Source organism: Coregonus lavaretus, assembly GCF_964263955.1.
Source record: "Coregonus lavaretus genome assembly, chromosome: 40".
NCBI classification, from domain to species: Eukaryota; Metazoa; Chordata; class Actinopteri; order Salmoniformes; family Salmonidae; genus Coregonus; species Coregonus lavaretus.
The window spans coordinates 1046591-1331815 of NC_140027.1; the positions used below are offsets into that span (position 1 = coordinate 1046591).

The window sequence follows — 285225 nt, forward strand, 5'->3', positions numbered from 1 at the left end:
GAGCAACTAACCATTGTGAAGAGGTTCTCCACTCCGTAACTGCATGGTATAAATAATTCAGCAAACACTGGAATAAGACACAGTTTGTTTTCTTATATCTTTAAGCTAGGGGAGAAGGGAGAAGTTGTACATGAAGAGACAAGGTGATATCTCTGCTTGGGAGATAAACACAGCACTTGTAAGCACTGGGAAAGAGAATGTGGAGAGAACTTTGCAAGGCAGGACACCCCCCATGTTATTATGAAAAAAGGAATAGTGGTGTTGTTGTTCAGGCCTTTCTTTGCATTATGGGTATTGTAAGGAGGACCGTTGCGGTGGATCAGTGAGGAGGCCGACTGGAGGTAAAGTGCTCACCAAATGCAGGTGCATTTATTAACAAGTGCCAGAGTTTCAGGATTCACATGATAAATGAACACTATTTACAAATATATACAAAACGTACAAATTAAAAGGCTATGTATATATGGCTCAAAGTGTTGTCTTTCAAGGCCTTTAGCTCTGGCCTGGCATAACTGTCTCTCCTCCCTGTCAAATGCCAAATCACAGCTTCTTATAGCCTTGCAGGAAACGACCTGACAGGAAACATGACTGATCAACCAATCAACAATGACATGGTTTCAATAAGGCAATAAATCACAATTTACACGTTAAGGAAATACCATCGGAATTCCCATAAACATACACATTTCAATAATAGTGTGAACCCTTGTCAAAAGGACATGAAATGAAACCATACAAACTATCCCCGACACAGGATAGAATTGCTTGTCTCAAAACCAGTCTGTTTGACAGCTGACCTCCCAAACCAGGAAGCGCCAGAACTCTCGCCAAACATTGAGTACTATTAATAATGATTTATTAAACCTTTACAATGAACAGGCATACACTTCATGTCAATAATGATAAATAGGTTGCGGGAAACCTCTGAGGCTCTAATAGACAACTGCCTGGTTTTGTTAGGCCTGATACGAAGTCGCAAACCGTGCCAATATATCCTCCAAACACCGGCTTCGAGTGCATTTTCACTTTTATACAACGGGTTAACAACATATTCAAATAATACAAATCTAGGGTTTGCTACACAAGCTGGCTGGTCGTTCGTTCTATCTGTTCGGTTGCCAGAGACACAACCCAGTCCTTAAGTCTTTTTGTTCTGTATCTATGGATGCAACCCAGTCGTTCATTCTAAATGTTCTATTGCCATACTGGCTGGCAACGTTTTTATCCCTTGCTTTCTAGCTAGCCAACTATGGCTAACCTACAGTCACGACAAACAGTGCAGCCAGAATCACAGAAAAGTAGCTGCATTTGCATTTGTTTAAGCTGTTTTCTAGTGACATTTATTTGGATACATCCATAGCAATGAGTTAATGATGCACGATTTCACCTGGCATAGAAAATCAGGACACTGTTGTTCAGAATAGCTAGCCAACAACACAGCTAACAAAATCAATTCAAACTGAAGATGGAAAGACTGCAAATTAGCTGTAATTTGTTTGACCTGTTTTCTATTGAAATGTCTTTGTATACATCCATAAAAATGATGCTGATTAATGATTTCGACTGGCTGAGAAAAGCTGCCTGCCTGTCTCGTCCCGACTCCCAACCCCTACACGTTCATTACTTTGGGACAGCTGGAGATCGAATTTGAATATTTAAACAATGTTGCAAATGTCAGCGAGACAGACAGCAAGGTTTGTACAAATCTCTGGTATTGAAAACCAATTGCTGGTCTAAAAGAAAAGGGAAATAATGTCTAAGTGCTTTTTACAGTGGAGATCAAGTTTATAAATTGTCTGGCTGGGCTGACGAGACAGTGGATTGCGCAGTGAGATGGAACAGAGTAAATAGGCATTTCAACGTCATAGCTTTAGCCGGTGGTAACTTGTGGAATAGACACCAGATGGACACCAGTTTTAGCCATTCAGCGTTCAGGATTAGACTCACCCATTGTATAAAATCAAATAAGAAGGTGTCGGACATGACTGAATAAATAAATCAACATTACAAACAATTTTATAAACGACTTGAGTCCTTTCTTATAAGTGACGGGTGTAGCCTACAGCTTCGTATCTTCTGTTTGTTCGATTGTGTCTTTACTATAATAATAATAATACTATGTAGTTACTTGGTTAGTTTAAATTAAATTTTTATATTTGTCTTTATTATTTTCCGCTAACCCTACCACCCTTCTCCTAATTGGAGTAAATTTATGAACACACAGCCAGGGCAACTAAGGAGTGGCTCCGTAAGAAGCATCTCAAGGTCCTGGAGTGGCCTAGCCAGTCTCCAGACCTGAACCCAATACAAAATCTTTGGAGGGAGCTGAAAGTCTGTATTGCCCAGCGACAGCCCCGAAACCTGAAGGATCTGGAGAAGGTCTGTATGGAGGAGTGGGCCAAAATCCCTGCTGCAGTGTGTGCAAACCTGGTCAAGACCTACAGGAAACGTATGATCTCTGTAATCGCAAACAAAGGTTTCTGTACCAAATATTAAGTTCTGCTTTTCTGATGTATCAAATACTTATGTCATGCAATAAAATGCAAATTAAGTACTTAAAAATCATACAATGTGATTTTCTGGATTTTTGTTTTAGATTCCGTCTCTCACAGTTGAAGTGTACCTATGATAAAAATTACAGACCTCTACATGCTTTGTAAGTAGGAAAACCTGCAAAATCGGTAGTGTATCAAATACTTGTTCTCCCCACTGTACATTTTACGGACACAATCTATTTTACAATAAATCAAATCAAATCAAATCAAATCAAATTGTATTGGCCACATGCGCCGAATACAACAGGTGCAGACATTACAGTGAAATGCTTACTTACAGCCCTTAACCAACAGTGCATTTCTTTTTAACAAAAAAAGTAAAAATAAAACAACAACAAAAAAAGTGTTGAGAAAAAAAGAGCAGAAGTAAAATAAAAGAACAGTAGAGAGGCTATATATACAGGGGGGTACCGGTCAGTGGTGTAGTGGTCCCTGGAGAAGTGGGTATACTCTCAGTATTCACCTTTTTTTTTTTTAAGTAGTCCAGAAAAAAGCCCTGTTTTAGAAACAGTGACATGTAAGACTATGATTTAGTTTACCCAAAAATATGTAATTTCTACTTGCACACTATTATAAAATGATCATGACTTGATTAGGAGCAGTTTGTAGTTACTACTGGTCACAAGAGCAGCCTGGATGAATGTAAAATGTATTTATCATGAGGCAAACAGGAAATGGTGTTTCGATTATTTTTTGCACATTTATTTAAATAAAATACTTCAAATCTGAAGGTGACAATGCATCCTTGTTCATATTGCTATATGCTTTGTTTTGAACATGTTCATTTACCGGTAAATCATTCAACAAAATATGTTACAACAATATTTAGTTAACAATTAACAAAAATATATGCATTAACAACACATCAACAGTGATATACTCTCTCAACCCAGCACTGGGTTTCTGACCTTTGCTCATACTACAGTATATTCCAGACAAATTTGCTTTCTGCAGGAGCTTTCACACTGCACTGTCTAGAACGCACCGAAGAGGCAGCACGATGGCTCTTCAACCAGGTCCTTGTATATTTTCTAGGATCAAACTTGGAAGTTGGTGGGCCGTTGATATTAATCATCATCAAGTTTGATATGTTTGAGATCAGAAGGACAGCCCTCTTGTCTGAGCTTATATTGTTCATAAGGCTAAAATTCCTCTCACACTCTGCTGTACCGACAGGGAATGTTTTCATACAGTTCATAAGTGGTTTTAGGTCCTTGGGCTCACTACTGGGCTCTTCCAGTAGGTCCCGCATCCCATTCAGTGCTTGGTCTGTGCACAAGTTAAATCGCTTGCACAGTCGCTTAACTTGTTCTTCACCATGGCGGATGCTGGGCTTTGATGGCCACTTACTCTGATCAAGGATGCTGAGGTCCATGATGGTCTCATCTTCAAAAGACAAGCGTTTCTCCAGATTGTTCACAAGGCTTTGTAAGAACTGGCCTGGATTGATAGACTTCAGCTTTGCATTTGTTTTCAGGGCTATAGACCGATACTCCCCAGTCTGTTTTGCTTCTAAAGCCTCACTATATTTCTCACCTGGACTCTCTTTGAATGACTGGATCACTCTGATTGAGCGTTTCAGCAGATGCTCTGCTCCGAGGAGCGTTATAGAACGAGACTGAAGCTCCTGTGACAGGAGACTTAGTTCATGGAGAGTGTCGTACATGAGGCCAAGGTCACAAATGAATTCTGGACTTTGAACACGGTCTAACAAACCTCTGTACATCTGCCTCTCTTTGGTGGACCTCATCTCATCACTGCAAGCATTTTTAAAGTGCTGCACAAGAGCTCCCAGGGATGTCCAAACAGCACGAACAGTCCGAAAGCTACTGGCCACCCAGCGTACATCCAAGATTCTGCCAATGCGAAGAAGTTGTGAGCCTACTTCAGCTGCTGCATTAACAAGTTCACGTTCATTTTTGTTTGACACACTATACAGAGAGTATAGCTTCTGGATAAAAGTTTTAAAGTGATTGACAGAGTTTACCTCATCAACTGCATCTGACACAGCAAGTTCAAGTCTATGGTTCATGCAGTGCCATACAAAAAGCTTTGGGAATCTCAAAGTCAGTCTGGTTGCTACTCCTGACTTCTTTCCTAGCATGACACTGGCTCCATCAGATACAAATGTTACCCAGTTTTCATGAAGCCACTCTTCTGTAAAGCCAGCATTAGTTAAACAGGTGAGTAACGCCTGTAATATGCCATCTGCTCTCTGATTTTCCAGTTCAACAAGTTCCAGGAATATGAACTCAGGGCTTTCTTCTTGAATTGATGCTTTAATAGAAACTGTCATGACAGCTTTGTGACTTAAAGAAGATGCCTCGTCAATTAGGACAGCTAACTTACTGGATGATGCTATAATGCTACTGATGATTTTGCTCTGCATCTCACTAGCAACATGTTGTATTATTTGTGTTGCACTGTAACGTGAATGAAGTATTGAGCCCATTTTTACACCATTCAGTTCCTGCAGCTCAATGAGGCTCTCATGGTCAGAAAAGGGTCGGTTCTTTTTGGCCAGATGGTAGGCTGTTCGAAACACAGCTTCAGTTTCCTTCATGTAGGACTCAGTCATAGTCTCCACTGCATTCTCAATGGCAGCTTCTTTCTGTTGCTCTGCCACCTTCACAGCCTGAGTGTGGGCCTTGGACAACGCATGTTTCCTCACCTTATTTCTCAAGATTGACAAACTTGTTGTTCTACTTCCCTGGCCAGACACTTGAATTTCAAAGTTCATCCATTCTCTTGAGAGCGATACACCTTGCTCCTTGTCGATCCCAATGGAGTTCACACTGCTACAGACCAGACATCCTGCGAAGCATAAACAAACAATGTAACTACTCCTGTATCCACAGCTGTACGTGTGCATGGTCCTTTACACACACACACACACACACACACACACACACACAAGTTATCTGTGCCCACTGTTTCAGAAGTTACCCAAACTAGCAATCTACCTAAACTTACCCAATTTTTTGTTTTTGGATCCCAACCAGGGGTTCTTGGATTTGAAGTCTTCTGTTTGTTTAGCACTCCACAGGTCTGGCCAGTCATTATTGATGTCTACAGACAACAACAAAACTAATTATGCATCTCCCTGTCTCTCTCTCTCTCACACACTTACACACACACACACACACACACACACACACACACTACTGTGATCACAATAGTCATCAGCAAGACATGGGTCCCCCTCTTTACATTAACAATCTGCATAACCAAGTGGAAATATTTTCAGCAAGTGAAGCTGAAGCATACAGGAGATTAGTGAGTGAAATACTTGGGAGAGTTTATTTAACAAAAAAACAACAAATTTAACACAAAATGTACAAAATGTTATATAACAGTAGCATTGTAAAAAACAAACATGGATACAGACAAAATAAATAGAAGGGCAATAAAATAAATAACATCACACAGAAATTCAAAATGAGGCTTAATCTGTCAAAATCACCTTTTGTTACAGTGTGAGGCTTCACTTTTCAATAAACTGGAGATGCAATTTACTGCCTGTGTGTTCTGACCTGGTGGTGGTAGACTGGATCCTTCTCTATGCTCACACTGACTTGCCTGGCTAGCTCCCGGTTGAGAGCTGCCAGGGCTGCTGGTTTTAGGGGTGGGGTCTGCCTGGGCCTGATCTGGGCCTGATTTGTGCCTCTTTACAAAAAAGTCTGCAATATCTCCCTTCCTTTTCATGGTTACCTGTCCCTATACAAAATAAGACAGCCTGATTAGACCTCAATATTGTTTTAGGCTGAATCTTAAACTATTTGTCCCCATTCTTGTGTTTTAACTTACTTAAAAATCAACTACCAGCTTAGCTACTATGCAATTAAACTAGATCATATAGGTTAGTTAGGGCTAAGTAACTTGGCTAATGTTATAATTTAGGGCTTAGTAACTTGGCTAACGTTATAATTTAGACCTTTACAATAATAAACAAGCTTCATAAACATTGAGATAATCAGTTTCATCAGTCTGGTATGAAATTCTTATGAACTGGGTTGATTAAACACTTACTGAAAACCAACAATGCCCCGGTTTCCCCACATTATCCCAATCTACGTAGCTAGCTTCATAACGTTAGCCGACTCGCACTAACTATTGGCGGCAACATCTCTTCTCCTCTAAATGTGCAGTCACTGGCAATTTGCCAGTAGTTTAAAATAATGATTCATTTGGAAACCACCTTAAAACTTACCTCAGAATGATGTCTTCCATCAACTGGGGTGGCACACCGCCGCTTGTGTCCTTTCTTCATCCGTTGTTTGGTCTGCTGCCGTTATCGTAGTCAAGTGGCACCGGCACCTGAGTTTTTTTTTTTTTTTTTTTCACTGGCACCTGAGGTATTAGCGATATTTTCCTCGGCATGACCCGCCCTACTCTGCCTCTGATTGGCTCATCAGTCCTCATGCCTAAAGTTAACCAATCTAATCAGTGAAAGCAGCGAGTACCAGCCAATTAGAGGCAGAGGAGGGTGGGTCATGGCTTCACTATCCCCGAGGAAGAAAATAGGCAATCTGACTCACAGATATTACTGAATGATGCGCATCAGGGGGGATTTAGAAGTGGGTATACGCAATGCTGACTGAAAAATAAGTAGGTATACGCCGTATACCAGCGTATACCCTGGACTACACCTCTGGTACCGGTGCAGAGTCAATGTGCGGGGGCACCGACTAGTTGAGGTAGTTGAAGTAATATGTACATGTGGGTAGAGTTAAAGTGACTATGCATAAATAATTAACAGAGTAGCAGCAGCGTAAAAGGATGGGGTGGGGGGGCAGTGCAAATAGTCCGGGTAGCCATGATTAGCTGTTCAGGAGTCTTATGGCTTGGGGGTAGAAGCTGTTGAGAAGTATTTTGGACCTAGACTTGGCACTCCGGTACCGCTTGCCGTGCGGTAGCAGAGAGAACAGTCTATGACTAGGGTGGCTGGAGTCTTTGACAATTTATGAGGGCCTTCCTCTGACACCGCCTGGAATAGAGGTCCAATAGTTATATTTTGTTTGTTTTTAGTCCTGTCCTTCCTCTACCTCTCCCATCTATTTTTGATGTGCATCCAGTTTGATTTCTATTTGACATATATTTTTAACTGTGCTGTTTCACAAAAGTTCTGAACCTATATACGTTTTACAGACACAGTATATTTTACATTTGTTATTAGTCCCACCCTTCAGCTCCATTCAACTCCTCCCATCTATCTCTTAACACCATCTATATTGGATTTATTTTTGCCATATATTTTTCAACTGTGCTATGATGCTTCACAAAAGTTCTGAACCTTTCTATTGTCATAGTTTCTACATATTGTAAATTAAAGATAAAGATTTTTGCTAAAAGTATTATTACATTATTGATCGATTGACTATGACTTTTCAAATCACCCAGCATGGCTATAAACCATGTGCCATGGAATCGGTACATCGAAAATCTCTTCCCAACTATTTTTCAATCTATATGGCACAGCTGTCAATATTTCGGTCCTTAAATGAAACTGGTATATATTTTTATTTATCACAATTTTCTTGAACCAATTTTGGTCTTTAATGCAGGGCCGACAGACAAGTTCCTTACTTTTTCCCCCTTCCACTTGCCTCTTCCATTTTTGCGGTAATGCTGCAATTAGTTGGTTGTAATTTTGGGTAGAGCAGATATTTCCATTAAAAAAAAAAAAATCAATTTGTATATTTGAGTTTAACCACAATATTTGTTGTATTATTTGTTCTGTCTGTTCTGGTGGATTAAACTGAATTTGCAAACAACTTTCTATTGCTTGTTTTAAAAATAACTATATTTTAGAGATTATTTCATTTTCAAATAACCGAAAGTGAGAGGTTGTAATCTGAATAAAGGGAAAAAGGCCATTCTTGAACATTGGGTGAGACATTCTTACTAATTTGCAAGAGAACCAGTTCGGATTTAAGTATAACTTTTGTATTACTGACGCCTTTAGTGAAAAATTTAATAATTTCTGCCCTCCGAATTCATATTCATTATATAAATAGGCCCTTTTAATTTTGTCTGGCTTGCCATTCCAAATAAAATGGATAATATTTGCCTCATATAATTTAAAAAACAGGTTGTTAGGTGTAGGCAAGACCATAAGCAAATACAGTGGGGAAAAAAAGTATTTAGTCAGCCACCAATTGTGCAAGTTCTCCCACTTAAAAAGATGAGAGAGGCCTGTAATTTTCATGATATCTACACGTCAACTATGACAGACAAATTGAGAAAATCTTTTCCAGAAAATCACATTGTAGGATTTTTAATGAATTTATTTGCAAATTATGGTGGAAAATAAGTATTTGGTCACCTACAAACAAGCAAGATTTCTGGCTCTCACAGACCTGTAACTTCTTCTTTAAGAGGCTCCTCTGTCCTCCACTCATTACCTGTATTAATGGCACCTGTTTGAACTTGTTATCAGTATAAAAGACACCTGTCCACAACCTCAAACAGTCACACTCCAAACTCCACTATGGCCAAGACCAAAGAGCTGTCAAAGGACACCAGAAACAAAATTGTAGACCTGCACCAGGCTGGGAAGACTGAATCTGCAATAGGTAAGCAGCTTGGTTTGAAGAAATCAACTGTGGGAGCAATTATTAGGAAATGGAAGACATACAAGACCACTGATAATCTCCCTCGATCTGGGGCTCCATGCAAGATCTCACCCCGTGGGGTCAAAATGATCACAAGAACGGTGAGCAAAAATCCCAGAACCACACGGGGGGACCTAGTGAATGACCTGCAGAGAGCTGGGACCAAAGTAACAAAGCCTACCATCAGTAACACACTACGCCGCCAGGGACTCAAATCCTGCAGTGCCAGACGTGTCCCCCTGCTTAAGCCAGTACATATCCAGGCCCGTCTGAAGTTTGCTAGAGTGCATTTGGATGATCCAGAAGAGGATTGGGAGAATGTCATATGGTCAGATGAAACCAAAATAGAACTTTTTGGTAAAAATTCAACTCGTCGTGTTTGGAGGACAAATAATGCTGAGTTGCATCCAAAGAACACCATACCTACTGTGAAGCATGGGGGTGGAAAAATCATGCTTTGGGGCTGTTTTTCTGTAACGGGACCAGGACGACTGATCCGTGTAAAGGAAAGAATGAATGGGGCCATGTATCGTGAGATTTTGAGTGAAAACCTCCTTCCATCAGCAAGGGCATTGAAGATGAAACGTGGCTGGGTCTTTCAGCATGACAATGATCCCAAACACACCACCCAGGCAACGAAGGAGTGGCTTCGTAAGAAGCATTTCAAGGTCCTGGAGCGGCCTAGCCAGTCTCCAGATCTCAACCCCATAGAAAATCTTTGGAGGGACTTGAAAGTCTGTGTTGCCCAGCGACAGCCCCAAAACATCACTGCTCTAGAGGAGATCTGCATGGAGGAATGGGCCAAAATACCAGCAACAGTGTGTGAAAACCTTGTGAAGACTTACAGAAAACTTTTGACCTGTGTCATTGCCAACAAAGGGTATATAACAAAGTATTGAGAAACTTTTGTTATTGACCAAATACTTATTTTCCACCATAATTTGCAAATAAATTCATTAAAAATCCTACAATGTGATTTTCAGGATTTTTTTCCCTCAATTTGTCTGTCATAGTTGACGTGTACCTATGATGAAAATTACAGGCTTCTCTCATCTTTTTAAGTGGGAGAACTTGCACAATTGGTGGCTGACTAAATCCATTTTTCCCCACTGTAGGTAAAGTGGGATATGACTAAAGAGTTAATCAGGGTGATTTTTCCACAAATAGACAGGTATTTTCCTTTCCATGGTAGCAAGATTGTATCTATTTTTGCTAACTTTCTATAAAAATGTATTTGAGTGAGATCATTTCTTTCTTTCGGGATATGTATACCGAGTATGTCCACATCCCCGTCAGACCATTTTATTGGTAAACCACACGGTAATGTAAAAGTTGTATTTTTTAGTTATCCAATGCGTAATATAGTACACTTATCATAATTTGGTTTCAATCCAGAGAGGTTAGAAAAGGTATCTAGGATCCTCTATGAGGCTGTGGAGGGATCCAAATTGTGGATTTAAAACAAAACATGAATCATCAACGTACAATTACACCTTTGTTTCTAACCCCTTAATATTATTGTTGGATCTGATTTTAACAGCTAACATTTCGATGGCAATAATAAATAAATATGCCTATAGTGGACAACCTTGTTTTACTCCTCTTGACAGTTTTAAACGTTCTGAGAAGTAGCCATTATTTACTATTTTACACATAGGGTTACTATACATAACTTTAACCCATTTTATAAGAGATTCTCCAAAATTGAAATATTCCAGGCATTTATATATAAACTCGTACTTTATCAAAGGCATTTTCCTTCCTTCCTTCCTTCCCTCGTTCCTTCTTTCCTTCCTTCCTTCCTTCCTTCCTTTTTTTGTTTGTCATTTTAGTCTAGAGAGATGTTCATTTGTGTTCCCTAACTTTTTCCAAATCCGAATGATGTACAATGCAATGTAGGTCAACTTGACATTTTAATGGCTTTTGGAGATTGGAATTTCTTCTCGAGATTGGCCATCTAAGGGCACCTAACAGTGGCATTCTATAGAGTAGGCCTACTGTGAATGTTCCAAGAAATGTAAGAGCCCTCAAATTATTGGAAGCAATTGCAAGTGTGTTGTGAATGTGCCATTCACCCTCAACACAGCAGGACCGGAAGCAACCGTTTTGCTCAGGGACTTAGCATTCACTAAATAACAAGTACATGTGTCATTGTCTATCATTGTCCCTATTGACAAGGCAGTGAACTCCCTCACTCTGCTCATCCTTTACCTCAACATTATGATTCACTACTGAACCTTTCACAAACCACATCTCAGACTAAGCAATTAGACACAATAGTTCACATTGCAAGGATAGTCTATATATTAGTTTCACCCTCTTCCAAGTATGCTCAAATGCTTTTCATAGGCACAAGCAGCACTTTCAATAACCTACCTCAAAAAGAAACTTAGAGACTTACATAGGCCTTGTTCTCTCCTGAGTTTACTGCACCTACACCTAAATGTCCTTGAGGCATGTCACTATAATGCATAGCTGCAACCTTTGTACATTATGTTACAAATAGCAATTCGTACAATATGCTACGAATTTGAAAAACGTATGATATGTTACGAATTCTAATTCGTTGTTGCTTACGTTGGCTAGGTGGCTAATGCTAACGTTAGCAAGGTGGCTAACGCTAGATAGGCTAGGTTAAGGTTAGGGTTAGGAGTTAGGTTAAATGGTCAGGTTAGGGTTAGGGAAAGGATTAGCTAACATGCTAAATAGTTGTAAGTAGTAGAAAAATTGCTAATTTGCTCAAATGCTAAAGTTGTCCATGATGAGATTCAAACACACGCAACCTTTGGGTTGCTAGACGTTCGCGTTATATGCCCACCCACCTACTTTAGTTTTTGCCTTAAGTAACCTGCTGTAACCATATCAAACATATCACACTAATTTGAGTGTTTCCGATTTTACATTTACTCTGTTATGTCTAGTCTATGAGAGGAGGCTGCATAGCGATGGCTCAGTTTCCCCCAAAAAGCCCTAATGTAATTCAGCTAAGTCAGCCATTTTGGAGACTAGCTGCCTACAGAGGACCCTGAGGTGAGAAGATGGATGTTGTTATGTAAGGGAGGGGATATGGAATGGATTGGGGTACAAACCTGCCATTGGCAAGTACACATGCGAAGGAGACGAGATTGTGAGTCGGCTTGTAGGAGAACCAAACAGCAATCTTCACTGTCAGTCTGTATATTGGATTGATGCGAAAATCAATAGTCCTGCTATTCACTTGACTGTCCTCATTTATGGGAGAAAGAAATCTAATTTAAGAGCTTTAATTATTATATTACTTTGACAAAGTTTGGAAATGCTCACACACGTTTTATCGCCACCGCCAACTTGGCTCCAAATCATTGTTATGATCTTTTGAGACAGATACTGTAATTCCCACGGTAACGATCCGGTTGACAGTGTCTTTAATAGGTTATTTGGAGGGTGTGTGCTGAGGCAAGGGAAGATGACATCAAATGGCAACTTTTAACAGTAATGCTTAATGTGGTTTGTAAAACATATTTAGGGTTGTATTAGTGTTTCCAAATAGTTACAGTTCAGACATTTCAGAGGCTTCCTCAGTAACATACTGTAGAAAAGAGTTTGCACTAAGAAATATAATGCAGGAGCAAGCTGCAGAGAGAACTAGCATAAACAATTAGTGTAATGCATACTGTAATGCAACAGATTATATACAGAACATCCACAGGTAGAGCTGGGCTACTAACCCGCATATGGTTGCGTTTGATTATGAGCGTATATAACACATAATGTACTCTATGTTGATCTAAGTCTCATTATCAGACTAAAAGATAAATTACAGTCACATTTTGAGGGACTCTTTATCAAAACCTGACCTTTTACAACAACAGGCCATGCAGTCAACCCACATGAGCCTTTTTCAAATGTCACATTCATGTTGTCTTGAAACGTGCTGGATACCAAAGGCTTTGGGTTTATGTACTGTGTATCAGCATGTGGTTATTGATCCAATGGGACCTCATACAATTACAGTGGTCTGTTTGGTGACACGTTGAATGCACTTGCTTTATGTTTCATGTTTAATGGTTGTCTCTTTACGAGGCTTGGTCAGTAAGTAATACCATTGCAGACCTGTGATGTTGACTGTCTTTATTGGGTACAGTCTCAGGGGACTATGGTGATGCCATTTATTTGTATGGGTGTTATCAGTGTATGGACAGTGGTCTGAGCGTAAAAATGTTTGCTAGTGCACAGGTTTTGAGTGTAGTACAGTGACTAATACCACATTACCTTTCAAATACTTGCGCTTGGCCTAATGAATAATACACCAGTGTGGGCACATAACTACCCAGCAAACCTGGAACATTCCCAGGACATTAGCTAAATTTCCTAAAGTTCCAGTTATAGAGTTTTGGGATATTATCTCTTGTCATATCCCCACAATGTTCCCACAACCTAAATAAATGTTTTAGGAACTTTTGAAGAACATAACAACAATTATAGTCTGGGAACGTTCTTTTGAATCAATTTCAACATTTTTGACATGCGTTTTTTTGGATTTTGTTGTTGTTATTCTGTCTCTCACTGTTCAAATAAACCTACCATTAAAATTATAGACTGATCATGTCTTTGTCAGTGGGCAAACGTACAAAATCAGCAGGGGATCAAATACTTTTTTCCCTCACTGTATATACAGAGTATATCCTTGTTGTTTATAGTCTTTTAAGGGTTCAAGGGTTATACTGTAGGTATTTTTTACCAATCCATACAGAACTCTTGCATCATGTTATCTCAGAACCGCAGTTCAATTGTAACTCATTGGCTTTCAAACCGCTACAGTACGCTGCTGTTTTGCTGGAAGCTCCACCAGTAACCAACTCACATATTTTTACATACTGAGCAGGCGTTCATGTTCAACTTCAGGGTTCGCAGGCAATACCAGGAAAAATTAATTTCACTAATGACAAAAGGTGGAGCCATTGACCCCCGCGTCAATTACCGTACAAAGAAGAAGCCAGAAGACAGTATATCATCCATAGAATGAGTGCTGCTCCTTATTGTCTATAGGCTATGATCAGGAACAAGAGGGTAAGGCTTACAACAGAAGGCCTATAAAAGGACCAGCTGGGTTCATATCACATGTATGCATACCAACATAGATTCACCGGTGTTATCTTACAAGACCGTTAAGTTCAATGTCGATAGATTTTGGAATGATTGGAAGGAATAATAACTTCAGCTACATTAGCCAGCCATGATAACTGATGGACGGGTGACGATGTGACACGAAATACGGATTTATACTCCATTTCATTAAAATCTCAGTAAAGCCATGATCATTCCTACAATAATTCAATCATTCTATACAGTTGCCTCTGTAAATGTTGATATATTGATAATTCCTTAGAAGCATTGGTCCCATTCCATCACATAGCCCTTGAAAACTATAGGGCTGTGTCCCAAATGGCTCCCTATTCTGATACTTCCCTTGTCTAAAGTAGTGCACTATGAAGGGAATAGGGTGCCATTTGGGAGGCACACTAGAACTATGGCAGTGGTTTAACGGGAGATTAGCAAGAAGAATAAACGGCTAAATGTCATTTATCCATCCCCAGGAACAGTTCAATCACTTGGTTTGCATCCCAAATGGCACCCTATTCCCTATATAGTGCACTACACTCTTAGAAGTAAAGGTGCCTGGTAGAAATGTTTGGTTTGTCACACCGGCGGAACCTTTGCAGTTGAAACATGTTCCTCAAGGAACCCCTCTGAAAAGGGTATTCGAGGAACCCCTGTGTAAAGGTTAAAACCTGAACCTTTTTGTGATGGGAGGGGTTCAATTTTGAACCTTTTTTAAACTATATTGTAGAGGTGGCAGCCTGATTCTATGTTCGGACATATAACATTTGTATGTAAAAAGTATTTTGAAGATGCATACATTAAGTTTTTCCGAACTCTCTTCACTGAGCAAATAGAGGGGGGCTTGCGCTACCGGTGCTGGCACATACTCAGATCAAATACACAGCTGGAATGCCGATTAAGCTGTTTACATGTCCTAGTAATTTGAAATATTGCTCAGAAAACCAGGTGTTTTAATTGGCATATACTTACTTCAATTTAGGCCACTCCAGGACCTTAATGTGCTTCTTCTTGAGCCACTCCTTTGTTGCCTTGGCCGTGTGTTTTGGGTTATTGTCATGCTGGAATACCCATCCACGACCCATTTTCAATGCCCTGGCTGAGGGAAGGAGGTTCTCACCCAAGATTTGAAGGTACATGGCCCCGTCCATCGTCCCTTTGATGCGGTGAAGTTGTCCTGTTCCCTTAGCAGAAAAACACCCCCAAAGCATAATGTTTCCACCTCCATGTTTGACGGTGGGGATACTCCTCCTCCAAACACGGCGAGTTGAGTTGATGCCAAAGAGCTCGATTTTGGTCTCATCTGACCACAACACTTTCACCCAGTTCTCCTCTGAATCATTCAGATGTTCATTGGCAAACTTTCAGACGGCCCTGAGTATGTGCTTTCTTGAGCAGGGGGACCTTGCAGGCGCTGCAGGATTTCAGTCCTTCACGGCATAGTGTATTACCAATTGTTTTCTTGGTGACTATGGTCCCAGCTGCCTTGAGATCATTGACAAGATCCTCCCGTGTAGCTCTGGGTGTCATGAGCCTCTCACTCCACCGGGTTACCACCTTAATTTTCTTCCACTCTGCTCACCACTCTCTCTACTCAGCCTAACTAGCTCCACCTGTCCCTGCTCTGCTCTGCTCTAATTACTCTGCCAGCTGCGCTGCATTACCCACTACCTCTCCCAGTATTTAAGGCCCTGTCTTTCAGCTCTCCGGTGTCAGATCGTCTGCAAAGCTCACACCCGGAACCTGTTTGCTCGCGCTTCTGGCTCACCCTGGTTTTGTGACCCCGGACCTGCCTGATTTTTGGATACTCTTCTGCCCCAGGAGATCCAGACCTGCTTCTGCCATTACGACTCCTGACTACTCTTCAATCCCGGTAACTCTGACCAGCCTTCTGCCTTGCTACTACGTTTTTTGGATTTCCCTTGAACTGTACTGCTGCCTTGTTTCATTCCGCCCTGTTGTGTCTGTGTCTCCCCCCCCCCAGGATTTCTGGACCACCCACCACCGGCTTCATAGGACGCATCGCTGCCACTGGGGGGGGCACAGACCCAGCACATTGGACGGGATCCCTGTTACCCCTGGAGCCTTCATTCACTCCCTACTTCCCTTTTCCCTTAAGTTTTAATAAACTTTCTGGTGTGACGCAATTGTGGTCCTCTGGTCGTCTGTCTGAACCGTGACAGTACGATCTGACCATTATGGACTCAGCGCACACTTTCCCCCACATGGAAACCGATGAGCATGAGCAGCAGTTCCAGCAGCAGCAACAACAACTCGCCATGATCATTCAACTCCTCACCAACCTTACCCCAGCCAGTCTGCCCACCAGCCCTGCCCCCGAGTTACCTGCCCCGGTCATTGCAGCCGCTGCTCCGGAACCCAAGATTGGAAACCCCGAGCGGTTCAACGGCGATTCAACCCAGGTCCGGCCATTCCTGACTAGCTGCCGACTTCAGTTCTCCTTGCAGCCAAGGACCTTCTCCACGGAGGGGGCTAAAGTTGGGTATGCCATCACTCACCTGACGGGCCGAGCTCGACTCTGGGGAACAGCAGAGTTCGAACGTCAAACCCCCGCATGTGCAACCTTCGACCTGTTTGCTGAGGAGATGCTGAAGGTGTTTGACCTGGATTCACCAACCGCAGAGGCGTCTCGTGAACTGTTCAGTATTCGACAAGGCAGACGTACCGTCGCAGACCATTCCATCGACTTCCGAACCCTGGCTAGACGAAGTTCTTGGAACACACCATCGTTGGTGGACGCGTTCTTCCATAGTTTGGCTGACTATATCAAGGACGAGTTGGTCTCCCATGAACTGCCTTCCACTCTTGATGAAGCCATCGCACTGACTGTCAGGATCGACAGAAGGATACAGACCCGTCGTCGTGAGAGGGGGCGCCAAGGTCCACCTACTACCGGCATTCGGAGAGATCCGACTGGGCTCCTGTCATCTACTGCCACTCACCCAGGTCAGCTTGATCAGTCTGAGCCTATGGAGATTGGGCGAGCCTCTCTCACTCCTGCAGAGCGCCAGCGCCGCTTCACCTCAAACCTCTGCCTCTATTGTGGAGGTGATGGACATCGTGTGGTAACCTGCCCTTTAAAGGGCCGAAGCTCACCGGGCATAGGGGGAGTCCGGTTGAGTTCAATGACCATCCAGTCCTCCGACCGCAAACCCCTGCTGCAAGTTCACCTCCGCCTCTCTGACTCAACTCACACCCTGGCTGCTCTGGTGGATTCTGGCGCCGAAGCCAACATAATGGACATCAAGCTGGCACGCCAACTGGGACTGGAGAACCTCCGTTTGACACCTCCTATTCCTGCCCGGGCACTGGACGGACACTTACTCGGATCGGTCACTCATGTCACGGCCCCGGTCTCGATGGGTCTGTCCGGAAACCATCAAGAAACTATCCAGTTTCACCTGCTCCCCTCTCCAGGCCAACCCCTCATCCTGGGTTACCCATGGCTCCGCCGGCACAACCCTCAGCTCGACTGGGTGACCGGGGTGATCAGGGAGTGGGGAGAGGACTGCCACCGAACCTGCCTGCTTGCTGCCGCACTACCCCCTCGGCCAGTACCTACTAACTCCGCTCCTGACCTCTCCAATGTCCCAGAATGCTACCATGGTCTCAGAGAGGTGTTTAACAAAGCAAGAGCCACATCTCTGCCCCCTCACCGACCGTACGACTGTGCCATCGACCTCCTCCCTGGAACAGCCCCTCCAAAGGGTCGTCTTTATTCGTTGTCTGCTCCTGAAAGAAAGTCCATGGAGGACTACATCAATGGCTCTCTGTCCGCAGGATTAATCCGTTCATCTTCATCTCCTGCTGGTGCTGGCTTCTTCTTTGTGGGGAAGAAGGACGGATCTCTTCGCCCCTGCATCGACTACAGGGGACTCAACGACATCACAGTGAAAAACCGTTACCCTCTGCCTCTGCTCACCTCTGCTTTTGAGTTGCTCCAGGGAGCCACTGTTTTTACCAAGTTGGATCTCAGAAACGCTTACCACCTAGTGCGGATCCGGGAGGGAGATGAATGGAAAACCGCATTCAATACACCAACAGGCCACTACGAGTATCTGGTTATGCCTTTTGGCCTCACCAATGCTCCTGCTGTGTTCCAGGCTCTAGTGAATGATGTACTGCGGGACATGTTAAACAAGTTTGTCTTCGTTTACCTGGATGACATCTTAATCTACTCCAGAAACCTGTCTGAACACACCCGCCATGTCCAGCAAGTCCTTCATCGTCTTCTGGAGAATTCCCTCTACGCCAAGGCAGAGAAATGTGAGTTTCACGTCAAGACAGTGGCCTTCCTGGGGTACATAGTGGCAGAGGGAAGTATCCAAATGGATCCTGCCAAAGTATCAGCAGTCACTTCATGGCCAGTTCCGGAGAACAGAAAGAAGCTGCAACAGTTTCTGGGGTTTGCTAACTTCTATAGAAAGTTTATCCGGAACTACAGTACCGTTGCTGCCCCTCTCACTGCTCTAACCAGCACCAAGCAACCCTTCACCTGGACCCCAGCAGCCGACAAAGCCTTCAGTACCCTCAAGGTGAGGTTCACCTCCGCTCCCATCCTCCAGATGCCTGATGTGGACCGGCAATTCATTGTGGAGGTGGACGCCTCGGATGTGGGAGTTGGTGCTGTGATTTCTCAGTGGGCTGCGGAGGATAGGAAGCTCCATCCCTGTGCCTTTTTCTCACGTCGGTTGTCCCCCTCTGAGTGCAATTACGACATAGGGAACCGTGAGCTGCTGGCTGTGAAGCTTGCCTTGGAGGAGTGGCGTCACTGGCTGGAGGGGTCCACCATTCCATTTCTCGTTTGGACCGATCATAAGAACTTGGAGTACATCCGCACGGCCAAACGGTTGAACTCCAGGCAGTCCCGCTGGGCCCTGTTCTTCACCAGGTTTAATTTCACTCTGTCATACCGGCCTGGATCACGCAACACCAAGCCAGACGCCCTCTCCCGTCAATTCCAGAAGGATGACACCCCCTCCAAGGACCCTGTGTCGATTCTGCCAAGTCCCTGCATCGTTGCAGCTCTGACCTGGGCTGTTGAGGAACAGGTGCTGGAGGCTCTCCGTAACCAGCCAGGTCCCAGCACTTGCCCAGCTGACCGCCTTTTTGTCCCCGAAGACCTGAGGTCCCAGGTCGTTCAGTGGGGACATGACTCCCGCCTAGCTTGTCACCCTGGCTCCACCCGCACTTACAACCTGCTCGCCCAGAGGTTCTGGTGGCCCTCTCTGAGGAAGGATGTACGGGAATTCGTCCAAGCCTGCCCCATCTGCAACCAACACAAGTCGTCCTGCCAGCCCCCAGCCGGATTGCTGCAGCCCCTGCCTGTGCCCAGACGTCCCTGGTCTCACATCGCCCTTGACTTTGTCACGGGGCTGCCCCCTTCAAGTGGCATGACCGTCATTCTCACCATAGTTGACCGTTTCAGCAAGATGGCACACTTCATTCCCCTCCCCAAGCTCCCAACCGCCAAGGAGACCGCCCAGGTGGTCCTGGAACACGTCTTCCGGATCCACGGACTGCCAAAGGATGTAGTTTCTGACCGGGGTCCACAATTCTCCTCCGCTTTTTGGAAGGAGTTCTGTCACCTGCTGGGAGCCACAGTCAGTCTGACTTCCGGATTCCATCCCCAATCCAATGGGCAGTCAGAGCGGGCTAATCAGGAGCTCGAGAAGGCACTGCGATGCATGACTTCACGCAACCCCCACTCCTGGTCGCAGCAATTGACATGGGTGGAGTACGCACACAATTCTCTGACCTGCTCTGCCATCGGTATGTCCCCTTTCCAATGTGTTTATGGATACCAGCCTCCTCTATTTGCCAGCCAGGAAGAGGAGGTTACTTGCCCATCTGCACTTGCTTTTGCCCGTCGATGTCGCCGCACCTGGTCACAAGCCCGAGCCACACTCCTCAGATCCGTTGCCAGCTACACTACCGGGGCCAACCGTCGGAGAATTCCTGCTCCCACCTACCATGTTGGTCAAAGGGTGTGGTTGTCATCGAAGAACCTGCCACTCAGGGTGGAGTCGCAGAAGCTGGCACCTCGGTTCATTGGCCCATTCCCTATCATAAGAGTGATTAGCCCAACTGCTGTCCGGCTCCAACTGCCTAATTCCCTGAGGGTGCACCCCACTTTCCATGTGTCTAAGATTAAGCCCATCCATGAGAGTCCGCTGGTCCCTGCTGCGCCTTGTCCTCCTCCTCCACGGCTCGTCGATGGTGGTCTGGTTTACACCGTCCGCCGCCTGCTTCGGTCCAGACGGAGGGGTAGGGGTCTCCAGTACCTCATTGACTGGGAGGGCTATGGACCTGAGGAAAGGACCTGGGTGCCAGCTAGTCGGATTGTGGATAGGACTCTCATCACCGCTTTCCACCAACGGCATCCTGATCAACCTGCAATCCGTAGGGGCCGCCCCAGAGGGGTCCCTAACCGTCCTGCCCGCTCGGCTTCCTGTCCTGTGCCTGATCCTGTCTCGGGACCTGTCCCATCTCCCGACCACGGCCCTCCGGCTTCCTCCGAGGATGAGGACGTTCACTCGGACCGTTCGGAGGAGTTCTAGCCCTCCTCCGGCTCCCCTCCTCCCGCCCGGCGTGGTGTTGCTCTTGGGACTTCTGGGGCCGTCCCTTGGGGGGGGGGTTCTGTCATGAGCCTCTCACTCCACCGGGTTACCACCTTAATTTTCTTCCACTCTGCTCACCACTCTCTCTACTCAGCCTAACTAGCTCCACCTGTCCCTGCTCTGCTCTGCTCTAATTACTCTGCCAGCTGCGCTGCATTACCCACTACCTCTCCCAGTATTTAAGGCCCTGTCTTTCAGCTCTCCGGTGTCAGATCGTCTGCAAAGCTCACACCCGGAACCTGTTTGCTCGCGCTTCTGGCTCACCCTGGTTTTGTGACCCCGGACCTGCCTGATTTTTGGATACTCTTCTGCCCCAGGAGATCCAGACCTGCTTCTGCCATTACGACTCCTGACTACTCTTCAATCCCGGTAACTCTGACCAGCCTTCTGCCTTGCTACTACGTTTTTTGGATTTCCCTTGAACTGTACTGCTGCCTTGTTTCATTCCGCCCTGTTGTGTCTGTGTCTCCCCCCCCCCAGGATTTCTGGACCACCCACCACCGGCTTCATAGGACGCATCGCTGCCACTGGGGGGGGCACAGACCCAGCACATTGGACGGGATCCCTGTTACCCCTGGAGCCTTCATTCACTCCCTACTTCCCTTTTCCCTTAAGTTTTAATAAACTTTCTGGTGTGACGCAATTGTGGTCCTCTGGTCGTCTGTCTGAACCGTGACACTGGGCTGATTCCTCACCGTTCTCATGATCATTGCAACTCCACGAGGTGAGATCTTGCATGGACCCCCAGGCCGAGGGAGATTGACAGTTCTTTTGTGTTTCTTCCATTTGCGAATAATCGCACCAACTGTTGTCACCTTCTCACCAAGCTGCTTGGCGATGGTCTTGTAGCTCATTCCAGCCTTGTGTAGGTCTACAATCTTGTCCCTGACATCCTTGGAGAGCTCTTTGGTCTTGGCCATGGTGGAGAGTTTGGAATCTAATTGATTGATTACTTCTGTGGACAGGTGTCTTTTATACAGGTAACAAACTGAGATTAGGAGCACTCCCTTTAAGAGTGTGTTCCTAATCTCAGCTCGTTACCTGTATAAAAGAAACCTGGGAGCCAGAAATCTTTCTGATTGAGAGGGGGTCAAATACTTATTTCCTTCATAAAAATGCAAATCAATTTATAACATTTTTGTCATGAGTTTTTCTGGATTTTTTTGTTATTCTGTCTCTCACTGTTCAAATAAACCTACCATTAAAATTATAGACTGATCATTTCTTTGTCAGTGGGCAAACGTACAAAATCAGTAGGGGATCAAATACTTTTTTCCCTCACTGTATATACAGTGGGGAAAAAAAAGTATTTAGTCAGCCACCAATTGTGCAAGTTCTCCCACTTAAAAAGATGAGAGAGGCCTGTAATTTTCATCATAGGTACACGTCAACTATGACAGACAAATTGAGAAAAAAAAATCCAGAAAATCACATTGTAGGATTTTTAATGAATTTATTTGCAAATTATGGTGGAAAATAAGTATTTGGTCACCTATAAACAAGCAAGATTTCTGGCTCTCACAGACCTGTAACTTCTTCTTTAAGAGGCTCCTCTGTCCTCCACTCGTTACCTGTATTAATGGCACCTGTTTGAACTTGTTATCAGTATAAAAGACACCTGTCCACAACCTCAAACAGTCACACTCCAAACTCCACTATGGCCAAGACCAAAGAGCTGTCAAAGGACACCAGAAACAAAAGTGTAGACCTGCACCAGGCTGGGAAGACTGAATCTGCAATAGGTAAGCAGCTTGGTTTGAAGAAATCAACTGTGGGAGCAATTATTAGGAAATGGAAGACATACAAGACCACTGATAATCTCCCTCGATCTGGGGCTCCACGCAAGATCTCACCCCGTGGGGTCAAAATGATCACAAGAACGGTGAGCAAAAATCCCAGAACCACACGGGGGGACCTAGTGAATGACCTGCAGAGAGCTGGGACCAAAGTAACAAAGCCTACAATCAGTAACACACTACGCCGCCAGGGACTCAAATCCTGCAGTGCAGGCGTGTCCCCCTGCTTAAGCCAGTATATGTCCAGGCCCGTCTGAAGTTTGCTAGAGTGCATTTGGATGATCCAGAAGAGGATTGGGAGAATGTCATATGGTCAGATGAAACCAAAATAGAACTTTTTGGTAAAAACTCAACTTGTGGTGTTTGGAGGACAAAGAATGCTGAGTTGCAACCAAAGAACACCATACCTACTGTGAAGCATGGGGGTGGAAACATCATGCTTTGGGGCTGTTTTTTGGCAAAGGGACCAGGACGACTGATCCGTGTAAAGGAAAGAATGAATGGGGCCATGTGTCGTGAGATTTTGAGTGAAATCCCTTTCCATCAGCAAGGGCATTGAAGATGAAACGTGGCTGGGTCTTTCAGCATGACACTGATCCCAAACAAACCGCCCGGGCAACGAAGGAGTGGCTTCGTAAGAAGCATTTCAAGGTCCTGGAGTGGCCTAGCCAGTCTCCAGATCTCAACCCCATAGAAAATCTTTGGAGGGAGTTGAAAGTCCGTGTTGTCCAGCGACAGCCCCAAAACATCACTGCTCTAGAGGAGATCTGCATGGAGGAATGGGCCAAAATACCAGCAACAGTGTGTGAAAACCTTGTGAAGACTTACAGAAAACGTTTGACCTGTGTCATTGCCAACAAAGGGTATATAACAAAGTATTGAGAAACTTTTGTTATTGACCAAATACTTATTTTCCACCATAATTTGCAAATAAATTCATAAAAAATCCTACAATGTGATTTTCTGGATTTCTTTTTCTCATTTTGTCTGTCATAGTTGACGTGTACCTATGATGAAAATTACAGGCCTCTCTCATCTTTTTAAGTGGGAGAACTTGCACAATTGGTGGCTGACTAAATACTTTTTTTCCCCACTGTATATACGTGTTTGTTTTGGGCTTCGTCCCTGTCGTTTTTCATGATGTACATTGTGTTGGGTGGAGAAATAAAAAACACTAATACGTATTCCTGCGCCTGTCTTCAAATCATTATACAACGTGACAATTGCGCTAATAATTCCTTCTGTGCACATATTAACCTTTATGTCATATAGTGGCGATTTTAGCATGTAAATCTTGGTGGGGCAAACCCAAAGAAATAAGTGGGATGCATGCCAGCAAAGCCACTACACAACACAATACTAAACAATACTTTAATTTCACTAGAACGGTGACAAATGGTGCCCACAAACTGTTAGGGCCTACATAAAGCTGTCCCAACAGCAGAGTCCCAACAGCAGTCCCAACACCTTACCACTGCTACACCTGGCTATCAGCGGAGCCTTGTCTGGCAGCGAAACAGTTCATTCAGCCTCATTTTCTGCCTTTTAAAAAAACATAGCTGATATGGCTGACTTGCTTAAACAAATGTGGTTTCTAATGACAATTGAGATGTACAAACTATGGCATAAGGGGACGACAAGCGGATAAGAGGCAATCCCTAATTTCGATTAAGACATTAATGAGCGAGCTAGGACGGATATAGTCAATATAACTATATGTTCAGCACTTTTGAAATGTACAGCGACATATTTAAAACATGGGCCGTTCTTACAGTGTTCGCCCTGTACACCAAGTCAGAACTGTAGGATAAATAAAGGGGGCATATAAGCAGACAATGAAAGCTCTTACCATATTCGATGATAAAATTTCTCTAAAACAGGTTATAGGCGACATGAGTCAGAACAGTAGGCGAAATTAAGAGGCAAAAATATACCAAATTATTAGGGTGAAGCACATGGGCTACTAACAGCTTACTACACAACAAACACTTAGTATTACTTTATTAGCTACAGTATACATATCTCCCTGGCATATTACATCATTTATGCAGCAGCATACAATATATTTTTGGACTCACCTTGTTGTGCTCACTTGAACAGGAAGGTGTTGCGGTGGTCCTTCGTGGGAAATTTTTGACATCAAAGTCTGGCATTCTCTGGATTTATGGTGCTTTCAAGACAACTGGGAACTCTGAAATAAACAAGGTCAACTCATGATGACGTCATTGATCTTCAGGTCGTAGCTCTAGAAAGAGGCCCGAGGTTCCGGATTTACAATTCTGGTTTGGATGACCGTTCAAAACGTATTTTCCCAGTCGGAGCTCGTTTTTTACAGAGTTCCCAGTTGTCTCACCGAAGTCAAGTTTTCGCAGTTCCTGAGTTAACAGTTGTTTTGAGCGCGGCACAAATCATGCTTCATTGACAGCATGGCCAATGTTGAATGTTTATCATTTTAAACTTGGAAAGAGACCCTTAATCCTTCATCCTAGATTTGGGACCACACAGCCACTCCACTGAATAGCAGGCTAGTGATTGCTTTGCAATGCTTGCAGTTGGCCACTGATTCCTTCCAAACCACTCATTGTTGAATTTGCGATTTCCAACTTGTTGTGTAACGTTTATGTCCAATGGCTGATGAGCACCAATACGTTTTATCTATAATTTCTCTTAATCACGGTGCAACTAGAGAACATCACCAACACCTGTGCTCCGTATTTTCCGCTGTCTGCCCCACCACCACAGAAAGCACTGAGCTAGGCTGAAACACCTGCATTTTGGAGATGCCTTACTCAAGAAAGCAAAAAAGAGACCATGTTTGCATGCGGCTTTATTAACTCAATGATTATTTGTATTTATTTTTTACATTGTTTGCAAACTGATATGTGACACATATTAATGCCAAAATAACATGCAAAACAGGCAAGCTTAAAATGTGAGGCTCAAAACAGGTGGGGCTCTGCTCCACCTGCCATGAATGACGGGTCGCCACTGATGTCATGGCATAATGGAACGTCTAATTGGCAAGTCTAAGGTGTCAGAGCACCTGCTACATTAAAGTAATTTAGATGCATTTCAGGAAATACAGTTTCCTTTGGACAGGAGGACATAAAAAACCAATTACTTTGATTCGGGTTAATAAAAATAATGACTTCTGAAGCACTGTGAAGACGATAGTGTTTTGGACATCCTGGTCCCTATCACATCAAGCATCATTATACATTGACATCATTGATTTGACTTTGATATGAACATCGTCAGAGATTATCTCTCAGATTAAATCTATGTTGAATAGATCTTTATCGGGTCATATCATATTCGATTACTAGCGGGATATCACCACCAGTGTGAAAGCGACGGCGCATTTCTCTCTCTCTCTCTCTCTCTCTCTCTCTCTCTCTCTCTCTCTCTCTCTCTCTCTCTCTCTCTCTCTCTCTCTCGTTCTCATCTCTCGTTCTCCTCTCTCTCTTGCATTCGCGTTCTCTCACAAGCTCCCTTTCTTCCGGGCGCACATTCAGCAGCTCGGCTTCGATACAGCTCCTCCCATATGTGGTGGCTCCCGCGACCAGCTCCTTGAACGTGAGCAGTTTAGCTGAAGAGCGCTTTTCTAAATACCCCGACAATCTCACCGACTTCGGGGGGAGTTGGTCCTCGGTTGGATACGGTTTTCCCGCTCCGTGCGTTGGACCCAAATCTCTAACTATACCAGCGATGGATACTTGGCTTGGCTTCAGCCCAGGCTTGCACTTAACTCTGTGTACCTGGCTTCTGATCTCCGCTCATACCCAGCTAAATGCAAAGGCGGAGATATCTTGCTCCTCGTGCCAGTCGCCGGTCCAGCTACACCTGGATGAATTACAGCTGGATACCGGTATGCACGCGGCTACTGGTAGGAGGCAGGCGGCCAAAGCACTGGAACGGGTCCGGCTGGAGTACCAGCTACTCGGAGTTACTGACCAACATACTGGAGTACCAAGCGAAACCCAACAGGCAGGTGTTCCCGTGGATGAGCCGAGATTCACTGATGATGGAGTTACCGCAAAAGTCGCTCTGGAAGATTCAACCCGGTTTAGTGAAAACGAAGAAACGTATGGTGGTGAATATATTATTGGGGTGAATGATTTAGGTCAAGTCAAGGATGGTGCTGGGGATGTTGCGTTACGGAGAGTGAAGCGAAGCGGTCCCGATCGCCCCGAGTTTAGGGAGAGCCTTAGGACAGGTGGACCCGGTTTGGAAGGAGAGACCTCGGATGAGAGAAGGAGTCCTGGTCCGTTACTGGACGGACACAGACTGGGCCGATCTGAATTCAAGTGGAACAGGGACGAGGGTCGAGGGACTTCCAGAGGAGAAGATCCCAAACTAAGCAGCACTACTTTCGCCTTGACCGGGGACTCCGCGCATAACCACGCAGTGGTTTACTGGTCGGGGCAAAACAGCAGCGTAAGTGAAGATTATTCACCATTTGGCATGTGTATTTGTGTTTCACCAAATAAACCATTGTATATTATGAAGCACTACGTTTCGTCAAGGACTGTAAAGGCTTATTATATTCGAACTGTGTTGCGCACGGAAAACTCGCTTGTTTTAGCGAGTTGTTTGTCCACTGTAACAGGTGCACTGGTTCAGTTGCGCACAGCAGGGCACTATATCCTAAATAGGTTTCAGCACCTCCAGAAGCATTCGGGGCCAAGTTGGACTGGTATTGCAATTGAGCACGGAGAGATGCTTGCTTGGTGCAGACTCCGTGCCCGTGCCATACCGATAGCAGCATTGCTTCACATAGTGGTTGAAAAACACTCCATATACTTGCGCGTCTGACAGGTGAATTCACCTATTAGTTTGAGTTTATTTATATGTAATGAATACGACTGAAATAAATTATAATGTTAACGTGTACTGTATTTTGCAATAGATATGTTTGGTTATAGATCGTTTATACGTCGCTTTGGATCCGATATTTTTTTGGTTTGGGCAGATTTGTAAATATTTTTGACGGGGTTATAAATTCTTTGAACTCTTTACTTTTAATAATGAAATTTCCCATGGAATGAAAGCGAGCCCATTGTTCTTGTCGCTTCTACGTTCACAATTCCTTTACAAAAGCTATAGATTTAATAGGCCGAGTTTAATAATTATATTCTATGCCTATGAATTATGTGCACTTTATATGCATATTTATCATTTATATAGATTTTTAATAAATTCATCTGCAAACTATCATCATGCCAGAGTACATTCTATTCAGAATAATGCATCGCTCCCCAAATTAGTAATCAGTGCACTTGTTACCTGCACTTACACAGACACTCCAAAGGGTGGCAGACTATCATTATGCTTCCTAATAGCAGCATCTGCAGTGGGGTATTATTGTAGGGATACAGAGCCTGAGATTATGGTATCTAATGGAATCAGAGACAATGAAATCATCCAGGGAAGGACCCCAGTGAAGCCTGAACTTCCCTAGCAAACATTCACAGCACTTAGAACACTGTTCTTAATGCGCCTTGGCCTATATGTGTGGTCCTCTGTAGCTCAGCTGGTAGAGCACGGCGCTTGTAACGCCAAGGTAGTGGGTTCGATCCCCGGGACCACCCATACACAAAAATGTATGCATGCATGACTGTAAGTCGCTTAGGATAAAAGCGTCTGCTAAATGGCATATTATTATTATTATTATATGATCAATACCTGTGGTGATGGTCAATTATACAATTACATTGATTGGCAGGCTATGAGCCTGTAATAGCAGCCTTACAACTGCACAGAGGAGAATTGCTATGTCATATCTGATTTTGGCCCATAAATGTTGCATGTTGTTCTGCCACCAAAATCTGTCAGTCTACATAAGGGCATTCATAAGTGATGCATTCTACAACCTGTCTCATCCTCTGTGAGTGAAGACAGCTTGTACTTTAACTGAGGTCACTATGGATCATGTTGGTCATGTTGATGCTCGGACATCTCCTTGTTCTGGCTAATACTTCAGGCTACTAATAAATAAATGGCTGTTATGACAGTAGCAGCCAGAACATTTCATCCCAATTTTATTCTGAAATGGCTAGAATACTGAAATTATTTCATCCCCCCTAAAATCGGATAGAGGCCTTCATCTGAAACAGAATAATAAGGCAAAGTGAATAAAAGTCATTTCCACAACCATGCCGACTCAGAGCAGAGAAAGCCACTGGGCTTTTTTAAATATCATTCTTACATGTTTCATTTGGTGTTGTGGCTGCCTCTTATTCCTTGATTTCATTTGGATGAAAAAAAGGAATCCCTCAGTTTCAGTCTGTCTGAAATTATTATGACACGCTGCATGAACTTGTTTTTTAACCCGCAGTGATGACTGCGGCGGTTTGGGGAAGTTTGTGTGTGTGTGTGTGTGAGTGTGTCTGTGTGTGTGTGTGTGTGTGTGTGTGTGCGGACTCTCTGTGTGTGTGTGTGTGTGTTTGTATGCGCTCGGCTCTGTGTGCGTGAGACAGTTTTTCTGGGTGTATTGTATACCCCAGCCAGCCCAACTCCCTGCCTCCGTTTCCCCCTAGCTGTACATTTAATAATTATCTTGAAGACGGAAACAGGCATCCATTTTGAAATATTCTCTTCTTGCCAGGCGAGGGGGACTGACTGCCTACTCAAGCATGTTTTCTCCAGCTCTCTCACATTAGTACTGGACTACTTTATCTTCATAGGGCTTTAGTTCCTGATTGTATGGGTGATGAATTAAGCCCTCAAGGACGTACTGATGGAGCCTGAAGTCCTCTAACTCTAACTTAACCACAGCAGTTGGGGTGTATGTGTGTGTGTGTGTGTGTGTGTGCGTGTTTGTGTGTGTGTGTGGTGGGGATGGGTGGCTGAACAAGTCTACTCTGGCCTCACCCATGCAGTCACTCACTTGTCGTTGTGTCACCACACTCCCTTTCCCTCTTTTCCCTTTTTCTTCTACCCAGAATGCTCTGCTTGTGCTGCCTGAGCTGTGTTGTGCCCTGTGCCACTACTCCTCTAGGATGACCTGGGTGGTAGTGGTGTTATGGTGTGTTCTGTTCCCCAAGGCAGGTTGTGTCCTCTGAGGCGTGTAGACAAGGCTAATGTGGTCTCTTCTCTGTCTGTCTGTCTGTCTGTGTGCTTGAGCCCTTGGTGGATACTAGCCTAGACTCCCTATGGGGAGAGAGATGGTCTCAGTGTTGAGTCTCTCTCATTCTCAGTGGTGTTTATGAATAAAGTGGCAGGTTTCCTTCTTCCTGGCAGTGTGGATCCAAAATGGCCGCCATTATTGTGCCTCATGCTGATCCTTACTATCATAAAAGCCACTTTCCTAAGGGATTTTCAATCTTGATAATTTATTTCATCCATCCACTCGCTTTTTAAGTCGATGCTTCCAGTAACGCACTTCGCTGGTAGTAAATATCTACATATTTGTCAATAGTGCAGGAAAATCTGCCAGCCTTGGCGTGATCAATTTTTTCTCTTTATGTTTTTTTCTTCATGATGCAACACATTGTTTTCTCTTTGTTCTTCATACATCCAGTGGGGAAAATCAAAATGTGGATTTGCATAAGATGCAGAGTGGGACTCTGTGAGTGGTCTTTAATGTAAGGGACCACACAGAGAGAGTTCATAATATATCTGGCAGGTTATCAATGAAGTGAGCTGATCTTTTGAAATGCCTACATCCCCCCCCCCCCCCCCCCCCCCCTCACACACACACACACACTTTAAGTGGTATAAGAGGCCCATTTTGTAAGGCTACAGTAATGTACTGTACACGTGGAAGTCTTCCATACACAATTAGTAAGTATCTGTCCACTGATATATTTAGGTCATAAGGCCTAGTTGCCATACCGTAGGAATACTGTATAGACCATAATTGGAGACATTTAATTTCTTCAATAATTGCAGTACATTTAGTAGACTCAAGCATGTGGCTCCTCAACCTGAACAAATTAACATGCTGGTACACATGGATTGTCCCCCTCGAAATAAACTGAACTAAACTGAAATTAATTGAACTGAAATAAACTGAACTCAACTGAAATGAACTGAACTCAACTGAAATGAATTTAACTAAATTGAAATGAATTGAACTGAAATTAACTTCCTTAGTCAACAACATCCACTCGTCTGGAAGAATATTGTTGTTCGCCAACCCCTTTACTGCACCCACCAACAGTGAGGAGAGGGTGGCATAGTTGGTTGGCATAGCTAAACACGGCTTTGGCATCCATGCAGAGGCCTGGAACATGATTTAGGATGTACACAGGGGGCTTGTTCCTAGCCCTGTCTCTGTCTTGGCTCATCCCTTGGATGGCTTCCCTTCCATTTAGTGATGCTAATGGTTTATAAAGTGGCACTTTTATTTTTCTACCTACTGCTATGGTGGAACTAACTGCTCTGGAGGAAGAAGGGAAGAGAGGAGGATAGGATGGGGTGTCATAAATAATGCACTCTTCCAAAGGGACTCCTCCTCTTTTCATCCCTCCATCCCCTCCCCTCTTCTTCTACTTTGTGTTTACAAATGTGTTTCCCAGCCCTTGTTTTCTCTCCTCAGTGGAAGTAGTGAAGCTTGGTGGCAAGACGCCATGCACCGCCACGACTAGACGGAGGATTCGTCTTGACTTGCCCCCCAGAGCTAATGTCTTGGCCGGGATTCCGGATGGGGCACTTGGCCCAACCTTTTCAGGCTAGCGCCAAGCTGTGCGTTTGTGTTTAGCATCTTGTTTAGTTGCTTTATCAAGATCGACTACATGCATAACATTTATTATTCATTTTATGGACTGGTTTGAGAGAAACATGTGACCTACCGATGAAGGTAGTTTAATGTAACTACAGTTGGCTTATTAGCGTTTGATAGCCACACATTTACCCAGAATGCCTGCATTGATGCCTGCATTACAACACATTCAGGGTCAATTACAATCACGTTACATAGCACCTGCTGTTGGAACAGAGCAACATCTAAGACCACAGAAGTCACTAAAAGCCTTGAGACTCATGTGTCCTGCATGGCTTAGAGCTACCCATTGGATGAAAGATTTAGAAGACAGTCAATCATCAAGCTAATGGTCTTATTATTTCCTGTACCATCGCCATGGTACCGGTACTAGAGGAGGCCTTGGTGGAAGGATATGTTAAGACTGTTTGACTTGAGTGTAATCATACGCTTGGCCACTGATCCCCTTCTGCAGTACAAGGGTGTCGACAGAGCACTGAGCTGCATGTCTGTGGTGTGTGTGGAGTACAGTACGTGTGGGTGTGTGTGTTAGAGAGAGTGTGTCTGTGTTAATTACATTGATATAACAGAGTGTCAAATGTGATTTGGTTTCATCTTCATTCTATTAAACCTCTTTTCCCACGGGCGGGATCTCAGGATAAAGTAGGGGCCGACCGTGACATTGTCTCTGGCTCGCTAACAGCTGATCGTAGTGGTAGTGGTTGGACTGGCGTAGTCTGACTGTCTCTAGTTCTCTAACAGCTGATCTCAGACCAGTTTTGCATGGTAGTGGTTGGACTGCATGGTGCAGTGTAGTAGGTAGATCGAAGTAGGTGGTATATGCAGCATGCTCCCCCTGGGCATAGAGTCTTGACCTTTACTGCCTGCTTTTTGAGGCAAAGTGGGATACCTTGTAACGTCGATCTCTCTTGGCATTTCCTGAACATTAGCACACTAGGCAGAACTCAATGAGTAAGTAATGATGTCAGAGATGATGTTGAGGGGGGAGATCACCTATCTCTCTATCTCTCGTTCTCTCTCTCTCTGTCCCTCTCTCTCTCTCAATTCAATTTCAATTTAAGGGCTTTATTGGCATGGGAAACGTGTGTAAACATTGCCAAAGCAAGTGAAGTAGATAGTAAACAAAAGTGAAATAAACAATAAATATTAACAGTAAACATTACACTCAGAAGTTTCTCTCTCTCTCTCTCTCTCCTCTCTCTCTCTCTCTCTCTCTCTCTCTCTCTCTCTCTCTCTCTCTCTCTCTCTCTCTCTCTCTCTCTCCCTCTCTCTCCCTCTCTCTCTCTCTCTCTCTCTCTCACTCACACACTCCCCCCCTCTATATGTCTCTCTCACAGACACAAACACTCTTTCCCTCCCGCTTCATCTTTCTATCACTCTCTCCCTCTCTTTCTCACTCAGTCGGGGTGTATGGTGTCATGCTCGCTAGGGGTTGCCGTTGATGCAGACTAACTTAATTAACACACTGTCTAATTAAAATTATCTAGTGGTTTGTCTATGAAAAAGACTGTGAGTGGCCGTAAAACGTTTTCTCCTTCTCCCGAGCCCGCTATTTACTCACTGAAATAGATCACTCTGTATTTATATATTTTATTTTACACTAGGCTTATTTCTTTATTTTCTCCACCCACTCTATGCATTTGTAATAACTCTATAAGAGAAGTAAAGAGGAGCTTGGTTTGCGCTCAGTAAAACAGAGAGAGAGAGTGAGTGTTCATAGATATCAATGCATTATTCATTTGCCTTCTCTTTAGAGGAGTTTCTGAGTGGGAGGGGCATCAGAACATGAGCTAGCTAGGTTCACTGCTTTGGAGTTGTTTTTACAAAATGTTGGATTGTTATAAATGAAAAGGTCCTGGAGTTATCCCTGACCGCGTTTCCCAATCAGGTAATACTCTGGGCCCATGTGATAGCCTATACTTAGTTCCTGAGGTAAAAGTCTGGGCCCTATATACATGAAAAGGGCCTGGAGTTATCCCAACCATGTGACCTGACCAAGAAATACTCTGGGTCCTTGTGATAGCCTATAATAACTAGGGCCCACAGTTTAATCACGTCAGGAAACACTCCGGGCCCTAGTCATGAAAACACTTCACCACTAGACAGGCATTGTCAATGTGAATCTTATGAAGGCCTTGTGTGAACAATGCCCTTAGGTAAGGTGTTAATTGCTTCTTAAGCTCTTTGATATGTAGGCTAGCATCTGTCTGCTCCATTGGACAACAGACTATTTCTACCTGCAGACAGTCTACATATACATAGAGGGGTTGTTGCTGCCTTCCTTATGTACAGTGAGGGAAAAAAGTATTTGATCCCCTGCTGATTTTGTATGTTTGCCCACTGACGAAGAAATGATCAGTCTATAATTTTAATGGTAGGTTTATTTGAACAGTGAGAGACAGAATAACAACAAATAAATCAAGAAAAACCAATGTCATAAATGTTATAAATTGATTTGCATTTTAATGAGGGATATAAGTATTTGACCCCCTCTCAATCAGAAAGATTTCTGGCTCCCAGGTATCTTCTATACAGGTAACGAGCTGAGATTAGGAGCACACTCTTAAAGGGAGTGCTCCTAATCTCAGCTTGTTACCTGTATAAAAGACACCTGTCCACAGAAGCAATCAATCAATCAGATTCCAAACTCTCCACCATGGCCAAGACCAAAGAGCTCTCCAAGGATGTCAGGGACAAGATTGTAGACCTACACAAGGCTGGAATGGGCTACAAGACCATTGCCAAGCAGCTTGGTGAGAAGGTGACAACAGTTGGTGCGATTATTCGCAAATGGAAGAAACACAAAAGACCTCTCAATCTCCCTCGGCCTGGGGCTCCATGCAACATCTCACCTCGTGGAGTTGCAATGATCATGAGAACGGTGAGGAATCAGCCCAGAACTACACGGGAGGATCTTGTCAATGATCTCAAGGCAGCTGGGACCATAGTCACCAAGAAAACAATTGGTAACACACTACGCCGTGAAGGACTGAAATCCTGCAGCGCCCGCAAGGTCCCCCTGCTCAAGAAAGCACATAAACAGGCCGTCTGAAGTTTGCCAATGAACATCTGAATGATTCAGAGGAGAACTGGGTGAAAGTGTTATGGTCAGATGAGACCAAAATCGAGTTCTTTGGCATCAACTCAACTCGCCGTGTTTGGAGGAGGAGGAATGCTGCCTATGACCCCAAGAACACCATCCCCACTGTCAAACATGGAGGTGGAAACATTATGCTTTGGGGGTGTTTTTATGCTAAGGGGACAGGACAACATCACAGCATCAAAGGGACGATGGACGGCACCATGTACCGTCAAATCTTGGGTGAGAACCTCCTTCCCTCAGCCAGGGCATTGAAAATGGGTCGTGGATGGGTATTCCAGCATGACAATGACCCAAAACACACGGCCAAGGCAACAAAGGAGTGGCTCAAGAAGAAGCACATTAAGGTCCTGGAGTGACCTAGCCAGTCTCCAGACCTTAATCCCATTGAAAATCTGTGGAGGGAGCTGAAGGTTCGAGTTGCCAAACGTCAGCCTCGAAACCTTAATGACTTGGAGAAGAAGAGGAGTGGGACAAAATCTCTCCTGAGATGTGTGCAAACCTGGTGGCCAACTACAAATTCTAGCATGCCTCAATAAAGAGAGGAGGAAATTGCCTCAGTCCCCAGATTGATTATAAATAGCTACTAGCACTGTTGCTATTGAGATGTGAGGTCATAAGGGGGAAATGATGATGCAACTTTGTTTTAACCCTCCCGTTGTCCTAGGGTCAAAATGACCCGCCACTGTGTTGAACCAACTTTATTTAATTTTTATATTTTTTGGATCATTTGTGAGAAGGAGGCAGTGATACTTTCTTTAAAGTCTCACTGCCTCCTTCTCACAAATGATCCCAAAAATATAAAAATTAAATAAAGTTGGTTCAACACAGTGGCGGGTCATTTTGACCCTAGGACAACGGGAGGGTTTTAATGAGGGAATGTGATATACTGTAAGTGCATTATACAGCAGTAATATTACATAACAATTGCTTAGTGATACATTTCTGAATGAGCGGTTGACATCTCTCTCTCTCTCTCTCTCTCTCTCTCTCTCTCTCTCTCTCTCTCTCTCTCTCTCTCTCTCTCTCTCTCTCTCTCTCTCTCTCTCTCTCTCTGGTTAAACCCAGCACTCAGAGAAACAAAACACGACTAAGGGAGTGGAAGAAACAAAAATTATTTTAATAAAAGTTCAATTTGTCTTAGTCCAAAAACAACTGAAGAAAAGGAACAGAGTGTGCTAGTCGGCTCCGGAGGAAGGAGAGGCTGAGGCAGGCAGGCAGGCAGGCTGGAAGGCAGGCAGGCAGGCAGGTTGGGAGGTATGTCTGAACTGAAGACAAAACAAACGACAGGTAAAGGAGAGTAAAGAGCCAGGCTGAAGACAAAGACCATTTACTCTACTGGTGAGCCAAGTTACCGCTCTAGTAAGAACAACGATCTGGCGCCGGTGGAGAGCCATGCCCAGGAATTAGTAGTGCAGGTTGATGAGAGAATAGGATGCAGCTGCGTAGGCAGGAATCACTGGAAAAAACCCGCAGCTGCACAGGAGAGGCAGATCCTGAGCACGCCCCCCGATCCACTCCAGACACACCCACATAATGGGGACAAACACACATACAGATACAACAGACAAAGCTATCTATCTATCATTCTATCTATCTATCTATCTATCTTGTTTTTTAAATAGTTGTTTATTTGGACACTTGAAAACTAGATGGTGCATCTCAAGAGATATCATCCTGCAAAATGTCAAATAAATAATCAATCTATTTCTCTCTCTCTCTCTCTCTCTCTCTCTCTCGCTCTCTCTCTCTCTCTCACCATAGCTTTGATTGTTTCCTTCTTTTAATATCTCTACTCTATCCATTTTATCACCCTCCCTTTGGAATGGTTGTAATACGCAGGAGGAACACTTGGTCAAACAGTCTGCTTTATTTCATTGTTATCCTGTGTCCCTATGATCCTCTTGATACCTGTATAACAGTAAATAAGGAAATACTGAAGTCTGCAGGTATTGTCTCTAGCTACCACTTCAGGGCAGCACAAATAAAAGCCTCACAACATCTGTGGTCTGCCACCAAAGCCTCTCTGTGTCTTTTCCCTACTGGGGTATATCTAGCTAGCAGTAACAGCAGCGCCTACCAACAGCTACAGTTGTCTGCTAGCGATTCAGGCTAATGCTATTGTAAGCCTCAAGCAACAGGGGTAACATACTTAACATAATATGTTTATGAATGCCTTTGTGTCTGTGTAACATTGTATCACTTCAAATCCAAATATTTTGTCTTGCCCATTCACCCTCTGAATGGCACACATACACAATCCATGTCTCAATTGTCTCAAGACTTAAAAATCCTTCTTTAACCTGTCTCCTCACCTTCATCTACACTGATTGAAGGGGATTTAACAAGTGACATCAATAAGGGATCATAGCTTTCACTTGGATTCACCTGGTCAGTCTATGTCATGGAAAGTTCCTAATGTTTTGTCCACTCAGTGTATATATTGGGTATATAATAATATATACATTTATATTGGGTATTTATACGGTATATATATTGGGTATTTAATCAAGGTCCATGTTATGAATGAATTCAATACTTTAATACTTGATAATGTAATCAGTGTGAATATGAATAACCTTTTCTGAACAGTTGTCTTTAAACACAAAAAGTATTGTGATCATTATAGCAATATTTGAAGGATACAGATAACAGTTATTGTGCTGAGATTCTGTTTTTAGCATCGTGAGACTGTTTCCCCAGTAAGTGAGTGGAATGCAGATATTAGATCACACACACACATACAGAAACACACACACACACACACACACTCACACACACACACACACACACACACACACACACATACACACACACACACACACACACACACACACACACACACACACACTATGTGGTATAACAGGCCCATTTTGTAAGTCGTTCATACACACAATTAGTAAGTAACTGTCTACTGCAATATTTAGGTCGTAAGGCCTAATTGCCATACCGTAGGAATACTGTATAGACCATAATAATACTGTGTAGACCATAATTGGAGACATTTACTTTTTTTCAATAATTGCAGCATATTCAGTACAAGCACGTGGCTTCTCAACCTGAACAAAGGAACATCCTGGTACAAATGGATTGTTCCCCCACGAAATAAACTGAAATGAGCTGAACTAAAATGAAATGAATTGAACTGAACTGAAATAAACTGAACTAAACTGAAATGAACTGAATTCCACTGAAATGAGCTGAAATGAACTGATCTCCACTGAAATGAATTTAACTGAGCTAAAATGAACTTCCAAAGTCAACAAAATGTTATATTCTTCTATCCTCGTGGGGACCACAAATTCATTTCCATAAAAAATCCCTAAACCTTACCAAAATCCTAAACTTAGCCCGTAACCCTTTTTCTCCCCATAATTGGAGACATTTTCTCCCCAATTTCGATCTTGTCTCATTGCTGCAACTCCCTAACGGGCTCGGGAGAGGCGAAGGTGGAGTCATGCGTCCTCCGAAATATGACCCGCCTAACCAGACTCCTTAACCCGGAAGCCAGCTGCACCAATGTGTTGGAGGAAACACCATTCAACTGGCGACCGGGGTCAGCCTGCAGGCACCCGGCCCTCCACAAGCAGTCGCTAGGGTGCGATGAGCCAAGTAAAGCCCCCCCGGCCAAACCCTCCCTTAACCCGGACAATTGTGCGCCGTCCTATGGGACTCCCGGCCACGGCCGTTTATGGTACAGCCCGGGAATGAACCGGGTTGTGCCTTAGACCGCTGCGCCACTCGGGAGGCCCCCTTAGCCCGTAACCCTAACCCAAACCCTGAACCTAACTTCTAACCCTAACCACTAACCTCTTACCCTAACCCTAATTCTAACACTAACCCTAACCCTAATTGTAATCCTAACCCTAAACCTAACCCCACACACACACACACACACAGCTACAAACACACACACACACACACACACACACAGCTACACACACAAACTCACACGCCGGTTGGCTGATGATTAAAATGCGTACCAGGTTAGCAGTGATATTGAAGGCATTACTACATCATCCCCCCAGTGAGATGGATGGGGCTGTGGGACTGGCATCTACCTCTCATTTGGATCCCACGGCGTATAGCCGGTGTATACGGATGGAAGACAAACCATCAGGTAATTATGGGAGGTAGCATCCTGCTTAAATACAAATGAACATGCTTGGCACATAGGAAGAAGCATTCAGTCAGGATGCTTTCATCATCTACAGTGCATTCGGAAAGTATTCAGACCCCTTTACTTTTTCCACATTTTGTTACGTTACAGCCTTATTCTAAAATTAATAAAAGTATATATTTTTTCTCATCAATCTACACACAATACCCCATAATGACAAAGCAAAAACAGGTTTTTAGAAATGTTTGCAAGTTTATAAAAAAACAACAACAGAAAAACCTTATTTACATAAGTATTCAGACCCTTTGCTATGAGTCTCGAAATTGAGCAGGTGTGTCCTGTTTCCATTTGATTGGAGTCCACTTGTGGTAACTTCTATTGATTGGACATCATTTGGAAAGACACACCAGTCTATATAAGGTCCCACAGTTGACAGTGCATGTCAGAGCAAAAACCAAGCCATGAGGTCGAAGGAATTGTCCGTAGAGCTCCAGGACAGGATTGTATCGAGGCACAGATCTGGGGAATGGTGCCAAAACATTTCTGCAGCATTGAAGGTCCCCAAGAACACAGTGGCCTCCATCATTCTTAAATGGAAGAAGTTTGGAACAACCAAGACTCTTCCTAGAGCTGGCCGCCGGCCAAACTGAGCAATTGGGGGAGAAGGGCCTTGGTCAGGGAGGTGACCAAGAACCCGATGGTCACTCTGACAGAGCCTCAGAGTTCCTCTGTGGAGATGGGAGAACATTCCAGAAGGACAACAATCTCTACAGCACACCACCGATCAGGCCTTTATGGTAGAGTGGCCAGACGGAAGCCACTCCTCAGTAAAAGGCACATGACAGCCTGCTTGAAGTTTGCTAAAAGGCACCTAAAGGACTCTCAGACCATGAGAAACAAGATTCTCTGGTCTGATGAAACCAAGATTTAACTCTTTGGCCTGAATGCCAATCGTCACGTCTGGAGGAAACCTGGCACCATCCCTACGGTGATGTATGGTCATGGCAGCATCATGCTTTGGGGATGTTTTTCAATGGCAGGGACTGGGAGACTAGTCAGGATCGAGGGAAAGTGAACAGAGCAAAGTACAGAGACATCCTTGATGAAAACCTGCTCCAGAGCGCTCAGGACCTCAGACTGGGGTGAAGGTTCACCTTCCAACAGGACAACGACCATAAGCACACAGCCAAGACAACGCAGGAGTTGCTTCGGGACAAGTCTCTGAATGTCCTTGAGTGGCCCAGCCAGAGCCCAGACTTCAACCCAATTGAAAATCTCTGGAGAGACCTGAAAATAGCTGTGCAGCGACGCTCCCCATCCAACCTGACAGAGCTTGAGAGGATCTGCAGAGAAGAATGGGAGAAACTCCCCAAATACAGGTGTGCCAAGCTGCTAGTGTCATACCCAAGAAGACTCAAGGCTGTAATCGCTGCCAAAGGTGCTTCACAAAGTACTGAGTAAAGGTTCTTATGTAAATGTGATATTTCAGTTTTTTATTTTAAATACATTTGCAAAAATGTCTAAAAACCTGTTTTTGCTTTGTCATTACGGGGTATTTAATCCATTTAAGAATAAAGCTGTAACATAACAAAAATGTTAACAAGTCAAGAGGTCCGAATACTTTCCGAATGCAATGTACGTGTGTGTGTGTGTGTGTTTGGGGGTGTGTGTGAAATTAAGCGTAGCCAGTTCAGAAGGGAAACCTGAGTGTGGTTGATTGCATCAGCTGATATTGCACCAATTGGATTCACACTCTAATTACATGTGGCCTATTTAGGTGACCAGTTCTACACATGCTTCCTCGATGCCGGATGTCACACGCTCGCATGTGCTGGTGTCTCTTGCTGCTGTAACTAGCTGTTACACTCTATGCTTGCTGTTTCTGATATCCCACTACCACCCCAGCCTCCACCTGTAGGGGTTCTGTTTCTGATATCCTACAACCACCCCAGCCTCCACCTGTAGGGGTTCTGTTTCTTCCTTCAGGGGATTTGATAAAGCATATCGTGCTCACTGACTGTAGTTATATTATCATCTTCATATGATGCTTGGCTCTGGCAGTGAGCTACCCTGAAGGAGCAGAGCCCTAACGCCAAACCATGCATTGTTATCTTTTCTAATAAATGGTTAAACGTACACATTGTGTTTTCTTTCTGAACATACTTTGCACATAAGAAAAGTGTTTAATCATGATGGTTTCTCTAATGGTATGTGGGGTGTATTTGTGAGTAAGAGAGACAGAGAGAGGGACAGAGACAGAGAGAGAGTTCATGCATGTCTTTTTCTTCAATATAGACCTTTACATTTTACATTTACATTTTAGTCATTTAGCAGACGCTCTTATCCAGAGCGACTTACAGTTAGTGAATACATATTTGTTTTTATACTGCCCCCCCGTGGGAATCGAACCCACAACCCTGGCGTTGCAAACGCCATGCTCTATCAACTGAGCTACATCCCTGCCGGCCATTCCCTCCCCTACCCTGGACAACGCTGGGCCAATTGTGCGCCGCCCATGAGTCTCCCGGTCGCGGCCGGCTGCGACAGAGCCTGGATTCGAACCAGGATCTCTAGTGGCACAGTTAGCACTGCGATGCAGAGCCTTAGACCACTGCGCCACTCAGGAGACCTATATCCTAAGACCTACAGTAGCAACCATCCTCTCAAAACACTATGTTTCCTAGTTAGCAGTGGGAACATCACATTATCATATACAATCTAGCCTGTGAGGGCTGTCTCTGTGAGTCTGTTGTGGATGGCCACATTCACAGTGCCTGTTGGCTCTTCCTCAGGAACTGCCTGTGTCTATCACTAGAGGGAGTGTTCAGCCTGGGGAAGATTAACACTAACATGGGCCGACGGACAGGATGAATGGATAGAGCTAGAGTGGTCTGAGACGGGGAGAAAGAGGGGGAGGAGAGAGGGGGGAGAGAGAGAGAGGTGAGGAGGGAGGGGAGAAAGAAGGGGGAGCAAGAGAGAGAGAGGGAGATGGAGATGGGTAGAGGAGAGAGAGAGAGAGGGAGATAAAGAGAGAAAGGGACTCACACAGAGACACACAGACATTTAGAGAGAGCCATTAGTAGCTGGAGTTCGCTCATGTTTAATATCGCTAGTCTCTACCACCACTGTCTCAGTCTCGGCCTCAGTCTCTATTTAAATAGCTTCCTCTTGCTCTCTCTCTCCTGTCTCAGGCTGAGGCCGAGGTTGTTCATTATCATTCCCGTTCACAGCTCACTTGCCACACATGAAAATGTTTATGTGGGCCTAATTTAATTTTGTGATGCTTGCATTTGTAGAGCAGGCCCACTATGAAAGATGATGTAATCTAACTGGTAAACAGGCCATTGTCCCTCTGTGTATTTTTCATTCATATTGTAAGTAGCGTTTCAGCAAGTGCAGGGGAAGTTTGAATGGAATTGGTTTGTTTGTGAATCTGTTTTGATGTGTGATTATTGGAACACAGAAGGCTTTGTGTGATTGCACAAACTGCAGACATTTGTTAGTATAACAGCATGACTATAGTGTGTTTATGCTTGACTTAATCTGTTTGTAATGTAAATGTACTTCTTGTACTATACATACATGCAGAATTCAAGCTACACTTAATATGAACTGTGCCTGACATTTTACATGCATCCTGTGGAATAGAGATTAGTCAAAGCTACCATGACTACAAACTGTGTTTTATTTAAACAAAAAACGATTCTGGTACTGTCAACGACTCAAGATTAACCTAGAAGAAGACAAAGGTTACAGTAAAGCGGATGACAATACATCACAATGTATTCATATTTGCATATTTACCGTCTATCTACCTTTTCTTATTACTCCAGGCATTCAAATATCTTCCTTCCTGGGTGTAAATAAATATCATATTTTATGTCATCGCCATGCCAGCTGTAATATTCTTGAGATGTATGAGCCTCTATTACTGCAACTTGAGGGGACCTGAAGTTGTCAACGACAGGTTTAAAGGCCACGGCTACACGCCGTCACCCCCCTCCCCGAGCTCAGAGTGATGGGCACCAAAGAGCTGATGTGAGGTCAGACATGGCCGGGTCAAACCATTCACTGACATGTAGAGTGGGGTTTGGGAGCACCACAGTGCGGCAAACCTCAGGAGTGGATCTCCTACAGTGAGGGAAAAAAGTATTTGATCCCCTGCTGATTTTTACGTTTGCCCACTGACAAATTAAATGAGAAATTATCAGTCTATAATTTTAATGGTAGGTTTATTTGAACAATGAGAGACAGAATAATAATAAAAAAATCAAGAAAAACGCATTTCAAAAATGTTATGAATTGATTTACATTTGAATGAGGCAAATAAGTATTTGACCCCCTCTCAATCAGAAAGATTTCTGGCTCCCAGGTGTCTTTTATACAGGTAACGAGCTGAGATTAGGAGCACACTCTTAAAGGGAGTGCTCCTAATCTCAGTTTGTTACCTGTATAAAAGACACCTGTCCATAGAAGCAATCAATCATTCAGATTTCAAACTCTCCACCATGGCCAAGACCAAAGAGCTCTCCAAGGATGTCAGGGACAAGATTGTAGACGTACACAAGGCTGGAATGGGCTACAAGACCATCGCCAAGCAGCTTGGTGAGAAGGTGACAACAGTTGGTGTGATTATTCGCAAATGGAAGAAACACAAAAGACTGTTAATCTCCCTCGGCCTGGGGCTCCATGCAAGATCTCACCTCATGGAGTTGCAATGATCATGAGAACGGTGAGGAATCAGCCCAGAACTACACAGGAGGATCTTGTCAATGATCTCAAGGCGGCACACTACGCCGTGAAGGACTGAAATCCTGCAGCGCCCGCAAGGTCCCCCTGCTCAAGAAAGCACATATACAGGCCCGTTTGAAGTTTGCCAATGAACTGGGTGAAAGTGTTGTGGTCAGATGAGACCAAAATCGAGCTCTTTGGCATCAACTGAACTCGCCGTGTTTGGAGGAGGAGGAATGCTGCCTATGACCCCAAGAACACCATCCCCACCGTCAAACATGGAGGTGGAAACATTACGCTTTGGGGGTGTTTTTCTTCTAAGGGGACAGGACAACTTCACCGCATCAAAGGGACAATGGACGGCGCCATGTACCGTCAAATATTGGGTGAGAACCTCCTTCCCTCAGCCAGGGCATTGAAAATGGGTCGTGGATGGGTATTCCAGCATGACAATGACCCAAAACACACAGCCAAGGCAACAAAGGAGTGGCTCAAGAAGAAGCACATTAAGGTCCTGGAGTGGCCTAGCCAGTCTCCAGACCTTAATCCCATAGAAAATCTAAGGTGGGAGCTGAAGGTTCGAGTTGCCAAACGTCAGCCTCGAAACCTTAATGACTTGGAGAGATCTGCAAAGAGGAGTGGGACAAAATCCCTCCTGAGATGTGTGCAAACCTGGTGGCCAACTACAAGAAACGTCTGAACTCTGTGATTGCCAACAAGGGTTTTGCCACCAAGTACTAAGTCATGTTTTGCAGAGGGGTCAAATACTTATTTCCCTCATTAAAATGCAAATCAATTTATAACATTTTTGACATGCGTTTTTCTGGATTTTTATTTATTTATTCTTTCTCTCACTGTTCAAATAAACCTACCATTAAAATTATAGACTGATCATGTCTTTGTCAGTGGGCAAACGTACAAAATCAGCAGGGGATCAAATACTTTTTTCCCTCACTGTACTACTCGAGCAGAAGCTGGCATCTATTTATGATATAATGCTTTTCAGTGGTGTTATGAGGCTGTTATAGCTTACTGATGTATACATACGTCTAGTTGTGGAATAGTTTGACTTTTATACTTTTTTTTACTGTTTTGATTATTTCCTAAATTATGTCAGCTGTTTTATTTCTATTCATCATAATATTCTCAATTCATTTCCTCAAGTAAAAGGCAGATTAGTCAGTTGGCATACCATAAACAGATATTAAACTCTGAACACATTGATAATTTTTTACCAAAACACAACAGGATTTCAATTATGACAAACAGTTCAGAAACATCCACTATTTATCATTCACATCCCAGTAAACAGTAATACATCTGTCTCTGAACACAGTCGATTCAGAAGGCTGTCTAGCAAACATTTATAACCAAAAAACATATTAATATTTCGAACATCCCAAGAACAGCCCCCTCTCATAGAGCTCACTGAGCATCCTGTGCTTACATGTTATCACAAAAGCTTGAAGAATATAGTCAAAGAAGAACTATCTTGTTTTATGATTAAATGATCATCCGAGAGGGTATAATTGATCCCAAAAATCCACCAGTGTTCCTTAGACAGATGACTACACACACACACACATACTGTGTATAGAGACACACAAACACATACACACATAGATATGAATACATTTGAAAGATCTGAATACACAGTGGCTCTGGGAAGAATCATTTCCTGCTTCGCTGCACAGTGGCATCATGGGACGGCTAATTCAGTGGAGTGGAAAGCAGACAAAGAGGAGCACAAACGCTAGCATACCATATCACACATACACAACACATACACACACATACACACATACACAACACATACACAACACATCCACAACACACACACACAACACATTCACACAACACATACACACACACACACAACACACACACAACACATACACACACACACAACACACACACACACACAGATACACAACACAACGCACACACACACACACAACACACAACACACACACACACACCCCACAATGCCTCAGACGTAATCTACAGTTAGATAATAAGCGCTTAGAAGTGACTGGGAATCTAATCAGGAAGCAGAGGGAACTAAGGAAGAACCTTGGGGGTTGAATCTAAAAGTAGAATCTCTGTCACTACAGTATCTGTCTTAATCATCTCCATCTCCTGGACCAGCATGTCAAACCCATGTGTTGTCTATCTGATCCATCATATGTGTCTGTCAATACATGTGTAGCCTACAGAGTGTGGAGGAATTCAATTCACAACTCCATATCTAGTGTAGGCTTTGGTTCTGAACCCTATAGAGTACCTGTCTGTAAAAGAGGATCCCACTGTACAATCCTGCATACAGAATGGGTTCACTATCTATAAAAGAGGATCCCACTGTACAATCCTACATACAGTATGGATTCACTATCTGTAAAAGAGGATCCCACTGTACAATCCTACATACAGTATGGATTCACTAGCTGTAAAAGGAACCCACATTCCTACTCCGCGTCTACTGTCTGTTTCCCTGTAGCACTGCCACTACACTCAGACTCTGAAACATCTGTCACATGGAGTTTACTTTCACAGAGAGGATTACGTTGCAGTTTTGGTAGACAGTACAGTAAGCCACAAATTGTCCAGAATCTGTGATTACTGCTTTGGCAGAACGTGCGGTGGAAATAATTAAAATGTTACCTACAGCGAAGGAAGCAAATGACGACACCACCATAGCAGGGATGTTGGTGACCCCGACGTGAACTCTTGTAGACGTGTTTATTCAAATGGAGTGGAGTGGTGGTGTGTTTGTGTGTGTGTGTGTGTGTGTGTGTGTGTGTGTGTGTGTGTGTGGCAGTAGCTCAGTGTGTGTGTGTGTGTGTTTGAGTGTGTGAGTGTGTGTGGCTGTAGATCAAAGTAGCCTTGGACAGCTTCTGGCCTGATGTCATTCACTCCCTTCTTTCTCTCATTTCAGTGTTTTTCCAATTGTTTTAATCCTCAACAGACTGCTTTATCAAACTGGCTATCTGTGTCCTAGATTGTTGAGGAACGGGTGGATAGGGAGTTGCAGGCAGTGAAGCTATTTGGATTTACTACGTTTGAATAGTTCATATGCTGTAACATTTCCAAGGTTGTTGTTCATGGCATGTTTATTAGCTAGCTATTTGCATAGGTATCGAATAATACTATGCAGTCTGTTTGTGGCACAAGGGACCAATAAGATACTCCTGAATCCATTCCTTTCATGCCTTTTAGTGAGATCTGCTGAATTAAGTCAATTATGTCTTCTTGGGAGTAAACATTACGATGAACATTCGGCATGCACGGTCTTCTAACGCTTTCACAAATGCTTGCCAGTATAACCCAATAGTCTGCCATATGACAGCATTCCAGAAAGCAGCATCATATGGTTCCTAAATTGAAGGAGAGAATCTGTGTGAATTGGCTGTACTCTCCGAGTCCCCAGGTGGATCCAAATCTCCCCAAATCTCTCCAAGTCCCCAGATGGATCCAAATCTCCCCAAGGACGAGGAACTCAGGTAATAAACTTGTCTGTGGATGATTGAATTCTCTCCTCCAAGTGTCCTTCCATCTCTGTGTTAGACATCAAGAGTGTCTTGTTCATTGGAATGACCTTGAATACGATGTCTGTCTATTTCCACATTAACGATAAACTGTGTTAGATATCCTCCTCCCTCCTTCCTCCTTCGCCAGAAAGCCATTGACTACCCTCATCGGAAAAACGGCATATCTGTTGAGTCAAATTGACGTTTTTTCATGTGCCAGACCGGCGGCCATTTTCTCCCAGGGGATCGTGGGTAAATTAGCTATTTCAAAACAAACAGCCAATGTATTCAGCACCTTGCCTGAGGCTTCTGCTGGCCGATCTCTGCTTTGCGTTTGCCTGTCAAGCTTGTCCTAACGTTTGACTGGCTTTGTCTCACAATCAACGACAATGTTATCTGATATTATCAACAGCCTCTAAGCAATCGGAATATAGGTAATTAAACCTGACCCATATTGTGAAATATGCAATATGTGGGGAGAGAGAGAGAGAGAGAGAGAGAGAGAGAGAGAGAGAGAGAGAGAGAGAGAGAGAGAGAGAGAGAAAGAGAGAGAGAGAGAGACTTGTTGGACAAAATTAAGCCTCAGGTTCTTGTTTTGGTTCATGTCTAACAACATCCATACATGCGGAACAAACATTGAATGCATCACAAAGTCTGTGTTGGGAGCCTCCCCCAGTTCAACTAGTAATTAATCTCTGGTCCTTTCTCTTCAGGCCTCTGGCAGCTGTGTCATCATAAATTCACTATGGGGATGAGAGATGAATGCTGATCAATTATAATACCACATTAGGGAGCCAAGATGGAGGCAGCTTTGCAGTCTTCCCCCACAATGCATGGGCCATGGGTCCTAAAACTTAAGTTCCAATGAAGTATCTAGTATGGAATACACTTATCCATGTCTACAATGGAATAAACTGCTTTATTTGTGTTCACCCTTCCCAGCCGGCAAAACTGGTTGAGATTACGTCATTACAACCATCATTATGACGTTCGTTCAACCAGTTTTCCACAGTTTTGCCCACTGGGTTTCTTCTAAGAGTTTGGATCATTTTTCTCTATTTCATCAGTTTCCATGTTGTAAACATTTATGACAAAACTGGATCTCTGGACTGGTCGAGAAAGAGAGAGAGGGGGACAGAGAAGGGGTGAGAGATAAAGTCAGGTCACATTAGAAATGCTCCTCAATGGCTCAGTTACACAGGCAGCCCAATTCTGATATTTCTTTCAAGTAATTGATAGTTTGTCCAATCACATCAGATTTTTTCCACATCAGATCTTTTTCAGAGCTGATCTGATTGGTCAAAATACCAATTTGTGAAAAAATGATCAGAATTGGGCTACCTGTCTAAACGCAGCCAATGGGGGATCTAATCAAATCAAATTCTATTTGTCACATGCTTCGTAAACAACAGGTGTAGACTAACAGTGTAATGTTTGCTTAAGGGCCTTTCCCTACAATGCAGATAATTTTTAGTTGTTGAAATAATAGAAAAATAATAACACAAGGAATAAATACACAATGAGTAGCGATAACTTGGCTTTATACACAGGGTACCAGTACCGAGTCGATGTGCAGGGGTACGAGGTAATTTAGGTAGATATGTACATATACAGTGGGGAAAAAAAGTATTTAGTCAGCCACCAATTGTGCAAGTTCTCCCACTTAAAAAGATGAGAGAGGCCTGTAATTTTCATCATAGGTACACGTCAACTATGACAGACAAAATGAGAAAAAAAAATCCAGAAAATCACATTGTAGGATTTTTAATGAATTTATTTGCAAATTATGGTGGAAAATAAGTATTTGGTCAATAACAAAAGTTTCTCAATACTTTGTTATATACCCTTTGTTGGCAATGACACAGGTCAAACGTTTTCTGTAAGTCTTCACAAGGTTTTCACACACTGTTGCTGGTATTTTGGCCCATTCCTCCATGCAGATCTCCTCTAGAGCAGTGATGTTTTGGGGCTGTCGCTGGGCAACACAGACTTTCAACTCCCTCCAAAGATTTTCTATGATGTTGAGATCAGGAGACTGGCTAGGCCACTCCAGGACCTTGAAATGCTTCTTACGAAGCCACTCCTTCATTGCCCGGGCGGTGTGTTTGGGATTATTGTCATGCTGAAAGACCCAGCCACGTTTCATCTTCAATGCCCTTGCTGATGGAAGGAGGTTTTCACTCAAAATCTCACGATACATGGCCCCATTCATTCGTTCCTTTACACGGATCAGTCGTCCTGGTCCCTTTGCAGAAAAACAGCCCCAAAGCATGATGTTTCCACCCCCATACTTCACAGTAGGTATGGTGTTATTTGGATGCAACTCAGCATTCTTTGTCCTCCAAACACGACGAGTTGAGTTTTTACCAAAAAGTTATATTTTGGTTTCATGTGACCATATGACATTCTCCCAATCCTCTTCTGGATCATCCAAATGCACTCTAGCAAACTTCAGACAGGCCTGGACATGTACTGGCTTAAGCAGGCGGACACGTCTTTCACTGCAGGATTTGAGTCCCTGGCGGCGTAGTGTGTTACTGATGGTAGGCTTTGTTACTTTGGTCCCAGCTCTCTGCAGGTCATTCACTAGGTCCCCCCGTGTGGTTCTGGGATTTTTGCTCACCGTTCTTGTGATCATTTTGCCCCACGGGGTGAGATCTTGCGTGGAGCCCCAGATCGAGGGAGATTATCAGTGGCCTTGTATGTCTTCCATTTCCTAATAATTGCTCCCACAGTTGATTTCTTCAAACCAAGCTGCTTACCTATTGCAGATTCAGTCTTCCCAGCCTGGTGCAGGTCTACAATTTTGTTTCTGGTGTCCTTTGTCAGCTCTTTGGTCTTGGCCATAGTGGAGTTTGGAGTGTGACTGTTTGAGGTTGTGGACAGGTGTCTTTTATACTGATAACAAGTTCAAACAGATGCCATTAATACAGGTAACGAGTGGAGGACAGAGGAGCCTCTTAAAGAAGAAGTTACAGGTCTGTGAGAGCCAGAAATCTTGCTTGTTTGTAGGTGACCAAATACTTATTTTCCACCATCATTTGCAAATAAATTCATTAAAAATCCTACAATGTGATTTTCTGGATTTTTTTTTCTCAATTTGTCTTTCATAGTTGACATGTACCTATGATGAAAATTACAGGCCTCTCTCATCTTTTTAAGTGGGAGAACTTGCACAAATAGTGGCTGACTAAATACTTTTTTTCCCCACTGTATGTAGGGATAAAGTGACTAGGCAACAGGATAGATAATAAACAGTAACAGGATGCGGTGTACAGTCTGTCTCCGCCCCGGGAGGCTGTAGTGGCGTAGGATACTGGCTCGGGGCATGAAGGGGAGGATCACTGCGAGAGAGAGGGAAGATTGTTTTGAACTGTCCTGGTAATTAACCACCGTCGTGCAGAGTAAACCTCTCTCCTCTCCACCGCTCAGCTCCTCTGATCATCCCTCCATCTCTCCCCTCTGATGTCTCTCTTTCTCTTCTGTTCTCCCTCTTTTTCTCCGCTCTCTTTCTTTCTCTTGTTCTCTTCTGCTTTCTCTCTTTTTAACATTCTCTCTTCTCTTCTTCTTTTCTCATTCTCCGCTCAGCTCCTCTCTTTTCCGCTCTCTCCCTCTCTTTTTCTAAGTGGAGAAAGGAAAGGAGGCCAAATGAATGATATTAATCTAGCCTTGTAATTAATGAGGACCTTCAGGTTTTTGCTGGTATATTTGATGCGTCTTCAAATTCTATAAAACTCCTGCTTTTGCATAAAGGTACCTTGCAGTTAATTAGTGCAGGTTAATTATTTTGGAGTTATATTTCACAATTTTTAGATCAAGGTCAGTGATTGATATATTGAGGTTACGGTTTTTAATCATGCAGTAATACCTGCTTGATCTACATACTGGTGTGCTGTAGTCAGGGGTGGACTGGGACAAGAATTCGGCCCTGGCATTTTATCCACACCAGCCTACATCACTCTGCGCGCTACCAACTCACAGTGAGTGAGGTGACAATGTAGAATGTGCTCTTTCTACTGTACGTTTATAGGCACCCTTTCCGTTTTACTATCCATGATCTTGGCTGTCTCTTTGCTGATGCCGATGCTGCGTTTGACTTTGAATGTGAGTTAGCATAACAGAGAAATTGCACAAAAAATCTTTAACAAATATATTTTGTGTGTGTCAATTTCAACCAGCCCACCCAACTAAAAAATTGTCCAGCACATCTGGCATTTGCCAGAATTTCCAGGCCAATCCACCCCTGGCTGTAGTATGTCTATGTGGTGTCTTGATGATATTGATGTTGTATTCGGTTATAGAGTACTGCATAATACCCACATATTTCATGCTTTTCTCCACTGCCTACAACTGACTCTAACAATATATAAGAATCTATTCTGAGTATAGGCCTAGATTCTCATGTTTCGGGCCATAGCTGACGGTATGATTCTACAGTTTCATGTTATCAAGCAAACGTGCGGAAAATCTGGCATTGCGGCGATATACTAGATCCAGCGATGTTCCCTCTTTGATTCCATAGCAGTACATGTCTGTTGGCACTCAGAACTTCTTAAACGGTATTTATGAAGGAGAGAGAGGGAGAGGGAGAGAGAGGGAGTAGGAGAGTCCTGTGGGAAGTAGAGAGGGAGGTTGTAGCTGATAGTTCCTCTACCTCCCTAGGCTAGCTAGCTAAAGGTCTTCCAGCGGTCAAAGACAACGCTGACGCACAATCAAACTCCTCTCATCTCCTTTCATGTACCTGCTGCTGCTGCCTACAGTACAGTTACAGTATTGGCAATGTGGCTTTTCACTTCTGTTGTAAACTGTACTGGTCCACATATAACATCTTGGATACAGGATGATATTACAGTAGCTCTTACAATATGTAAGGGTTTCACTCTGTCTTGATCAGTGTTATGTAATCCTGGTCCTGGGGACCCACAGTATGGGTAGGGTTTTGTTCCAGCCTAGCACTAACACACCTGATTGAACTAAATATCTAATCATCAAACCCCTGTAAAGTTGAATCAGGTGATCAGTGAATCAGTGCAGGGCTGGAATAATAGTCTGCACACACTGTGTCCCCCCATGGCCAGAATGGGACAACACTGATCTAGATATTACACCATGGTATTATAATCATACATGGAAGGACATTTTGTGATCTGTTGAAAACACCTGGCAGACACTAATGCAGTTTAAACCACACAGACGTTGCATATTTGTGTCATTTGAACCACTGTGGTATTACTCTTTTCACCTCCTATGCTGTAGAGCCATGGCTCCCAGGCAGCACAGTGCTGACCTAGGTCACATGGTCCGCAACACCTGGCCAATGGCCAGTGGGGAGAGAACAGGGGTCAGGAGGTCACAGGCTAATATTAGAGAGCATGTTGGGTTCTTGTTTTTACCAGGGAGTTATGGAATAATGCTAGAAGTAAGGAGTGTGTTTCCTGGATTGAGTATATTCTGGATAAGGAGGCCTATAAGTCATTTTAGATGATTTGTATTGTCTTCATTCTTGATTTTATAAAGTGCAGTATGTTTCATTTATCTTGATGTTATGCTACAGTTTCAGGATGAATGTATCAAGATTCCATCTGTGAAATACTGTGTCAGTTGAATTTCATCTCATCATTTGCTCTGATATGGTTATTTTTGTATTTATCTAACTAGTACATTTAGACAATAGTTCTGTCCTCACTTGTCTGTCTGCTCCTCATAATTCACACCTTTTCCTCCATTATTTACTCCCATGTCTCATTTTGTCACCGATGGGAACCTTTCTGAAATGACTAAACTAATTTCACACTAATGACTGAGCACTCATTTCACATTGGCTTCAAAAGGCTTCAAAAAGGCCCAATCTACCAGAGAACTCATGTACACACAGGTTGCATCCCAAATGGCATCCTATTCCCTATATAGTACACTATTTTTGACCAGGGCCCAGAAATCAAAAATAGTTCACTATGGAATAGGGTGCCATTCGGGATGCAGCCACAGTGTGAAAAGTTCACCTCTTTCTGAATCAATGGGCTGATTCATGTGCTTTAGTTGGCAGTTTGAATTGGTTGATGCTGTGATGTGAAAAGCCTAACTTAAAGGCCTATGATCTTCCAATTGGCAATATCAACAGTAGGGCAAGGCTTATGCTGTGTGATGTCAATGCATATGGGCATTGGGCAAGGGCATATGAACGGACTTGCCCAATGCTACATTAATGTTATGCCAATAAGCATTGTAACGACCATCTGGTCATTCAAACACAAACACAAACACACACACACACACGCACACAAACACACACCCACAAGCACACACACACACATTAAGGTCCTGGAGTGGCCTAGCCAGTCTCCAGACCTTAATCCCATAGAAAATATGTGGAGGGAGCTGAAGGTTCGAGTTTCCAAACGTCAGCCTCGAAACCTTAATGACTTGGGGAAGATCTGCAAAGAGGAGTGGAACGAAATCCCTCCTGTGATGTGTGCAAACCTGGTGGCCAACTACAAGAAACGTCTGACCTCTGTGATTGCCAACAAGGGTTTTGCCACCAAGTACTAAGTCATGTTTTGCAGAGGGGTCAAATACTTATTTCCCTCATTAAAATGCAAATCAATTTATAAACATTTTTACATGCGTTTTTCTGGATTTTTTGGTTGTTATTCTGTCTCTCACTGTTCAAATAAACCTACCGTTAAAATTATAGACTGATCATGTCTTTGTCAGTGGGCAAACGTACAAAATCAGCAGGGGATCAAGCTTTTTTACATTGAACCATTGTTCCTTTGAAACAATAGCCAACAATAACCAACCCCTTAATACATGGAATAATGATTTTGTCTGTAGTTTTTTCTTTTCTTATCCGTGTCATTTAATTAAACCTATAAACAACTTTCCTCAAGCGTTCATTCCCCATGTTTACAGATACAAACCCCAGCAACACAAACTGCATGCAGCTTTTAGGAAAAAAGGCTTTTCATTTTTCTCCCTTTGTTATCTAGACCAAACAAAATGAACGCTCTCCGGAGAGCGCTGGCAAAAACAGGAGGATGTTCACCGTTGGGGGCATAATCCTAATGACTGAGAAATAAATATATAATATCAATGTATATAAATATATAATGTAATCTCTTCATTAATTGTAGCAGGGAGCCTGCAGAGAAGAGAGTGTTTCCTCTCACATCACAGTAAGTGGACTCATGGGCATATTGCCTCATCTCTGGAATGTTTAAATGTTTTCCTCAAAAGAGTTATCAAATGATTGTTTACCTGATATATTCAGATGGGTATTTTTACCTGATGAAATAGTTGTTTATTGTGCTGTTATGAATGAAGTGTCTGGGGTATTGATGGTGGATACTGTATGGGGTATTTCTAGTGGATACTGTATGGGGTATTGATGGTGGATACTGTATGGGGTATTTCTAGTGGATACTGTATGGGGTATTGATGGTGGATACTTTATGGGGTGTTGATGGTAGATACTGTATGGGGTATTGATGGTGGATACTCTATGGGGTATTGATGGTGGATACTGTATGGGGTATTGATGGTGGATACTGTATGGGGTATTGATGGTGGATACTGTATGGAGTATTGATGGTGGATACTGTATGGGGTATTGATGGTGCATACTGTATGGGGTATTTCTGGTAGAGATGCTTCAGAGATGGAAAACATAGTGACAACATGGGGAAATGTACAGAGATATACATAGATAGGTCAAACTCCTTTTGAAAAAACGTGTCATATTTCATAAGACAACAATCTGTGTTAGACATTGTTGTCATCAGTTTGACATTGTTGTCATCAGTCTGACATTATTGTCATCACAAAGTGCTCTAAGTTCAGTTGATACCCACTATCTACAGCTACAGCAGGCCATAACACTATAAGTCTGATGTACTCTAGACTAAAGGTCTAAGTGATCCAGGTCACACATTCACAAAGAGACTCAGCACATTGCTGATCTAGGATCAGCCACCCCCCCCCCCCCTTAATCATTATGATTTAAAAGGCTAAACTGATCATAGATAATTACTCCTACTCAGTGGTATAAAGTACAGTACTTAAGTAAAATCACTTTAAAGTACTACTTAAGTTGTTTTGGGGGTATGTCGTGGAAACTCTACACAGGGACACTCAAAGTCAATCTTAAATTAATCATTCTTTATTAACAGCAAGCTGGAGAGGTCACAGTCAAACTTAGATGCATAAAGTACCGGTCTGAAGTGAGCTCCACCGGGGCAGTCCCGTTAGTTCTCTTATATACTTACACAGAGAAGTTATATTTGCATGATTTAGTTTATTCATCATTCATAAATAATTCATAATTAACGTTTGGTTCATTCATGTGACCGACCAATACTGGTTCATGCATTTGACAGACCAATACCTCACGAGGCTTCTTCTCTCTAAGCTGAGACCTTGAAACTGAGATATCCCTTTCTCTAAACAAGGTTCTGGGCGTACTGCCAAATTGCAGATACTGATAGTGAAGTTTCGTTCAATCAGTCAATTGCATGAACACAGAAATTGGTTATTAGAAAAGCACAAACATAAATGTTCCATCACAGGTATCTGTACTTTATTATTTATATTTTTACCAACTTTGACTTTACCTTCACTACATTCCTAAAGAAAATAATGTACTTTTTACTCCATACATTTTCCTTGACACCCAAAAGTGCTCGTTACATTTTGACAGGAAAATGGTCAAATTCACGTACTTATCAAGATAACATCCCTGGTCATCCCTACTGCCTCTGATCTGGCGGACTCACTAAACACAAATGCTTCATTTGTAAGTGTTGGAATGTGCCCCAGGCTATCCATAAATACAAATATATAAATGATAATTGTGCTGTCTGGTTTGCTTTATATAAGGACTTTGAAATTATTTTGATACTTAAGTATATTTTAGCAATTCCTTTTGATACACAAATAAAACCAAATACTTTTAGACTTTTACTCCAGTAGTATTTTACTGGTTGACTTTCACTTTTACTTGAGTCATTTTCTATTAAGGTATCTTAACTTTTACTCAAGTATAACAATGTAATACTTTTTCCACCACTGCTCCTACTCTGAGATGCTTTGTTTATCTGGGCCCAGGAAACTAGTCCAACAAGTAAACACTGTTTGCCAGGATCCGTCTGTTCCTTTCAAAATACCAATTTGTATTCTTGGCATGGGTGTAAGGCAAGGCTGGCTGTGCTATGCTCTCAGTGTGGCATAGTGGGCCTCCATTCTGGGGCAGATCCACTCATTTTCACTAGGTTGTGCAGCAATTAACCATACAGAGTGAAACTAGCAGGCTTGCTCTTTATTTTCAATCTTCTCTGTAGACAAACTGCCACTTTGGAGCAAAGATGTGAGGGAAAACTTCGTGAGAATTATGTAGATTGACGTGTAGATTGACATTAGGGAGGCAATTAAAGCCTACAAAACAACAAAATAACGTATTTGAAAAAACTTCTGTGCATTTCCATACATTGAAATACTAGAGAATGTATTATGGATACTTTGCAGAAACACCACTTTCTTTCAGGCTCGGAAATAACAATGTTTATCGCTGCATGTTGGCTTCCGATGGGCTGCATATAGGCTACATTCAATTTGACAAAAGAGACAATAATATACTGAGCCAAAGTTAGACTGTTGCCGTGACAATCTGGCTAGCGGTTAGCTCCAGTAGCGTGTTCTTGAGGGGTCACATGCAGATCTCCTGTGGACTGCCACATTGTTAGTAATTGATTCCCCTCCCCTTAGGGCCCCACTGGGATCTGCACTTATTGACTAATGTATCTCCCCACTTGAGGAATACCTCTTCTGAAAGGGCTGGTCAGCTGTGATAATGTAATCAAAATTATTCCTGTGCTCACAGACACAGAATGCCATACATGAATAATATGAATCTAAGGAAATTCATTGGAATCGGAAACCATTCTTGGCATGTTATCTGCTTCTTTTGTTTCAAGAGAAATCACGCTGTGTTTATGAGCGAACTAGGGCTCAGTGGCAAGATTGTTTTCTTTTCTTTGTTCTTGTTGACCCTGGGTGCCATTTGTGCTTCTGAAATTGTCCCCTATTCCCTATATAGAAATTGTCCCCTATTCACAGAGATTCATTTTGGACACAGACCTTTGACTGAGAACACATTCTTATTTACAGCAACGACCTGAGGAATAGTTACAGGGGAGAGAAGAGGTATGAATGAGCCAATTGGAAGCTGGGGATGATTAGGTGGCAATGATGGTATTTTAGCCAGGACACCCCTACTCTTACAATAAGTGCCATGGGATCTTTAGTGACCACAGAGAGTCAGGACACCCGTTTAATGTCCCATCCGAAAGACGGCACCTTACACAGGGCAATTTCACCAATCACTGCCCTGGGGCATTGGGATATTTTTTGGGGGACCAGAGGAAAGAGTGCCTCCTACAGGCCCTCCAACACCACTTCCAGCAGCATCTGGTCTCCCATCCAGGGTCCGACCAGTAACAACTCTGTTTAGCTTCAGAGGCAAGCCAGCAGTTGGATTACTCAGTCAGTCACCTCAGTGGACATTTTATTTTCCCATCATGCTCGGCAGAGCAAGTGCACACAGAGGACTAACAATGAGCAGTCTAATGACTCCCCCAACGGATTAGCTTGATTATTGAATTCAAATGGAATAATCACCAAAAATAATTAGCAATTAAACACATTATCTGAAGAACTGTGCTTTATTTGTCTTTTTAAAGCTTATAATTGGTCCACATTTCATTTCAATTCATTCAACCTTAATCATGGTTCTAAAGCAGAATCAGAGGTCCAAGCACATGTAGGCAACAGTAACATCGTACCATAATTCAATATACTGCATACAGATGTAGGATCTTAATTCGATTAATCTTTTGTTGCTGAGACTTTTCCTGCACTCCAGGAAATGCAGATGAGCTTCATGATTTACATAAATTCACTGAAAATCCACAGTAACACACGGTTATATTAAAAGCATTAAACATTTCATGTAGCATTCTTTTAGCCAGTGTATAGCTAACCACCGATCAAGCAACATTATGGACTAAACTTTCTTATTGTGATGTATTGGTCAAATTAGTAAATGTCTTTACTGTAGCAAAGTTTGTTTGATTCCAACACATCCAGTACATCTAGTATGACACACAGAAAGCTGTAACCTCATAAACCCCTTCTCTTCTCTAGTTTCTTGCACAATCCTCCTCATTAAGTGAACAGCAAGTGGTACATGAGCTGCATTGGATCAGGCTTTCATTTTGCACAATGTTTTAAGGCAATGCGCTACATCAAGGACTTGATGATTATATAAGGTGTTTGATGGTTACTTTTGCCCTGGCTTGAACAAAATGTGTCCCCCATCAGTTTGTAGCCTTAATATTCAGAGTGGTGGAAGGGTGGAAGGTAGTTGTTTAAACCCCTGTTCTTTCCAGTTGCTGCATATTACAGTATATCTGCCATTTCATTTATGTGCTGCGATGGCTGGAGCGCTAGGCATTGACAGGGGACAGTATTTTAAGACGGCTCTCACAGGGCTACAATTAAAGAACTGAACAGAGACGGCGGATAGAAGAAGAAAATATCATTTTCCGTCCTGCGTGCTTGGGTCATCCTCTCTTTCTTTCATTCTTTCTCTTTTCTCCTCCAACTCTTCTTTCTTTCCCTCTCTATCTGTCCTCCTCCTCCTACTTCTCCTCTCCTAATACTACGTGGTTTAAAGGATCATACAGACATAAGCTCCCCTGGAGTTTTGACTGAACACTCTCTCCACTCTGATTGTTTGGTACTGGCCGGGTTCTTTTGAATTACGGCAACTCGGCTTATTAAAAGTCCAACTAGACTAATGGATGTGTCAAATTCTGCAGGTTTGGCCTGGGCTGCAGGTTTGGCCTGGGCTGCAGGTTTGGCCTGGGCTGCAGGTTTGGCCCGGGCTGCAGGTTTGGCCTAGGCTGCAGCTTTGGCCTGGGCTGCAGGTCTCTACTCTACAGAGAAAGATAGTCTCTCTGTATCTCTCACTCTCTGTTTCTGTCAGATTGGCCCTCTCTGCTCCCATTCAACTCGGTACAAAGTAGTTGTGATTATCCTGGACTTTCATGTTTCATCTCCTCCCCCTCTGTAGGCCTCTGGAGAAGCCTAGTTTAGAGTGGTGTGAGGTGAATGGTAAAATCTAAATGGTAAATGTAAATATTTTAAAACCAAGAGACAGAGACAGGTGCTTCATCATTAGATAACCACTGACAGGGGACTCATTACATAAAGATATAGAAATCTAGTTTTCCTCACTCTTCCTAAAATAGTCCCAACGCAGTTCAGGCCCCATACTGTTCAGTCCCCAGTTCCGATTCAGTTTGTACCCATAGTTCTCTCTCTGTCTTATATGATGTAGGCCTAGTGGAGTGGGTATGAAGTTGACATTAAATAAAACAATGGAAGTGGTGGTCATATTGACAACATCAGGTTGTTCAAGGATGATGATCTTGAAAATGATGCTTTCTATAGTATCCTTACAATGGTAGTCTGTGTTGTGGTTCAGAACGGCTGGACAAAATACTGTCCTTCTTATAGCACCTCTTATTCATTAGCTAATATCATGCTGAAACAATAGAACCCGGCCATGACCCCACTCTCAGAGGGTGTCTCAGGGAGAGACCACCCGAGTGGCGCAGTGGTCTAAGGCCACTAGAGATCCTGGTTCGAATCCAGGCTCTGTCGTAGCCGGCCGCGACCGGGAGACCCATGGGGCGGCGCACAAGTCGTCCAGTGTAGGGTAGGGAATGGCCGGCAGGGATGTAGCTCAGTTGGTAGAACATGGTGTTTGCAATGCCAGGGTTGTGGGTTCGATTCCCACGGGGGGCCAGTATGAGAAATTTTTAAAAGCCTGCATTCGATCAGGCTTTCATTTTGCACAATGTTTTAAGGCAATGTGCTACATCAAGGACTTGATGATTATATAAGGTGTTTGATGGTTACTTTTGCCCTGGCTTGAACAAAATGTGTCCCCCATCAGTTTGTAGCCTTAATATTCAGAGTGGTGGAAGGGTGGAAGGTAGTTGTTTAAACCCCTGTTCTTTCCAGTTGCTGCATATTACAGTATATCTGCCATTTCATTTATGTGCTGCGATGGCTGGAGCGCTAGGCATTGACAGGGGACAGTATTTTAAGACGGCTCTCACAGGGCTACAATTAAAGAACTGAACAGAGACGGCAGATAGAAGAAGAAAATATCATTTTCCGTCCTGCGTGCTTGGGTCATCCTCTCTTTCTTTCTTTCTTTCTCTTTTCTCCTCCAACTCTTCTTTCTTTCCCTCTCTATCTGTCCTCCTCCTCCTACTTCTCCTATCCTAATACTACGTGGTTTAAAGGATCATACAGACATAGACAGGTGCTTCATCATTAGATAACCACTGACAGGGGAGTCATTAAATAAAGAGATAGAAATCTAGTTTTCCTCCCTCTTCCTAAAATAGTCCCAACGCAGTTCAGGCCCCATACTGTTCAGTCCGCAGTTCCGATTCAGTTTGTACCCATAGTCAAGTCCTCTCTCTGTCTTATATGATGTAGGCCTAGTGGAGTGGGTATGAAGTTGACATTAAATAAAACAATGGAAGTGGTGGTCATATTGACAACATCAGGTTGTTCAAGGATGATGATCTTGAAAATGATGCTTTCTATAGTATCCTTACAATGGTAGTCTGTGTTGTGGTTCAGAACGGCTGGACAAAATACTGTCCTTCTTATAGCACCTCTTATTCATTAGCTAATATCATGCTGAACCAATAGAACCCGGCCATGACCCCACTCTCAGAGGGTGTCTCAGGGAGAGACCACCCGAGTGGCGCAGTGGTCTAAGGCCACTAGAGATCCTGGTTCGAATCCAGGCTCTGTCGTAGCCGGCCGCGACCGGAGACCCATGGGGCGGCGCACAAGTCGTCCAGTGTAGGGTAGGGAATGGCCGGCAGGGATGTAGCTCAGTTGGTAGAGCATGGTGTTTGCAATGCCAGGGTTGTGGGTTCGATTCCCACGGGGGGCCAGTATGAGAAATTTTTAAAAGCCTGCATTCGATCAGGCTTTCATTTTGCACAATGTTTTAAGGCAATGTGCTACATCAAGGACTTGATGATTATATAAGGTGTTTGATGGTTACTTTTGCCCTGGCTTGAACAAAATGTGTCCCCCATCAGTTTGTAGCCTTAATATTCAGAGTGGTGGAAGGGTGGAAGGTAGTTGTTTAAACCCCTGTTCTTTCCAGTTGCTGCATATTACAGTATATCTGCCATTTCATTTATGTGCTGCGATGGCTGGAGCGCTAGGCATTGACAGGGGACAGTATTTTAAGACGGCTCTCACAGGGCTACAATTAAAGAACTGAACAGAGACGGCGGATAGAAGAAGAAAATATCATTTTCCGTCCTGCGTGCTTGGGTCATCCTCTCTTTCTTTCTTTCTCTTTTCTCCTCCAACTCTTCTTTCTTTCCCTCTCTATCTGTCCTCCTCCTCCTCCTTCTCCTCTCCTAATACTACGTGTTTAAAGGATCATACAGACATAGACAGGTGCTTCATCATTAGATAACCACTGACGGGGGAGTCATTAAATAAAGAGATAGAAATCTAGTTTTCCTCCCTCTTCCTAAAATAGTCCCAACGCAGTTCAGGCCCCATACTCTTCAGTCCCCAGTTCCGATTCAGTTTGTACCCATAGTTCTCTCTCTGTCTTATATCATATAGGCCTAGTGGAGTGGGTATGAAGTTGACATTAAATAAAACAATGGAAGTGGTGGTCATATTGACAACATCAGGTTGTTCAAGGATGATGATCTTGAAAATGATGCTTTCTATAGTATCCTTACAATGGTAGTCTGTGTTGTGGTTCAGAAAGGCTGGACAAAATACTGTCCTTCTTATAGCACCTCTTATTCATTAGCTAATATCATGCTGAAACAATAGAACCCGGCCATGACCCCACTCTCAGAGGGTGTCTCAGGGAGAGACCACCCGAGTGGCGCAGTGGTCTAAGGCCACTAGAGATCCTGGTTCGAATCCAGGCTCTGTCGTAGCCGGCCGCGACCGGGAGACCCATGGTGCGGTGCACAATTGTTGGAGAGGGAATGGCCGGGCGTTACAAGGGCGAACTACCCTGGCATTACAAGCGCCATGCTCTACCAATTGAGCTACACATGTGTGAAATAGGACGAATATAAGCACCCACCAAATTAATATGAAGTTGGATGAGATACACAGTATTCTTAAGAGTGTATGCTATTCCTCTCACTGGAAAAAATATCCCACTGGCCTTTTTCATATATCAAACGAGAGGCCAGAAAACAATCTCAAGATTGAGATAGGATGCTTACAAGACAAGTAAAAAGTTATGGAATTGTTTTGTTTGATGTCATCCCTGGTAAAATAAAATAAAAAATAATGTATCGCTGTTCTTTCGCCTTGCTACACTTTGTGAAAAGGGTCTGTGTCTGTGTGCTGTGTGAGAGTGAGTCTCCCCCTTAGAAAACACTATTCAAGCAATACTCAATAATTGGTTTAAGGTGTCCCTCGTTCACAATTGGGATAACTCAATCCCTGATTTTCTTAAAGAGCTTTTAGGGGATAGAGAGGATCGACAGAATCTCATAGTCCGGCCTCCTGTTTTTATCTTGCGGACAGCATCTTCTCTCTGATGGCTCGCCTTAAACCCCATAATGGGCTTGGGAAAGATTACATTTGGCATTCTGCTACAAATCAAATGAAAAGATTGTACAGCTAGCCAGCCACATACTATTGACTAGGGCAAAACTGCACAGTCTGACTGTCTGCTCACTCGGATGTTTAGAGTTTCTTCACACGTCTTTCTGAACTAATTTGAGCTAGCCAAGTAGCCGTATAGACTACCATTGCTTTGGGGGTTGCAATTCAGTCCTTCAGTTCAACTATTGTGATTTGTGTATTTTTAACAATGTGTAAAAACCGGTACATGTCAGTGCTCGCCCATGGTCCTGGGAGGTCCCCTTTTGTGGGAGTTAAGGAAATTGAAGTCATTATTTCATCAAGCAGATTAAATGTTTTCAGGTTTTGTGGCCAGGCTTGAAATAAAAATCGATGAGGTGGATATTGAACCGTGGCCTCCCCTGAGAGAGCACAGAGGTCTGAGGGTGCCTTAAATACCTCCACTGTATTGACGACTGGATGTAACGGCTCTCTGTCTTCTCTGTCTCAAGGTGTGTACATTAATCTGGCAGGGTTTTGACGTGATGTTAACCCTTAGAAATATACCAATTTCACCAGACTAAATGCTGATGTACAGTATTGCATGTGTAAAAGGCGTATAGGTGATTATGTTGGTTCACCCCTCGGCACCATAATAGGTAGCAGGTAGTTATTATGTTGAATTATTTGAAGTACCATAAAGCAGGGTTTCCCAAAGTTTGGAAACTAGATCAGTGGGTATATCTGTTTTTCAGGAGTCATGTAGTTGTGTATTTCACTGGACAATCTGTGCCGAAGTGACAGTAGCTATGAAGGGCTGGTCCTTTGGGATTGGAGTCCAGTTGGTACCCAATTGATTTGATTTGACAGTAGAAGGGAAGCTGTACAGAACCAGATCGGCCCCTGTTGTCAGTCTGTTGTCCCAAGCAGACCTCTCTCTCTCTTTCTTCTCTCTCTCTCTCTCTCTCTCTCTCTCTCTCTCTCTCTCTCTCTCTCTCTCTCTCTCTCTCTCTCTCTCTCTCTCTATCTCGCTCTCTCTCTCTCTCTCTCTCTCTCTCTCTCTCTCGCTCTCTCTCTCTCTCACCCTTAATTGCCAAGTATGTTAGAAAGTGCCTCACAGATTTCACTTTCCAGGAGGGACAACTATGATAATGCTGTCCTGTGTGATATTGAGTTATACGAGGGCATGTTTGGCAGCGTGAAGGAGGCTTTGTTGCGAAATAGGAAGCAGATTCTAGATTTAACTTTGGATTGGAGATGCTTAATGTGAGTCTGGAAGGAAGGAGAGTTTACGGTCTAACCAGACACCTAGGTATTTGTAGTTGTCCACATATTCAGACCCGCCGAGAGTAGTGATTCTAGTCGGGCGGGCGGGTGAAAGCAGCGTTCGATTGAAGAGCATGCATTTAGTTTTACTAGCGTTTAAGAGCAGTTGGAGGCTACGGAAGGAGTGTTGTATGGCATTGAAGCTCGTTTGGAGGTTTGTTAACAGTGTCCAATGAAGGGCAAGATGTATACAAAATGGTGTCGTCTGCGTAGAGGTGGATCTGAGAGTCACCAGCAGCAAGAGTGACATCATTGATATACACAGAGAATAGAGTCGTCCCGGGAATTGAACCCTGTGGCACCCCCATAGAGACTGACAGAGGTCCAGACAACAGGCCCTCCGATTTGACACATTGAACGAGGCAGTCATTTGAGAAACCAAGGCTATTTAGTCTGCCAATAAGAATGCTGTGATTGACAGTGTCGAAAGCCTTGGCCAGGTCGATGAAGACGGCTGCACAGTACTGTCTTTTATCGATCGTGGTTATAATATCGTTTAGGACCTTGAGCGTGGCTGAGGTGCACCTATGACCAGCTCGGAAACCAGATTGCATAGCGGAGAAGGTACGGTGGGATTCAAAATGGTCGGTGATCTGTTTGTTAACTTGGCTTTCAAATACTTTCGAAAGGCAGGGCAGGATGGATATAGGTCTGTAACAGTTTGGATCTAGAGTGTCACCCCCTTTGAAGAGGGGGATGACCGTGACAGCTTTCCAATCTCTGGGGATCTCAGACGATACGAAAGAGAGGTTGAACAGGCTAGTAATAGGGGTTGTGACAATTTCAGTGGCTAATTTTAGAAAGAAAGGGTCCAGATTGTCTAGCCCAGCTGATTTGTAGGGGTCCAGATTTTGCAGCTCTTTCAGAACATCAGCTGTCTGAATTTGGGTGAAGGAGAAGCGGGGGGGACATGGGCAAGTTGCAGCGGAGGGTGCAGAGCTGGTGGCCGAGGTAGGGGTAGCCAGGTGGAAAGCATGGCCAGCCGTAGCAAAATGCTTTTTGAAATTCTCAATTATCGTAGATTTATCGGTGGTGACAGTGTTTCCTAGCCTCAGTGCAGTGGGCAGCTGGGAGGAGGTGCTCTTATTCTCCATGGACTTTACAGTGTCCCAAAACCTTTTGGAGTTAGTGCTACAGGATGCAAATTTCTGTTTGAAAAAGCTAGCCTTTTCTTTCCTAACTGATTGTGGATATTGGTTCCTGACTTCCCTGAAAAGTTGCTTATCGCTGGGGCTGTTCGATGCTAATGCAGTACGCCACAGGTTGTTTTTGTGCTGGTCAAGGGCAGTCAAGTCTGGGGTGAACCAGGGGCTATATCTGTTCTTAGTTCAGAATTTTTTGAATGGGGCATGCTTATTTAAGATGGAGAGGAAAGCACTTTTAAAGAACAACCAGGCATCCTCTACTGATGGAATGAGGTCAATATCCATCCAGGATACCTGGGCCAGGTCAATTAGAAAGGCCTGCTCGCTAAAGTGTTTTAGGGAGCGTTTGACAGTGATGAGGGGTGGTCGTTTGACCTCGGACCAATTACGGATGCAGGCAATGAGGCAGTGATCGCTGAGATCCTGGTTGAAGACAGCAGAGGTGTATTTAGAGGGTAAATTAGTCAGAATGATATCTATGAGGGTGCCCATGTTTACAGATTTAGGGTTGTACCTGGTAGGTTCCTTGATAATTTGTGTGAGATTGAGGGCATCAAGTTTAGATTGTAGGACAGCCGGGGTGTTAAGCATATCCCAGTTTAGGTCACCAAGCAGTACGAACTCTGAGGATAGATGGGGGGCAATCAATTAACATATTGTGTCCAGGGCACAGCTGGGGGCTGAGGGGGGTCTGTAGCAAGCAGCAACAGTGAGAGACTTATTTCTGGAAAGGTGGATTTTTAGAAGTACAAGCTCAAAGTACATAACTATAGAGAACATACAAAAATGATATGGTAATACAAAATGTACGTTTACACACTCCCAGGAATGTCATACATGTGGATCATTAGCTTATACATTAACTTTCACACCTCTAGATGGCCGGGCATGGTGGGTGTGGAGCCAGAGACAGCAGGGGTTGAAACTGTAGAACCCAGTTCCTAAATTTGAATGTAAAAATTGATTTTATCCCAAAAAAACTATGCTACATTTTATCTCTGGGACCCTTAGGATGACAAATCAGAGCAAGATTAGTGAATGTAAGTACATTATTTACCTTCAGAGGTGAATGTATCAAACCAGTTGCCGTGATACGTTTTCTGTTGTTGTGCACTCTCCTCAAACAATAGCATGGTCTTTTTCACTGTAATAGCTACTGTAAATTGGACAGTGCAGTTAGATTAACAAGATTTTAAGCTTTCTTCCCATATAAGACATGTCTATGTCCTGGAAAGTTTGCTGTTACTTAAAACAGTCATGCTAATCACATTAGCGCACGTTAGCTCAACCGTCCTGGGTACAGGACACCGATCCCATAGAGGTTAAACATTACATTTACATTTACATTTTAGTCATGTAGCAGACGCTCTTATCCAGAGCGACTTACAGTTAGTTAGTGCATACATGATTTATATTTTTTCATACTATTTTTCATACCCCGGTGGGAATCGAACCCACAACCCTGGCGTTGCAAACGCCATGCTCTACCAACTGAGCTACATCCCTGCCGGCCATTCCCTCCCCTACCCTAGACGACGCTGGGCCAATTGTGCGCCGCCCCATGGGTCTCCCGGTCACAGCCGGCTATGACAGAGCCTGGATTCGAACCAGGATCTCTAGTGGCACAGCTAGCACTGCGATGCAGTGCCTTAGACATTACAGTGTATTATCACATTACTATGTATCTCATGTGTCGACCGTCCATGTTTCTTTTAAGCAATTACAACCCGAGAATTAGCAGTGTTAAACATTACCTCATCTCGTATTGATAATGTCAGAGCGTGTTACAATGAGTTGGAGTAGTGTGTTATGATTGGCTGGCCATCATGGAGAATATGCCAATGAAACCCATCGCTGACAAGAGGTTGATGGACTCCATTAGGAAATTAGGTAATTGCAGTGACATTCCTCTCCTCACAGCCATTTGTCCACATGTTCATTTTAATATGTTTCCCCACAGAGTCAAAAGACAAGATGCCAAATGATCTAGATTATCGAAAACATGACGTCCAGCTAGAATATAACCCTGAAACCAATAAAGACATGACTTGACTCCATCATCAAATAAATTAGCGAGAGAAGGTTGACATTGCCATCCTAAGCCTATTACTTCTCTCCTCAAACCTAAAATAAGTCCCTACAGGAGGTTTTGAAGAGAAAACCATTGGGAGAGAGAGTGAATATTATTCTGTTTTATGGATGTGGAGTCCTATAAGTGGTCAGGCGACAATGTTCCAAGGCCATTTAGTTGTAAACACATCACTTCTGATGCCATCTGTGTTTTCCTTCAGGAAGAAATGAAATTCCACAATGCACTGTAATGAATTCCCATCGCTCTGGTTTGTGAAAAAAGTATAACATTTAATAAATCCACAGTGAGTCCTGTACTCACATGGTAAGGGTTATCATGTCATCCTGAAAAACTTGAACTAAAGGACAAATGTTGTCAACAAGTCATTTCGACAAATCAACTACTTTCAAATCAGATCTACTTCAAATCTGTAACACAAATGTAGTTTTCCCTGAATCAGCTGTTCCCAGATCAGCCAGTTGTGAAGTTAATATGTAAACCTGAATAACCAGTTTATTTTTCAGAGTTTCAGTTCACAATACCAACTATTTGTGGTGAATAATGGTGGAACAATAAACGCCGAAACACCCGCGGAGGGCTAAGGGTTAAAGCGCTGACAGGCAAGAGTCAGTTGAAAAATTGCACAAAGTGGTGCAGGAATGATAATTTTTGGAGCCAAAGAATGTGAATAATAGTCATTGCTGCAGTGAAAGATGAGGAGGAATCATTATCAGAAAGTGAAAAACAAGTGGAAAGAGGGGACACGGAAGTGGAGGAGGTGGTGGGATGGAGGGGGTGGAGGAGGTGGTGGGATGGAGGGGATGGAGGGAACAGGGGAGGGAGGAGACGGTTGGGGAGATGAGAGAGAAGAGAACAAATTGGACCGCGCCTCCGATGGGTATTGATGGTTGCAGATTGTGTAAGAGTTGGGAGAAAATGTGAGGATTTAAGGGTTGAGGTGTTGAGGTGTGTGATGAAGGAAGGATGATGAGGGGAGCTGGAGGGATGGCAATCAGAACTGAAGGACGCTGTTTGGATCTCTTGCGTCTCTCGGTTTCGGAGGGAGAGTAGTAGCAGGAAACAGAGGTGTGATAATCAAAATATGCTTGTTGAGGATGCAGAGAGAAGACCACATTGGCTGTGACAAAAGTGTGGGAAAACCAACTAAAACACAATGGTGAGGATATGATAGGAGCGGAAAGAGAGGGAGAGAGTGGGCTGGGGTTCCAGGTTGTTGCCTGGAAAGGAGTAGAGTGTTTTTAGAATTGAAGAAGGATACTTTAGGCAAGAAAGGGAATAAAAGTGTTTTGACATTAGAAAAATTTGATGTAACATTGTCTTACACTGTTGGATGGAGAAGGTACTGAATGAACCAATTAACTTGTTGAAGTAGGTTAATGTTTTGCCAAGGCTTATTGTGCTGTTAAAGACAAACACAAAGTATAGTGCTCTTGCACACTGAGAGGGAGAGCCTTGTGTCTTGTCAGTTGTTACATGAAAGCAGTTTTTTGTGAATGTAATGGATTCTTTACTGTTCTACTCACATTTAAGCCCAAGGATATGTCAAGTCACTTCATTAAAATGGGACACAAATGGACAGTCCTGCAGTTTCTGCTCCATTTGACTCTGAGAAGTTCAGCCGGCTTTATCCTACTAGAACTACACTAAAGATCCAGTGTCTTTGAGATTCTCTACTGGAGAACAGTGGTTATGTGAAATTATTACAGCTCATGAGAGATATGATGAAGCCAAACAGTTAATATCTATGTGTTGAGATAGATCTGTTGTCTTCAAAATTCACAACTACACTATGCTAAATATATGAGTAAAGAGCATTACAATGACTTGCTTGAAGACTCTTTACTGAAGAACTCTGATTATGCGAAATGATCACAACTCTCAACTAATGAAAGATTGAGAATGACATGAAAAAGTGTACATCTGTGTACCGAGAGTTCATTAAGTCTCTGACGATTCCCCTTTTTCCTATATGACAGGGAAAACAGAATGCATTGACATTCCCATTTCCAACCCCTTGGTAAATGGCTCACACCATCTGTTCCCAAATCCAATGAATTACCTTTCAGGGGAATGCGTGTTGAAATGCCATGGCTCCCAGTTTGCCAGAGGCATGGAGCTTCCAAAGCCATTCTCCTCATGTTCCTGGCATGGTTTGCAGATGGGCAGGACGATGCCAGTGACAGAAAGTTGGTGTATGGAAGTGGTGTGGTTTCATTTCTGTCTCTCAGAGAATTACTCACAGACTATCACATTAGATTGTAGAATTGACTTGGGAGTATATGGCTGTGTAAGACCATAGACATGCTAGCTAACCCCTCCCCTTGATGTTGTCTAGATGTTGTCTTCAACGTCTACATTTTATTAATTGAGTTTATCCTTCTATGAAGCTTCTGATCATTAAAACAAACATATACTGTATGTTGTCAAGATGCGTATCAAGAACCTCAATTGTGACTGAGCTTGTAAAGAGACTTCTAAGAATGTTTATTGATGTGTGTTCTTCATATCAGAGTGTAACACTGGAGAAATATAGTGGGCTTAAGGTCATTTTTAACTCTGGTTGGAGATATTATTTTGTTATATTTAATGCATTAACATAACATTCACTCTTTGAAATTGACAAAGGAGTAGAGGGGAAGGGAGAAACTACTCAGAGAGGATGTAAATGTGGTTTAATGTGCGAGAGGACAGCAATGAGGTGGAGGACACCATCAGGTGGTTGGCAGCGGTAGCCAGGAGGAGAGGAGTCTGCGACCAGCATGATAAAAGGACAGAGGGTTAAAACAGAGAGCGGAAAAATTAAAAAACGTGTTGAAGAAATGCACAAGTATCATCTGCGTAGGAGTGATAGGAGTTAACTGAGAAAGGCAGTGAGATGGCCCAGTGAGTGGGCGTCGAGTGAGAAAAAACCGAGGGTCGAGACCAGAGCCCTGGGATATGCCGGTACACTGAGGTTAATGAGCAGAGTGATACTCTCCAGGAGGCCAGAGGAAGTGAATGCCTTTGGAAGAGTGGAGAGGAGAGGAGGCCTGCATGGAGCCTACTGGCGGGTTCAGAGATCTGCACCACAGCGAGAAATTGAGAGTAAAGAGCAACATTCTTATTTTCTAGTGATTTTCAAAAAAGTTGAAATGATTGTACTGTACACCCCTATATCTTGAAGGACATAGGGGTCAAATTCAATCTTGGATATTTCCCCCAAGTATTAAAGTGATGAATGGCAATTAAATCACTGAGATTTCATGACACTGCATGTAAATTCACCCAGTGCAAAATGAGTACAAAGCACTAAAAGTAGCAGTAGAAAAGCTCCATTGAGCGATCCCCAGAGTGCTACCACAACAACAACAGCAACAGTAACAACAAAGGGATCGGACCCTTCATCTAAATTTCTGCCTAAAATGAAATACCCAAGTCTAACTGCCTGTAGCTCAGGACTTTAATACTATTTGAAAGGAAACACTTTGAAATTTGTGGAAATGTGAAATTCATGTAGGAGAATAAAACACTTTAGATCTGGTAAAAGATAAAACAAACAAAAAAACATGTGTTTTCTATTTTATTTTTTGTTGCATCATCTTTGAAATGCAATGGAAAGTCCATACAGTGATGTAGGACATGATGTGTAATTTAGATGTTGTCCACAAGACGGCAGCAATGTCTGTACAAAGTTTCAGACTGATGAATAGAAGAATTACGAAACTACATAATATTTTTTATTAAGTCTTCCAGGTGTCCCTCACGAGTTTGCCCAAATGTACCCAAGTAGCCAAATTGGTCAATTGATACATTTTCAAGTACATAACTATAGAAAACATACAAAAATGCTATGGTAATAAGAAATTAAAGTTTACACACTCCCAGGAATGTCATACATGATGGATCATTAGCTTCCCTACAGAAAAGTCACTAACCTTCACACATCTACACTAAGTTTAAGTTTGTTTTCGAAAGAAAAGCAATTTTTTTGTCCATTAAAATAACATCAAATTGTTCAGAAATACAGTGTAGACATTGTTAATGTTGTAAATGGCTATTGTAGCTGGAAACGGATGATTTTTAATGGAATATCTACATAGGCGAACCATCAGTCCTGTGTTCCAATGGCACGTTGTGTTTGCTAATCCAATCATTTTAAAAGTCTAATTGATCATTAAAAAACCATTTTGCAATTATGTTAGCACAGCTGAAAACTGTTGTGCTGATTAAAGAAGCAATAAAACTGGCCTTCTTGAGACTAGTTGAGTATCTGTAGCATCAGCAATTGTGAGTTCGATTACAGGCTCAAAATGGCTTTATTCTGAAACTCTATTCTTGTTCTGAGAAATGTAGGCTATTCAATGCTAGAAATTGCCAAGAAACTGAAGATCTCGTACAATGCTGTGTATTACTCCCTTCACAGAACAGCGCAAACTGGCTCTAACCAGAATAGAAAGAGGAGTGGGAGGCCCCGGTGCACAACTGAGCAAGAGGACACATACATTGGAGTGTCTAGTTTGAGAAACAGGCGCCTCACAACTGACAGCTTCATTAAATAGTACCTGCAAAACACCAGTCTCAACGTTAACAGTGAAGAGGCGACTCCGGGATGCTGACCTTCTAGGCAGAGTTGCAAAGAAAAAGCCATATATCAGACTGCCCATCTTAATCTTTTCTTTTTATTGCCCAGTCTGAGATATGGCATTTTCTTTGCAACTCTGCCTAGAAGGTCAGCATCCCGGAGTCGCCTCTTCACTGTTGACGTTGACACTGGTGTTTTGCGGGTACTATTTAATGAAGCTGCCAGTTGAGGACCTGTAAGGCGTCTTTTTCTCTACCACTATTGAGGATAAAAATAAAAATAAACAGTTAGAACCCCTGTTTACTATTACTTATTTTATTTAACCTTTATTTTAGCAGGGGGTGAGCACTGCATCAATACATCAAATATGCAACACATATCCATAAACATATATATATATATATATATATATATATAATATATAGAGTATGGGGAACACAATCACTATAATGGATCAATTGACAATAAGAGGCATAGACTATACTAATATATTGTATGCCTCAGGTCTATATATTATTACATAAAGACAAATATCTTAAATCAATATGCAACCATGTAAACGACTGGATTAGCACGAGAAGCAAAAACATATTTTACTTACTGTTCTAAAAAAAGCATTGTTACCTTCTCCTTCTTTCTTGCGCGCAGGACTCTTCGTGTCACTCTCAATGTCCATTTTTGTAATAATCTCATCCAAATGTGTATACTTGAAGTTCGATTTAGCGTTTATACTCTTAGTAGCCATGTTGTACTTCTTATATTTTGAGAAAACTTTGTAGAACTAATTGTGCGATGCGTAATGTAAACTCCAGTCTGCCATGTTGATTTTGAATGGAGAATGAATCGCGTTGCGTGCAGCCATAGGAGAATTGCTGCTACTCCTACAAAGGACCATCACATACTCATGTAAAGCCGAGCTCATTGGCTATCTAGGTAGCTATGTTTCAAAACGATAGGTGGTCATTGGAACAAGACCACCTATAAGCTTTCTGCCCATATAAGACATGTCTATGTCCCGGAAAGTTGGCTGATGTTTACAACGTCATTGTAGTCACATTATCACACATTGAGCAACAACTGTCCCGATTTCGGGACACTGAGGTTAATTATATTTCCGTTTCACACACAGTCGTGAGTAGCACCTCCTTTGCCACAGTTCCAGACCCTGTTGACATTTCATGTGGGGATTTGCTGCTGTTATATACATGCACTGAATGTGTGAAGAAATTAAGGCTCATTTGTAAATGAGCCCTGCCAGTCGTTTGTTGCATTTAGTCTGCATGTTCACACAGCGAGTTCATATTGTCATGCTGACATTCAAACTACATTCAATTTTGTGATGGTTAAATGTGAGATCAAGTCACCCAGGGTGAGCCATATGAATTGGGTCCCTGTTGCCCCTGAAGCGGCTACATGTCCTGATTTCCTATCTCTTTCAGTCACATTTAACTCATGTAGCAGAAGACTGGGAAACTAAATAATAGAAATACCACAGTCCTGAAAGATGGACAAAGTTTTCTCACCCCTTCTTCTAATAGATTGCCAAACCTTCTTCTAGCTTACCAAATTGTTGAAGCTTGAAGTACTAACAGCTAAGTTAGTTAGTTAGTCATGGCTAAGTTCAACCTTTTCCCTCTAGAATGGTGAGATGTATGTTGAATTCTTCATTGTTTATTGGCCTAGTTGGTGAGGAGATTAACTGGGAGCTTCTTGCTTGGTGCAACAAGGGAGAGCCACAGGGTTGAGAATATAATTTACTCTCAAGATAAATCGCCCCCTTGTTCCTACCAGCAAAATATTCTGCACAAATAGACCTACTTTTTATAAATTAAATTGGTCATCAAATGGTCATAAAGACATGATATTTGTTCAATTAACATTATTATCAGGGCATACTATATTATTGTTCACAATCTTAAAATGATATTCATTATTCATTCCCCATTGTTTTCCTTTTAACCAGGCACTGATGCAAAGTTAGGGAGGGTGCACTGAGGTATGATAGCGCCATCAAGGTCCACATTGAGATGAGAGAATGATCAATGCAATATACTAAATGACAGAGCGGAACATATCCCTTAAACCTCTTGTGAGACAGGTGTTAGCTTGAGTGACAAGTCACAATTATACCCCGACTAACAAGGGACACTCACCCAGACTAAAACTAATTAGTTCCTGGGAGATTTCAGCTCAGGTAAAAAGGAATAAAAACCAACCCCAAAAGATGTTTAATTCTGTGAAAGTCAGTCACTGTGTAGATGTAAATCACAGTGTAGAATGTGTTTTAGTGACAACAGAACCTAGAAGTAAATCTAAAACTCTTCAATCTGCATGAAATACCTGCAGCCTTCATCACACTTTTGTTGCTGATATCAGAACATAGTTGCGAAGTTCTGAATTCAAAAAAAACGAGCAAGGTTGTCTCAGGTTGCGATCGCACTCATTGCGATACAGCGTATTCCTATTGATGTCAGCTGCATTGGAAGTGTCGCAGTCTCACAGTCACACCGACTGGTTGCACTTGCCCTGTTAAGGCGCTCCTGTCTTTCTGTCTCTGTCTAGCAGACTTGGATAGCTGGTGTGTCACAGCTGGTAAAGAATGCTCCACATCCTAGTAATGAGGTACATGAGAGAGGTTGTGTCTTTATCCTTCATTTGACTTTAACACAAAAGTGAGTCTTTTAACAGAACTGTTTTGATTTTGTCTGGGTTTTTCTTTGTTTCTTCTACTTTGAGGCTAAAGAGAAGGAAGTGTCTCAGAAAGATCTCAGAAAGGTCTTTTCAATTATAATTTTTCATTGCCGTTCGTCTATTTGCCCGTCTGGTTGAATGTACACAACAATGTGTTTTTCAGTGTACCTTTCTTAGCTGTGTTTCCAGACTAGAAAACCAGTGACATTTAAATTAGGTGATCATGGGAAATTGAATGGCTGTTTTGTGGATGTTAGTATGGGCATATGGTAATGCCGTAAGATATACATCTCTGATCCACATCAAAAAGATACTGCATATTACACACTTAGTTATAATAGGTGGAAATGTTGAGTGCTGTTATAATGTAATGGACAATTAAAAAACTAAACAAACTCAACCCTCATCACCACATTTATCATTACACAACCCTTATTATACAAATAATTCCATTACGCATCATCACACTTTGTTATTGGAATCCAACCAGGCATCTCCAGTATAACAGATTCTGCTTTGAAGAAGTAAAAAATAAATATAAATAATAATAACATTTTGCAGATTACCGTATCTTGACTAATCCTCGTAGGACTCTGGTTAAGAATGCAAGATGATAGAGGAGAGTCCCAAACGGTCTCTTTGTGAAACGGTGCTTGTCTGTGACGTATGGATGTCAGACAAGGACACACACTAAGTAGACACACAAAGTGGTTTTCAACAGTTTTTTTAATTTAACCTCTCTATGACTCCTTCCCTGTTTGTACATTTACTGTAGATGTCAAGGAGTAATGACTGAAGGTGATTTAGCTGCAGCTGCTTGAGTAACTAACACTCCCTTACCACCATTGGTTATTTTAATGTCAGATTAATACCCTCAGACTTTCCAAAGTATTTGGAGTATTCATTAAGAGATAGTCGTTAAGGGGTTAATTATTCATAACATGACAAACACATGCAAAGACTATTGTTTTACCTACAATTCTGTATTTGTAAATCAAGGGAGGGCAAGTCTTTTCCAGTTTGATGTGTAATTTTATACAGGTGCACTGATGCATTTCCATTCTCTGCCCTCGTTTATAACTCCTTTGTGGCTGATGTGTTTCTTAAGGACATGAATATTGCTTTGTGAAGCAGCCTCTGTGACCTAGACACAGACACCTACTCCATTTGAACACACACAAATATTTAACATTACATTTTAGAACACACACACACGGGCACGCACGCACGCACACACACACACACACACACACACACACACACACACACACACACACACACACACACACACACACCTATGCCTCCTCCATTTAGAATGTCATCCATATCTGTGGGAATATGAGCTAATAAACAGGTTCTCTTCCCACAGAACAATCTTATTAATAATTCACAGAGATAATGTATTTCTCTTAACTGCCTGCCTGTCTGTATAGCTATGTTGAATATGGCCTTATTCTCTACCTCTCAAGCAGATTAATCTTGATAATGTTCCTTTATGTGTCATATTTAACCTCCATTTGTTAAAGTGCAATTCCGCCACATATTCATCATCTCCAGCACCAAACCAGTGTCTACATGTGAAAACAGCACATTTCTATGATCTGTGGTTAAAAAGATAAGAAGTAAGGTCCTAAAAAATATAGGCTAGGACTAAAAGTAAAAAACAGTGATTTTCGAAACCTGCAACGGATTTCTAGCCCAAGGGAGGGCAAATCTCATAGTGTTTGAAAATCACTGTTTTTAAAATGTTGAAACTTTGATGATGTCATCGGGTAAAACTTATTTACTGTGAATTTTTTTCTACAAAACGTAGAAATGTTATTTTTTCACATATGTTGACACTGGTATTGTTCCGGTAGATAATGAAAATGAGGTTGAAAAGTGGTGGAGTTGCCCTTTAACTTTTGATTTAATAAAGAGGCCAGTCGTCTTCCAGGTGGCTCGCCAAGAGATTCTCCTCTATTATTATCACAGGCCAAAAGTACAGGGGGAAGAGAGAGAGACAAAAAGGGAGCTGGAGGAGGATGAGAAGAAGTATTTTGTTGGGGAACCCATATGGCACACACCTAACATGAGTGAAAACCAGAGGAGCCAGGAGCCGAGGCAGGAATAATGATGGATTGTTTCGATGTTAGAAGCAAAGGAAGTGAATAAATAAGTAATATAAAAAAACACATCTTCACGATTTCATTCGTTTTACTGGGAGGCAATGGAGCTTGTTATGTTGTTAGTGGTGTCAACTCTGACTCTCTCTTTCTCTTTGCTCGCGGTGCTGTTTTAGCTGCAGAATAGAGTTGGAATTACCCATTTAGTACATGAGGGTGGGTTCACAACCTCTTTCCTTTTATAGTCCAGCACTCTCCCCATCAACCGCCCACTGTGGCAAGAGTGGTCAAAGTTTGCGGCCCTGGTCAGTGGTCTGTTTTCCTAGGCTCTGGTCCAGCAGAGTGAACCAGACCAGGGGAAGGTTGCCAGATTGGATTTGTCTGAATACTCCTTTTGTGCTGTGCTGGTGGTATCGGGGCAGGCAGGGTGTTCAAAATAAAATAAATGACAAGGATGGTTCCGTTACCCTGGAGTTTTGCTAGTTTCTACATAGTGGAATCTCAGAAGAATTTCTATTGCCTGATTTTTACTGGGACTGGGAATCTAAAAATGGAGGGGAAGTTGGAATCGAAATGACAGAGATAGTTTGTTTCTGAAATAGTCTTGTTACCTGCACATAGTCATTATAAATCCATGTTCTGTGGCTGGTAACTCTCTTCATGTAATAGCATATACTTGGATGAACATACGGTCATCCATCCCCTCTCTGCTCTCTTAAAAGATAGGGATTTCAGAACATGTTGATAGTTTATAACTCTGAAAACTACACGATTGGGATTCATTGTTAATAAGACTATATAAAACATTCAGTCTATTCTCTTAAGACTGTCTTAAGACTGTTGTTTCATTAAGCAACATATTCATAGCTAAGAACACCTCACAAAACAACACGATTGCCATTTAAGGTTAATAAGACTGACAATCAGATAATATTTTTTGCGCAATGTTACATGTCCTGAAACACTGTAACTGTACTGCCTTTCACTTTCCATCAGCAGTTTCTGATCCACAGTTTCTGATCCACAGTTTCTGATCCACAGCCTAGAAGCTGGTAGGAGCTTGTAGTCCGTCAGGCTTGATGAGGTGTCATTAGCGAGTGAGTTAGAATGATTGATATCTTCAAATGGAAGTGTGGTGGTGAAAAAAGGCAACATTTCGCCCTCAGGCAGACATCTGTATTAATAAAACATTAGTAGGAATAAATCACCCACTCTGTCTGTGCCCTCAAAGGTACGTAATGATTGTTATTTTACCTCATGTAGGTATATGTGTTTAGATGCAGTACTAGCACTTCTAAAAGTTTTCGGAGAACGAATGAAAAACTCCTTTGAACTTTACCCACATGTCACATTTGAACAAACATCTGTTCCGTCCTTGATTGCTAGGCTACAACACTTATGTGTACAAATATTTCCCCTCCTAGCTATTTCAAATACAGCCATTTGAAATATCAATCATTTGTCACTGGTTTCTAAAACCATTTTCATTAATTTGGGTGTGAATGAAATCATTAGGGTGGTGGGTGACACAATGTTTTAGCCACTCTCTGGCAGTGGTATTGCGGGAGCTTGTCGTTTTGTTTACCGGGAAGCCATTTGGAGGTAATTAGTTGTGCAAATATTTCAGATGTAATCTATATTCATTGTCCCGACTTGCTGTCTCTTTGTATTGTGCCTTTGCATGATAAACAGGGTAGTAACGATGAGGAATTCAATGCTGTCTGCACAGCACCATTCTGAATCTAAAGTAGATTCACACACTAGCTGAAACAATTACAATGTGAAATTGTTTGTCCTTGTCAAAACTTCTAATTCAGACAGGTCATGTGTAGCCTACTTAGCTATGTTTCCCATACATTACACAGGACCATTTTCTTTCCTCTATGGATAATGTTGACTGTGTGTTCTGTACGATAATGTTTTAAAAGAAATATTCAAGGTACTGTAATAGAAATAAATGTGATTCTTGTTTTAAGAAAGCCTATGACTAAAGGCTACAATAGAAATGGACAGTGGACTCTCAAAACTTTTAAGAGAACGTATCCTGATTATTTAGAAACGTCATGCGAACAACCACATTACATTTGAGGTGTGCAGACAAAGAGGAAATGACAGAAAAAACCTCTCTCCTCATCACTCCATTCATTTGGAGCATGTTATACTCCATAATGTTGTCCCTCTACATTAATCAGGCCTCTCATGAGGCAGGGAGGAGGGAAGCCATAATAGAAAGAGATTGGAGTGGAGGCGATGGTGGCAGAGCTCGCAGCTCACCGTAATGTAAAAAGGACATTGTTGGAGAGGTGCCACCATACATTAAATAAAGTGCAATCCTGTACTCACTCACTGAGTGGGTTAACAAGGCACTCTTCATGTGGAAGGGACTGTGGCAAACCCCCGTGTGGGAAAACAATGGGCCTCTTTTAAATCCTACCCAATCTGAGAAGCTGTAAACCAAACACACGCACACACACATACAAACACACACACACAATCTGAAAAGCCATAAACCTCTCATGAAAAATAAAGATTGAGTGAATCCAGAAAATCATTGTAGGATTATTAATGAATTTATTTGCAAATTATGGTGGAAAATAAGTATTTGGTCACCTACAAACAAGCAAGATTTCTGGCTCTCACAGACCTGTAACTTCTTCTTTAAGAGGCTCCTCTGTCCTCCACTCGTTACCTGTATTAATGGCACCTGTTTGAACTTGTTATCAGTATAAAAGACACCTGTCCACAACCTCAAACAGTCACACTCCAAACTCCACTATGGCCAAGACCAAAGAGCTGTCAAAGGACACCAGAAACAAAATTGTAGACCTGCACCAGGCTGGGAAGACTGAATCTGCAATAGGTAAGCAGCTTGGTTTGAAGAAATCAACTGTGGGAGCAATTATTAGGAAATGGAAGACATATAAGACCACTGATAAACTCCCTCGATCTGGGGCTCCACGCAAGATCTCACCCCGTGGGGTCAAAATGATCACAAGAACGGTGAGCAAAAATCCCAGAACCACACGGGGGGACCTAGTAACCTGCAGAGAGCTGGGACCAAAGTAACAAAGCCTACCATCAGTAACACACTACGCCGCCAGGGACTCAAATCCTGCAGTGCCAGACCATGTCCAGGCCCGTCTGAAGTTTGCTAGAGTGCATTTGGATGATCCAGAAGAGGATTGGGAGAATGTCATATGGTCAGATGAAACCAAAATATAACTTTTTGGTAAAAACTCAACTCGTCGTGTTTGGAGGACAAAGAATGCTGAGTTGCATCCAAAGAACACCATACCTACTGTGAAGCATGGGGGTGGAAACATCATGCCTTGGGGCTGTTTTTCTGCAAAGGGACCAGGACGACTGATCCGTGTAAAGGAAAGAATGAATGGGGCCATGTATCGTGAGATTTTGAGTGAAAACCTCCTTCCATCAGCAAGGGCATTGAAGATGAAACGTGGCTGGGTCTTTCAGCATGACAATGATCCCAAACACACCGCCCGGCCAACAAAGGAGTGGCTTCGTAAGAAGCATTTCAAGGTCCTGGAGTGGCCTAGCCAGTCTCCAGATCTCAACCCCATAGAAAATCTTTGGAGGGAGTTGAAAGTCCGTGTTGCCCAGCAACAGCCCCAAAACATCACTGCTCTAGAGGAGATCTGCATGGAGGAATGGGCCAAAATACCTGCAACAGTGTGTGAAAACCTTGTGAAGACTTACAGAAGACGTTTGACCTGTGTCATTGCCAACAAAGGGTATATAACAAAGTATTGAGAAACTTTTGTTATTGACCAAATACTTATTTTCCACCATAATTTGCAAATAAATTCATTAAAAATCCTACAATGTGATTTTCTGGATTTTTTTTCTCATTTTGTCTGTCATAGTTGACGTTTACCTATGATGAAAATTACAGGACTCTCTCATATTTTTAAGTGAGAGAACTTGCACAATTGGTGGCTGACTAAATACTTTTTTTCCCCACTGTATCTATATGCTGTACCATGTTTCGGGCCATGAGTTTTTCCTGACCACATCAAAACACAGTGTCTACTGTGGTTTGCTCTGTAAAATATTATCCACGTTGCTGTGAACACATGGCAATTCCCTCTGTCTATACAGAGCCATCAGAGTATTGCTGTGTCATGCACATTCACATTCATGCTGTAAACATTGACTTCTCACTCTCCAAATGGACAAGTATAGGCCTAGTATAGCTCTACTGGGGATGGTGAGAACAGCTTGTTAGACACACACTCACACACACACAGACCAGTCTATCAGGCCAGTGTCCCCACAGCAATGCTCTATTCCCTCTAGACTCCTTATCTGAAATGACATTATGTAGTAGATATGGCATGGCCACACAGAGAAGTGTCCCTCACAATGGGATAAAGAGCTGTGTAGATTCACCTCAAACCACAAAGGAGTTCCTTACTGGGCGTCAATAAGGCTGTTAAAAAGGTCTGTCTCATGAGCCTTATAATATATTTATTTGGCATATAGGCAGACATTTTACACCATACTCTAATACATTATTTAGTTGTAGTGTTAGGCAGACATTTTACACTGTTTACTATAAGTGTCAAGGCAACATAAGAGGCTATTTTGTTCATACAGCAATTTCTTTAAAGGGCAAATGGGATTGGGTTGAGTAAACACATGTTATTTTCCAGTAGTGAGTCAACAGTTTACTGTGGGGGTTTTCCTTGGTGAGCTAACATCACATCACATCACGCCTTAACACAAGAGCCAAAGCAAGAACCTTTAATTAATCTTGACATGTTGTATCAACATGGCTGTTCCTCCTTGATACTCTCTCTGTCTGTCTGTGTCGCTCTCTCTCTCTCTCTCTCTCTCTCTCTCTCTCTCTCTCTCTCTCTCTCTCTCTCTCTCTCTCTCTCTCACACACATCGGCACACACAGACACACACAGACACACACACACACACACAGGAAGGCAAACACACACACACAAATGCAGGTCACACAAACACGTCACACAAACACACACACGTGATACAATGACACACAGACGTGATATGATGACACGCACACTTACACACACAGCAAATCTCCCCACCCCACTTAAATACAGAAGCCTATTCAACCCTTGACCAAGGTTAAGAAGAAAAACATACACTGAATTTTCCTCTCTGTGTGCCCACCTTGACTGCTAAGGAATAATGGCATTAGATGCAATTTGATTGGACTTCTGGACTTTGAGTATATGTTTGACATGGACAGCTGTCTAGCCCACATTGAAATGTGATGGATGGATAAGGGAGCTATGGGGGACATATGGAAATACCCAAGCATGAAAGACTGGAAGAAGTCCTCTGTCTGTGCCTTTGTTTCAGAAACTCACTCAAGGCATGCCTATATATTTTTATCTCAGTTTCTATTAGGGACGGGCAAAAACCAACCTCAATGAGGTTGCAGATTGTTTTCAAAAACGAAAACCGAATCAAGAATCAATCTGGATTTTATCGACGGCGAATCATTGATTTTCTCCCCTCTTTCCCAAACAGCTCCTTAATGGTCATTTGTAAAGATTCACTGGTTAAGCAAACACATTGAGATGCAGCTGTCTGCTGTTTCAGAAACATCTGTCCCTAATTTGTAGCCATAAACAGTACGGAGGGTCACCCATGGCACTGAGCGGGGTGGTGTCAGTGATGACAAGCGTTGGACATTAAGATTGACAAAGTGGATCATTGTTTGTGACGGAGTGGCAGCCTGGCCTAATTCACCAGTAACTCACTATATTTGGTGACACCATGAGTCAGCTAGGCCCCAGGCCATCATTATTCAGTTTATTATATGTGTGTGTTGTTGTGGTGAGAGAGAGAGGGAGAGAGAGAGAGAGAGAGAGAGAGAGAGAGAGAGAGAGAGAACCATGAACATACTGCACCATGTTTGCCCCCATAGCTTTATGAGGTTTTTACCATATTAGTCTACATTTACATTTTAGTCATTTAGCAGACGCTCTTATCCAGAGTGACTTACAGTTAATGCATACATTTATTTTATATATTTTTTTCATACCCCCTGTGGGAATCAAACCCACAACCCTGGCGTTGCAAACGCCATGCTCTATCAACTGAGCTACATCCCTGCCGGCCATTCCCTCCCCTACCCTGCAATGTTTCTTATGATGTGCCTCTGCTCAAAGCAGATTCTGGAATAATATTGTGAAGTGCACTGTGTTTTGAAAGCCAACTGAAGAGATGGTTGGGGCCCTGCCTTAATATACCACATAGGAAGCAATGTAAATAAACGTTTTATGGTCTTATTATTATTTTAAACTCTGGCTGGTTTCATGGCTTTGGAATAAGGATGAGGTAGCCTTGCAAACTGTTGCCTTGCAAACCGTTATAGGATTATATAAATGACTGGTTGCCGGTTTTGATTGTCAGAAACGTAATCATAGGAGGGGCATTTTTATTATTTTGCTAAAATTCACCAAAGTATGAAATAGCAATGTTAGCAAAAGCCAATGCTTCCTTACTCCAATATATAATCTACCAAATATTCTACTGTACACTCCAACATTTAATAATTGGAAATGTAGTTTTTTTGTTATCAGTAATATGTTGTCTTAAATCAAACATTGATTTGGGAGGTTCTTGCTAGGGTGTTTCAGTTTAAGGGTAAATGAAATACATATCTGTCATGCTGAGAGTTTATGCTACGTGCATTTTGTTTCCTCCATGGTCCAGTGCTTCTGTTTAATTGATTGCCTCATTTAATTTATTTCGGCTTCCTGCGTTTCCTGTTTGAAAACAACAGATAGGGATATTGCATCTCCTTCGTCAAACACAGTGAGGTACATGTAAAATGCATTTTAAAAGAGGGACCATTCATAGTGTTGAGCTTAACAAAAAAGTAATTACTCTTATGTATTTAAACATCTCTTTTCCTCCATTCATCCTAATTCAACTAATCTTCTCTAAATCGTCTCTAAAGTATAGATTATATTGTCTTAACAAGGCTGCAATGTATTTAGAGTTATTTAGTTATTTAGATTTTAAACTTCAGTCAGACAGAACCAACCTTCAGGCCAGGGAACTGAACTGAAACAAGAGCAGAAAACAGGAAAATCAGTTGTTTACGTTGGCCCATCTGAAAATGTCTGCAGGGGCAAGAACCAAATGCACCTTCCAGGCCCACAGAGACAAAGGCTGGAGCAGAAGAGGAAGATGGGAAAGAAAACAAACAGGAATCCACTAAAGCAGCTTGTGCCAAGACAACGGGTCACCTTTTAAATGTTAATGATGATGATCATTGTGTAATTAGGACGAGGTGACAATGCCAATTTGTGTACGTGACTGCAGAGCCTTTTATACTCTACTGATGCATTGTACTTTCAGCACCACCTCCTGTTAGTAATAAGGTTGTGGTCAGGATAACGTGTTTGGTTGTTGTTGTTCAATAGATGAATAATATGAGAGCCTAATAATGTTGTAGGCAATTCCTGAGAGTAGAGTATGACACACACACTAATAAAGTATTGTTCTATCTTTTCAACCAGGGAGTTGTCTGCGATTTCTGAAATTGTCAAGATAATCACAGTAAAATAACAAACTCCAACATTTTATTTCTTAACATAGCAGCAGGTGACATTGAATGAATGAAATCTCATAATTAACAACATATCCAACACATCACACGGCTAGCAGCTACCTGTACTCCACAGAAGAACACCCACCCACTCTCAATTTACAGACTGCAACCCTTAACAATCTGAAGGCAAGGTCCAGTTCTAATTGACTGCAGTCAGCAAGCCATCCGATTGGTTGATTCTACTCCAGCAGAGACAGAGAGAGAGAGCCCTGGGAGCAAAGTCACTGAAGAAGGTGTTGATCTTGAGGAGTGAGAAGTACCGCAATGTTATGTGGGCAGCTTGTCTCTCCCTTTTCTGTTTCCCTTCCTCCTAGTTTTGTCCCCTCTTTGTCTGTTGTATCTGTATGTGGGTGTGTCTGGAGTGGATCGGGGGGCGTGCTCAGGATCTGCCTCTCCTGTGCAGCTGCGGGTTGTTTCCAGTGATTGTTTGCATCCTATTCTCTCATCAACCTGCACTACTAATTCCTGGGCATGGCTCTCCACCGGCGCCAGATCGTTGTTCTTACTAGAGCGGTAACTTGGCTCACCAGTAAAGTTAAATTGTCTTTGTCTTCAGCCTGGCTTTTTACTCTCCTTAACCTGTCTTTTGTTTTGTCTTCAGTTCAGACATACCTCCCAACCTGCCTGCCTGCCCGCCTGCCTGCCTCAGCCTCTCCTTCCTCCGGAGCCGACTAGCCCACTCTGTTCCTTTTCTTCAGTTGTTTTTGGACTAAGACAAATTGAACTTTTATTAAAATAATTTTTGTTTCTTCCACTCCCTTAGTCGTGTTTTGTTTCTCTGAGTGCTGGGTTAACCATAGCGTAACACGCAATGTCCTAATTGAGCTGGCTTTAAGCCTCTGCACGGCCAAATTACACCTGACCTGAGAGCTATCCAAGAGCATGACTACACTATTCCCACACTCGTGTGCCTCCACCAAAAGTGTTAGACCCCCATGTATTATTTCCCTGATAATGAGGCCTTACCTTGGAATGATGCGTTAGCCTGAATGGATACATAGACACGTTGCCTTAGCTGTCATTCTTCAATGTGATTGTTTAGCTTTGACAGCTTTATTAACCTGCATGTTTGGCTGGGTTTCTTCTATTTATAGTCAAGGTAACTTAGGAGAGGAGCAGGAGGAGAGATACTCAGAGGTGCAGAAATAGTCAAATAATGTACTGTAGCTACAGCAAGACGAGTTGCTGTTTCTAACAAGTAATTGAAAAATGAACAAAGGGCATTCATAAACTGTAGGATACTAGGCTTCTTGGGTTAGGAACGAGGCAATACGAAGCGGAGGTTGTGTTGTTGTTGTGTTCTCGCTGTTGTCATGAATAAAAATGGCTGCTCATTTAAAAGCTATACAGCTTCTTTGGCTTTTGCGGGATATTAGTCTGTGATGTTGATCTATTCCAAATGGAAGAATGCATGTTTTTTTCTCTCATTATATAACTTTCTCTCCTTCCCTCCTGATGTCCCGGTGTAGCTACAACATCGAAATCACACTTTGCGGAATGCATCCATTGCATAAACAAAGCTTGTTGCGAACGGTGCATCGGAATAAATCTTCTCCCCATCTCCATCGGTTTAAAGGGATTCTTCAGGATTTTGGCAACGAGGCCTTTCATCTACTTCCCCAGAGTCAGATGAACTAGTGGATACCATTCTTAAGTCTCTGTGTCCAGTATGAAGAAAGTTAGAGGTAGTTTCACTAGCTAATGCTAACTAGCATTAGCGCAATGACTGGACGTCTATGGGTATCTTCTAGCATGCTAGTGCCAAAATTCCAAGGTATCCCTTTAAGAAATTAGGGATTCTTGGAAAGGCATTGATTGTGTCTGGGGCGCATCTGACAGAGAGAATAAATGTGCTCCTCATTGTAATGATCACTCTAAGCCCAGTCGGCGCTATCGCCGTAGCATGCTGAATATCAAGGAGCACAGCACACAGGCCCATGCCGACCGAATCAAAGCCACTAATGAGACGTAATAGTCTTAATTCGCCTCCCTCAATAGGACATCCTTTATTTTCTAGTCCACACTTAGAGCTATAAAGTCTATTGGAGCCTCACAAAAACAACAGGAGGCCTGATATTTAGGTCTGTGATTTGGGCCTGTTAGTTGTTGCAGGCGAGATATTTATATGAAAGGGTTGCATAAAGAGTGATTCCCTACTTTGGAAAAATATTTCCAAGTATTAGGCGAGATGATTATAGAAAATGACATGTTCCTTGAATGGGGTTGAGTTTGTTGTAGAATATAATTTTCAAACTACATAGAAACCTTGGTAGAAAAATAAAAGAGGACTGTGGTTTATCGTGTTATAGCACAATCATATACCTGTAATCTTTCATCATTCGACACTAGTAAGCTATACTTTCTCAAATTTGCATTTACATGCTCTAATACGTTCTTTTAGCTCCAATTGTACATGTGAGCAGAGTAGAAAATCTCCACGCGTTTACTTATTAGCTAACTTCTAAAATAGTCTAGTTTTCATTTTTGAGTACTCTATTCAGAATAAAGAAAAGCTATTAAAGGTACATACTGTCAGATCCTTCGGAGCCCAATCTTGTTAATAAACCCATGTTCCTCTCCTCTCCACTGCAGAAATCTCAGATAGAGAGGGAGGAGAAAGGAGCAGAGCTTTCACTTCGTCTTATTATCATGCTCAATTGAATTGCTAAGTGAAAAGTCTGATGGTCAAAATTAGAACATGGGCCAATTTGTGTTCTATCTTCCCCCCTCCAAGGCTATCATCTTTTAGACTTCTAATTGGTTTATAAAGAGTCTCTCTAACACATGAGCGTTGCATCTTCACTATACAACTGTACAGTTAGAGTACTGGAAAGACACCCGAGGTTCATATTAGCTTTATATAGTCCTGTGTAGCTCACTTGGTAGAGCATGGTGCTTGCAACTCCAGGGTTGTGGGTTCGATTCCAACGGGGGACCAGTATGAAAATGTGAGGACTAAGTAATGTATGGTGCTCTGGATAAGAGTGTCTGCTAAATTACAAAAAAACTTTGCAAATGGAATGTATGTGTTGTCTTGTGGGACCAACACTTTATTAGACAATTCAAGCAACTCTCTTAATAACGAAAATACATTTTGTAAAACATTTGAATGACCTTTAGCACTCATAGGCCTATAGTTGGGGCAACTCCTATCCATCTCTCCACAGCTCAATGTCACATACAGTACAGTTGATACCATAGCCTTCAGCTAACCCTGCTTATGTTTTGATGCTGTTGTGATGGATCACATATTGAACCTTGGTCATCCGCATGACTCAAGAGCAGACTGCCTAGCCTTTAGCTCTAGTGGCTAACCAATCGGTCTTTAGTTGCTGACTCTACTACACTGTAGCCATAACTGACCTCAAATCTCCCAAGCACAGTCTGCTTTTCTGGGGTGACTCATCAGATGTGCCCTGTGAGGTCGCTGGATGACCATGGATGTCTGAATTAATCATACCATGCAACACATGATATAACTGTTTGTTAGGGCTGCCTGGGACTGGGTGATGCCGACTGTGTATAAGTGACCCATGCCAGACCAGAATGAGCCAATGGATAGACCTACAGGGCCTGTGTTCAATCATGACAGCTGAAGACTGACTTTCTGCATGACTGAGTCACCATGTTTTCCAATTTATATCAACTGTGTGTATATATTACCTAACATCAAACTTTCACTGAGTTACGGTATGCTGTCCTACTATGGACACCGTAGCAATATTCAGTATAATATATTTGTTGGTTCTGGCTTAGTTGCGTTTTTAAGAAGGAAAAATAGCACTCTAATGGAACAATAACTTCAATAACTTAGAATTAAAACTCCTAACAATTAAAAAAACACTTTGCTTGTTTTCTTAATCTCAATACTCCAAAATTCTATTAATTTGGTAATTTATTGAATCATTATCAGGTCTGTTTTAACCAACAGGGCTCTTTTGAATTGTAAATATGGAGTTAGAATTCATTTTCTGCCATTTAAATAATTTACAGATTTGCCTTCAGGACCAAGTCTCTCAACAGGGGAAGATAATGGAAATGAATAGGTGACAGACAGACAGACTATGTTACAGTAAGTGTATTAAACACACTGTTTTCATCCCCTCTGTGAATCGCTAACATCTCTCATCGTTTACCCTGGAAAGACATCAATCGTAAAAGCGCAAGGAGCAACAACTGACAAAGCGATTTTCCAAAATGGCTGATCAATCATAAACAGTCGCAAATAGCAATAATGGTTGACGTCGTGGCTGGAAGGATGGCGAGAGGGGATTGGCACGGTAACGCACACCAGCCGTCGTCCAACAACCTGACAATGCCTTATCAGGATGTTAATGCTGGCAGGTGGCCCCTGCCAAGTCGAGCAGCGTTATTGGTTGGACATATCACAATGAGCCAATGGATCACTTGGTTGTTGGATGAAAGCGACCATTCCCCCCTGTGTTACCTGCTGAGGGAGAAACCATATCTCAACGCAGGCCACTAAAAGGACACTATATTGCATTTTTAGTTGCACCTAACAGATGCTATGACTACACTGGCACGCTATCGGTAACATTCCATTTTGAAAAGTATTATCTTAATTTTTTACAACATCTCCTCGATACTGGACACATCAGTCTGCTGCTCCAGCAAGGTGACTGACAGGAAGACAAGGTTGAAAAAACATAATTAAAATCTTAGAAGATGTGGCTCAGAGTTAATCAGGTTTCCTGCTGTCGCCTCATCGTGTCACCTCTGAGGAAGATTCACAATGACACCTGGTTTAGAAATACTCCCTCCCTTCTTAGAATATGTCTCAGTAACCACAAAATATATGTCAGTGGTTAATTTAAATGGGAAAGGGCAAGTGTTCGGGATTTGCTGCAGTGGGTGGAGGAGGCATTGAAGATTAATCTAATTGCACTTTGAAGAATATATTTAGACCATTCAGTTGTCTTGCTACTTCTACTGTAGTCTACTCTACACTTATGGCCTTGTTCTGAGACCCTAGCCTACTTATGTCTTCCTCCCTGATAAACACTGTGCATTAGACCATACCAAAGCCCCAGTATATCTCCAAACCTGGTCTCACATCACATCATTCTGCATTCTCACTGTCCCCTACTCCTTTACTTCCTTGTATTTCAGTCCTTTAATCTTTTAGTATTTGTCCTGATAATGTGTTGTGAGAGACATTTAAGTCCCTGGCCAGAGGTTCACGGTTGAAAGTCGAAGGGAGAGAAGAAGGAAGGAGATATCTCACCACTCAAGACTGGAGATAAGATGGAGTCAGAGAGAGGGAGAGTGTCTGAGTCCGCCAGGCCTGGCTTGTGCTTTTATCCTTCTTCCTCACAGTGAGCACGCTCACACCCCCGCCACGGATTCTCCTATGCAGTCAGATAGCGTTTGATTCGCTTGACTTACTCCAAGGCCTAGCGGCAGCCTGAGAGACAGTTGCACCATGGGAAGGGTAAAAGGGCGACCGTAATGTAATGTAAGAGAAGGAAGCTCTGCAGCCTGTGCCCTCACTCTGGAAATGTCAAACATATAGCGCAGGTATAGGGAGCATTGATAGAACACTTTTGATGACACTTTAAGTTAGAATTAAGTTATCTTTTCCAGAGTTCCTGTTTGCCAGGGATTAGGGGTATATTAGTCTGACTCTGATCTGTTTGTGCTTTATAGTGAACTCATATGTTTGTTATGACATCAATAAGGGATCATAGCTTTCACCTGGATTCCCCTGGTCAGTCTATGTCATGGAAATGTTTTGTCCACTCACTGTATGTTTGATATGTTGTTATACCTGCTGTTATGCTTAACATTTTATCTACTGTATGTCTGTGTGTCAGTTCGAGCGTGGATGTGGTGTGGGAATCAAGCGCTGGACACAGAGGCTTCATCAAAAAAGTATTTAGTAAAGACACGAAAAAACAAACTGCTACAAACGAGCCGGAGGCAAGTGAAAATTACGCACACTGCGTAAACCACAAAGTACAAACTAATGCGCACACAAGTGCGGACACTCTCAATAAACAAACGGAGAGAATAATATCACAGCTCCTACTGACCGGCGAAACAATTAAACACAACACATGACAGAAACAACGATAACTTATAGGACACATAATCAACACTAAACATGAACAGGTGTACCAAACAGACCAAACCAAACAAACATCGAAAACAAAGAACGGTGGCAGCTAGTACTCCGGAGACGACGACCGCCGAAGCCTGCCCGAACAAGGAGGAGGAGCAGCCTCGGCCGAAACCGTGACAGTACCCCCCAAGCCGCGCGCCGACCCCGGCCTCGAGGACGACCAGGAGGACGCGGAGCAGGGCGCGTGGGATGACCACGATGGAACTCAGTCAGAAGAGACGGGTCTAAGATGTCCCTCCTCGGCACCCAGCACCGCTCCTCCGGGCCGTACCCCTCCCACTCCACGAGATATTGGAGACCCCCCATCCGACGTCTCGAATCCAGGATGGACCGAACTGTGTACGCCGGAGCCCCCTCGATGTCCAACGGGGGCGGAGGAGTCTCTCCTATCTCACAGTCCTGGAGTGGACCAGCTACCACCGGCCTGAGGAGAGACACATGGAACGAGGGGTTAACATGATAATCAATAGGCAGTTGTAACCTGTAACACACCTCGTTCAACCTCCTCAGGACTTTAAAAGGCCCCACAAACCGCTGACCCAGCTTCTGGCAGGGCAGGCGGAGGGGTAGGTTTCTGGTTGAGAGCCAGACTCGATCTCCCGGTGCGTACACCGGCCCCTCACTGCGGTGGAGATCGGCGTTCGCCTTGTGTCGACGGATGGCCCGCTGCAGATGGACGTGTGCAGCGTTCCACGTCTCCTCCGAGCGCCGCACCCACTCATCCACCGCAGGGGCCTCGATCTGATGCCAAGGTGCCAGAGCCGGTTGCTACACTAACACACATTGGAAAGGAGTTAGTTTGGTGGAGGAGTGGCGGAGAGAGTTCTGTGCCATCTCGGCCCAGGGAACATACCTCGCCCACTCCTCCGGCCGGCCCTGGCAATACGACCTCAGAAACCTACCCACATCCTGGTTCACACGTTCGACCTGCCCATTGCTCTCCGGGTGGTACCCCGAGGTAAGGCTCACCGAGACCCCCAAGCGCTCCATGAACGCTCTCCAGACTCGGGAGGTAAACTGGGGGCCTCGATCTGACACTATATCCTCGGGTACCCCGTAATGCCGGAAAACGTGGGTGAATAGTGCCTCAGCGGTCTGTAGGGCAGTAGGGAGACCCGGCATGGGAAGGAGACGACAGGCCTTCGAGAACCGATCCACAACGACCAGGATGGTGGTATTCCCCTGTGAGGGGTGAAGGTCTGTAACAAAATCCACCGAGAGGTGAGACCAGGGTCGTAGTGGAACGGGCAGGGGTTGTAACTTACCCCGGGGCAGGTGTCTGGGTGCCTTACACTGGGCACACACCGAGCAGGAGGAAACATAAACCCTCACATCCCTGGCTAACGTTGGCCACCAGTACTTAGTGCTAAGGCAGTGCACTGTCCGGCCAATACCTGGATGTCCAGAGGAGGGTGACGTGTGAGCCCAATAAATAAGTCGATCCCGAACCTCGAGCGGAACGTACGTCCGACCCACAGGACACTGTGGAGGACTAGGATCGGTACGCAACGCCCGCTCGATTTCAGCATCGACCTCCCACACCACCGGTGCCACCAGACAAGACTTCGGTAGTATGGGAGTGGGCTCAACGGACCTCTCCTCCGTGTCATACCGCCGGGACAGGGCGTCTGCCTTACCGTTCTGGGACCCAGGGATGTACGTGATCTTAAATACGAACCGGGCCAGAAACATGTTCCACCGAGCCTGGCGAGGGTTCAGTCTCCTAGCTCACCGGATGTACTCCAGGTTACGGTGGTCAGTCAAAATGAGGAAAGGGTGTTGAGCCCCCTCAAGCCAATGCCTCCACACCTTTAGGGCCTGTACCACGGCTAACAGTTCCCTGTCCCCTACGTCATAATTTCGCTCCGCCGGGCTGAGCTTTTTAGAGTAAAAAGCACAGGGACAGAGTTTAGGTGGCGTGCCGGACCGTTGCGAGAGCACGGCCCCTATACCGGCCTCAGACGCGTCCACCTCTATCTGGAATGGTAACGCGGGATCCGGATGCGCCAGCACCGGGGCCGAAGTAAACAGGTCCTTCAGTCTCCTAAAAGCCCTATCCGCCTCAGCAGACCACTGCAAGCGCACCGGACTCCCCTTCAGAAGGGACGTTATGGGAGCTGCCACCTGTCCAAAACCCCTGATAAACCTCCGGTAGTAATTCGCAAAGCCCAAGAACCGCTGCACCTCTTTAACCGTGGTTGGGGTTTGCCAATTACGCACGGCTGACACACGGTCAACCTCCATCTTCACCCCTGACAAGGACAACTGATAACCCAAAAAGGAGATAGACTCCTGGAAAAACAGACATTTCTGTGCCTTGACATATAGGTCATGCTCCAACAACCTCCTCAACACTCGGCGCACCAGGGCTACATGCTCGGCTCGGGTAGAAGAGTACACCAGAATGTCGTCAATGTACATGACCACTCCCTGCCCCTGCATATCCCGGAAGATCTCATCCACGAAGGATTGGAAGACTGAAGGAGCATCCATTAACCCGTATGGCATGAGGAGATACTCGTAATGACCCGAAGTGGTACTAAATGCTGTCTTCCATTCATCGCCCTCCCTAATGCGCACCAAGTTGTAGGCGCTCCTGAGGTCCAATTTTGTGAAAAACCTCGCTCCGTGTAATGACTCCGTCATAGTCGCAATCAGAGGGAGTGGATAACTGTATTTCACAGTAATCTGATGGAGACTGCGGTAATCAATACACGGGCGCAAACCTCCATCCTTTTTCTTCACAAAAAAGAAGCTCGAGGACGCAGGGGAAGTGGAGGGCCGTATGTATCCCTGTCTCAGGGACTCGGCTATGTAAGTCTCCATAGCCCTCTTCTCCTCTTGAGACAAAGGATACACATGGCTCCGCGGAAGCACAGCTCCTACCTGGAGGTCTATCGCACAATCCCCCTGTCTATGCGGTGGCAATCGCGTCGCCCTCGCCTTGCTAAACACGAGTGCTAAATCCTCATACTCGGGGGGAACGTGCATTGCGGGCACTTGGTTTGGACTCTCCACCGAGGTCGCCCCCACGGAAACACCCAGACATCGCCCCACACACTGGGCAGACCACTCCTTAAGAGCCCTCTGTTGCCACGAAATAGAGGGATTATGGGTAATCAACCAGGGAAGCCCCAGCACCACCGGATACGCAGGAGAGTCGATCAGATATAGCTGAATAGTCTCCTCATGACCCCCCTGCGTCCCCATCCTAAGTGGCGCTGTGACCTCCCTAATCAACCCCGATCCCAACGGACGGCTATCTAGAGCATGTACAGGGAAGGGATTATTCACAGGAAGGAGAGGAATTCCTAACTCTACACAACATTTCCGATCTACAAAATTCCCAGCTGCGCCTGAATCTACTAGCGCCTTATGCTGGGAACGAGGTGCAACCTGTGGTAAACAAACAGGTATGGTTAGGTGCACAACAGAGAGCTCTGGGTAAGTGGGGCGCCTACTCACCTGGAAGGACTCCCCAGTGCGTGGCCTGCCGTCTCGTCCCCCTGGAGACCCTCCCCAGCACCTAGCCGCAGTGTGTCCTCCACGGCCACAGTTGGTACAGGGGACGGCCCCCCTAGGACTCCTTCTCCTCCGTTCTCTAGCGCCAGCACCCCCGAGCTCCATAGGACTCGGCTCGGAGGTGCTGGAGGGTGGAATGGACGACCCCCACTCAGGACGTCTGCGGGTGGCCAGCAGGGTGTCGAGACGAATGGCCATGTCAACCAACTGGTCAAACGTGAGGGTGGTGTCCCTGCAAGCCAACTCACGACGGACGTCCTCCCGTAGGCTGCATCGGAAGTGGTCTATGAGGGCCCGCTCATTCCACCCTGCATCTACCGCTAGAGTCCGGAACTCCAGTGCAAACTCCTGGGCGCTCCTCATCCCCTGCCGGAGGTAGAATAGAAGCTCCCCCGCCGCTTTCCCCTCAGGTGGATGGTCGAACACAGCCCTGAAGCGGCGGGAGAACTCCGCATAGGTGATCGTCGCGGCGTCTATCCTCCTCCATTCGGCGTTGGCCCACTCCAACGCCTTGCCGGTGAGACAGGAGATGAGGGCGGAAACGCTCTCGTGTCCCGAGGGCGCCGGGTGTACGGTGGCTAGGTAGAGTTCTACTTGTAAGAGGAAACCCTGACACCCGGCAGCGGTGCCATCATACGCCCTCGGGAGCGAGAGCCGAATCCCACTGGGTTCCGGAGCTTGGACGGGCGGACTGACCGATGGTGGTGGTGAGGTAGGTGGAGGCGTGGGTACCCCACTGGTCTCCCATCTATGCAGGGTATTTATTACTCCCTCTAGAGCGGTCCCGATTCGGTTTATTCTGTCCTCCTGTCCGCGGACGCGCTCCTCAAATAACTCGGCCGCTGCTGCTGCTCCTGCTGATTCCATGTTCAATGGTGTGTAATTCTGTCAGTTCGAGCGTGGATGTGGTGTGGGAATCAAGCGCTGGACACAGAGGCTTCGTCAAAAAAGTATTTAGTAACGACACGAAAAAACAAACGGCTACAAATGAGCCGGAGGCAAGTGAAAATTACGCACACTGCGTAAACCACAAAGTACAAACTAATGCGCACACAAGTGCGGACACTCTCAATAAACAAACGGAGAGAATAATATCACAGCTCCTGCTGACCGGCGAAACAACTACACACAACACATGACAGAAACAACGAGAACCTATAGGACACATAATCAACACTAAACATGAACAGGTGTACCAAACAGACCAAACCAAACAAACATCGAAAACAAAGAACGGTGGCAGCTAGTACTCCGGAGACGACGACCGCCGAAGCCTGCCCGAACAAGGAGGAGGAGCAGCCTCGGCCGAAACCGTGACACTGTGTCTGATGTGATGATGATTAATGATAAGACATATTTGATAGAACATGAAATTATTATTATTATAACAATCCAGCACAAATCATAATGCTTTGTTCCGACACATCAGACCACCGAATCATAAAACATGTAGAAAATGTATCCAGTTTGGACGATAGGGTACCAACTGGTCATGGTGACTTTTGTTGTGAGCAACAGCAGCTGTGACCCAATCTCACCAAATGGCATGGTCTGGTAGAGAGTTGTATCCATCCCAATGCTGGCTGTGAATGGTTGAAGGTTTCTCTTTGTTTTCTAGAAAATATCCATCCATAATGGCGCTGGGCAAGTATCACTCTGTCCCTGTGAATTTACAGGGAGTTTGCAGCCACATTTAAGTTGTTATGGTAGCACTCTTTTATCGCTGGACTTTGAAGTTGAAATGGGAAAAGTATTAATGAAAGGTGATTATGAAGTGGAATGCCACCATATAAAGAATTCAGATAAAGATAGAAGAATGTTGTGTAGGAATGTGCCACATAATGGGAACATAAGGTTCATTTTGATGGTGTGAAAGGTTACATCGTCCAAATGTACAAAAAGCAGCAATTTCTCTTGAGCTGGTTTAGTTACATGAAAATAAATGTTGACTGTGTTGTGTACGTTTCAGGTGTATTTGTGTAATAGCCTATGACAGTGGTGTGATCAATCAATCACCAATAGTTGTGATATGTGAAAACGCTTTCACTCCACATTTCATGGGAGGTATTTAATTCAAATTCCAAACAGATAAGTACCTCCATTCCGGTTTAACGAGCATTCAGTAAATTTACATTGATTTTAATTAGGCCTCCTTCAGGCAGTGTATAACTCTAACTCTACTCCCTTCTGCTGTAGGGAGAGAGAGAGAGAGAGGAGGGAGGAAGAGAGAGAGAGAGATGAGGGAGGAAGTGAGAAAGAGAGACGGGGTGGAGAGAGATGGTAGAGGAGAGAGACAGAGATAGGAGATGGAGAGAGAGGAGGGGCTTAGGGAGGGGAAGAGAGTGGAGAGGTGGAGGGAAAGAGGGAGGGAAGGCTGTGGAGTGATAGAGAGAGAGGAGGGGCTGAGCGAGGGGGAGAGAGTGGAGAGGGGGAGGAAAAGAGGGAGGGAGGGCTGTGGAGTGATAGAGAGAGAGGGATGGAAGGGACAGAAGGAGGGAGGGAGAGAAAGAAAGGATACGGTGACAGAGGAGAGAGGCTTGGATGAGAGAGAACGAGCAAGAGGGGAGAGAGGGATGTGTGGGAGGGAGAGAGAGAAATGAAGGGAGGACAGGGGAGGGCAGATAGAGGTGGAGGTAGGGGAATGCAATGGAGTGTAGAAGGGAAAGAAATAGCAAGAAAAAGGCAGCAAAGAGGAGAGGCATGGATGGAGGGAGAGGAGTGTTAGAGGAGAAAGTAGGGAGGGAGATAGAGGGAAGGAGGTAGAACCCCAAAGGGAAACCTTGGCTTGGCTACCTCCCTAGTTCTCCATAACTAAGGTAATAAGAATCACCATAGCTATAATGGTGAACAGGTAGAGCTCCATCCAGACCTACTCTCTCATATCGTATTTCCTGTCTGTTTATTAAGCTACTTACTCCACCTGGCTATATTTAATAGGTAATGATTTGTAAGGTTAACCTTGGGCTGGCTCCACAGACCACTACTGTATATATCTTCCTTTGCTGTGAATAAGGAGAATCAATAAGGATTTTATAAAGGAGATGAGGGCTGAATCAGCTGAAGGCCGAAAATATTAACTGTGTGTATGTGTGTGTGTGACGTTCATCCACGTTCTAAAAAACGTCAAATTTTGTCAGTGTTTTTGTTGCTCATGCTGCTCAGCAGCATCGGTCCATTTCACAAAACGTCAAATTTCAAAGGTAAGGGTTAAGTAAAGGCTCTCATTCATTTAAGCACATAGGGTTCAAAAGTGTCTACGACTGGCATCGAACACGAATGGAATCCCATGACTCTGGATCACAAGGTTGTTTGTTCGATGGCAGTTCTGGACACTGTTTTTTATTTATTTTTATTTTAACCCTATCCCAAAACCTTAACCCTTACCTTAACCATTCATAATGAGTGCTTGAACTTAATGTTTTAACCCTATTCAAAACCTTAACCTTTACCTTAACCATTCAGAATGAGTGCGTAAACTTAATGTTTTAACCCTATTCAAAACCTTAACCTTTACCTTAACCATTCAGATTGAGTGCTTAAACTCAATGTTTTAATCCTATCCCAAACCTTAACCTTTACCTTAACCATTCAGAATGAGTGCTTGAACTTAATGCTTTAACCCTATCCCAAACCTTAACCCATGGGATTACGCCCATCCACCACCCCCATCCACAACACCCTAGCAAAACCCTAACCTACTTGATGGTAATAGCACTCACTTTTGCCCATAGTGGCCGGTTATGAAGGCATTTGCTGACGTCCTCAGGAGATGGATAGACGTCCAATTTTGACGTAAATCTTGAATGATCTCCCTGTGTGTACATGCATGTGTGTATGTGTGTTTGTGTGTGTGTCAGTGGAGGCTGGTGGGAATAACTATAAGAGGACAGGCTCATTGTAATGGCTGAAATGGTATAACTGGGATGGGATCAAACACAATAAAAAATGGAAACCACATGTTTGACTCCGTTCCATTACAATGAGCATGTTCTCCTATAGCTCTCCCACCAGCCTCCACTGGTGTGTGTATGTGTGTGTGCATGTGTTTGTGTGTGTGTGTATTTATGTGTAAGACCGTTGGCGATGAGAGGGAATGAGGGAATGACTCAAGAAATGTGTAATGCTGCACAGTATATTAATGTGTTACATTTTAATGGGATATCTACAACCATTTCCTCTACCACCTGAGCTGGCGTAAACATGCTACCGAACAGACTTTTTAACAGCCAACGTTTCCCCTCGTTTTAGCAGAGTTTAGGCCTAGTGCTACTAGCTCATGTAGCATCTCGCTTTCTCTCTCTCTCTCTCTCTCTCTCTCTCTCTCTCTCTCTCTCTCTCTCTCTCTCTCTCTCTCTCTCTCTCTCTCTCTCTCTCTCTCGCACACACACACGCACACACACACGTACTCTATGTACATACACACAGACACGTTTTTCTCTCACTATTTATTATTTATTTATTATTTTACCCTTATTTTACGAGCTAAGTTGACTGAGAACACATTCTCATTTACAGCAACGACCTGGGGAATAGGTACAGGGGAGAGGAGGGGGGATGAATGAGCCAATTGGAAGCTATAAGTAATTGTGTGGGGGCCATTTGAAAAGAGCTTAGTAAATGCACTTACCGCCAGCGCTATAGCATACATGTCAGTAGGGATCCTATTTTCCAACGACAGGTACCATAAACACACAACCACACAAACATACACCCAGCTCGGATAGAACCATCAAACCTCACCATTTGTGGTGTGTGGGCCCGGATAGACACATTAAACATAAACGGGCCTCTCCCTCCACTTGATGTTGTAATTGCTTGGCTGCTGACACGTTACTGAAAGGCTGAGGGGCTTAATCACTTTTGGATAAAGATCAGCGTTTCGTTCGGCTGCCATTTTGTTGACATCTGCTCTTACATTTGTTTTGCAAGCTCTGCTGCCTTTTTTTGGATTTGGACGTGGTTCTCTCTCTCTCTCTCTCTCTCTCTCTCTCTCTCTCTCTCTCTCTCTCTCTCTCTCTCTCTCTCTCTCTCTCTCTCTCTCTCTCTCTGGCTATTCTCTCCCTCTACTTCAGAGTCAAATGCTGCTGTTCCTGGGGCTTAAGAGTGGAGTGGACCTGATCAGTAGTGTAGCTATGGGGGGTATAGCTACATTCTAAGAATGCAATCAAGAGGAATAGGTACTGAAGTCTTTGAATGAGAAGAGTCGTTGTGTAAACAGGCAGAAGTCTCATTAACATACACCTGTACTGGTGTCTCTAGAAAAATATATTAAAACAACTTGTTAACTAATGTTCCCCACAATACATTTATGTTTTAATGATTATTATTTGATGTGCCATGTTCCATAACACGGCTACTACTGCTTAATGCAACCATGATGCAACACTGTCGTCACATGCAGCCTCAGTTATCCACAAGGACACAGACATTCTGAGGTGTTATTTTTATTAGCCAGGCATTTCTGCCATGCCACACTGATTCAACACTCCTGAGGGACTAGATACTCATTCAGCATTCACTATCGAAAAGCATGTTCAATTTAGTGTCCTTGTTACCGGGCCGCATAGCACTGACCCCGGCAATGGACAACAGCAATTCGTGGGGCTAACCCAATTAAACTTCTGACTGGCTTGGAGGAGAGATTAACTGTTTTCTCAAAGTCATTAGTGACCTATCGTTAGTGCACCGCAGAACTAAATCAGCATTCAAAATTGCATTTAGCACTTTGAATTGGTCTTTGTGGACATGGAACATTTAGTTATGCTATTACTAATAATATGTTTTCTCCGCAGTTGGTTAATTGCAAGGCTACAAGCTGACATTTTCTTCCAATCATTGCAGTCCATTGGGGTTTTCGAAGAGGGGAGAATGTACTTGAAAAATGGCCCTTCGTGAAACTTATTTGTTTACAGTTTATGCCATCCATATTGCATTGAATCCATTGTCAGTCGACTAAACAGGACCAACAAAGATCAGCACTATGTAAACAAACTTGACAATATGTTACAAGGAGTTGCTGAAAGTTGAGTATTTTTCACAACCGACCCACATTTAATGCTTTCACCGTTTGTATTCCGTTTGTGGTTGGGCGAGCATGGCATTCTCAGAGACATGATTAAGATTTTCATGAGGGTGAAACAAGCTGACAGGACAAAAGTATTCTCTTGGATTTCAGCTGGTGGCTCGGTTATTCGATGTGAATTTTCAATTCATGCTGTCATGGAGGGGGACTGCTCCCTGTCTGTGTGGTGCCACCCCCTGGCAGAGGAGAGCAAGCTTGTCTGACAACATCAAGCGCCTGCAGGGATCTCCACACACACACACTCTTAAGCAAGAACATGCAAGCTCACGCACACACACACACAGACACAAACACAGATACAGATACACTACCAACACTCAGTTTTGCTTTGCATTTTACCGGCATGGCATGAATCCAATTTTCTTCTTCTATGTTTTTCTTCCTCTCTCTCTACATTGCCCTCTCTGGCAGTGCAATCTTGCTTGGCCCGAACCATCTGCTCACAGTCTTAGGAGGAGGAGAGGGCCCCCAGGGTGGTGGCACCATCTCTCAGAGAGATCCATTAGTGGCTCCCCAGTGAGGTCCAGGCCAGTCCTTGGGGCTCTTAAGGGCCAGCCAGGCTAGTGAGGCCAAGCCTGGAGCCTGTACACATAGACCACGGAAGTCAAGTCTACAACTGGTGTTGGCTTTATTCCCTTCTCCCTCCTGAGTTCCATTTTCCAGATGTATACTGTATATCTAAATGTAGTCAGGCAAGACAAAGAGAGACAGCTAGCGAATCACCTTGCAGCGAAGTCAAGCTTGTCGGTTCACTTTAAGGAAGCATACGCTTGGCGCAAAGAGGGGGACACTAACAAGAGACAAGTATGCAAATAAAAAAGCCAGAGTCAATTTGGTTTGTAGCATTAGAAAACAAAGCTTTTATTATGAAAACCTCTTCCCGTTCGCACTTTCAAGTCATCTGTGTCGTGATGAATGGTAAATAATTAAGGTTCGAGACGAGTCAATCTTTTCCATGTTACGCATTTAACAAATTCCAGCGTCACCCTCAGAGTTAACGACGCAACCTGGAGGTGGTAATGTACATCGCTAATGACGCTGTGACCATCTGGCTGTTTTTTAATTTTTTTATTTCACCTTTATTTAACCAGGTAAACAGACCATCTGGCTGTTGAGGCATTTATATAAAGACAGTGTTGTCTCACCAGTGTTGTCTCACCAGTGTTGTCTCACCAGTGTTGTCTCACCAGTGTTGTTTCACCAGTGTTGTCTCACCAGTGTTGTCTCACCAGCGTTGTCTCACCAGTGTTGTCTCACCAGTGTTGTCTCACCAGTGTTGTCTCACCAGTGTTGTCTCACCAGTATTACTCTATGTTTGTCTCCTCCACAGACACCATATGTGCCCTGGTTGCATCAATACCCTTCCACTCAGAGGAGCATACGCTGAATCCCAAATCAATCCCTTGGCCATTTCTACCCACTAGCCTCTCCTGTAGATCTAAGATAGGTTTAATCAGAATGGTAATAACCTTTAAACGATTTGCTTTCTAATAGGCTGGGTGGAATTTTTGCCATACAGCTTGCACATACAGATGTAGGATCCTCATTTGAGGCAGTTTGATACAGCAGGAAAATAATTCTGCAGCAACAGGAATGTGAATTATTATGTGGATTATAAATATATTTTATTTAGGGGTTGATACATTTTTTGTAAGGAAAAAAATCTAGTTTGAAATTTCTAAGTGGGAATTAGAAACTTCATAAGCCTTTTTAAACGTCAAATACAAGATGAACATTTCCTACAGGAGTGCCTAGGGAGGAGGTATAGGGGTAGATTTTGGATTCAGTGATAGATGTCACCAGTCTTCAGCGAGTCAAAAAGACACAGAGTTCTCTGGTCCTCTGTTTTGATATCAAATCTGACCACTGGGTCTCTGGAATATGGTCGGCCATCTTGGTCTGTGATTCACCCGTCTCCTTGTTCAGTGTTTTATCAAAGACCCCCTTCACTTCTCTCTCTCTTTCCTGCTCTTCAAACCGCTCAGACCAAAGCTATGTAAACAGAGGGACTGACTACAGGATCATGCTTGTCAGGGCCCAAGCCTGGCAGCACTGAGGGATCAAGAGAGAGAGCGTTCAAAGTGGGCATACATTTTCGCATAGTGACCCTTGACAAGTGTTGTGTTGGGGACGGAGCTGAAGGGACATTCACAACATGCCAATGTATCGACAAACACCTGTTGTTGTTGTTTATGGTGGTTTTGATTGTTTTTTATGGAACACGTAGGTTGTTGTTCTTCTAAGAGAATATAGAATACGTTTGCCCAGTCTCTCTTGTCTTCTGAGAGAATAACCTGTGGTATTCTTAAATGTTTCTGTTTATTATCTAATAGGTTTGAGTTATTTCATGGCTTATTACATACTTATAACAGATATTATGTCTTTTTTGTTTCCAGGTGATCCTGATTCTGACCAAACTCTACGACTTTCACCTGGGGAGTGTTACAGAGAGCACCCTGTGGAGGTAAAACAGTAGCCTTTCTTCATCTCTCCCTCTCTGTCTCTCTCACTTCCTCTCTCCCTCTCTCTCTTTCCCTCCCTCAACGACACATATTCAGATTCATCATAGTAACAATAGTGCAGTCTCTCTCCACCATCTTTCTCTTTTCTACTCTCTCTCCCCCTCCATCTTTTCTCTCCCTACCCCTTTTCTATTTATTTCTCCCTCACAGCTTTGTACAAGACTGCTGCATGCAAAGCATCATTGCACTACTGAGCATTGAGCAGGGCGCCCCAGGTGAACGATGACTAGTCTCTACTCTTGTGTAAACTGACTGCAAGTTTAACGTGATGTACCGCTGATGTAGCTCTGTCCCCTTACACCTTCCCAGGGAGACTAACACAACAACTACACAGAGTAACAACACAAAGTGCATTACTAATACACTGACAAAAGGAGAGGTATACAAGTCCCCTTTGAGTCAATGTGAAGCTATAAGCCATAACCACCATCAAGATATTTTAGTACCGGACAGGTTGTCTTCGTTCATTACTTTCGTTGCCGTTTTTCTTGTTGTTTTGCTAGCGGTGACAGTAGTGGTGACACAGCAAGAGCTTGTGGTCCTTTCAGGCAATTTGGTGTGTCAACGCAATGAAAGCTGAATGATTCTTGAAATATTATAGTGATGCGGCTCCTGCGTGTCTTTGTGGGACCCAGATAGTTAGACTGTGACGTGTGTAGAGCCCTCTCCTGTTGAGTGAGTCAGGCTGATGACAAGGGATAGAGAGGGGGAAGGAGAGAGGGGAAGGAGAGAGAGAGAGAGAGAGAGAGAGAGAGAGAGAGAGAGAGAGAGAGAGAGAGAGTGATAGAGAGAGAGAGTCTTTGAGTTTAGTCTTTGAATTACTGCGAAGATTAGCAATGTCCTTTAAATGTTCCCGTATTGTTGAATGTCAAGGTATGAGCCAGTTGCTAGGAAATCAAAGTGGCAAAATTTCCCAGAAATAATAAAATTAAATCTTACTAAATAGATATCCAATATCTAACCTAAGACATTGTTCAATCTCAAAGCTCCTTTTAATTAGTTATAGAGCAAAAAAAGTCTGCTTCTGTGAGTCAGTCTCCCAAAATAATCCAAAATGAATTGTCTTAGAAAATAGATATTTCAACATCTAACAAAATACATCATCCAACAGTGAAGCTCTTCAAAATGAGCTACAGGGCAGGAAAAAGACTAAGTAAGCCAGGTGTTTTTCTCAGCATTTAAAGTAATTGAAGTCAGGTGTAGTCATTAAGAGGAGTAAATAGTCCTGGGTGTTAGAAGAACATTGACATTCCCAAGCCTCTGAGATGTGCCCTGGCATTCATTCAGCCTAGTCATGTCCCTCCTCCAAGGCAGTTAGAGCAGTAACCCACCCGTTGCAAACCCATGATTGGCTGGGTTTCTGATACATCAACGTGACGGTTGCCACAGTGCTGGGATTCCGTATCAACAAAACCAGGGCACAAAATATCATATTAGACTTTGTTCAAATGAGTCCTGGTGGGATCTAGAGAGAGTGAGGGATGTAGAGAGAGAACGAGTAGAAACAGAGAGTTAGAGAGGGATCAATCCATATACTAGTCAGAAACTTCCAGAACATGATAGTTCATACCCATGAATCAACAACTGATCGCAGCCATAAACTTTGCAGTCTCTGCATTTGTTTTGCTCTGTTCCTCTCTGTCCATAATATTAATTGTTAATTGAAATCACAGCTCTGCTAAGAAGATTTCGGGTCCGGAGAGACTGTTAGAGTCTGATTATACCACGGTGTCCATTCTCTCAGCCCAAATGGCAGGACAGATGCTGACTTTTCAATAAAGGTCAAGGCACCAGCCAACGCCTTCAAGTATCTCAAAGTCAGCCTGTCAATTTTAATGAACGCCCTGACCTTAAACAATGGAAGCAGATCAGTAATTCCTGTGAATAATATTCAAAGGAGTGGTCCCATATCTCAATGGGATGCTTCAGGGATGTGAGCGAAATGAAGGCAGACTGTTTACCGTGTACACTAACAATGATAATAATACTTTCTTCAAAGTTATTCAGATCTGCCTCCTCTCTTCATCTAAGTCTTCTGAGTTTCATCCTGTTATGTATGGTACGACGTGCTGTACGTCGTACTGTACGTTGTTATGGTTTACGACAGTGTGCTGCTTTACGGATGAATGGGTTGTCAGAATGTGTGGCACATGTCATTAAACGACAGAGTGATGTACAATGTGAAACTGTGCAGATGTCCGTTCTTCTACAGCTAGGCTAGATATAACATTGGCGACGAAGATGGCTGAATTCAGTTTACCACCGCCAGCACCATTCCTCGCCGTGCCTGGCGAACCTCCAGTCCCGTGGAATAACTGTCTTGAAAGTTTTAACACTTATCTCGAAGCTATGGACTTTTCTACAATCTCCGACAAGCGGAGGACAGCACTGCTCCGTCACTGCCTTGGTACAGAGGGACAGAGGATTTTCAGAGCGCTTGGATCGGCTCCTACATTCACTGCTGCAGTCAGCCTCCTACGGAACCACTTCGCCGGGAAAGAGCGAGTGCTCCTCCGACCCTACCGGCTACGGAAGAGACACCAACGGCCGGGTGAGTCCATTCAAAGCTACGTGGCTAATCTGAGGGATTTGGCTAGCTCTTGTAACTACGGGACACTTCAGGACGAGATCATCAGGGATCCGTTGATAGAGGGGACGTTATGTGAAAAGACAAGGGAGAAACTGCTTTTGGAATCGGATAATTTACAACTAGATGGAGCTAGTAAAATAGCACTCCAGGTTGAAGCGGCGTTGGAATGCTCTTCTATGCTAACAGACAGCTCTGCAGCATACACTCGGCCCCCAGCCATTCTCACACAGCAGCTTCAGCCCGAGCAGGCGCACTACAACGATCACGCGCTGCGCACGCCCTCCCACGTCGATAGCTGCATGGACACAGACACCGGCATGCCCGTGCAGCAGGCACACAGACAAACAAACAGAAGTAGCTGTGGCAACTGTGGGGCTAGCTCTCACAATTCAAGGGCTTCAAACTGCCCAGCCCGTGGGAAAATATGCAAGAACTGTTCAAAATACAATCACTTTGCGAAAGTGTGTCGTTCTGCCCCTGCTACTAGCTCCACCCAGAACAGGCCCTTAGTTTCATCTCCCTCTCAACATGAACACATGGAAATCCGAACCGTCTCCACCAACCATGTGTCATTCAGGACATGCACTGTGCAGCTGGGTGAGGTGGATTTGCCTTTGCTGCTGGATACTGGCGCTGCGGTGTCGTTGCTCAACCTTGCCACTTACTACAAGTTTTTCAGTCACCTACCACTCCAATAGCCCTCCACTGCCCTGTGTGGGTACGGTAGATCCAAGATAGACATTGTAGGCACCCTCCAGGTCCCAGTACACTACGGCACCAAACATCTGCCATCATTCACATTTCATGTTGCAAAGCGGGGTGCCAACCTCCTGGGCCTCGACCTCTTCACAGGCTTGGGATTCACACTGAGAGATGACAGTGGGTCAGCTATCTACCAGGTTACCTGCACATGGCAACAGAACTGGCCGACTTTGTTTGATGGACTGGGCTGCCTCACAGCCTTTACTCACAGGCTCCTAGTGAATCCGGAAGTGACCCCAGTCATGCAGCCCCTGCGGCGCATTCCCTTTGCACTGCGTGATGACGTCACAAAATATCTCCAGTCACAGTTGGATGCAGGCATCATTGAGCCAGTCAACGCTGCCCCCTGGATTTCAAACTTGGTCATTGCAACCAAAAAGTCAGGTGGAATCCGGACCTGTGTGGATCTCCGTGCTGTGAACAAGGCCGTTGTCCCGGATAAGTACCCCTTGCCTACAGCTGAGGAGCTGACCGCACAATTCCATGGCTCCACGATCTTCACGAAGCTTGACCTTCGTCAGGGTTATCTTCAGGTACCCCTCCATGCAGCTAGCAGAGACCTCACGGCCTTTGTCACACATGCTGGCGTCTTCAGATATACACGCATGCCTTTTGGACTTAGCTCCGCCCCCAGCTGCTTCCAGAAGGTGATGAGCACCATCCTCGCTGGAATACCTGGGGTGGCGGTCTATCTGGATGACATCGTGGTCCACGGCCCTGACCTCCACATCCATGATTATCGACTCCACAGAGTATTCAGTGCTCTACTGCGGAACAACCTGACCCTTAACGGTGGAAAGTGCTCCTTTGCAGCTCCAGCCGTCGAGTTTGTGGGCTTCCGCCTGTCGGCCAAAGGCATTGCCCCACTCATGTCGAACATTGAAGCCGTCCACCGGATCCCGGAACCGACCTCAGCCTCTCAGGTGGCCTCATTCTTGGGCATGACAGCTTACTACCTCCGGTTTCTGCCCCACTACTCTCAGACCACAGCGCCCCTTCGCCAGCTCCTCAAGAAGGATGAGCCATGGGCCTGGACGGCAGCCTGATCAGACGCGGTCCGCTAACTGAAGAGCCAGCTCACCACAGCCCCAGTCTTGGCTCAGTTTGACCCCGTCTGCCCTGAGCCCCACAGAACAACGGTACTCTGTGGGCGAACGAGAAGCACTGGCCTGTGTCTGGGCGTGCGAAAGGTTGCACCTCTACCTATATGGCCGTCTGTTCACACGCCGAACCGACCACCAGTCCCTCACAACGCTACTGTCGGCATCAGGAACTGGTCACAAGCCACTTCGGCTGCACAGATGGGCCGACCGCCTCAGACAGTATGACTATCAGCTGAAGTTCACTCCGGGGAGGGATAACGTGGTGGCAGACCTCCTCTCACGCTCCTTTGATGCTCCTACTCCAACCGTCTTGCCAGACCACAACGAAACAGAGCTTGTACAAATGCTATACGCTCCTCTTCAGTCAGTCATCTCACTGGAGGAGCTGAAGCAAGCATCGGAACAGGATCCCACACTGTCTACCCTGCGCACCTACATACGCACTGGATGGCCAGCACATGTGCCGGAAGAGCTGGCGACTTTCGCCAGGGTGAAGCACAAACTTTCTTGCTGGGAAGAAGTCTGTGTCTCTCGAGGGTTTTGCACTGTGGTCCCGAGTGGCCTGCGTGCGCATGTTCTATCCATGGCGCACGAGGGTCACTTGGGCACAGTGAAGGTCAAACAGCGATGTCGAGACCTTGTGTGGTGGACAGGCATCGACCACGACATTGAAGCCCTGGTCAGGGATTGTGCTGCATGCCTCCTCAGTGGGAAAACAGGACAGTCCGCCCCACCCCCCCTGCAGCCTCTCGCATGGCCGTCCCACCCCAGGGAGCACATCCAACTGGACATCTGTGGCGAGATCCATGGACACGCAGTCCCTCACCATCAGCGCTTCCTGGTGGTGGTGTATGACCTCCACTCTAAGTGGCCAGAAGTGGTTCCTGTCGGAACTGTCAGAGCACAGGCCATCGTGGACATCCTAGACAGCCTGGTCACAAGGTGGGGCCTACCCCTCACCCTTACCACGGACAATGGGCCCCAGCTAACCTCTGCCGAGTTCTCCTCATATCTCAGCAACAAGGGAATCAAACACATCCGCACGGCCTACTACAACCCACAAGCTAACGGAGGGGTGGAACGCTTCAACCAAACGCTGAAGAATGGCATCAGAGCACACCTGGTCCAGGGGTGCACGTTCCAAACTGCTTTGAATCAAACGCTAATGCACTACAGAGCAAGCAAACACACAACAACACAGGTCTCCCCGGCATCCCTCATGCTAGGTCGTGAGATGGAACTGCCACAGGACAGACTCAGAACACAGAGAGTAGCAGAACCGGCGACTAGGCGCACCCAAGAACAGCAGGCAGTGACCAGGCACCAAAGAGCAATGAAACAGCGTTCCAACAAGGCACACAGGGTGAAGAAGTCGATCATCCAAGTGTCAGACTTGGTCCGAGCCCGACGGCCTCAGCGGTGCAACAAAATGGCCTCATTCTGGTCGGACCCCTTGCAGGTCAGTCGACAACTGGGGCCTGCCATATTCATGATGAGCAATGGATCACGCTGGCACGCCAGCCGCCTCAGAAAAGTCCCTGCCCCTCGAGGAACACGAAGGCACACAAAACAGACATGCAGGCCAGAGACGCCACCGGATGGACCTCCTCCACCACTACCACCCGAGCCCCAGCCTCTGTGGGCTCCCCAAGGGCCAGAGCCACAAGTGGTGGCGGTTGAAGAAAGGCCTATGTGGGCACAAACTCGCCCTGCTTATCTGGGGGACTACTTAACCTCTTTTCATTCTTAGGCTCCGTTAGGTGTCTTAGTCAACCTCCAGGTTAATGGACTGAACTGGCTAGTTTGGAGAGTCCATCCATTTAAGGGTTAATGTTTATTTCTTACAGGTATCACTCTAGGTTCTTGCCCTATGGACATTTTATATATGGTACCAGTCCCTGGTTTTGGAAAGGGGGGGGGAAATGTTATGTATGGTACGACGTGCTGTACGTCGTACTGTACGTTGTTATGGTTTACGACAGTGTGCTGCTTTACGGATTAATGGGTTGTCAGAATGTGTGGTCATTAAACGACAGAGTGATGTACAATGTGAAACTGTGCAGATGTCCGTTCTTCTACAGCTAGGCTAGATATAACACATCCCTTGGCGGTTGAGCAGTTTATTGCTCATTAGTTATTAATTCTTAGCAAATAGGTACACAGGTATAGAAACACAGAAGCGTTTGATTTGTAATGTGCGATGATTTGCGTATAAAGTGCCCAAGTGCGAAATTTCATTAGCATGTAATGAATGGGGAATTTGCTTTGGTGTACCCCTTCACTTTTGTCTTGGTAGCCCCCATACTGCAGATCCTAGCTCCTAAGGGCATTTATAGTATTCTTACTGAAGAAACACTTTCAGTATGTACCTTATCACTTAATCGCTCAGTCAGAAGGCTGGAGGGAATTCAGAAATTGTCTGTGCTACTGCAGCAGAGCAATGTGAGGTACAATTATAGACTACAGATGCCTGGATGCCAGATGCTGAAACCTCTTAGAGATGAGCCTGCCTGTATGGATCCGACTTCACACTTCATATCCCTGACTCCACTCCAACTCAACAGGACCAGCATATCGTACATACAGAGGCTGCGAAAACACAACACACTCAATATAGCTAGATGGAAACGTAACTCGTAGTTTTTGACTGTTCAGTCCAACATATCTTCTAGGAAACTTAAATTCTTCTCACACAACATTCTTGACTTAACGTCAACTCAACAGGACCAGTATTTTGTACAGAGGTTGTGAAAATACAACACTCTTAGCTAACATAGCTGGCAAAATCCCCAACATAACACAACATTCTCAATGTAACAATGTATTTTCTTAATCGCCGTATCTTCTAGGGAATGTAGACTTAGTCTTAGTCTGTCAGTCTCTCCAGGTCATTAACACACATTTTCACACCAAATGATCATGATGCGTTTGAGCTTAATTATTGTCATCTAATTGGCCTCATCCTTGCCTCGAGTGCAATAGCTCCCTCCGCCTGATAATGTAAGCTTTCTCCTCGCTCCTCTTCCCTCTCCATCCCCCTATTAGACGCTTGATTGTGGTCTTGTGATGATGTGTGCTGTATGGCAAAGTCATATGATGATAACTGACAGGAATTTGTGTTAATAAAAGTGACATTATGCAATATTATAATGATCTGAAATGGGATTGCACTGTACAAGTAGATCTCAAATGCAATGGATATCGAGTCTGGTAATTATTTAATGTTGTGAGAAGCGTGACGTGGTATTTTTAGGTTAGACTAATTGTGTCACTGTGAAATTAAGTGTACTGTGTAATATAACATACAGTATTTATTTGGCATTTGTATTGATGAGTCTTTGTTGTAGCAGTAATGTTATTGTGTCACACTTTTCTATTAACCGTATACTTTCCCAACTGAAATGTATGACAGTTCAAAGTTCAACATATTGTTACGCTCTCTTGCTGTGAATTAGTGGGTGTCCATTCACTCCATAAATGGTCCTAGAAAGAAAGAAAACCTTAAAAATGGATAGGCTGCAGAAAGAGAAAGGTTGATCTGGGCCATCCCTTCCATCTCTCCCTTGCCATGTACACCCTCCTGCCCCCAATCCCCCACTCCCAATATGGGGGCAGGAGGGTGTAAATAGCAAGGGAGAGATGGAAGGGATGGCCCAGATCAACCTTTCCCTTTCTGTCTTTCTGTTTATTGTCTTTCTCTCTGTATCTTGTCTTTCTCTCTCTCTCTCTCTCTCTCTCTCTCTCTCTCTCTCTCTCTCTCTCTCTCTCTCTCTCTCTCTCTCTCTCTCTCTCTCTCTCTCTTAGGATTTGCCAACTTAGTCCTTTGTGTCAACAGATAGGCTTAAGTCCATGGCATTGTACAATATCTACATGTTCCGTTTTACAGTGAAACTTCTATGAAAAACCATCTTTGCTCTCCATATAGGGTGTCTAGTTATTTCAATGGGCACGTCCTGCTCCCCTCCCATTTCCTGGGATCTGATACATTAATCACTCATTCTATTATTGAATAGGTCATTTATGTAGCTCATTTCTCACAATATTTACATTTGTACCCTTTTAATTACATACTCTTGTGTTTTCCACTCATATCCTGAAGCACACTCTAATTTACTTTCTGTCATAACAGAAAATGGTTGGATTTCATCATCAGCTCTAAGCGCCAGAAGGCTTATATTATGGGTTTTCAACGCAATTGTGACTCAGGAGCAGCTTCCTTTTGAAGCAGCAGCTCTCGGTTTTGTTTGCAGTAATCAAATTAAAATCTCATCAAACGTGTCAGTGATAAAGGCAAAATTATTTTCCACTTGAGCGCGAATGCTTCATTGATTGTTGTTTTTTCATGCGGCACAGAAGTTGTCATTCGATTTTACGACCCTCTACATCATTGATGTGATATTAGGTTTGTTTTGGGGTTTTCTAACTCACTGGACTGGTGATGAATCCAAATTGGAAATGTGGACTTAATAATTAATCCAAGGATGTACAGGCCAGTGTGTACTAGTACACATTGTACACTGACCAGTGCATGCAGACTGTACTGTACATGTTGCCTCAGACATGATGATGCAATGTCTTCTAGTCTATCTGGCCTACAAGTCATGCTGTGTGTGGCCTTAGAAGTCTTGAGTACGTCACTGGCTTTCTGACATAAATGACATAAATACTACATGAAAGGCTACTTTCTTACAACTGTTGTGAGGGGTCCTGATTGGTTGCCTGTGGTTGCTAGCTGGTGATGTGGGCCTCGGTGCTTGTGCTGTTTTTGCTTACCAATTGCCCCTACCATACGATAGTGAACAGAGCTGCCATGGGCTTAAATCCATTTAGATTATGGATGGACTTTTGCCAGTGCTGTGACAGTGTTCTGAGAGCATTCTGGGGACTGAGAGAAGGTGACAGGGATGTGTCAAGAGAGACCAAGAAGACAGCCTCAATGCCAGCCGGACTTATCTGATTCCTGTGAACCTGGCCCGGAAAACATAATTATCCATTTCAATGAAACAGATTAGTCAGAATTTTACTTCTTCACCCTTCACTTCCTGAAGTTTGGGGACGTTTTTTTCCCCCTTTTTCCTTCTTTTTTTCTTGACTTCCTCCTTCAGATCAACTCAGCCCATCTCCTCATGCCTGAGTTATACGTTTCCACATGATTGGCTCTGAAACGACTTATAGAGAGGGAGAAGGAGGAAACAGATAAAGGATGTAAGAGGTGGAATATGGCTTCCTCTCACTTCCACTCTCTCTGAGAGTTCTCCTTTTTATATATCTCTTTGGAGAGTTGCTGGAAACAACAGAACACATACCCTTTGAGGGGAACGCAGCAGGATGTAGGGCAGTGAATATGTTTGATAGTACACCATCAAACACACCTTTTTTGAAAGCAGGAGTGGAGACTTCTTATTTTTCCGCACTGCCTTTTATCCATCTTATTTAACCCCAGATCTCAGCCTGAAAAACAACCTTGGTTGCAGTTAAGCAATTGCACGTGTGCCATTCATTCCACAACGTGATTTAAACCCGACAGAGAGGGGGAAATTATTTAGTTGTGGATTCTGCATACAGAGTATGATGCCCATCAGTCAACCAGAGTTATGGCTAGATATAAATCAGGAGTTTGTTTGTGGCCCCTCATTCATTATGACATGGCTTTGAAAAGCCTGGCAAGATTCCATACATTCAATGCTAATGCTAAAGTGCACATGAAAAAAGGTACAAACCATTTATTTCCCAGACTTACTCTATTTCTGTGTTATTTCTATATATTTTTTAAAGAGTGGCAGTCTTTAGAGAGGCGTAGAGATACTTCAGCAGCATCCAACTAAAGGGAGGTGGATTATTGACTTACCCAAAATGCCAAGGGGCAGGTTAGAACAGATGATGTGTGAAGTCACACACCTTTTTCACATCACCCCCCAAGGCTTATTGTGAAGAGAAATGGGGCCTTGAACTCTTCCATCCACAAACGAAAAGCAGCAGGATTGGGGGCAGTAGAGATATCCTGTAAATGGTCACAAAACAGTGTAAAACAGACTGATGTTTAAAACAATCTTGATGAAAATGTAAATAAGAAGTACAGATAACTGCCAAAATAAAGGAAAAACCAACATACAGCGTTAGGCCACCACAAGGCACCACCCCTTTTTCGAGGTGAAGGTTGAGTCATGCGTCCTCCGAAACATGACCCGCCAAACCACGCTTCTTAACACCCGGCCGCTTAACAAATGTGTCAGCCTGCAGGCGCCCAGCCCGCCACAAGGAGTCGCTAGAGCGCAATGAGCCAAGTAAAGCACCCCCGGCCAAACCCTCCGCTAACCCGGACAACTTGTGCGCCGCCCTATGGGACTCCCGGTCACAGCCGGTTGTGACACAGCCTGGGATCAAACCCGGGTCTGTAGTGACACCTCAAGCACTGCGATGCAGTGCTTTAGACTGCTGCACCACTCGGGAGGCCTTGAACTAGATTTTACAATGATGCTAACATCATTCATCCATGAGAAAGGTTGTTGATGGTGGGAAAACACTGTCTCAGGCGCCACTCCAGAATCTCCCACCAGAATCTCCCATAAGTGTTCAATTGAGTTGAGATCTGGTGACTGAGACACACACACACACACTTTAAACCCCCTATGCGCCTTTGAGACCCCTCTTTTAAAGTCACTGAGATCTCTTCTTCTAGTCATGGTAGCCAAAGTAATGGGCAACTGGGCATTTTTATACATGACCCTAAGCATGATGGGATGTTAATTGCTTAATTAACTCAGGAACCACAACTGTGTGGAAGCACCTGCTTTCAATAGACTTTGTATCCCTCATTTACTCAAGTGTTTCCATTATTTTGGCAGTTACCTGTACATTACATAAGAAAATGAAAAACATAATTTAATCTACTGTATCGTCCATTGTTTTACCTCTGCAACGAATTATTCTATTGAACGCTTTAATATACTGTCTACACCCCCAGGCCCAGACACTTTATGGTCAGGATCCTTCCTCACTAGAGAACTATCCTTTTTAGCCACATCTGCTTAAAGTCCATTCCTCTGACCCTGAGGTTTCACTTATCATCAGTAACAATACTCCTTAGATGGCCTGTACCAGTTCACATTCATGTCTTTTGTCGTCAATGCTGCACCATGCAGCTGACAAATGCAATTAGCTATGTCATAGTCCGGCGTTATCCCCCAGTGCCTCGGCCTCAGCTTCTTTTATCTCTAAATAATGAATGGGAATCAGTTGTGCTCGTGCCGTATCCGCCCGGTCAGAACAAAGATCCCACCTGAAGATTATACTACAAAACCTGCTGCTGAGCCTTGACCTGAGCATGACTCCACCAACTCATACACGACATCTGCGATCCATTGTGAGGAAAGGGCAGAACGCGTGTTAGGGTGTTGTCAGGTCAGAAGAGGTTCTGAGGTGACCACATGATGAGTCAACACCGTTGCATTTCAGGTCAGTGCTGATGCTTGGCAATGAGCGGAAAAAAGGCGGATGTCGCTGACTCGCTAGTGGATTTGTCTCGGTGTGACCTAAAAAGCTCTCTTCGCCCTCATGCAAAAATAATCACGCCTGGAGGGGGAATCTCAAACTTTTCTATGTTTATTTAAAGATTTATTCAGGAAAAGAGCTTTCTGGAATGTAGAGAACAGGGGAGAACATGAGGTCAAGCTAAGATGCTGGAAGATGCACAATCAGGAGTGAAAGAGGAGCATTGAACGTGACAGAGATATCTACAAGACAGTATGTGAGGTCACTTAAAAACATCCTCAAAATGTTAGCGTTTCTTCCGCTATAGTTCTTCAAAGCACTTCAAGAGTGCATTTGTGAATGAAAGCAGTGACATGCATCCATGCCATGAAGGCAATGCTTAAAGTGCCATGAAAAAATGACTGAGGTCCATAGTGAGATTTAAACTTTCATCATGTCTCGTAGTTGTTTTTCCCCCTGTGTTCAGTAATTTGTCACAAATACCTTATCTAGTGTTCACTCTTGGTTGTGAATGCAAGCATCGATTGATGTCATGCATGTGATGCCTAAAGTGCCATGGAAGTATAACTTATGAAGTTTAAACTTTCATGTCTCATAGTTTTTCCCCTGTGTCCAGTAACTTGCATAAAGTGTAATAGAAGTATGATTTGTGAAATGTAAACTTTCATGTCTCTTAGTTTTTCCCCTGTGTCCAGTAACTTATGACAAATGCTGTATCTTGTGCTCACTCTTGGTTGTTATATGCATACAGTTCTATGAAAGTTAGGGTTAGGTAAATTGGGAGATTGAAACTTTCCTGTCTCATAGCTTTTCTCCTCCACACTGTGCTCAGTAACACTTGACAAATAATAATAATACATTTAGGAGGTGCTTATTTTTGTCCTGATACAAATGTGTAATGGAAATGTGTTACTTACATATCCCAACTCCCCCTGAGACACCCGTAGGGAGTGGGGTTACAGCCAGGGTCACTATTGCCCAGCGCCCCTGGAGCATTTCGGGTTAAGTGCCTTGCTCAAGGGCCCAGCAACAGCTTTTTCACCTTGTCGGCTCCAGATTCAGACCAGCGACCTTGCCCAACGCTCTAAACCTCGAAGATAGCTGGTTTAGCTATACAGTACCTACAGTGCTTACTCTTGGTTCTTATCTAACATCTTATTTTCACACAGTGGAAATACTCATTGACTTCCTAGTTTATTTTCAAAAAGCCAGAGAGCCTAGGTGGTACAGTGAATCTGTTTGTGCATTTCCCTGTTCCTGCTGTTGTTGTTTTGTTTCAGGCGTGGACTGTTTCATATTTCCTCTTGCTGTCTCTGTTGCCTGTTTCTCATTTCTCAAGGTCACTCCAAGTGTCGAGATAAAGAAGAAAAAATACGTCTCCTCTCACCGATTGGACCCAGTCTGTAAATGTGAATGTTTTTCCCTCCATTATTCGTTCACGCTTGAGTTTCCACCCTCCTACATGTCTCTCACCAACAATCCACTGTGCTCTTTCCGGCAAACACCTGCAAATATCTTTCCGTACCCTTAATGTGGCATTCTCCAAAAGTCATTTTCAATAATGCTTCAATGGATTCTGTTATTAGAGGAGAAATTCTGCTGCAGCTAATGTACCTTAGGGGTGAGAAGTGTGTGTGTGTGTCTGAATGCCTCTGTATTGTGTATAGACTTCCATGGGGCGGCAGGTAGCTTAGTGGTTAAGAGCGTTGTACCAGTAACTAAAAGGTCGCTGGTTCTAATCCCCGAGCCGACTATGTGAAAAATCTGTTGATGTGCCCTTGAGCAAGGCACTTAACCCTAATTGCTCCTGTAAGTCACTCTGGATAAGAGCGTCTGCTAAATGACTAAGATGTAAAATGTATATGTTCCAAAGATAAACACTCGGAAAATGCTGGTCGCCTTCCTGAGATAAATTATGTTGATGGCAGCAGAGATTATTAAAAGCTATATTTGCTGTCTTTTCTCTCGACACCTTCCTCTACTGACGCATTCTCTTCATTCCTTTTCCCCCTCTTCATTTTCTCCTCCCTTTCTTTCTCTCTCTCTCACTCTCTGTTTCTGTTTGGAATGGATTTTCATAGTCATCATAAAACTTTCAGCTCAGCTACTGTCTCTGCTCAAAACGACGGCAGTTTGCTGATGGGAGGCTCTTGTGATTTTTCCCGAAGATGTGATTGTAATGGTGTATATTAAGGGTTTAGATTAGCCTGAGACAATGTGCTATCACAGTCCCTTTTATTATGGGCCTTATTATCGGTTTACTGTTTCTTTATGGGCCCCCGACTCTGCAGAACATTTTCTACCGCATTCTCTGTGTTGACAGCACTTCTCTAAGTTGTTTTTCAAGAGGGTAGAGATGGTTTTCTTCTTGTTGAATTAAAATCACTTTTTATCTCAGCATCTAGCAATGGGATCTGCTATGAGGAAGGATAATGAAGAGTTAGAACAGTTTTGGTTTTGAATTGTTCCAATCAGATTTTTCCCCTCAACTATTCACTTCTTGCCCTTTTAGTGGGTTATTGCATGACCTTTTAACATGACCCCTCTTCATCTGTCTCTTATTAAGATCTATGGCCCCACAGTCTCTCTGCTGTCCAGCACTATCTATCAGAGCAATGATGGTAGGGCATTGCCCAAATCATGCCCATTGTGGTCTGCCTCTGCCAAACAAATCTCAGTCGCAAAGTTCTCATCTCTCATTTTCCTGTGTCATCCAGAGGTCTCGGCATCCATCCAGACAGTCGATTTATCGGGTTGAGGATCTGGTGTTTGGAACCATTTTGCATCTGTCATTCCGCTGCGGTCTGGCTAGGAACAAAAATGACTAATAGTATCTCAAACAATAGCTGTAGAAATGTTTCACAGTGGGTTCAGACATTGTGTTCAGACCCCTTTAAGACTGGATTCTTGGGCTTCATCTACATATCAATCAAAAGAAAGATCATTTTTAGTGCCTGAAGGCTTGATCTTGCTCGGGGTCTTCAGCTAAGAACCTTTCTGTTTTCTCTCATCTCTCCCTCACAGTTGTATTTTTATTTAAATTTTTTATTTAACCTTTATTTAACCAGGTAAGCCAGTTGAGAACAAGTTCTCATTTACAACTGCGACCTGGCCAAGATAAAGCAAAGCAGTGCAATAAAAACAACAACACAGAGTTACATATAGGGTAAACAAAACATAAAGTCAAAAATACAACAGAAAATATATATACAGTGTGTGCGAATGTAGTAAGTTATGGAGGTAAGGCAATAAATAAATAGGCCATAGTGCAAAATAGTTACAATTTCGTAATTAACACTGGAATGATAGATGTGCAAAAGATGATGTGCAAATAGAGATACTGGGGTGCAAATTAGCAAAATAAATAACAATATGGGGATGAGGTAGTTGGGTGGGCTAATTTCAGAATGGCTGTGTACAGGTGCAGTGATCGGTAAGCTGCTCTGACAACTGACGCTTAAAGTTAGTGAAGGAGATAAGAGTCTCCAGCATCAGAGATTTTTGCAGTTCGTTCCAGTCATTGGCAGCAGAGAACTGGAATGTCAGGTAAAGTTGTTCCTTTATGTTAATCCCACTTCTGACACCAACAACCCAACGATGTCAAATTTTTGGGCCCCGGTGGAATTCTTTGACAGGGTTTTTCCATTCTCCCTGGCTAGTCTGTTTGGTGTTTTTGTTATTCAATCACGCAGTTACTATATCTTTGGTTTGGTCAGCGGCCAGCCAAGTCAGCTGCAACAGACCGAAAGCTACCTCAGTCTGTGAGCTAGATAGATCAGCAAACTTTTGTTTCGCTGCTGGAACAATACAGGAATAGGACCTCTGAGTCGGTTGCGTTCCTGAACATCCCAGGCTTTATCTCTTTTGTTTTGTGTGGCACGACAGACTGAAGGGATTTGGTTTGGGAGTTTGGTCCCCCTCTCAGTTTTGAAGCACTGAGCTTTTTCCTCTCTCCCCAGTGCCTGGTCTCCACACAGTGCCTCTGTACACCAACCACTTAATTGTTCTGCTTTACAAGCAGCCATCTGGCAAAGCCTCACAACAATGTGATTTCTGGTCGCTGACTTTTTTTTGATTGTTCATTTGATGTTCAAGGAGGAACATGCACATTGTTTCCCCCTCTCTCTCGCACCTCTCTGAAATTGATTTAGTTATGAAAAAGCTCCCCACTTTATGTCAGTGCAGATGGAACCTGGTCAAAATGCTCGGGGGTTTGAATTCCGAAAAGAAAACATCAGGGATTCTGGTTTTAGTGTTTATGAAAAATCTCTACATGAATCTTGAAAGAATATTTTGCCTCACTGTCTTTCCTTTTTACTGTATATTACCCCTTAGTGTATACTATAACACAACAGTATTACTTAGTACTTAGATACTTTTCTCCTTCACTCCAGGTGTATTGTTTTCTGAAGCAACTGCCTTGCGTTGCTTGGAAAATATAGTTCCTGGGATATGAGAGAAGTTTTATCTCACCTCAAACTGTGTACAATTGGAATGGTTGATTAAACCCCTTCAATGACTCTTATTTACCTTCAAGAACTAACTTCTTTACTGTGGTGAAAGCATTTCACCACTAATATCCACACTTCCTTTAGGGTTTCTTCCTCAATGCAGGCAGACACAACAACAGCAGACAGTGCAACTACTGCAGTACCTAATCCCGTCTCTGATAGTCAAGCAATATTTCAGACTGCTGCTATTTTCCATCAGCAAGCCAAAACCCCATTAGTTTCAGATGTCTAGGAAGCATTGTGATATTTCATAAACTTCTACTACAACAACAAGAGGGAGTATTACCTTTCTGCTGAGCTGCTGAAGGCACTTCAGCTACGTTTTGCTCAGAATTGAAATTCTGAAGGCAAATGGCGTTCTGTCTTTTTCTCAGAATCTCCGTTCACTCGCAACAGTGCCTCTGGCTCTGCCTGTCTCACTCTCCCTCAATACATTTTATCCAGACCAGAAAATAGACATAAACACCTAAACACCAAACACCAGATAAACAACCGTCTCGGTGGACAGGAGCTGATGAGAATGAAATTACTGAATAAAAAATGAGGAAGGAAGAGAAGGCCTATTGTATGGCGGTGTAGCCAGGTTTAAACACTTCAATTGCAATATAATTATGAGTAAAGCTTCCTTCCCTGCAGAGACTCATGAATATGTAGTCATTCTAGGTTTCGGAATAACAAAAAAGGCGTCTTTGAAATCAGACTAACTGTAGGAGGCATATGCGTTATGGTTTGGAGGTTTGATTGAATACATTGCTGTCTGTGACACTCTCACACCAGAGCCTTAGTACTTGATGATAGAACTAAGCGGTGAACAGTAAAATGGATGCATAGCCTACATACAATACCACACACAGCTAGCTATCTCTTCAATTTATACCTGACAAGTCACTCAGGTAGGCAGGCATCATTATGTGTCTGGGCTGTAATGTCCCTGCCTGCCACGGACATGAGAAGACTCAAACAATATAACGCGGCCCTTGGGAGCTCCCTAGTGCTCGGAGCCCCATTCCACATAATATTTCCCTCTCCAATCAGTCATCGTCCCGTTCAATTCTCCAACTCTCATTTATTATCCTGTAGAAGCTGTCAGCACACCCTCATGCAGTGTCTGTCTCTCTCGTTATTCTACTTTGTAATTATCGTGACCGTCTCTCCCCGGCACTCAGGAATGAACTGGAATGAAAAAAGATCTTATTGTAATTTCACCCGAAACTCTATTATAGGTGGAGCTGCACTACTCTCTGCCGACTACGCCATCAGGAGAAAAAAACTGAAGAGCTATGAAATAATAATCTGTTCCCATTCGTCGTTCCTCATTCATAATGTAAATTGCACTGCACATCCGAAGGGGGTTACTGCTGAGTGGGTGTGGACCTTTTTCAGTCTTCAGACAGAAATAATTAGGTAATCATGGGCATATGGTAGCTATTCTTAGGCTCACTCGAACATGCACACACAATCAGTGCAAAAATGTAGCATGTCAATACAGCCATAAACGGTGATGCATTTTCAAAACAAAAGATAGGCTAAGGAAATAAACTGTTTTTTACACCTGCATTTTGAGCTGAAAGTCATTCATGTTAGCAGCCAATATCAACTAGGGATATATCATATCACTTCTCTGCAGTCCAGAGCAAGCATGTTCTGTCTGCACCGTGCCATCACTTTGGAGGGCAGCATGCTTGCAGAGTTCTTGTTGCCCGACGGGTAGCCCTGTTCTTCCTCACAAATATCGTAATAAACTCGCCAGAATATGTTAAATCTTCATCCCATAATATTGAAAGCAGTGCGATGTTACAGCTGCTTGTCTTTAGACATACACTGACTATACAAAATATTAAGAACACCTGCTTTTTCTATGACATAGATTGACCAGGTGAATCCAGATGAAAGCTATGATCCCTTCAATCTTCTCTGCAGATCCTCTCAAGTTCTGTCAGGTTGGATGGGGAGCGTCGCTGCACAGCTATTTTCAGATGTTTGATCGGATTCATGTCCGGGCTCAGGCTGGGCCACTCAAGGACATTCAGAGTCTTGTCCCGAAGCCACTCCTGCGGTGTCTTGGCTGTGTTCTTAGGGTCATTGTCCTGTTGGAAGGTGAACCTTCGCCCCAGTCTGAGGTCCCCAGCGCTCTGGAGCAGGTTTTCATCAAGGATCTCTCTGCACTTTGCTTCGTTCATCTTTCCCTCGATCCTGACTAGTCTCTCAGTCCCTCTCGCTGAAAAACATCCCCACAGCATGATGCTGCCACCACTGTGCTTCACTGTAGGGATGGAGCCAGGTTTCCTCCAGACGTGATGCTTGACATTCAGGCCAAAGAGTTCAATCTTGGTTTCATCAGACCAGAGAATCTTGTTTCTCATGGTCTGAGAGTCCTTTATGTGCCTTTTGGCAAACTCCAAACGGGCTGTCATGTGCCTTTTACTGAGGAGTGGCTTCCATCTGGCCACTCTACCATAATGACCTGATTGGTGGAGTGCTGCAGAGATTGTTCTGGAAGGTTCTCCCATCTCCACAGATTAACTCTGGACTTCTGTCAGAGTGACCATCGGGTTCTTGGTCACCTCCTTGACCAAGGCCCTTCTCCCCCGATTGCTCAGTTTGGCCGGGCGGCCAGCTCTAGGAAGAGTCTTGGTGGTTCCAAACGTCTTCCATTTAAGAATGATGGAAGTCACTGTGTTCTTGGGGACCTTCACTGCTGCAGAAATTTTTTGGGACCCTTCACCAGATCTGTGCCTCGACACAATCCTGTTTCGGAGCTCTACGGACAATTCCTTCGACCTCATGGCTTGGTTTTTGCACTGACATGCACTGTCAAACAGTGGGACCTTATATGGTCAGGTTTGTACCTTTCCATATCATGTCCAATCAATTGAATTTACCACAGGTGGACTCCAATCAAGTTGTAGAAACATCTCAGGGATGATCAATGGAAACAGGATGCACCTGAGCTCAATTTCGAGGTTAATAGCAAAGGGTTTGAATACTTATGTAAATAATGTATTTCTGTGTTGAATATTTTATACATTTGCAAAAAGTTCAAAAAATCTATTTTTGCTTTGTCATTATGCGGTATTGATGAGGATATATATATATATATTTTAATCCATTTTAGAATAAGTCTGTAACGTAAGAAAATGTGGAAAAAGGGAAGTGGTCTGAATACTTTCCGAATGCACTGTATCATGTCACTTCTCTGGAGTCCAGAGCAAGCAAAATCATATGGCCTATTTTTAACGGTCGTTGCAGAATCGGATGGAAAGCATGTTCTGTCTGCACTGTGCCATCTCTTTGAAGGGCAGCATGCTTGCAGAGTGCTCGTTGCCAGCCAGGTAGTGTCACGCCCTGACTCTGGGGACTCTTATTTGTTGAGTCAGGGTGTGTATTTTCTTTGTTATGGAATATTTTCTATGTGGGTTCTAGTATGTGTATTTCTATGTTGGCAGGTATGGTTCCCAATCAGAGGCAGCTGTCGCTCGTTGTCTCTGATTGGGGACCATACTTAGGCAGCCTATTGGCACTGTGTAGTTGTGGGATCTTGTTCCGTGTGAGGTATGTTGTTTGTGTACCTTGGACTTCACGTGTCGTTAGTTTATTGTTTCGTTGTGTGTTTGTTCGTTTCAAATAAACATGTATGCATATCACGCTGCGCCTTGGTCTGACCCGTTCATCAACGAACGTGACAGGTAGCCCTGTTCTTCTTCACAAATATCGTAATAAATTCACCAGAATATGTTAAATCTTCATCCCATCATATTGAAAGCAGTGCGATGTTACAGCTGTTTATCTTTAGACATACACTGAGTATACAAAACATTAAGAACACCTGCTTTTTCTATGACATAGATTGACCAGGTGAATCCAGGTGAAAACTATGATCCCTTATTGATGTCACTTACTAAGTCCACTTCAATCAGTGTAGATGAAAGGGAGGAGACAGGTTAAAGAAGGATTGTTAAGCCTTGAGACAATGGAGACATGGATTGTGTGTCATTCAGAGGGTGAATGGGCAAGACAAAAATTAAGTGATTTTGAACACAACGTTAGACACGGACACGAATGATCTGTTTAGCGTGTTAACACACTATTGGTAGTTTGTTGTAACCGAGTATTGGTGCTAAACCGTGTGTTATTGGAAGCTAGCATGCTAGTTAGCTATTGCGTCATAGGATATGGTGCCCTGGGCGGTTTTCACGGAAGAATACTGTACCAAGTTAGCTAGCTGAATAAACTAAGTTAGAGTCTATTCCTAGAAAATATTGAACCGCTGTAGTTTACAACAATTATAATTTCTAAAGTGGAAGTTGGGAGAGTTATATTTGAGTGTTTCAGTGAAACGAAATGAGGGAGGCCCCGCTCTCGCTTTCTCAGATATTTAGTTAATTTCATTCCGATCTCCTTTGCATTATTGTAGCCTTTTCTGTAGCCTGTCAACTATGTGTCTGTCTATCCCTGTTCTCTCCTCTCTGCACAGGCCATACAAACGCTTCACACCGCGTGGCTGCTGCCACTCTAATCTGGTGGTCCCTGCGCGCATGACCCATGTGGAGTTCCAGGTTTCTGGCAGCCTCTGGAACTGCCGTTCTGCGGCCTACAAGGCAGAGTTCATCTCAGCCTATGCTACCCTCCAGTCCCTCAACTTCTTGGCGCTGACGAAAACATGGATTACCACAGAAAACACTGCTACTCCTACTGCTCTTTCCTCCTCGGATCATGTGTTCTCGCATACCCCGAGAGCATCTGGTCAGCGTGGCAGTGGCACAGGAATCCTCATCTCTCCCAAGTGGACATTCTCTCTTTTCCCCCTGACCCATCTGTCTATCTCCTCATTTGAATTCCATGCTGTCACAGTCACTAGCCTATTCAAGCTTAACATCCTTATCATTTATCGCCCTCCAGGTTCCCTTGGAGAGTTCATCAATGAGCTTGACGCCTTGATAAGTTCCTTTCCTGAGGATGGCTCACCCCTCACAGTTCTGGGTGACTTTAACCTCCTTACGTCTGCCTTTGACTCATTTCTCTCTGCCTCCTTCTTTCCACTCCTTTCCTCTTTTGACCTCACCCTCTCACCGTCCCCCCCCTACTCAGAAGGCTGGCAATACGCTTGACCTCATCTTTACTAGATGCTGTTCTTCTACTAATCTCACTGCAACTCCCCTCCAAGTCTCCGACCACTACTTTGTATCCTTTTCTCTCTTGCTCTCCTCCAACACTACTCACTCTGCCCCTACTCAGATGGTAATGTGCCGTCACAATCTTCGCTCTCTCTCTCCCGCTACTCTCTCCTCTTCCATCCTATCATCTCTTCCCTCTGCTAAATCCTTCTCCCTCCGATCTCCTGATTCTGCCTCCTCAACCCTCCTCTCCTCCCTTTCTGCATCTTTTGACTCTCTATGTCCCCTATCCTCCCGGCCGGCTCGGTCCTCCCCTCCTGCTCCGTGGCTTGATGACTCATTGCGAGCTCACAGAAGAGGGTTCCGGAAAGCCGAGTGGAAATGGAGGAAAACTAGACTCCCTGCGGACCTGTCATCTTTTCACTCCATCCTCTCTACATTTTCTTCCTCTGTTTCTGCTGCTAAAGCCACTTTCTACCACTCTAAATTTCAAGCCTCTGCCTCTAACCCTAGGAAGCTCTTTGCCACCTTCTCCTCCCTGCTGAATCCTCCTCCTCCTCCCCCTCCCTCCTCCCTCTCTGTTGATGACTTTGTCAACCAATTTGAAAAGAAGGTTTTCGACATCCGATCCACCCCCCCCCCCCCCCCGTTAAAAATTATAATAATAATAATAAAAATAATAAAAATAAAACTTGGGTGGTTGTCCCACTGGCTATCATAAGTTGAATGCACCAATTTGTAAGTCGCTCTGGATAAGAGTGTCTGCTAACTGACGTAAATGTAAAATGTATGGCAGTAGGAGCCAGACGCACCGGTTTGTGTCAAGAACTGCAACACTGCTGGGTTTTTCACGCTCAACAGTTTCCCAGGTGTATCAAGAATGGTCCGCGGGGGTTATAAAACAGGAATGGTTTTTGCCCGGTGCAACATGGTTGTATATTTAGTTTGCATGTTATAGGATGTTATAGGAGCACTCTAGATTCCTGTAGTTACAAGGGTGAGATAGCCAAGTACTCTAAGATGCACAATAACAGGGCTATTTCACATGGTTCAAAGCCAAGATCATTGAATTAGGTCACAAACCTACCTTAAGATGTGGTTGTGGTTGAAAACAGGTGTTGGTACATAACCGCTGTTTATAAGTCTGTACGTCTGTCTGTCTGTATTTCTCTCAGTCTAAACACATTTTTTCCCTTTACAGATCAACAGACTATGGATCCACCTATGAGAGGATGAATGACAAAGTGGGATCTAAGACGGTGCTGAGTTACCTGTATGTCTGTCCATCCAACAAGAGAAAGGTAAGACAAACTTCAAAAGAATGATTTTCAATAACACAATAATGTCTAAGACTTAGAAGGATTTAATTACATTTAGTTGAATTAACTGGAACTGAATTGTTCATTGTCCATTCTCTGCTGTCGCTATTTGTTATTTCTGATCAAATCAAATGTTAACTCAAAGTGAAGGTTAGACGGTAGACTAACTATAAAATAAAATAAATATGGTTTGAATAAATATTTTCTTTCAAGCGTTTAAATGTCTTTGTAATTTGTGAGATGGCCAAAGTTTAATGACCTTATTTAGCTTACATTGCCTTATGCTGGCAGCTTGCTTGGACTTAGAAAGTCAGTTCAAGACTGTTACCAAGCAAAACTTAGTTATAGCCTCAGAACATTTACCATGACACAACACAGAGACCAGAAAGACCTGTTAGAAAGCCAAAACGTATTCAAGACAGAGTCTTGTTGGTTTGTAGATAAATGCTGAAGCAAAACTAATTTTAAAAAGTAGGTGTGTCTTCTCTGAGCGAAGTTTCTTTTTACTTTGGGAAGTAGACCATCTATTCCACATTATAACACAGGTGTCTCAGTCTCTCCTGAACCTTTTTAAGGGTCCTGCTAAGGTTCCTCACTAGCAAACCATCCATGATTAAACTTTTCTCTGTGGGAATGTGAAGGGAAAAGGGCCCCAGCTGGCTTTCTGGGACTCCCGAAGAGAGTTAAATCAGTCCATAGATCACTAGCGCTGACCCTGAAAATCCCTCCATGGAAAGAGAGGGTTTGTGGGATACCGAGTTGATGGACATATCCCGCGTCAGCCTTGGACTCAGTAATACCTTGGTCTGACCCTGTGACTATTTTCCCACCGGCCGTCCGGACTTAGCGATAGACCCTATAGTTGAAGGTAGAGTATGCCCATCCAGCACATTTCCCAGGTACAGGGATATAGGCTAACCAAGCCAAAGACACATGAGATACATGGACAGACAACAGATTTGCTGCAAGGGCCTAATCATCTCCCTTTTATGGTGATAGACTGAGGATGTTGCAGTTTGCTTCACCCCAGTTACGGAATTATGTTGTAGTAGAAGCTAGCCACATGATGTCCGGATGCCCTCGTTAGGGCCACGTTTTGTAGACAACCACTATTGACCTCTGGCTTCCACCGATCCACAATCCTCCTCACCTTATCTCTTATCTCATTATCGACGGATGAGCCCAGCTCTCTACTGGATAAGCTGGGATGTTTTTTCCTCATTGCATTTGAGTGGCCAAGCATAAAATCTGCATGTATAGCATGGGAAAAACACGAAGAGGCTTATCTCTGTATCTGTTGAGATGAGGCAGTAATGACCCAACACAATATATTTGTGTATTTAATGCCTCAAGGGTGTTTTTTTCTCCCACATAAATATAGCATTACAATCGATTGGTTTCCACACAACAAGATTCTGTTAATGTCACCGACTATATTCTCACATGTTGTCTAAAGGAAAAAAGCCAGAGGCTTGACCTTTCTAAGAGAAGATAATAGATTTGAATGATGGTGCTGACATTAATCTTCAAGCTTTTAAAGAAGACACCCTTATGCATGTTCAGCATTTTTCCGAGGTCTTCTGCACAGTTTGACTCACAACCACTGCTTATAGACATATAAATATAATTAATAGACATAGACATAGAATTAATAGATATTATATTTCTATGGTTGTAGCTAGATAGATATCCCAATTCACCGGAAATGAGCCTATTTATACCTTCCCTATAGAGTGCTCACTTACAGATAGGCCGCAATTGATCTGTGTTTGACATGATTAATCTGCTGTGAGGCATCCTCTCCTCCTCTCCTCCCTTTGTTTGTGGTCATCAGAAGGCTCGAGCACCGTCCAACAGCAGGCTGAAGCCCCTCAGACAACACAGCAATGACTATCGCACCCGTCGCATGACGATTAGCTCGGTCGCTGGACTCCCACCGACTAGCTGAACATCAGCAGATAGCGTGCAGAGGTTATCCCTCCAGCCTGTATTGATCTAATCTTTGTTACCAACCTCTCTCCTCTTTGTTGCTGGGAGACGCATTGGTGAGGAATTGGCAAGTGGATGTGGAGCGAAATCTTAATTACCTGGCGATGGTGTATTTGATGATATGAAAGTTATTGACGATGATGTGACTATTACGTAAGCTCCCCTCGTGGAACTTAGTGCCTGTTAAAACTGATTCAGCAACAGATGGACATATCCATATCCCTATGATCCACATAAACTATCTCAGAAAGGAAATGAATTCAATCTACTGAGAGAAGGGTTATGAGAAGGCTTTTAGTCCAGTTATGGTATTTGTCCAATACATTTTTCTACATTTTGTAAGAGAAATAATGTTTGAATAGGGTTTATTCTTGAATATGTCAAATAATGTTTACTGTGCAGGAAAATAAATCAGGTTGGTTAAAGATCAATTATCTTTGGCAGTTAATACATTTCCAGACTTCTCCAATTCCTTTTATTCTCAACATATAAAGTGTATATTACACCTTCCAATAAATGCAACAGTGATACAGTGTATATAGGTTATATACAGAGTACAGCTATGCCCACAGCTATACAACAAGCCCTCTATAAAGATATGTCTTAATATGTGTATTAGAGTAAATATAAAGGAAGCCTGGTTGAAAAGGTCTCTCCTAAATTATTATTAGAGAGCTGAGAAACGTTCACTGTCTCCCTGTTCAGTGGTGAAGAAACACAGATCCACCCAGACCCTTCAAGGACGTCTAGCATTTGTACTTTCCCCTCTAAGTGGTGAGACAGAGAGAAAGGGCCTGACAGATGAATCAGAAATGCAATTTCCACTCATAATAAATGCTGTCGCTTAATACAATATTATGGAAAAAGTTTAGACTTTACCTTAGAAGCTATAAATTACATGTGACAAGGCCCTAAGACACTGGGAGAAATAGAGGGGGCCCTTCGCTGTCCCTCGTACCTCAGTGAGGGTAATGAATGGCACAATTGGAAGGTCAGGCCAACAACAAAAAATAGAAGGAAAAATAAAAAAGAGCGAAAAACTGGCACAGAATCCACAGTCTGTTTATTGGCTCTTAATGAAAAACAATTGATCTAAATCACCACCAGGGAGGATTCCTAGTTAAAGCTGGGGAAAGAGGGGTGGGGAGGATTTCTAGTTAAAGCTGGGGAAAGAGGGTGGTATTTTTGTCAGTGACAAATGCACTGCTGTTTTTTCCAATTCAAAACTGTTGCAGGGAAAACAAACACAGCCATTCGGGCTGTGGCACTATCCAAGTAACGCTTTTCCCTTCTCCTTTTTCTGTCTGGTTTTAGTAGTTTTATTATCATTAAAGCCAGGTGTCAGGTTAATGTTGTATTGCATTAAATCACAAACAGAAAGCATATTTGAGCTAAGCATGTCTTATTAATCCAGATATATATGGATTAGTTTGAGAAAAAAGGCTCTGGTTCTATATAGTGGAAATGCTTTTTAGGGATGTATCTGTGTTTTGAGAGTAATGAACTGTAATGAAAATGTCTGCTTTACTTCCCCCCACAAATAAATCATATTATACCAATATATAGATAGTACACCAATAAGGTCAGATTTTGTTACAATGTGGTGTTTCATATTATATATCATACAATCTTCCAAACATAGGGCTTTATCATTATTAAGTAGTATCAATGTTGTGTACTTTCACAGTATCTTTGGTTTTATAGTATGAACATGTACTGTAATTTACATAATTGTACTTAATACGTACATTTGTGTTCCTATTATGATTTTAGTTTTACAGATCTTGCTCTGTTATTGCTTTCTCGAGAGGCTCATTTCTAACAAATGTACAGCAATACATTTACATTTTCATTGAATTCATGACAAAATGAAAGTAGAGACAGTATTATTCCTAGCATGGAATTAGGATTCCTCCCACTGTGGTAAGATAGAGCATTCCACAAAGACATGATTCTTAATTGCACAAATATTTGTTCATTCTTATCACAGATTTACAGTAGATATCATTCAAAACAAATTGCATTGTCTACACATGTAGTCACGCATGGTAAACGCAAAGTTATCGAGGTGTCCCTTGCTATGCAGCTGTGGTACAAAACACTATAGCACAAGTTTGGATTCTATAAAAAATGTCCTATTCTTTAAAATGGCAACTTTTTGTTGTAGTTGTGTTTTGGTCCCTCATTGTTGACTTATAGGTCCACAGGGGTATTCTGAACCACCTCTACCTCATTAAAGGGGATGTATTTGTAGAGGGGTGACTGGAAGCCAAAGTGCACCAAAGTGCAGACCTGTGAGTGCACTGGAAGAGGCCAAAAAACCATGGCAACAGAGGCGAGAGGCACATTTGTAAAATGAAGTCCAAAACAAAGTGAAGGTGTTAGTGCTAGTAGCAGCTTGATGCATGCCAAGCCCTAGACCTGGAGTGCTGACATGGCTAACTCTCTCTCTCTCTCTTTCTTTCTTACTCCTATTTATCTCCATCTCTCTCTCTCTCTCTCTCTCTCTCTCTCTCTCTCTCTCTCTCTCTCTCTCTCTCTCCTCACTCTCTCTCCTCACTCTCTACTCATAACTTCCCTCTCTTTCTTTCTCTATCCCTCTCCATCTCCTCCCTCTCTCACCCCCACCCCCTTCTCTCTCTCTCTCTCCATCCCACCCCCTCTCCCTCTCTTCCAGATAATGGTGCTGACAGACCCTGAGTTTGAGAGTAGTGTGCTCATCAGCTCGGATGAAGGAGCGAGCTATCAGAAATACCGCCTCAGCTTCTACATCCTAAGCCTCCTGTTCCACCCAACACAGGAGGATTGGGCCCTAGCCTACAGCCACGACCAGAAGGTGAGCTCCATGTCATTTTTTCAACACAGTTGGTTGTTTGATACAGTATGTTTTGGATTTCAAACTGTGATACACAGTCGGATAAAGCTCCAAGCTGTTGATGTTTTATATTTTTTAATCATGGTCAATGAGTATGACCTGGCTACCAAGATGTCTATCACAACAGGGGAGTCTGGTTAAGTTGGAGGAGGGAGAAGACTGACACCTTGGGTTGCTAACTGACCCCAATCTCAGTCATAACAATGAAACTTGTGCCGATTCAGAGGTTGTCACTATGGGAGGTCCTAATGAAAAAAGAGTCTCCACACAGTCACTTCGATCAGATGCAATTTTACAGTTGTATTTCGCTAAGCTTTCAGTCTGTGATGGCCTTCGTTGGAGAATGCGGACTATACGAGTTTGTAACAGAAGCTTTTGGGCTTTTTAATGCACACTATAGATGTTGGTGATATTTTGTTTGCATTAAAAGGATAGGCCTTTGTGGACATGGAACACTCTCAGACGACAATACTTTGTGGACATGGGCCACTCTCAGAATACATACCTTTGTAGACATGGAACACTCTTAGAAGACATACCTTTGTGGACATGGAACACTCCAAGAAGACATACCTTTGTGGACATGCAACACTCTCAGAAGACATATGTACAGTTCTGATGAAACGATTCCTTAAGCATTGACGCAACGTGGAATCTGATGGTGATTAGTAAATTAGATAATGTAGTATTTTTCATTGGGAGTCCATACAAGTGCAACTTTAAAACAGTATGTTCTGTACTGATCACATATTGAGTTTTTCTATATTCAAACAGCAGTGTCTCAAGCTTTGTCAGATCTCTTTACTATTTGTCTCCAGTCTTTTTGTACTCAACGCAGGTCAATCTCTATCTCTTTACTCAATGTCTGGAGTAAACTGTTCTATTTAGAGTTCTAGAACTCTGGGTGACCTCTCTTGACTCTTATCTCAGAACGTGTAGGCAGTGTAAAGACATGATTACTGTTGATGTAGCTGTTCCTCTCTCTCTGACTAAGGGCAATGCAATTAGAGCGTCTGTGACACGTCTCAAAAAAGTATGAGGGTGGAAAGTATGGAAACAACGCAACAAAATATATAACTTTTTTTCTTTTCAACTCTCCTAATTGACTTCAGTATTGGAGCTGCTTGTCTTATAAATCTTTTGACAATAGCTGTTATTTACATTTTACATCATTTCGCAGACGCTCTTATCCAAAGCGACTTACATACATTTCCATACCAGTCCCCCATGGGAATCGAACCCACAACCCTCTACCAACGGAGCTATTGTATTTCATCTGTAGCATGATCTGGTCCATGTATCGTCATTAATTGGTAATTTGATTCAAAAGACAAAGTGGAAAAAGGGAAAACCTGATAGATTTTCGGTTTTGGTTACTGAATTTGCAAAATTACAATTGGAAATCAACTTGTATTCTAATTTATTGTGTCAAAATTGGAAATGTAATAACGGAAAACAAATAACAACAAAATGTCGATTTTTGTTTTTCCTTTTTCATACCCAGAAGTACACGCCCCCTCATAGAATATTCACAGGGCTTAAGGGGTGTGTTTACAGCCTAGGTTGGCAGCACAAAGTATGGATTAGACAGTGTGAGTGTGACAGGAAAAAAAAAAATACACTAAGATGCAGAATTTATTATTAAGTTTGCATGCCAATAGAACAAACTCAACAACAATGGAACAAAGTTGGCTTGGCTAGCTAGCACTGGCTGGCTACTGCTGGGTGTGTGTGAGAGTGTGTGTGTGAATGTGTGTGTGTGTGTGTATGTGTGTGTGTGGTCCAAACCTTTTTCGTACAGTTAAGGTGTTGGATTGAATTTGCTACAATATACTTCCATCATTGGTTTCATTGACCCTCCCTTTTAACTGCCACAAATTGACAAATTGTTAGCTACAACTTCTGAGTCCATTGGAGAGGATCAGCTTGAGCAAATTAAGGTGTCAAATCACTGATCTACAAATAGTATTCCCTGTCAAATAATAGGCTTTATGTGATTAAGATTCGCCTCCCCTGGCACAGGCGATCCCCCCACCAATCACACATGCACAACCAGACATTGATTGATTGGAGACAGCTTGTTTCAATTAAATAACATTTCCTAGGATTTTCTACTTGCAGCAACTAGACAACCTCAGGCCTGAGTTGTTTTGTGCAGTTCAGTTATTCATGTAACACCCTCCCTGAAAGCAAAGATGATATTTTTCTGAATGCATTTATAGTCTGAGATGTATTGGTTTCGGGGGGTTGGGAAGCTAGTTGTGGACGTCTCAAGAGAGAAGTGAAGACGAACCTTTTAAAAAGTCCCCTCGACTCGAGTTGTATTCCATTCTTAACATATTGCATCTCGGCTCACACACCTCGTCGGACCTGCGAGACAAGGTCTTGGGTCCCTAATGGATTGTGTAAAGGATATGTTCATCAAAACGTTAATTTGGTGGTACCGTTGAGTTCAAGTATTCAGTACACATTGCAGTTACTGTGGTCACTTGGGGATATGGGGTTTTGGTTTCATTACGTAGTTAGAAGTGTTTATGAGAGCAGACAATTCACCTCAGAAAAAGCTGATAGTGTAGATAAAATGACATTAGCACAGACAGACAATGAACATTGATTGTGAGAAAATATCCAGTTTATGTCCATTTATCTATTGCCAGTCTATCATGTCTATCATGAAGCTTATCAATATCTAGCCTGTTTAAATGATCCAAGATGGCGTAGCAGTGTGGTCGTGGTCTCTTGTGTGTCCATGTAAATAGCCTGTATTTTTTTGTATTTTTTTGTATTTTACGTATATATTTCCCTATCACACTTTTCATCCTTCTACTAAATATACTTTCCTGCAACCCGTCTCACTCAATGTGGAACGGATTCTATTATTTACTCACCTTTATCTAGAATCTCCAGTTGTAACTAGCTAGCCAGCTAACTAGCTAACTAGCTACTTGCTATTAGCCACTGTTAGTGGTTTTCACCCAGAACATCGGATTTTCTGCCGGAATAACTGAATCACTGAACCTTAACACCGGATCGCAACTAGCTAGCCGCAACCGAATGGATGTCGAATGGATGTTGCTGTAGGCTAATCACCACTGCCCCAGAAGCAAGCACCACTTAGCCTTGAGCTAGCCCCGAGCAAGCCCATATCCCGGCTATCTACCTCTCTGTCTACCGAATGGGAGTAGCCAGCTAACTAGCTACTTGCTATTAGCTACTGTTAGTGGTTTTTCACCATTGTCCGTGGCCTGCACTACCTACCAGCCAGCTCTAGCCTGGACTATTATCGGCCAGTCTTCACTGTCTGCACAGCGCGTTATCGACCCAGAACCTATCGGATTTTCTGCCGGAATCACTGAATCACTGGACAATCGTAACTAGCTAGCTGCAACCAAATGAACGTTGTTGTTGGCTAATCAGCCTTGAGCTAGCCTTGAGTCAGGCACATCTCCCAGCTATCTACCTCTCTGTCAACCGGACGGGACCTTCTAGAGTCAACACGGAGCCCCGATGATCCATCACGACTGGTCTGCCAACGTAATCGTCTGTGGTTTCAACAGGCTTCCCGTTGCGATGACCACGAAGATCCATCTGCTAGCCCCGGCCACTAGCACACGCAATCAACAGCCTTCTTCTTCCTGCTCGCCTGTGCTGTGGCACCAATTCGAACTGCTCTCGGACTCACATATTGCTGTTCACTGGATCTTATGATCACTCAGCTGCACAGCTGATGCCTGCTGGACTGTTCCTTTACACGGTACCCTGTCCTGTTTATCTGTTTAGCCTCGGCCCAAACTTTATCGCCATTACCAGTTGTTGCCTTAGCTCTCTCTAATAACACCTGTGATTGCTTTATGGCTCTCTCCTATGTCAATATGCCTTGCCTATTGCTGTTCCAGTTAGTTCTTATTATACAAAACTACCTCAAATAGTTCCTTTGTTCCACCCCCCATACACGCCGAGACCGGCTCAATCGGTGCCTCCAGTGATGCTATCTCTTTCATTGTTACCCAACGCTTAGGTTTACCTCCACTGTACTCATATCCTTCCATATCCTTGTCTGTACATAATGCCCTGAATCTATTCTACAACGCCCGGAAATCTGCCCCCTTTATTCTCTGTACCCAACGCACTAGAAGACCAGTTCTTAAAGCCTTTAGCCATATCCTTATTCTAGTCCTCCTCTGTTCCTCTGGTGATGTAGAGGCTAACCCAGGCCCTGCAGCCCCCAGTTTCACTCCTACTCCCCAGGAACTATCATTTGTTGACTTCTGTAACCGTAAAAGCCTTGGTTTTCTGCACATTAACATCAGAAGCCTCCTTCCCAAGTTTGAGTTATTCACTGCGTTAGCACACTCAGCCAATCCTGATGTTCTAGCAGTGTCTGAATCCTGGCTTAGGAAGGCCACCAAAAATTCTGAAATTTCCATCCCCAACTACAACATTTTCCATCTAGATAGAACTGCCAAAGGGGGTGGAGTTGCAATCTACTGTAGAGAGAGCCTGCAGAGCTCTATCATACTATCCAGGTCTGTGCCCAAACAGTTTGAGCTTCTACTTCTAAAAATCCAACTTTCCAGAAATAAGTATCTCACTGTTGCCGCTTGCTACAGACCCCCCTCAGCCCCCAGCTGTGCCCTGGACACCATATGTGAATTGATTGCCCCCCATTTATCCTCAGAGTTCGTACTGCTTGGTGACCTAAACTGAGATATGCTTAACACCCCGGCCATCCTACAATCCAAACTAGATGCCCCCAATCTCACACAAATTATCAACAAACCTACCAGGTACAATCCTAAATCCGTTAACATGGGCACCCTCATAGATATCATCCTGACTAACTTACCCTCTAAATACACCTCCGCTGTCTTCAACCAGGATCTCAGCGATCACTGCCTAATTGCCTGCGTCCGTAACGGGTCCGCGGTCAAATGACCAGCCCTCATCACTGTCAAACGCTCCCTAAAACACTTTAGCGAGCAGGCCTTCCTAATTGACCTGGCCCAGGTATCCTGGATGGATATCAATCTCATTCCGTCAGTAGAGGATGCCTGGTTGTTCTTTAAAAGTAATTTCCTCTCAATCTTAAATAAGCATGCCCCATTCAAAAAATACAGAACTAAGAACAGATATAGCCCCTGGTTCTCCTCAGACTTGACTGCCCTTGACCAGCACAAAAACATCCTGTGGCGTACTGCATTAGCATCGAATAGCCCCCGCGATATGCAACTTTTCAGGGAAGTTAGGAACCAATATACACAAGCAGTTAGGAAAGCAAAGGCTAGCTTTTTCAAACAGAAATGTGCATCCTGTAGCACTAATTCCAAAAAGTTTTGGGACACTGTAAAGTCCATGGAGAATAAGAGCACCACCTCTCAGCTGCCCACTGCACTGAGGCTAGGAAACACTATCACCACCGATAAATCTACAATAATCGAGAATTTCAACAAGCATTTTGCTATGGCTGGCCATGCTTTCCACCTGGTTACCACTACCCCGGCCACCAGCTCTGCACCCTCCGCTGCAACTTGCCCATGCACCCCAAGTTAACAAACAGATCACTGACCATTTCGAATCCCACCGTACCTTCTCTGCTATGCAATCCGGTTTCCGAGCTGGTCATGGGTGCACCTCAGCCACGCTCAAGGTCCTAAACGATATTATAACTGCGATCGATAATAGACAGTACTGTGCAGCCGTCTTCATCGACCTGGCCAAGGCTTTCCACTCTGTCAACCACCGCATTCTTATTGGCAGACTAAATAGCGTTGGTTTCTCAAATGACTGCCTCGCCTGGTTCACCAACTACTTCTCAGATAGTTCAATGTGTCAAATCGGAGGGCCTGTTGTCTGGACCTATGGCAGTCTCTATGGGGGTGCCACAGGGTTCAATTCTTGGGCTGACTCTTTCTCCGTGTATATCAATGATGTCGCTCTTGCTGCTGGTGACTCTGAGATCCACCCTTACGCAGACGACACCATTTTGTATACATCTGGCCCTTCATTGGACACTGTGTTAACAAACCTCCAAACGAGCTTCAATGCCATACAACACTCCTTCAGTACCCTCCAACTGCTCTTAAACACTAGTAAAACTAAATGCATGCTCTTCAATCGAACGGGTCTGACCTAGAGTATGTGGACAACTACAAATACCTAGGTGTCTGGTTAGACTGTAAACTCTCCTTCCAGACTCACATTAAGCATCTCCAATCCAAAGTTAAATCTAGAATCGGCTTCCTATTTCGCAACAAAGCCTCCTTCACTCATGCTGCCAAACATGCCCTCGTAAAACTGACTATCCTACCGATCCTTGACTTCGGCGATGTCATTTACAAAATAGCCTCCAACACTCTTCTCAGCAAATTTGATGTAGTCTATCACAGTGCCATCCGTTTTGTCACCAAAGCCCCATATACTACCCACCACTGTGACCTGTACGCTCTTGTTGGCTGGTCCTACTACATATTCGTTGCCAAACCCACTGGCTCCAGTCCATCTATAAATCACTGCTAGGCAAATCCCCGCCTTATCTTAGTTCATTGGTCACCATAGCAACACCCAACCGTAGTATGCACTCCAGCAGGTATATCTCACTGGTCATCCCCAAAGCCAACACCTCCTTTGGCCGCCATTCCTTCCAGTTCTCTGCTGCCAATGACTGGAATGAATTGCAAAAATCTCTGAAGCTGGAGACTCTTATCTCCCTCATTAACTTTAAGCATCAGTTGTCAGAGCAGCTTACCGATCACTGCACCTGTACACAGCCCATCTGAAATTAGCCCACCCAACTACCTCATCCCCATATTGTTATTTATTTTGCTCATTTGCACCCCAGTATCTCTATTTGCACATCATCTCTTGCACATCTATCATTCCAGTGTTAATACTAATTGTAATTATTTTGCACTATGGCCTATTTATTGCCTTACCTCCATAACTTGCTACATTTGCACACGCTGTATATATATTATTTCTGTTGTATTTTTGACTTTATGTTTTGTTTTACCCCATATGTAACTCTGTGTTGTTGTTTTTATCGCACTGCTTTGCTTTATCTTGGCCAGGTCGCAGTTGTAAATGAGAACCTGTTCTCAACTGGCTTACCTGGTTAAATAAAGGTGAAATAAAAAATTAAATAAAATAAAATATAAGTTAAACCTTTGCTTCCTTAGCACCAGTCTTTTAATAAAAGTGTTCTCTGTGTTTAAAGATATCCTTATTCAGGTTTCTGGTGTTCAAATCAATTAATGTTGGGTATGTCAAGAGGAGAACCCCAGGTGGTTGACACAACTTAGTTTTTCCCAAATAATGTTCCTGTCAGCCCCTTGTCGTCTCTCACTCAGGCACAAAATGTCAGATGAAGAACGTCAGTCTACCGTAATCCGTGCATCAACCAAATCATGCTGTTCTTAGATAGTTGACATGTTGGAGATACATTTATTCTCACTTTCTTTCAACCTTTGAAAAAAGTGAGCTAAACATTTTTCACTTCAGATGTATTAACAAAAACAAGTCACATTTCTTCAGACAGTCAAACAAGCTCACAGTTTCCAACATTCCAAAAGAATAACTCACAACCAATGTGTTTGGAGTCAATCACCTGCATACACTATTTGCAGCCTAGTCACCCAGCACCACAATTAGATAGCAGGTAACCCAACACACTGCCTATGCCCTGTTTGAAGTGATTGTTTATCAATTACCTCGACGAACCTGTGCCCCCGCACATTGACTCTGTACCGGTACCCCCTGTATATAGCCTCGCTACAGTTATTTTACTGCTGCTCTTTAATTATGATCTGAATTAATTTTTTTTACTTATCAATTTTTTACTTAACACTTATTTTTCTTAAAACTGCATTGTTGGTTAAGGGCTTGTAAGTAAGTCTACACCTGTTGTATTCGGAACGTGTGAAAAATAGAATTTGATTTGATTTGTGGTTATTTGTAATTCCTGCCACTGGGGGAAACAATCACTATTGCCAGACAGCGCAGCGCCGCTAGAATAAAGTGTCAGTGTATCTCAGGTTTATTTGTGACTTCTCCAGTCTCTAACTCACTTGCCCTACAGTGTGTATGGGGATTTGATTGGCCCCTTGTCTGCATTAGGTTAGTTGCTTGTTACAGATAGCAGGATTAGTGTCATTAGTCAAGTGGGGGAAGGATGGCTCAGAGCCCAATAGATTAGAATACAATAGACTATAACTAAATGGTGTTGTGGAGGGGAGTCTTCCTGGTGAGGATAAAGCTGTAGAAGGTATTGTGGAGGGGGGTCTTCATGTTGAGGATAAAGCAGGAGAAGGTGTTGTGGAGGGGGGTCTTCCTGGTGAGGATACATCTGGAGGTGTTTTTTTGGAGGATGTATAAAGGATGTAGCTTCTAGTGATGCAGACGCACACACACACACGTATGCCATCACACAAACACACATGCGCGCGCACACACCTGTTAGACAAACATACCGAGCTGAAGCACAGGCTTGGTATGCATGCATATACACACACACACAAACCTTAGACAGACAAAACTAAACTAGAAAGCACAGGAAGTTTTGGCAGCGCTGGCACAATGAAGCAGAGAGAACAGAGAGAACAGGGGACTGAAATCAAAGGGAAATTATGGATACAGCGAGGAGAGATAGAGAGCGCAAACAGATGGGAGTTACTCTTTTAATGGAATAGCAGATATACATTGTCACAACAGCAGATGGATGGAGGTGTGTTGTTAAACAGAGAGATGATTGAGGAGCCAATGTGCCAACAACAAGGAAACAGATTGTGTGAGAACGGCGACTTTCTGTCGTTGCTAGGCCTCTCTTGCCATACACCTGTGTTCCTTTGGTGATGGTAGAGGTGTGACATCCTTTTGGTTTTTCAGCATGTGCCGGCCTCTTTATATTGCGTTTAAAGCCCCAGTTGATGGACTGCCTCTTCAATTCAAACCACAATGGGGTTCAAGTCTGGAGACTGAGATGGCTATTGCAAAATGTTGATTTTGTGGTCAATTAACCATTTCTTTATGGATTTTCATGGGTGCTTGGTGTTATTGTCTATCTGGGAGATCCACTGGCGGCCAAGTTTCAGCCTCCAGGCAGAGTCAACCATGTTTTTGCCTCAAATGTCCTGGTACTTGGTAAAGTTCATCATGTCAATGTCGTTAACAAGTGCCCCAGGATCAGTGGAAGCAAAATATCCCCATAACATCAAAGATCCACCACCATATTTTACAGTAGGTATGGGGTTCTTTTCTCCATATGCATCATTCTTTCAACACCACTACTGGCATGGCCAAATAGCTCTATTTTCATGTCATCCGACAAATGTAAATGCCTAGAGATTGCTAAATGGCATTGGCACCTGAGTTGGAACCTGTGCTATGGTCAGATGACATGAAAATAGAGCTCTTTGGCCATCCACACCATATAATTTCCCTTTTCTTTTTTGCATACAATATAGCTCAGTAAAACAATAATTTTATACAGTCTTTTTTGCTCATCTTTATCAAAGGTGCCAAATGTTTTGTACCTGACTGTAAGTGAGTTTGACGTCCTTTTCTCTTTTTAGGATGGTCAGGTTCTTTATTGCATTCCAAGCCCCAGTTGCAAGGCTAAGGCAGGCTACCTTCACACAGGTACTGGGTTATTGGGTATTGGGTTATGTCTTATGAGTAGCCCTTCTTGCCGTTGGCATCACATCCTTCATGGGGGGGTGGGGGTGGGGGGGGGCTGTCAGTTTATTGGTGTTCATCTGTCAAGTCTTGTGGGGGGTGGGTACGGTGTGTGTGTAGGGGAAGTGTGTGTGTGTGTGTGGGAAAGAAGTACTGTGTGTGTTTGTGTGTGTTTGTGTGTGTGTGTGTGTGTGTGTGTGTGTGTGTGTGTGTGTGTGTGTGTGTGTGTTGGAATTGAGGACGGTGTGTGTTTGTGTGTGTGACAGGGAGTGAGGTGATGAATTGATGAATTAAAGTCTGGGGAAAAAGAGAGATTGATGGAGATTCAAGGATGATTGAATTCGTATTAAACAAACCATTTGTTTCAGTTAGAGGTGTTCTTTATTTTACTTCTGCTGTTATTTTTTGCTTGCAGTGGATGAGCTGATATCAGTTGATCAGTTTTGTCAGTTTGTTTATCTGTTTTGAAACAGGGCCTCCAGAATATTCTCACTTCGTTCTCTCAGTTTACACTCCAAACCCCCAACTATCTGAGATCTCTTTGACACTGGGTAAAAATCACTTATTTTCAATAAAAAATATTGGCCCATATTACAGTTACATTGAGGGAGAAAACACACTTTTCACAGTTTGCATACGTCCCTTCTCTGAGCTTGCACTGATGGTGATCTGACACTTCCATCCCTGCCTTTTGAATCCCCCTCTTCTCCTCCGTCACAGCTAGACGTCGGAGTGTGTATCTCAGTATCTCGGCAATGGACAAGGCTGACATTTATCTTTATGTGTGGGGAAGACAAAACGGTCGATGTGATGGATTCTGCCTCGCCCTGAACCTCGCCTCTTAACTACAGTCCAAAAGCCTTGTTCTGTGGCCGGCTCCACTTTCATAAGTCACTAACATAACCCACTCTGCATTTTTTTCTTGTTCATCAGTTTGATAAAGTCTCCTTCTGAGGGAGAGCGATAGTGAAATGGGCGGCCATTTTTTACATATTTGTGTTTATGGTAATTTAAAGATTCTAGCCAGCAGTATTGGTTTCCTCATTATCTATTTGAAATAGGGGATTATCAAAGCAGCTTCCTCTTTCAGTGGAATGTCGATGTGGACTGGAGTTGGTCTATACTGGATTTGGTCTATACTGGGGTTGGACTATACTGGAGTTGGTCTATACGGGAGTTGGACTATACTGGAGTTGGACTATACTGGAGTTGGACTATACTGGAGTTGAACTATACTGGAGTTGGACTATACGGGAGATGGACTATACGGAGTTGGTCTATACTGGAGTTGGACTATACTGGAGTTGGACTATGCTGGAGTTGGTCTATACAGGAGTTGGACTATACTGGAGTTGGTCTATACTGGAGTTGGACTATACTGGAGTTGGTCTATACTGGAGTTGGACTATACTGGAGTTGGTCTATACAGGAGTTGGACTATACTGGAGTTGGTCTATACAGGAGTTGGACTATACTGGAGTTGGTCTATACTGGAGGTGGACTATACTGGAGTTGAACTATACTGGAGTTGGTCTATACAGGAGTTGGACTATACTGGAGTTGGTCTATACTGGAGTTGGACTATACTGGAGTTGGACTATACTGGAGTTGGACTATACTGGAGTTGGTCTATACAGGAGTTGGACTATACTGGAGTTGGTCTATACTGGAGTTGGACTATACTGGAGTTGGACTATGCTGGAGTTGGACTATACTTTGAAGATACAGGAGACTATCCATTGTCTTTGCTAAAACTTCCAATCAGATACTAAACCTGTGCCATTCTGACTCGTGTACTGTAGATTTGGACAGCAAGCCAAATTGTACCCGCAAAGGTGTAATCTACATTGTTGATATTACTTTTCCAGAGCGTCAATTCCAGTTGTAGTGTTATGATACACACCTGGGAGTAATTATCTACCTTGCCCTTGACATTAACAACCAAAAACAATCAAACACCCGGAGAATGTTTTTTCGTTAGCATTTTCAAGCACTCTCCACTGCAATTCCTTTCCCAAATATACAGTTGAAGTCGGAAGTTTACATACATTTAGGTTGGAGTCATTAAAACTCGTTTTTCAACCACTCCACAAAATTTCTTGTTAACAAACTATAGTTTGTAGGCATGTCGGTTAGGACATCTACTTTGTGCATGACACAAGTAATTTTTCCAACAATTGTTTACAGACAGATTATTTCACTTATAATTCACTGTATCACAATTCCAGTGGGTCAGAAGTTTACATACATTAAGTTGACTGTGCCTTTAAACAGCATGGACAATTCCAGAAAATGATGTCATGGCTTTAGAAGCTTCTGATAGGCTAATTGACATCATTTGAGTCAATTGGAGGTGTAACTGTAGAGGTATTTCAAGGCCTACCTTCAAACTCAGTGCCTCTTTGCTTGACATCATGGGAAAATCAAAAGAAATCACCCAAGACCCCAGAAATTAAATTGTAGACCTCCACAAGTCTGGTTTATCCTTGGAAGCAATTTCCAAACGCCTGAAGGTACCATGTTCATCTGTACAAACAATAGTACGCAACTATAAACACCATGGGACCACACAGCCATCATACCACTCAGGAAGGAGACACGTTCTGTCTTCTAGAGATGAACGTACTTTGGTGCGATAAGTGCAAATCAATCCCAGAACAACCGCAAAGGACCTTGTGAAGATGCTGGAGGAAACAGGTACAAAAGTATCTATATCAACAGTAAAACGAGTCCTATATCGACATAACCTGAAAGGCCGCTCAGCAAGGAAGAAGCCACTGCTCCAAAATCGCCATAAAAAAGCCAGACTACGGTTTGCCACTGCACATGGGGACAAAGATCGTACTTTTTGGAGAAATGTCCTCTGGTCTGATGAAACAAAAATAGAACTGTTTGGCCATAATGACCATCGTTATGTTTGGAGGAAAAAGGGGGTGGCTTGCAAGCCGAAGAACACCATCCCAACCGTGAAGCACGGGGGTGGCAGCATCATGCTGTGGGGGTGCTTTGCTGCAGGAGGGACTGGTGCACTTCACAAAATAGATGGCATCATGAGGAAGGAAATTATGTGGATATATTGAAGCAACATCTCAAGATATCAGTCAGGAAGTTAAAACTTGGTCGCAAATGGGTCTTCCAAATGGACAATGACCCCAAGCATACTTCCAAAGTTGACACAAAATGGCTTATGGACAACAAAGTCAAGGTATTGGAGTGGCCATCACAAAGCCCTGACCTCAATCCTATAGAAAATGTGTGGGCAGAACTGAAAAAGCATGTGTGAGCAAGGAGGCTTACAAACCTGACTCAGTTACACCAGCTCTGTCAGGAGGAATGGGCCAAAATTCTCCCAACTTATTGTGGGAAGCTTGTGGAAGGCTACCCGAAACATTTGACCCAAGTTAAACAATTTAAATGCAATGCTACTAAATACTAATTGAATGTATGTAAACTTCTGACCCACTGGGAATGTGATGAAAGAAATAAAAGCTTAAATAAATCATTATCTCTACTATTATTCTGACATTTCACATTCTTAAAATAAAGTGGTGATCCTAACTGACCTAAGACAGGGCATTTTTTCTAGGATTTAAGGAGTTTAAATGTATTTGGTTAAGGTGTATGTAAACTTCAGACTTTAACTGTATACCACTTAGGCATACAGTGCTATGAAAAAGTATTTGCCCCCTTTCTAATTTTCTCTACTTTTGCATATTTGTGATACTGAACATTATCAGATCTTCAACCAAAACCTAATATTAGATAAAGGGAACATAAGTGAACAAATAACACAACAATTACATATTTATTTCCTTTATTTTGTAAACAAAGTTACGCAACACCCAATTCCCCTGTGTGAAAAAGTAATTGCCCCCTTACACTCAATAACTGGTTGTGCCACCTTTAGCTGCAATGACTCCAACCAAATGCTTCCTGTAGTTGTTGATCAGTATCTCACGTCGCTGTGGAGGAATTTTGGCCCACTCTTCCATGCAGAACTGCTTTAACTCAGTGACGTGTGGGTTTTCAAGCATGAACTGCTCGTTTCAAGTCCTGCCACAACATCTCAATTGGGATTATGTCTAGACTTTGACTAGGCCATTCCAAAACTTTCAATTTGTTGCTTTTTAGCAATTTTCATGTAGACTTGATTGTGTGTTTTGGATCATTGTCTTGCTGCATGACCCAGCTGCGCTTCAGCTTCAGCTCACAGACGGATGGTCTGACATTCTGCTGTAGAATTCTCTGATACAGAGCAGAATTCATGGTTCCTTCTATTAAGGCAAGTCGTCCAGGTCCCTTTGTTTATGAAATAAATATGTAAATAAATATGTTGTGTTATTTGTCCACTTATGTTCCCTTTATCTAATATTAGGTTTTGGTTGAAGATCTGATAACATTCAGTATCACAAATATGCAAAAGTAGAGAAAATTAGAAAGGGGGCAAATACTTTTTCATAGCACTTAGTGCCAGTTTTATTTGTACTTGGGGAACCTTCAATGTCCTCGAGGCTTAGAACCTGTTTGTTTAATGTTGCTCCGAGATTGGCTCTTTAGGACAACATTAGTAATGTACTAATTGGAGTGTGAAATTATAGGGCGTCTTCATTGCACAAAAAGCCATCCACAAATAGTGCGGAGGGAGGATCAAAGATGTATAGTTAAAAAGTGCTGCGTTCACCAGAAAAAACATTGACGTAATATCCCATCTGCCTCCCCCCAGCTCTAGTCATACCCCCCATCCACTCCCCCACATATTCCCTTAATGATCGTAACTTGCTCAGGAGCCTATAAATCGGGAACAGCAGTGAAACTAAGTGTCTCATCATTATGCGGTCTCCACCTATCCTCTCTCAGAGACAATATACCATATGTCCTGAGGAGTAGTGGCACTTGTTCAAATCCAATCTAATTTCCATAAGCTTTTTAGCATTTTTTTGTTGTTGTACTAATTACGACCTCGTGCCATTTTGTTATCTTTGGCGTAATGAGGTAAGTTGAATTACTCTACCAGTTGACTAATGGTAATGGGTGACTGAAGTTGACAGGGCCCATTTTGGGTTCTGGTATAATACTGTTGCTGTTAGTTCATTCCCTATGTGTTAGGAAGTCCCATTGGAGTTCCATGGCAAGATGGTTGTCACATTAACAACTGCATGTGCATTCATAACATGCATGGAGGGGTTTTAATATCGTCATCGTGCCACCATGGAGACATAAAGCAATATGTCTATATATACAAAGATATAGTCCCAATATTATTTTAAAGCTCCACATAAGGTAAAACAGTGCCACTGTTGGCCCCAGCACATTTGTTATTGCTTTTGTCTTTTTGAAGAAACGAGGAGAGGAGTATCCAGCATTGAGGTAAAAAGAAATGGTCAAAAGAAATCGCAGGACTACTCTGCTGTTCTATCGCGCGTGCAATGATGTCAGAGAAAAAAACAGTGTTCGTTGTTTGAAGTAACTTCTTTGTTGTTGTAATATCGCAAACAGACGTGGCAGTTTGGATTCCAGTTTTAAATACAAACCTATTGTTTAGTAGTCTACCATACAAAATGCTATATGGCAACATTACCTTTTCAATATGGCATATTCCATGTACTCTTATGTTTAGTATTGTATTGAGTATGGAAACAAACATTGTAGATAATGTTGCCAATATGTCACAGTACAGCCTACTCTGTAGTAGACTAGTCTGTGTGATGCAGGTCATTGTTGGAAGGAAATATCTTCTGAAACCCAGCAGAATATGACATGTTGTTCAACTGTACGGTGCACTTACTTAGAGAGCATGGTGACTTGGAAGTATAGAAAAACTGATTTTAAGAAGCAGTAGGGTGCATTTTGGATGGGGGGCAAATTACAGTCATGGGGGCTGAATAATGAAAGAGGGAACACCCCGAAATGTACCTTTTACGTTTGTCTCTCATCCTGAGTAGATTGATAGATGGACCCCTATCCTCCCTTTCCCCCCTCCTCCTATCATCCTCTCTCTGTTATTCAGATAATGTCATGAACAGGAGTTGAGTTCGGCCCAGAACAAACCGTACACTTCAAGGCCATGTGAAAATGTCTGGAGGATAGTTTGGCTTCTCCGGGTTTCACAGGGATCATACTGAACAGGAGCGGCCCACATCTGGATAAACCCGCCGTCAGTCTGTCAGGGTTTTAGGATTTGCACGTATTATCAGTCTGGAGAGAGAGGCAGGCTGGCAAATGAGAAAATAACACTCTGACTGTTGAGGAAAATGGGCACATAACTTTTGTGGCAGAAATAGGTTTTGTGAACGGAGTAGGCTCAGGGAGAGGTAAAATGTTGCTAATCACTAAGGTGTTATATCATCAAAATAACATATTTAGTCGTTCTCTTGCCACTTTCTACCTCATGAACCTTGTCAATTAGGTTTCTCCAACATTTGTCGATTGCCATTGTTTTTGCTTTTCAAAACAGACAGGCCACATATATGTGACGAATGTTCGCTATTGGCTCTTAGCTTGCCAGCTGAATGGATCGTTTTTCTCCAATCCCCTCTCCCAGGGGGGCAGCTACCAAAAAACAAATCAGGAAATGATAGGAAACAGCCTCGTTGAGCGAGCCACACAGTCCCTCCAGTCCTTCTATATGCAAACATTTCTTGACTCTAATAACACAAATGTATGCTGTTAATTATTTTCCAAATATAATCGTATCACTGCTAAACGTTAGCCCAAATGCAACGGGGGACATCCGTCTCAATAAAGTATGCAGAGCCAGAAAATAAGTAGAAAAAATAAATTATTCAGGATTTGAGTTTTTATTGTCTTCATTTGCATTAAATTGACTCTATAAAAATGCATTACCATTTCCAATTCTGTGGTAATAATAGTAATATGTGGGATATTGCCTTTCTGTGAATGGGTTTCAGCTCTTGTCATTGGAATAGTCTCTTTTTCAGATAAGCTGGTTTAAAACAATCATTGTCTAATAGTCAGTGAATTTATAAATCCCGGAATGCGTTCGCTTACAGGATCATCTCTTGTCATTGTAATCCGTGGCTGACACCTTTCTGCTGCTCAATACTGATTCTTCATTCTAAAACATCCTGTTTCTGACATCGACCAGCCTTAAATATATGTACTGTAACACAGAGAGAGAGAGCAATAAACCAATTTTCTGATTAAGTAGCTTGTGTTGTGTTAGCAGAAGCAACATCTGCCTCTTATGTGCATTCCCAGACCTGTAGCCAGGTAGTAAAAGTTTACTATCCAACTGTGGTTGTATTATATTATGTGGTGCAGACTCTGCAGTGGAACCCACTGTATGACAAAATGGCTTCCTTACGTCAGCAGTTTCACTACTCCTCATAAACTAGAAGGTGATGTTGATCTTGAGCCAAAATGGCCTCCCCAGTCACCACCACTGCAGTGCATAGCCCCACTTTTTCATGATGCAACCAGCAAGATGCTGTGGAGTCAAACCCCCAAATTGTTCCTACACAATAAAACACACTCCTGTCCATCATTTACTAACAGTATGCGAGAAAAGAAAAAAACATATGGGCGATTGGAAGTGATGCAGACAATTACATTGATGGAAGTTACAACCTATCTGCAATATTAAAGCTGATCTAGAAATGTTTTAAAACATTTTAAAACTACAAAAGAAACACACACAAAATGTCCAGTATGTGCTCATCTAAATCAAAAATGGCCTCCCCCACCCACCTTAGCTCTGGATGCGACCCTGCAAGGTGTTGCTGAGCCAGAGAAGAAATGGCTGTTTCTCCTCCTCCTCCACTGTGGTGCATTTCTCAGCTCAATGTCCATCCAGATGACAGGTATCTTTAGTGCTCAGTCCACTTGTCAGCTGAAGCTGCAACAGGTCGTCTTCCAAAGTTGTGGCAAAATGGCTTAAGGACAACAAAGTCAAGGTATTGGAGTGGCCATCACAAAGCCTGACCTCAATCCTATAGAACATTTGTGGGCAGAACTGAAAAAGCGGGTGCGAGCAAGGAGGCCTACAAACCTGACTCAGTTACACCAGCTCTGTCAGGAGGAATTGCAACTTATTGTGGGAAGCTTGTGGAAGGCTACCCGAAACGTTTGACCCAAGTTAAACAATTTAAAGGCAATGCTACCAAATACTAATTCAGTGTATGTAAACTTCTGACCCACTGGGAATGTGATGAAAGAAATAAAAGCTGAAATAAATCAATCTCTGCTATTATTCTGACATTTCACATTCTTTAAATAAAGTTGTGATCCTAACTGACCTAAGACAGGGAATTTTTGCTAGGATTAAATGTCAGGAATTTTGAAAAACTGAGTTTAAATGTATTTGGCTAAGGTGTATGTAAACTTCCAACTTCAACTGTACATTCAGTAATCTTGCTCTGATTTGTCATCCTGAGGGTCCCAGAGATAAAATGTAGCATAGTTTTGTTTGATAAAAATCCATTTTTATATTCAAATGTAGGAACTGGGTTCTACAGTTTGACTTTTACCAGATCTAATGTGTTATATTCTCCTATATTAATTTCACATTTCAAAAAACTTCAAAGTGTTTCCTTTCAAATGGTATCAAGAATATGCATATCCTTGCTTCAGGTCCTAAGCTACAGGCAGTTAGATTTGGGTATGTCATATTAGGCTAAAATTGAAAAAAAGGGTCCTTAAGAGGTTAGCAATGGACTAATAAGCACCCATATTGCCTTTAGCGGTGGACTAATAGTGTCATTTTCTCTGCGTTTACCTCATAGCACTTCACAGAGCAATTATGCCTAATTGGATAACAATGCAGACATACCAAGCATAAGTACTTAGTTGGGTATTATTCATTTGCATTGTGAATCACCACATGTTTTTTCACAGTCTAGACATGCAAAAGCAATATACTTACTTACACATCCACACATATTATTCAAACATAACATGAACCTTTTAAAAATCTCTTTACACACCACTAAACTACACCTATAAAAGGTGGATGTGTTTCTAGGCAGAGGTTGTCGTTGACAAGTTTGCAGAGCGATTCCAACCGAGCAGAATAGATGACTGAGCTCAACAGCCATCATTCCTCCCCACCAGAGATTACACATTTGGTGACATTGTGAATGCAAAGCAGTTGCAGCGTCGTTTGAACGGCTGCTATCATTTGTTATTTAACTGTGGTAGTGCAGATGTGTGCCCCATTAAGATCCATTGAGGGATGGTGGTGGGTAGTATGTCACTGCAATGCGAGAGGGAATTGGTTTTGGTTTATAGTAAAGTGGGCTCCATTAGAGTGTGAAGTTAATCTCATGAGATAATTGTATTATTTGGCAAGTATATACTACTAGCAACATGAGATTTTCTGCTTACATGTTTTGCGATACGATATGGTATAAGAGAATAAATGCTGTTTCCATTGCAGCGTGTTTCATTGTTATATGTGTCATCAAACTGAAGATTATTACCTTCTAGATTTATAGTTGAGTGAGGATGTAATGCTGTGCTGTAATATGTATTACAGGTCTATAAGTCTATAAGACTGGATTGAAACCTAATGCAACAGATTTTGACTCATCAGCCTACCACAATATTCTTACTGCAGTGACAGTATGGCAGCTAGCAAATGTGATGGAAATCCATACAGTATCAGCAGGTCCAATTCCATTTCCAGTATTTGTTCATCAATTTCAAACATAACTGTCAAATTAACTACATCAACCTCTGGAGTTCATTACAGAGTATCAGCTCTACTGTATATGGACATAGTATATATCCCAAATGGCACCCTATTCCCTATGGGGCTCTGGTCAACAGTAGTGCACTATAAAGGGAATAGTGTGCCATTTGGGACTCAAATCAGTCTTATTTCTATAGAACATACAAGGGGTGACAAGTGATACAGTAGATTGTGCTCTGGAGCAGAGACCTCTTATTCCCCAACACCCAGGCAGTTCAAACAATCCAGATGGTTCATTTGCATACAATTTCACATACTCCTGGCTCCATAAATTCCAGAAAAGTCACTGTCAACCGGTGACGTTTGATTTAGGGTACTGTACATACATGCTTAAGGAATTCATAGGAGGCTTAATTAGGTGGTGTAAAAGTGACTTATAGTAATTGTTCTGGAACACAGTGGCTATTATACGCCATTAGCATTTCCATAACTCCACAAGTCCTATTACAGTTGGGAGGAGATTCTGCCTTTATGTCTTATGGTGCTGTTAGGGTGTTAAAGGCCCAATGCAGTCAAAAACATATTTCCTGTGTTTTATATCTACAGTATTTCCACATTATGAGGTTGGAATAATACTGTGAAATTGTGAAAATTATGATAATGCCCTTTTAATGTAGGAGCTGTTTCAATAGACCGCCTGAAATTTCAGCATGTTGTGGTGGGATGGAGTTCCTTCCTGGTGACATTGAGAAAAAATGGCTGCATTGGACTTTTAATGAATGAGGATGTTTTGGTGGCGAAAGAGAGGTCAGTTGTGATATCTAGCTTCCAGGGTTCAGATGAAAGAAGGAAGTAGGATAATAAGAACCTCAGATAACCTTTCTGTGACTGCAGTCTTGTTTTTCCTACATATCTTTAACCACAGGGTAACAACATTAGTGAAAAAAATATTAAAGTTGAATAACTCTGAATGAAACCCAGAAACAACTTAAATCAAATCAAATCAAATCAAATGTTATTTGTCACATACACATGTTTAGCAGATGTTATTGCGGGTGTAGCGAAATGCTTGTGCTTCTAGCTCCGACAGTGCAGTAATATCTAACAAGTAAATTCACAACATACACACAAATCTAGGTAAGGAATGGAATTTAAGAATATATACATATATGGACAAGCAATGACAGAGCGGCATGGACTAAGATACAGTAGAATATTATAGAATACAGTATATACAGTATATACATATGAGATGAGTAGTGCAAGATATGTAAACATTATTAAAGTGACTAGTGTTCCATTTCTTGAAGTGGCCAGTGATTTCAATGGGCAGCAGCTAGTGATGGCTATTTAACAGTCTGATGGCCTTGAGATAGAAGCTGTTTTTCATTCTCTCGGTCCCAGCTTTGATGCACCTGTACTGACCTCGCCTTCTGGATGATAGTGGGGTGAACAGGCAGTGGCTCGGGTGGTTGATGTCCTTGATTATCTTTTTGGCCTTCCTGTGACATCGGGTGCTGTAGGTGTCCTGGAGGGCGGGTAGTTTGTCCCCGGTAATGCGTTCGGCAGACCCTGTAGCACACTCATAAGGAGCTCACAGTAGGCTAAACATCCTAAACACCCAGACTGTTGTCAAATGATGCCACCCTGTTTCCTCTATGTCAATCATGATCTTAGTCATCACCTTATATCCACTACCATAATTAATAGGAAGTGATAGTACAGTGTTCAAAAGCATGTGTTGGTGATATCATGAACTGTATCTACAGTGCATTCGGAAAGTATTCAGACCCCTTCACTTTTCCACATTTTGTTACGTACAGTGGGGAAAAAAAGTATTTAGTCAGCCACCAATTGTGCAAGTTCTCCCACTTAAATAGATGAGAGAGGCCTGTAATTTTCATCATAAGTACACGTCAACTATGACAGACAAAATGAGAAAAAAAAATCCAGAAAATCACATTGTAGGATTTTTAATTAATTTATTTGCAAATTATGGTGGAAAATAGGTAATATTTTGGAGTTTCTCAATACTTTGTTATATACCCTTTGTTGGCAATGACACAGGTCAAACGTTTTCTGTAAGTCTTCACAAGGTTTTCACACACTGTTGCTGGTATTTTGGCCCATTCCTCCATGCAGATCTCCTCTAGAGCAGTGATGTTTTGGGGCTGTCGCTGGGCAACACAGACTTTCAACTCCCTCCAAAGATTTTCTATGGGGTTGAGATCTGGAGACTGGCTAGGCCACTCCAGGACCTTGAAATGCTTCTTACGAAGCATCTCCTTCGTTGCCCGGGCGGTGTGTTTGGGATCATTGTCATGCTGAAAGACCCAGCCACGTTTCATCTTCAATGCCCTTGCTGATGGAAGGAGGTTTTCACTCAAAATCTCACGATACATGGCCCCATTCATTCTTTCCTTTACACGGATCAGTCGTCCTGGTCCCTTTGCAGAAAAACAGCCCCAAAGCATGATGTTTCCACCCCCATGCTTCACAGTAGGTATGGTGTTCTTTGGATGCAACTCAGCATTCTTTGTCCTCCAAACACGACGAGTTGAGTTTTTACCAAAAAGTTCTATTTTGGTTTCATCTGACCATATGACATTCTCCCAATCCTCTTCTGGATCATCCAAATGCACTCTAGCAAACTTCAGACGGGCCTGGACATGTACTGGCTTAAGCAGGGGGACACGTCTGGCACTGCAGGATTTGAGTCCCTGGCGGCGTAGTGTGTTACTGATGGTAGGCTTTGTTACTTTGGTCCCAGCTCTCTGCAGGTCATTCATTAGGTCCCCCCGTGTGGTTCTGGGATTTTTGCTCACCGTTCTTGTGATCATTTTGACCCCACAGGGTGAGATCTTGCGTGGAGCCCCAGATCGAGGGAGATTATCAGTGTCTTCCAATTCCTAACAATTGCTCCCACAGTTGATTTCTTCAAACCAAGCTGCTTACCTATTGCAGATTCAGTCTTCCCAGCCTGGTGCAGGTCTACAATTTTGTTTCTGGTGTCCTTTGACAGCTCTTTGGTCTTGGCCATAGTGGAGTTTGGAGTGTGACTGTTTGAGGTTGTGGACAGGTGTCTTTTATACTGATAACAAGTTCAAACAGGTGCCATTAATACAGGTAACGAGTGGAGGACAGAGGAGCCTCTTAAAGAAGAAGTTACAGGTCTGTGAGAGCCAGAAATCTTGCTTGTTTGTAGGTGACCAAATACTTATTTTCCACCATAATTTGCAAATAAATTCATAAAAAATCCTACAATGTGATTTTCTGGAGAAAAAAATTCTCAATTTGTCTGTCATAGTTGACGTGTACCTATGATGAAAATTACAGGCCTCTCTCATCTTTTTAAGTGGGAGAACTTGCACAATTGGTGGCTGACTAAATACATTTTTTCCCCCACTGTAACAGCCTTAATCTGAAATTGATTAACTCTTTTTTCCCCTCATTAATCTACACGCAATACCCCATAATAACAAAGCAAAAACATTTTTTTAGAAATTTTTGCAAATGTATAAAAAAAAAAAAAAAAAGAATACAGTGGCTTGCCAAAGTATTCACCCCCCTTGGCATTTTTCCTATTTTGTTGCCTTACAACCTGGAATTAAAATTGATTTTGGGGGGGTTTGTATAATTTGAGTTACACAACATGCCTACCACTTTGAAGATGCAAAATATTTGTTATTGTGAAACAAACAAGAAATAAGACAAGAAAAAAGAAAACTTGAGCTTGCATAACTATTCACCCCCCCCCCCCCCCCCCCACCTTTTGCAGCAATTACAGCTGCAAGTCTCTTGGGGTATGTCTCTATAAGCTTGGCACATCTATCCACTGGGATTTTTGCCCATTCTTCAAGGCAAAACTGCTCCAGCTCCTTCAAGTTGGATGGGTTCCGCTGGTGTACAGCAATTGTTAAGTCATACCACAGATTCTCAATTGGATTGAGGTCTGAGCTTTGACTAGGTCATTCCAAGACCTTTAAATGTTTTCCCTAAAACCACTCGAGTGTTGCTTTAGCAGTATGCTTAGGGTCATTGTGCTGCTGGAAGGTGAACCTCCGTCCCAGTCTCAAATCTCTGGAAGACTGAAACAGGTTTCCCTCAAGAATTTCCCTGTAGTCCCTGCAGTCCCTGACGAAAGAAAAACATCCCCACAGCATGATGCTGCCACCACCATGCTTCACTGTGGGGATGGTGTTCTCGGGGTGATGAGAGGTGTTGGGTTTGCGCCCGACATAGTGTTTTCCTTGATTGCCAAAAAGCTACATTTTTGTCTCATCTGACCAGAGTACCTTCTTCCATATGTTTGGGGAGTCTCCCACATGCCTTTTGGCAAACACCAATTGTGTGTGCTTATTTTTTTCTTTAAGCAATGGCTTTTTTCTGGCCACTCTTCTGTAAAGCCCAGCTCTGTGGAGTGTATGGCTTAAAGTGGTCCTATGGACAGATACTCCAATCTCCGCTGTGGAGCTTTGCAGCTCCTTCAGGGTTATCTTTTGTCTCTTTGTTGCCTCTCTGATTAATGCCCTCCTTGCCTGGTCCGTGAGTTTTGGTGGGCGGCCCTCTCTTGGCAGGTTTGTTGTGCTGTCATATTTTTGTAATTTTTAATAATGGATTTAATGGTGCTCCGTGGGATGTTCAAAGTTTCAGATGTTTTTTATAACCCAACCCTGATATGTACTTCTCCACAACTTTGTCCCTGACCTGTTTGGAGAGCTCCTTGGTCTTCATGGTGCCGCTTGCTTGGTGGTGCCCCTTGCTTAGTGGTGTTGCAGACTCTGGGGCCTTTCAGAACAGGTGTATATATACTGAGATCATGTGACAGACACTTAGATTGCACACAGGTGGACTTTATTTAACTAATGATGTGACTTCTGAAGGTAATTGGTTGCACCAGATCTTATTTAGGGGCTTCATAGCAAAGGGTGTGAATACATATGCATGCACCACTTTTCCGCTATTTATTGTTTTGAATTTTTTGAAACAAGTTATTTTTTTCATTTCACTTCACCAATTTGGACTATTTTGTGTATATCCATTACATGAAATCCAAATACAAATCGATTTAAATTACAAGTTGTAATGCAACAAAATAGGAAAAATGCCAAGGGGGATGAATACTTTTGCAAGGCACTGTAATTCAGACCCTTTGCTATGAGACTTGAAATTGAGCTTAGGTGCATCCTGTTTCCTTTGATCATCCTTGAGATGTTTTTAGAACTTGATTGGAGTCCACCTGTGATAAATTCAATTGATTGGACATGATTTGGAAAGGCACACTCCTGTCTATATAAGGTCCCTGTCACGATCGTCGAAGGAGGAGGACCAAGGCGCAGCGTGGAATGCAAACATACTTAACTTTATTAAATGTACCCACGATAAACAAAACAACAAACGATAACGTGACGTCCTCGGTCTAACACAAACCAACACGGAACAAGATCCCACAAACACTGTGGAAAAACAGACTGTTTAAATATGGTTCCCAATCAGAGACAACCAGCAACAGCTGACACTCGTTGCCTCTGATTGAGAACCACTCTGGCCAACATAGAAACACAATACAAGAACTATACCCTAGAAACACAAAACTAGAACAACATAAAGAACACTCACACCCTGGCTCAACATACAAGCGTCCCCAGAGCCAGGGCGTGACAGTACCCCCCCCCCCAAAGGCGCGGACTCCGACCGCGCCAACAGAACACCACAGGGGAGGGACCGGGTGGGCACTCCGCCTTGGCGGCGGATCCGGCTCTGGGCATGATCCCCACTCCCTCTCTAACCCCCCACAGTACCCCTGGTCCGGTCTGGCCCTGCTGGCCGGAGCTGGACTGAACACTGGTGGAGCGGATTGCTCTAGCTCCGGCGTGGAGCAGCTGACCGGTACCGGACCAGGCACCGGTGGAACAGGCACGGGCTGTGCCGGACTGACGACGCACACCACTGGCTTGGTGTGGGGAGCAGGAACAGGCCGGACCGGGCTGACGAAACGCACCACTGACTTGGTGCGGAGAGCAGGAATGGACCGGGCCGGGCTGGCGACGCGCACCACTGACTTGGTGCGGGGAGCAGGAACAGGCCGGGCCGGGCTGGCGACGCGCACCATAGGCTTGGTGCGGGGAGCAGGAACAGGCCTGACCGGGCTGGCGACGCGCACCATAGGCTTGGTGCGGGGAGCAGGAACAGGCCGGACCGGGCTGGCGACGCGCACCATAGGCTTGGTGCGGGGAGCAGGAACAGGCCGGGCCGGGCTGGCGACGCACACCATAGGCTTGGTGCGGGGAGCAGGAACAGGCCGGACTGGGCTGGCGACGCGCACCACAGGCTCGGTGCAAGGGACAGGAACAGGCCGGACCGTACTGGGAACACACGCCACTGGCCCTACGCGAGGATCAGGAACGTGCCGGACCGGACTGGTAACACACCCCAGTACCTCTCGCCGTGCCTCTACACTTTCCTTCCCCTTTGTGACCAGTGGCCCCCTTAACCTGGCGGCCTCCTCTGCCAACCCGCTGGACCGCTCTATCGCGGCCTCCTGCTGCCCCGTCGTCCACGGCGTGAGCCCCCCCCTAAAAAATTTCTGGGTGTCTCTCCTCCCCATCCACCCTCTCTGCTCTTCACTAGGCTTGACCCAGTCGAGGTTGCCACGGAGCTCCGCTAGCGATTCCCCTGGCGATGGCTCCTGGACACGCTGCTTGGTCCAGTTTTGGTGGGATCTTCTGTCACGATCGTCGAAGGAGGAGGACCAAGGCGCAGCGTGGAATGCAAACATACTTAACTTTATTAAATGTACCCACGATAAACAAAACAACAAACGATAACGTGACGTCCTCGGTCTAACACAAACCAACACGGAACAAGATCCCACAAACACTGTGGAAAAACAGACTGTTTAAATATGGTTCCCAATCAGAGACAACCAGCAACAGCTGACACTCGTTGCCTCTGATTGAGAACCACTCTGGCCAACATAGAAACACAATACAAGAACTATACCCTAGAAACACAAAACTAGAACAACATAAAGAACACTCACACCCTGGCTCAACATACAAGCGTCCCCAGAGCCAGGGCGTGACAGTCCCACAGTTGACAGTGCATGTCAGAGCAAAAACCAAGCCATGAGGTCAAAGGAATTGTCCGTAGAGCTCAGAGACAGGATTGTATCGAGGCACAGATCTGGGAAGGGTACCAAAAAATTTCTGCAGCGTTGAAGGTCCCAAAGAACCCAGTGGCCTCCATCATTCTTAAATGGAAGAAGTTTGGAACCACCAAGACCCTTCCTAGAGCTGGCCGCCCGACCAAACTGACAAACTGAGCAATCGGGGGAGAAGGGCCTTGGTCAGGGAGGTGACCAAGAACCCGATGGTCACTCTGACAGAGCCCCAGAGTTCCTCTGTGGAGATGGGAGACCCTACCAGAAGGAAAACAATCTCTGCAGCACTCCATCAATCATGCCTTTATGGTAGAGTGGCCAGACGGAAACCACTTCTCAGTAAAATAAGCATGACAACCCGCTTGGAGTATGCCAAAAGGCACCTAAAGGACTCTCAGACCATTAGAAACGAGATTCTCTGATCTGATTAAACCAACATTGAACTCTTTGCCCTGAATGCCAGGCGTCATGTCTGGATGAAATCTGGCACCATCCTTGCGGTGAAGCATGGTGGTGGCAGCATCATGCTGTGGGGATGTTTTTCAGCGGCAGGGACTGGGAGACTAGTCAGGATCAAGGGAAAGATGAACAGAGAAAAGTACAGAGAGATCCTTGATGAAAACCTCCTCCAGATCGCTCAGGACCTCAAACTGGGTCGAAGGTTCACCTTCCCACAGGACAATGACCCTAAGCACACAGCCAAGAAAACGCAGGAGTGTCTTCGGGACTAGTCTCTGAATGTCCTTGAATGGCCCCGCCAGAGCCCGGACTTGAACCCGATCGAACATGTCTGGAGAGACCTGAAAATATCTATGAAGCGACGCTCCCCATCCAACCTGACAGAGCTTGAGAAGATTTGCAGAGAAGAATGGGAGAAACTCCCCAAATACAGGTGTGCCAAGCTTGTAGTGACATACGCAATAAGACTCGAGGCTGTAATCGCTGCAAAAGGTTATTCAACAAAGTACTGAGTAAAGGGCCTAAATACCTATGTAAATGTTGTATTTCCGTTTTTTTAAAACCTGTTTTTTCTTGGTCATTATGGGGTATTGTGTGTAGAATGATGAGGAAAACAAACAATTTAATCAATTTTAGAATAAGGCTGTAACGTAACAAAATGTAGAAAAAGTGAAGGGGTCTGAATACTTTCTGAATGCACTGTATGTACAGCTATTAAAAGAGACCATGTTGAAGGGATGTCTGTCTAGATTGACCACATACTGTACAGTACAGCTTCTATACAGGTTCACTGTCAGACTGGCCAAGACACTGTCAGACTGGCCAAGAGACTGTCGGACTGGCCAACACACTGTCAGACTGGCCAAGAGACTGTCAGACTGGCCAAGACACTGTCAGACTGGCCAAGACTCTGTCAGCCTGGCCAATACACTGTCAGACTGGCCAAGACACTGTCAGACTGGTCAAGACACTGTCAGACTTGTCAAGACACTGTCAGACTTGTCAAGACACTGTCAGACTGGCCAAGACACTGTCAGACACTGTGTGCTAGGAGGTGATGAACTTTGCCTTGTGGAGACATTCCCATCTAATTGATATCAGTCATATGGCCAATGTTAAAATAAAGCCCATTTATTCCCTCCCTTAAAGACCAAGGCATAGCTGTAAACGTTCTGACTGGCTGACTGCAGACAATACAAAAGCTGTTGTTGTCTGGAAAAAGAGGCCTATGTAAGATCATGGAGCCTTGACTGTAATTCAGACTGTGGGATGCCCGCTCTTTGGGGCTGCAACGCACCATATGCGTAAGCGATAATGTTTGTACATAATGTTCTGCATTTTCCCTGAATCCACATTAGAATAAATTAGTCTTTAGATGAAGACACAACACATGCTGTGCGACGCCCTCCGTGCCCTCATGCTCCGTGATGTTTTTGTTCTTGTACATAAGCAGACGTTTTCGTTAGTCCGCTTCACATGTTCTCAAATGCCTACATTGTTTACCTACCTAGCTCAGGCACCACAATCATGACTCTCTTTTTCCATCTCTCTTTCCTGGTAAACCACATGTTCTACTTTTAAAATTATGCAGTCGGTGTCAGCGTTTTGCATTCTAAAGTACACAGCTAAACAAGCCTCAACACACAATAACGTACATACCGCCATATATAGATTTCTATTGAAATCCACCATCAACGTGACTAGATCAACTGTTATCCTCAATCCTACAACCACCATTTAGACAAGTTACCCTGTCAGCTCTTGCTCTTTCAGTCTCTTGGCTGTCGCCGGGCAGGCCTCATCAGTGGCTCTGGATCTGGCGGGTGTTTTGATTTATCGACGCAAGTCGGAAACTATGAAGCTCACTTTGTGACAGCTCTGAGCTTTAGAATTTGAAATGTCATTGGCCTGATGAATGAGTGCAGTTTCAGCTCACCCAGTGGCATCATATGTCAGTGTCCAGAGTGATGAGAGACTAGCCCGGCCTGCTTACCTGCTGCCTGGCTCAGCCTGCCTGCCACCACAGACTCCTATTGGGAGGAACATGGCTCAGCCTGCCTGACACCATAGACTCCTATAGGGAGGAACATGGCTCAGCCTGCCTGACACCACAGACTGCTATTGGGAGGAACATGGCTCAGCCTGCCTGACACCACAGACTGCTATTGGGAGGAACATGGCTCCGCCTGCCTGCCACCTGCAGGATCCTATGGGGAGGAACATGGCTTGGGACCGCTATTTATTTACTGATGGTTTAGCTATAGGATCAGATCTGGTAGAAAGCCAGTGATAAATAACAGGATGATTATGATGATGACAGTTTAGTTGTGTGTGCATAACAATATGTTTGCATATAGAAAATATGGCAAGGTGCATCTGGTGTTTGATAATTGTTGGCCTCGAAATTGAATGTCAGATTTCCGCTCTGATAAAAGGTAGAACATTAGCATGGAGTTTGACTGGGGCCACCGACTGTCTGTAGGACTAAAATAACAATACAGACAGCCAGCAGGAAGCAACACCAGTAGCATCAATCAGTGTAATGGAACAAAATGTGCCCTGTCATTATGCACCCAGGAAGTGGGAAATGTAATTAGACCAATGAAATTAGGCCATGGGCACTACTACACCTGATCGTCAACAGGGCAATATATTTCTTTTTGGACACGTATATCCATAATTTACAGAAGCATTCTGGATTTGTATTCTTCCTCTGATATATAATGGTTGGAATAAAATGTTTTCCCAACCTATGGTTTCCATTTGTTTGATGCATAATTTGATATATAAGCACTCCACTTCATTTGGTCACCTGGAATTGACGAAAGGTTTTGCTGTTCCAGGAAAAGCAAACAATAATGTCAAACCAATTTTTCACCGAACATATTGGACTTGAAGTGCTCTATCTATACCTAGTGCTAATTTACATTTGGAAAAAGAAACAGGGTAATAACCAGCTATAGAATATTCCAATATATGTCACAACAGGTCTAAATATGTGGGTCATGACAGTGTTATGACCCTATTATAACAGTTATGTCAGCTGTTATGAGATATTATGACGTGTTATGACGCTGGGTGTCAAGTAAAGTGTTACCGGAAACAGGATAGGGCATTTATGTAATTTGGGAGCCTATATGTTAACATGAATGGTCTGAATTATAATGATGATGGCGGTTTAAAGCTATAGTACAGTATGTCTGCCTATCTAGAGTGTCACGCTTTATTGCCCCCGGGTATGCTCTTCCCTTGCAGTATCCTGCCATGACTCAAGTCCACTGTCACTTTACTTCCTGTCTTGTGATAAGTAGACTGATATGTTCTCTATCTCTCTTTTGTTTCTCTTGTTTTATGTTCTTCTTCACAGTTGTACGCCTCCCTGGACTTTGGGCGAAAATGGCAGCTGGTTCATGAGCATGTGAACAGGTTCTACTGGTGAGTCATACGCTTGTCTTCTTTCTTTCTTCTCATCATCCTTCACTTCCTCTCGTCCTCTCTGTTGTCCTTCTCTTTTCCTTAGTTTCCTCAGACTCTCATCACAAACTGTTTTGGAGCATCACTAGCAGTGTGTGGAACGTGTTGTTTGCTTTCTGCAACGCAGGAGTCTGTGAAGGATATTGATAATACGTTTCAACGAGGTATCTGAATGACTAGTGTTGCTGTTGGGAAATTATGTGTACCATTCTGCTCATTTCCACCGTTTATATGATTGGACTGAGATAAATCTACATCCACAGTGTCACCATTTCGCATTCTACCTCTGACATGTCACATTCTGGTTCATTTCTCAGATGCAGTAAACTGATATCATGGCAATTGCGCCTATCTAAACAATCATAATTTTTTCATTGGGGGTTAGAAATTGTATATCCATACATACTATACCTACATACATACATACATACATACATACATACATACCAGAGGAGGCTGGTGGGAGGAGCTATAGGAGGACGGGCTCATTGTAATGGAATGGAATAAATGGAACGGTGTCAGACGTGGTTTCTATATGTTTGATGTGTTTGATACCATTCCATTAATTCCATTCCTGCCATTACAATGAGCCCATCCTACTAAATCTCCTCCCACCAGCCTCCTCTGATACATACATACATACATACATACATACATACAGTGCTTTCAGAAAGTATTCACATCCCTTGACTTTTTCCACATTTTGTTGTGTTGCAGCCTGCATTTAAAAAGGATAACATTTAGATTTTGTGTCACTGATCTAGACAAAATACAAGTTAATTACAAGCAAGGGTTGGAACCGGTTCAGGGAACAGAACAGAAAACTGGAAAAAAATACTAAATTATTTGAGGAACAGAACCCGAACCGAAAACGAAAGTGATCTTTACTGTTTCAGAACTGTTATTTTAAAAGCATGGGAACCGGTTAATAACGTTATTTTACGTTCCGGGCATTTTTGTCCAGTCCCACAAAAATCGCAATAAAGCGCCTATGCAAAGCCCTCACTCTATCGCTCAAACTTATTCCAGAGTCTGCCTGGCAACTGGAAATCTTTGCCAGTGGGTGTGCGTGTGTGTGTAGGCTACCTTCCCCTCACCTCTGAAGCATAGGTTACTGTAGCCTACTGACGACGTTACAAGCATAATTAAGAAATTAGGGAGAAATGTTTAATTAGAGAAGAATGGATTTACTTTTTCAATGCTAGTTAAGGATACTATAGTTATCACGTTTCATATTGGATTTATTAACTACATAAAGGTAAGACATGTTTTTATTTCTAGTGCTGCTCTGCACACATAAGCTTGTTAGATAGCTAATGTTTACTCTGGTCCAACGTTAAAACAATTTGGAAGATCAAAGACATTCAAAGTTCCTCCATAGAAGCTGCTCCTCGGTAGGTATAATTCTGTAGGCCTAATTCAGATCATGCATGCCCAGCGCTTCAAGGCAAGCTTCCTACATCCTCTCTTGCTCTCTCCTCACCCTAAAATGTTTAGTTGCTTCTTGCGCCCTACACTGTGACTGGCAGCACAGTGTGTGTGTTTGTCTTTCATTATGATTAAACCATACTGTTACAGCAAAATACAATTTGCTCTTAACGACTTTTCTATACAGATTAAATTGCTTACCCAATCCACAGAAAGCTGCTCTATCCACACTGCTTGGTGAAGTAATTTAATGTCGAGCTAAATGTTGTTCGAACCGGTTCAGAACTTTATTATGCTGGTCGGTTCTATTCAGAATGAAACGATTGGAAAATAATGTCAGTTCCAACCACCGATTAAAAATGAAAAGCTGAAACGTCTTGAGTCAATAAGTATTCAACCCCTTTATTATGGCAAACCTAAATAAGTTCAGGAGTAAATATTTGCTTAACAAGTCACATAATAAGTTGCATGGACTCACTCTGTGTGCAATAATAGGGTTTAACATGATTTTTTAAATGACTACCCCATCTCTGTAGTCACTCAGTCGAGCAGTGAATTTCAAACACAGATTCAACCACAAAGACCAGTGAGGTTTTCCAATGGTTCGCAAAGAAAGGCGCCTATTGGTGGATGGGAAACAAAAAAAAGCATACATTGAATATCCCTTTGAGCATGCTGCAGTTATTAATTATGGCGCCCTTCCTAACTCAGTTCCCAGAGAACCACTCTTCATATTTTCAAGCATGGTGGTGACTACATCATGTTATGGGTATGCTTGTCGTCGGCAAGGACTAGGGAGTTTTTTTTAGGATAAAAAGAAACGGAATAGAGCTAAGCACAGGAAACATCCTAGAGGAAAAGGGAGACAAATTCACCTTTCAGCACAACAATTACCTAAAACACAAGGTCAAATTTACACTGGAGTTGCTTACCAAGACAACATTGAATGTTCCTAAGTGACTTAAATTGTCTTGAAGGTCTATGGCAAGACTTGAAAATGGCTGTCTAGCAATGATCAACAACCAACTTGACAGAGCTTGAATAATTTTTTAAAAGAATAATGGGCAAATATTGTACAATCCAGGTGTGCAAAGCTCTTAGAGACTTACCCAGAAAGACTCACAGCTGTAATCGCTGCCAAAGGCGATTCCAATATGTATTGACTCAGGGGGTTGAATACTTATCTAATCAAGATATATTAGTGTTTTATTTTAATTGTTCTTCCACTTTGACATTACAGAGTATTTTGTTTAGATTACAATTAAATCCATTCTAACCCCACTTTGTAACACAACAAAATGTGGAAAAAGTCAAGGTGTGTGAATACTTTCTGAAGGCACTGTAAATACATAAAATAGGAAGATACAGTATAATAATTTGTGCCCAGTGGCATGAGTAATAGAGCACCCAGGAAGTCCCTGTCGCCTCTCTTCTAATCAAGTCCACCCTCACACCTCACCCCCAACTGCCAACCGCAGTGCACACTCATCACAACTGTAGCTCTGAATTTATTTTGCCTCATTGCTTTCCTTCCTAGAGATGTAGGGGATGCTGTGTATGTGTTTGTGTGTGTTTGTATGTGTGTGTGTGTGTGTGTGTGTGTGTGTGTGTGTGTGTGTGTGTCGAGCTGCCACCAGCTATGCCAGCTATGTCCACATCAACATAAATCTGGGGTCTACTTTTCATCACATATCCTAAATAATTTGCTTGATTCATCCTCGATCCAACCCCTTCATGGAGTTTAAACTCTGGCCCTGAGTATTAGTACCCCCGGCCCCTCAATCCATGCTTACAGACAATGAGTTGATCAGTCTGGCACCACCAGGAATGACATGCATCACACTATAGGAACGCCATATCTGTCCAAGGTAATCCGCTATACCCAATAAAATGATATAATACGGTGATACACAGTACAGTGACTCTAACTTGAATTATATGGCACAGCCTTGCCGGTGTACAGTGCCTGACAAAATAAATACCATATTTAGGTTGCTGCATATTTACCATTTTGTGACAGATACCACTTCTTGGTAAAATAACAAACCCACAGCGCCTGGCTGTTACTGTGGTGGTTGCTAAGGGTAATGTGACATTTTGTGACACATCTCTGGGGAGAACGTCCTCACATGGAAAGGCATTGCTATTTTATTGCCATCATTGTTGAGACAACGCTGAAAAGAGACGTCTGTATCTGGAGTGGAATATCCCTGCTGAGACTCATCTCCCTCTATTTATTGCCTTCTTCCCTCCTCCTCTTCCCTTCTTCTCATTACTTTACCCCTCCTTCCCCCTCCTCTTCTTCATCCTTCCTTCTCTCCTCCTCTTCTTCTCTCTGTCTCCCCTCCTCCTCTTCATCCTTCCTTCTCTCCTCCTCTTCTTTAATCCAGGTCTGTAACGGGTCTAGACAAGGAGTCAGATCTGGTTCACATGGAGGCACACACCCCTAACGGACGTGAGTAGCACCAGACACACACACACACACACCTCTCTTTCTCTCTCTCTGTCACACACACAGCAGAGAAAGGCCCCCACATTTGCAGTCCAATTACAGCCCTCGAACGAACGATAGACGAGAGTGACAGTCTGTCAAGGAATAAATTGCACCCTGGGTTTAGAGCGTCGTGTCCTAGGGGAGCGACAATGGATTACCCCACTGATAAATGCAGTGCTTGATACTTGATTAATATGGCCTTTCCCTCTCATCCCTCTCACTCTGGGAGTGTCAGCTCCATAACTCCCCCCGGCAACGCCACCCAATGTCCTCCATAGGTGAAATTGTGAGATTGTTTATTCTAGCTATCTGCTGCTGCTGTTGTTAGAGCCCCGGAATCAGAGACAGTTTAGTTTTCTGTACACAGAGAATGATCATAGTTGATCATGTTGAATAGTGACAAACATAGTACTTTACATACTGTATGTATGAAACAATCACCATTATAGAATTGAAGTCACAACATACTGGTCAAATGACAAAGTTATATATATATATATATATATATATATATATATATATATATATAACTTTGTCATTTGACCAGTATGTTGTGTATATATACACTGCTCAAAAAAATTAAGGGAACACTTTAACAACACAATGTAACTCCAAGTCAATCACACTTCTGTTAAATCAAACTGTCCACTTAGGAAGCAACACTGATTGACAATAAATTTCACATGCTGTTGTGCAAATGGAATAGACATCAGGGGGAAATTATAGGCAATTAGCAAGACACCCCCAATAAAGGACTGGTTTTGCAGCTGGTGACCACAGACCACTTCTCAGTTCCTATGCTTCCTGGCTGATGTTTTGGTCACTTTTGAATGCTGGTGGTGCTTTCACTCTAGTGGTAGCATGAGACGGAGTCTACAACCCACACAAGTGGCTCAGGTAGTGCAGCACATCCAGGATGGCACATCAATGCGAGCTGTGGCAAGAAGGTTTGCTGTGTCTGTCAGCGTAGTGTCCAGAGCATGGAGGCGCTACCAGGAGACAGGCCAGTACATCAGGAGACGTGGAGGAGGCCGTAGGAGGGCAACAACCCAGCAGCAGGACTGCTACCTCCGCCTTTGTGCAAGGAGAAGCAGGAGGAGCACTGCCAGAGCCCTGCAAAATGACCTCCAGCAGGCCACAAATGTGCATGTGTCTGCTCAAACGGTCAGAAACAGACTCCATGAGGGTGGTATGAGGGCCCGACGTCCACAGGTGGGGGTTGTGCTTACAGCCCAACACCGTGCAGGACGTTTGGCATTTGCCAGAGAACACCAAGATTGGCAAATTCGCCACTGGCGCCCTGTGCTCTTCACAGATGAAAGCAGGTTCACACTGAGCACGTGACAGACGTGACAGAGTCTGGAGACGCCGTGGAGAACGTTCTGCTGCCTGCAACATCCTCCAGAATGACCGGTTTGGCCGTGGGTCAGTCATGGTGTGGGGTGGCATTTCTTTGGGGGGCCGCACAGCCCTCCATGTGCTCGCCAGAGGTAGCCTGACTGCCATTAGGTACCGAGATGAGATCCTCAGACCCCTTGTGAGACCATATGCTGGTGCGGTTGGCCCTGGGTTCCTCCTAATGCAAGACAATGCTAGACCTCATGTGGCTGGAGTGTGTCAGCTGTTCCTGCAAGAGGAAGGCATTGATGCTATGGACTGGCCCGCCCGTTCCCCAGACCTGAATCCAATTGAGCACATCTGGGACATCATGTCTCGCTCCATCCACCAACGCCACGTTGCACCACAGACTGTCCAGGAGTTGGCGGATGCTTTAGTCCAGGTCTGGGAGGAGATCCCTCAGGAGACCATCCGCCACCTCATCAGGAGCATGCCCAGGCGTTGTAGGGAGGTCATACAGGCACGTGGAGGCCACACACACTACTTAGCCTCATTTTGACTTGTTTTAAGGACATTACATCAAAGTTGGATCAGCCTGTAGTGTGGTTTTCCACTTTAATTTTGAGGGGGACTCCAAATCCAGACCTCCATGGGTTGATAAATTTGATTTCCATTGATAATTTTTGTGTGATTTTGTTGTCAGCACATTCAACTATGTAAAGAAAAAAGTATTTAATAAGATTATTTAATTCATTCAGATCTAGGATGTGTTATTTGAGTGTTCCCTTTATTTTTTTGAGCAGTGTATATATATATATATATACACACAGTCAGTATACTGTCACAAGTTTAACGCTATCTCCTCTATTGTATGTCAATCACAAACCATACAAAAGTGCCCTCAAGTTCAATTCATACAGACATATAGCCTCGGTTTCTAGGCATCCTCACGTTCCCAGGAATAGGGGGCATGATCCACAGCTGGGTGAATCCAGATATCCAGTAATCTCTATCTCCTCATCTTGCAGGTATACAGTATGTAACATGCCGGGCTCTAACGTGCTCAGAGCCCAACAGAAACTACCCCTTCCCTGGATACATTGACATCAGCTCACTGGTGGTCCAAGATGACTATATGTTTATTCAGGTAAGGCTCTGTCTGAGGAGAATAGATTGTACCATATTGTATGTAGACCATGATGCATTGCATAGGATGCGCATCGTTAGCCTTGAGTGATATGGGCATGTGTTATGTGTTACGCACAACTTGGTTTGGCTAGGACTGGGAGGAGACTTGCATATTTACAGCACCACATGCAACAACTGGTTGATTCTCACGTGTGAGTAAATGGTATGATAGAGCGATTCAACTGTATCATAAAAATAAAATATGATTAATTGTTATATTGACACATTGTATTAACGGTAGTATGTTCTTGATTAGGATAGAAATGGGCACCATTGAAAGACACAAAGGATTTTAATTGTTCATTTTGCAATCTGAATATGTACAGTGTATTTGGTATTTATGTCATTCTCACCTCTGATCCTTGACCAGTCTCTATGCTGCATGGGTATTTTATTTCTAACTGTTTCCATAATTTATATTGTCAAAAAAACTATTTAGACACATTCTGTATCAAGAAAAGACATGACATACAGTACCAGTCAAAAGTTTGGACACACCTACTCATTCAAGGTTTTTTCTTAATTTTTACTATTCTTTACACTGTAGAATAATATTGAAGATATGAAATCTATGAAATAACACATATGGAATCATGTAGTAACCACCTTTCTTTCCTTTTTTTTTTTTCTTTTTTTTCCCGCAAATATATATATATACAGTGGGGGAAAAAAGTATTTAGTCAGCCACCAATTGTGCAAGTTCTCCCACTTAAAAAGATGAGAGAGGCCTGTAATTTTCATCATCGGTACACGTCAACTATGACAGACAAAATGAGAAAAAAAATTCCAGAAAATCACATTGTAGGATTTTTAATGAATTTATTTGCAAATTATGGTGGAAAATAAGTATTTGGTCAATAACAAAAGTTTCTCAATACTTTGTTATATACCCTTTGTTGGCAATGACACAGGTCAAACATTTTCTGTAAGTCTTCACAAGGTTTTCACACACTGTTGCTGGTATTTTGGCCCATTCCTCCATGCAGATCTCCTCTAGAGCAGTGATGTTTTGGGGCTGTCGCTGGGCAACACGGACTTTCAACTCCCTCCAAAGATTTTATATGAGGTTGAGATCTGGAGACTGGCTAGGCCACTCTAGGACCTTGAAATGCTTCTTACGAAGCCACTCCTTCGTTGCCCGGGCGGTGTGTTTGGGATCATTGTCATGCTGAAAGACCCAGCCACGTTTCATCTTCAATGCCCTTGCTGATGGAAGGAGGTTTTCACTCAAAATCTCACGATACATGGCCCCATTCATTCTTTCCTTTACACGGATCAGTCGTCCTGGTCCCTTTGCAGAAAAACAGCCCCAAAGCATGATGTTTCCACCCCCATGCTTCACAGTAGGTATGGTGTTCTTTGGATGCAACTCAGAATTCTTTGTCCTCCAAACACGACGAGTTGAGTTTTTACCAAAAAGTTCTATTTTGGTTTCATCTGACCATATGACATTCTCCCAATCCTCTTCTGGATCATCCAAATGCACTCTAGCAAACTTCAGACGGGCCTGGACATGTACTGGCTTAAGCAGGGGGACACGTCTGGCACTGCAGGATTTGAGTCCCTGGCGGCGTAGTGTGTTACTGATGGTAGGCTTTGTTACTTTGGTCCCAGCTCTCTGCAGGTCATTCACTAGGTCCCCCCGTGTGGTTCTGGGATTTTTGCTCACCGTTCTTGTGATCATTTTGACCGCACGGGGTGAGATCTTGTGTGGAGCCCCAGATCGAGGGAGATTATCAGTGGTCTTGTATGTCTTCCATTTCCTAATAATTGCTCCCACAGTTGATTTCTTCAAACCAAGCTGCTTACCTATTGCAGATTCAGTCTGCCCAGCCTGGTGCAGGTCTACAATTTTGTTTCTGGTGTCCTTTGACAGCTCTTTGGTCTTGGCCATAGTGGAGTTTGGAGTGTGACTGTTTGAGGTTGTGGACAGGTGTCTTTTATACTGATAACAAGCTCAAACATGTGCCATTAATACAGGTAACGAGTGGAGGACAGAGGAGCCTCTTAAAGAAGAAGTTATAGGTCTGTGAGAGCCAGAAATCTTGCTTGTTTGTAGGTGACTAAATACTTATTTTCCACCATAATTTGCAAATAAATTCATTAACAATCCTACAATCTGATTTTCTGGATATCTTTTCCTGAATTTGACTGTCATAGTTGACGTGTACCTATGATGAAAATTACAGACCTCTCTCATCTTTTTCAGTGGGAGAACATGCACAATTGGTGGCTGACTAAATATTTTTTTCCCCACTACATGTATATATGTATGTATATATAAATACATATACATACATATATACATATCCTTTTTTTTTATATATATCTTTCCCTTTATTACTTTCCAACCCCACCACCCCTTCCCTAAGTAGAGTAAACTAGTGAACAACAATGCTTAGGCCTCTACTTCCAGCTTATACATACTACACTGCTAAAAAAAATTAAGGGAACACTTAAACAACACAATGTAACTCCAAGTCAATCACACTTCTGTGAAATCAAACTGTCCACTTAGGAAGCAACCCTGATTGACAATACATTTCACATGCTGTTGTGCAAATGGAATAGACAACAGGTGGAAATTATAGGCAATTAGCAAGACACCCCCAAAAAAGGACTGGTTTTGCAGGTGGTGACCACAGACCACTTCTCAGTTCCTATGCTTCCTGGCTGATGTTTTGGTCACTTTTGAATGCTGGCGGTGCTTTCACTCTAGTGGTAGCATGAGACGGAGTCTACAACCCGCACAAGTGGCTCAGGTAGTGCAGCTCATCCAGGATAGCACATCAATGCGAGCAGTGGCAAGAAGGTTTGCTGTGTCTGTCAGCGTAGTGTCCAGAGCATGGAGGCGCTACCAGGAGACAGGCCAGTACATCAGGAGACGTGGAGGAGGCCGTAGGAGGGCAACAACCCAGCAGCAGGACTGCTACCTCCGCCTTTGTGCAAGGAGGAGCAGGAGGAGCACTGCCAGAGCCCTGCAAAATGAACTCCAGCAGGCCACAAATGTGCATGTGTCTGCTCAAACGGTCAGAAACAGACTCCATGAGGGTGGTATGAGGGCCCGACGTCCACAGGTGGGGGTTGTGCTTACAGCCCAATACCGTGCAGGACGTTTGGCATTTGCCAGAGAACACCAAGATTGGCAAATTCGCCACTGGCGCCCTGTGCTCTTCACAGATGAAAGCAGGTTCACACTGAGCATGTGACAGACGTGACAGAGTCTGGAGACGCCGTGGAGAACATTCTGCTGCCTGCAACATCCTCCAGCATGACAGGTTTGGCGGTGGGTCAGTCATGGTGTGGGGTGGCATTTCTTTGGGGGGCTGCACAGCCCTCCATGTGCTCGCCAGAGGTAGCCTGACTGCCATTAGGTACCGAGATGAGATCCTCAGACCCCTTGTGAGACCATATGCTGGTGCGGTTGGCCCTGGGTTCCTCCTAATGCAAGACAATGCTAGACCTCATGTGGCTGGAGTGTGTCAGCAGTTCCTGCAAGAGGTGGCATTGATGCTATGGACTGGCCCGCCCGTTCCCCAGACCTGAATCCAATTGAGCACATCTGGGACATCATGTCTCGCTCCATCCACCAACGCCACGTTGCACCACAGACTGTCCAGGAGTTGGCGGATGCTTTAGTCCAGGTCTGGGAGGAGATCCCTCAGGAGACCATCCGCCACCTCATCAGGAGCATGCCCAGGCGTTGTAGGGAGGTCATACAGGCACGTGGAGGCCACACACACTACTGAGCCTCATTTTGACTTGTTTTAAGGACATTACATAAAAGTTGGATCAGCCTGTAGTGTGGTTTTCCACTTTAATTTGGAGGGTGACTCCAAATCCAGACCTCCATGGGTTGATACATTTGATTTCCATTGATCATTTTTGTGTGATTTTGTTGTCAGCACATTCAACTATGTAAAGAAAAAAGTATTTAATAAGATTATTTCATTCATTCAGATCTAGGATGTGTTATTTTAGTGTTCCCTTAATTTTTTTGAGCAGTGTATATACATTTTATGGACACAGTCAATTTTACAATCATTCTATTTTGTTTGTTTTTATTCCTGAACTTTTTCTACCCTCAACCTCTCCGATCATTTTCATGATGTCCATCCGGTTTGCTTCTATATGCCATATCTGGGCTCCCGAGTGGCGCAGTGGTCTAAGGCACTGCAACTCAGTGCTTGAGGCGTCATTACAGACTCCCTTGTTCGATTCCACAACCGGCCGTGATTGGGAGTCCCATAGGGCGGCGCACAATTGGCCCAGGGTCGTCTGGGTTTGGCCGGTGTAGGCTGTCATTGTAAATAAGAATTTGTTCTTAACTGACTTGCCTAGTTAAATACAGGTAAAATAAGAATATTTCTAACTGTGCTCTTTCACAAAAGCTCTCAACCTATATACTTATTATGGACACAGTATGCTTTACATTAGTTATCTTGTTGTTATTAGTTGTTGTTAGTTGTTATTAGTCCCATCCTTCAACTCCATTCAACACCACCCATCTATCTCTTAACACCATCCATATTGGATTTCTATTTGCCATATATTTTTCAACTGTACTGTGATGTTTTACAAAAGTTCTGAACCCTTCTATTCTCATTGTTTCTACAGATTGTAAATTGAAAATAAACATTTTTGCTAAAAGTAGTATTATATTGTTGTTCGATTGACTATGACTTTTCAGATCACCCAGTATTGCTATCAGCAGGGTTAGCTCCAGGTAAATATTGCAATCCTTTAGCCATTCCTAGACCTGTGTCCAAAAACAAGCTACAAATGGACAGTACCAAAACAAATGATCTAATGATTCTGTCTCTTCGCAGCAAAATCTGCAGAGCTGGGAAGATTGTATCCCCCATATAAATAACATTCTATTGGTAGCAAGAATTTTGTATAATAATTTAAATTGCAAAACCATCAAGCGCTATGATGAAACTGGCTCTCATGATGACCGCCACAGGAAAGGAAGACCCAGAGTTACCTCTGCTGCAGAGGATACGCTTATTAGAGTTAACTGCACCTCAGATTGCAGCCCAAATAAATGCTTCACAGAGTTCAAGTAACAGACACATCTCAACATCAACTGTTCAGAGGAGACTGCGTGAATCAGGCTGCAAAGAAACAACTACTAAAGGACAACAATAATAAGAAGAGACTTGCTTGGGCCAAGAAACACAAGCAATGGACATTAGACATGTGGAAATATGTCCTTTGGTATGATGAGTCCAAATGTGAGATTTTTGGTTCCAACCGCCGTGTCTTTGTGAGAATCAGAGTAGGTGAACGGATGATCCCACCGTGAAGCACTGAGGAGGAGGTGTGATGGTGTAGGGGTTTCTTTGCTGGTGACACCGTCTGTGATTTATTTAGAATTCAAGGCACACTTAACCAACATGGCTACCACAGCATTCTGCGGCGATATGCCATCCCATCTGGTTTGGGCTTAGTGGGACTATCATTTGTTTTTCAACAGGACAATGACCCAAAACACACCTCCAGGCTGTGTAAGGGCTATTTTACAAAGAAGGAGAGTGATGGAGTGCTGCAGCAGATGACCTGGCCTCAAAAATCACCCGACCTCAACCAAATTGAGATGGTTTGGGATGAGTTGGAATGCAGAGTGAAGGATAAGCAGCCAACAAATGCTCAGCATATGTGGGAACTCCTTCAAGACTGTTGGAAAAGCAGTCCTCATGAAGCTGGTTGAGAGAATGCCAGGAGTGTGCAAAGCTGTCCTCAAGGCAAAGGGTGGCTACTTTGAAGAATCTAAAATATACCATATATTTTGATTTGTTTAACACTTTTTTGGTTACTACAGGATTCCATATGTGTTATTTCATAGATTTGATATCTTCACTATTATTCTACAATGTAAAGAATAATAAAAATAAAGAAAAACCCTTGAATGAGTAGGTGTGTCCAAACTTTTGACTGGTACTGTATGTAAAATATGCAAACCTTTTGTTTGACCCTTCATTTGAGAGTCTGCATTTGCACACTGTCCTGATTCAGATGTGAAACCTAGGGATCATAATTTGTGCGAGAGACAAATCTGAAATGTTAATGTACTGAATTCTAAGTAATGCTGGTGCGGCTTTGGGGTTATGTTTTAATTTCCCTCCCACTGCCTGAATACTATTTACTTTGACATTGTGCAAATGAGGACGCATGAATTTATAAGTAATCAGGAAAATATGAATAATTATCCCACCAATCCAGTCCAGTATAAATAACTTTTCCATCCAAATGTAACTCCAAAGGCCTACATTGTAGAATAATAGTCTATGACATCACAACTATGAAATAACACATATGTAATCATGTAGTAACCAAAAAGCTGTTCTTGCCATAATATGGACTTTTACCAAATAGGGCTATCTTCTGTATACCCCCCCCCCCCCCCCCCCCCCTGTTAATTGAAATGCATTCCAGGTGACTACCTCATGAAGCTGGTTGAGAGAATGCCAAGAGTGTGCAAAGCTGTCATCAAGGCAAAGGGTGGCTATTTGAAGAATCTCAAATATTAAATATATTTTGATTTGTTTGGTCTGGAGTCCTAATGTTGTGTACACTCAGTGTATACTTCATTGTCAGGGAGGAACGTTGATGCATAAGGAATTTAAATGGCTAGCCAGCATACAGCGGAAACTGCTCCTCTCACGTCCTCTCCTGTTGTCGATGCTCTTTGTGGTTTTGGAGGTAGACTTGGGTAAATATCTCGTAGGGACAATCAATAGCCTCATTATTCACTGTCAAGAGAAATCTTTAACCAGGAAAACTCTAGGCTCTAGTAGCCTATGTCAGAGGTTCAGGAAGAACTACTTACCCTACACATAATGCCTTGGAAAAACTCTGGCATCTAATTGTAGCCAACGCAGGGCCAAGACTTCATAGTCAGGTCACATGTTCAGGAAGACTCCTAGCCCTACACATGATTGGATTCATCCTGCCAGTATAATGGTTGGAAAAAATAGATCTGTGGTCTACCAGATCCCTCAACCATGTTTGGTCACACTCATACGTCTCCCTAACTAAACCCACAACCACTCAACTTGAACCTCCGACCGCATCTTCAATTCAGGGAACCTACAATGTATTCTTGCATTGTGTCACAGACAAAAGGATTCTGCAAAAGGGGGGAAAGAAAAATCCATCATCCCAGTTTCTCCTTAATTTCAAAACCGCCCCTGGTTACTCTCCATCGATTTTGAGCTTCTTAACTCAGTTGCACTTGGGACTGTTTCTGGCGAACGCTCACTGTGCCCACTGATCTTCCCTCCCCAATGTCTCTCTCTCTCTCTCTCTCTCTCTCTCTCTCTCTCTCTCTCTCTCTCTCTCTCTCTCTCTCTCTCTCTCTCTCCTCACCTTCACTCCCTCCAATTGACCAGTACACTTAGAATCACACTAAGAGGCCTAATTGGTTCTGTCATATAATAATGAACCTATTTCACCTCCCCCTTTTCCTACTCAGAAAGCCAGCAGCTTGTTTTGTGGATAAATTCTCGATTAATGGATTTACGAAAGAGGAAGTGGATTAAATAAATTGCTCCCTTGTGCTGACGCTAGGACAATCACACTTTTGTTCCCGAAAATTGTTCTCCTATCCTGATAGCCTCTGAAGCCTGTGCTCTAATTAAAGGTTTCTAAAGCTTTCTTCCCTGCTGGCGGTGTTTGTACTGCATAGGCTAACAGCAGCTAACATCTCGAGTGTTTACTTGCCGAGGAGCTGGTATCATTAAGGATGACTTTCCTAAGACAGGCCACTGAGAATCGACAACAGGAGAGGACGTGAGAGGACCAGTTTCCGCTGTATGCTGGCTAGCCATTTAAATTCCTTATGCATCAATGTTCCTCCCTGAGTGTACAAAACATTAGGAACACCTTTCCATGACATAGACACAATAATTTAAGTGCCTTTGAACAGGGAATGGTAGTAGATGCCAGGCACACCGGTTTGAGTGTGTCAAGACTGCAAAGCTGCTGGGTTTTTCACGCTCAACAGTTTCCCACATGGTCCTCTACCCAACGGACATCCAGCCAACTTGACACAACTGTGGGAAGCATTGGAGTCAACATGGGCCAGCATCCCTGTGGAACGCTTTCGATACATTGTAGAGTCCATGCCCAAACGAATTGAGGCTATTCTGAGGGCAAAAGGATGTGCAACTCAATATTAGGAAGATGTTCCTAATGTTTTGTACACTCGGTGTATATCTTTAAATCATAAATAATGTCATGCATGTTCACTTGGTTGAAGGTTGCAAGATGAGTAATGATTAATACATTTATGAAGGTTTTAGATTAATCCAAGTAGTTCATTCATGTTGACAACAATGAGTCACTGATGTGCAACATGGACAAATTATAGAAGTGAACACAAAGGGAATACTCAGTGTCTTGGCTCAATGTGTTCCAGGTTACTACAGCAGGACAGGCCAGCTACTATGTGTCCTACCAGAGGGATCCATTCCTCAAAATCAAACTGCCGAAATATTCTCTGCCTAAGGTAAGCAACATTCATTTTACAGTGATAAACTCATGCCTCCGGAGATACATATAGTAGATCAATTATTCAGATTGAATACTTTTTTTATTTAGCTAATTTTTCTTACTTTTTAACTCTGCATTGTTGGGAAAGGGCTCGTAAGTAAGCATTTCACAGAAAAGTCTACACCTGTTGTATACGGCACATTTGACAAATAAAATGTGATTTGATTTGAAGTAACCAACAATTTACCCCCTTGTTTTCTCCCTGTAACAAAAGGATTTAGCTCTAGAAATATCTGTAGCATTACTACACAATTGCAGCTGTTAAAAGACACTATATGTGACCGACGGGCTCAAATCGGTCTTACGTAGCAAAATTTGAAATTGTGTTTTTTACATTGGATAAAAGTAGAGACTCAGAGCTACAAAATGGTATATCATACACTACAGTTCAGGAACAATGGGAAAGTCATTTTGCTTTGAATGTTGATAAACTTGTAAACTCACTTTTGAGAAAATGGCCTATGAATCTTTTGGTGTTACTACTGGAGAGCCCTTCTTTGTCTACACCCATTCAGCATCGTTCACACCCTCTTAAGCTTTAGCCCCACCAATCTCTTCAAGGGTTGATCCGAGGGTTCGTGACTGCAACTGTGCTGTCAAATTGTCTGTTCGTAAATTCAAAACTTGTTGCTCTCGGAGCGTTCAGAGCGCACACCGGATGCTCTGGCCGATGAGTAGGGTTGATCCGAACGTTCTGACCTCACAACGGCAGTCAAGCACCCAAGCTAACTGACTAACATTGGCTAGCTTGCTAGCTACTTCCAGACACATAATGAGAGAACACCCCACTCTGACCATTTTAATCGCCCTAGCAGAGCTGGTTAGGCTGTTTTCATGTTATCCAGAGCGTTGGTGACTGTAACTGTGCTGCTGGCAACAATTTAATTATGCTTTTTTGCCGATGTTTACTGACACCGGCCATATTCAACGGGTGTTGAGCGTTCGTAAATTCATCAGTTATTCTGCGCTCTGGCAAACTCAGATGAGAGTGCTCTGAAATCGGAGTAGATGGCCAGACTGAATTTACGAACGCACCCGAAATGGTTACTTGCATAGTGGAGTCTTTTGTGAAGACACGTAGCTAGCTAGCTAGATAAACAATGAACCATAATCACAACTCATGACGTTACTACCCTGCATGAATCTGCAGGTACCTAACCAACCAGGTTCAATGTCAGCTAGCTAACATTAGGCTATAGCTAGCTAAGCAAATGGCTCTGAGATACGAATAATAAGGTCATACACGTAACATTAGCTAGCAAGCCAGCCAGCTAACGTTAGCTAGCTAGCTAGGTAAACAATGAACCATAATCACAACTCATGATGTTACTACCCTGCATGAATCTGCAGGTAGCTAACCAACCAGGTTCAATGTTAGCTAGCTAACATTAGGCTATAACTAGACAAGCAAATTGCTCTTTCTGTCAAAATTAGAAATGTGTAATATCTGAAAATGTAGCTAGCTAGACTATCTTACCCGTATACATCATTCATGGATAAATGTGTCTCCTGTCAGATGCCATGGTTGCCCTTAGTTTGAAGATGTAATCCGGAGACAGGTGTTTTCTCCATCTCCTTAGCTATCATACTCGAATTCCACTGATTTCAAAACTCGGTCCTCCAGAAAGTGGAGAGCAACACAATATTTTTTTTTAAAGCCACGTTAGACAGGATTACCTATACATACTGACCAGCTCAAATAGACAGAATTGTGCTATATGGCAGACCAATCCAAACTCATCTCTCGGCATGTCCAGCCCACTCATTATCTCAGCAAATCACGGCTAGCGGGAAGGTTGCTGTCTTTTTCTTTGGCTAAACCAACTAGGCTCGTAATTTAACAATTGTATTCGTATTTACAGATGGCATACAAGTTTGTTATTAAGGCACATGAAAGTTCACATGTTCAAGAAGATAGTTCTGCCCAAAAACGCATTTAGATTTTTTTTTAAATGTACGTTCAAATGGCTCACCTGTGAAGTAGTGACCCGCGACATACGCCTTGTTTCCTGAAACGGGTCACATATGGTGTGTAGAGTACATTGGCAGCTATAGTGTTAAACATTCCATATGCACACCAGACCTGATCTTCTGACACCCAACACGTACTCGACAGCTTGTTACAACCCCCACCCATGTGATCCATCATCTCTTGATAAATCCTCTAAACTCTCCAATCCCCCATCCTCTGCCACCAGGACCTCCACATCGTCAGCACAGACGAGCACCAGGTCTTTGCGGCGGTGCAGGAGTGGAACCAGAACGACACCTACAACCTGTACCTCTCCGACACCCGGGGCATCCTCTTCACCCTGGCCATGGAGAACGTTAAGACTACCCGTGGCCTGGGGGGCAACCAGATGCTGGACCTGTACGAGGTAAGTGTTCACTGTGTGTGTGTGTGTGTGTCTGTGTGTCTGGAGGGGGTGGCGTGTGTGTTTGTGTCTGCGCACATGTGTATGTGTGTGTCATCGCATTCATTGTCATTGCATTAACATTAATTGTCATCGCATTAACATAAATTGTCATCACATTAACAATCATTGTCATCACATTAATATTCATTGCGGATCGTACCCCCTCCTTTTTCCCCATCTTTCTCAGGATGAATACCCAGTTTATCACCCAGACACTGGCAGGTGTGATGGAGGGAGGTAGAGGAGTGAGATATGGGTCTGATCTTCAGAGTCAGCAGTCATTACCAATGTTACTACTACTGCTGCTCCTTCTAACATGTGTGTTAACTGTTTACAAAATGGGCTTAGTATTGAAATTGATGGTCATACCCAGTGACTAACTAGGGGGGGTGCTAAACTGACATATGGAATTGTTTTAAGATGGTCATACTATGGATCATTTAGGTATTTAGCTATTTGATTTTGATTTTAGGACCACTTTAGGTATCAAAGAAATGATATGATAAAATATAGATTTTGGCCTTTACTACTAAAGCCCATAGAAATGCGCTAAATAACACATTAATAAATGGCAAAAAGGACAGTAAAAAAAAAAAATAACAAGAAAGTGTCTGTCCTAAATCTAGGAGATATATATAAAACTCAGGAAATATATATATATATATTTTACACATACAGTATTTAACCCCTTTTTTGGGTAGGCACAAAACTACCTTCATACTTCCATACGTCTTTTAAAACCGGTACCGGTTACCTTCAGACGAGTCCCATGACACTAGACAGAGTGCGCCATCGTGTTCGTGAGAGTCTCCCCTTTTCATAGAGTGGTCATAATAGTTTTTTAGGTCAAACCATTCGGATGCTACAGACGTTTTCATGAGAAGACCGATTTTAGGGATGTCTCATGGTCTGACAAACACCGCTTTAGCTCAGCCACCTTTCACCGCGGATGTGGAAGTGCGACACTGGCAGATGCAATGGATTGAGACGCACCTTTAGTAAAACTGACGGATGTTGATGGGGATTTTTTTATTATATAGCTTAGATTGACACAAGATTAACAATGAATGTTAATCTTTTTTTCTATTTTCTATTTTCTATTTTATTTTGTATTTTGTATTTTGTATTTTGTATTTTATCTTTTTTAATTGTAATTTTTTTAATTTTCTTTTTTCCTTCTTTCTTCTTTCTTTTTTTTTCTTTTTTCTTTTTTACACACCATTCCTCTGAGTTCCTCTGAAAAAGACTGCAGATATCATTCTGACCAAAGTACTTTGTAGGAATCCCAAGTATTGTTGTCACATACCCTGGAGTGTTGGGCTTCAGAAGCCCAGTGGCCTCAAAGACTCTAAAAGATGAATCATTCACTAAGTACTTTGAGCTCAACAGGGAACAGAGAGACTGAGTGAAAGCAACAGTATTTTACTCTTCTCCCTGGTCTCGTCAAATAATTAATTGCCTCTTGTCAGTATTCTCTCACTTTCTCTTTCTCACTCTTTCTCTCGGTTTCTCTCTCTTTCTTTTGTTCTCTCAAATCAATTATATACTGTTTTTCAAAAATCCTGCTTCCCACTTTAACCTAATGGGAGAAATGTGAGTGTCAGTTGGATTCAATCTGGACAATCTTTCCTTCAAACAATTTTTTTCTCTAACTTCCAGTTGGGTTTAACTTAGCCATTTAGTGTTAGGTTTTTGATTCAATCCATCTCCCAGAGGTATGAACTTCAACACTGAATATTACAGAACATCCAAACTTGCCTAACACAATTCATACTCAGTGGTAGGCCTACAAATCAACAACAGCCCAATGATGAACTATCTGATTCCCTACTTACTCAGAGCTATAAATAGCTTTTGAATGAGTGAGTGGTAGGAGGGAGGGAGGAAGAGATGGAGGGAGGGAGTGTTAGCTAGATGATTTAGGTAATGTAATGGTCATGATGATGCTGCTCCTTTCTGTTAGCCTAGCGGTGTGTGTGTGTGTGTGTTAGCTTTCTGCCAACAATCTTAACCCCCCCCCCTTCGGAGCCTCTGATTCTCTGATTCAGCGGTGGATCCAGGGAGGGGATAGAAGGATGGGTGTGGGGGATGATAAATAATTACCACTGTGATTGACATGTCTGGTAAGGGGAGGGAGGGGCCCTCATTAGCAGTGTCAATCCCGGTCCGTCTTGTTTCTATGACGATGTCAAACGTGGCGCCTATTAGTGCCACTTATACTGGAAGGGCCCCTGAGGCCCCTCAGGAAGTGTGATACGACTGGAGGCCCTCAATGTCTGCTGCAGTATAGGTCTTATTTAAAGCACAGTCGTCAGGTTTACCCCATCACACTTCCATCCTCGATAGTTTATGGTAGGAAGACAGTTGACCAAGGAGGCAAGGAGCCATGACTGCTCTCTCTCTCTCTCTCTCTCTCTCTCTCTCGCTCTCGCTCTCGCTCTCGCGCTCTCTCTGTCTCGATCTTTCTTTCTCGATCTCTCTTTCTCGTTTCTCTGTCTCCCTCTTTCAATTCAATTCAATTCAATTCCATTTAAGGGCTTTATTGGCATGGGAAATATATGTGAAACAAAAGTGAAATAAACAATTTTAAAAAATGACAGTAAACATTACACTCACAAAACTTCCAAAAGAATAAAGATATTTCAAATGTCATAATATGTGCAAATAGAAAATACAGAAGGGAAAATAAATAAACATAAATATGGGTTGTATTTACGATGTTGTTTGTTCTTCACTGGTTGCCCTTTTCTTGTGGCAACAGGTCACAAATCTTGCTGCTGTGATGGCACACTGTGGTATTTCACCCAATAGATATAGCATAGCCTGTCTTCTCTTGAGAGCCAGGTCTGCCTACAGCGGCCTTTCTCTATAGCAAGGCTATGCTCACTGAGTCTGTACATAGTCAAAGCTTTCCTTAAGTTTGGGTCAGTCACAGTGGTCAGGTATTCTGCCACTGTGTACTCTCTGTTTAGGGCCAAATAGCATTCTAGTTTGCTCTGTTTTTTTGTTGATTCTTTCCAATGTGTCAAGTAATTATCTTTTTGTTTTCTCATGATTTGGTTGGGTCTAATTTTGTTGCTGTCCTGGGGCTCTGTGGGGTCTGTTTGTGTTTGTGAACAGAGCCCTAGAACCAGCTTGTTTAGGGGACTCTTCTCCAGGTTAATCTCACTGTAGGTGATAGCTTTGTTATGGAAGGTTTGGGAATCGCTTCCTTTTAGGTGGTTGTAGAATTTAACGTCTCTTTTCTGGATTTTGATAATTAGCGGGTATCGGCCTAATTCTGCTCTGCATGCATTATTTTGTGTTTTTTGTTGTTCACTGAGGATATTTTTTTCAGAATTCTGCATACAGAGTCTCAATTTGGTGTTTGTCCCATTTTGTGAATTCTTGGTTGGTGAGCGGACCCCAGACCTCACAACCATAAAGGGCAATGGGTTCTATAACTGATTCAAGTATTTTTAGCCAGGTCCTAATTGGTATGTCAAATTTTATGTTCCTTTTGATGGCATAGAAGTCCCTTCTTGCCTTGTCTCTCAGATCGTTCACAGCTTTGTGGAAGTTACCTGTGGTGCTGAGTTTTAGGCCGAGGTATGTATCGTTTTTAAGTGCTAAAGGGCAACGGTGTCTAGATGGAATTTGTATTTGTGGTCCTGGCAACTGGACCTTTTTTGGAACACCATTATTTTTGTCTTACTGAGATTTACTGTCAGGGACCAGGTCTGACAGAATCTGTGCAGAAGATCTACAGTGGGGAGAACAAGTATTTGATACACTGCCGATTTTGCAGGTTTTCCTACTTACAAAGCATGTAGAGGTCTATCATTTTTATCATAGGTACACTTCAACTGTGAGAGACGGAATCAAAAAAAATAATAATCCAGAAAATCACATTGTATGATTTTTAAGTAATGAATTTGCATTTTATTGCATGACATAAGTATTTGATACATCAGAAAAGCAGAACTTAATATTTGGTACAGAAACCTTTGTTTGCAATTACAGAGATCATACGTTTCCTGTAGGTCTTGACCAGGTTTGCACACACTGCAGCAGGGATTTTGGCCCACTCCTCCATACAGACCTCCAGATCCTTCAGGTTTCGGGGCTGTTGCTGGGCAATACGGACTTTCAGCTCCCTCCAAAGATTTTCTATTGGGTTCAGGTCTGGAGACTGGCTAGGCCACTCCTGTCAGGATTCTGATGTTGATGCGGTGGTGGAGTCAAGCGCAGGACACAGAAGAATAGTCAAGACGACTTTTACTCAATACTTCGTAAGGTACACACAAAAATAACAGCCGAATGCGTAAAATACCCACTAAGGCCAAGGACACAGAACCTAAACATGCTAGACAGGCGGACAATAACACACAAAATGCAAACCTAACAAAGGGGAACTTATAGGAGACATAATCAAGACAGAATACGAGACAGGTGCACCAACTAGACATAACCAAACAAACATCGAAAACATCAAGCGGTAGTAGCTTGTACTCCGGGGACGACGAACGCCGAAGCCTGCCCGAGCAAGGAGGAGGAGCAGCCTCGGCGGTCTCCGTGACAGTACGCCCCCCCTTGACACGCGGCTCCAGCCGTGCGCCGACCCCGGCCTCGGGGACGGCCAGGAGGACGCGGAGCAGGGCATGTAGGATGACTCCGGTGGAACTCCGTCAGGAGGGAGGGATTCTAAAATGTCCCTCCTAGGCACCCAGCACCGTTCCTCCGGTCCGTACCCCTACCACTCCACGAGATACTGCAGACCCCCCATCCGACGTCTCGAATCTACGATGGACCGGACTGAGTACGCCGGAGCCCCCTCGATGTCCAGTGGGGGCGGAGGAGTCTCCCTTATCTCACTGTCCTGGAGTGGACCAGCTACCACCGGCCTGAGGAGAGACACATGGAACGAGGGGTTAATGCGATAATCATTAGGAAATTGTAACCTGTAACAAACCTCGTTCAATCTCCTCAGGACTTTAAATGGCCCCACAAACCGCCGACCCAGCTTCCGGCAGGGCAGGCGAAGGGGCAGGTTTCGAGTCGAGAGCCAGACCCGGTCTCCTGGTGCATACACCGGAGCCTCACTGCGGTGGCGATCGGCGCTCGCCTTTTGCCGCCTGATGGCACGCTGCAAATGAACGTGCGCAGCATTCCACGTCTCCTCCGAGCGCCGAAACCACTCGTCCACCGCAGGGGCCTCGATCTGGCTCTGATGCCAAGGTGCCAGAACCGGCTGGTAACCTAACACACACTGGAAAGGTGTCAGGTTAGTAGATGAATGACGGAGGGAGTTCTGGGCTATCTCTGCCCAGGGAATATATCCCGACCACTCCCCCTGCCGGTCCTGGCAATATGATCTCAGAAACCTACCCACATCCTGGTTCACTCTCTCCACCTGCCCATTACTCTCAGGGTGGAAACCCGAGGTAAGGCTAACCGAGACCCCCAAGCGTTCCATGAACGCCCTCCAAACTCTAGAGGTGAATTGGGGACCCCGATCAGACACTATATCCTCAGGTACCCCGTAGTGCCGGAAGACGTGGGTAAACAAAGCCTCAGCAGTCTGTAGGGCAGTAGGGAGACCCGGCATTGGGATGAGACGACAGGCTTTAGAGAACCGATCCACAACGACCAGAATGGTGGTATTCCCCTGGGAGGGGGGAAGGTCCGTGACAAAGTCTACCGAGAGGTGAGACCACGGCCGTTGTGGAACGGGTAGGGGTTGTAACTTCCCCCTGGGCAGGTGTCTAGGCGCCTTACACTGAGCGCACACCGAGCAGGAGGAGACATAAACCCTCACGTCCCTAGCCAATGTTGGCCACCAGTACTTGTCACTAAGGCAGCTCACTGTCCGGCCGATACCAGGATGTCCAGAGGAGGGTGACGTATGAGCCCAATATATGAGACGATCACGAATCTCGAGCGGAACGTACGTCCTCCCCACTGGACACTCTGGAGGAGTAGGGTCGGTGCGTAACGCCCGCTTGATCTCTGCATCGACCTCCCACACCACCGGTGCCACCAGACAAGACTCCGGCAGTGTGGGTGTGGGCTCAATGGACCTCTCCTCCGCATCATATCGCCGGGACAGGGCGTCTGCCTTACCGTTCTGAGACCCTGGGATGTACGTGAGCTTAAACACAAACCGGGCCAGGAACATGTTCCACCTAGCCTGACGAGGGTTCAGTCTCCTAGCTGCCCGGATGTACTCCAGGTTACGATGGTCAGTCAGAATGAGAAAAGGGTGTTGAGCCCCCTCAAGCCAATGCCTCCACACCCTTAGGGCTTGAACCACGGCGAGCAGCTCCCTGTCCCCCACGTCATAATTACGTTCCGCCGGGCTGAGCTTCTTAGAGTAAAAAGCGCAGGGCCGGAGTTTAGGGGGGGTGCCTGAGCGTTGAGACAGTACAGCCCCAATACTGGCCTCTGACGCGTCCACCTCCACCTGGAACGCTAAAGTGGGATCCGGATACGCCAGCACAGGAGCAGAGGTGAACAGGTCCTTCAGTTTACTAAACGCCCTGTCCGCCTCAGCTGACCACTGCAAACGCACCGGGCCCCCCTTCAGCAGGGAGGTGATGAGAGCTGCTACCTGTCCAAAACCCCGGATAAACCTCCGGTAGTAATTGGCAAAACCCAAAAAACGCTGCACTTCCTTAACCGTGGTTGGAGTCTGCCAATTACGCACGGCTGAAACGCGGTCAATCTCCATCTTCACCCCTGACGCGGACAATCGATGGCCCAGGAAGGAGATGGACTCCTGGAAAAACAGACATTTCTCTGCCTTGACATACATGCTCCAACAGCCTACCCAACACTCGACGCACCAGGGCTACATGCTCGGCTCGTGTAGAAGAGTAAACTAGTATGTCGTCAATATACACTACTACACCCTGCCCATGCAAATCCCGGAAGATCTCGTCCACAAAGGATTGGAAGACTGAAGGAGCATTCATCAACCCGTATGGCATGACGAGATACTCGTAGTGACACGAGGTGGTACTAAATGCTGTCTTCCATTCATCTCCCTCCCTAATACGCACCAAATTGTAGGCGCTCCTGAGATCCAGTTTTGTGAAGAAACGCTCTCCGTGTAATGATTCCGTCATACTCGCAATCATACTCGCAATCAGAGGGAGTGGATAACTGTATTTCACTGTGATCTGATTGAGACTACGGTAATCAATACACGGGCGCAACCCTCCATCCTTCTTCTTCACAAAAAATAAACTTGAGGACGCAGGGGAAGTGGAGGGCCGTATGTATCCCTGTCTCAGAGACTCGGCTATGTATGTCTCCATAGCCACCTTCTCCTCTTGAGACAGAGGATACACATGACTATGTGGAAGTGCAGCACCTGCCTGGAGGTCTATCGCACAATCCCCCTGTCTATGAGGTGGCAATCGCGTCGCCCTATTCTTGCTGAACACTAGTGCCAAATCATCATACTCAGGAGGAATGTGCAGTGCGGGCAATTGGTTCGGACTCTCCACCGTGGTCGCCCCTACGGAAACACCTAGACATCGCCCAACACACTGGGCAGACCACTCCTTAAGAGCCCTCTGTTGCCACGAAATGGTGGGGTCATGGGCGGTTAACCAAGGAAGCCCCAGCACCACGGGTTACGCAGGAGAGTCGATCAGATATAACTGAATGATCTCCTCATGACCCCCCTGCGCCTTCATCTTTAGTGGCGCTGTGACCTCCCTAATCAACCCAGATCCCAACGGACGGCTATCTAAGGCATGAATCTGGAAAGGCACCTCTACTGGTCGGAGGGGAATCCCTAACTTAACACAACATTTACGATCAATAAAATTCCCAGCTGCGCCTGAATCGACTAGCGCCTTATGCTGGGAATGAGATGCAACCTGGGGGAATACTACAGGTATACACATGTGACCAACAGAGAGCTCTGGGTGAGTTGGGCGCCTACTCACCTGAAATGCCTCCCCAGTGCGTGACCTGTTGCCTCGATCCCCTGGAGACCCTCCCCAGCACCGAACCGCAGTGTGTCCTCTACGGCCACAGTTGGTGCAGGGGACGGCCTCCCTCCAGATCTCTCTCCTCCTCTCTCTAGCGCCAGCACCCCCGAGCTCCATAGGGCTCGGCTCGGAGGTGCTGGGGGATGGAATGGACGGCCCCAACTCCGGACGTCCGCGGGTGGCCAGCAGGGTATCCAGACGGATTGACATGTCCACCAGCTGGTCGAAGGTTAAATTGGTGTCCCTGCAGGCCAACTCTCGTCGAACGTCCTCTCGCAGGCTGCACCGATAGTGGTCGATGAGGGCCCTCTCATTTCACCCCGCATCCGCCGCTAGAGTCTGGAAGTCCAGGGCGAACTCCTGTGCGCTCCTCTTCCCCTGTCAGAGGTGGAACAGACGCTCCCCCGCCGCTTTACCCTCTGGGGGATGATCGAAAACAGCCCTGAAGCGGCGGGAGAACTCCGCGTAGCTGATGGTGGCGGCGTCTATTCCCCTCCATTCGGCATTGGCCCACTCCAAAGCCTTGCCGGAGAGACAGGAGATGAGGGCGGAAACGCTCTCGTATCCCGAGGACGCCGGGTGTATGGTTGCCAGGTAGAGCTCCACCTGAAGGAGGAACCCCTGACACCCGGCTGCGGTGCCATCATATGCCCTCGGGAGCGAGAGCCGAATCCCACTGGACTCCGGAGCTGGTATGATAGGGCTGGCCGATGGTGATGGTACGGTAGGAGGAGGTGTGGGCAAGCCTCCTCTCTCCAATCGGTGCAGGGTGTTCATAACCTCTTGCACGGTGGCGCCGAGTTGCTGGATCATGGCGTTCTGGCTGCTGACCCGCTCCTCCAGTGACTCGGTCACCGCCGCTGCTGCTCCTGCTGACTCCATAGGTGGTGTGTTATTCTGTCAGGATTCTGATGTGGATGCGGTGGTGGAGTCAAGCGCAGGACACAGAAGAATAGTCAAGACGACTTTTACTCAATACTTCGTAAGGTACACACAAAAATAACAGCCTCCCAAAAACACAAGAGGTGTAACAAATACGCGAGTGCGTAAAATACCCACTAAGGCCAAGGACACAGAACCTAAACATGCTAGACAGGCGGACAATAACACACAAAATGCAAATCTAACAAAGGGGAACTTATAGGAGACATAATCAAGACAGAATACGAGACAGGTGCACCAACTAGACATAACCAAACAAACATCGAAAACATCAAGCGGTAGTAGCTAGTACTCCGGGGACGACGAACGCCGAAGCCTGCCCGAGCAAAGAGGAGGAGCAGCCTCGGCGGTCTCCGTGACAACTCCAGGACCTTGAGATGCTTCTTACGGAGCCACTCCTTAGTTGCCCTGGCTGTTTATTTCGGGTCGTTGTCATGCTGGAAGACCCAGCCACGACCCATCTTCAATGCTCTTACTGAGGGAAGGAGGTTGTTGGCCAAGATCTCGCGATACATGGCCCCATCCATCCTCCCTTCAATACGGTGCAGTCGTCCTGTCCCCTTTGCAGAAAAGCATCCCCAAAGAATGATGTTTCCACCTCCATGCTTCACGGTCGGGATGGTGTTCTTGGGGTTGTACTCATCCTTCTTCTTGCTCCAAATACGGTGAGTGGAGTTTAGACCAAAAAGCTATATTTTTGTCTCATCAGACCACATGACCTTCTCCCATTCCTCCTTTAGATCATCCAGATGGTCATTGGCAAACTTCAGACGGGCCTGGACATGCGCTGGCTTGAGCAGGGGGACCTTGCATGCAGGATTTTAATCCATGATGGCGTAGTGTGTTACTAATGGTTTTCTTTGAGACTGTGGTCCCAGCTCTCTTCAGGTCATTGACCAGTTCCTGCCGTGTAGTTCTGGGCTGATCCCTCATCTTCCTCATGATCATTGATGCCCCACGAGGTGAGATCTTTCATGGAGCCCCAGACCGAGGGTGATTGACCATCATCTTGAACTTCTTCCATTTTCTAATAATTGCGCCAACAGTTTTTGCCTTCTCACCAAGCTGCTTGCCTATTGTCCTGTAGCCCATCCCAGCCTTGTGTAGGTCTACAATTTTATCACTGATGTCCTTACAAAGCTCTCTGGTCTTGGCCATTGTGGAGAGGTTGGAGTCTGTTTGATTGAGTGTGTGGGCAGGTGTATTTTATACAGGTAACGAGTTCAAACAGGTGCAGTTAATACAGGTAATGAGTGGAGAACAGGAGGGCTTCTTAAAGAAAAACTAACAGGTCTGTGAGAGCTGGAATTCTTACTGATTGGTAGGTGATCAAATATATCATGCAATAAAATGCAAATTAATTACTTAAAAATCATACAATGTGATTTTCTGGATTTTTGTTTTAGATTCCGTCTCTCACAGTTGAAGTGTACCTATGATAAAAATTACAGACCTCTACATGCTTTGTAAGTAGGAAAACCTGCAAAATCGGCAGTGTATCAAATACTTGTTCTCCCCACTGTATGTGACCGACCGGCTCGATTCGCTTATGTAGCAAAATTTGAAATTGTGTTTTTTACATTGGATAAAATTAGAGACTCAGAGCTAGAAAATTGTATATCTTACACTACAGTTGAGGGACAAAGGGAAAGTAATCCTACTTTGAAAGTTGATAAACTTGTAACCTCTCTTTTGAGAAAATGGCCTTTGAATGTTTTGGTACACCTACTGGAGAGCTCTTTGTCTACACCAATTTCAACATAATTCACACCCTCTTAAGCTTTAGCCCCGCCCATCTTTTTAAGGATTCAGATGTGAGGCCATGTACTAAACAACCAAAGATTTCAAGACTAAAGGCTGGTTTATACTACGGGTGTGTTCGTGAATTGAATCTGGAGTGTCATAGTGTGCTCTGGGCGTATGTAAACTCAGAGCGTTGTCAGATTGTCCATTTGTAAATTCAGAGCGTTCCGCTCTTGGAGCGTTCAGAGCGCACACTGGACACTCTGGCCGAGGAGTAGGGTTGATTCGAGCGTTCTGTCCTATCAACAGCAGTCAAGCACCCAAGCTAACTGGCTAACATTGGCTAGCTTGCTAGCTACTTCCAGACACAAATGAGAGAACAGCTCACTCTGACCATTTTACTCGCCCTAGCAGAGCTTGTTAGGCTGTTTTTATGTTATCCAGAGCGTTGGTGACTGCAACTGTGCTAATGGCAACAATTTAATTTGCCAACGTTTACTGACACAGGACATATTCAACGGTGTTGAGCGTTCGTAAATTTGTCAGTTATTCTGTGCTCTGGCACACTCAGACGAGAGTGCTCTGAAAACGGAGTAGATAGCCAGAGCGAATTTATCAGCTACGTCTATCAACAGTTGTTGCAGTGACATCGTGAACATTCTATTGAAATGGTTACTTGCATAGTGGAGTCTTTTGTTAAGACATGTAGCTAGCTAGCTAGCTAAACAATTAACCATAATCCCAACTCATGACGTTACTACCCTGCATGAATCTGCAGGTAGCTAACCAACCATGTTCAATGTTAGCTAGCTAACATTAGGCTATAACTAGCAAAGCAAATGGCTCTGAGATACGAATAATATTACTACAAAGATCATACACGTAACGTTAGCTAGCTAGCGAGCCAGCCAGCTAACGTTAGCTAGCAAGCTAACAGTACACTTTAACTCGAAATGAAAACGACTTTGACAAAATGAGACCGCGTAATCTCTGAAAATGTAGCTAGCTAGACTATCTTACCCGTATACATGGATGGACGCTTCTCCCTCTCTGTCACGGATGCCATGGTTGCCCTTATTTTGAAGATATAATCCGGAGACAGATTTGTTCTCCATCTCCTTAGCTATCATACTCTAATTCCACTGATTTCAAAACTCTGTCCGCCAGAAAGTGGAGAGCAACACTTACGCAGTTCTACTACGTGATATCTTTTTTTAAAAAGCCACGTTAGAAAGGATTACCTACACATACTGACCAGCTCAAATAGACAGAAGCGTGCTACATGGCAGACCAATCCGAACTCATCTCTTGACATGTACTCATTATCTCAGCCAATCATGGCTAGCGGGAAGGTTGCTGTCTTTTTCTTTGGCTAAACCAGCTAGGCTCGTAAATTAACAAATGTATTCATATTTACAGATGCATACAAGTTTGTTATTTACATTTACATTTTAGTCATTTAGCAGACGCTCTTATCCAGAGCGACTCACAGTTAGTGAATACATATTTTTTTATACTGGCCCCCCGTGGGAATCGAACCCACAACCCTGGCATTGCAAACGCCATGCTCTATCAACTGAGCTACATCCCTGCCGGCCATTCCGTCCCCTAGCCTGGACGACGCTGGGCCAATTGTGCGCCGCCCATGAGTCTCCCGGTCGCGGCCGGCTGCGACAGAGCCAGGCATATGAAAGTTCACATGTTCGAGAAGGCATTTCTGCCAAAAAACGCATTTTGATTTAAAAAAAAAGTTTACGTTCAAATGGCTCTCCTGTGAAGTAGTGACGTGCGACATACTCCTAGTTTCCTGAAACTAGTCACATATGTGTCACGATCGTTTACGTACGAGACGGACCAAGGCGCAGCGTGATAAGCGTACATTTTATTAAGTACTTAACGCGACAAAACAACAAACAAACGATACGTGAAGTCCTAGGTTACACAAAACAAACCTTTACGGAACAAGATCCCACACCGACTAGTGCCAAACAGGCTGCCTAAGTATGGTCCCCAATCAGAGACAATGAGCTACAGCTGCCTCTGATTGGGAACCACCCTGGCCAACATAGATCTACACGATCTAGAAAACACAACATAGAAAATATGACATAGAAACTCCACACCCTGGCTCAACATTTAAGAGTCCCCAGAGCCAGGGCGTGACAATATGTCCTTGTGGAAAAATCAAAATGTATCTATCTCTAAATCTATATTTTTGTTAAACATGCTGAAAAATGCAGGAGCTCATCTGCTGACTACCGCTCTCTCTCTCTCTCCTTCTCTCTCTCGCTCTCTTTCTCTCTCTCTCTCTCTCTCTCTCTCTCTCTCTCTATCTCTCTCTCTCTCTCTCTCTCTCTCTATCTCTCTCTCTCTCTTTCGCTCTCTCTCTCTCTCTCTCTCTCTCTCTCTCTCTCTGTCTCTCTCTCTCTCTCTCTCTCTCTCTCTCTCTCTCTCTCTCTCTCTCTCTCTTTTTTGCCAGTGGTACAGACGGCGATATCGGTTTGCTAATACAGGACTAATAAAGGCTCAGTGCACTACTTTTGCGAAAAAGAAAATGTTCAATATATATATTTTTGTATTAATATTTTGTTTTTATTCTGATTTTTCAGGGGGTGCTGCAGCACCCTCAGCATCCCTACTTCCCGCAGCTACGTCTGTCAGGGGGTGTTTTGGGTACTGTTTACTGCTTGAAAATGTCATCCTTTTTGGTGGTTGGATTGGCTAGTTTTAGAATCTGTTTTAGCATTTGTTCTCTATTTCTTTCTAGGTAGCAGGTATCAAAGGCATGCTGATCGCTAACAGGAGACTGGACAACCAGGTGAAGACCTACATCACCTACAACAAGGGCCGTGATTGGAGGTTACTGCAGGCCCCGGCGACCGACCTGGCTGGCAACGATATCCACTGTATATTGGTGAGTTATATTGACGCAGGGAAGGCTCATTGCTGTGGTAATCATACATGATCTAAGACTGCCTGAACTCTTTGAGGTGCTTTCCTAGACCCAGATTAAGCCTACTCCAGGACTAAAACGGCATACTCAATAGAGCATCTCCAGTGAAAGTTCATTTTAGTAAAGGAATATGTGTTCAGTTCCCTTCAAGTTATGTACATCAATGATAACTGTGTGTTACATCACACACTCAAGGGAGTTTGCTTACTCATCTTAATGGAAGGGAAATTACTTTACATAATCACATTTAAGCTATGATATGAAGACGAATTGTGTACACACTCTTTATTATTTACAGATATTATTTATTTATGTGCCCTATCTTACCTTTTATCCCACGTGAGGCGACTGTAAAGGATGACTATGTAGAGAAATAACTTTCAGACATTAGCAGTAAGAGTTCATACTGCTTAAAAGCCTAGGGAGGCTCTCTCCCTCCCATCCCGGAGGACCTGAGCCCTAGGACCATGCCTCAGGACTACCTAGCCTGATGACTCCTTGCTGTCCCCAGTCCACCTGGTCGTGCTGCTACTCCAGTTTCCACTCTTCTGCCTGCGGCTATGGATCCCTGACCTGTTCACCGGACGTGCTACCTTGTCCCACACCTGCTATTTCAACCTCTATATGCCCGGCTATGAAAAGCCATGTGACATTTACTCCTGATGTACTGACCTGTTGCAACCTCTACAACCACTGTGATTATTATTTGATCCTGCTGGTCATCTATGAACGTTTGAACATCTTGGAGAAAAATCTGACCTTAATGGCCATGTACTGTTATAATCTCCACCCAGCATAGCCAGAAGGGGACTGGCCACCTCTCAGAGCCTGGTTCCTCTCTAGGTTTCTTCCTAGGTTTCTGCCTTTCTAGGGAGTTTTTCCTAGCCACCGTGCTTCTACATCTGCATTACTTGCTGTTTGGGGTTTTAGGCTGGGTTTCTGTATAGCACTTTGTGACATCTGCTGATGTAAAAAGGGCTTTATAAATAAAATGTGATTGATTGACACTGTGCGCTGAGTGGGTTACAGGTTGAATACTATTGTGCATTCATGTGACATTCTAATTACAGATTCCTTTTGATTACCCTGTTAAATCCCATTGCCTTTGGTGTCCTTACAGCAATGTCAAGCTATCAATTGGCATAAATGAAACGGGTGCTCTGTGAACAGATATAATTGTATTTTGTTGTCGGCTCGCCCCTGAGACTTGACTTGATGATTTTATGTAAAAATCCTCCCCCGTCTCTGTATTAATGACTGATAACGACAATTATGACAAACTATGGAGGCGCAGCATGGTTTTTCGGCGGGAGGCTGCAGGAATTGGCTTACTTGTGTTTAGTTTTGTTCATGTTTTTTTTGTGTTAACTGCCTATGTTAGTATTGTTGTTAGCATTTGGTGTAAATGTAACTCACTGGAAGACTTCAGAATCAAAAGGATTCTTTTAGGCAATATCTTCAGGGTTTCTGAGATGAAAGCCTGATAAAGACAGCATAGCAGCTTTTCTTTTCCTTATCTAAAAGGACCTTCTCTTGAAACAATAAGCATATTCTTTGTGTACCTATAAAGTCTATAGTGTTCTATGTAACATTGGGATTTGATTGACCAGTGTATAATGGCTTCGTGAAATATAATAGACTGTCTGTCATTTCTCACCCCTCAGCCCTTCTGTTCACTCCATCTCCAACTGCAGACATCTGAAAACCCCTACCTGTCAGGCAGCATATCAACCAAGGCCTCAGCACCGGGAATCATAGTGGCCACAGGTGAGAAAATACAGAATTACCATTTGATAGATAAGATTAGATTATATTACCTTATTGTCCACTTATGTGGAAATTCATTTTGCTGAATAGAAAGACATCTATTCAATTTAGGTAATGGCACAAAAGGAGAATAACTGTCTATCATTTCCAGTCAGTGCTGATATTCCATTTGATTGTGAATATTATGATGATTATGCAATCCCTAACATTACTGATGGGGATTTGCAAGTCCTGTTATAAACAACTAATCTTCGATTGTGTAGGAAAATATTGTATCTTAGCAACAACAACAAATGGCCTATACCCATGAATCTGCTTTCTTGATCTTTTTCCTCAAACAATATTTGCTCTGTCACCAAAACAATAGTTTGTCCCCTCCTCCTATCCTCTAATCTCTTACTGGGTCTGTGAGATCCCTAAACCACTGTCAGCCTGTATAACTGTACTGTATAACTGTACTCTGGCCAGAGACACACTATCACACTTCTGATGTTGTCCTTACTCATAGCTGTTAGGTTTTGGTGACGCAAAGTCACCCGGTTTATTTAAGTGGGCCAGTGCAGACTGAGGACACATGACACAACAGATTATGTTTGTTTGTGAGTGTGTGTTCGGGTCTCTCTACACAACACTCTGCTTCGGCCCAGTTCATCACTCGCCCCTGCACCCTCACACACACACACACACACACACACACATCAGCTGGTGCAGAGATCAGTTCGTGAAACTGACAAACACGATGCAGCTCAAAACTCACGCCTGACACAGAACAGTGGTTGTCAGATATCACAACGCATCAACAAAGTGGAGCGATATCCTCAGAGAGGAAAATGTTACATCATTGCTTAAGAAAAACAGAGAAATATCCATCCACATTAAACATGAATGGTTGTTCTTCTCTTCTCTACATCTATTCTCTCATTGTAATTCATAGTATCTTCATATTTTCAGCATCATTTGAATATTTAACTAATGCTTTGTTGTATTTTTACCACAGGGAATATTGGGTCTGAGCTGTCGTACAATAACGTTGGAATGTTCATCTCATCTGATGCTGGTAACAACTGGAGACAGGTGAGTTTAGAGTGAATCTGGGGGTTAAATCTAAGGCATTCTGATCAAGGAAAACATTCAATATTGTAGTCTGGAGAATAAGTATTTTGGACAAGTACTGCTGTCTCTGTCTTTTGATCATGAGGTGTTTTGAAACTCTCAGTATTCAGCTGTAAACTGTTGTAGTTTCTTACATCCGGAGATATATGTGTACAGTAGGTATATGGTAAAAATGGTATGTAAATATTCTATCCTATTGAATTGCCTGTGTGTCCTCTTTCAGATATTCGAGGAGGAACACAACGTCTGGTTTCTGGATAAAGGAGGGGCCCTAGTCGCTGTGAAACAACCAACCGTCCCCACCAGACATTTACAGTAGGTTTAAATCTAATTCACTGTTTGTTTTTCTGTAAACTGGTTGCTGTAACATGTTAGTACGTCTATTGATGTCAAGAAATCATAATTATATTTTATCTGTTGATTAAAAGCAGTTTAAGGTTGGAATTGTCACGATCGTCTACGAAATGAGCGGACCAAGGCGCAGCGTGCGATACGAACATGACTTTAATTGGTAAAGTACACGAAACAAAACAAAACACGATCGTAAAGTCCACAGTGACAATGACTGACAAGGAACAAAAACCCACAAACACAAGGTGAACACAGACAGTTTAAATATGGCTCCCAATCAGAGATAACGAGCCGACAGCTGACACTCGTTACCTCTGATTGGGAGTCACTCGATCAACCAAGAAAACACAACCAAAGACAACCAACCAAAACACAACAAAACGAACACACCCTGGCTCAAAATACAAAGTCCCGGAGCCAGAGCGTGACAGTACCCCCCCCTAAAGGCGCGGACTGCGACCGCGCCTCAAAAACCCCAAACAGGGGAGGGCTGGGTGGGCATTACTCCTCGGAGGTGGCTCCGGCTCCGGCCTTGACCACCACCCTTCTTCAATCCCCCCGTAGCGCCCCCGGTCCGATCTGACCCAGCTGGTAGGATCTGGACTGACGACGCGCACCCCTGGCTTGGCGCGTGAGGCAGGAACGGACCGGACCTGGCTGATGATACGCACCCTAGGCTTGATGCGTGGAGCCGGAACGGGCCTCACCAGGCTGACGACTCGCATCCCTGGCTTGGTGCGAGTAGCAGGAGTGGGCTGGATCAGGCTGACGGCTCGCACCCTTGGCTTGGTGCGAGTAGCAGGGACGAGCTGAACCAGGCTGACGACTCGCACCCTTGGCTTGGTGCGAGTAGCAGGAACGGGCTGGACCAGGCCGACGACTCGTACCCCTGGCTTGGTGCGAGTAGCAGGAACGGGCTGGACCAGGCTGACGACTCGCACCCTTGGCTTGGTGCGAGTAGCAGGAACGGGCCGGGCTGGGCTGGCGACGCACACCGTGGACCTGGTGCGTGGAGCAGGGACCGGCTGGGCTGGGCTGACGACGCACACCGTGGGCCTGGTGCGTGGAGCAGGGACAGGCCGAGCTGGGCTGACGACGCACACCGTGGGCCTGGTGCGTGGAGCAGGGACCGGCTGGGCTGGGCTGACGACGCACACCGTGGGCCTGGTGCGTGAAGCAGGGACAGGACGAGCTGGGCTGACGACGCACACCGTGGGCCTGGTGCGTGGAGCAGGGACCGGCTGGGCTGGGCTGGCAACGCACCCCGTAGGCTTTGTGCGTAGAGCAGGAACAGGCCGGGCTGGGCTGGCAACGCACCCCGTAGGCTTTGTGCGTAGAGCAGGAACAGGCCGGGCTGGGCTGCCAACGCACACCGTAGGCTTTGTGCGTAGAGCAGGGACAGGCCGGGCTGGGCTGGCAACGCGCACCATTAACTTAGTGCGTGGAGCAGGGACAGGCCTCACCGGACTGTGGAGACGGATAGGAGACCTGGAATGAAGAGCGGCCACAACCCGTCCCGGCTGAATGCCTACCTTCACACACTCTGTGTGAGGCATCCGCACAGGACGTACAGGGCTGTGTACCCGTACCGACATGACAGCACGTGATACTGGAGCAGGATATCCGGGACCGCGGAGAGGCATAGGAGACCACGAGCGTTGAGCCGGCACACTCCGTCCTGGCTGCATACCCCCCTTCGCACGACACGTGCGGGGTGCTCGCACAGGACGTACAGGACTGTGCCGGACCACTCGTGGCACCGTACGCTGCTCCGCATACCGCGGAACCTGCCCCGTCCCATGCTGCCATGCCTGAGTACGGGAAGTTGGTTCCGCTCTCCATCCCGGCCTCGCCAACCTGCCTTCTGGCCCCCAAAACCCGGTGGCCTCCTCTCCAAATTGCCCTGTGGCAGCCTCCTGCTGCCCAGCCGCCCAAGCCATGTGCCCCCCCAAAAAAATTTCTTGGGGTTGCCTCTCGTCCTTCCGACGATGGCCCTGCTGACGCCGTTGCTCCTCTCTCGCCAGGGCCTTGATCCTACCCCAAGGTCCCTTGCCCCCGAGCATGTCCTCCCAGGACCACGATTTGCCCACCTGGGCCATCGCCAGCCTCTCTATCTCCTTACCCGGCGCTTCCTCCCATGTCCAGCCTCCTTGCTCCTGGACACGCTGCTTGGTCCTTTTACGGCGGGTTTTTCTGTCACGATCGTCTACGAAATGAGTGGACCAAGGCGCAGCGTGCGATACGAACATGACTTTAATTGGTAAAGTACACGAAACAAAACAAAACACGATCGTAAAGTCCACAGTGACAATGACTGACAAGGAACAAAAACCCACAAACACAAGGTGAACACAGACAGTTTAAATATGGCTCCCAATCAGAGATAACGAGCCGACAGCTGACACTCGTTACCTCTGATTGGGAGTCACTCGATCAACCAAGAAAACACAACCAAAGACAACCAACCAAAACACAACAAAACGAACACACCCTGGCTCAAAATACAAAGTCCCGGAGCCAGAGCGTGACAGGAATAACTTGTAAAGCACAAACATATGCAATAAAGCGTTTTTCCCAATTTCCAAATGTTTCTTCACCAAGTCCCCCTTTTAGGACTTTAACACATTGACCATCCTCTTCTAAATTGGAGTGCCCACATTTTGCCTCAGTGAAGACCAACTCAACTGAAACCACATTTCTGTTCTTCTTATATCACTTTAGGAAAACATTTTGAAATTACTTTTAGCACCAGTCAAGTGTTGAGGAAGCCCTTCCTATCTGGTTGTGTCTCCTAGACGATTTAAGTGCACTAGTGGAGGAAAGGAACACAGTAGAAGCCTTCGAAGCAGACCAGGGTGCAAATAGTATTTGTTTTCTTTCAGCGTTTAATTGAGCAATTTAATTGTCTGGAGTGACAGATGGGCGGGGTTTGCACTTTTGTGCCGATTCCATTGGGACCCATTAGGCCAGGCAAGCTCAATAACGGCCAGCTAAAGTATTTGAAAGATAACAAATACTATTTGAACCAAGGCAAGTGATTCTACGAACCAATCGTCTCTCTCTCTCTCTCTCTCTCTCTCTCTCTCTCTCTCTCTCTCTCTCTCTCTCTCCTCCCAGCTAGTGTAACAGTAAACATTTCCTGACTCTGGTATCCTCCTAATAGATGCGTATCAATGCTTTGTCTGTTGTCTGAGTTTATAGCCAGATGAAGGCATGCTGGCTGACGGAGGTTTGGATGGAAGCTGCAACAAGGGGGCTGCTGCTTCTTGTATCCTAGTGCAAGGCTCTGCATTGTTGAGTGTTCTTCCCAACCTTGTCACACACAGTACTCCAGTGTTCTCACATCTGAAGTGATGTTGATGAGCTGTCAGAATCAATAGAGAACAGGATGAACGTTGCCCAATCTCTTCAAAAATATATATTTTCCTCCCCCCACCTCTCCTCCCCTGTTTTGTAGTCGTTAGAACATGAAACAGATCTATTCTGGTTTGTTTTGTATGTTGTGTTTTTTCTTGTTCACCACCTCGTTGTAGACTGTAAGTAAACCTAAGACCTATGACGTTGTTGTTTTCCCTTCAAGTTGTTATGCCTCCATGCTTTGATAGTCAGAGTTCTGTTTTTTTCTTCTATTCAGCAGAACATGTGTTAACTGTAGTCAATTAGATACAACCTGAGATTCAGTGGCTGACTGTATATGGACACTATTCACTCCACTGATCTTCCATGAACCCAGTTGACTCACTGTAATTGAGAGCATCTGGGATCATATTCAGAGTAGGAATGCTGTTCTAGGATCAGATCTCCCCGGTCTGTATAATCTCATTCATTATGATCTAAAAGGCAAAACTAGATCAGCACTCTTACTCAGAGTTATGAATACGGGCCCTGTTGTTACACCCAGTCTGAGATGTGAATGGTTACATCCTAAATAGCACACTACTTCCTAGTGGGCAACACTACTTTAGACCAGAATCCTATAGGCCCTGGGTGCAATTTGGGGTTGATTTGATGTGTTATTGTGTGGTGACTCTGTTCCAGGATCAGTTTTGATGAGGGGAGGCAGTGGACCAGACATAGCTTTTCCTTGGTGCCTCTGTTCGTGGACGGGATGCTGGTGGAGGCCGGGACAGAGAACCAGATCATGACGTGAGTAGGGACGATGGAGGAATGGAGGAATGACATGAGTAGTCAGAGGAAGGCCCAAAAAATTGTCGAAGACTCCAGTCACCCAAGTCATAGACTGTTCTCTCTGCTACCGCACGGCAAGCGGTACTGGAGGCTGCTGAACAATGAATGAAATGCCCCCCCCTTTGTTTTTACACTGCTGCTACTCGCTGTCTATATCTATGCATAGTCACTTTACCCCTACCTACATGTACAAATTACCTCGACTAACCTGTACCCCCGCACATTGACTCGGTAGCGCTACCCCCTGTATATAGCTTTGTTATTGTTATTTTATTGTGTTATTATATATATATATATGTATATATATATATATATATATATATATATATATATATATATATATATATATATATATATATATATATATATATATATATATGTTTTCTTTTACTGTAGTTTATTTAGTAAATATTTTCTTACGTCTATTTTCTTAAAACTGCATTGTTGGTTAAGGGCTTGTAAGTAAGCATTTCACGGTAAGGTCTACACCTGTTGTATTCGGCGCATGTGACAAATGAAATTTGATTGGATTTGATTTGAATGATCTGGAGATGGGAGGAGGATGTTATTTTGTCCTCCATTCTTTTGGGACCCTGTTCCTTTTGGTGAAAGGGAAGGAGACGGCGGGATGAGAGGGATGATGTAATGTCTCTCCTTCTCGTTCTCTTGGGAACCCTGTTCCTCTTGGAGAGAAGATATGAGGGGATGGGGAGGAAAGAATATAGGGGGTGGGAGGGAGGAATTTCAATTCAACGAATGCTAACGTCTCGTCTTTATGAACAGACGTCTAAATGGGAGACAAGGTTTGATTCATAAGGGTTGTCAGTCTGTTAGCTTCTGACTGAATGCCCCATTTGATAGACATATTTACAAGGAAGGTGCAGTTACTCATAGACTTGAGGTAATTGGTGAAAGCTTGTAGCGTTAACAACCCTTGTCGAGTTATATTAACATGTGTATCCATCCAGTTGCCATGGAGAAAAGTTTGTTGAGTTTTTTCATTATGAAGGAACAGTGAGGTTATCTTACTTTGCTTTCTCAAGGTTTTTTGGACACTTCAGCCATAGGTCAGAGTGGCAGCTTATCAAGATAGACTACAAGTCCATCTTCAACAGGAAATGTACAGAAGGAGACTATCAGACGTGGCACCTTCACAACAAGGTAAGACCTCTTCAACAGGAAGTCAGTCCAATTTATCAATATGTGTCCCGATTTTCTAATACCTAATACCAATATATTTACATGGTAGTTAGGGACTGTACTTTATTTATAATCAGCGATACCTGGAGCGATACACCAGCGATACACCATCGTGGACAAGGGTAGGGGTGAAAAGCGAAAAGGTTTCCATTATAATAAAAACACTGCATGAATCTATACAGGCTATTGTTAAAAAAGAGGATAGTGTAAGTTTGGAAAAGTGCTAAAGTTGTCTATCAACTGTAAACATTGAGCACAACAGAACCAGTTACAACTGAATGTGACACTCTGGCTCCATGGACTTTGATATTGTTGAGCCAGGGTTGTTCATTTTCATTATTTGGGGTGTATTTCTATGTTGGTAGTTCTGTTGTGTGTATTTCTAGGTTTGCCTTTCTGTTGGGTTCATGTCTAGGTTTGGTCTATGACTCCCAATCGGAGGTAACGAGTGTCAGCTGTCGGCTCGTTATCTCTGATTGGGAGCCATATTTAATCTGTATGTTTTCTTGTGGGAGTTGTGGGTTTTTGTTCCTTTTGGTCTGTGTACCGTGGACTTCATTGAGTCGTCTTTTGTTTTGGATTTTGGTTACTTTGCTAAATAAAGTCATGTTTCTTGGACACGTTGCGCCTTGGTCATACTTGGACGACATAGACGACCGTGACAGAAAAACCCACCATAGAAGGACCAAGCAGCGTGTCCAGGAGCAAGACAGCTGGACATGGGAGGAAGCGCCTGGTAAGGAAATCGAGAGGCTGGCGATGGCCCAGGTGGGCAAATCGTGGTCCTGGGAGGACATGCTCGGGGGCAAGGGACCTTGGGGGAAGATCAAGGCCCTGGCGAGAGAGGAGCAACGACGTCAGCAGGGCCATCATCGTTGGAAGGACGAGAGGCAACCCCAAAAAGTTTTTGGGGGGGGGCACATGGCTTGGGCGACTGAGCAGCAGGAGGCTGCCACAAGGCAGATTCAGAAGGCTACCAGGTTAAGGGGGCTGACGGAGGCAGAGAAGGGACGGATTCAGGAGGCTACCAGGTTAAGGGGGCTACTGGGAAAAGCAGGGAAGGAAGGTGTAGAGGCACGGCGAGAGGTACTGGGGTGTGTAACCAGTCCGGTCCGGCCCGTTCCTAATCCCGAGGTACAGCCAGTAGTGTGTGTTCCCAGTACGGTACGGCCTGTTCCGGCCCCTCGCACTAAGTGTACGGTGCGCGTCGCCAGCCCGGTTCGGCCTGTTCCTGCCACCCGCACCAAGTGTACGGTGCGCGTCGCCAGCCCAGCCCGGCCTGTTCCTGAGCCTCGTACGAAGCCTACGGTGCGCGTCGCCAGCCCGACCCGGCCTGTTGCTGCTCTCCGCACTAGCCCTTATGTGCGTGCCCAGGGTCCAGCATGCCCTGTTCCGGCTCTCCGCACTAGGCTTAATGTGAGTCCCCAGGGTCCAGCATGCCCTGTTCCGGCTCTCCGCACTAGCCCTTATGTGCGTTCCCAGGGTCCAGCATGCCCTGTTGCTTCTCCCCGCACTAGCCCTGAGATGCGGGTCCTCAGCCCGGTACCTCCAGTTCCGGCACCACGCATCAGGCCTACGGTGCGTCCCCAGGGCCAAGCATGCCCTGTTGCTTCTCCCCGCACTAGCCCTGAGATGCGTGTCCTCAGCCCGGTACCTCCAGTTCCGGCACCACGCACCAGGCCTACGGTGCGCCTCAGACGGCCAGAGTCTGCCGTCTGCCCAACGGGGCCTGAACTGTCCGTCTGCCCAACGCCGTCTGAACTGCCCGTCTGCCCAACGGCGCCTGAACTGTCCGTCTGCCCAACGCCGTCTGAACTGCCCGTCTGCCCAACGGCGCCTGAACTGCCCGTCTGCCCAACGGCGCCTGAACTGCCCGTCTGCCCTATGGCGCCTGAACTGCCCGTCTGCCAAGCGTTGCATAAGCCGCCCGTCTGTACTGAGCCTGCAAAGCCGCCCGTCTGCCATGAGCCTTCAGAGCCGTCCGCCAGACCGGAGCCGCTAGAGCCTTCCGCCAGACAGGAGCCGCTAGAGCCTTTCGCCAGACAGGAGCAGCCAGAGCCTTCCGCCAGACAGGATCAGCCAGAGCCTTCCGCCAGACAGGATCAGCCAGAGCCTTCCGCCAGACAGGATCAGCCAGAGCCTTCCGCCAGACAGGATCAGCCAGAGCCGTCCGCCAGACAGGATCAGCCAGAGCCTTCCGCCAGACAGGATCAGCCAGAGCCGTCCGCCAGACAGGATCAGCCTGAGCCTTCCGCCAGCCATGAGCAGCCAGATCCGTCAGCCAGCCATGAGCAGCCAGATCCGTCAGCCAGCCATGAGCAGCCAGATCCGTCAGCCAGCCATGAGCCGTCCAGCCAGGATCCGCCAGAGCCGTCCAGCCAGGATCCGCCAGAGCCGTCCAGCCAGGATCCGCCAGAGCCGTCCAGCCCGGATCCGCCAGCCAGCCAGGATCCGCCAGAGCCAGCCAGCCAGGATCCGCCATTCAGTCCGGAGCTGCCCCTCAGTCCGGTGCTGCCCCTTAGTCAGGTACTGTCCCTTAGCCCGGTGCTGTCCCTTAGCCCGGTGCTGCCCCTTAGTCCGGTGCTGCCCCTTAGCCCGGTGCTGCCCCTTATCCCGGTGCTGCCCCTTAGTCCGGTGCTGCCCCTTAGTCCGGTGTTGCCCCTTAGTCCAGGTGGGGTTAGTTGGAGGGTGGTCATTGGGAGGAGGCTACTGAAGCAGGTTGTGACTGTGGTGGGGTGGGGATCACGACCGGGGCCAGAGCCGCCACCGTGGACAGACGCCCACCCAGACCCTCCCCTAGTCCTTATGTTGGTGCGCCCGGAGTTCGCACCTTTAGGGGGGGGTACTGTGACACTCTGGCTCCATGGACTTTGATATTGTTGAGCCAGGGTTGTTCATTTTCATTATTTGGGGTGTATTTCTATGTTGGTAGTTCTGTTGTGTGTATTTCTAGGTTTGCCTTTCTGTTGGGTTCATGTCTAGGTTTGGTCTATGACTCCCAATCGGAGGTAACGAGTGTCAGCTGTCGGCTCGTTATCTCTGATTGGGAGCCATATTTAATCTGTATGTTTTCTTGTGGGAGTTGTGGGTTTTTGTTCCTTTTGGTCTGTGTACCGTGGACTTCATTGAGTCGTCTTTTGTTTTGGATTTTGGTTACTTTGCTAAATAAAGTCATGTTTCTTGGACACGTTGCGCCTTGGTCATACTTGGACGACATAGACGACCGTGACACTGAAGTATCTGTTCATCAATTAATTTGCCATTTGTTGATTAACACAGCAGCCCCATATCATCACGTAGGCCTAAATGCACTTGTAACTTTTTTTCATTTGGGAAAATATACTTTTCTATTTTATTCCATGATATTGTTGTTACAAAATAGATTTGTGTTGACTGTGATTGGGCATGGGAATATAAGAGCATCTGCTATGCTAAATTAACATACTAGGCATGCATAGCTGATCCTCAAACCAAAGACTGGCCAAACTCATGTTTCTATTTAATTCTAAGTTTAAAAAAATACAAAATCATATAAATGTGAAATTTGTAAGCACGTTGTTGAAGTGCTGTTGTTGATGTGTTGTTGAAATGCAGAGCTCTCCTGCCAGCCTGTAGCGTATCACATATGTTTCACAATTGATTTCTTAAATGGCGGGCTATAGCCTGGAAATATTAATAATATAATCATTAATTGTCGTTCCTTCTTTGGCTACCTGCCATGCTCCTGACTGATTTAGAGTAATTATGTTGTTTAATAACCTGTTGAATTGTCGAACATCAATTGATAGTGACAGAATCACACATTACTTCTCAAACAAAGTAAAACATTTTCCTCCTTGGCTATAGAAGGTTTTAGCACAGCCTCTGAATTTCATAGAGACGAACCAAAGATATCCCGAATGCATCAGAGTCACGTCTTTACCCGGCATTTTACAGCTTGTTTGTAGCGTAATGCATTGCGGACTAAAATGTCAATATAGATCACTTTATATAATCAGGTTCATTTAATTTCTTTCCAAAAAATAACAAGCTGATAAAGGGGTAGGCCTATGCTTTTAGCCATTTTCTTTAACAAAAGCCACAATACCCTCACATATTGCCTCAATTCAAGCCCTGGTTTTAACTTCACTGACACAGAAATATTTAAGGAGTGCATGGTGACTGAAGGAATTGGCTGACAAAATCTATGGATAGTAGACTATAATTGAATCTGTCAAACAGGTAGGCCTACCTCATATTTCTTGAATAGGAAGAACTAGTCTCCAACACAAAGCCCTATTGTTGTTAGTAGCCTAAAGCCAAATTAAACTGCTGCTGCTTCATAGTAATGTAAGTTATGTACATTTTTCAAATATGGCTTATTGTGAGGTCAATAAAAAGCTTCACTGTGGGCAACGAAACATATTGCTTTTAATAAAATAAATTATATCAGTAGCAAACTTACCTCCAGTCCTCCTTTTCATCTTTGCTCTCTCCCTCTCAAACTGAACAGGACATCAGTAGGCCTAGATTTTGTGCACAGATATTGCATAAAAAATTAAAATAATAATAATAATCCAGAAGAAGCCTTTGACTCGCCTCCTAAAGTGCCATCGTACACAGCACAGCCATTGGTTACAGTTATTTGTTAGGCAGCACTAAATGGTTTACATCAGCAAGAGCAGGGCAGGCCGGGACTCATGATTGGTGAACGCCTATCCATTGCAGTGTGTAATGCAGTGTAACCTAGTTTTATATACACCATCCCAGCAGCGCAAAAACTCAGGAAGGAAGTACATTTTCTTAGAAATATAACTTTGCCCTGTGCTTCTCCTTGCATGCTCTTCATGTAGCCTAGTGCTAGAGCATATAGTTTAGGCTATGGATAATTTTATTGAGACCACACTAGGCACACTTGATATTGCGCACCCAGCAGAGAATCAGGGATGAGGGGCGTCATCGGCACACATCGAGATACTATAATAAGCAACTAATTCTCCAACCCTGAGCAATATGACATTTCATCGATTACAAATTACCTGACCCTCCCCTGGACTAAATAAAACAATACTAATCCCTCCCCCTGACTGAAATTGAAAAAGCATGACCCTCCCCATTTTGCTCTGGGTAACAATGATTTAACATGGTAGATGCAGTGTACTTACAGTGTTTGGGTAGTTACAATAAGCTCAATAGGTTAACATAAGAGTGGTTTGAGCTGTTCTATGTTAAATTTGACATTTGAAAATGACATACTGTAATCCCATGTGTATGTACTATATGGATTAATATCATGTATGTGTTTCACAGGGAGAGCCGTGTGTGATGGGCCAGAAACAGATCTATATGAAACGCAGACCAGGAAACTATTGCATGCTGGGAAAAGACCATGCCAAAGTCCTCTCTGCTGAGTCGTGTATCTGTCGGGCCCACGACTTTGAATGGTAATTATAGTATACTAGTATAATAACTCACAATTGCAGTATAATAGAACACATGAACACATGTTCTAGCACATCTTTTATCACAACGTTTTTTTTCTTCTAATCTAAACATGAGTAGATAAACAGAAGTTCAGCATTCATTGTCCATAAAAGAGAGTGTCATTGTGTATGATGTTTTGTGTATGTTGTCCCATTATAGCCAATTTTGGATTCAATACACTATTTCAGGATCCCATTCATTTGGTTCATTTTCGGTGTCAGTGCTCCAATTATCAGATATGTTGGGGGATCATTCTTACGCAATTTGCTCCTAACGTCTGTCTCTCTGCTTTAGCTCATTTTGCTATGTTTATAATAACGTAGAGAAGATGAGAGGGGTGTTGATAGGACTGCTAGGTTGTTGTTGTTTTTTTATCTTCTAAAGGCAGGGAAGAGAAAAGCAATGATACATTTTTATATAAATGCCAGCAGTGTCAAGTCAGACTGTATGAGTTTTAATTAGAATCCATTAGTCTCCTGTGATAGTTGTTTTTAATTATTTTGGGACTGAAATTATTATATGGTAGCATTTCACAAACTTCCTGACCACATGGCATGTCTCTCTCTCTCTCTCTCTCTCCTCTCTCTCTCTCTCTCTCTCTCTCTCTCTATCTCTCTCTCTCTCTCTCTCTCTCTCTCATCGTCTCCTCTCTCTCTCCTCTCTCTCTCATCTCTCTCTCTCTCTCTCTCTCTCAGTCCCCCTCTCTCTCTCTCTATCTCTCTCTCTCTCTCTCTCTCTCTCTCTCTCATCTCTCTCTCTCTCTCTCCCCTCTCTCTCTCTCTCTCTCTCTCTCTCTCTCTCTCTCTCTCTCTCTCTCACTCTCTCTCTCTAGCTCTCTAGCTCAGCAGCTGGTGATAGAGACAGTGAAATGCAAAAATAAAATAAACAATCTCTTTGAGAAACTTCAACGTTCAGAGTGAATAACAATACAACTTTTAAATGTACACAAAAGTCAAGGTCTGAAATGTTTACACTTTTTAGTCATTTAGCAGACGCTCTTATCCAGAGCGACTTACAGTTAGTTAGTGCATACATTTTTCGTACTGGCCCCCCGTGGGAATCAAACCCACAACCCTGGCGTTGCAAACGCCATGCTCTGCCAACTGAGCTACTGGGGGAATAAAATCTTGCCTGGAAATGCAAGAGTTTACTGATTGCGTATTGCGTAAAAGGGTGACAATGCACTGGCCTGTTGTTCTGTTGTGCTGTGAACAGAAGGTCCAGGGATGGATTCCAAAGGGGGACAGTGACTAGACTGAAATCAGAGGTTACATACTGAACAAAAATATAAATGCAACATGCAACAATTTCTACGTTTTTACTAAGTTACAGTTCATATGAGGAAATCAGTCAATTGAAATAAATAAATTAGGCCCTAATCTATGGATTTCACTTGACTGGGAATACAGATATGCATCTGTTGGTCACAGATACCTTAAAGAAAAATGGCCCTCACAATGGGCCTCAGGATCGTGTCACAGTATTTCTGTGCATTCAAATTGCCATCGATAAAATGCACTTGTGTTCGTTGTCTGTAGCTTATGCCTGCCCATACCATAACCCCACACCCACCATGGGGCACTCTGTTCACAACGTTGACATCAGCAAACCTCTTGCCCACACAATGACATACAAGTGGTCTTTGGTTGTGAGGCCAGTTGGATGTCCTGCCAAATTCTCTAAAATGAAGTTGGAGGTGGCTTATGGTAGAGAAATGAACATTCAATTCTCTGGCAACAGCTCTGGTTGACATTCCTGCAGTCAGCATACCAATTGCATGCTCCCTCAAATCTTGAGACATCTGTGGCATTGTGTTGTGTGACAAAACTGCACATTTTAGAGTGGCCTTTTATTGTCCACATCACAGGGTGCACATGTGTAATTATCATGCTGTTTAATCAGCTTCTTGATATGCCACACCTGTCAGGTGGATGGATTACCTTGGCAAAGGAGAAATTCTCACTAACAGGGATGTAAACAAATGTGTGCACACAATTTGAGTGAAATCATTTCTTTGTGCATATGGAACATTTCTGGTATCTTTTATTTCAGCTCATGAAACATGGGACCAACACTTTTCATGTTGTGTTTATATTTTTGTTCAGTGTATATACATAGTTATAACATTTCATATATTATATTAATAATAAGTGAGGAGAGATTAGTATTAATATGTAACCAAAACACCATGGGAGTCTGCATTACTATAATCTATTAAACTGGACACCATACTTTTGTTTGACTTACTGGAAAGAAATGGAATCAAAGTATTACCAAAGCTGTTATTATGTGGTGCTGTAATGTCCTTAACTGGACACTGTACGCTCATTGGACTCACTTGGTCCCTTATAACTATTATCCCCACCAACCATAACACCATAACTTCACTTGACAGCCTGTCAATAAATTGGGGGAGGTTCCTAATCACACTGAGGCCAGACCAGGCCATAGGGAGTCCTAGAGGGACCTCAGACTTTGTTGCTTCTTTGTTAGTTCTGGCTAGGTAATTAATTGATAAATCAATGACAGCGTCATTATTAGAATGGGCACTTGCCTAACCTGCTTTGCCCGATGTAAATCACTTTGTGATTGGGAGGTAGCTAACGTCAACCTGTGTTGCCTGTCCCCCAGGGCTCAGTCTTCCTAGTTCTGCTGATCTGGAGCATTTGTCAATTGCAGCCCAATCAATATATAATAATAATAAAATGCCATTTAGCAGACGCTTTTATCCAAAGTGACTTATAGTCATGTGTGCATACATTTTTGTGTATGGGTGGTTCCGGGGATCAAACCCACTACCTTGGCCTTACAAGCGCCATGCTCTACCAGCTGAATGATGCATTGCAATGCAAAAAAATAGCTATTATATGTATTGTGCTGAGGGGATAGGAGAGAGAAGCTGTAACATATAACACAGTAATACTGTATGTCCTTTGGATCAAAATCATATCAACTTGTATTAATCACATGCTTCGTAAACAGCAGATGTAGACTAACAGTGAAATGCTTACTTACGGGCCCTTTCCAACAATGCAGAGAGAAAAATCTAGAAAAATAATAATAAATACACAATGAGTAACGATAACTTACAATGGCTATATACGCGGGGTACCAGTACCGAGTTGATGTGCAGGGGAACAAGGGAATTGAGGTAGATTTTTACATATAGGAAGGGGTAAAATGTTGATATTGATCAGATACTGTTTGTGATTTGTTATAGTGATTATGGCTATGAACGGCGTAGAGAAGGGAACTGTCTACCATCGTTCTGGTTCAACCCAGCAGTTGTATCAAGGAACTGCAGCCAAGGACAGAACTACCTCAACAGCACAGGGTGAGTTGCACATATGGGCACTATTTTGTAGCGTTTCTATGTTTTCTATTCTAAGTGAAGGCAACCCTTCTGTATATTTCTGCTCAATGAAAGGTAAAATATGTTTCCGTTTTTTTTATGTTTTCCATTTCATTTTGTAAAGCATTATGTTCATCATAATATGGTCCATGTTAAAAAGCCTGAATAGGTATCAAACATTTCAAAAGAGAAGTCATCTTCCCACTGTAATGAAACACTGTCAGGGTGTCACACCCACTGGCACGGCTCCTAGTGTGAATAGTGATATTGGATATTTAGGCCTGAGTCATTCACCAGACAGTAGATCTATACTGAGTGACATAGTGTACTGCTGAGAGCTACACAGCACTGTCAGGAGTCCTAGGACACAGATTAGGATGCCTCAGGATGGCTGAGGTCTGAGGAGAACGGTACATCCTTAATTTATGCATTCGCTTCCCTAAGGTTAAAAGTCAAGTTTTGTCTAGGAGTCACTAAGCATTTTGGAGTTTTGTCAATGTGACCAATAACTACTGTTTTGTTTAGTAGTTACTAAACATTTTAAAATTTAGTCAAAGAATAGCAAGTCTTGTTCACTTGCTCTGTCACTTTGAGGTTAAAAATCAAATTTCCGCGATTTCTTGTCAAGCTTCATTGATGAACGTGACCAATACCTTAGCCTTGTTAACAAGTAGCGTCATGAAGCCATAACCTCAGTAAACCACACTAAACATGTACTAACTCATTCATATGGAATCTTCCTAAGGTACCGAAAAGTGGTGTCCAACAACTGCATCAAGGGAGTCAAGGACATGTACACACCAAGGAAGCAGATGTGTCCCAACAGGGCTCCAAAAGGCCTTTCTCTCTCCACCAGAGAGGGCAAGCTTACCGCCGACCTGGGCACCAACGTCACATTCCTGGTGCATCTGGATGAGGTAGGGCTGGGCCTCGAGCCAAAATGGCCTGCTTTTTGTATATCACTGTTCTGGGCCTAGGAGCCCAAATGGACGCCTTTGTATACAGCCCTGTTATGAGTTGCATTGATTTTTACCTTAAGCCATGGAATGAAAAATCGATGTGTTATGCATGGTTGTAAAAGTAGTACTAGCATGTGGTGCACAACTCACTCAATGTAGACCTATGTTACTGAGTGAAATATTGATGTGTTTCCCATACGTTCAACATGGATGTTTCTCCAGGCATACGCCTGAAATTATTTCCCTGTTATGTCATCCCATATACACCAACTGCTGAAAGTTTAACACAATATTACCCACACACAGCTACAGGCACTGAGCCCCAAGCCCAGAGACAGAGTAAGTGCTAAAGACCTTGGATAGAGATGCACCCTGGAGACCCTGTTATAGAGTGATAGACACCGAGTAGCCTCCTTCTAGGGCCAGGGCCTTGCCTCGCTCCCCTTACTCCGTAGACACTTTGAAACCACCTCACCTTAAATTCATGTGGAATAAGTGTGGTAGCGCTCTGCTCTGTGCTGCAGTGCTCTCCTCCCCTGTACTGCAGCTAAGAAGTGTCTCTCCCACGAGGTCTCTCCCGGGCCCAGCTGTCATATTTCAGTGTGATGAGTTAAGGAAATTAGGATCTATTTCTTCCATTAAGAGTGGCATCCTCTGATAAGAGAGACATATGCCATGTGGTCAAAACGTTTGTGAAATGTATTATATAATCATTTCAGTCTCAAAATAATTAAAAATAACTATCACAGGAGACTAATGGAGGTGAGGAATCCTCATGGCGTTGGGTCTTATGCATTTGGAAAATCCTTCGCTCCCGTTGAATTCAGACTTTAATTTATATTCATGAAGCCCAAGATGGCAGTATTTCTTGGGGAGAGCAAATGGGCCTAAATATTTAATGTGTTCAGAAAACGTTAAAAAAAGGAGAGAGAGAGGTGGAAGAAAGAGGGACGTTATGAGAGAGGGATAGGATCTGTAGTGTCACACGTCAACATTTCATTATCACAAAGTGACCTTATAGCATGTAATGTGTACACCAACCAGATTTACAGTACATTAGCTACCTTATAGCATGTAATGTGTACACCAACCAGATTTACTGTACATTAGCTCTCTTATAGCATGTAATGTGTACACCAACCAGATTGACTGTACATTAGCTACCTTATAGCATGTCATGTGTACACCAACCAGATTTACTGTACATTAGCTACCTTATAGCATGTCATGTGTACACCAACCAGATTTACTGTACATTAGCTCTCTTATAGCATGTCATGTGTACACCAACCAGAACCAATGGAATATCCCCAAAAGTGCAAATCCTTCCATCTAGCTCTCCAGGCAAACGCTCAAACCATTTGAAAGAAAGCTATAACTATTTGAACCCAGGTATGACACACAGTCAGCACGATAGCACTGATGTCACACCGTTTACACCATCCTTCGTGTGTTGACATTCACCTGAACAAGAGTCCTGTACACAGTCCTACTGTGCCTGGATCTGAACTAACAAAACCCCTTATTGTCAACCAGCACTGCTGTCCAGACCATGACACTTACCCTATTATGCATTTTGGATTTGTTGGCCTCTGAGTCACACACGGAGCCACGGACACAAAGCTTGACATTTAGCCAGCAGTCCAGCATCAGTCTCATGCAGATTAGCTAGTGATCCCAGGACACCTCGATAGAGAACTAGAAGTGTCCAGAGAGTGTCAACAACGGACACTGACAAAAGCCTGAATGACGTCAACGCCACCAAAGACCTAAGTGTCATTCTGAGTGCCATTTTGGCAAAGGATTGTGGGCCATTACAGTTCCACACAATAGCCGCCACTGTTATCCCTTTTCCTCCATTCTATTCTACCTTTCTTTATTCTGCTTATTCATAGTTTATCATTTTCTGGGTACAATGGTGTGAAATATACCCCCAGAAGCCTTCTCCCACACACAGCCAACCCTGCCGTGTTTTCACACTCTGCTGTGCTTGAAAAGGAGAGAGAGAGAGAGAGAGAGAGAGAGAGAGAGAGAGAGAGAGAGAGAGAGAGAGAGAGAGAGAGAGAGAGAGAGAGAGAATGATGGGTTTTGCATTTTGCTATTGTTGTGTTTGTTGCTGAACCGGAGCCCCCTCATAATAATGCAGTGTTACAAATAAAGATCCCAATTGCATTGCGTTACAATGTGCTGCGGGGAGGCTGGGAGTTAGTTGCCCTTGCTCTCAGGGTACGGGCCGGATAAGTGGGAGGGTTTGGTCGCAGCGGCAGCTAGATCCACCGACAACACGTGTGGTCTGTGTGTCTGTGTTGATCCTAGGGAAGTGCCAGATGTAACCCCCCTGAGTAGACTTGCTGCAGATACTGTAGTGGCAGAGCAGGGAGGGTCTCTCACACACATTTGCTCTCTCTCTCTCACACACACACACACACACACACAAAGAGAGAGAGAGACACACACACACACACACACACCTCATTAGCAGTAACAGGCAAACACACTGCTCTCACGGTGGGGCAGAAAATGATGCGACCTCCCTGTGTTTCTCTCTCTCCATCACACACACACACACACACCACAGGAGCCAGACACTCCCAGTGGTGTTATATAACATGTCAGACTCAGGATGCACGCTAATGTAGAGGTGTCACAACACCAGCTGTTGGAATTTTGACAAAAACAAAAGAATGATGCCCTGCCTGTGCCCATGCATGCTGAGTGCTGATTACTGAGTGGTACTGTGGTTTTGGGGCATTGTATTGAACCCCATTTCAACAAAAATATGTATTTAAGTCTAGAATAAACACAAGTACAAGCATCTGGCTGGGCTCTCAAATACAATGGAATTGTGTGTTTTTAAATAATAATGATATTTGGGACTCTTTCTTTCTTTCTGTCTGTCTGTCTGTCTGTCTGTCTGTCTGTCTGTCTGTCTGTCTGTCTGTCTGTCTGTCTGTCTGTCTGTCTGTCTGTCTGTCTGTCTGTCTGTCTGTCTGTCTGTCTGTCTGTCTGTCTGTCTGTCTGTCTGTCTGTCTGTCTTTCTTTCTTTCTGTCTTTCTTTGTCTTTGTGTCTGTCTGTCTTTCTTTCTTTGTGTCTGTCTGTCTTTCTTTCTTTCTGTCTTTCTTTCTTTCTGTCTTTCTCTCTGTCTTTCTTTCTTTCTTTCTCTCTTTCTTTCTTTCTTTCTTTCTTTCTTTCTTTCTTTCTTTCTTTCTTTCTTTCTTTCTTTCTTTCTTTCTTTCTTTCTTTCTTTCTTTCTTTCTTTCTTTCTTTCTTTCTTCATCTGTAGTCCTTACTTGAGACTTTACTTGCTTTCCAGGGTGACTCAATGAGAACCAACATCCAACTGGATTTCGGAGATGGGACGGCAGTCTCCTACTCCAACCTGAGCTGGATCGAAGAGGGGATCAGACACGTTTACAAGACGGCTGGGATATTCCGTGTCTCAGCCTTGGCAGAGAACAGCCTGGGATTTGATACCACAACCTTGTACCTCCATGTTACATGTACGTCACCTCTATACATTTATCTATTGTCTCATGGCTATTCAATTCCCGCCATCGAGGACTGAAGTACTTCTGGTTTTAGTTTGTGCTGTACCTGTTAGATAATTGGTCAGTTACTGTTATGTCGGCCATTGATTGGCCGGAGTGGTCGCTCACCTGGTGACCCAGGTCTGAATCAGTCCCTGATTGGAGGGAAAGGATGGAAAACAACTGTGCTGTGGTTCTCAATGATCATAATTGAATATCTCCGCCTCATATTTCTCTGTAAATAACCATCTTCCTAATTATGGAGCAGTGTACAATGGAGCCAGTTATAGGCAAAGTACCAGAATGCTTTGCACGTAGTACAGCACATTGATGCTCTCTTGCTCTTCTCATCTTGTAATGAACAAGCCAAATGTCAAGTAAAAAATGGTGACAAATATAACATACTTATGTCTAAAAGGCATCAAGAATTATCCAGCTCTTTGCGGTGCAGTGTTTGAATTGCCCCCTCGTCTCTTGATTTGAACATTGAGGCTTTCGTCAATATGTGAAGGTGCCATTTAAATGTTGTCTCTGGTCTCTACGACACTTTCAATCAGTGTGCTTTGATATTTTTGATGGCATTGATTCTGATGGTGTTTTTCTCTCCATGGTTTGGTACATTTTGAGGTCATTTACAGGGGAGAGAGAGTGCAGGTGATGCTTTTAGCCAAGCACGATGCCACCACAGATTTCCAATTGGACTATTTTTAACACCAAACACAGTTTAGGTAGCCTGTCCAAATGACTCACATCACACACACAACACACACAACACACACAACCGCATAGACACACTTAAAAGGGACACACACACAGATACACTTTCTCTCTCTGTCACACACATCACACACACACATCACACACACACAAACACACACACAACACACACGTACATCCGCATAGACACACACTTAAAAGGGACAATTTTACACTTTCTCTCTTTCTGTCACACACTTTACACACACACAAACACACACACATACACTGCATGCGTTTGAAAGCAAGTATAAGGATAAAGATTAGTCTCAGTTAAAGAGGATAAGAGTTAACAGAAGCCCAGGCGGAGACGTACACGCCAGAGTGCAGAGTCACACCACTGTCAGCTGGAATTTTACCGTGAAAATACTGTGTAATATCTCTCCGCTATAGGAAACCTCACCGCTTAGATGACGGTATTGCCACGTACACCCACGTCAGCTTCCATTACGGTCTCAGCATGGCAGACCACAGTATTACTCACAAGGTATCACGACAAAAACATGATAACGCCAACGTGTTTTAAGACTAGAATAAATCTTGTTCAATTAAATTCCATCAAAACTATAAAACATTATGACAGTTATGACATTTGTTGAGTAAGATTTCATTCAACTTCCCTTTTTGAAAAGAAGATCCCACACACTACCCCAGTGATAATGATAAGTGATACTGGCAAGCGCAGTGTGAGGGATTATCTTTTCTCTAATTCTTAATTTAAGAAGGTTTCTATTTCTATTTCCCACGCACCTGTAAAAATAATCTTCGGATGTGCCAGTGCTTTTCATATTTAAACTAAAAATAAACGAAAAATAATATTTCGATGTGCGAGTGCTTTTCATATTGTAAAGTAGGTGGTCTGAAACAATATCCATGTAATTACAATCATATACTGAGTCTGAATCATCCAACACGGAGTCTGAATCATCCAATACTGAGTCTGAATCATCCAATACTGGGTTTGAATCATCCAATACTGAGTCTGAATCATCCTCTGTGTTTGTATCAGGTCCTGTGGAACATGTCCAGCTGTTAGCTCCGTTTGTGGCCATCAAGAACAAGGAAGTAAACCTAACAGCAGTGGTCTGGCCAATCCACTCCAGGACCCTTACCTACTTCTGGTGGCTGGGGAACAGCACTGAGGTAAACTGGACTTAAAACACTTGGTGTACAGAGAAGAGGGCCTAGAACCGAGCCCTGTGGGACTCCAGTAGTGAGACCACATTGTGCAGACACAGATCCTCTTCTGATGTTGTGTATAGTATACAGTATACTGTATGTGGGGTACCAACTGTCCAACATTAGTAGAGGTAATCTGACACTATTCAAAAGGGGTGTCACTTTAACTAAATCGGATGACAGGCTTATTGTAATGGCTGGAACGGAATAAATGGAACAGCATCGAACACATCAAAGACATGGTTTCCATTCCAGTTCCATTCAACTTCAGCCATTACTATGAGCTGTCCTCCTTTCAGAAGCCTCCACTGATGTATATATGGGGTCATAGGTGAAAAATCTGTCGATGTGCCCTTGAGCAAGGCACTTAACCCTAATTGCTTCTGTAAGTCGCTCTGGATAAGAGCGTCTGCTAAATGACTAAAATGTAATGTAAATGTATACATGATGTCTATGGTATTAGGTACATTGACCTCTTCTATGATGGAAGGTGGCTGTGATAGAGGCGGAGCAGTCTCTGATCTTGTATTTTGTTCAGACGTCTTGTTAGTATGTCATAAGTTATTACCTTAGGTGCATTGTTTCTAGGTCTTATGGGGAGGATGTTTTTTGTAGGGTTTTACTCAAGTCAGAATTTTGACTACTCTAACTACTCAAGTCAGAAGTTCCGACTACTCTAAGTGAGAAGTTCAAGGAGAAGTTGTTATCATCTGAAATGGGTTTCTTTCATGTACCGGGGTCTTAGGTAAATGTTTTAGGTTAAGGGATTATGTCTGGATCAAAGTGTGATCATCCGTTTTGTCCATGTTCCCTCTTCCTCCAGCCGGTAATCAGCTTAGACGGGAGCATCTCGTACACCTTCACCAGCGAGGGAATGAACACTGTTACGGTCCAAGTGTCTTCAGCAAACGCCATACTGCAAGACACCAAGACAATAGCAGTCCAAGGTAAGGATCAGTACTACCTCTCTCTCTCTCTCTCTCTCTCTCTCTCTCTCTCAGATCTCCCTAATTAAATTATTCTACTTGATGTAATGCTAATTAGCACATCTAGCAGGCATCTCACTTGGTATGCAATGTTTGAGGGTACTTTACATTTGAACATGTCAGGATATATGCGATGAGGACATTTCCCCAATTATCTAAGAAATCAGTTGTGCGAGCAATCATCTCCCCTTGTCAAACCATGAGCACACGCATACGCACACACACACCAACATCTCTGTCAGCTTTCCCACCCATCTGAAGACAGTTAGAGGAGGGACACAATCAGAACAAGTAACAGTGTGGAATGAGGAGGATACCTTGAGAATAGTGCACCTAGTTCAGGATCTGAATTAACGGTCTGTTTCTGTTTCTCCCTTGGTTCTCTCTCTCTGACAGAGTTCTTCAAATCTCTGCTTTTATCTTTCTCCCCTAATCTGGACGAGTTCAACCCTGACGTCCCCGAGTGGAGACAGGATGTGGGGAGAGTCATTAAGAAGGCTCTGCTCCAAGTAAGTGGGAATTCCTTCCTTTTCCTTCCTTCTCTCTTTTTCTCCCTCTCTCTCGTATCTTTCTATCTCAGACACTTCAGCGTTGGCCCTCGGGCTGTCCTGTGATTCGTTATCACACAGGTGTGAGAGGCTCGGCTTCTTCTTCCCCTCTTGAGGTAGCTTGATGACCACTAATTACTTATTTTCAGAAGTTGGATTGATTAAATGCGTTCTTCGGAATTAGCCTGGAATGAAGGAGATCTTAGCCATTGGTGGTGGATGTGGTTAGTATCTACGGAGGAGAGCTAGCACTGAATAACACATGCATAGTTCGTTTGGAGGTTTAGGCCTATAGTGTGAGAGTTGTGGTCTCTCTGTGTCTTCACCAACTCCACAGTGGATTTGACATGAGAGGTGACTTATGCGAGCTAGGCTGAGAGCCAGTGGAGGGAGCTACTGTGATAGAGGTCAGGGTGAGGCTTTGTGAGGGATAAAGTGCACTTTGTTACCTGGGAGCCTGGGAGCCTCATACTATGTACATGGCAGTATAGTATAGCACCAGCCAATTGAATTGTGTTGAACTGAGGGGGCACACTCAGCTATTAATTGCTAGCCTCAATAGAGCATTACAGTTCCTCTTTTCATACAGAAAGTTTAGTTTTACAACCTTTTAGGACCTACAGTAGATACATTATACAGGATATGGGTCTCAGGTCTCTATTGAGTTTATGAACACTAGTTCATGTGTCATATGATCCTCCATATGCAGTTTAATCCTATCAAACCATCCCTTTCAACCTTTCTCTGAAAGGAAATCATAGTAAGGCCTACTCATCCATGTACTGCTAGAGTTGACATAGGGTTCATAGCCTAGATATTGTGCAACCACCACCATACAAAGTGTTATTATAATTCTTCATTTATTTTTATTATTCTGCGGTTCGCGTTCAGTTCACCTTCATGATGAAACATATTCCATCGTGTCAAGGTAAACAACTCCTCACTATGAAGTGAAGATGATTAGAAGGAGAAGGGGCAGCAACATCGCAATTAAAGGTCCATTAAGCTGCAGTGTTGCTGTACTACAGTACAGCTCTATGGCTGACAATAGTGAGAGCCAGGCAGGGCTGCACTTTTGCTCCTCAGCTGATTCCAACCCACCACCTAATAGAGGTTTGAATGGGGAGTTCAGTAGTCATTCCATCTTCGGTTTCTCCGGCTTCTTCTTTCCTGCCCCTGCAGTACATGGAAGATTGCCGGAGGCTCCCTCTCAGGTTCCAGAAAGTGATTGTTGGAAAATGCATATAATTTTGTATGTTTCGCGGAAGCCCCCCGCTGGTTTCACCGCCACCTGTTAATGCACCTCTCAGTGTGGTGCAAGAGGTTAACATGTCCTCTTTCTTCCCCAAGAGAGTGCACTGCTTCTGGGCATCCCTTTCTCGCTCTCACCCCCCCTTCCTTTCCTGGGTAACAACTGTACTTTACATCTGTTAAGAGCATTTCTATCTCTAATTCAACCTAAGCTTGAATCATTACCAGAGGTTGTAAGGCTCTGGTTTTAATCATAAATGATTCAAGGTCCACAACCAGCAAGAATTATCTGTATTTTTATTCATGGAGAGCTCTGGCCCCAAAACCCATACACTCCTGTTTTATACCTCTTGACACACAAAGGCACTTTGCTCCGCCCACCTTTAGGAGGCTTTCTTAAACAGTTTCCACCTTTCTCCTTCACCCTGGAATGTTTAGTCCCGCCCCCCTCTGTTAGTGGGTTGATAATTCTAACACAGTTTACACATTTATACTGTATTTGGGGTGAAATCCTTTAGTCATTATTCTTAAAATACAAATTAATCTAACAATCCACCCCTTTGACTAAATGTCTTCACATTCAGGATAAATGTATTTTACAAGCATGATTAATCTCAGAGATCACGTCAGAACTAATAAACATTTCATCCAATTGCCGTCTTTCAGGGTCCAAATCCTCGTCATCCACCAAGCCTGGAGGATCGTTTTTCACATTCCCCTGGTCAGAGTCCGGAGTCAGTCCATCTCTCATCATTGTTTAGATACTGCATTTCACCAACGCCTGACTCACCAATCCTCGGACACAGGGAACAAGACAACAACCACATAATACAAGAATACCCATACAAACACTGACCGCTCCTAAGATGGTGGCTGCTATGGTTTTCCATTTACCAAATATTTCATCAAACCACCCTATCCACAATGTACTAACTTCTGAGTTCTCAGTTCATTCTTCACTTAGTGCAGTTCATTCTGTAAGAGCTCTGGTGACTGTCCCATCCAGTGTGGTGTTGTTAGGGATAAATGTGCAACAATGGCTTATCATTCTATAGACACCGGCCCTTTCTGCCTGATCTAGAACCAACCTCTACTAAGTTATGAGCGGGATGGCGGATAATCGCTCGGAGATGCCCTTTACTGCATCTCTAGTCTGGTCAATAAATCGTTGTTGGTTGTAATAGATATAATTGATCCAATCCACATTTTTGTTTATTGTCACTCAGAAAAATGTTGTGGTAAAACCCTCCTATATTTGATTCATAGTTTTGTATTCGTCTGGAACACCCCTGGGGATGCCTATACCATCTATCCAAATTGGGCTATTTCCTTCCTGACCTATATTTCTCCTCCTCCTGATTATTCTTCCTGTCACTGGTCTTTGATGACTAATTCTTACAGGTTTGGACCAACAATACTGGTGCACAAGTACCCACCCATCCTTCTGGTAATGTCTGTCGAATGCTCCCTTTGTTAGTACATGCCCACCACACATCAGTCAGAGGGATGGTAAGGTTCCTAATTTTTCCCCTCCCTTCCTTATCTAAATCAGTCACATTAATTATCTCTTTACAGCCATCAAAATCACCCAAGTTACGGGTGCCATTTCTATGTCTGTAACACTGGTATTCGCCAGGAGTTAAAGTGAATCTAGGTGGGATGGCCGAGTAAGTCAACTTTGCCAGCCCAATCCCTGTGCAATTGGGCTCTTTTTGATTGGACCCCAGGTCTAATACACAGGGAAACATTGCCTTTGGCATTGGGGCGGTCAACATTGTCGGTCGCCCAATGGAGCATGCATAACAATTGGTCTCCCCCAAGGCCCTAGCGGTGTATTTCATCCATTTTAACCAGAGATTCTCATCAGGGACCCCCTCCACTTCCCCTTGGTTCCATTCTTGGAGGAGAAAATCTTTCATAGTGGACGGGTTAGTCGAATTGACTCCGTCATCCCTTGACTGATCTACTTGGTCTATTGCTATTAATGGATTAATGACAGTACCTGTGCCCTCCATATCTTTTGACTCCATCAAATGTAATCTTAGACAAGTATTCCGTCCGTATTCGTCCGCGCAAGCCCAGTAAGTTATTTTCATGTCCTCTTTAGTGACCTTTACTATTGTTACTACCATCTCCGTGGGGATGTCGTTATACCTTCTTATCCTCCATCTGGACGTCCAGCCTCCCCCCGTCTCATATCTCCGTCCCCCAGTATCTCTAAATACCTGAGCCCAGGAACAATCCGCCGAGGGAGCTGAACATAAATACAATGGGATCTTATAATCCCACGTTGCTTGCTTATCCGTCCTGATAAGATCCCTAATCCTAATTTTGAATCTTACTCCCCACCCTTCTCTGACTCCTATTTTGTAGATCACTCGTCCTTGACGGTCAGTATGTCGGGTCGCTTCCCTTTTATTTCTTCATAATGGTAAGGCCATAGCGTAATTGGTGCGAGGTGGTGGTGGATCTTGACATACCAAGACTATTGCCGAGACTATGATGCAGCTCAGGGTCACCCATATTCCCAAAAACCGCCAACCCTCTCCTGCCTTTAGTCCTTCTGCTTGGTACCACCCCATACTCACACCCTAAGAACACACTACATTGATGATAGGTCGGGGTAGGAGATCTTCGTTGACAGAGGTGATCCCCAGACCCTATTGGTCTAGTTCTTCTCTCCAACTCTGCGTGTACTAAGTGGTGCTTGTATGTGGTCTTACCTTCTTGCAGTGGGTAACATGGACCCAGGTTCCTCTCTCTGATATTCTAATGGCAAAGGCGGTGACCAATATAACCTGATAGGGCCCTTCCCAACAGGCCTGCTTCCAGTTTTCCTTCTAGTGACTGGATGCTCACCAGTCACCTGGTTAGATAGTGGGTCACCTTCTCCTTTAGTTCACCTGTGGGGCACAAAACCTCTGACATACGGGTGTGGTTAATAAACTATCTTCACACATGTTCAGATTAATCGAACAATTTCTGACTGCATTCTCTTTCTAGACTGTATCTAAAAAAATGTTTTTTTTAAAAAGTATTTTTTCCTCTCCTTCGTATATTATTTAATCCTAAAATTAGCCTCTTCCCCCCTCTTGACACATAGTTCTGCTCATGTGTCAATATTACCACCTACCTAAACAATCCCTTAGGTAATTTATCAACCAATTGCCATGCCTTTCATTTTTTAGATTGTCTTTTGCTTCTTTATTGCTCCTCCCACTTCCTTTGTCTTTATGGCGTCTAAATTCGACTTTCGTTCAGTTCAGAATCAATTAGTAATCCAATCAATCAATCTCTTATCTTGTAAAAACACTTATGTTTAATTCAAACTCTGTTCTACCCCGGCTCTCCCGGGCTTGACCTGAAGACTGACTGTTGGACATGACAAGTCCATATTTAGGTCACCTAAGTCTTCTGCCTAGCAACAAAGAATAAAAACCTCTATGTTCGTGATTAACCCAGTTATATCTAATAGCCCACAAAAAAAAACTCATCATCTTTAAATCACGACCAATGTCATATCCCTCTTTACTCTCTACCATTTGGGTAACATCCCTGATATATGTATAAAAAGCTAAGACTGTTTGGGAAGAGAGTAACAACATAAACTGTTCTTCCTCCTCAGAGTTCCAAATGATTTTACCATGGGCTGCCATTGCCTTCCCATAGATAAGATCACTTTAATTTACCAGTATGCAGTACATAATGGAGTACCCAAGCTTTACAGCAGTCCATCATCACCAAAAAGCTCATCATTCTTCATCTATTTATTCCCCCCCCCCATCTAGTCCCTATCTTCCTGATCTTATTGCTAAATCAATGATCTATGCAATAGCTGTTTCGCCTTGGATTGTACCTTCCTCTGATTACTGCAGCTCATTGCATCAATTTAGTTTCAAATATCACCCAACAAACCATTCCATCCCACAGCATAGCAAACACCACCCATGAACTGCTGAAAATCCCCTAAATTCAACATAACAACCCTTTATAAACATCATGCTGGGTGTGTAGTTTTTTTATTTGAAAAACCCAATTGAAAAACAACAATCAAAGATAGCCAGGCTCAACTTAATTTGGTAGCTCCCTTTTATGACCTAAATACTGCCTAACTTCACTACTGCTCCCCCTCCCCCTTAGCAACATTCCAATGAGATAAGATAATCTCTTTCTCCTGGTTATACATTTTGTTAACCTTCAATTACCATCAGTAATCTAAAGATGGTAGTACACACAAAACATGATACATATATCCCCAGTCCTAACCCATCAATAATGTTTGTATCAATCTAATTCCTCATAACTAATCCATAAAACCACTCAAAATTCCTCGAGTATCCAATTATTATTTAATTGATTACCCTAAATCTGCTACATGTGATGTCATTTCAAATGATCCATTATCAATTATTTGTTCAACCCCATAGGAAAATCTGTCTCCCCTTCTATTGTTCCTGTCCCCCTTGTAAATGTCATATTTCAGTTTTTAGCCAATACAATCACGGTTACATCAAATGTTCCCTCAGTTAATGGTATTTTCTCCCTAATATTTCATACTCTTCTTATTTCCATAAATGAGATTTAATCCCTTGCCTTTCCTCTACTATCCTTCTATCATTACTGAATCAATGATAATAACTGTAATAACTATCAATAATAATTGTAATAACTATTACAAATTATATTGTGCCCTTTTTCTGATAATGTTATAATTGTAGCCTATTCCATCACTTTAGTTTAAAATATAAGTTTCTTTATAACAAATCCAGAACCCACCACAGGCTGGCGCTATTCCCCCAGCACAACAGCCAATGCCACTTGCTTCCCCGTAACGAAAATAAATTATCGTTCTAAAATTTACCAACTATTTGTATTTTCCCGCTAACCCATTTCAGTTCGCTATTCAATCTCTTTAACCGTTCTCTCTGATTCGGCCCCAATCAATAAAACAAATACTTGATATCGTTGATAAGCATACACTTAATGACATTCCTACCATCTGAACTATGTACTGTCTCTCACCTCTCCCCCTCTCTCCTGCTCCTTCCTACATTTATGGGGGAGGCGCGGGGACCTTCCCTACAAATCTTCCTTCTTAGGAAATAATACCCCCTAACCCAGAGTTTTTTATTTAAAACTCCGGTTTCATGAAAAGAGTCAGATAACCATTTTTTCTCACGCAACTTATTTTTAGCTCCTTCCTAGAAACAATTATCACGTATTCCGATGGATTCTCAAATCTCACACGTACACAACATTATACAATCATTTGCTAACCCTATTTGTAACCTAGAGGTGGTAACTGCTCCAGTTTCATGAAACAGACAGAGTTATAGCAAATCCCCAGTTGTTTACGCGACTTTTGACCTGTTTAATGTATCCATAGCACACGACGAAAATCATCCCCCTCCCTGTTTATATCGTAACACTGTACCCCGTACAATCTCAATAAAAACTAGTTTACATTGGTGATGGCCATTCACCCCGTGTCATTTCGGACTAGATTATTTTGGTAATAGCTATTTACCTAGGGTCAATTACGGACCCTCCCCGTTTAGTAATATTATTACTTCCTTTGAGATTTTGGTAACTATTATCTGCCCTTCACAATAATTACTATTCTTATACAAGTTCAAATCATTTCACCAAAACCCATGAATAAAAATTACTGACCTTTTCCTTGCAGTTTGGATTTAAATGCTTTTTCAAACTCGTTAACGTCTTTATCGTTCATAAGAGTAATCACCGGCCTGTTTATAACCTTAACGTCGAAGGCCAGGACTATTCTCCACGGATGCAATCATCCGCCCGTGCACGTTTTCGGTGTCCTTAGAACGACAAAGACGTATTTAAGCTCCGCTCAAAGGACCACTCTGTTAAGAGAATTTCTATCTCTAATTCAACCTAAGCTTGAATCATTACCAGAGGTTGTAAGGCTCTGGTTTTAATCATAAATGATTCAAGGTCCACAACCAGCAAGAATTATCTGTATTTTTATTCATGGAGAGCTCTGGCGCCAAAACCCATACACTCCTGTTTTATACCTCTTGACACACAAAGACACTTTGCTCCGCCCACCTTTAGGAGGCTTTCTTAAACAGTTTCCACCTTTCTCCTTCACCCTGGAATGTTTAGTCCCGCCCCCTCTGTTAGTGGGTTGATAATTCTAACACAGTTTACACATTTATACTGTATTTGGGGTGAAATCCTTTAGTCATTATTCTTAAAATACAAATTAATCTAACAACATCAGAGAATAAAATGATAGTTATAGGTGAATCATCATAACCTATTTATCACAACAATGTTGGAAATAATGCACTATGGAAGGAGTTATGAAGATAGAATAACCCAGTATCGTCATAGTTCATAGTTGCGGTCAAGAACACGACAAAAGAAAAACAGAATCCACGTCATGGTGTGTTTACAACAGTAATTAGTATTTGACCACTGTTTCATCTAATTTATTTAGCTTTGCATACAGTAAGATTGTGAGGAAGCCGCACCATATTTTGCTGTTAAAATATTAAAGCGACAAGATTTTTCAGCCAAATCTGAGCTTGGCCAAAGTTCCCTCCAAAATGCTCACTCATCTGACTCAGACTTACTCGCCTACTCCCCTCCCTTACCCCAGATCAGATTTTCCACTTCAACCAATGAGTTTTAGGGGACATAAAATGCCAGCGCTACCCAAGCACACAGAGCCAGAAGGCTTTTTAGACTAATGAGTGATCGCAAATAGAACAAACCGGCCTGAGTGTATTGATTTATACAAGGGCTATTGCATCCCATCCCCTTCCCTATCCCTCTCCTTTCCTTCTATGCCTCTTTACTCTCATTGTGAGTCATTCCTTTGCTCTCTATTTGTCCACTATTTTGCTACTCAAATAGTGACTTTAAGTCTTGATAATGAATGTGCTTCAAGTGTATGTGACTTGCCGACCACACCACTCCATTGTCTGCCGATAGCCCCATAGAGAACCCATAAAAACACTAGTGGCTTTTCATATGGACACTGATTGCCAGTTGCAACCCCCTGCCTCGCTGGTAATCTGAAGTAGATAAAGGCCATTATAAACAAAAACATTCAATAGTAGCTATTTTGAAGGCATGGAAAACAGTTGTTTGGCAAGAAGTACTTTTTCCATCAAGAAAGAAATACACTTTCGCGAAAACAGGGAGGTTCAGATTGGATTGTTAAAAAAAGGGTAACACTTTATTTGACACCTAGGGTCATAACACGTTATGACTCGGTCATAACCATGTCATAGTATGTTATAACAGCTGACAAAACGTGTCATAGCCTGTCATTATATAGTCATAACACTATCATGGCACATATATTTAGACCTGTTGTGACATATTGCGTTATTTTGTGGCTGGTTATGACATCTACATAAGAGTGTCAAAAACCACAAAACCTACCACACAAGGCACACCATTCCATTACACCATAGCCTACTTGTAAACAGTAAGTTATATTACATTTTCTAAAATTGACCATAATAAATTGTGCACACATTGACGTCAGACATGTACCTACCCCAATGCTCTGTTGCTCATGACTGGGATGAATGCAGGAGCAGATTTCAGGAGCAGGACAAGATACCCTCTTTTTGACTGATGACTGACATAAGGGCATGTAAGCGTTAGATCTATTTGGCTTATATGATTATGATGGTCAAAACGCTTCTTGAAAATGTCAGAAAGTGTATTTCTTAGCCCAAGTAAAAGGACACAGGATGGTCATAATACTTCATGACAGTGTCATAAAGTGTATTTTCTTAGTCCAAGTAAAGTGACACAGGATGGTCATAATGCTTCTTGACAGTGTCATAAAGTGTATTTTCTTAGTCCAAGTAAAGTGACACCAGATGGTCATAATGTTTCATGACAGTGTGTATTTTCCACAAGTTATTCAACATACGATTAAAAAAATACATGACATCCAAGGATTTAACTCTAAATTGTAGTATTTATTCAAATGAGTTTTTTCCCTGACAAGAAGGTTCATTACCCCTGGATGCAGCAGATGCATTACTTTCACAGAAAAATATAAGTAAAGAACAGAAATCAGAATAGAGTATGCTACAATGCAGTGGAACGGCTAAAGAAAGCTAAAAACTGTCACGCCCTGGCTCTGGGGACTATGTTATGTTGAGCCAGGGTGTGTAATTCTATGTTTGATTTTCTATGTTGGGCTGAGTGACTCCCAATCAGAGGCAACGAGTGTCAGCTGGGTGTCTCTGATTGGGAGCCATATTTAACTGTCTGTCTTTCACTTTGTGTTTGTGGTTTCTTGTTCATTTCGGTTTGTGTTAAACTGTAGACGTCACGTTATCGTTTATTGTTTTGATCGTGTGATCAGTAATAAAAAGATATGTTCACCTTCAACGCTGCGCCTTGGTCCTCATCTCTAACCAACGATCGTGACAGAAGAAACCACCATAACAGGACCAAGCAGCATGAAGAAGAGAGAGGAAGGACTTGGGAGCAGTTGAGTAGGAGTCTCGACTGGGCCAAGCCAAGAGAAGAGGAGAGAGGTTGGAGTTTGGAGCAGTGGGGTGAGAGTCTGGCGAGAATGATGGAGGCCTGGCCCACGGGGAGGAGAGACCCCCAGAAAATTTTTAGGGGGGGGCTCACGACGTCGGGGCAGCAGGAGGCCGCTATGGAGCGGTCCAGCGGGGTTGCAGAGGAGGCCGCCAGGTTACGGGGGCCACTGGTAGAAGAGGGGATGGAGGGTGTAGAGGCACGGCGAGAGGTACTGGCGTGTGTTGCCAGTCCGGTCCGGCCCGTTCCAGATCCCGGTGTAGAGCCAGTGGTGTGTGTCCCCAGTACGGTCCGGTCTATTCCTGCTCCCCGCACCAAACCTACGGTGTGCGTCGACAGCCCAGCCCGGCCCGTTCCTGCGCTCCGCACCAAGTCTGTGGTGCGCGTCGCCAGCCCAGTCCGGCCCATCCAAGCTTCCCGCACCAAGCCAGTGGTGTGCGTCGTCAGTCCGGCACGGCCCGTGCCTGCTCTCCGCACCAAGTCTATGGTGCGTTTCGTCAGCCCTGTCCGGCCCGTTCCTGCTCTCCGCACCAAGTCTGTGGTGCGCGTCGCCAGCCCAGTCCGGCCCATCCAAGCTTCCCGCACCAAGCCAGTGGTGTGCGTCGTCAGTCCGGCACGGCCCGTGCCTGCTCTCCGCACCAAGTCTATGGTGCGTTTCGTCAGCCCTGTCCGGCCCGTTCCTGCTCTCCGCACCAAGTCTGTGGTGCGCGTCGCCAGCCCGGTCCGGCCCGTCCAAGCTCCCCGCACCAGGTCAGTGGTGCGCGTCGTCAGCCCGGTCCGGCTCATTCCTGCTCCCCGCACCAAGTCAGGGGTGCGCTTCGTCAGCCCGGTCCGGCCCGTTCCTCCTCCACGCATCAAGCCAGGGGTGTGCGTCGTCAGTCCAGCACAACCCGTGCCTGGGTCATGTCCGGAGCCGGATCCGCCGCCGAGGCGGAGTGCCCACCCGGTCCCTCCCCTGTTGTGGTTGTTTGGCGCGGCCGGAGTCTGCGCCTTTGGGGGGGGGTACTGTCACGCCCTGGCTCTGGGGACTATGTTATGTTGAGCCAGGGTGTGTAATTCTATGTTTGATTTTCTATGTTGGGCTGAGTGACTCCCAATCAGAGGCAACGAGTGTCAGCTGGGTGTCTCTGATTGGGAGCCATATTTAACTGTCTGTCTTTCACTTTGTGTTTGTGGTTCCTTGTTCATTTCGGTTTGTGTTAAACTGTAGACGTCACGTTATCGTTTATTGTTTTGATCGTGTGATCAGTAATAAAAAGATATGTTCACCTTCAACGCTGCGCCTTGGTCCTCATCTCTAACCAACGATCGTGACAAAAACTCATACCAAATATATTATGGCAATAGAAAAAACTTTCACACATTCTCAAATACATTACAATCCTTTTTTCTCAATGTTTTCATAACATAGCTAATGCTAGCTCTGAATTATTAATTATTAGCTACTTAACTGTTAACTGTTAACATCTAGTAAGTGTTTGTTTAGCTAAGGTTAGCTGCCCTGTAACTAAAGATGGTGGTGTTCAAAACAACTAATTACACCCATGCATTGTCGAGGCAACAACAGTACATCTGATTATCTCTATATACAGTATATTGTGCTAATTGTACAAACAAATTATAAAATATATTGTACATTTGTACATTTGTAGTTGTAAAATTATAAAATAGTCTTGTATATTAAATGCAAGAAAAACCCATGGACAACTAACAACAACTAGCTAGCTATGGTAGGTTAGCTAACGTTAGCGATTATCATGCGAATGTTAGATACACATTTCATAAAAAGTAATCTTCTAATATACACATCATTAGCGTGATTTATGTACTCATGCAAATACACTTAATACGAGTCATTGTTTGTAAAATAATAAAACAATTTAAGATCCAAAGTGTTTGACGAAAATAAAGGTGTTGTAAGGGTACATTTTAGTTGTTGTAAGGATAATAATATAAGTCAGATAGGCCTATTACATACATGACCATATGTCAGTCATAAGTTCCAAAGAGGGTGTTTTGTCCTTCTCCCGCATTCATCCCAGTCATCAGCGACAGAGCATTGGGCTAGGCACATGTTTGACACCAATGTGTGTACAAATACAATGGTAATAAAATGGCCAATTTTAGGAAATGTTATATAAAAAATGTTACATTATACATTTTAGTCATTTAGCCGACGCTCTTATCCAGAGCGACTTACAGTTAGTAGAATGGATTGGTTTGCCTTGTGTGGTAGGTTTTGTGGAATTTGACACATAGATGTCATAACCAGCCATAACATATTGCAATATATTTCGCAACACGTCTAAATATATGTGTCATGACAGTGTTATGACAATGTTATGACAGGTTATGTCAGCTGTTATGACATGTTATGACAATATTATAACCGTGTCATAACATGTTATGATGCTAGGTGTCAAATAAATTAAGTGTTACTGAAAAAAGAAAGTAGTATTAATGCTGGATTGTCGTCTATTGGTTTGGTGAAATATTGTAGCATTGTTTACCTGTAGGTTATATTGGGTTATTACCACATGTTGGTCAAGCCCAAAGCTATTTCATTGACACCTCCCTCTCCTTTGATTTCAAACATGTTAAATATGTATATAATCTAAGGGCAGTGTTTTTGACTGTAGCCAAAGAATGCCATACAGGTATGAACATATTGTAACAGTAATGTCCATTGTCAACAGGTGTCAGACTTTCCAGAGGATCAGCTATTGGTTGCAGTGTTTCCAGGTGTGCCAACGGCCGCTGAGCTCCTCCTGTTACCACACAAGAACCAATCAGAGGGCCGGAAAAATAAAGAGGAGGAGCTAGAGCAGGTATGGGACAGTTAGATTGGACACTGACATTTTGAGTGTCATTGTAATTCTGTCATGGCATGTATGACTAATTGTTTCCAATCCTTCACGCCAATTCACTCAATAGGATAATTACATTGTCATGGCTAAAATGACACACATTAATTCTACGCGCCCGAGTCTGACAATTGAGATAACTGAACCAATGTGGTGGGTGTCATGACAAGATGGCAAATATTATTTCATTATGCAGCGCGTGTGAATTGAAAGAGTTGTAAAGGGTGACAATTGTTGGACTAAATTATGCTTCTTTCATCTCCTTCAACAGATCTCTGAGATACTTGCCAGCGCTCTCAACCAGAATCTGGTGGAGTTCGAGCTAAAGCCAGGAGCAAGAGTAATCGTTTACATCACACAGCTAACTTTGGGTAAGGAAAGAAGTTAGTATCAAGATAATTACATAAATTAACTATATGTACTTGCATGAGAAATGAATATTTTCTCTACATATTTTCCTGTTTTTTAGCTGTGTTTGTTTCTTTTTGTGATGTCATAAATGCAATGTTATTTACTGGAGATAATGTCTTCATATTTGGATAGCATAAACCAAGCACATTTTTTGTTCTGTATTTAAAATGCATGATAGGTTTGTCACCATCCTGGGTGAATGAAGATTGGAGGAGGACATGGGAGGAAAGGGATGATGGATTTTATTTTAAGTGGAACTCCTTGAGACAACGGATCTTTTATATCAATACGTCCAACATCTGTTCACTGTCTTTTACACCCATCCAACCACAAAATGAGTGTTGCACTGACTATAATTATGTTGATTATTTAGTCCTTGAGAAAAGGACAAAAAAAATAAGTTTGGTAATAAATGCATGCAGAATTCAGAATTGCATAAAATCAATCAACATTACACCAGTTTGAGTGTTGGCTTGAAATGAGACAAATAAATAACTACTCTTGGCTGCAATTAAAATGATTTGCCAGTTTCCACCCAGTAACAACACAAAACCTCCTTCACAATGGAAAATATTTGTGTTTGTGTGTGTGTGTGTGTGTGTGTGTGTGTGTCACCTCAGAAAATGTGGGAAGAGCCTTCAAGCTGCTTCAGAAAGGTCATCGACATCACAGGCTGCCTCTCAGAGCTGGGGCTGGAAAAAATACACAGTAGAAAATATACTGTGCTCTACCTTTGATAATAGATATGAATACGCATTTCAAAGTCACCGTAATACCCCAGAGAGAGGGTGAGATGGAGGTGTTGAATAGTATAATCAGCACCACATACTTCCAGTTTATTCCACAGTAAGTGTTGCACTTTATATGTGACAGTTTTCGTTGTAAAAGGCTCATTTTTACCATAATTTAGCATTTACCTCGGAATATGAATATTGCTATGCTTCTTTTAAGCAGATGGCTTTAAGTTTGAGAGATGGCAGCCATTTAGAAAAAGCAATTTCACGCTATAACAGTCTTTTAAATTTGGGATATTAAATATGCACTATCATTGCCGTGGATCTACCCATAATCTAAAGCCAGATTTATTTACTGTTGCATAAACTTGGTGGCGAAGTTGTCCCTTGTCCCAGCTCTATTGTTTTGGGCCTAAAGTACAGCATCACACAGATCAGACCAAATAAATGACATTTGTTGCTGTATACGGGCCACTGGAAGGGAATCGTTTTTTGACAATGTTGTGGCGCCAAAACTCAACTTTATTGTACACTGTGGTCCTGTATGGTATCATTTGGTTTTCAACAAATTGATTCAAGTACAGCATATGCATTGACTGTATGTAGTCCTACTGTAGCAGACTATTGTGATTCAAAATATATATCTCAACTGTACTCCATGGTTGTTATTAGTGACACAATAATATACAGTATAGGATCAATATTGGCAGTGAAGCAAGAAAATCTCCAAGGCAATCCCAGATTAGCCTTTATTGTGTTGCTATGTTCTTGTTATGTTTAACGTTGGTCTTCCTCTACCCTCTGTTACAGCACCCTTGGTGGATTCCAGCCCGAGACACAGCAGTTCAGCCATGCTGATGCTCCTATCAGTAGTATTCCTGGGTTTAGCAGTGTTTCTCATCTACAAATTCAAGAGGTATGTACAGTACTGTATGATTATATCTTTGTACACTGTATCCCATCACTGCTCTAATCACCTGCCATCGTTATTAATAATGCATATTATAATAATATGCTAGATTGAAAGGGCCTGCATAAATGAACGATGAACTAATGGCGTTCCTTTTAAATCACTTTTCAAATGTCCTTTATACTGTAGATGTAGTAAACAGATTTAGAGTGATTTGGATGCATGAGGCACATGTGTGAATCAGTGATGTTATGTGAAGAAAACTATCATTAAATTGCTTAATATGCTGTTGCCGTACTTCGGCTGTTAGTAGCTGAATTATTAAATGATGGAAAAGTCTGCGAAAAACGCATCAATTATGGATATGGAATTCCACGCATTAATCTAAAGAGGAAACAGATTTATTGAAATGTCACACATGACAAAGCAAAACAATTAAATAATAAAATGACTTGTAATTTGAAATAAATTGAAGTACGAGTGGATGAAATACATTTCTAATCATAAATATAAATGTGGAATGATTTTTCAGAGATTATGCTAAATGTGTATGCATTAGGATTACAGTCTTATGTCACTACTAGACATTTATGTCATATGGGGATTTAATGATGGATAGATGAAGATTTTTTTAGTTAGATATCTAGTGGCTTCATGATAATAACACGTCCAGGGGTTAATTTAGTCTTGTCAAAATACCAACTCTGAATAAAAAGAAATGCTGCCAATGGGACGGACCATCATTGAATAGTAATTCCCTGTTGTAACATGGCTGTTGTCTGTCTACATTTACCAATCTGCAGAAAAATCCCCTGGATTAACATATATGCAGAGGTGAACCAGGAGAAAGAGCAGGAGATGATCGGTTCGGTCAGCCAGAGCGACAGCACGCCTAAGATCACCCTCAGTGAGTTCTCCACGCCCACAGAAGTCATGGAGAAGGAGATGGACGCCAGGGTTAAACGTAAGATACATAGTCTGATAAATCATTGTTTATTCTGTGTCAGAAGGGAACCGATGTGGATGTGGTGGAGGAGTCAGGCGCAGGACACAGAGGTTAAGTCCAACAGACTTTAATAATCCAAAGTCAACTGTCCAAAAGTAACACGACCTCGACAAAACAAGAGGCGAGGGAGAATTACGCATACACGCGTAAACACTAAACATAAAACAAACAGAGTGCAAACACGTAGCTCCGAACAGCATGACAGTGAAAACAACACACAATAATACTAACACAAAACAAGGAACTTATAGGGCACGCAATCAACACACAAATGGCCACAGGTGATACAGACAGACAAAAGCAATCGACTGACGAAACATAGAGCGGTGGCAGCTAGTACTCCGGGGACGGCGCTCGCCGAAGCCTGCCCGAACCAGGAGGAGGAGCAGTCTCGGCCAAAACCGTGACAGTACCCCCCCCTTGACGCGCGGCTCCAGCCGTGCGCCGACCCCGGCCTCGGGGACGGCCAGGAGGACGCGGACCCGGGCGCGTGGGATGCCCATGGTGAAACTCAGTCAGGAGGGATGGATCGAGTATGTCCCTCCTGGGTACCCAGCACCGTTCCTCCGGACTGTACCCCTCCCACTCCACGAGATACTGGAGACCACTCATCCGGCGCCTCGAGTCCAAGATGGTCCGGACCCGGTACGCCGGGGCCCCCTCGATGTCCAAAGGGGGCGGAGGGGTCTCTCCTATCCTATCTTCTTGGAGTGGGCCAGCTACCACCGGCCTGAGAAGAGACACATGGAACGAGGGGTTAATATTTTTATACTCTATAGGCAGTTGTAACCTGTAACACACCTCGTTCACCTCTTCTCAGGACTTTGAAGGGCCCCACAAACCGCCGACCCAGCTTCCGGCAGGGCAGGCGGAGGGGCAGGTTTCGAGTCGAGAGCCAGACTCGATCTCCCGGTGCGTACACCGGTCCCTCACTGCGGTGGCGGTCGGCGCTCGCCTTTTGTTGACGGATGGCACGCTGCAGATGGACATGGGCAGCGTCCCACGTCTCCTCCGAGCGCCGAATCCACTCGTCCACCGCAGGAGCCTCGATCTGGCTCTCGTGCCATGGTGCCAGGACCGGCTGATAGCCTAAAACACACTGGAAAGGTGTTAAATTGGTGGAGGAGTGGCGGAGAGAGTTCTGGGCCATCTCTGCCCAGGGGATGAACCTAGACCACTCCTCCGGCCGGTCCCGGCAATAGGACCTCAAAAACCTACCCACATCCTGGTTGACACGTTCCACCTGCCCATTGCTCTCTGGGTGGTACCCCGAGGTAAGGCTTACCGAGACCCCCAACCGTTCCATGAACGCCCCCCAAACTCTGGAGGTGAACTGGGGACCTCGGTCAGACACTATATCCTCGGGGACCCCATAGTGCCGGAACACATGGGTAAATAGGGCCTCAGCGGTTTGTAGGGCAGTAGGGAGACCCGGCATGGGAAGGAGACGACAGGCCTTAGAAAACCGATCCACAACGACCAAAATGGTGGTATTCCCCTGGGAGGGGGGGAGATCGGTTACGAAATCCACCGATAGGTGGGACCATGGTCGTTGTGGAACGGGCAGGGGGTGTAGCTTACCCCTGGGCAAATGTCTAGGCGCCTTACACTGGGCACACACCGAGCAGGAGGAGACATAAACCCTCACATCCCTGGCTAATGTTGGCCACCAGTATTTCATGCTAAGACAGTGCACGGTCCGGCCAATACCTGGATGTCCAGAGGAGGGTGATGTATGAGCCCAATAAATCAGTCGATCACGAATCTCGAGCGGAACGTACGTCCGCCCCACAGGACACTCGGGGGGAGTAGGGTCGGTACGCAGTGCCCGCTCGATTTCCGCATCGACCTCCCATACCACCGGAGCCACCAAACAAGACTCCGGCAATATGGAAGTAGGCTCGTTGGACCTCTCCTCTGTGTCATACCGCCGGGACAGGGCGTCTGCCTTACCATTCTGGGACCCAGGGATGTATGTGATCTTAAAAACGAACCGGGTTAGGAACATGTTCCACCTAGCCTGACGAGGGTTCAATCTCCTAGCTGCCCGGATGTACTCCAGGTTACGGTGATCAGTCAGAATGAGGAAAGGGTGTTGAGCCCCCTCAAGCCAATGCCTCCACACCTTTAGGGCCTGGACTACGGCTAACAGCTCCCTGTCCCCAACATCATAATTACGCTCCGCCGAGCTGAGCTTCTTAGAGTAGAACGCACAGGGGCGGAGTTTAGGTGGCGTGCCGGACCGTTGTGACAGAACTGCCCCAATACCGGTCTCGGAAGCGTCTACCTCTACTTGGAAGGGTAAAGAGGGATCCGGATGCGCCAGCACAGGGACCGAGGTGAACAGGTTCTTTAGTTTGACAAATGCCCTGTCCGCCTCAGCCGACCACTGCAAACGAACCGGACCCCCCTTTAGCAGGGACGTAATGGGAGCTGCAACCTGTCCAAAACCCTGAATAAACCTCCGGTAGTAATTAGCAAAACCCAAGAACTGCTGCACCTCTTTTACAGTGGTTGGAGTTTGCCAATTACGCACGGCCGATACCCGGTCTACCTCTATCTCCACGCCAGACGCAGACAACCGATAACCCAAAAAGGAGACGGACTCCTGGAAGAACAGGCATTTCTCTGCCTTGACATACAGGTCATGCTCCAACAGTCTTCTCAACACTCGGCGCACCTGGGCTACATGCTCGGCTCGTGTAGAAGAATACACTAGGATGTCGTCGATGTAAACTACTACACCCTGCCCATGCATGTCCCGGAAAATCTCGTCAACAAAGGATTGGAAGACTGAAGGAGCATTCATTAACCCGTATGGCATGACGAGATACTCGTAATGACCCGAGGTGGTACTAAATGCTGTTTTCCATTCATCCCCCTCCCTAATGCGCACCAGATTGTAAGCGCTCCTGAGATCCAACTTTGTGAAGAACCGCGCTCCGCGTAATGACTCCGTCATCGTCGCAATCAGTGGAAGTGGGTAACTGTATTTAACCGTGATCTGATTGAGACTCCGGTAATCAATACACGGGCGCAATCCCCCGTCCTTCTTCTTCACAAAGAAGAAACTCGAGGAGACCGGGGAAGTAGAGGACCGTATGTATCCCTGTGCCAAGGACTCGGCTATGTAAGTCTCCATAGCCGCTGTCTCCTCTTGAGACAGGGGATACACATGACTCCGTGGCAGAGCCGCTCCTGTTTGGAGATTTATCGCACAGTCCCCCTGTCTATGAGGAGGTAGCCGTGTTGCCCTCGATTTGCTAAACACAAGTGCTAAATCCTCATACTCAGGGGGAATGCGCAGTGCGGGCACTTGGTTCGGACTCTCTACCGAGGTCGCCCCTACGGAAACACCTAAACATCTCCCTACACACTGGGCAGACCACTCCATAAGAGCTCTCTGTTGCCACGCTATGGTAGGATCATGGGTGCTTAACCAGGGAAGGCCCAACACCACGGGGTACGCAGGAGAGTCAATCAGATAAAACTGAATGATCTCCTCATGACCCCCCTGCGTCGTCATCGTCAGTGGTGCTGTGACCTCCCTGATCAGACCCGACCCCAACGGCCGGCTGTCTAATGCGTGGACAGGAAATGGAGCTTCTACCGGCCGAAGGGGGATTCCTAACCTACAACAAAATGCCCGATCAATAAAGTTCCCAGCTGCGCCTGAATCTACTAGCGCCTTATGCTGGGAATGAGGTGCCACCTGTGGAAATTTCACAGGAATACTCATGTGACCAACAGAGAGCTCTGGGTAAGTGGGGCGCCTGCTCACCTGAAATGACTCCCCAGTGCGTGGCCTGCTGTCACCTCTCCCAGGAGACCCTCCCCAGCACCTGGCCGCGGTGTGTCCTCCACGACCACAGGTGGTGCAGGGGATGGCCCCCCTCGGGTTACCTCTCCTCCTCTCTCTAGCGCCAGCACCCCCGAGCTCCATGGGAATCGGCTCGGAGGTGCTGGAGGGCGGAATGGACGACCCCCACTCGGGACGTCCGCGGGTAGCCAGCAGGGTGTCTAGACGGATGGAAATGTCCACCAACTGGTCGAACGACAGGTTGGTGTCCCTGCAGGCCAGCTCACGACGAACGTCCTCTCGTAGGCTACACCGGTAGTGGTCGATGAGGGCCCTCTCATTCCACCCCGCATCCGCTGCTAGTGTCCGGAACTCCAGTGCGAACTCCTGTGCGCTCCTCTTCTCCTGTCGGAGGTGGAACAGACGCTCTCCCGCCGCTTTCCCCTCAGGTGGATGATCGAAGACAGCCCTGAAGCGGCGGGAGAACTCCGCGTAGGTGATGGTTGCGGCGTCTATTCCCCTCCATTCGGCGTTGGCCCACTCCAACGCCTTGCCGGATAGACAGGAGATGAGGGCGGAGACGCTCTCGTATCCCGAGGGCGCCGGGTGTATGGTGGCCAGGTAAAGTTCCACCTGCAGGAGAAATCCCTGACACCCGGCTGCAGAACCGTCATATGCCCTCGGGAGCGAGAGCCGAATGCCACTGGGTTCCGGTGCTGAGAGAGGAGGACTGGCCGTTGGTGATGGGATGTTGTGAGAGTGCGTGGGCACCTCTCTATTCACCAACCGGCGCAGAGTGTTGGACACATCCTCCATGGCAGCCCCGAGTTGCCGGATCATGGTGTCCTGGTAGTTGATCCGGTATTCCAGGGATTCGGGTGCCGCCGCTGTTCCTGCTGACTCCATGTTGGTGTGTTGTTCTGTCAGAAGGGAACCGATGTGGATGTGGTGGAGGAGTCAGGCGCAGGACACAGAGGTTAAGTCCAACAGACTTTAATAATCCAAAGTCAACTGTCCAAAAGTAACACAACCTCGACAAAACAAGAGGCGAGGGAGAATTACGCATACACGCGTAAACACTAAACATAAAACAAACAGAGTGCAAACACGTAGCTCCGAACAGCATGACAGTGAAAACAACACACAATAATACTAACACAAAACAAGGAACTTATAGGGCACGCAATCAACACACAAATGGCCACAGGTGATACAGACAGACAAAAGCAATCGACTGACGAAACATAGAGCGGTGGCAGCTAGTACTCCGGGGACGGCGCTCGCCGAAGCCTGCCCGAACCAGGAGGAGGAGCAGTCTCGGCCGAAACCGTGACATTCTGTTATTAGCAAGTTACTGATTTGGTGACTTTGAACTTCCTTGTTGAGAAAGAGCCACCAATATTACACATACATTGTCCAAACTAATTGAATTGGACTAGAACACATATAGGTCATATCTCCGTGTATGACAATGTTGACTTTTGACCTGCAGTGTATACACTACATAGTGTTTAGAAAGTCTACATTGTTTCTTTACATGGAATTTACTGGTAGGAAAAAGGAGGGGTACTGTATCTTCAGAAGAAAACAAGGAAACAAACTAACGAATGGGTCAGCCACTAATGTCCCACACATGAAACAACAGCTTAAGAGCTTTTGATAAGACATTGTAATGAAACCCAAGTATTTTACAGGCCGTATCAATGTCCAAGTAGTTATTTGTTTCACAGGCATCAAAGCCTCTACTAACAGTGGACTAACCCACATTGTTCTTATGTTGTGTTTTTTTTCTCTCTACCCCAGGGCGAATTGGAAATGCCTGCGAGAGCACAAGGGAGATTCCTAACTGTACTAGCGTGTAAAGCCCAGGAAGGAATGCAACAAATGTGTACAGACTTAAAGTATTGACATTTTGAGGGTTTTCTCTTTTTTGGTTTCTTTTGTAATTTCTCAAACACAACCCCATGGTTAATAGTTTTCTAAGGACCTCATTTATACTGATGTGCATGGGTGTCTTGTTTGATAGCATCTATGCGGCGAATTTGAAATCCACTCAATGAGACAAGTTTTAATTACAAGTATGAGCTACTTAGGCCTATTGTTACACAATTTGGATTACAAAAAAATTGTTAATTTTCAGTCCATAATTGTCTTATTTCATGGACATTTATCAAAGCCTTTATCAAAACCTACGAAGAGAGTTATGTACATTTCTTAAAGTTTTACTTTTCATGAGGTATAAGAGTTTTGTCTGTATGGGCCAACATGTCTAGGTCTCCGATCTAACAGGGAATATTATTGAAAATGTACCAAATTATCTTTAGATATCTGTTAAAGCTCTGTATATACTATATGTATATTTACTTTCCACATGCTTGTAGTAAAAGTACAATGCCGAACACAGGAGATCTAGTCATGACCTGTTATCAGTTCTTAAAAGCGTGTTAAAAAGCTAGATGTTACTTATAGAAAGAGTCTAACTTTATTTGTTTTTAATGAGGTCCTTGACTTGTGCATGTTATTATTAAGGACACGATGTATGTGTTGTAGATAAGCAAGTGTTGTAAATAGTTATTTTCTATTCATCAAAAGAGCTCAGTAATTTTTACATACAGTGTATATATACAGACTCGCATATCCATCATTTTGTTAATTTATGGCTATACAATGTATCTGTCTCATACAAAGGGTTTAACTGTTAAGAAGGGAATCAATTTCTAAATATTAAACCAGGTTTACACAACGCCACCCCTGCTTGAAATGAAATAAAACACATAATTGGTGGAAATTTTTTACATGCATCTCAATGGTTAAACTCTTTGTAACAGACGACACTTTCCATAAGCATCATGGGATTATTTATATTGTTTGCCCTTTGAATGTAACGAGAAAAGTGGAATCAACCATTTATGATCCGTGGATATAATATGTGTCTGACTCATCAAGATCACACGTTGTTGTACATGTCAATTGTTATTACTGATGAGTATTTTGTATAAGGCCCTTCAACGTGACAAGGACAAGTAGCTTGGGGGTGTTTTGCAGTGCTATAGTTTATCATGTCCTTTGCTGGCATCTATTCATAGTGTTCTATCGCTGTAAAGCACATGAACTCTCATAGAGTTTCATGGTAATCTCCTCAAACATTATCTCTCAAACATTATTTCCATACAAGAAGGGAACAAAACAACGTTGTGTTGACTTTCCACTCATCTGATAAGGTGTCTAGAGTAAAAACCTCACAACACACAGATTTTTAACCACCATCCCATCCATATGAGTCTTATCAAATTATCCCACTATCAACACATTTCATCAGCTTCATTTGGCAGTTAGAAACCAACTGTTGAGTCAAGTTCCACCACTTGAATTCCCTAACGTAGTGAAATACTGTACACACAACAGTATGCATGCTAGCTAGTAGCTAGTTTCCTCCACTACACTGCTGTGCAAAGCAGTCCTCTGAAAGCTGTCATCAGCAGGAGTAGGAGCAGGAGCACCAGTCAGCCAGTCAGCAGCTTGAAGGCACGCACAGGTCCCCTGGCAGCAGGTGTAGCCAGTCTGGCTGTAAACAGAGATGGGTGGATGGTTAAGCACCGAATGCACCATGCCGAGCTATCCCAGAATGCCGTGCCTGGAGTCGGCACGTAATGACACAAAGGAGAGTGAGAGGAGAGAAGGACAGGGATGTTTAGAGAATGTTGCACAAGTGTATTTTCAGTCACAGGAAAGTGTTTCCCATGATAGTGTACATAAGTGTGTGATCAGTAGTAAAGGAAAGAGGTGGCGCTTCTGTATCTGTAGTCCCTTGTTACATTGTAATAAGAGTGGTGTTACATTCTAATAAGAGTGTTATAGCAGTTGTCATAGCAAGCCGTTGCTGTAGCGACAACTAACATTGTAATGATGCCTGAAATTCCATCCACAGTGACAGTTTTTTCCTCTCCGGTTCCATTTTTCCTGACACGACATACCAAAGCCCCACTTTCTTTTGTTGAACGATAATTGCATCATCCTCACTCATCTCACTGTCCCTATTTGGTTTGTTGTTGACAACTAATTTTGATGTTCTCAATGTCACGCTGGCTTTGTTCAAATACTTATTAAAAAAGAAAGATTACCGTAGTGACAGATAACGGGAACATGGAAGTGTTTCTTCTTTGTCATCTCTGCCACCACCAGTTTCTAAGGCAACTCCTCCACTGCCTCCACTGGTAGACAAAGCTGAACTAGCTGAGCTAGAAGGTCACTGAGAGTTCATCCACATGTATAATTCCTTTTATTTCTCCTGAATTTCTTCGGAAAGACATTCCTTTGGCATGTAAGGCCATTATAACGGTGGAGTACAACCATTCATCCCATGAGCCTCGAAGCTCCTTTCGCCCTATGAGCAGGAAACATGCGTTGGCATTTTAGCCTTGGTCGTCGATCATTCAACAGTGGTAAGTTCTTCAGACATCCTTCAGAGGCAAGACTTATTCTGAAAATATATTATCTGTACTGCTGCAGGTTTGTAGGGAAAGTCATTGGGTTTTGTGACATTTGTTACAGTTTGTGTGCTTATTTATTAGTGTGGATATTTTGTTCTGCAATGTTCGTTTGAATAGCTTTCTCTTGTGTTCATTGCTTTACATCAGATTCTACTGAGCTGGTTTGATTAATTTGTGGTACAAATGTTGAACATCAATTATAAGATTATCTATGAAATCTGAAAGGGAATCAAGATTGTAAAAAGGGAAATTAAGAAATCTTAGCTTACATAGATGCGGTAAAGAGGTCAATGGAATTCGACCAAAACTATGGAAATGCCTTGGAAACGTGTGGGAGAAAGATGCCATAGCGGAAGTTTCTTGAATCTCCTCATTATTTCCCCACAGCAAAATTAGCCTACATTAATGCAATTGTTTATATGTGTATTTCACACTACGTTGAGGAAAAAATCGGAGTATTACGCTGGTATGGATGTCATCGTCACCAATCAACTGCATTACAATTCAAAACGACTGTGACTACCACCATTGATTTCTGTATGCTAGCTATACTACTAGCTTATACGAATGGGAGATAGCATTTAGCAGTCACCTCTTAAAACCTGAAAAGGGACAACTCCTAAATGTTATGCAGCGAAAACAGCCAAATATATGCAAATCACACTTTAGTAACCACTTTGTGGGTCTGTTACAATACATCAATCATGACGGATTTGACAACTATCCACTTTGTTAGATCTGATTTGTTGAATGTGCGCCAATCCCCAAAGTCTGCGTTTCATTGACCTCTTTAACACATTTATTATAATTCTAAGGGCAGACCATTGTAATACTCTTCATTGCACAAATCCTAAAAATGCATGCGTCATCAGTACGGTTCTGTTTCATCTTTATTTCAATATTTCTACTGTAAAGAAACTGTCATTTTGAAATTGTTTCAAATAAATGTATTTTTGTACATCAAAGCATTTCTCTCTGTGTGATGGAATTCTTCAAACTCTGAGAAGGGTAATAGGAGGTGATCTTCACTGCATATTAAACTGACATTCTTATTGCCATATCCCATATTACTGTGTGTGCATGAGTGTTTCGATCCTCTCTCTCTCTCTCTCTCTCTCTCTCTCTCTCTCTCTCTCTCTCTCTCTCTCTCTCTCTCATGCACTTGCTGTCTCGACCTCTGAATGCTCGGCTATGAAAAGCCAACTGACATTTACTCCTAAGGTGCTGACCAGTTGCACCCTCTATAACCACTGTGAATATTATTTGACCCTGCTGGTCATCTATAAACGTTTGAACATGTTGAAGAATGATCAAGCTTTTATGGCCATGTACTCTTAGAATCTCAAACTGGCACAGCCAGAAGAGAACTGGCCACCCCTCAGAGCCTGGTCCCTCTCTAGGTTTCTTCCTAGGTTCCTGCCTTTCTAGGGAGTTTTTCCAAGCCACCGCGCTTCCACATCTGCATTGTTTGCTCTTTGGGGGTTTTAGGCTGGCCATCTGTATAAGCACTAAGTGACAGCTGCTGATGTATAAAGGGCTTTATAAAATAAATGTGATTGATTGATTGATGCGTGTTAAAATGATGTTTTGCATGTCATATCTTCTTCATTACAGTTGTACAGTGTTACAGTGTTAAAGTGTATAGAAAAGCCAGTGTTAAAACAGTGTCAACAGTGTCAGGGAAAAAAGTGTTTAAAAAGCCCAACTTCAGCACATACAGTGGGGAAAAAAAGTATTTAGTCAGCCACCAATTGTGCAAGTTCTCCCACTTAAAAAGATGAGAGAGACCTGTAATTTTCATCATAGGTACACGTCAACTATGACAGACAAAATGAGAATTTTCTTTCCAGAAAATCACATTGTAGGATTTTTTATGAATTTATTTGCAAATTATGGTGGAAAATAAGTATTTGGTCAATAACAAAAGTTTCTCAATACTTTGTTATATACCCTTTGTTGTCAATGACACAGGTCAAATGTTTTCTGTAAGTCTTCACAAGGTTTTCACACACTGTTGCTGGTATTTTGGCCCATTCCTCCATGCAGATCTCCTCTAGAGCAGTGATGTTTTGGGGCTGTCGCTGGGCAACACGGACTTTCAACTCCCTCCAAAGATTTTCTATGGGGTTGAGATCTGGAGACTGGCTAGGCCACTCCAGGACCTTGAAATGCTTCTTACGAAGCCACTCCTTCGTTGCCCGGGCGGTGTGTTTGGGATCATTGTCATGCTGAAAGACCCAGCCACGTTTCATCTTCAATGCCCTTGCTGATGGAAGGAGGTTTTCACTCAAAATCTCACGATACATGGCCCCATTCATTCTTTCCTTTACACGGATCAGTCGTCCTGGTCCCTTTGCAGAAAAACAGCCCCAAAGCATGATGTTTCCACCCCCATGCTTCACAGTAGGTATGGTGTTCTTTGGATGCAACTCAGCATTCTTTGTCCTCCAAACACGACGAGTTGAGTTTTTACCAAAAAGTTCTATTTTGGTTTCATCTGACCATATGACATTCTCCCAATCCTCTTCTGGATCATCCAAATGCACTCTAGCAAACTTCAGACGGGCCTGGACATGTACTGGCTTAAGCAGGGGGACACATCTAGCACTGCAGGATTTGAGTCCCTGGCGGCGTAGTGTGTTACTGATGGTAGGCTTTGTTACTTTGGTCCCAGCTCTCTGCAGGTCATTCACTAGGTCCCCCCGTGTGGTTCTGGGATTTTTGCTCACCGTTCTTGTGATCATTTTGACCCCACGGGGTGAGATCTTGCGTGGAGCCCCAGATCGAGGGAGATTATCAGTGGTCTTGTATGTCTTCCATTTCCTAATAATTGCTCCCACAGTTGATTTCTTCAAACCAAGCTGCTTACCTATTGCAGATTCAGTCTTCCCAGCCTGGTGCAGGTCTACAATTTTGTTTCTGGTGTCCTTTGACAGCTCTTTGGTCTTGACCATAGTGGAGTTTGGAGTGTGACTGTTTGAGGTTGTGGACAGGTGTCTTTTATACTGATAACAAGCTCAAACAGGTGCCATTAATACAGGTAACGAGTGGAGGACATAGGAGCCTCTTAAAGAAGAAGTTACAGGTCTGTGAGAGCCAGAAATCTTGCTTGTTTGTAGGTGACCAAATACTTATTTTCCACCATAATTTGCAAATAAATTCATAAAAAATCCTACAATGTGATTTTCATGTTTATTTTTTCTCAATTTGTCTGTCATAGTTGACGTGTACCTATGATGAAAATTACAGGCCTCTCTCATCTTTTTAAGTTGGAGAACTTGCACAATTGGTGGCTGACTAAATACTTTTTTTCCCTACTGTACCTTTACTCAAAATGTAACAACTCCAGTTTCTCCTAATTCATCAGCACTGAAGTCGATTAGGAGCCAGCAAACCGTGTCACAGTGGACAGTCTGACAGCTTGTCGTGACTAAACAAACCTTGAGACATTACTCCTGCTTCAGCCAGCTACACAAGAAGCTATAGCCAGGAGTGAAAGTGTACACAATGCTCTCCCTAGCACCAACATTAGCCATTGCTTACTTACACTGCTGCAGGCTTTCAGACAGTGCACTGCTGTGGGACGTGGAAAAACAATGTACTGCTGTATTCCTGTCTGTCACAGTGTTACTATGTGGGGAATACATTACCTACAGCTATTAGGGGGATACGTGATGGGCATGTCATTAGCAAATAGCAGCTACAACAGTGGTTGTAAAATACTTATGGTAAATGCAAAGGCTGCAAGACAAAGGTCGGGCATGAATATTGTCAACGTGATTAATGTGATAGTTTGTGAATTGCTGTCACCTATGCTTGTTCACAAATGATAAAGGCAGTTTTGTGTATTACAGGGTAATATTCTGACAATGCAGTCATGCTATACAGTAAGTTCGTGTTAAAGCTACTGTATATTGTAACTTTAGATACTATACTTAATCTCAGTATTGTAGATACTATATTGTGTCTTGTTATTGTCTATACTATAATGTATCTTGTAGATACTATACTGTATCTTGTTATTTTAGAGAAGTTGTATTTCTTTAGAATATTTTCTCCACTTCCTGTATAGTAGCGAAGTCGCTGGGTGTCTCCTTCCTGAACCCAAACAGATGAGCGGTATTCCCATGAGGCACTGGTTCAATTATCACCATGACGACAGGAGGACTTCACGGTATCACGGGATGCCATCTCCCCTTCTGATCTGTTCCCTCGCCCTTTTTGGACACTGACAGGTAAATCGTCTCTAATTTCACCTGAGCGCCATGTGACACCCGCTACCACTCGAACATCAATAATGAGCGGCGTCTAAGTGGCCAAGTTTTTTTTCTTCATTATCCTCAAGTGTCCTGTAGCCTGAAAGAGAGGATGAAGCTGTGAAGAATTGATTGGAGGAATATTTGCGCTTGATAAAATACCCTTGTCAAGAAAGATGGCAGCATTGTCATCTGCGAAGCCACCGTCCCCTCAAGGGATTGGGCTTTCACCAGACTATAAAAGTACTCTGTCACTTATTTGTGAATAAAGGCTCTCCTTCGATTACAGTTTATTTAACTTTCGCAGTTTTCTGGCAGATGGGCCAACTTGGGCAGGAAATGAATTCCACTGGACGGCAAAGCCTGGCATAAACAAGGGCCATTTGTCTTGACTCGCAAGCGGAAAGCCTTCGGAGCAGCCTCATTATACCTACAGTTAGATTAATCTTGGGGCCTGTCTCTCCCTTTCACCTTGAGACCCCATCACAATGTATTACAGGTCTCTTAGGCTGAGTTTAGACAGGCGGCCCAATTCTGATCTTTTTCCACTAATTGGTCTTTTGACCAATCAGATCAGCTTGGAGCTAGGCTGGAGTGTATTTACACATTGTTTCAATGTGAGCTGGGCTCCCACACATATGCAGAGCTCCCACACATAGGATAACACTGATATTGATTAGGATGATGGTGTGGTGAAGAGGCGGTTAGATCATAAGAATGTATATTTTGTCAAGACCACCCAGGGCTCGAGAATGTGTTTATGGTGCTTAGGATAGTTGATTGTGGGTAAACATAGTGAAAAAGCTAATTTCAACAGCTTGCGTTTTCTGTCATAAATGATCTCCCACATGTTGTTCAAATCAAAATGTGAACTAAAAATGACTTGTGTTTCAATGTAATCACTCAAACATTGACTATCAAAAGAAGCATTACTATAGGCCCACTGTGGTATTGCACAAACAGTGATGTCATGTGATGTGCAATGATGTGGTTTGGATTGAAAACTGCAAAGTCATCATCCTGTGTCTCCCATTGAGCATAACATAGACATGACAGAAATTGATTTTTGAGGAAAACAACCTCCATAAGCATCTGTAATTGCCTCTGACTTGGAGTTATTTTCCTCTGCTAACAGCAGGCAGACTAGAGGACAGCTTTCCATTGTCTTACATCCCACAGGGACCGGAAGAGGACAGGAAGCCATTACCGGGGTGGCTTATGCATATTGTAATAATAATAATCATTTTATTAAATATACCACAAAATCACTTTCCCAAAGAAGCCTATTACATAAACAGAGGCACTTAGCTCGATGAAAAGCCCTTCCACTGACTCAAGAGTTCGACAAACACTTATCCTAAAGAGAGGTGATGGACAGCAACCTCTGTCGACTATCATAAGAGAATCGGTTTGATATCAAATCCCCCTGAATGAGTTCTGAAACTTTTTGACTCTGCAAGTGGGAGTAATCTTATACATTTAACATAACAGATCATCTTGATGAAAAAAAGTGAAGTGAGTGCTAGGCTATAACAACAATATATTTAGTATTCCTTCTAGGGTCCTACTACAGACTGAAGTATCTGAGGAGATGTAATGCTGTCCACAATATTTGAACAATATCTCTCCCAGTTTACCTTAAATAAATTCACAAAATCACATAAGATGAGATATGAAACATGAATATTGTCCTTCTATTGAAAACAAGGAAATAACAAATTTATTTATTGATGATTTCACACGCTCAGCAGATTATATTATAAATATGCATTATCTACCTATCGTCAAAATGGATCTGTCAGATATCCAGGAATGTTTTATTAGTTAGCACAACAACACTGGACGCTATGTGTCGTAATTCAAAGGCTGAATATGTATCATTGTACCCATATTTAGGTCAACTTTAGGAAATAAATCTGTAATCGTCAGTTCTGGTTAGGCATTTTGTCACCCAAGGGGATAAGTTTGGGAAACCACTGCATATACAGTCACTTGTGGACATCTTTCCTGTGTTGTGTGTTTATTTATATAACTTAGATACAAAATGCAGTTGTCAATCATACTGTCAATCAAATTAAAACTCCCATTTTATCCAAATCACAATCACTGTACTCATCATTCCGGCATGTTAGTTCTTGGTCTTACCTAAAGCATGACTTCTCCTGTGTTGTCACAGCAATCCATTGGCCAGAACAACAAAATCCATCTATACTTGGACTCAGTCATGTGATGATGGTATGAAAAATGATCTGCACTAACACGTTTGGACATGGGCTCCAGCTAAAGCAAAAAGGAAATACACTATCTTCTAGTTTAACTTCAATTTATGACGGTAATATAATTGGCTAAGCTTGATATCAACTCTATGACCTCATGATAACAGGGTCATAGAGGAGCATGAGTGAGCAGAAGGTCCGTTTTCACTGCATAGATTTAGATAAATGGAGATATGGAGGCTGCGTTAGTGAGATATTGAGCTTATGGTCAATATGATTATATTGATCGTAATTTAGATATTTGGATTAGCAATATCCATTAAAAGATCATTATATATCGAGGCTTGTGCATAATTTGATAATTTAAGAATATAAGGAAATGGCGGTAAACTTGTTAAGTTTCTAATATTCTGTTATTTATGGAGTTATATGTGTCTGAGAGTGAGAGAGCGAGATGGAGAGATAGAGAGAGAGAGATATTCTGTGAATCCCAAACCACCCCCTCGCCCCTACCAACTTGCTCGGATAGTCCTCCGTTGTCACGTGTTGCTGACGAAACTCAGAGGGTGACTTCAAGAGAGTGGCGATGGGATCAATAATCCCATCAACTTCAGGACACACTCCTGACTTGATGATGCAATTCATATTGTACTTTTAAATAATAAAACAACCATGAAATTGAAATTGACAAATCCCCCTGTCGTTTTACAAGATATGACCTCAGTAACCTCAGTTAAACATTTAATTTGGGAGGTATCTCATCTGTTACATGTCAAGTCTCGAAATCAAACATAAACAAATTCATGTGACATATAATTAGCTTTGGGACACTTGTGCAAATGGTGGAGGCGCGCGTGAATGCGCAAATGGAGGGCCGAAGGGCTAGCGGAAAGGGGTGATTTGGGATTCAGACAGAGAGAACATGGTGCTTTAACAGTATATGGAATAGCTGCTTTTCATTATGGGGCCAGCTAGATAGCTGGTTCATCGATAGTTCAAGGACAAATCACTGTACATTTGTGTGAAAGAACCAGCACACACTAACACTGCACATTACACTGTCTAGGATTGGTCTGTGGAGACAAGATAATATAACCTGTTTTCTATTGCTTTCCATCAATGATATGATTCAACTCACCTTCGAGAGAAAACATAACTGATACCTTATGTAAGTGGGGTTGTTAGCCCGCACCTGCACTGAGCAACATATACAGTGGTGTGAAAAAGTGTTTGGCCCCTTCCTGATTTGTTTTTTGTTTGCATGTTTGTCACACTTAAATGTTTCAGATCATCAAACAAATTTAAATATTAGTCAAAGATAACACAAGTAAACACAAAATGCAGTTTTGAAATGAAGGTTGTTATTATTAAGGGAAAACAAAATCCAAACCTACATGGCCCTGTGTGAAAAAGTGTTTGCCCCCCCTGTTATAACACAACTCAACTGTGGTTTATCACACCTGAGTTCAATTCCTCTAGCCACACCCAGGCCTGGTTACTGCCACACCTGTTCTCAATCAAGGAATCACTTAAATAGGACCTGCCTGACAAAGTGAAGTAGACCAAAAAGATCCTCAAAAGCTAGACATCATGCCGAGATCCAAAGAAATTCAAGAACAAATTAGAAAGAAAGTCATTGAGATCCATCAGTCTGGAAAAGGTTATAAAGCAAGCCATTTCTAAAGCTTTGGGACTCCAGCGAACCACAGTGAGAGCCGTTATCCACAAATGGCGAAAACGTGGAACAATGGTGAACCTTCCCAGGAGTGGCCGGCCGACCAAAATTACCCCAAGAGCGCAGCGACGACTCATCCAAGAGGTCACAAAAGACCCCACAACAACAAACAAAGAGCCGCAGGCCTCACTTGCCTCAGTTAAGGTCAGTGTTCATGACTCCACCATAAGAAAGAGACTGGGCAAAAATGGCCTGCATGGCAGAGTTCCAAGACGAAAACCACTGCTGAGCAAAAATAACATTAAGGCTCGTCTCATTTTTGCCAGAAAACATCTTGATGATCCCCAAGACCTTTGGGAAAATACTCTGTGGACTGACGAGACAAAAGTTGAACTTTTCGGAAGGTGTGTGTCCCATTACATCTGGTGTAAAAGTAACACCGCATTTCAGAAAAAGAACATCATACCAACAGTAAAATATGGTGGTGGTAGTGTGATGGTCTGGGCCTGTTTTGCTGCTTAAATGGAACCATGAATTCTGCTGTCTACCAAAAAAATCCTGAAGGAGAATGTCCGGCCATCTGTTCGTGACCTCAAGCTGAAGCGAACTTGGGTTCTGCAGCAGGATAATGATCAAAAACACACCAGCAAGTCCAGCTCTGAATGGCTGAAGAAAAACAAAATGAAGACTTTGGAGTAGCCTAGTCAAAGTCCTGACCTGAATCCTATTGAGATGATGTGGCATGACCTTAAAAAGGCAGTTCATGCTCGAAAACCCTCCAATGTGGCTGAATTACATCAATTCTGCAAAGATGAGTGGGCCAAAATTCCTCCACAGCGCTGTAAAAGACTACTTGCAAGTTATCGCAAACGCTTGATTGCAGTTGTTGCTGCTAAGGGTGGCCCAACCAGTTATTAGGTTGTAGGGTGCAATCACTTTTTCACACAGGGCCATGTGGGTTTGGATTTTGTTTTCCCTTAATAATAACAACCTTCATTTCAAAACTGCATTTTGTGTTTACTTGTTATCTTTGACTAATATTTAAATTTGTTTGATGATCTGAAACATTTAAGTGTGACAAACATGCAAACAAATAAGAAATCAGGAAGGGGGCAAACACTTTTTCACACCACTGTACTCAATGGTATTAGTATTTCATGACACTTTTAAAAACTCTTTGATGAAGTGTGATCCCCAAACGTATTAAGACAGCATCTGTGCTTTCATTTTCAATTTCACCGACACCAAAGGACCATACTGTCACGCCCTGATCTGTTTCACCTGTCGCCCATCTTCCCCATTATCCCCAGGGTATTTCTACCTGTGTTCTCTTTTTGTCTGTTGCCAGTTCGTCTTGTCTCATCAAGCCTACCAGCGTTTTTCCCGTACTCCTGTTTTTCTCTAGATCCTGTTTTCTAGTTTTCCCGGTTTTGACCTTTCTGCCTGCCCTGACCCTGAGCCTGCCTGCCGTTCTGTACCTTTTGGACTATGTTCTAGATTACTGACCTCTGCCTGCCCCCCTGTTTTAGTAAGAAACTTTTGTTACTTCGAAACTGTCTGCATCTGGGTCTTTTCCTGAGCCGTGATGTCACGGTTTCGGCCGAGGCTGCTTCTCCTCCTTGTTCGGGCAGGCTTCGGTGGTCGTCGTCTCCGGAGTACTAGCTGCCACCGTTCTATGTTTCGATGTTCGTTTGGTTTGGTCTGTTTGTACACCTGTTCTTTGTTAGTGTTGATTGTGTGCCCTATAAGTTCTCTTAGGTTTTGTCATGTGTTGTGTGTAATTGTTTCGTGTCAGCTAGGCGTCAGTTTGTTCTCTCTCGTTCTGTTTGTTTTGAGAGAGTGTCCGCACTGTGTGCGCAGTTTGGGTTACGCACTGTTTTCTGTGTGCGTAATTTTTCGCTTGCCCTCCGGCTGGGATTTTGCCGTGAGTCTTTTGTATTGTTTGATCCTCATTAAAGACTGTTGAAGAGCCTCTGTTGTCCTGCGCTTGATTTCTGCACCACATCTACGCTCAGCCCATGACACGTGATACATACTGAATGTGTCTAAAGCTATTGTGTTTGAAGATATTGTGTATTCAGATCATCGAGCTGCTTACACAATGCTGCAAGGTTTCACCTCTGAGTTTTAGCATGGCACCTTCTCAGTGTGCCAGACACAACCCAATTCAGCGAGACTCATAAATACAAATTAATTTCTCTTGAGCTTTTGTTTTTGCTTTGTATCTGTCATTCACAAGAGTTGGGGCAAATTTAGTGGAGGAATATACAGGTAACTGACAAAATAAAGGAAACACCAACATAAAGTGTCTTAAAAGGTCATTGGGTCACCACGAGCCAGAACAGCTTCAATGCACCTTGGCATATATTCTACAAGTGTCTGGAACTCTATTGGAGGGATGCAACACCATTCTTCCACAAGAAATTCCATCATTTGGTGTTTTGTTGGTAGTAGAAAACGCTATCTCAGCCACCGCTCCGGAATTTATCTTAGGTGTTCAATTGCGTTGAGATCTGGTGACTGAGACGGCCATGGCATAAGGTTTACATTGTTTTCGTGCTTCTCAAACCACTCAGTGACCACTCGTGTCCTGTGGATGTGGGAAATGTCATCTTGTGGGGGCATAGCCATGGTAGCCAAATTAATGGCCAAAATAATGGCCTGCCTAGCATTTTTATACAGTACATGACCCTAAGCATGATGGGATGTAAATTGCTTCCACACAGGAACCACACCTGTGTGGAAGCACCTGCTATCAATATACTGTACTTTGCATCCCTCATTTATTCACGTGTTTCCATTATTTTGGCAGTTACCTGTATGTGAAATACATTATAAACCCATCCACCTGTGCAATTGAAGATATACTCTATTAGATCAGTAGCGCTGAAGATACTCTTTAAAGCCCGATTGACAATTAAAGGCAATGTTCCCACGGTCACCCAGACTGCATTCACGGTAGGCCTAAACGCTGCATATGTCTGCTGAGTCGGTAATTTCCTTAATAATTTTACGCGATACTTCGGCGATACAGATTGAATCCAGCCCAAAGACTTGCCTTAAAGTATATTTACCAGCAAAGTCGTAGCTCACCTGTGTACTTGGGGGGCTGAGTAGTCTCTCAACTGAACGCCACTTAGTCTAGACAAAACCCAAGTAATGCCAGACAAAAATACAAATTAATATCACTTGAGCTTTTGCTTCAACCAAATGAAAAGCTATACCTCCTGTTCTTATGGAAATGGTGATAAAGATTTGAGATTCAGGTTTGAGATGTAAAATGACATTACAGAGGTGACTCTAGGATTATCTACTGTCTATAACAGTGGATGGGTTTATAACAATGGATGGTTCTATAACAGTGGATGAGTCTATAACAGTGGATGGGTCTATAACAGGTCTGTAACCTGTCTTTATGTTGTCTCTCTCAGTCTCAGTAGTGGAGGAATTTTAGTGGAGGAATATATGTTAATTACATTATAAACCCATTCACCTGTGCCGCTGAAGACAGACACCCAAAGACTCGTCTTAAAGTATATTTACCAACAAAGTCTAAGCTTAGCTGTGTCAACAACAGTGAAGTGAGAGAAAAAAATGTAGCCTAGTTTTTGTTTTTAAGAACTGGATATCCCCTTCCCCAAATGTAATATCTTGGAGATCCATAAAACTGAGTGGGTATTCTGATTCTCTCTGATGCACATTGATATGACACTGTTTTGATATAAGATTCCCTGACAGGGTTGTGCTTTGCACATGGTTAGCTACACATTCAAGACGCTTTGTATGTCAGAATATGTGGAAAGAGTGGTACGATACACATTTAGTAAGAAAGGACCCCGGTTGGGAGTCAGTTGGCATAGCAATGAGTGTGGCTTTTTCAGGTCTCACATCCTGAAGTCATCTGTCAAACACAGCTCACCTGTGTACTTGGGGGGCTGAGTAGAGTATCTCAATTGAATGTCACTTGGTCTCAAGATGTTGTCATCTTGATGTGGCTTTGATCTCTATGAACAAACATGCTTTTATACGTACTACTTTTCCATCAACAATGGACGGGAAAATAGGAATATGATCTCATTTATGTAATAAATAATAGACCAAATTGCTGGAATTGTAATTAATTTCCCTGATCGCTGATGTTGGAATGTTGGATGTTAATGCTGAATTTGAAATAAATAAGCACTTTTTTATTATGACATATTGAAAGCTGCAGAAAATCAAAAATAATCAATAGGCCAGCAGGCCATGTTTGAAACGTGAATTATTACCAATAGAACAAAATAAAACATTACGATTGTGTTCAGATGTATATCAAAGGGTATCAAAAGTGTTGCACCCACATAAGTTGTTTTGTCATTTCAAACCAAAAATGGAGATATGCAATATGCATCTGCCTGCCGTTGTACTCAGTCAACGGAAAATGAAAGCCAATTCTTCACATTTTAGATCTCAGCTGTGAAGTGTATCCAGCTCCAGATGATTTGGCCAACGTTATATCAACGTTATATCTTTCACCTCGTGATTTCAGCAATTGCTGGAAGATTCTGAAAGATTTCAAAGCCTGTCTATGTGATTTTGGATGAAAATCGATTTCCATAAAAAACTAACAGTGCAACCTCAGAGGAGTGCAGATGCCGAGCGCCACAGAATAATATGAAAATATAATGATGAAAGACATCAAGTCCTAATGAAGCATCTGGAATCATCAAATAAGAAGACAACCTGGTGTATTCCTTCCTTCCCTCCTTCCCACCCTCCCTGGTGGAATGGATGCTTGTCCTTGATGCTTAGCGCCTTGTTAAAAAACAACAAAAAACAAGGTGGATGCAGTGGGAGGGTTACCAATAGGTGGTAAGGGGGTTAGAAAACTCATAATTTTTAGAGAGTTTGTTTGAAACGGTTCATAAATGTTTGAGGTAGGGGATGAGATTACAATGGAAGCTCACCGGGCTAGGTTGACCCTGCACATTGGAAACTGAGCATTTAAGACGTACTTTGCATTTCACATAGTTGTGTGTCAAGTGGGGAGATGTGGTGGCATTTGTTTCATCACAGCAATGACAGACCCCAGCACACAGGGGGTCTTTAATGCAGGTATAGCTGTGTGTAACGATGTGTGTGCACGTACATGAAACGGACTATAAAACTCTGGCCACTTAGGGGGACTCTGGAGTTCATTGGATAAAATACTACTGTATTGGGCAAAACAAATAATGTGGACAGACGAAGGGTGTGAGTAAGTGATGATTATTCTCTTTCAGAAGTCTGGAGGTTGGTTTTGTTAATTTATATTTCACCTTGGAATGGCAATAACTGGAATTAAACTCAATGCTGCTTAAATGCAGAGGTATTCATGAAAAATGTAAATGGTCAATTTCTTGAATGGCTGAAGTGGCTGAGTTGAAGCCTAATTGAACTAAGTTTTCACTCAGACACTGGGGTTTGGGATATTTACTTATTAAACAGTTCTATTGAGAATGGTAGTGTTTCCCTACCTTGGTCCTCGAGTACCCCCAACAGTACACAGTTTCACTGTAGCCCTAAACAAACATACCTCATTGAACTCATTGAGGGCTTGATGATTAGTCGACAAGTTGAATCATGTGGGCTTGTCCAGGGTTACAATAAAAATGTGTACTGTTGGGGGTACTTCAGGACCAGTGTTGGGAAACACTGGAGTATGGCCTTGCTGAGCTGACAGCTCTCTAATACCCCCCAAAATTCTGGTCAATTATGTGAAAGGGGTCTTTCTTTTACTTTGCTGCTTAAAGTCATTCCTGTTATCTAGTCATTCCTGTTATCTAAAGTCATCCCTGTTACCTAAAGTCATCCCTGTTACTACAAGTTTTAGCATCACATTTACATTTCAATGTTAAAAAAATAACAGTCTAAGAGCACTCCTTTTGTGTATAGCTGTGAGTGGAGATTTTAAGCAATTTTTGAACATGAATAGCCTGAATTACCGACCGCCTGGCTCAGAAGAACTACATTCATGACATAAGATCAAATGAAAGCGTGTTCTGTTCCGTACTTTTTTTTTGGCCGTACAGTATTTTAGGGCACTCCAAGAACAAAACAAATCTATCTTCACTCCTCAAACGTTGTCAGGCTCAATCAGAATCTCTGGAATGGATATGCCACAAACCATTTCATTTTCAATATCTCTATCAAGTCTCTTTTAGCTAGACGAGTGGAGCTATTTCCTGGACGGCATCTGTCATATCAGAGAAAAAATAATGAGTCCCTCTCACCGCCACTTCACCCTCCTGTACCTCGACACACAATCCTCCAGTGAGAAGTATTTAATAGTTTAGCATTAGTCTAAAGTGTACTAATACTGCCTCTTGTATCCTCCAAGTCCAGAATTCTCCATGCAACAGCAGGGACAGCTGCCCTCGTTCACAGCTCATTTGCTTCTGCTTGTCATCTGTGTATGAATAATAACTCAGCCGAGACCTGCTGTTTTTTCCCTTCTACTTTTATGTGCCATCGTTATCACCTGACAGGTATTTCTGTCAATAGCCTCGTGAAAGTAACACAGTAACTTGCGGAGTCATACAGTTGGGCATATTTGTGGACATTTGAGAGTTTATTGACCACTATCAATTTAGTGAAATCACTCTTGATTTTATTGAACCACTATCAAACAAACGTTTTTCCTATTGAGTTATTAACATCATATATATTTTGTTGTGTTACAGCCTGAATTTAAAATGGATTTAATTGAGATTTTTTTGGCCTACACATAATACCCCATAATGTCAAAATTGAATTATGTTTTTTCCCCCAGAAAATCCAAAGTAATTACTAATGGAAAGCTGAAATGTCTTGAGTCAATAGGTATTCAACCCCTTTGTTATGACAAGTTCAGGATTAAAAATTAGCTTAACAAGTCACATTTGCATGGAATAATAGTGTTTAAGGTCCGTCAGTCGAGCAGTGAATTTCAAACACAGATTCAACCACAAAGACAGGGGAGGTTTTCAAAGAAGATCACCTTATTTTAAAAATAAAAAAGCAGACATTGAATATCCCTTTGGTCATGGTGAAGTTATTAATTACACTTTGGATGGTGTATCAATACACCCAGTCACTACAAAGAAAGTAGTGGAAGGAAAGTGCTCAGGGATTTCACAATGAGGCAATGGTGACTTTAAAACAGTTACAAAACTGAGGATGGATCAACAACATTGTAGTTACTCCACGGCACTAGCCTAATTGACAGAGTGAAAAGAAGGAAGCCTGTACAGAATATTCCAAAACATGAATCCTGTTTGCAACAAGGCACTAAAGTAATACTGCAAAAAATGTGGCAAAGCAATTAACGTTTTGATGATGGCCATTATGGTGACTGCCAATCCAACATAAACAAACACTGATCGAACAGCGTAGACAAGATGGCGTATTGAATAGAAATCGGTACAAAACACCTCAAGATAAAAACATAATATTCAAAATCAGTAAGTTAGACTAAATATTAGCATTTCATATATTCGCAGTTAATATAATTCAATCTGGATAATAACACAAAACAGATCATAAGGCTAGAGAAATATATCGACAAATATTACAACAACACGCAACACCCAAACATGACTGAAGACAAGTGTGGAGAGCCGATCCCCAAAAGGAAACGCGACTCATCGACTGATACAGATGATATATGCTTTTCACCACTGGGTATGGTAAGTGTGGAAAGCGACCTGTTGAAGTTGATAAATGACTAATTGGGCATACTAGAATTGGTCAGTAAAGACGTAAAAGAGTTGAAAGCGAGTCTTCAAATGAGTGACGAAAAAGCTTTGGTAATGGAGAAAGAAACCAAATAATTAAAAGTGACAGTCTCTAAAATGGAAACTGACGTTAGGGAACTAAAAAAGGAGAACAACCTTCTGAGAGAAGCCTTACTAGACATCCAAACTAGATCGATGAGGGAAAATCTAGTACTTACGGGTATTCAGGGAAAGGAGGGAGAAATAACAGAGAATATTATGAAGGACTTCCTGCACACAGCGCTACAAATCCCACTCGAGGCTGTCGATAAAATCCAACTCGAACGTGTACATCGTTTCGGAAAAAGAGGACAGAAATATGAGCGCCCAATTGTTGCCAAATTTGCTTTTTTTAAGGATAAAGCTATGGTGAAAAGCCTAGGAAAAAGACTTGCTGGCACGAAAATAGGCATGAATGATCAGTTCCCGAGGGAGATTGTAGAAAGGCGCAAAGTTCTGTATCCAATCTTCAAGGAAAACAGATTAATTACACTTTACATGGCTCAAAGAGAAGGAATATAATATCTATTAAAAGGGAAACGTGTTGCACTAGTGGTGGATAAATTATATATTGACAAACAAATGTTCAGAGACACAAAGACTACTCCGTGGCTATTCTAAAAGTTGTAATAGAGGAGTCAAATATTGGAGCACCTGATACTAGCAATGATAGGGATTGTAATATTAAATAACATTTATAGTAAGTATAGTATTTTATAAAACGATAAAACGATATAACAAGCAGAATAATACATCTTTAAATACAAATAATTAGAACATGGCTTTTTTGGCGGGAGGTTGTTGTTTTGGCGGATGGTTGTTGTGGTTGGTCCTGTGTTCTCTCTGGCGTCCTTTCCCCCTTGTGGCAGATGTGGATGCGGGTGCGTTTGCACGCTCGGCCCATTTCTTCCGCAGTCAACCATGTGGTGTGCATTTTTGTGTTTGAAAAGGTGTGGCGTTAAGTGAGTGAGAGGGGAAATGGTTGCATATCCCAGAGCCGACCGGGGGTCTATGAGCAGGGGTAGTGAGAGAGAGCATTCAATTTTGTGTAGATGAGGGATATACATTTTTAAATATAGTATACATCTAATCTAATTTTTCATTGTCCTATCATGATGGAAAGATCCCTAACCCTATAACCTGGACACCCACCTGAGCGACCCATACACCAAAGAGAAGTTCCCATCTCTTTTATGGACCTGCTGTGAATATGCAGCCTAAACAGAGAAATAAATGCGGTCAGAGACCTACTTGAGCAGCACCGCCCCCTCAAGATTCTGAGCCTGCCTGGCAGGGTTGGTCCTACAAAGCCAGAGCCCCCTGATGAGAGAGCATAATATACAAGGAAATTCTCAAAGGTGCTAATGAGAACCTTGACGACCTTTTACCTAGCCGGTGGGGATTCCGGTGGGGTACGCCCACCCAGGTAGTGGCAGTGCTGGCAACACTGGCTGCAGTAACCCATGGGGAGGGGGTCACACTCTGACAATCAGAGAGGGGGTTTATCATTGTGGCCCAGGTGGCACAAAATAATCAAAGGTCTGACCGCATGGAGATGCTTGGGAAAATGGTTACAACAGGGGACCAGAGTGTTTGTGTCTCAGGTGAAGAGGGTGGATCTGATCTCCATCATCTAGGACTTGACATAGATTAAGTAGATTAATCAAATCTCACATTGTTATCAATTTCTGCGCAATCTGCATGCTTTCTCAATCAGCTTTAACTGTATGTGCACTCGTAAATCAAGTTATTTCTCGAGTTGGGCTCTGGGATATAACAGCCGTTGAGTATCTGATTTTATGGTGGATTGTGGAGGAGGGGGGTTGAGTGTGTTGGAGTATGTGAGTATGTGCGTGTGTGCTTGTCTGGCATCTGCTGTGGGGGGGTGGGGATGTTGGGGGGGAGGGGGGGGTATGGGATGGACCACGGGAATTATTTGCTAGGATAATAATTGCTTGTCAATTAATTAAATGTAATACAATGGCAATCCGGGTTATATGTTAGAATCCTACGCGTGAACTGCCAACATTATTACGCATATTAATTGATAATGATGGGAAATAGGATATGCATAATTTAAAAAAAATAGTTATATAGATATATATATAGAGGTGAAAGCATTGGAAATGCTTTTGGTGGTTAATCTGCTTCTGTTTTGTGGGTGGCACTGTGTGCTGTTTTCGATGGATGGGTCCTGGCCTCTCGGGGCCTTAGGGATACGGAGGGACGTGGGTGGGATGCTGATCACTGGGATGACAGCTCAACTTGGGATGGGGAGGGGCTTTAGCGGGGGAATTAGAGGAGAACAATTGAAGGGTTACTCCGTAGCAATGCAAATATCACGGTACAGCTATATGGACACTCAATCATTACGCTATTTTTTATTGGTAAATTTACAAACATATATAATGATAAATAGACTTGAAACTTGTATCTCATTATGGTGTATGGTGAAATAAGTATAGCCAGTTATAATTGTAATGGCTTAGCTGATAATAACAAAAGAATAACAATATTTACATGGCTCAAAGAGAAGGAATATAATATCTATTGTATACAGGAAACTCATTCAACAATTCGAGATGAAGTAGCGTGGAAAAAAGAATGGGGGGGGGGGGGAAATATACTTCTCCCATGGGCAAAGAAATTCAAAAGGGGTGATGATATTAATTAATAGTAATTTCGATCCGAATGTGCAAATTATCCAAATAGATACGCAAGGTAGATGGATTATTTTAAATATGTTATTGGACCATAAACAGATATGGCTCATTAACCTTTACGGACCAAATAATGATGATCCACAATTCTTTGACAATATATATAATAAATTAACAAGCCTGCAAGCAACTCAAGACAATATTATTATGGTGGGGGATTATAATACTGTTTTAAATAGCTCAATGGACCGTAAAGGAAATCACACCACAAACAATCACCCACATGCTCTTAAGGAAATTGTGAATGTCATGGATACATTAGAACTAGTAGATATATGGAGGCTTAAATATACTGATCTAGTGAGAAATACATGGCGGAGACTGAATCAAGCTAGTCGTCTTGACTTCTTTCTTATCTCATTCTCGTTGGCACCAAAAGTAAAAAAAGTGTTGATAGGGGACAGAATGCGGTCAGACCATCATATAATAGGCATATACATTACTCTTACTGAATTTCCACGTGGGCGAGGATATTGGAAATTTAATCAAAGCCTATTGGATGATCATTTATTTATAATTTGAACAAAGGAATTTATAACTGACTTTTTCCAACATAACATAGGTACAGCGAATCCCCTTATTGTATGGGACACCTTTAAATGTGATAAAAACTGTAACATAGAGGCTCAGAATAAATTAGAGGAAAAACAAAAAGAAATGGAGAAACTTATTCAAGAAAGATCAAGTGTAATATATTATAAAAATAAAGCAAACTGGATGGAATATGGGGAGAAATGCACAAAATTATTTTTTAATCTTCAACATAGGAATGCTACCAAAAAGAACTTAATTAAACTGCTTACAATTGACGGTGTCACCCATAATTCACCAAATGATATTTTGAAGGAAGAAACAAAGTACTTTAAGCATATGTTTTCTTTTCAGTCGCCTCCATCTCCTCTAACTGAAGCTAATTGTAGATAATTTGTTTCTATTGATAATGTCAAATTAACAGCCACACAGAAAGACTCATGTGAAGGTGAAATTACAGAGGAGGAACTTCTGGATGCAATTAAAGACTTTAAGTCCGGGAAAACTCCAGGGTTGGATGGCATACCAGTCGAGGTATACCAAACCTTTTTTGATATACTAAGAGGACCGTTATTAGCATGTTTTAACCACTCCTATGTAAATGGTAGATTATCTGACACTCAAGAAGAAGGTCTGATCTCATTATTACTGAAACAGGATACAAGTGGAAAATATAAAGATCCAGTCCATTTACAAAATTGGAGGCCCCTTACACTTCAGTGTTGTGATGCAAAAATCCTAGCAAAATGTATAGCGCATAGAATTAAAAAGGTATTGTCGGATATTATTCATTCTAATCAGACAGGCTTTTTACATGGAAGATACATTGGAGATAATATAAGGCAAGTATTGGAAACAATAGAACACTATGGAAAATATGGGAAACCAGGCCTGCTATTCATAGCAGACTTCGAAAAGGCATTTGATAAAGTTCGACTGGGGTTTATATATAAATGCCTGGAGCATTTCAATTTTGTAGAATCTCTTATAAAATGGGTCAAAATCATGTATAGTAACCCTAGGTGTAAAATAGTAAATAATGGCTATTTCTCAGAAAGTTTTAAACTGTCAAGAGGCGTGAAACAAGGTTGTCCACTATCGGCATATCTATTTATTGTGGCCATCGAGATGTTAGCTATTAAAATCAGATCCAATAATAATATCAGAGGATTAGAAATACAGGGCTTAAAAACAAAGGTGTCATTGTATGCTGATGATTCATGTTTTCTTTTAAATCCACAACTAGAATCCCTCCACAGCCTCATAGAGGATCTAGATACATTTTCTAACCTCTCTGGATTACAACCAAATTATGACAAATGTACTATATTACGTATTGGAACACTAAAAAATACAATTTTTACATTACCATGTAGTTTACCAATAAAATAGTCTGATGGTGATGTGGATATACTCGGAATACATATCCCAAAGGAAATAAATGAATCCCACTTCAATACATTTTAATAGAAAGTTAGCAAAAATAGATAAGATCTTACTACCATGGAAAGGAAAATACCTGTCAATTTGTGAAAAAATCACCCTGATTAACTCTTTAGTATTATCCCAGTTTACCTATTTGCTTATGGTCTTGCCTACGCCTAGCGAACAGTTTTTTAAATTATATGAGAAATAAATATTCAATTTTATTTGGAACGGCAAGCCAGACAAAATTAAAAGGGCATATTTATATAATGAATATGAATTCGGAGGACAGAAATTATTAAATATTAAAGCATTAGACCTATCACTAAAAGCTTCAGTCATACAAAAGTTATACTTAAATCCGAACTGGTTCTCAAGCAAATTAGTAAGATTGTCTCACCCAATGTTCAAGAAAGGCCTTTATTCAGATTACAACCTCTCACTTTCAGTTATTTGAAAAGGAAATAATCTCCCAAATATCACTATTTCTAAAACAAGCCATAGAAAGTTGGTTGCAATTTCGATTTAATCCTCCAGAAACGACAGAACAAATAATGCAACAAATATTGTGGTTAAATTCAAATATGCTAATTGACAAAAAACCTTTATTTTTTGACAGAATATTTAAAAAAGGTATAATCTTCGTAAATGATATCATCGGTAGGACTTTTGGAGTTATGTCGCACATGCAGCTAACAAAAACATATGGAAATGTCTGCTCTACCCAAAATTACAACCAAATAATTGCAGCCTTACCGCAAAAGTGGAAGAGGAAAGTGGAAGGGGGAGAAAGTAAGGAACTTGTCTGTCGGCCTTGCATTAAAGAACATAATTGGTTAAGGAAAACTGTGATAAATAAAAAAGTATATCAGTTTCACTTAAGGACCAAAGGATTGACAGCCGTCCCATATAGATTGCAAAATAGTTGGGAAGAGATCTTTGACGTACCGATCCCATGGCATAGTGTTTATGAACTGACACGCAAAACGACACCGGATTCAAAAATTAGAATCTTTCAATTTAAATTATTATATAAAATTCTTGCTACCAATAGAATGTTATTTATATGGGGGATACAATCTTCCCAGCTCTGCAGATTTTGCTGTGAAGAGACAGAATCATTAGATCATTTGTTTTGGTTCTGTCCATTTGTAGCTTGTTTTTGGACACAGGTCCAGTAATGGCTAAAGGATTGCAATATTTACCTGGAGCTAACCTTGCAGATAGCATTACTGGGTGATCTGAAAAGTCATAGTCAATCAATCAATAATATAATAATACTTTTAGCAAAAATGTTTATTTTTAATTCACAATCTGTAGAAACAATGAGAATAGAAAGGTTCAGAACTTTTGTAAAACATCACAGTACGGTTAAAATATATATGGCAAATAGAAATCCTATATGGATGGTGTTACGAGATAGATGGGAGGTATTGAATAGAGTTGAAGGATGGGACTAATAACAAATAACAACAAATAATAACAAAGATAGCTAATAATTTAAGCATACTGTGTCCATAATAAGTATATAGGTTGTATGTTGGGAGCTTTTGGGAAAGAGCACAGTTAGAAAGATATGGCATATAGAAGCAAACCGGATGGACATCATGAAAATGATCGGAGAGGTTGAGAGTAGAAGAAGTTCAGGAGCAAAAAAATAAATAAATATATATATATATATATATATATATATATATATATATATATATATATATATATATATATATATAATAGAATTATTGTAAAATTAACTCTGTCCATAAGGTGTAGATAGTAAGTATAGACCGAAAGTAGAGGCCTGGGCATTGTTGTTCACTAATTTACTCCAAGTAGGGAAAGGATGGTGGGGTTGAAAAGTAATAAAGGGGAGTATATATATATATATATATATATAAAAACATGGGGGATTGGAAGTGATGCAGACAATTACATTGATAGAAGATACAATCTATCTGCAATATTAAGCTGATCCATTCCCCCCCCAAAAAATAAAATACAAATAATAATACATTTACATTTACGCCATTTAGCAGACGCTCTTATCCAGATTGCATAAAAAAATTTTTCATACAAAGTGTTATGTTTCGGGAAAATCCAATAAAACCAGAGTACCACTCTCCATATTTTCAAGCATAGTGGTGGCTGCATCATTTTATGGGTATGCTTTCAATCGTTAAGGACCAGGGAGTTTTTCAGGATAAAAAATAAACGGAATGGAGCTAAGCAGACCCAGACTCTGGGAGATGAATTCACTTTTCAGCAGGACAATAACCTAAAGCACAAGGCCAAATCTACACTGGAGTTGCTTACCAAGAAGACAGTGCATGTTTCTGAGTGGCCGAGTTACAGTTTTTACTTAAATCTGCTTGAAAATCTATGGCAAGACATGAAAATGGTTGCCTAGCAATGATCAACAACCAATTTGACAGAGCTTGAAGATTTGTGAAAATAATAATAGGCAAATGTTGCGCAATACAGGTGTGGAAAGATCTTTGACACTTACCCAGAAAGACTCACAGCTGTAATCACTGCCAAAGGTGATTCGAACATGTATTGACTCAGGGGGTTGAATGCTTATCTAATCAAGACTTATCAGTGTTTTATTTTTCACTTTCTTTTTACAAATGTTAGCATTTTTCTTCCACTTTGACATTAGAGAGTAATTTATGTAGATTGTTGACAACAAATGACAGTTAATTCAATTTTAATTCCACTTTGTAACACAACAAAACGTGGAAGAAGTCAAGCTGTGTGAATACTTTCTGAAGGCACTGTATCTATACTTTTCATCTATTATATAAAATATCCCACTGCTGCGTGATGTCTTGATAAATATATTCATCCTATAAATATATTGATATTTTGAAGGTATTTCATAATTTAGATGCATGGTGTTATAACTCTGTCTATTAAAAGTTGTAAAGCATTTCACCATGTACTTCGCAGCACATTGTTGTGAAGATTCACTTATTTTCCACCCACAACCACATCTCCAATACTCTTCACTGGTGAGAAAGAGATTTTTAAAAATCTGTAGTCAGTGATAATTCTGTGTGATTAAGAGTCAAAATAAAAAGCCCTTTAATGAAAATGAATTAGTCCTTTGAGTTATCGTCGACAAAAGACTGATAAGGGGGACATGGGGGCTCAAATTGTTAATTAATCTTGGAGATGAGCGATGCTTGCTGGGTCAGCATTCCCATTTCAATTTCATCAATAGTGTGCCTCCAACATTTTACATGGTGATTCATTAATTAAGTTGGAGAAAGAGCGACCGGGCCTTCTAAAGGTAAGTACCTTCTTCAAAAGGTGGCAGGAGACTTGTATTAAGAGGCAGGGAAGATAAACATAAAACTTCTTCTTTGGATGTTTTAATTGTGTGAGAGGGAAAATGAGAGGCAACATGTTTGTGAGTGGTAGGGTCTTCTCAATGGTGCTCTGAGAGGTTTGTCAGATAGTACCACACCACATGTGTTGTACGTTTGGTATGTATGTATGCAACCTGTAACATTTGTGGGAATGGGGAATAGCATTCAATGGTATCCTTCTTTCCATAACACAGGGGTGGTCTACCCTCCTCCTGGATAACTGGGGATGCAGGCTTTTGCGCCACACCCTTGCCATTGCTTGTTACAAGTATTTGTCAGACATATTGTCAGCGACTTTGTCTACATTGTGCAACATCGAAACCACATTATTTCCATATGTTTGCAACATTCACGAATCTCGATACTCTCGTCTTGCCCTCTGCTCTCCTTTTGACTGACTAATGGCTTATTGAGTAATAGATCAACTTCTAACGAGTCGGCAGCAGAATTCCAAATAGGGGCTGAAATGAGTCTGAATGGCACACTTAAACATGCACTGTGACTCGACGTTCAGGACACTGCAATTAAAAATGCAATATCTCGTCTTCTCTTCCAATAATTCTCTGGGTGGAGGTGGATGACTCTAGGTTGTGTCCTTGTGAAGAGGAAAAAGAGGGAAAACGCCTTAGTTTTAAGTTTCAAGTTTTAATGTCATATGCACAAGTACAGTGAAATGCATTTCTTGCAAGCTCTAAACCCAACAATGCAGAAATCAATATCAATGTAGTACTAAAAATAACATAAGGTAGAACAAAAATAAGAGAAGTAAGCTATGTACAAGGTCAGTACCATATTTACAATATGCAGGGATTCTGGAGTGATAGAGGTAGAAATGTATAGGGTAAGGTGACTAGGCATCAGGATATATGATAAACAGATGATTGTACGTGATGATTGTACGTGAGTTTGATTGTGTAGAGTCAGTATGAATGTGTGTGCATGTTATGCGTGTGTAAGCAAATTAAGTGAGTGTGTGTGTGTGTGTGTGTCTGTGCGTCTGCGTGTGTGTGTTGGAGTTTCAGTGTGTGTGAGAGTGTAGAGTCCTGTGAGAGTGCATAGAGAAACACTTAAATAAAATACAAAGGTCAACTCAGATAGTCAGTGTAGCAATTTTGTTGGCTATTTATCAGTATGCTTTGGTATTGGGTTTCTAATGGGTAAGAACTAACACCTGCACCATACAGGTTGGAAAATAGATGGGAGGAGATTTTCGATGTAATGATTCCATGGCACGTGGTTTATGAACTGATGTACAAAATGACGCAGGATTCAAAACTTAGAATTTTTCAATTTAAATTATTATTGAAAATTCTTGCAACCAAAATAATGTTATATATACAGTATTTACACAAAAATAGATTGGTATTTGGTATTTTTTGTATTTTATTAGGATCCCCATTAGCTGTTGCAAAAGCAGCAGTTACTCTTCCTGGGGTCCACACAAAACATGAAACATTACATAATACAGAAAATTAATAGACAAGAACAGCTCAAGGACAGAACTACATAAATTTTTTTTTAAAGGCACATGTAGCCTAAATAGCAATATATACACACAAACTATCTAGGTAAAATAGGGGTGAGGCGTTGTGCCGTGAGGTGTTGCTTTATCTGTTTTTTGAAACATTGGTTTGCTGTTTATTTGAGCAATATGAGATGGAACTGAGTTCCATGCAATAATGGCTCTATATAATACTGTACGCATTCTTGAATTGGGGATTGGAAATTATGCAGACAATGACACTTTAAAAAATATATATATATATACTGTATATATATATAAAAAAAAAAAGTATTTAGTCAGCCACCAATTGTGCAAGTTATCCCACTTAAAAAGATGAGAGAGGCCTGTAATTTTCATCATAGGTACACGTCAACTATGACAGACAAAATGAGAAAAGAATTCCAGAAAATCACATTGTAGGATTTTTTATGAATTTATTTGCAAATTATGGTGGAAAATAAGTATTTGGTCAATAACAAAAGTTTCTCAATACTTTGTTATATACCCTTTGTTGGCAATGACACAGGTCAAACGTTTTCTGTAAGTCTTCACAAGGTCTTCACACACTGTTGCTGGTATTTTGGCCCATTCCTCCATGCAGATCTCCTCTAGAGCAGTGATGTTTTGGGGCTGTCGCTGGGCAACACGGACTTTCAACTCCCTCCAAATATTTTCTATGGGGTTGAGATCTGGAGACTGGCTAGGCCACTCCAGGACCGTGAAATGCTTCTTACGAAGCCACTCCTTCGTTGCCCGGGCGGTGTGTTTGGGATCATTGTCATGCTGAAAGACCCAGCCACGTTTCATCTTCAATGCCCTTGCTGATGGAAGGAGGTTTTCACTCAAAATCTCACGATACATGGCCCCATTCATTCTTTCCTTTACACGGATCAGTCGTCCTGGTCCCTTTGCAGAAAAACAGCCCCAAAGCATGATGTTTCCACCCCCATGCTTCACAGTAGGTCTGGTGTTCTTTGGATGCAACTCAGCATTCTTTGTCCTCCAAACACGACGAGTTGAGTTTTTACCAAAAAGTTCTATTTTGGTTTCATCTGACCATATGACATTCTCCCAATCCTCTTCTGGATCATCCAAATGCACTCTAGCAAACTTCAGACAGGCCTGGACATGTACTGGCTTAAGCAGGGGGACACGTCTGGCACTGCAGGATTTGAGTCCCTGGAGGCGTAGTGTGTTACTGATGGTAGGCTTTGTTACTTTGGTCCCAGCTCTCTGCAGGTCATTCACTAGGTCCCACCGTGTGGTTTTGGGATTTTTGCTCACCGTTCTTGTGATCATTTTGACCTCACGGGGTGAGATCTTGCGTGGAGCCCCAGATCGAGGGAGATTATCAGTGGTCTTGTATGTCTTCCATTTCCTAATAATTGCTCCCACAGTTGATTTCTTCAAACCAAGCTGCTTACCTATTGCAGATTCAGTCTTCCCAGCCTGGTGCAGGTCTACAATTTTGTTTCTGGTGTCCTTTGACAGCACTTTGGTCTTGGCCATAGTGGAGTTTGGAGTGTGACTGTTTGAGGTTGTGGACAGGTGTATTTTATACTGATAACCCATTCAAACAGGTGCCATTAATACAGGTAACGAGTGGAGGACAGAGGAGCCTCTTAAAGAAGAAGTTACAGGTCTGTGAGAGCCAGAAATCTTGCTTGTTTGTAGGTGACCAAATACTTATTTTCCACCATAATTTGCAAATAAATTCATTAAAAATCCTACAATGTGATTTTCTGGATTTTTTTTTCTCATTTTGTCTGTCATAGTTGACGTGTACCTATGATGAAAATTACAGGCCTCTCTCATCTTTTTAAGTGGGAGAACTTGCACAATTGGTGGCTGACTAAATACTTTTTTCCCCCACTGTAACAGCAGACTACAATGTTCCCTTTCTATTCTCTTTCCTTCAAGATTGGTGCTAATACCTTTCAGAAAGTAGTTGTTTACTGAAAATAAACAATTTAATTGGCATTAAATTATCTTTAAATGCAAATCATCTAACTAAAGTTGAATTATGTGGGGGATTATAAATATTGTGATCGTGTTTAGTATTTACATCTAAAATGGCATTACATTTCACAAATTAAATGATGTGTTACTCAACACAAATAATCTAATTTGAAGAGAAATGTGTGTGGTGAGACATCTAAGAGCAACATGTCATGCAGTATATATCCTGTAATAGACTGTGGGTTTCATCAAGGTCTTTTAGTTATTTCCATTGAGCTTTCCATACATCAACATCATGTGTCTGTATTCAGTATATGCCAGTATAAAGGGCAACAACCCCGACGACAACGTGATTAAGAGGAGTAGGAGGGTTCGTGTCTACAGCCATGAAATCAGAGTAATTACTTTGGCTATCAAATTCAAACATTAGAACAGTTTATGTTTTTAAACGGAGACTCAAAATCCATGATTTCCCCTGGGTTGGGCCACGGACTCTGATCACAGAGCTCAAGGTTAAGGAAAAAGGAAGAAAAATAAGAAAAACAAAAGGCCTTATAAAAATCCCCTTTTAGCTTGATAATACTGTTTGCTGTACACATCCGTGAAACCTAATAAATGATGAATGCTAATTATGCAATAATACAACAAAAAAGGGAGTCTGGGTGTGTGCTGTTGTTGTGAGAATGGGTTTACTTTGAGATGACCTCGTTGAGTTCTCTCTTTGATTCTCAACCCCTTGATGCATATTGGAGAGTATGGATATTAGCTACACAGTAAATATCTGAAGTAATTGCATTATTTACAAGGGAATAGTTGCTCTCATAATGCAAATTAAAAGTACTGTAACAGTGTTACAAAGTAAAAACCAGTCACCACAAGTAGTCATACAGGTCACACCACAACCGTTTTTAATCGGATATATGTGCTATTGTAAACAACATACACAACTTTCACACAAATACAACCCTGGCAGTCACACATATAGAACATTTTGTTTTGTACAGTATTAATCTAAACAAAAAATTGTGAGCGCCAAGGAAAGTAGCCTGGAGTGGAGTAAAACTCTGCCCCCTCCCTTTGGAAGGTACAGAGCATTTCAAAGGAGATTAATAGGACGGTTATAAATGTCCTGTGGAGGACCCATAAGCTCATTTCAGCAACAATCTATTTGGTCAGTGTCAGTTGGAAATATTCAATTCAGCTGTCTGGCCCTACTGATGATCCAGTTATGATTAAGACAACAACCGTATACCGTGATTACTTCAACACTCAAGATTTTTAGAACTGTAAAAAGTGTTAAGATTTTTCTTACGAGTTAAAACTTTCGGTATGCAGATTAATCATTTCAGAATGATTGAGTTATCATCTTTGGACTGTGACCAGAAATGGTCTTGTGTTTGACCTTAGTCACCCTAAGCTATCTCGATTCATTTTACAGCATATCAACTACAGTACAAGAGAAGTAACACTGAATGCCTTGCTAATACATCTTCTTAAAGCAACAGCAATGCACTTACATGTCTCTTGTGAAAATACCTCCACTTATACACTTTGATTGAGGGGAGTGTCCGGATGTACTCTCTCAACTGTCGTGGTTGCCGGATCCAAGACTAATGATCTGAAATTGTTCAGGTTTGGGTATTCTGGCCAATCAGAAATAAATAAAGTTTTTAGAGCGATACATACATTCCAATTCAAGGACCTACTACTAGTGCTAATCAAATACTCCAGTAATGTCATTGGAAAAGTCCTTAATGTTTCAGCAAAACCTCTTAAACTGGTTATGGACATTAACGGAATAATTAAGATATAGAAAATCCAAAAAAAATTGCAGATTGCAAGAGCTAACTATAAACAATAGCATGATGAGTAGAAGCATGGCAAGCTGAGAAGCCTGTCACTGTCAGAGTCTGTTGTACAATCCTCACATCTGCCTTTGTCACGATCGTCAGGGAGAGACCAATGCGCAGCGTGTTGAACGAACATGTTTAGACTTTATTATCTATAGTGATAACAGAACAACAATGAACAAAACAATAAACAACTCGTAACGTCCAACGGTAACAACGACCGACACGGAACAAAAACCCACAAACACAAAGGGAAAAACATACAGTTTAAATATGGCTCCCAATCAGAGACAACCAGCCAACAGCTGACACTCGTTGCCTCTGATTGGGAGTCACTCAGGCAAACATAGAAATCAACAAACTAGAACCCCCAACATAGACATATAACACATAGATCTACACACCCTGGCCCCAGAGACAGGGCGTGACAGTACCCCCCCCTAAAGGCGCGGACTCCGACCGCGTCAACCAAATACCACAGGGGAGGGACCGGGTGGGCACTCCGCCTAGGCGGCGGATCCGGCTCCGGGCCTGAACCCCGCTCCCTCTCCAAACCCCCAAAGTACCCCTGGTCCGGTCTGGCCCCGCTGGCCGGAGCTGGACTGCACACTGATGGAGCGGATTGCTCTAGCTCCGGCGTAAAACATCTGACCAGTGCCGAACCAGGCACCAGTGGAACAGGCACGGGCCGTGCCGGACTGACGACGCCCACCACTGGCTTGGTGTGGAGAACAGGCACGGGCCGTGCTGGACTGACGACGCACACCACTGGCTTGGTGTGAGGAGCAGAAGCGGACCGAACCGGGCTGACGATGCGCACCCCTGACTTGGTGCGTGGAGCAGGAACGGACCGGACCGGGCTGACGATGCGCACCCCTGGCTTAGTGCATGGAGCAGCAACGGGCCGGACCGGGCTGACGATACGCACCCCTGGCTTGGTGCGTGGAGCAGGAACGGGCTGGACTGGGCTGACGACTCGCACCCCTGGCTTGGTGCGAGTGGCAGGAACAGGCCGGACCGGGCTGGCGACGCGCACCATAGGCTTGGTGCGGGGAGCAGGAGCGGGCCGAACCGGGCTGACGAAACGCACCACTGACTTGGTGCGGGGAGCAGGAACGAGCCGAGCCGGGCTGACGAAGCGCACCACTGACTTGGTGCGGGGAGCAGGAACGGGCCGAGCCGGGCTGACGAAGCGCACCACTGACTTGGTGCGGGGAGCAGGAACGGGCCGAGCCGGGCTGACGAAGCGCACCACTGACTTGGTGCGGGCAGCAGGAACGGGCCGAGCCGGGCTGACGACGCGCACCATTGGCCTGGTACGGGGAGCAGGAACAGGCCGGACCGTACTGGGGACACACACCACTGGTCCTACGCAGGGATCTGGAATGGGCCGGACCGGACTGGTAACACACCCCAGTACCTCTCGCCGTGCCTCTACACCTTCCATCCCCTCTTCGACCAGTGGCCCCCGTAACCTGGCGGCCTCCTCTGCCAACCCGCTGGGCCGCTCTGCCGCGGTCTCCTGCTGGCCCGTCGTCCACGGCGTTAGCCCCCCCCTAAACATTTTCTGGGGGTCTCTCTTCCCCGTGGGCCAGGCCTCTATATTTCTCACCCAACTCTCGCTCTCCTGCTTCCAACTCCAGCCATTCTGCTCCTCCTTTGGCTTGACCCAGTCGAGACTCCTCCTCCACTGTTCCCAAGTCCACCCTCTCTGCTCCTCACTAGGCTTGACCCAGTCGAGGTTGCCACGGAGATCTGCTAGCGATCTCCCTGGTGATGGCTCCTGGACACGCTGCTTGGTCCAGTCTTGGTGGGTTTTTCTGTCACGATCGTCAGGGAGAGACCAATGCGCAGCGTGTTGAACGAACATGTTTAGACTTTATTATCTATAGTGATAACAGAACAACAATGAACAAAACAATAAACGACTCGTAACGTCCAACGGTAACAACGACCGACACGGAACAAAAACCCACAAACACAAAGGGAAAAACAGACAGTTTAAATATGGCTCCCAATCAGAGACAACCAGCCAACAGCTGACACTCGTTGCCTCTGATTGGGAGTCACTCAGGCAAACATAGAAATCAACAAACTAGAACCCCCAACATAGACATATAACACATAGATCTACACACCCTGGCTCAAAATAACAGTGTCCCCAGAGCCAGGGCGTGACAGCCTTACTCCACTAATGTGGGTAGTAAAGTTCATTTTGCACATTCTTAATTGCAAGATAAATAATTGTACTCCCAACCTTATGTAAAAATAGCACTTGTAGAAGGTAATTGTGGATGACGTGTTGCCATAACCTTGGAAACCCCTAACTTTGGATCACTCATCAATCTATCTTCCCATCACATTTAACTATCAATGAAATGGGTAGCAATTCTGTGGCAGTAAATACAGCTCAGTAATTGGTGCACCGTTTTGTCACCTCATGCATAAAACATGCATCTTTACTCTTGTGTTGCATCTTTAATTCCTCGTCTGGTACCTCGTCATAAATGGTTCAAAGAGAGATTTATCATTTCGCCTCCTGTCAGATGAGGAATATATTAGAAGTGGAGCCTCCATGGAGGATCAGCTTCATGATAAATGCCATATTTATAATACCCAGGGAAAGCTGATGACAGCTGATAATTTATAATAATAATAATATGCCATTTAGCAGATGCTTTTATCCAAAGCGACTTACAGTCATGCGTGCATACATTTTTACATATGGGTGGTCCCGGGGATCGAAGCCACTACCCTGGCGTTACAAGCGCCATGCTCTACCAATTGAGATACAGAGGACCAATGTCTGACCCAATGCTGACTCCTGGTTGGGGCGAGTGATGGATGTTTACTAAATCAAAAGGGGGAATGTAGTGATTGTCGATGAGTAATGTGCAAAATACTACGGAGATGAGTGGGATTAATTGTTTAGGTGCTTTAGTCTGCTCCCTACAGGTGGCTTACAGTGACTAAAGAGAGGGGCCAGAAAATTGCAGAGTCATCGAAGGTTACTTCAGTCCATGGCTCTGGGGACCCAGGGGTACGTATTTTTGTTCTTGCCCATCACTAACACCTAGTTCAACTACTCCGATTGTCATCAAGCCCTCATTGTTAACACTAACAGAGCCCCAAGGGGTCAAACGTCATAATTTCAAGGACTTTGTTAAGCAGCTAGTTACACATTTTTTAAAAATTAACATGATTTTTAAAATAATCAGTATTTTGTATACTAGTGGTGCATGGCTAAGCTAAAAATGTTGACTCAATAGTAAACTTTGTGATAAAAATACCAAATTTCACAAAGATGTAGTTGTATGTACCCTGAAAAGATATAGATATGGAGCCACGGCAGATTTGGCCCCTGGAGGGGCGTGGCAGCTACTATAACAAAAAAAAAATACAAAAATGTAAATACATATTTAGCACCGGTGCCCATATCGCCTATATTGGTGGCCATCTTAGTTACTACCGGATATGTCAGATTAGCTCAATAGTCAATTTCTCAGCGTCTGCGTATCACAGAAACACAACACTTTGAATGAGTAACAGACAAATATTCAGAACAAGTGGCTATGGATGAAGTTGATCAAAATATATGTTATAAAAATATAAAAACCTGTATTTAGAAAAATCTAATTTGACTATAAATGTATGATTTTTATTTTTTCTATGCTTATTTTGGGGAATTTAAACCATTTACTTCTGTTACAAAAGGTTAAAAAAAGTAGTACTGCTTGACAGATTGTTTCTTAGGGGTAAATATGTTGTCGCCTTTAGGGTTAACTTTAACTTCAATCAATTAAATATCGCTGACATTTCTTCTGAAGAAGGTGCCACCATTTTGTTATTGATGCTAGACTGAGCGGAAACACCTCAGCGGTTTATAACCTTTACTATGTGCTAGATAAATCTATTTTATTAGACTTTCTGTCACAACAGTGGCAGTACACATCATTGACCCCTGTGTTCTTGGCAGCAGGTCAGTTGCCCTTTAAAAGGGCCTTTAAATCTGACTTTAAGTGCGGATCTTAAAGAGACCAATATGGTAGCGGATACCTTTTCCAATTGTTGTTCATCATATGAAAATGATGGACTGTTTTGTTGCCCCATTCAATCTATGTTTTTTATTTTTATTTACTTGACACCAAATTCTCTTTTGGCATTCAGAACTTTCTGTACACATTTTTCATTTAAAGTAAACGGAAAGCTGAGCAGGGTATCTTTTTAAAATCAGGCATAAGGGTTCCATGCATAGGATGCAAACATGGTAACCTTGTTCATCCATCCCAAGGCTGTGGCATAAAACTTTGAATTACCTTTCCTTTAAACCTTTGGACTGAATAACCCCACAACATAAATACAAAACAGTCTAAGAGTAGTCTCATGGGCTCTGTGTATAGTTAACTTACTATTTGGTATTCATTTTCTATGGTGAACATAGTTGACATTTACAATGGCATAATAAATTACCAGCGGCGTGAATCACATCAGAGCGTAATGAATACTGTGAGTCACATCCCAAGCCTGATAATGCTGAGGTTTATGGCTAGAACTAATACAGTACAAGCTACATTATTTTAGCTCAAATTGACAGGTGTAATACAAGGGTGTGTGTGTGTGCTTGTGTGTTTGTGTGTGTGTGCGTGTGTGTGTGTGTGTTTGTGTGTGTAGGGTGTGTGTGTGTGCTTATGTGAGTCCACACATGTATTTGTGTCTGTATGTGTGTGTGTGTTTGCCTGTGTGCTAATTGTGTGTGTATCTATTAGAGGTGCATTTGTTTCCATTTCTAAGAACTGCATTTAATCCTCTGTGGTGTTGCTGTGATAGCTAAAATAAGGTTGGGTTCAGAATAGCTTTCCTTTTTTCTGCTGATGTGGAACAGGTCTTTGCTGGCTTATCTCCTACAACATTAATTAATAGTCTAGTCTATGATTGATGACCTCAGCTTTAGCTACCTCGGTCCCATTTATCACCAGCAGTGTAGGAGGATGGGACTCAAAATATTTCATTAATTTTTTTCGCTCCCTTCCTCTGTGACATGAACGGAGCCAGAGTGGCGTTATGTGCCACAGCTTTGTGAGGTAGTCACAAAAACACTTGTTGATGCTCTTGTTGATTTGATCGAGTCGGGCTTGTTCGTAAACATACTATTGTTGTCCTATAGAGGTCTTGTATACATTAACGCCAATGAATCTTGTGCTGTCATATTGTTTCTGCTATGAATGATGTAGAATTAATGTATCTGCTGCAATACAATTGTTTTGGCTCACAGAGGATTGCAGGGACAGATTTATCATGTTATACACACGTTGCAATAGGTATAATACAAGTGTTTACTGATGATTAATAATAGCTACATAATCAAATCATACAAAGTCGTGATATTACTGTAATTATTAAATTGTGTGGATTGGCAGTTCAGTATATACCAACCTGGACTCAGGGGTAGACCTCCATTTTGTATGATATGTTACATTTCATATGGTATGTATTAATTTCTGGATGTCCATCATCCATTTTGTATTACATGTTACGAATTCCAATTTGTATGATATGTTATGAATTCCAATTTGTTGTTGCTAATGTTAGCTACATGGCTAGGTGGCTAATGTTAAGCTAGGGGTGAGGGTTAAGGTTAGGGTTACGGTTAGTGTTAGGAGTTAGGTTAATGGGTTAAGGTTAGGGTTAGGAGAAGGGTTAGCGAGTTGTTGTAAAGATTCTAATTAGCCAAAATGTCTGCGATGACATTCAAACACGTAACCTTTGGGTTGCTAGACATTTGCATTATACGTCTACCCGTCCACCCTGACCAACCACCCTCCTTCTGTTTAATGTACCCATGCCGAACGTAACATATCATAATAATTTGAGTGTTCCGGATTTACCTTTACTATGTTACATCTAGTCTATTAGACCAGGCTGTATATACAGACCACTAGGGAGGTAGGTAGCCCAGCGACCTTTAGCCGAAAGGTGGCCAGTTCGATTCCCGGGCAGGGCGCTGGAAAAAGGGTGGAATTGATCTGGCAACTGGAGGACATTACCCTACCGTTGGGCCCTTGAGCAAGGCCCTTTAACCCCACTATATGCTCTCCTTCCAGGGGCAGTGCAGCTTGACCCTGTGCTCATCTGAACTGTATGTGTGATGTGTGCTGTCTGGGGGTGGAGTGTTGAGAATGGAGCAGAAGATTTCCATTGTTCGCTATAAAATATGGACAATAAAGTTTTTTGTATTGTAGTGCACATTTATTAATAGTTTCTTGGCTCCGCAAGTCTATGTGAGAAACTGTCCCCTGTAGCTCAGTTGGTAGAGCATGGCACTTGCAACACCAGGGTTGTGGGTTAGTTTCCCACGGGGTGCCAGTATGAAAATGTATGCACTCACTAACTCAAACGACCACCCCTCATCACTGTCAAACGCTCCCTAAAACACTTTAGCGAGCAGGCCTTCCTAATTGACCTGGCCCAGGTATCCTGGATGGATATCGATCTCATTCCGTCAGTAGAGGATGCCTGGTTGTTCTTTAAAAGTGCTTTCCTCTCAATCTTAAATAAACATGCCCCATTCAAAAAATGCAGAACTAAGAACAGATATAGCCCCTGGTTCTCCTCAGACTTGACTGCCCTTGACCAGCACAAAAACATCCTGTGGTATACTGCATTAGCATCGAATAACTTTTCAGGAAAGTTAGGAACCAATATAAACAAGCTGTTAGGAAAGCAAAGGCTAGCTTTTTCAAACAGAAATGTGCATCCTGTAGCACTAACTCCAAAAAGTTTTGGGACACTGTAACGTCCATGGAGAATAAGAGCATCTCCTCCCAGCTGCCCACTGCACTGAGGCTAGGAAACACTATAACCACTGATAAATCTACAATAATTGAGAATTTCAACAAGCATTTTGCTACGGCTGGCCATGCTTTCCACCTGGCTACCACTACCCCGGTCACCAGCTCTGCACCCTCTGCTGCAACTTGCCCATGCCCCCCCGCTTCTCCTTCACACAAATTCAGACAGCTGATGTTCTGAAAGAGCTGCAAAATCTGGACCCCTACAAATCGTCTGGGCTAGACAATCTGGACCCTTTCTTTCTAAAATTATCCGCAGAAATTGTCGCAACCCCTATTACTAGCCTGTTCAACCTCTCTTTCGTAACATCTGAGATCCCCAGAGATTGGAAAGCTGCAGCGGTCATCCCACTCATCAAAGGGGGTGACACTCTAGATCCAAACTGTTACAGACCTATATCCATCCTGCCCTGCCTTTCGAACGTTTTTGAAAGCCAAGTTAACAAACAGATGACAGACCATTTCGAATCACACCGTACCTTCTCCGCTATGCAATCCGGTTTCCGAGCTGGTCATGGGTGCACCTCAGCCACGCTCAAGGTCCTAAACAATATTATAACCGCGATCGATAATAGACAGTACTGTGCAGCCGTCTTCATTGACCTGGCCAAGGCTTTCGACTCTGTCAACTACCGCATTCTTATTGGCAGACTAAATAGCCTTGGTTTTTCAAATGACTGCCTCGCCTGGTTCACCAACTACTTCTCAGATAGAGTTCAATGTGTCAAATCGAAGGGCCTGTTGTCTGGACCTATGGCAGTCTCTATGGGGGTGCCACAGGGTTCAATTCTTGGGCCGACTCTTTTCTCGGTGTATATCAATGATGTCTCTCTTGATGCTGGTGATTCTCAGATCCACCTCTACGCAGACGACACCATTTTGTATACATCTGGCCCTTCATTGGACACTGTGTTAACAAACCTCCAAACGAGCTTCAATGCCATACAACACTCCTTCCGTAGCCTCCAACTGCTCTTAAACACAAGTAAAACGAAATGCATGCTCTTCAATCGAACGCTGCTGGCACCCGCCCACCCGACTAGAATCACTACTCTCGACAGGTCTGACCTACAAATACCTAGGTGTCTGGTTAGACTGTAAACTCTCCTTCCAGACTCACATTAAGCATCTCCAATCCAAAGTTAAATCTAGAATCTCACTGGTCATCCCCAAAGCCAACACCTTTCCTTCCAGTTCTCTGCTGCCAATGTCTGGAACGAGCTGCAAAAATCTCTGAAGCTGGAGACTCTTATCTCCTTCATTAACTTTAAGCATCACTTGTCAGAGCACCTTACCGATCACTGCACCTGTACACAGCCCATCTGAAATTAGCCCACCCAACTACCTCATCCCCATATTGTTATTTATTTTGCTAATTTGCACCCCAGTATCTCTATTTGCACATAATCTCTTGCACATCTATCATTCCAGTGTTAATACTAATTGTAATTATTTTGCACTATGGCCTATTTATTGCCTTACCTCCATAACTTGCTACATTTGCACACACTGTATATATATTTTCTGTTGTATTTTTGACTTTATGTTTTGTTTTACCCCATATGTAACTCTGTGTTGTTGTTTTTATCGCACTGCTTTGCTTTATCTTGGCCAGGTCGCAGTTGTAAATGAGAACTTGTTCTCAACTGGCTTACCTGGTTAAATAAAGGTGAAATAAAAAAATAAAAATAAAAAAGAGCTTCTGCTAAAACGTAAATTTTAATGGTGTTAAGTTTCGAAATGCCATCTGCCACCAATCTCTGAGAATAGAATCACCATAGTGATGGATTCTGTTCAAAAAGACCCCCTACCAGCTCAGTGTCACTTACTCAAACGCTTGATTGACACGCTGTCATTCACGTTTGGCATACTGTAAACTCTAGGGCTCCGCATGAGATAAAGGTTTGGATCATATTTATTTGAGAACAAAAAAACTGTTATAATTATGAATTCCCAAAGAAACTACTTAATCCAGTCTGTTATTCAGTATTCCAACAGGCAATCTGGATTTCTTTGTAGCCAAAATACTGCTTGTGAGAGTCTACAGTCCAATGTAAATTACTAATACATGTTCTCCTTTGCTCATCTCTTCTGTTTTCTATACTGACTTTGATGTTTAGACTGGTGAAACAAAGTTGGCGAAAACTCCTCCTGACTGTCCAATTGAAGTCAATGAGGATTTAAAACATTCAATGTTTACTTCACGATTCCACTACTTTCAGATCTGGAGATTTAGGAATAGCTAAAAAGAGAGAAATGCAGCTATTTAAGAGTGACAGTCCAATGGGGTTCAAGGTGGATTTAAAATGTTGTTTACCCCCTGATTCCACTCCCTCAGACCTGTCCACTTAGGAAAAGCTAAAAAGGGAAATGCAATGAGATGCAGCTATTTAAGAGTATTGGGGCGTAGATGATCTAGTTCAATGACAACAAGGGTGACCTCTATAGCAAAATGAAGTTAGGCCTTTTAATTATAGAGTTTGGATGACACAGCTAATGATTATCGGTTAGCGCTGCCAATGTGATATAGATTGAGTTAGCCCCAGAGCCACAGGGCGATAATGCATTTGTCTGATGCCTGTGTAGACGTGGAGTGGGCTAGCGGCCACCTCGGTAGCAACGGAGGGAACTGAAAAACACATACATCTGATACAATTAACATGCAAAGATTTATGTCACTGCAGACAATATTGTCTTGGCTTCTGTGGATGTCGGTTGTTGATGTGAATCAGCTGTGTGATAAAACTAGAAGAAATTGATGATGTTGGTAGGGTTTGGAATTAGTAAAAAATATGAACTAAACTCCAAGACATGAAAGCTGACTTCATTGTGTGGTTCATGTTGTTTTCCAGTGACAACAAAACAATAAACCTAATTAAACTTGAAACTAGAATATTGTAGCGAACAGGGGGGCAGGGAAGTGAACTTCGGTCGCTGCCATGAATGGCAAACACATCGCGCCAATAGGGTTAACCCACTTGGTGGGAATTGTAATGTGGCTCATATAGCGAGAATCGCTACAATATGTTAGATTACATGTACAGTGGGGGAAAAAAGTATTTAGTCAGCCACCAATTGTGCAAGTTCTCCCACTTAAAAAGATGAGAGAGGCCTGTAATTTTCATCATAGGTACACGTCAACTATGACAGACAAATTGAGAAAAAAAATCCAGAAAATCACATTGTAGGATTTTTTATGAATTTATTTGCAAATTATGGTGGAAAATAAGTATTTGGTCACCTACAAACAAGCAAGATTTCTGGCTCTCAAAGACCTGTAACTTCTTCTTTAAGAGGCTCCTCTGTCCTCCACTCGTTACCTGTATTAATGGCACCTGTTTGAACTTGTTATCAGTATTAAAGACACCTATCCACAACCTCAAACAGTCACACTCCAAACTCCACTATGGCCAAGACCAAAGAGCTGTCAAAGGACACCAGAAACAAAATTGTAGACCTGCACCAGGCTGGGAAGACTGAATCTGCAATAGGTAAGCAGCTTGGTTTGAAGAAATCAACTGTGGGAGCAATTATTAGGAAATGGAAGACATACAAGACCACTGATAATCTCCCTCGATCTGGGGCTCCACGCAAGATCTTACCCCGTGGGGTCAAAATGATCACAAGAACGGTGAGCAAAAATCCCAGAACCACACGGGGGGAACTAGTGAATGACCTGCAGAGAGCTGGGACCAAAGTAACAAAGCCTACCATCAGTAACACACTACGCCGCCAGGGACTCAAATCCTGCAGTGCGAGACGTGTCCCCCTGCTTAAGCCAGTACATGTCCAGGCCCGTCTGAAGTTTGCTAGAGTGCATTTGGATGATCCAGAAGAGGATTGGGAGAATGTCATATGGTCAGATGAAACCAAAATATAACTTTTTGGTAAAAACACAACTCGTCGTGTTTGGAGGACAAAGAATGCTGAGCTGCATCCAAAGAACACCATACCTACTGTGAAGATTGGGGGTGGAAACATCATGCTTTGGGGCTGTTTTTCTGCAAAGGAACCAGGACAACTGATCCGTGTAAAGGAAAGAATTAATGGGGCCATGTATCGTGAGATTTTGAGTGAAAACCTCCTTCCATCAGCAAGGGCATTGAAGATGAAACGTGGCTGGGTCATTCAGCATGACAATGATCCCAAACACACCGCCCGGGCAACGAAGGAGTGGCTTCGTAAGAAGCATTTCAAGGTCCTGGAGTGGCCTAGCCAGTCTCCAGATCTCAACCCCATAGAAAATCTTTGGAGGGAGTTGAAAGTCTGTGTTGCCCAGCGACAGCCCCAAAACATCACTGCTCTAGAGGAGATCTGCATGGAGGAATGGGCCAAAATACCAGCAACAGTGTGTGAAAACCTTGTGAAGACTTACAGAAAACGTTTGACCTGTGTCATTGCCAACAAAGGGTATATAACAAAGTATTGAGAAACTTTTGTTATTGACCAAATACTTATTTTCCACCATAATTTGCAAATAAATTCATAAAAAATCCTACAATGTGATTTTCTGGATTTTTTTTCCTCATTTTGTCTGTCATAGTTGACGTGTACCTATGATGAAAATTACAGGCCTCGCTCATCTTTTTAAGTCGGAGAACTTGCACAATTGGTGGCTGACTAAATACTTTTTTTCCCCACTGTATTTTTATTATTTGCATTAAATTAATTTAATAATGCTTACAAATAAGTTATGGAATGATTTTAAATCATCTTTGAGAAAGCTTTCTATGACGGAATTGACAGAAGCACCTTATTTTTGAGCTGTGCAAACCAAGACCTGTTGACTTTAACCTCTTTCAGTCAGAGTTTTGACTGCTTGTGCAGAATATTCATCTGACGTTCCTTCTCTGGTTGTCAAAACAATATCCATAACTGTTCTCTAACCTTTGCTCTCTGGCAGCTCATCCAACACACATTGTTACTTGCAAAATAATAGTGTTAAAAGACAGAAGGTATTTTATCTTTGAGATGTGACCTGGCTTGGCACTGCTCTATTTTGTAGGTAAACTATTTTTCACTCAGGTGTTTCAAATTTCCCCAAGAGAAGAGAAATCCTTGCAAGATCATCTATCTGTTTATCACAGCAACAGTCTGTTTCTATTGGTGAAATTACACAAATTGATATTGGATATTGGACACTTCAATCTATTTGGGAGTGTATGCTCAAAGTAAAACTTATGATGAGGCCAGTGGCGGTCGGTGCCATTTAAGATGAGGGAGAATGATTTTTATTTTATTATGAGCATGGCCTTATTTCTGGAGGACGTCGTCCAGAAGTTGTCATAATTACTGTGTAAGTCTATGGAAGGGGGAGAGAACCATGATACTCCTAGGTTTTGTATTGAAGTCAATGTACCAAGAGGAGGACAGAAGCTAGCTGTCCTCCTGCTACACCATGGTGCTACCCTACAAAGTGCTGCTGATGCTACTGCAGACCTTCATTGAAAAGCAGTGTGTTTTAATAAATTATTTATTGACGTGAATATATTTAGTATAGTTTTATCTAAAAAGACAACTTTTTCCACTATTTAGATTTTTAAGAACTTCATGGAAGAGGATGGTCCTCCCCTTCCTCCTCTGAGGAGCCTCCACTGGATGAGACATATTAATTGATAGTAATTACCTATTTGAAAGCACTGTAGAAAACTGTTTCGGGCAATTTGGTCTACTGCTACGCAAATTAGATTTTCCTTTTAATGAATGAGGAAGCTAAAACGACTGCAGATTAGCTGGCCAACCCTCTTTGTACATCCCACTGCCAAATGAATAAGTAAGGTGCCTGACGCTAGCTATAACAATTCCTTTATAGAGTGTAAGAAAATGTGTTCCTTTCTAAAGGCCTTGGCTAGCTAGCTACAACAATTCCCTTCTTACACTCAGAACACGTGTACCATTGTAAATGAGACACTGCCAAAAGCATGACTTGAAAGTGGCTAACGCTATCTATAACAATTCCCTTATAAAGTATTAAAAAATGTGTACCATTCAACATTTCTAAATTAAACACTGTGTAGCTTTCGAAAGGAGTAAACACAGTATGTTTCCATGTTCAAAGGGAAAGTCTATGCAGCTAAATGATCATGAGGCAGTGAGTCTTTAATGGTGGTACAGCGATGGATTATACAACCTAGCTGAGCCTACGATTGTACATGGAATGATGTGGGATTTTACCCAGAACAAAAGACTCCCCACCAAAGCAGGTTTGATGTGCGATGTGATAGACTACACAGGAACCTCAGCCAATTAGGCTTCCTCTTTCTCCTCTCTGACCTTCCGTCTTCTGTGTCAATTAACACATCTCCATCTCCCTTCATCTGCCTTACTGGGGCCTTAATTGGAACTTGGCTATGGGAGAAAACGCCTGGTCCATTATTTCTCTCTACGCTGGAAGAAGAGATGACACCTCCTTGATTTCACATCTTTCATCAGATTAGGTGTCAAACATTTACGGTAGTTTCTGCTCCAGCAGTGCATACCGCCGCCTCCTTTACCGTGGTTGGAGTCGGCCAATGCAATGCGGTCTCCCTCCATCTCCACACCTGTGGTGGTAATGCGATATCCGAGGAAGGAGATTGACTGCTGGAAAAACTCACACTTCTCTGCCATGGCATGAAGATACTTTTCTAGCAGTCGGACCAGTACTTTGCGAACCAGGGACACATGCTCGGCACGCGTAGCGGAATAGACCAGGATGTCATCGATGTAGACCACCACACCACGACCAAGCATGTCCCGAAACACCTCGTTCAAACCGTAGGGCATCACCAGGTATTCATAATGCCCCGAGGTTGTGCTGAATGCTGTTTTCCACTCATCCCCTTCCCGAATACGCACCAGGTTGTAGGCACTACTGAGGTCTAATTTGGTGAAAAAACAGGCCTCATGCATTGACTCAATCTCTGAAGGAATGAGGGGAAGATGATAACTAAATCGTACCGTCACATTATTCAGTGGTCGATAATCAATGCGCGGGTGTAAACCGCCATCTTTCTTCTTCACAAAGAAGAAACTCGAGGAGGCAGGTGAAGTGGAGGGATGTATATACCCCTGGCGCAGGGACACGGTGACGTATATTTCCATAGCCTCCGTTTCAGCCTGCGACAGGGGATACTCATGACTCCTGGTAGGTACAGTGTCTACCCGAAGGTTTATCGCGCAATCCCCCTCCCGATGAGGTGGTAATTTAGTCGCTTGCGTCTTGGAAAATGCGAGCGCCAGATCATGGTATTCGGAGGGAATATGCACGGTGGGGGTACCGTCCGGACTTTCCACCATGGTCGCACCAACGGAAACACCTAGACACCTACCCGGAAACTCACACGACCACCCTGTAAGAACCCTCTGCGGCCATGAGAAATTGGGGTTGTGAAGGGCTAACCACGGGATACCCAAGACTACAGGGTAAGCAGGAGACTCAATAATCATAAAGGTGATCTTCTCAACATGTGTGTCCTGCATAATCATGGTGACTGGTACAGTAACTTTCTTAACCAACCCGGACCCTAATGGTCAACTATCTAGTGCTCTGATGGGGAGTGGAATGGTTAGGGGAACCAATGAAATGCCTTGACGGTGTGCAAATGCCCTGTCCATAAAATTCCCAGCTGCGCCTGAATCGACTAGCGCCTTACACTGGGAACCTACCAAGTGATCTGGAAAGGAGATAGATAAAGTACAGTGCGCTGCAAAGGGCTCTGAACACGTTTGGGTGTTCGTACCTGGGGTGATGCGTGAGTACCCTGCCTACCGCCTCCAGACCCAAAAGAACGTTGACTGCGACGTGAGGTGGATTGTCCCTTCGTGCCACCAGAGTGGCACTGTCGCTGTCCTCCTGCGCTCTCTCGACCGGCGGCTCCCCCCAGCTCCATCTGCTCGGGGTCGGAGTCGTCCAGAGTGGGAACTGGCAGACCCCTACCAGGACGTCCTCTGGCTGCTAGCAGATTGTCCAGCCGGATGGCCATGTCCACCAGTTGGGAGAACGATAGCATGGCATCCCAGCAGGCAAGCTCCCGTCAGACGTCCTCCCTTAGGTTGCACCGGAAATGGTCTATCAGGGCCCG

At 43.4% G+C, this 285225-nt stretch overlaps 1 protein-coding gene across 1 annotated transcript; it reads left to right on the top strand.

Annotated features, from left to right (window-relative positions):
• Positions 1-26414: 26414 nt before the first annotated feature.
• On the top strand, positions 26415-238410 carry LOC311113577 (VPS10 domain-containing receptor SorCS3-like; the record flags this gene model as incomplete). Its single annotated transcript, XM_084156824.1, has 27 exons — positions 26415-27143; positions 102300-102367; positions 125198-125297; positions 129982-130140; positions 160486-160553; positions 164411-164475; positions 166881-166999; positions 175463-175552; positions 177795-177974; positions 191448-191594; positions 193298-193400; positions 194398-194474; positions 194737-194828; positions 198903-199010; positions 200096-200213; positions 205542-205675; positions 208936-209049; positions 209813-209984; positions 213341-213527; positions 215320-215453; positions 216313-216436; positions 216872-216984; positions 229521-229652; positions 229960-230059; positions 231644-231749; positions 232547-232707; positions 238352-238410. The coding sequence occupies 27 exons, from the start codon at positions 26415-26417 to the stop codon at positions 238408-238410; spliced, it is 3759 nt and encodes a 1252-aa protein (XP_084012950.1).
• Positions 238411-285225: the final 46815 nt, after the last annotated feature.